General features: G+C 41.6%; 3 protein-coding genes, 1 long non-coding RNA gene and 1 other non-coding gene across 9 annotated transcripts; 1 reads left to right on the plus strand and 4 right to left on the minus strand.

Annotated features, from left to right (window-relative positions):
• Nucleotides 1-14,859: 14,859 nt before the first annotated feature.
• Nucleotides 14,860-48,727, minus strand: FECH (ferrochelatase). 3 transcript variants are annotated; one of them, XM_068563070.1, is made up of 11 exons: nt 48,558-48,727; nt 43,424-43,469; nt 37,874-37,993; nt 36,174-36,322; nt 30,312-30,446; nt 27,590-27,696; nt 23,695-23,793; nt 20,377-20,484; nt 19,792-19,956; nt 16,748-16,807; nt 14,860-16,273 (listed from the first exon to the last, which is right to left on the minus strand). In XM_068563070.1, the coding sequence occupies exons 1-11, from the start codon at nt 48,622-48,624 to the stop codon at nt 16,139-16,141; spliced, it is 1,191 nt and encodes a 396-aa protein (XP_068419171.1). In that variant the 5' UTR covers nt 48,625-48,727; the 3' UTR covers nt 14,860-16,138. The 3 variants fall into 3 exon arrangements, with proteins under 3 accessions (XP_068419171.1, XP_068419170.1, XP_068419172.1); XM_068563069.1 differs by lacking the exon at nt 43,424-43,469 and adding an exon at nt 43,537-43,663 and having other exon boundaries at nt 14,861-16,273; XM_068563071.1 differs by lacking the exon at nt 43,424-43,469 and having other exon boundaries at nt 14,861-16,273; nt 48,558-48,711.
• Nucleotides 48,728-58,473: 9,746 nt separating this feature from the next.
• Nucleotides 58,474-74,317, minus strand: NARS1 (asparaginyl-tRNA synthetase 1). Of its 2 annotated transcripts, none has more exons than XM_068562588.1 (15): nt 74,157-74,317; nt 73,019-73,101; nt 70,430-70,495; nt 70,237-70,329; nt 70,062-70,151; nt 69,023-69,101; nt 68,100-68,170; nt 66,603-66,689; nt 64,992-65,213; nt 64,686-64,885; nt 64,121-64,256; nt 63,404-63,517; nt 61,189-61,320; nt 60,748-60,879; nt 58,474-59,933 (listed from the first exon to the last, which is right to left on the minus strand). In XM_068562588.1, exons 1-15 carry the CDS (start codon nt 74,197-74,199, stop codon nt 59,802-59,804), a joined length of 1,680 nt encoding a protein of 559 aa, XP_068418689.1. In that variant the 5' UTR covers nt 74,200-74,317; the 3' UTR covers nt 58,474-59,801. The 2 variants fall into 2 exon arrangements, with proteins under 2 accessions (XP_068418689.1, XP_068418690.1); XM_068562589.1 differs by having other exon boundaries at nt 73,019-73,098; nt 74,157-74,309.
• A 1,493-nt stretch (nt 74,318-75,810) lies between these two features.
• Nucleotides 75,811-75,914, minus strand: LOC137777106 (U6 spliceosomal RNA). Its single transcript, XR_011076431.1, has one exon. It is a non-coding gene; the product is annotated as a U6 spliceosomal RNA (small nuclear RNA).
• A 3,228-nt stretch (nt 75,915-79,142) lies between these two features.
• Nucleotides 79,143-142,693, plus strand: LOC137776293 (uncharacterized). Of its 2 annotated transcripts, XR_011076196.1 has the most exons (4): nt 79,143-79,330; nt 118,955-119,056; nt 122,098-122,363; nt 142,316-142,693. It is a non-coding gene; the product is annotated as an uncharacterized lncRNA (long non-coding RNA). The 2 variants fall into 2 exon arrangements; XR_011076195.1 differs by lacking the exon at nt 118,955-119,056.
• On the minus strand, nt 122,117-230,329 carry ATP8B1 (ATPase phospholipid transporting 8B1). The gene is made up of 28 exons (XM_068562587.1): nt 230,261-230,329; nt 182,345-182,547; nt 163,975-164,072; nt 162,169-162,282; nt 160,490-160,588; nt 160,315-160,376; nt 157,330-157,402; nt 157,145-157,215; nt 155,427-155,509; nt 155,148-155,306; nt 154,894-154,982; nt 152,625-152,815; nt 149,808-150,016; nt 148,411-148,454; nt 147,618-147,774; nt 141,480-141,668; nt 139,622-139,734; nt 137,830-137,994; nt 136,983-137,094; nt 135,897-135,972; nt 133,672-133,804; nt 132,592-132,880; nt 128,443-128,666; nt 127,131-127,214; nt 126,121-126,366; nt 125,661-125,799; nt 123,477-123,607; nt 122,117-122,341 (listed from the first exon to the last, which is right to left on the minus strand). Exons 2-28 carry the CDS (start codon nt 182,523-182,525, stop codon nt 122,117-122,119), a joined length of 3,756 nt encoding a protein of 1,251 aa, XP_068418688.1. The 5' UTR covers nt 182,526-182,547; nt 230,261-230,329.
• Nucleotides 230,330-288,358: the final 58,029 nt, after the last annotated feature.

Raw genomic sequence — 288,358 nt, forward strand, 5'->3', positions numbered from 1 at the left:
CATTTCAACAGTGAAGTAGGAAGGGGATTATGAGCATATTTGGGCACAGAATGTTCTAGGAAGTGAGAACAGCAAGTGCAAAGGCCCTGAGACAGAAGTGTGTCTTGGCACAGACAGATCTGCAAGGAGTCCAGTATGGCTAGAGCAGAGAGAGAGAGGGAGATGGTGGGAGAGACGAAGTCAGAGAGGTTGCAAGGAGGAAGGGCGCAATCAGGCTATTGGGCAGACAGGACGGAAGCAGCCGTACTTAATACAAGGCCTCTCTCCTCCTTTCCCGGGATAGTGTCTAAGTACCAGGCTATGAAGGGCCAAGGCAATGAAGGTGGGGTGTCACAGGGAGAACGTCTGGGCTGCAGTCACATCAGGTGTGACCGACGGTCCCCAAGATCTCCATGGCATCCTCCTGGCTCCCCACTGCCGGGCCTCTGAGCCCACTGTCCTCTCCCCACCCCTGGGCCTCTCCTAAGCACACAGAAGACGGTTGGCCTCCCCATACCTTGTGGAGGGGTGCCTGAAGGTTGCTAAGCAAAGTTCAGAGGAGAAGCTGCTCTTTGGGCCCTGGTTCCCCCTCGTCCCCTGCTGTTCATGCTGCCGTGGGCCTGGCCTGTCATGTATACACCCTGGTTTTGAAATCCCCACCCCTTCCTTGAGCTCGGGAATTTAGACTAAAGCAATCAGATTGTGTGGAGAAATACCATGAACATCAAAATATGGATTAACCTTCCGTGGAAAGTAGTTGCTAAATAACATAAGTCTCTAGGTGAACATGATGGAAGAAGAGTTTTGTTTTTTTTTTAGCAGTTTCTTACCTATTTTTCCACTTGGGCAGGTGAACACACACACACACACACATCTACATGCTCTAGAGAAACAGGGATCAGGAATCTGGCACCAGCTATCAACAGATTGCACTCCTGTCCTAAATGAACTGCCCGCCTGGGCCTCCTTTTCATCTCAAAGGCCACTTGGCATCCCCCCATTCATCTGCACAGACTGTCAAATTCTCTCTCCCAGACTTCTCCTGTGACCTTCATTTTATTCTCTGCTCTTGCCTGAGTGTGGCGGCTGAACTGGATTGATTAAAGTTTTAGCCCTGTCTTGTTTTAATTCAAGAGCTAAACGGAGCATTTAAATGAACTCGTGGCAGCACCAACTGTCAGAAACCTGAAATCCGGTTAACATTTCTCCTCAGCAACCCTACCCCCCCATTATCACTGCTCTGGCTCCAGGTTGGTTTCTGGGTGATGTTCACAGCTGGTTCAAAATGACATCATGGGAGCAAGTGAGAGTAGATTAATGTTCATTTCCACCCATCCATCCATCACTGGAGGTCCTGGGTTCATTAACTGTGCTCTGGTCACGATTGCCCTCCACTTCCCATAATTCACCCAGGGCTCTAATGAAGCAGAATTGAGTTTGTCAGTTTCCCCAGTTTTGACGGGAAGGGAAAACAGTCTTCTGGTGCCAAGCACCTTTTATCCTGGAGAGAGAATGTTAGGAGAAGGGGACAGAAAGCCCGGCACAGCGACATAAATGTCAGAACATGCTCATTCATCATTTCTATTTACAAACACGAGAAGGGCTCCCACAAGATCACGGACACTGAACTCACATCTTTTCTTCTGCCCTGGGTCTTCAGTCTGATTGCTGTTTTCCAGGGAGTCACGTGGTCCCTCCATTCTGTTTTTCCACTGTAATTACCTATGGCTCCTCTTATGACAGAGGAAGGGAGCACACGAGAGGAAGCACAGGCACCCATCACCCAGGGCTGGATCAAGCGTATAACGTCACAGCCCTGCCCCCGCTAAATTCTCAAGGGTCTGCTCATCCATCCATGCGTCCATCTGAGTCAACCCATTCAATTCAAATATTTATCACTCACCTTCTCTGTGACAGGCACTGTGCCAGGTGCTGGGGTGTTTTAAAATGTACCAAGGATTTTGGTTTTAATTCGGGTTCAGTGAGGCCAACAGATCAGGAGATAACTGCCCCTAAAAGACAGTTTCTGACACCCGTCAGCAAGTCCTACAGATTCCATCTTGATGCAGTGGAATACTACACAGCAATAAAAAGAGAACCAGCTACAAATACATGCAATGACATGGATGAATCTTGGAGACAATGATGAGTGTCAGAAGACAGATGCAAAAGAGTTCCATTGATACGAGGTTCAAGAACATCTAAAACTTATAGAAATCAGAATAGGGGTTACCTCTGGATGGGTGGGTACTGACTTTCAAGGGGAACAAAGGAAATTTCTGGGATGCTAAAAGTGTTACATAAGGTGCTCCGCATGGTTGTTATACGGATGAATACAAACATGAAAAAGAAAAGATAGTTTGATCCTTATAATTCCCAAGAGGAAGGTGTGCAGTATGCCACACCACGCCATGCCGTAGCAGGGCCACACGGGGAAGCGCCAGGGTCAGTCAGGCGGCAGAAGAAGCAAGGAGAAAGCAAGGGCAAGTGTCTTTATGGTGGTTTTCTTTTTTTTTTTTTTTTTTTATAAACTTATTTATTTTATTTATTTATTTTTGGCTGCGTTGGGTCTTCGTTGCTGTGCGCAGGCTTTCTCTAGTTGCGGCGAGCAGGGGCTACTCTTTGTTGTGGAGCACGGGCTCTAGGCATGCGCAGGCTTCAGTAGGTGTGGCACGCGGACTCAGTAGTTGTGGTGCACGGGCTTAGTTGTTCCGCGGCATGTGGGATCTTCCCAACCAGGGCTCGAACCCGTGTCCCCTGCATTGACAGGCGGATTCTTAACCACCGCGCCACCAGGGAAGTCCTTTATGGTGGTTTTCATGGGGAGGAATGGGTGAGGCAGGGTAAGCAGCCGAGCAAGCTTGTGATTGGATAGTCTAAAGAACTTCCACAGGCTCTGAGCTATAGAGAGGTGGTCCCCACTTCTCTGGTACCCAGCCCTGGGGTGATTTAGGACCAGAGGATAATGTCCTAGACTGCTGGAGCCTGATGAAAGGAGGTGGGTGTGGTGCATGGACTTGGGATTGGCTGGTTTGCAAATCAAAGGCATGCTTTGCAGACAGTTGTTTGCTAGCTCTAGGAATTAGCTAACACTGGGAGGGGCAATTTCTTTCTGGTCTTCAAGGCCTCAAGATGTCAAAGCATCACACCATATAGAAAATAAAAAAGATGATTAATACATGGGGTTTCCCAAAATGACAGACTCTGCCTTTGAAGAGCTCACAGACCTCAAAACAATTTGATACCATAATGGCACAGGGAGTACCGGGTCATCTGTGGGGATGTCTGCCCCAGCTCACAACCTCCCACTCTTGGGAAACAGACTCCAAATTTAAAGGAGTAGCAAGTGCCTGGTTGGTAATTCATGACTTTACCGCTACCACTGCCACCTCGGCCATGGCTAATTGGACCAAAGTGGACCCTTGATCCCAAGCTCAGCCAATCAAATGTCCTCTCCCACTGATTTGGAATTGAGAGAGACCGCAGACCTGTGTGGGTGCAAACTGTCACAGGTAAACACAGGAGCCAGGAGCCAGTCTTACTTCACCATAGGCACCAGCGATCCCCAACCCTGACTACACATTAGAGCTATCTGGGGAGCTTGCCAGAAATACTTACACCAAGGTCGCAACTCAGACCACTTACATTAGAATCTCTGAGGGTGGGGTCCAGGTGTCAGAGCCCCGGCTTCTGGCCTGATTCACCCTGTATAGCCACCAAAAGTGAATTCTCTTATGCCCTGGACCTTCCAAGAGCACCCCTGTGTGGAAGTGACATGGGACGGTGCTGTCATTTGGGTGGATATTCTGCACATCCATTGGCTCACGGAGCATTGAAGTAGGGAACCTGGGGAGGATTTGCACTCATCGTTCTCCTGCTGAGCTTCTAATAAAATGAATGTCCACCCAAGGACGATGTGTGGTGCACCTGAGATGTCAATATATCAATTAACCAATAAATATTGTTAGAGAGGGGGATGAATGAGAGGAAAGACAAATGTCCTGCTCCGGAGGAACCTTTAATTAAGCTGCAGAAGGATTTAGTTGTTGATGTAGATAAATACACATAAAAATACATATGTCCCTGTGCAGTCTATTTAATTGACAGTAGGAAACCAAGCATAATACACGCTGAATGAATGGTACTCCACATGATCAGAAATGAAAGCTCACTCTGGTCTGGCTGGCCCGGGAAGACTTCCTGGAGGTGGGGGGATTTAACCAGGTCTTTTGAGGAAAGGTGGGCTTCAAACACTGGTGTGCAGGCAGCACACCGCAGGCCCACAGACCAAGGTAACCAGCTGTGTGGGCGCTTGAAGGCGCATCTTCCCCACGCCACTGCGAAAAAGAAGCTGTTGTCTGCCCTCTCTCCAACCTGCTCCAGCAGCTCTCCTCAATCTAAATCATCCTCCATTCATTACTCTCCTACAGCCTTGGGGTTTACCGCCTCCCCGAAAGGGTGACTTCTTTCTCTATCAGGCCAACCAGGGAAACTCGGGGGCTTAAACCGCCACTGGTCTAAATCCAAGAAAGCACAAGGACCCAGCTGGGGCCCTCTGACCTCCCATGGAGCAGATAGCAAGAGACGACACAGGTGATCAGAGATGACAGGAGACCCGGTCTCACCCCTGGGCAGACGCCACCTTTCAAAGACATTGGTGCATCAGATACTACAAACTCAGTCGATGCTCAGTGGAAACGGGCCCCACCTTCAAAAAAGCTGCTCCAAGAGGTAGAGACAGGCAAGAGTTTTGCTTCAGCAGCTCGGCTCTTCCTGGGAGCTAATCCCTAAATGCCCAGGGCCCGGAGCAAGTATAAAACCTAGTCATTCCAGAGAAAATGTCCTTCCTGCCTTCTGTCTCCACATTTGCAAATCCCTCCCCAGCTTGAGAAGAACCCACCGTCCTAGTGAGAGCCCTCTTCCCTCTGAGGCTCTTCTCGTGCCTTCCGGCTGCCCCCAGGCCCCCCATTCTCCCTCTCGCATCCCTTCGTGGACCCTCATTCCTTAGCTGCAGCGGACTCTCAAGTATTTAGTCTAAAATTCTCAAATATCTGCCTGGCTCTCTAAGGTCCTCAAACCCACAGCCCCCTGGTCAGAGTTTCAGGCCAGGAGCGTCCCTTTCTGTGCCCCTGAGGCGGGACCTCAGATTTCCACACATCTCTGCTCCTTTAAAAACGTCCCTTCCCACCACTCTGTTTGGGCGTGAGAACAACATCTGGGGACAGATATCTTGGGGTCACCTTCTTCATGGGGCTCAGTGTCCCCCTTTGTGCAATCCAGAGTGGACCCTGACCTCTCTCCAAGGACAGCCCTCACCCACTTCTGATCACGTTTACAGGCTTTTTCCCACCTCGGCATCTTATTTGCAGCTGTTGGTCTTGAGCCGGGCTGGGCTCTGGTCCTTCCTGCTGCCGTGGAACATTTCCCAGGCCGCTGCGGAGTGGAAACGCTCCTCACGTGCATTTTTGAAAGATCTTGGAAACCTCAGCATAAATCAGTAGCAGCCCATTTATGATTTTAGAATATTCTGGATAATTTATTTGATGTCAAGGAGCCTGAGCCCTCACTTTCCACCTGGGCCCCGCAGGGCTCCACTGCGTTTCCCTTGCATGTTTGTTTTGGTTTGCCCTGAAATGCTAGCCAGCCACAAGGAGACCTTTATCATTATTCCAAATAGATTTTTCCCCTTTGTAATGACAGACTCTGGGGAGGTTGGACACTGAGCCAGTGCTTCTTCCCCTTTAAAAAAAAAACAGCGACTAATATAGAAGTCTTCTTTCCTTGCAGGGCAGGCTGCAGCTCTCAGATTTCAGCCTTGGTTTGCTGTCCTTCCTGAGAGCTTGAACACTGAATGTCAGCACGGAGACCCTCTCCTGATAACTTCCTGCCGCCTTCCTGCTGGCCAGGGCAGGCAGCACACAGAAAAGTGAGCCTGGTGAAGATGAATTAAAAAATAACATCTTGCACCCGGCAGGCTCAGATTGGGCGCGCTGCATACTCTCAGGACTGTCCTTCCAGAAATGGCTGAGAAAGACGCAGCTGACATTTTTAGCAATTGGCGTAATGTCCCTCCCCCGAGGCTCCCTCACCTCCTTCCTGGCCATGGATTGAGATTCAGATGTGCAGTGCTCCCGGCTTTTTTGCTCTCTCAGTATTTCCTCCACCCGGAATCATGTGATCCAGCCCTAAACTCCTGTCCTCGGAGGACAATCAGAATGACACCTTTAGTGTTTGTGCCTGATTTTATGGCCTCATGATCTTGTGCCCTTTGGAGTTCAAAGGTCACATCAGGCAGCAGGCAGGGAGGTTTTTGATGTAACCTCTGAACCCCAGAAAACAAAAGGACAGAGGCCCACAGCGACAATCCATCTACAAATGGTCATATGAAGAACGCAACTCAATCAGCCCAGAGCACGCAAATCACCGAACATTGTTATGGAACATCTTGCTAAATCCAAACTTAGACCAGAAGAAGGGACACTAACCCCATGATCCCAACACATAAATCAAAGCTTGAGAAGAGCAAAGAAATGAGTTTACAACCTGGTCAAAATGGAAGGATTTGTACGATGTGATTTATAAATTGGTTTCCTCCCCTCCTCCCCCCACCATCCACATGCAAGGGCATGTGCGCACGCGCACGCACACGCACACACACACACACACACACACACACACACACACGCTGGTCAATATGCCACCACCATTCTAAAATCAAGCATTTTCCTTTCCGAAGTTTTGCCCAGCAGTGAAGCCTGCCACGGACAGATGTGTGAGGCCCATCAAAGGCCAAGGGCTTTCTCCTTGGCCACCAGAATGATCCTCAGAAACAGGCTGAGAGGCAGGGGATCAAACAGCCAATAAGAAAGACAAGGACGTGTCAGATAGGTGAAAGGTTAGCCCCACAAAGCAGGTCATGTTCTGCAGAAGAGATGTCACCTCCCGTACCACACAGATTGTCCCTCATCAGCCCTTAATACCTGGCACACATGCCCCTGGGCAAAGGTCAGGCTAACTTCTGAATTGATGAGAAATACAATTCAAATAGTTCGGGAGCTGAACAGGCGGTGCTCTCATTGTTTATTACTATAGAAGTTTTATTTCTTTAAAAAATATACACCAAAGTATATCTAGCTTAGCCAGAGAAGATGCTGGTGCTGGGAAACTGATGAATAGATCTTGAGAACTTTGCCCAGTAACCTGGTATGAGCAAAAGTTCTGTTCAGAGACTAGACCACGGGGAGAAAAAAATAGACGTGCCCTGCCATTTTAAATAAAGATTTGGTTTGCAGATAAAATGTGTCTTCTTCTACAGTGAAATGGAAACATTATATAGGATCATCCAGATCTTCATCACAGACCCTCCATTTGGAAGAATTTTCTCTCTGCTCTATCTCATACAGCCTCCTCCTTTCCTCTTAACTTCACATCAGATGGTCATTTCCCTGGGAGGGGTGACTAAATTTTTAATGATATCTGAACAGGAGCACAATTGCGTTGAATAAAAATGTGCGCTGAACAGTGGGACCTAAACGTCATTGAGGATGAAATAAGAACCCTAGAAAGAAAGAATCCTGGTCTGAGAGTTGGAAGACCAGCTCTGTGTGACCTTGGCCAGGTCACCTCACCTCTCTGAGCTTCAATTTCTTCATCTGTAAATTCAAATCGCACTTGTGCCTTCCTAGGGCCTCCTCAGCACAGGCTCTGCTCAGGTGCCAGGACAACCTCTAACCTGTCACGATTCCTCTGTTTCTGGACGATCTTACCTCGACACAGGAGAATGGACTAAAGAGCTGGCTCTCTAACCCTATTCTTTAACCCAGGAATCCCATAACCTGCTTCCTTCTCAGGAAGTGAAGTACAACCCGCCAAAACCGTTTTCCAAAGGATAACTGAGCAGCAAACATTATTTTTAAATGGGCTGCAAAATTCCCCATGCTATTTTGGAAGCCCGGTCTAAGAGTATATAGGAACTCTGCTAAAGCTGGTCAAAACTGAGAGTTGCCAGAGTCTCGGAATGCTCCTGGGTAGTTTCTGCCTGGTTGAGGGTTCAAGGCCACCGTGGCTGGAAAGGGCTGGGCATCACTTTGTCAGAGCACTGCCTCTTTATCTGTTTCATTGATACTCAGAGAGGGCAGGACCCCCAGAGGTCTCGTGGCTAATTGGGACCAGGCAAGATGGAAGCCCAGGTTCCTCCATTCCCAGCCCATAATAATGGCTACCATAGTGAGTGATCACTCTGGTCCACAGCATTTGCTTTTTACCTGTCATCTTGGTTTTTCTTTACGACAAGCTGCTAGTAGATATTACTCTTATCCTAGAGATGAGGAACCAGCATCCTGAGAGGTTTGATTACTCAGGTCTCATGTCTGGTACATGGGGAGCCAGGGCTGGGTTCCAGGTCCTGTTGGAATCCAGGCTTGTGCTTGTAACCACCCACCTCAGCCCTGAGACCCCATTTCTATGCTCTGACCATAAAGCAGCAGATCCTGAGGCATGTGTGGGAGTGGCTTCTGGGAAAGGCAAGACGGGGGCTCCAGGGGGTTGAAAGGGATCTCCCTAAAACACATGTCTGTGGCTTAACCCACAGGACCTAAGATGTGACCTATTTTGGAAAAAGAGTCCCTGCAGATGTAATGAAGGATCTTAAGGTGAGATCACCCTGGATTGTCCTGGTGGGCTCTAAATCCAACGACACATCTCCTTGTCCGAGATGACAGAGAAGATGCAGACACTGAGGAGAAGCCATGGGAAGGTGGAGGCAGAGATTGAAGTGATGCAGCCACAAGCCAAGGAACACCTGGCACCACCAGAAGCAGGAAAAAGCAAGGAAAGGTCCTCCTAGAGCCTTTGTGGGGAGCACAGCCATGCCAACACCTTGGACTTGCTTTCCAAACAGAGACAGAATAAATTTCTGGGATTTTTTAAGCCACTGAGTTTGAGGTACATTGTTACAGCAGCCCTCGCGAACTGAGATGAGATGGAATAAGGATTTCCTCTCGGAAGTTGTGTGCATTTTTAGGGCTTGTGGATCCAGTGGTGCCAACCCTATCTGTGTGCTGCATCCTAGTCCTTCTCATTAAGCCAGAGTAAGTTAGTTACTTAGGCTTCTAAGGCCAAAGCAGCAGGTCCTGTCAAACTGAAATTTCTATTCTTGCAGGAGGGATGAGAACGGAAAGGCCACCTGGTAAATTAACACCACCCCCAGCCCAGACACCAACGTGCCGTCCTCATGCCCTTTACCATTATACAGCTTTTAATAATGGTTTTTTGGACTATTATTCCATCTACTTTTTGCCTAATGGAGCCCAGTTTCTTTCTCGGGAAGACTTGGCAACTGACCCCAGACATGTTCTAGCCTGAGTCCAAAACCCAGATTTACAAATTAGCCGAGGTGAGAGTGTGTTAGAGAAACATTCTTTACTTTGTTGATGCTTCCCTTTAGATTCATTTGCCTCCCAAATACATGTTAAATGTAATTAGATTTAGGAAATTCCCTGGCGGTCCAGTGGTCAGGACTCTGCGATTCCATTGCAGGGGGCATAGATTCCATCCCTGGTCGGGGAACTAAGCCGCACAGCATGGCCAAAGAAAAAAAAAGGAAAGAAAAGAAAAATGTAATTAGGTTTACAAAATCCACTTCCATAGAAATCTTAGGGACACGCTTCTTACTTAAAGTATGGTCCACGGTACAGATTGCTTGTTTATTCACGATGAACCCACGGGTTATGAGATGAAGGGAGCTGGACTTCCTTCTAAGATGGATCTAAGATGACAGGCAAAACAGCAGGTAGGGCTGATGGACTGGATCATCCGTCCCTGTACCTATTCTTCTCATCTATAAATCGGAAGGACCATCTACCCCAAATGAGGGCAGCTTAGAAAAAGAACAGCACAGTGTACTTCTTACACGGTACTGTGGACACAGAGGTGCATTTGATTGTCATCCTTGACACTTCTTTCCAGCGTTTCCCAACCTTTTTCAGGTAGAACATAGGTCAGATCCTGCTTTGTATGTGCTGCCCCGAGGAGCCTGGAACAGCACTGTTCTGATGGCCAGAGATGAACATCCTGGGAGGTCAGGCCAGTGTAGGCCACCCCTGTCCGCCCCAAGGGCTGAGAGACCAGTAAGCAGGCAGACCACGAGAAACCTGCCTGAGCACAGGAGTCAGCAGGTTCTGCCTTACAGATATTTTTGAGTACCCATTTAATATTTAATAAACCCAATTTAAAAAAATAATAGAGTCCCAATCATCAGACGCAAATCTTAGAAAGCCAGAAATATTTGAAGATGCCTCCAAAAGCAGATAAAAGGAGAGTAGAGGTTTTTAAAAATAAGAGCTTATGCTAAGATTTTTGATAAAATGAAATCAGCATAATAACCCATTCTCTGGGACTCTGCCTGTACCTGTGAATCATGCTGAGAATTAATCCTTGGACGCTGGAAAATCCTTGTGGATGTGTAGTTTGGGGAATATATACAAGCCCAGCTTTCCTCCACTTTCAGAACAAAGACTCCTTTCCTCCAGCTCTCCCAACCTTCAGGTGCACGTGCACACACACACACACACACACACACACACACACACACACAAAATGAACCAAGAAAGAAGGAAAGAGATCAGTAATGAGAGAGCCCACTAATGGGTTGGTTTATGTATAGAACAACAGCCCATTGCTGTTCCAGAAAATAATCAATCAAGCACTTAATTTTAAACATAAAAGTAAGCTGCCAGGAGACTGTTAATAGATAACCAAATAAATTAACAGTTGTAGGTGGGATTTAAAACCAGATCAGATTTCCTTCTTCCCCAAGCTCCGAGCCCACGAGTATAAAGGGCCTCCCCAGCTGGGCACTTGATGTCACACTGTTTCCGAGTGGGAAATCCCCTTTTATCCAATATCCCCTCCCAGCAGGCTGGTCACTTCAGGGAATTGTCCTTTGTGCGTCTTCCATAAATTTTATAACACTGCTACTTTACAATATTGATGGGCAACTTGGCCTTGGCCCAGACCCGCAGTGGGTTAGCACAGACATGAAAACCTTCAGAAGCGTAGAAACAGGAAGGTACACATTCCCCGCTGACCTTTCGTAAAGGGACAATTGTGTTAAGTGCAGTGGTTACCTGAGTTGGAGGCCGGCCCAGCGTTGATGGGTGGCTCTGCCCTCTGAGAGCCGGCTCAGAGCCACACGGCGACAGGCTGGGAGGCGGGACACACACAGGCAACGCTCAGGTACCTGCAGCCCCGTAAAGGGTGAGTGAAATCCACACATAATCCCCCAAGTTGTTTAAACCTGAAACTCAACTTTCTCCCAACATTCAAACTCTTTGCAAAGTTACTGATGAAGAAGGATTGACAGCTTTAGAGTCTGTCTCTTCTCTCTCTACCTGTGACATTCTCAGGGCAAGGGACCCAAAGTAAATGCAACAAGGAACATAAAAGGCAGGACTGGAGAATTGATCCCTGATTCCTAGAGGCTCTGTGAGCGCTCTGAACTTTGAGGATAACATTCATTCTGCCATCACATCTTCGTGAAAAAACAACACAGTAAAATTCCACCTCCTAGAATAAAGTCACACTGAGAACAAGACAGCCATCGTCTGCTAACCAAGTGAGTAACACAAGTCAATAATAGCTACCATTTATTGGGCCTTTAACACACACACACACACACACACACACACCCCAAACACTGCACCTTATTAAATACATTATGCATATGATCTCATTTAATCCTCTTTTTAAAATCTGCATAAATATCCTTTGATCCAGAAAACCCACTTTTAAGGGGTATTTCCTATGGAAATGACTGAGAATATGTCCAAAGATTCTGTCTATAAGGACGTTTATCAAATATAAGCAAAGCTTCGCTTCTCAGGGCCCCTGTTAGTACAACAGGCCCGTGGGATTTTGTTGGACACAACTGGCATCTTACTAAAAAGATTAAAATTTCTAGTAACCATGGGGTAGCTTCCACTCTAAAGAGACAGCGATCTACAGAGCAAGCTACCTCTCTATATAATGAATCTGGGAACAATGCAAGTATGCGATCCACATAGACCACGTCCATCATCCCAGAAAAGTTCCGTTTGAGGCAGTAGTGTTTTGGTAAATGGTCACCAACCAGCTCTCTGAAAAAACAATCTATGCATACATGTGTGTATGTTTATTATAACTTTTACCAGTATAAAAGATATAGGATGCACAATTTACAAGTAATAATAAAATACATAATTCTCCTTACTGTAAATTCCATATAATCAATTAATTCTCAAAGAATGCTTTTGTTGACTTTTATCAAGCTCTTGCATCTGTAGCCAGCCTATAGAGTTCTGACATGAATGCTGATGTTTTTATTTACATTAATGAGTAATACAAATGTAAAACAACTTTGTATGTCAAAACTTCACTTGGATAAATCGGCTATTAGTTTTCACATAATGGGAGGATATTTCCTCAAATTTTTGTGCTATTCACGATGTAATGGCTAGAGACATGACAACTTTTAATATGTATGAACATTTTTTCCACCACTTTAAGTCTAGGTAATCAACAAAACAATCAAGGAAGCCCTAAGTTGTAGTATTTGCTGATTTCCAAATGTAAATAGCCCTACTGTAGCCAATTTCAAGCTACCGACACGATGTCACTGAACAAAGCTGGAGACGTACAGTACCTCATCATTATATAGTATTATCACCATATAGGTATCATAAACATAAATAACCTCTAGAATAAAGATGATAAAATATAGTAAAATAATAGGGAAATGATTTTTGAGTATTTGTTACTTTTAAAAATATAATTAAACTGTAAGATATAACACTTTTAACGATTGCTATGTGTAACAACCTGAAATTTTAACAATTGGCCAGCAAGCCCCTGCCTGTATGCCTGTGCAGTTAATCCCATCTCATGTATATAATTTTTTTTTTAAATAAGGAAAAGGTAAAAATACCTCATGAATTCTCAGGGTAAAATCTATTATTTCTTAATATGTCAGGAAAGTAAAGCTTCGACCCCTTGGGGAGAGTGGAAGGAAAAAAGCCGGCCTGCGCGATTTCATTTCAGGAGAACGCTGCTGAGAGGGCACCCGGAACATCAGAGTGACGGCTGTCAAACAACCAGAAATAGGACCCGGCGACTCCTGCCCAAGGGCTTCTAACAAAGGTTCAAACCAGGCTTTTTTCCAAAAATGTTTTTAATTCCAACATCCCTCCTAATGGCTTACTGTAGACACATTTAGCCAGGAGCTGTTAATGCTAAAAATGGAAGCTAATGTTTTCAGCTAAAAACGACTAAGCCAACACTATCAGAGTGTATTCTAAGAAACTGATTATCACGGGTGCATTTGTTTTCCACTTCCTCTTCCCTGTAGAAAGGCTTAATAAGATTCCCACAGCAAAAGCAGAAGCATTTCTTCCTCTCCTGGGAGCCTAGATTGTGAATGTGTTCTCTGGAGGTCACCCACTCCCCAGAGCCCTAATAAGACTCAGCTCATGCTGGGAGCCACGGTTCCACTAAAGGGCCCCCACTGCTGTTGCTTGTCATATTGGTGCCATTCAGAGAATATTGACCGCATCAGCTTCTTTCTCTTGAGTGCCCACCGGTACCCACCACTCACCTCGGTGCCTTATAGCTTGGCACACTTTATACTTTCCAAAATAAGTGTATTGTGAAAAGAAGCATGCCTTTTAAGGCAAAGATTAGATAATAGTCATACCACACAACTGTCCAGCTGGAAGAAATCTAGCAAAAAAACAAAAGATCAAGGTTTCAGGTGCCACTGTTTGAATTAACCAGGAATGTTAGAAAGCAAGCACACAAAACTTCAATATAATTATGACATGATTAAATATTTCAACTGGCAATGATTTAAGCAGAATTCAGGTTTCTTGAGCTATCCGATATTCAGGTTTAATTCATTTGATGTACATTCCCTGAAACGTTATGATGCTAGCTTCTATAAAAAGAAAGCCACCTGGACTGGGAGAAGTGACTGAAGGGGCTTTTTACAATGGAATCTCAATTATTAGGCAATTAGAACAAAACTCCTAGGGATGATATTTACAAAGTCTGGGGTACAATCTTGATGAAATGTTTTTAATTTTATAATTTTTAGAAATAAGGAAAGAAAAGATTAGCTTTTGTCTTTCTCTGAGGATTCCCATATTAAGACGGAGAAACTGAACGATCTCAATTTAGGACACTAGTTTTGGGGTCAACTCAGAATTTTCTTTTCCCAGCTTGTAACATCTCAATGAATTTCCCATTTCCACCCAATGTTGGGAAGCATGTTCCTGGGCCATCTTCAGGATCTGACAGAAGGGGTTTTATAGGCTGGGTTGAGAGCTTACAGATGCAGTACCAAGGGTGCAGTCAAGGGCTCTAGGCTTACACACCAGCGCACGCGTACACACACAGGTGTTAGTTCTTTCTTACGGCCGCCAGCTTTAAACTCTGCCCTCTGGCTAACACACAAGTTGCCCCTTACCCCATCCCGCCAAGGTCACTCAAAGCCTACCTTGAACGTAGTCCCCCCCAAAGTGGGTGGAAACAGAAGAGGAAAATTCTAAACAACTGTCTATGCCTTGTACCCTCTTCTGGAAACACAATCTACTAAAATGAAAGCCAATTTGGAAAAAAAAAAATGTAGATGCTACTCAAACTTCAGAGCTGTTATCAGTGTGGGAAAACTATTAACTAACGTGGATGGCATGTTTCTTTTCTTGTACTACAAAGTAAATTCCTCTTATTTAATAACTTTGATTAGTAATGAATTTGGATTACTTTTGGTTTAACAGAGAGAATGAATCAGACTGGTTAAAACCTTAATGATGTCATATTTATTAATATAGTAAATACTGAATATAGAAGATCTATGACTCCACTAATACTTTCACTGGCTTAAAAAAAAAAAAGAAATGCACTTTCGAAGAACAAAGTTGTAAGGCTTAAAGGAAAGAGAAAGTAATTATTACAAATTCACTATGGATCCATCAGAGATTTTTAAAATCCATATAAATCCAGGTATAGAAGATCTGACTCTGATCCTACATTATTTCTACATTTTAGGACAACATTTCACTCACAAATTCAAGGTTACAATGGCATCTAAAATATCCACAGGAAAAGACTAACATGAAATACAATAATATGAATAATACTTGTTGCATTAGAGTGGTTATTTTCCTTTTCTCTATTTTTTAAATTTCCTATAGCATGGTTATATAATTTTTATAAAAACAATTGTAAATTAAGAATCTGAGGTTACCAAACATAGTTGACTTTATAAAATAAATCTGCAAACAAATATGCGGAAAGGGGACATTCAACCAAGATGAAGAAGATGCTCGATGGAAAGGTCCACGAGGTCCTGAGAGGACCTCTGGACATGAAGCCCTTCATTAGCATTTCTGGCCCTCGCTCTCCTGTGGCACCAACGATTCCCACCAAGGTGGGGATGACAGATGCGGGATTGCTACACGTTTATCAGCCCTGTGTGCCTGGGGAATCTCAAAGCACTTTTGGAACCTACGCTTGATTCGGTTTCATGGTGAGGAAAGGGAGGTTCACACACAAGGACCAAAATGACCGATTAATAGTGACATCACTGGCAAGAGCAGCCACTGTAGGAACATCACCGGACCAGCATTCTGTAACCCACGGGCTGAGGGAACGATTAGGTACCCTTTCTTTTTTCAAATTATATTTCATTTACTCAACTATGTTTGCTTTAGAAAAAAAAGTATGAGATTGTAAACAGATCTCACTCACTCTGACAGCCCACAGAGGGCACTCTCCGTACCCTCGCAGGGGTTTTTTGGGGCAATAAAACCAAAATCGGTATTGAAAATACGTGTGCATCTCATAAGATAAATTTTTAAAACTTATTTTTAAAATAGCCTCGTGGACATTCCAAACTAGTAATTTAACCCAGAGAGGGGGAACTATAAATGCTTACTGTATTTGGTCTATAAAAATACCCCTCAATAAGGATTTCAGAGTCCATTCCTCAAGAAAGCACACAGTTTGTGGCCAAAGGCTGTGCCCACACCGATGCAACGTCCTCCCTGATTGCTAAACACATCGTCCTCCACCTCGGAGGTGTCTGGAGGCGGGGCACCTGCCAAATCCCAGCGGCGCTCTGGCGGGGTCACAGCTGCTGGCTGCTGAAGAAGGACTTGGTCTCCCTGCAGACGGGATTCACGCAGAGCGGGCAGCTCAGGGTCAGCTGCGTAGAGCAGCGCTCGTTGGACTGGATGTGCGAGTGCACCAGGTCGGCCAGGGCCTGGGGACAGACGACAGGAAGGCGAGGCCCGTCAGAAGCGGACAGGCTGCTGCTACCCGCACCTCCCCTCTCCCATCTCCCCTGAGAAGCACTCTGGCCTGAGGTTTCTTTTCATTCAAAACCTATGAAACCTTTGAACCCAATTCTATAATGCCTTCCTTTCTTAAGGATTCTCCGCTTAGAGAAAAGTTGAAAATACAGGTTTTAGAAAAGGAAATCCTCTCACCCCACCTGCTGAACCTTGTCTCCGAAAGGCAGATTTTAAATTAGACATAGTGATAGGTGGGTAGAAATAAGAAAACGGGGGCTCTCTAAAGGAGAAAAGAGCGAGAGTATAAGGAATTCAATTTTATTTTTGTAATTAATTGGAACTCAAAATGTTCTCATATGTGAGAAAACCAATATTCTGTAAGAGTTTCTCAGAGGACTGCTCTCCGACATGTTCCACTAAAATGGCTGTAACACTAGTGATACCTTCGAGAACAGCGGATTTCCGTTAAGAGACTCTGCTCTTCTGATGTTTTCAACCCCACACTGAAATCAAACGAGAAAAGGGAGGAAAACACATACACGTTTTATTTTCCTTTTTCTTTTTTTTTAAAGAAACTGCTACAAAAAATAAAATAAATAAATAAACACACATACACAAACACAACTCAAAGTCTTAGTACCAAAGTGTTCCCAGACTACCCAGAAATGAAAAACAGTCCCGGGACCAGACATAGATGCTGATTTTCACCCCTTTATCATAAAATTGCTCTTCAATTTCTATTCCTTCCCTCATCCCATTACCTTCCCATGGATGCTTTGTTTCCAAACCATTTTTGAGGTTTGTATCTGATAGAATACTCAAGTAATTTAAATCTGCTTACCATTCTTTTTTTAGTCTACCTTTCTAATGCATACTTTTACAGACTCTACCTAAGCAGAATGTTGCTTTAATGACTTAAATTTTTACACCTGTTTTGATTCCAAGTGCCAAAAGAGGTAAATTAATTTAATGTATATTGAAACTAGATTGGATCCAATATGCAGAGTTGGGTTTTTAAATATATTCTTACATAGAAAAATCTAAATTAAAAACCTAAGGATTGTTTTACAACCATCCCTGCTCCCCTCTCCAAAAATATGCAGTTGATTCCAGCTAATTATCCCCCAAATAACTGAGAAATGTCTAATTCTTATTTACTCAGGTAGCTAGGATCTTCTCTTTCCCTTTCTGAAATGCTGATGGCTTTTTTGTTGCTTTATCTTTTAAGTTAGAAGACTGGAAAGGGGAAAATGGTGAGATTCAGCAAACACATAGTTCTCAATTTAAAAAGAGATCGATCATGTTCCAAAACTTCATGTAGAAGTAACAGCAGGATAACCAGTTGGTCAGTGTTCTCAAACACTGTTTTTTTCTTTCTGGCCACACTGCACGGCGTGCGGGATCTCAGTTCCCCGACCAGGGATGGAACCCGCGCCCCCTGCAGTGGAAGTGAGGAGTCTTAACCACTAGACCACCAGGGAAGTCCCAAGTGTTCTCAAACACTGTTGATGGGAGAGTTAAAGGATGGATTTCTGTGGGACAATCCAATAAAATATGTATCAACATTTACATTCCATTGCTAGGAATTATTTCTAAGAAAATAATTGGAAAAATGATGTTTATTACAGAGCAGTTTATGAAAGCAAAAAATTAGAAACATCTCAAATGTATACTAATCAAGGATTTGTTAAAAAATAATTATACAGATCTAACTATATTTATATATTTGGGTCCATAATACATTTTTAAGAGAAAGAAAAAGTTACAAAAACAGTATGAATAAAATACCATTTTTATTAAATGTGTAGAAGAATACCACTTTAAGATACACGCACATTTAGAGGGAAAAGGGGACTTATTTTTATCAAAATATTAACATATCTCTCGGGGGTAAGAGTCTGAGTGAGTTCTACTCACTATGTCATACTTCTCTGAAATGAGTTCTTTATTATTTTTATTATCAAAAAGCAATAATTTCTATTTTGGGCAAAAATTTCAAACTACTTTTAAGAGAAAGTTAATAGTTTTAAATGTAGTGTATTCTCCCTTCAAAATAATGAAATTAATTGTAGTAGATGGTTTTCTTTATTCTCTATATAGGCTAATACATTAGTCACTAATAATCCATTTGATTACTAAGGAATGACCTCAGTTTGGTAATATGAATGAATGTGAATTATCATGCAATATAAACAACAATTTGTTTTCCAAATACACTGGTATGAACTGCCTTTGCACTTCAGTTTTCTAGCAAGGTCACCATTAGCCAAGGTCATTGCTGGGATATAAAAGGCATCATGATTTTTTTTGTTTTGGCTGTGCCGCATGGCATGTGGGATTTTAGTTCCCCAACCAGAGAACGCCTGTATCTGTAGTGGAATCGCAGAGTCTTAACCACTGGACTGCTGGGGAAGTCCCTAGAAGGCATCATTAAATGAAGTCCATAGACAACCCTACAACCTCATTTTAGCCAATTACAACTTTCCCATAAATTCCTTATCAGAACTACTGACAAGTAACTTAGGCACCCTCTACCTTCATCAATGTGTGATTGATGACCAGTACGTACGTACAAAAACCTGTGGGGTCGGGTGCTGCTGAAGCTCTCCCCCAGCCCACTCTCCACCCTTCCTTGCACCTGCCACCTGGTCCCAGAGAGGGTGAAGTATCCTTCGAGGCCAAGGCCCCATCCATCATATGTGGGATGACCAGGGCCAAGAGGTCTGGTGGAAGATGAGAGGGAAGGGCTCCTTGGGTCCCAAGGGTTCCACAATTCCCATAGAAACAATGCTAAGAAGTGGACTCAGGTTTCAGGCCGGCCCTCAGAAGCCCTGAGATGGGTCAACAATAGTTTTTCTCCATGTGAATGACAATCACATCCATCTTACATTACAAGACAACTCAGAATGGTATTTGTTACTTCAATAATCAGATTGATCACAACATAGTAGCAAAGAGCTAATTAAGTGAGTGCATACAAGAGGTCAAGGAAGTTACACACACTGTGCCAGTGTTCATTCCATGCCCTTCTCTTAAATGGCGGTGACTCCTATGTGCCTCGAAACCCAACCAGAAGCAGTGTAACAGCCCACGTAAAGGGCACTATTAGGTGAAGAAGAGGAATTATAGAACAATAAAATTCTTTTCCTCCAAACTGGTGAGAAGTACAATTACTTTTTTCTTAAGGAAATGTAGTTTTTATTACTTTCAAGGGGTATAGTAACTCAAACTAAACAAAATGATGTCGCCCACAGTGATCCCTGGGCTACCTAGCTTTACAAAGGCACAAAAGTGCTTTCCCACTGCAAACATGCAATTAAGTTGATGTGTTCAGATCAGTACTCAGATGAAGTATGATTCAGAACAACGAGGCCACAGTACATGCAAACATATATATGGAGCAATATTTTTGAATGGTACAATTAGATCACTGCAGAGAGAGTTTCCTTTTAAAACAAGTCACAATGGGATGAATAACCACACTTACCTCATTGGCTAGAACTTGAGAGTACTCGATGTCCAGTTCATACAGCGTTTCAATGTGATCGCTGGTAAATGCTATCGGAACCAAAAGGATATTCTTCCTCCCCCTCTCACAAAGCCCTCTAATGGCCTCGTCCGTCAGAGGACCCAGCCAGGGCATCGGGCCAACCTATGAGAAAGCAGGATGAATGCACACAGGGACCCACGTCTCACCACAGCCCACTGCCCCGGACATACACACACCTCCCTGTAAGAGTGAGGGCCACGTTTTACACCTGCTCTAATGGGTTCTGGTATTTCTGTATTAAGCCTGAATCCTTCTCAAAATTGGCAAAATATTAAAAATAACAATTTCTATGATTACAATGAAAACTAATCTATTGTTTCAATGGAACCAAGGAATTCCCGTAGTCACTTGATTTTCCCTCCATCTTATTTGCTTGAGGAGTTCTTTCTGCTCATGGGAGCAGTCGGGTTACAGAACCTTCTGCCTACGTGAAAGGGCCAAATCTAATCACTTTATAACTAAGTCCTACAATACACGCCCTCAAGAGTGCTGGCTGCCTGCAGACGTGTGGATGCCACCTACCTTGGACTGCCACACCAGTCTGTAGGGATTGGAGAAACCCAGCTTCTCCATGACTCTCTGGACAGTGGCGCCCACCTCCTGAGGATACGGGTCCCCTCTGTTGACCACCTGCAACAGAGACACGGGTGTCCAGTCACCAACACCGTGAAGGGTTCCGAGAGCCTCGGACTGTGCGGTGAGGTGGCGCGAGCCCTGGACCTGAGGCCGCCCCTTGTCTTCTGCGCTAATGACCATGCCATCTGAGCTCAACGCCCGGCTTCCCTGGATCGATTTCCTCAGCCAAAGGAGAACTCTGTACTCAATCATCTCTAAGGTCCCTAGGAACACGTCAAATTCTATGTCCATGTTATTCATGGGAGAATGACAACGTATGACAGTGGAGGATGGGTTTCTTCAATCCCCCATCTGAAAGAGGGAAAATGAGACAGAAAAGCTGGGAAGGAAGAGGCAACATGGGATGGGCCTTCACTCTTGGTAGCCAGCTGAGGGGCTGATTTTATTTCATTTCATTTTATTTTTATTTTTGGCTGCGCTGCCCAGCTTGTGAGATCTCAGTTCCCCAACCAGGGATTGAACCCGGGCCACGACAGTGAAAGCCTGGAATCCTAACCACTAGGCCACCAGGGAACTCCCTGATTTTAGAAATGAAATTGAAAGAGTGCTGTACGGACAGTGTACAGAACTACTGAGTCTGTGGGGACCAGGTGGATACAGAGGTAAACACTAGTGGAATAAGAGAAAGAAGCAGCATGCGGGGTCAGACTCCAGGCTCCTCAAGGACATGGCCTGTGCCTTCTAATTCCTTTTCCCCACTCTTCCCACAACAGCGGACTGTGGCAATGCTTTGTGCACAATGTCTGTAAATGCTACTCACAGTCAGAACAGCTTGCTAATACCTCTGAAAGTGTTCAGTAGAAATTTTACTCTTACTTCTTTAATATTTAGTTGTGTACTAACTCCCTAACCCCATTATCCTGCTTTATTTCTTCCCATAACACTTATTACCTCCTAATATTCCAGATTATTTTCTTATGTATTATATGTATTTCTTATGTATTATAATGGGGGAAGGGAACTCCCTTCCCCCATTCTCTGGAGGCAAAGATTTTTGTCTATTTTGTTCATTCCCATATCTTGTGATAGAGGATAGAAGACTGCCTGGAATATAGCAGGTGTTCAACAAACACTGTTGAAATAAAATGATGAACCTTTTTATGATATTACTAAAAGTTAGTTTGCCATTAGAAACATAAATGTAGAAGGAATGAGGGAAATATAAAGTCACCATTAGAACAGCACAGAAATAACCACTGACGGAGGCTAAAATTAGTGCGCAAAAGTCTGAGGAACAAGAAGATATTTGCACCGTCTCAAAGCAGCTTGCCTAAGATATTTTTAATTACAGAGAGAAAAATAGTGACTTTATAATGGACAAGTCCAGAAGACACCACCTTAGACAAATGACCAGGGATCACGTCACGAGTAGTAAGACATATTGCCAGCATGTTCCCCCGATATGCTACACTGAGGACAGACCACCCCAGGGGTTTTTTTCCTGATAATACACGACCTCAGTCTAATCATGAGAAAATACCAGACAAATCCAAATGGAGGAGCATGATACAAAATAACTAACATTCTACCAAAATCACTCTTCAAAAATATCAAGGTCATGAAAGGCAAGGAATGTATGAGGAACTGTCACAGACCGGAGGATCCTGAGGAGACGTGACAAGTAAATGCCATGTAAGATCCTGGATTGGATCCTGGAACAGAAAAGAGACAACTGAGGAAGAAGTGGTGAAGTCTGAGTAAGGCCTTCAGGTAACAGCACTGTACCACCGTTCGGTCCTTAGTTTTGATCACTGGACTCTGGTTATGTGAGATGTCAACATTAGGAGAAGCTAAGGGAACACTGTACTATTTTTGCAACTTTTCTGTAAGTCTAAAATGACTTCAACATAATACGTTGTTTAAAAAGTCATTACAGGGAAAAAGTCATTAGAAGCAAATGCAGGGGAAAAAGAAGAGCTTGTGAAAACGGTTTTCTTGCTCGACAATCCCTCTGCCTTCCCTACCCCATCCTTATCCCCTGACTTCATGGTATTTCTCAGTCCCACCCAAGACCCTGGGCAGCAAAACAAACAAACAAACAAACAAACAAAGCTGGAAGCAGCATGTTCAGTCCCTGAGGGGAAGAACGGGAAGTGAGGTGAGAGATGAGAGGAGAGAAGGCAGCACCTGGAATCATTCACGTATAAAAATGTGCTTCCTGCCTTCCTGGCTAGAGGGCTTCCCTTCTGGCACTTCAGACACGGCCTCATCACACACAGGACGGTTATAAAAAGGAGAAGGACGGAGCAAGAGGATGGACATGTGAAGAGAATTTGCATGGTACCAGAAAAGAGAATAGGCAGGCTTCCAGAAGAGAGAAATTTCTCTCCAGAGCTACCTACTGCTGAACCTGGCACCGCTTAGGTGACATGCAGGAGAGAAAAGCTGCAAAGGGCTTGACCCTCGTGGCCACCAGGTGGCAGCACAGACCAATTAGAAGAGTGGCCCCAGACACGACACTTGGATTAACTCCATTATCCCTGGAGTTAAAACCTTGATAACACCGAAGAAAATGTAATTCTCTACTTCTCCAGCTTTGAAAGCAATGTTTTTAGGGTACAATGCTGGTTCGAAGCTGATGAAACTGGCTGCTTATCCCAAGCACTTCTGTATATCATACATACACCAGCTCCATCATTCTTGTCTCCACAAATGCAACAGTGATGGCACAGATGCGGTAGTTTAATGAACACCCAAGTGTAATATGAGAAACTCAGGAGCAACCAGATCATAATTTGACACACTCTATATTCACCGGCCAAAATGTGCTCCCTAGCCTTGGCAAATTAAAAACTAATCACTTCCCGGAATTCAAACAGCCCAAGTCTTGAGGACAGAAGAATGGGGCTGAGAGTGCTCAGCTCTACAGTCCAACACCCTGAAACGTCAGGCTGAGTTCCTTCAACAGGGCAGGCAAAAGCCGTCTTCTTTTAACTGTCCCACTTATTAAAAATTCTTACGTAGGAATATATCTTCAAGTTACCATTTTAAAGGGACTTACTAAGACAATGTCTATTCACAATAGTATAGTCTGAATGAATTGTTATTAGGCTTCAAGAAATGAGTCTAAAATTAGCACCAAGTTCAGTTTGAGATTTTAGAGTTCCTCCTTGCACTGGGCTTAGGCCGAATGGAAGCTGAGTCCATGTCATACATTTCGAAATCCTCTACCACTGGGTCATCCAACAGAATGTTCTTACTTACAGACATCGGCAGTGAGTGAGCAGAAAAAAGAATGACCACCTCGCGTCTCTTCTCAAGTGGAAAATGGTCCAGTTCTTTCAGAATGTGGTCGGCAAAGCACTGTGGGAACACCAAGAAAGGGGATAAGGAGGGAGTGGGAAGAAAGACATGGAAGGAAAAGAAAATATGTTTTAAATGAGAGCGACACCAAAAAATCTCAGAGAAGCCCTCAAACATCAGAACTGTCTTTGTAAAAAAAACTGCAGACCGTACAGTCTCTCTTGCTTTGGTTCATCATCAAAATGGCTCATAACGGTTTCAGGGGCCTGGGGAATTTGATGGGAAACTTCTAAAGCTCGCTAATGGCTCACTGAAAACGAGCACTCTGGATGCTTCCCCTTGGGAGGTACAGGGCACACTTCCAGATGGAAAGGAAACACAGATGGGAAGGAGAAGTTGTTTTAAGACCTCTCATTTGCTCGCCTAGCAGGAAAACAGCTTACAGGGTCTTACTAAATCTCCCTTAGCTTGGCTTTCAGGCATATCACATTAAAATACATTAGACAGAAATAACAGAGGAATAAGAAAATATGATTCCATTTTTACGACCTTTTCCTCACTGAGTCAATCTTCATGACAACCTTCATAACAACAGATGAGAGGTTGTACAACTCTCGTTAAATCCACAGAGAGGGGAGCCGAGGCTGACTGGGGGGCCCGTCCAGCCCGCTCAGCCTCATCGCATCTGCGGAACCTGGGCTAGAACGCAGCCCCCCCTCCTCTCACATCTCTCTCCACCAGACCAGTTAATTCCCTTCCTTAGTTGGCACGTCCCCCAGTCACAACAATAGGTGCTGAAATACCAGATCTGAAGAAGCTTTCTTTTATCTCACTCTTTAATCACTCTGTCATTTAACTTATAAAGCAAATGCTACAAAGGACATTAATGGGTCAATTGACAAAATTGGAATATGAATGTAGATTAGATAGATTTAAGTATCAATGTTAAATTTGCTGAAGTTGAATATTGTATCATTGTTATGGGAAAGAATATCCCTGCTGTTTAGGTGTAAAGGGTGGTTTTATAAGTCTGTGTGTGTGTGTGTGTGTGTGTGTGTGTGTGTGTGTATGTATGTATATATATATATAAATATAAAAAACTTATTCTCAAAAGGTTCAGGAAAAAAATTATATATACATAGACACACATACATATGCATACACACACAGAGAGCATGCAAATGATAAAGCAAGTGGGATAAATGTTATTAATATGTGAATCTAAACAAAGAGATGAGAGTTCCTTATATACTATTCTTAGTCTTGTAACTTTTCCAATACTTAAAATTATTTCCAAATAAAAAGGTTTTTAAAACATTATTAAAAAAAATTATAAAGGACAATTTACCAGAACCATGTAAATTTGTACTTGTTGGCATTTTGATATATCAGTGGTTAATACTATAGGATGAGCAAATTATTCCCTAATAAATATCGGGATATTATTCATCTTTCCAGAACCCACAAAATTTGACAAATTAGTGCTCTAAGACACAAAACGGTGCCTAGAGAGTTAGCTCCCTTTTCAAAATTTATAATTTACCTATAGAGTCAATGTGATAGGATTAGATACAGACAAAAGCAATATTTTCTGGTGGTCTTTGCAGTGTTTGGAGACTAAGGATGCTCAGAAAAGACTGTGTTTGTACAAAAGCCTAGATAAGGAGGCCCAATGCAACGTTTAAGTAGGAGCCTGGAACATACATTTACACCAAATATTCCAACAGCTAGATACAGTAGTAAAATGACTATTTTGAGTAATTACTACCTATAATACGTACTGATAGAAATGTAGACTAAACACAAAATTTTTAGTTTCAGTTTTTACTTTTAGTTTTTGTTTAGTTGGGGTTCTTTTCTATTTACGCTAGATATCAAACCTCCTCATGTAATCGTCATAATACTAATAAAATCTAACCATAAATTTTTGTTTCCTCAAGATTTTAGTAGTATTTTTTCCTTTTATCATCTTGCACAACTGCAAGTAGAAACACGATTTGTTACAGCTTTCAACAGACTCAGCTTCATCAAAACTGAGGAGCCGTGGGCCGGCAGAAGTGCTCCTGAAATCATCTAAAATCCATCTGCGGTATTTTCTACGCGCAATCCCTCTGCAGAATGAAAGAAGCAGGCGGCTCTCAGAGCCTTCAATCACACCATGTAGGAGGGCAGATAAATGCCTCTAAAATTCCCTTTCATTTTATGAAGGGAGACTTCCTCAGTGAAGAGACCTTTCCATCTTTCTGCTTCCCCCCTTTTCAAAGGACTGAATTTTAATGCAAATCTAATTACGCCCTCAATTAGGGCAGGCAGATGCTGTCCAGATCCCTCGGCTCTCTGCGGCCACATGTCAGTGCTAACCTGAAACCCCCCTCGTTTCCCATCACTGGCTTCCAAGAGCAGAACAGGCAGGCCAGGCTCCAAGAGCAGAACAGGCAGGCCAGGCTGGGGCTCAGGCGGTCCGGACTGGACCCAGCAAAGAGCAAACTGGGAGGGAAGACACCACACTGAGACCAAAACTACACCCATCTCTGAGGGAAGGTGCCTCCTTTTCACTTCGCACTTTTTACTTAAAACTGGATTTCAACCTAAGCGTTAACCCTTGACAGCACCTACAGGCCTAAGGAAAACACCGTCTGCTCTGGGGCGAGCTGGGCTGCCTTCAACGATGTCTACCACCATCTAGTGGTTATCGATTTTAAGTTACTCCAGCCTTCAAAAAAGTGTTAAGCTGGTATTTTGCCAGAGACTGTCCAAGGAATGAAAAATAAACGGATGAACTCCACATCACTTAGTATTTCTTCTACCTAAACTAACTCGAAGGTAGAAACTTCCACCAACAGAACAAAATAATATTTGTTTGATCAAGTACGACAACCAGTAGTACTCCCATATTCAAAGGGCGAGAAAGTACATAATAACACCAATTCACAGCTTTAGAATTGTAGCTTTAACGGATTCTCCTAAAATCAAACATCTATTACTATACATATTATAAACATAAACTATGTAGGAGAAATTTGAAATTTCTTTTAATATATGAAACTTTCTCAATTGAAATGTTAAATTTATTCTGTCTCAGAACATGTAGATATATTACCTTTAAAATTTTTAAATCTTTTGACATTTTAAAGGATTTAGAAAATAGAGGATCTATTTGTCAGCTGTTCAGTCTATGAATGGAGATTAAATGAAACAACTTGCATAATCTTTTTTTTTTTTTCCCTTGCATAATCTTTAACGTTCTTTTGGTCACTGTGAAACACAGAACTCAAAACATAATTCTGCTATGGTCTGTAACTAATACTATTAATCTGAAGAAAGAAAAGAGTTTACCCTTCAATCTTTTTTAATTCTTTTTTTTTTTTTTAAAGATTGATTGATTGATTGATTGATTGATTGCTATGTTGGGTCTTCGTTTCTGTGCGAGGGCTTTCTCCAGTTGCGGCAAGAGGGGGCCACTCTTCATCGCGGTGCGCGGGCCTCTCACTATCGTGGCCTCTCTTGTTGCGGAGCACAGGCTCCAGACGCGCAAGCTCAGTAGCTGTGGCTCACGGGCCTAGTTGCTCCGCGGTATGTGGGATCCTCCCAGCCCAGGGCTCGAACCCGTGTCCCCTGCATTAGCAGGCAGATTCTCAACCACTGTGCCACCAGGGAAGCCCCTACCCTTCAATCTTTAAATTTATTTCCTCCTGTCATAATAAATCAAGACTCTAATACCTTTTTTTTAATCCCCAGCACACAACTTAAGTAAGAGAACAGTAAGACTCGGGACACTCACACACCAGGCAGGGACAAGAACCGGACCCACACCAGAAGCTGGGGTGACAGTCGCAGCTGGCAGTGGCTGGCTTACCTGAATGAGGAGGGGGTGTGTGGGCCACCTGTCAATGGTGCTCCACTTCATCGTGGGCTTCTTGCCCACTTCATTATAGTATCTGTAAATGGCATTTAAGCTGCTGCCTGAAATATACAGGGGCCACTTAGTACACGCATGTGGATTATGGTGAAAATAAAAAACAGACTAGTAAAGGCAGTAATTGTAAGTTCAAAGTAGGTAAGTCTTCTGCACAGAATCAGTCTAATTACAATCACTTCAATACTCTAAAATGCATATAGATTTAACTACCCTGCAAATGAAGATCACTAAAAAGCAATCAATTTCAACGGCCTTTCAAAGAGTATTGAGGCCACTTCTCTACAGAAGCATGATGGCGGCGGGGGATTTATGAAATACAAGCAGTCATTATTTGCAAGGACCAAGTCTTACAATTGAAAGCATGTTAAATTTTTTTCCCATTATGAAGGTAATCAACCCCATTTACAGAAACTGTAGGGGGTGGGAAAGAAAGCAAAAAAGAAACTGGTCGTGACCCCAGCATGCTAATACAGTCATTGTTTTATTCTAAGGTAGTTCTTTCCAATTGTTTTTCTTTACAGCTGTTTTGTTTTACAAAGTTATACTTTCAGGACATGTGCAGTTTTGTATCCTGAGTATTTAGGGCATTTTTTACTCAGTATTATGAGATGAATATTTTCCACATTACAATAAAAGCTTTATAACCATCCTTTTTAATGGCTTGTTTGATAAGAAGAGCAGCTTATTAAGGTTTCTAAGCGCATTCTCTGTTTTTACCTGCTTTATAAAATTATCATCATTCCCTAGAATAAGTTAAATGAATACCAATGTCCTTACAGGTAATCCAACAAAACTTGTATTTCTAAGCAAGAGATGGAAATCACGAAAATTCAAAGACTAAGGGAAAGCGGATGGTGCCAACCCAGTGCAATTCTTTTCCTGGCCTAGAGGAGCTGGCACTGGAGCCAAGCCTTAATCCTAGGAAACTAACCCTAACATGGGGCCTCCTCCTCAATCTTCACATGGGGCAAATGCTCCAAAACACTGCCACGCTTCCCAACACCACTGGTTTCTCCATGAGAACTATGAATCAGTTAGGTCTCCAAATTAAAATGCTAGCCAGGACAAAGCCGTATTTAAATCACATGTACTCTCAGGCTAAGACTCAATTTTCAAAAAAATAAATGGAGTTCCATTTTTCTGAGCAGAGTACAATGAGTCAGATAAATCCAAACTGAGTCCATTCCAGGTTCAAAAACCATCTCTCCAGAAATCACAAAGTAGTCACCACCATCTTCACATTGCAAACCACATTTCACAGGTGAATAGCATTTTCAGATGTACAGAAGGACTTCGGGAAGCCACAGCAGGTCTTCTGAATCACTCAGAAACATTCAATGAACTATCAAAAGTAGTAATTAAGGGAAAAGCATAACTGAAAAAATTGCATGATTAAAAAAAGTGATTGATACATAGAATATACTGGTGCTGCCACAATATGTGTCTAAATAAAACAACAGATAAATGACACTCTAGTGGCCTCAAAGAATGAACATGCATCCCAAAGGCTTTCACATCTCTGAAGTAGGGATGTATCTGTCCTTACACCAGAGGTACTACGGAAAAGCTGCACAGACACTACTGTTTTAAACACACTGCTAGAGCCAGCTGTGAAATGAAACCCTAGTCAATCCTTTGTCATATAAATAACCATCTTCTTAACTTGTTTAATTTTGAGAGCGGACATTTACATGTTGAGTTATATTTTTGAAAGCCCGGCCAAAGTATAGCTTAGAAATTTATAAAATCTGATTTATTCTCCAATAACGTTACCAGACATTTTAAAGTTATTGAGGTACATGTCCAAAAGAAATCACAATTCAAACTCTTGAGGGTGTCTGAGAACTCAGACATTTTCACAGGTGCTCTGAATAAATATTTAAGGCACACACCAGGCTTCTAAGATTTCTTCCAGTAGCCTTTTGTTTTCTCCTTATAGTTATAGAAATAACATGCACTAATGTCCAAAAGCAATTTGGGAGTAAAAATGTGCTGACCCCAAGCCTTGAGAAAGGATGTAAACAAATGTATTTGTGGGTGACAGTAGAAGATTTACCTATACCTAATGATACAGAGATTGGCAAAACAGATTATTCTCCAGCTCCAATTAAATATATAGGAAACAACACCTAATAACATTTCCCAAAATCTAGAACACTGAGAGAAATTTGCAAAGGAAACCCTAAACTGGGTTTTGGTTTAACCAGGAACCAACCCATAACCAAAGCATAACCAAAATACATACCAATATTTCCAGTGTTATATGAACATCTCTGCTGGCAAAATGGAAACAGCTACCAACTTTGCTACATTAATAAGAATATTAGGGTAGCCATAAAAATAAGGGTTATTACACAAACATAGAAAGTGGCTTAAGGTTCATTACTGATCCATTGTACAGCTGCATTAAAGCACTGAACACTGGAAGCCACTGCCTTTCACCCACAATTTGTAATTCTCAGCCAACTGGCTAATAACTCAAGGGACAGATGAACCATGAGATTTCAAACGGACTGACCTGAACTCTCAGGTTTAAAACAGACAGGCTGGGTTTGCCATTCAAATAGAAAATGATTTATCGTTTCCTTCCGCGCTCAGCTTCCCTGGTTATTTTTGCCAGGGCCAGATCTACCCTCCCACTGTCAGAGAGAAGCCTTACCTGTGGTAGAGCAGCTGTACTGTGGATACTGTGTGAAAGCAATCGCCCTTTCCAGCCCATCTCTCTCCATCTCTTCAACTGCTTCTTCTGTTAACGGGTGGACATACCGGAATCCAATATAGTATTTGTGAGGGGCTATTAGGAAGCATGCGTGGAAAGGAGAAAGTATTCATCTTGATATAGATTCCAAACAGAATGCAGTGCCCAGAACAAAGACAGTTAACCTAATTTCCTATGATGCTGGTAATGTGGGCAAGTTTGGAATAGTCCTTGGATCTTAACCAGTGTTCTGCTAGTATATGGATTTTTAATCACTATTTTCTGTGGTCAACCTCCCCCCTCACACACACACCTTTATTTAGCATATGGTTTTTAACACTCAAGCTTCTGGGCCTTATTCTCTGCTCTTGGCTGAGATAAGAGAGACTCAAGAGCAGAGAGCATTTACCCTTAAAGTATAACCTCCTCGTAGGTACCAGATACCATGGGAGACATTGTGCTTTTTTTTTCTCATCTAAACCCCATTTTTCAGATAAGGAAACAGACTCTCAAAGGTTAATGAACCTGCCCAAAGTCACACCTAGCAGATGGTCGAGATGAGATTGTAACGTGGGTCTCCCCACCCCAAAGCCTGTGCTCCTTCCATGCCTCGCCCCCAGCCTCTTCCAACACCCGAGTCCCCTCCTCCTGTTTCCTCAGACCCCAGGCCACCTAGTTTACATAAAAGCTCTGGGATACTCGATAAAAGTGCACTAATAACAAATGATTGAAATGATTCTCCTCACTTACATGAAAAACAAGTCAACGAACAAACCAACAACAGTGCTTAAGTTGGAGGCGCTAAGTGGGATTTAAAAATCATTATTCTGGCACCTAAACGGCCCAAGTCAGGGCACATCTGTGCGTTCCTTCTCCTATCACTTTACCAATTCCCTCTCCTATCTCCTCCTGTATTTTAAAAGCATCCTCAACCAATTTCTTAGGCATTTATAAAATCATAAAACTGAAAGTTTCCTAAAGTTACCCAGTTTTTGTTCCTTGTCTTTTCATAGGATTACACTCAACTTATACTCAGGGATGAAGTTGAAAATACACTACACAACATTAAGTAATAGTAAACCCGAGATGACCTTACTGTCCAGGCATAAGCCAGGGCTGCAACTAAGAACATGACACTAAATTGCCACAAGAAACATTTAGGTTGAAGTGCAGAAAAAGATAATACATCTATTGCGTGTGTGTCTCTCTATATATGAGTGTGTATATACATATGCGTGTATATTTTATACATATGTATATATGTGTGTGCTATATATAGGTACAGAAAACATTCCTCGGAAACTTGACCCAGGGGACTGAATCAACGGAGCATGTTGCCAAGAACAGAAGCAGAATATCGATAGGGGAAGAGAAGCGTGTCTGTGCAGGCGAAGGACAGTCTGATTCAATATTCTCTGGTTGGGAGCTACAAAAAGAGGAAGGAAGGGATACAAATGAAATCATTCTCAGCTGCCTGTCCCTTCTAGGCTACCAAATTTTTGGTCTCTTGCATAAAATATGGTGACCTGCAATTAAAACACCCCAGAGGGCATGGCCCTGTAAGCAAACTCCAAATGACCGATTGTTCAAAGATTACGTGGTTCGTGCTAAAACTGCCAACTATCACAATATCATCAAGTCCATTTTTCAGGAGCTCTTGGTGCTCTGAGCTGAGGCTGAAGTGGAATTTGCTTTCTAATCTATCTTGAGACAATCCAATGATCAGATTGACAAAGTAAGATCCCCTGAATGCTGTGGGTCAACCAGCTTCTTCTGTTTTCTTTTCAGCTGCCCGGTAGTTGAAAGTTGTAGCCTAAATGCCTGGGGTCTGGGAGTTCCTCAGATGTTACAGACTAAGAGAGGTGGAGAGGCCTCCCTCACAGATAAAGGCAGGGCGGTGACCATATCTGGAAGTGAGACAGAGTAAAATACTCTGGAAAGAACAGATAATGCTTTCTAAACGGTCCAATTCAAGACGGCCTGCAAAAACATATTTTAGAAAAAGTGACAACGCACTGTCTCCGACTGGACCTATCCTGAGGAACTAACAAGCATTCACGAAGGCTCCTGGCTACCCCCGAAGGAGTGCAGGGAGAGGAAGGAGTCTCCTGGATGTCATCTAGCACCACATCTGGTGGGCACCACATCTGGCCAGAGTGAGCCCCAAACACATGACTCACTGGCCCAGCCTCGGCCACCCTCAGAGCAGCTGCTCAGTGAACACTCTTGGGTGAGAACTACAAAGAAGTAAAAAAAGGAACAAACAGAAAAGCCATTTTGTAAACAGTAAAACTTCATTAATCTCCAGTCCATTCATTTAGCACGTGCAATAGTTCAAATGTCTGATTCGTACATGATTCTTTGAGAGAATGGTGTGAAGTTATTATAATGCTTTGTAATTTGTATCAGATCATGAACCCTATGCCAATGGTGAATAATAAAGGCTCACATATCTTGAATTTTTATCATGTACGCTGCACCGTGCTAATGCCTTTCAGGATTATCTTATTTCATTTTCACAGTGACCCTACGAGTTGGGTTCTGTTTTCATCCCCATTTTCAAGATGAGGTTTAGTGGGGTAAGTTATTTGCCTGACGTCATACAACCAGGGATGGGGAAGCCAGCTCCATCTGAAATGAACCCATTTTGCATCCAATAAAGAATGAAATTATTTTACTGAGTAGCACTTACTTAGAGCTTCACTAAAAGCAGCCATATATAACTAAACTATAATTTTTAAAATGTATTTTAGATTTAGACTTTTCATGAAGTGAAATGATTGCACTTCTCATCTATTTCCTTGTGTGTCCACTAAATGACTGCAATGCAGTATTACTACATGAAACCAATTCCAAGTCATATTCCCTCATGTAACGCACTGTAATTAGTCAATAGTCAATTCTATGCAGAGCCTGTGCAAGTCTCAAAATATCTATACTGGCCACCAAGCAACAACTACTTGTCCCAAAAATGAAACATTTTTATCTGGTTGTAATCATCACTTTTTTTTTTTTTTGACTAAAGAGAACTTTTCCAAATACATGTAAACAAATAGACACAGTTCAAAAGTAAACTTTATAATTTTGTAGGAAAAAAATATAAGAAGGGAGGAGGAATGAGAAAGAGATGAATAGAAAGGAAACCCGATGATGGCCATTCTGACTAGTGTGAGGTGATACCTCATTGTATTTTTGATTTGCATTTCTCTAATGATTAGTGATGTTGAGCATCCTTTCATGTGTTTGTTGGCAATCTGTATATCTTCTTTGGAGAAATATCTATTTAGGTCTTCTGTCCATTTTTGGATTGGGTTGTTTGCTTTTTTCATATTGAGATGCTTGTAAATTTTGGAGATTAATCCTTCATCAGTTTCTTCATTTGCAAATATTTGCTCCCATTCTGAGGGTTGCCTTTTCGTCTTGTTTATGTTTTCCTTTGCTGTGCAAAAGCTTTTAAGTTTCATTAGGTCCCATTTGTTTATTTTTGTTTTTATTTCCGTTTCTCTAGGAGGTGGGTCAAAAAGGATCTTGCTGTGATTTACGTCATGGAGTGTTCTGTATAGCTGATTCACTTTGTTATAAAGCAGAAACTAACACACCATTGTAAAGCAATTATACTCCAATAAAGATGTTAAAAAAAAAAAAGAAAGAAAGAAAGGAAACCTGAAAGCAGGAAGGAGAAGCAGCAGGAAGGGGTGAAGGAGGGAGGGAACCCAGTGCTAGCCCCACCCAGCGGCAGCTGGGGCTTCACTGCCGAGCTTCAGGTCCACTCAGCAAAGCATGAACGGCAGGACAAGAAACTTCTTTCTGGGTAACCTGGGCGAGCCCCGAGGGGGCCACAGAGCCACATCTGGTAATCCTCTTGCTTTTCAATGCAAAGTTCCCCCAAAGAACCTGCTAAATTTTGAGACTGTTTCCTGTTTCCTATATCCACACTCTGTGTGATCATCAGCTGCTATACTCGTTTTGTAGGGTATCCCTCCAATAAGTCTTCAAAGGATTTTTCTCTCTGCCCCTGGAGCAGACTGGCCTGCAGCAGCAAGGCCCCACTAGACTAGAAGCTTCTTGTAAGTAGAAACCATGTTTTTCAACTTTGAGTAGCAGCACTGACCAGCGCAGGGCACTCAATAGGCCACTAATGAATGAATGCGTGGGTGGTCTTGGGCCGCATTAAACACCCCCAAAGCAGGCTTGCGTAAATGATGAGGTGGTCATCTACCACGCAGGAGAAAGGCAGAATTGAACTTGCCTGCCTCAGAGGGTCCCAGCGTGGGCCACAGAGGCTGGTGATAGGCCCTAGGGTCATCAACACCAGGTATCTGATAGCGAGTGGGACACTGCTATACATCCAGGTCATTCCATGGGACCCTTTCCAGACCAACCAGGGAGGCAGAGGCCACTGCTGGCCTATCTGGTCTGAACAAGCCAGCAGTCTCACCACAGAGAAAGAGGGAAGTGGGAAGGATGCATCTGTACTCCTTTTTCAAGGCTGACAGCTCTACTAGGGCTTTTATGGTGATGGGTGCTAGTCTAAGACGTCAACAGGAAAAATGGCATCTTTCCACTGCCTTTGTCCACCGAAGACAGCATAGCAATTGCAGATGTGGTTCACGCTAAACATTTTATCGTGATAAGCGGTTCATGACTAGAGAGTTTGTCCTCCATCAGGTAGGTGCGAGGTGAGGTCAGCCAAGTTTCCCTCACCCGACATTTTAAAAGATACACTGTGTCACATGTGGCTGAGCGGTATAAGAAACGCCCTGAAGCCACAAGTGAAGGCAGGGAGCAAACCTAATATTCAAAAGCACAACTGAACAATTTTCCAAGTGAGATGCTCTGCCGAGGGCTGGAGCCCTTTGTCCCGTGTGTGACACAAACAGTGGATTCTGAGAGCGACTCGAGCTGATGCTCAGTGAAACGCTTTTGGTCCTGCCCAGCGGGGCTGCTCTCCTTGAGGGTCCCCACTGTGTCACACTGTCCTGATCCTGAACCCTAGACTGTCTGCAATGAACACATTTCATGTGTCCTAAGATGCACATTATTTGTTTTAACACCTTATATTGGTCTACAACAGACACCGTCTTAAAATTAACTGACAGAGGTCTTGTGTCTTCGTATTATATAAAAACAATGGTGCGTCCTGCAATCAATGGTGCCTTGAATGCAATTAAATACGGCACTTAGAGTTCCTTCGTGTAGTTAATGTTTCATTCTGCACATTATAATTTGCGTTAGAGGTTCTCAGAGAACAGTCACCAGATGTGTGCAATCCTCTTTTTAGTGCCATGCCCAACGAGGCACTTAAATGACTCACAATCATGGTATTGCCAAGAGCTGAAAGCGGTTGCTGAAAGTTGCTTAGAGCCTCATGGCTGCAGTAGCAGCTAGCTAATTCTGCCCTAAATGCTGATCTAATTAGTCATCCACACAGAAATAAACAGAAATAGCAGCAGCCTCAACCTACTTCCCAAAGATTTCTTTCCAGGACGATGATATATGCATCTTTTTTTTCATGGCAGGTAGCCTCTTCCTTATAATCCAGCTCAACTTAACACACACCTCCAACTTCCTTTTGAGACTAATGTTCCAAAACTTTAGCTTTTTTATTTGTAACATAAGGAAGTAATAGAAAAGGCGTACATCTGGGGACAAAGGAAAATGCCACAAGAACTGAGTTCAGTGGCCGGGCATCATGTAGGAACCCCTGCAAATCGAGAGCTGCTGGTACCCAGAATTGCATTTGGCTTCCAACAGTGTTGTGACTTTCACAACTAAACTTTGAAAGAACAAACCTAGTGAGATGTGAGTTGAGAAACACCATACCTGTGTGCGGGGACAACTCATCCAGCAGCTTCACCATGCCTTCCCCTTGCTTAGAAGTCCACATCTTGATGGGGGATCCACCTCCAATCCTGCGGTACTGCTCCTGAATTTTGGGGGTTCGGCGTTTGGCAATGAATGGTCCCAGCTTACTAAATCATTGAACATTGAAATCATTTTATTCCAGCTAAGCAAGCTCAGAAACATTTTCTACTCAATTAAAAAAAAAAAAGATAAGCAAAATTTTAAGAAGAGCCTATTAAGATCAAGCCTTTAAAAACAGAAGCTCGAGGTCATTGACACCAGCCTGCTCTTTCGGCCCAGATTAGAGAGAGAGAACCAGACAGTCTCTGAGGAGTACCCACCCTGCCCTACAAGCTGTTCTAGCAGCAGGCCCTGAAGATTCAGGAGCCCAAACACCTGTGCAGAGGCCCTGGCTGTGTGCTAGCTACTAACTTAACACCTCTTGATCCTGCGCCTAATAGGAACTAGGATGTACAAGACATTAGGCAGTGTACAGCCCTCTTATTTAAGAAAATGCATGTTAATCCTATGATATACTTGCCCACATGAGCAAAGATGTATGCACAAGAATGTTCACTGTAACACTGAAAACAATCTAAGTGTCCGTCAGTGAGGCACTGGTTAAATAAACTAAGGTATGACCATACAGTGCAATTCCATACAGTCATGAAACAGAATGAGCCAGATTTATATAATCTGTTATGGAATAATCTCCAAGATAAATTAAGTTTCAAAAAAAAAAAAAATAGCAAAGTGCCAAATGATGTACATAAGTACATTCACGTTTGTGTAAAAAAGGGGGGGATGTGTGTGTGTGTGTGTGTGTGCGCGTGTATATATACACCTGGATGTGCCTGGACTATTTCTGGATCTAACAGTGCTTACCTCAGGGGTGGGCAAGTGGGAGGCTGGAGTCCAAGGGGAAAGAAACACCTGCTTTTTACTATAAACACTTATTAACTATTTGCATTTTCTTATCATATGCATATATAAATTTTTTATTAAAAAACCCTATGCTGGGTGTTCTGTGATGACCTAGATGGGTGGGATGGGGGAGGGGGGTGGGAGGGAGGTCCAAGAGGGAGGGGATATGTGTATGCATATAGCTGACTCACTTCACTGTGCAGCAGAAACTAACACAACATTGTAAAGCAATTATACTCCAATTTTTTAAAAAAGATATTGTGAAACTCAGTCATATACATCAAAATATACAACAAATATCAATCATACCTCAAAAAAAAGAAAGAAAGAAAGAAGAAGAGAAAGAAGGAGGGAGGGAAGAATGAAAGGAAGGGAAGAAGGACAGCAAGAACTCAATTTCACAGCACAAATGAATAATACTCATTGCTTCCCTGAGTGTTAGATGGTTAAGTACAAAGTACAAATACATCTTTAAAGCTCCTTCAGCTGTGTCCAGACCGCTGCAATTTCCAGAGCTCTGGGGAGGAAACGGCCCAAGGGGAATCCTTGCTAACTTGCTTTCTCTCTCCCCTACAGTTCTTCTGACATCATAGCCTTCTCATAACTAATAGAAAATAATAATGCTGCTCTAGCACTACCAGATATGCACTAAAACCGTTTATTTATTTATTTTTTAACTACAGAACTGAGATACATGGAAGGGAAAATGCACTGCACAGGTTATGGATAAGTATAGGCATTTACATGTATCTTACTTTTGAACAGGAAGTGTTATGAGGTCTCGATCCAAGAAGAGCCTCAGAAGGAAGTCGTGAACTTCTCCGACGGTTTCAGGGCCTCCCATGTTCAGCATTAATATTCCAGTTTTCGGCTTCCTACATAAATCAAATGGCAACAGTTGATTTGTAACACTTCTAGGGTAGAATTTTGTTTCTGCTAGCAAACTCTCATCTAATCTGTTCAAGGCAAAGATGAAAAGCTACAGATCTCTCCACTGCCATCACAGTGAACGCATGAGGCCTCCAGCTCTGCACGGTCCAAGGTCCCAGCTCAGACTCTGACCTTCACCTCCTAGCTCCATCTCTCTCCCTGGACTTTCCCTGGGCTCCAAATATTCCCCTATTAAACTGCCAGCCCTGAACAAAGATCCCATTCTTTGGGGACTGACGGTCAAGGTGTAAACCTAAAATTGTCCTGAGGCTGAAACACTTGTTCACATGACTGCCTCGTGCCTACACAGGTTACCTGATCTCTCCAAGCTTAAGTTTCCTCATCTGTAAAATAGAGAGTCCACCAATTACCTCAAAAAGTTATTTTGACAATTAAGTGCATAATGTACTTATTCAGCATAAGCTGGCACAAACAGTAGGTTCTATTCTACACAGAGGAGCCGTGGGTTTCCCTATAATTTTAAACCTCCCCAGTAAACCACCAGCCCATCTCTCATGCCCTTATTTACTCCCTTCTCTTTAGTTAATTATTAAATTATTAATGGCTTAAATTATTTCTTGCTACTCTGCTTCCTTCTCCAGAGCCTGCCTTTACTCCTGTTCAGTGTCCCCTGCTGTGATAAACTACATTTCTCACTTTACACTCACCTCGCCATCCTTCATCTAAAACCCACTACTTAGGTAATTCCTGTAAAACACTGTTCTGAATTATTCAAATTAGTCCCAGGCTAAAGAATCAACCACTGGATGAGCAAAAGGAAACAAAAAGAAAGTCAAGCAGCTTCTGGGAAATTTTTTTTAAAAAGGACTATGCAAAAAATGTAAACTTATAAAATCCAGAGCAGCTCTGAGGCCTGCACTGCCGAAGTGAGCCAGGTCAGGATGAGTTCTCTATTCCTAAACCAGCCAGGGGGCAAGATGGGGCCACAGCAGGACCAAGTGTCTCCCCTGAGCTTCGGGGAGCCACCAGAAGACCATGACTCTGGTCGGAACCACAAGGTCAAAGCCTGAGATGGGACCGTGGAGAACTGCGGGCCTGTCTTTCCCCATGTGACAGGAGTGAAAGAGGCTGCCGGTGGGGAAAAGAAAGGACAAGGAGTGTTTCTTCCACTCATCCTTTTTTTTCTTTTTGTGCCCTGTAAACATTTAGATATAATTCACATACCATAACACCTGCCATTTTAAACTGTACAATTTGGTGGTTTTTAATATATGCACAAGGTTAGGCAAACACGACAGCTATCTAATTCCTAAACATTTTCCTCACTCCCCAAAACCCCACTTACCCATTACAGCCATTCCCTATTCTCCCTCTCCCTCACCCCTGGCAACCACTAATCTACTTTCTGGGCCTATGGATTTGCCTATTCACAGAAATAGAATCATAATATGTGGCCTTCTGTGTCTGGTTTCTTTCACTTAGCATAAAATTTGCAAGGTTCATCCATATTGTAGCATGAATCAGTACTTCCTTCCCTTTCGTGGCTGAATAATATTCCATCGTATGGGTATCCTCTCCATTCACTCTTGATAAAACAGCCGAGGAATAAGCAGCCTGATGTTGATTTAAAACACCATTATTACAAATGCCGAGGGGTCTACTTTCTAAATCTCCTACGTCAAGACCACCTTTAGCTAATGCAGTGACTACAGCAATCCTGCTGAGATGGGTCTCGTTTGGAAGACTGCTCTTAAAGTGTTCTAAAGCTAATGATATCATGATGACATTTTAATTGCAATTTTTAAAAAAATGTTAATAATGTCTGGCAATAATTTTAGGCAACAGAGTGTGTCAAATTTATACAAGTAGAAACCATTTTCTTGGTCAAACATAGTATAGGTGGATGCAGTAGAAATCTGAATTCTCAGCCTAAATTTTCAAAATAAGAACCAATTCCTGGGGAAAGGGAAGTGTTGTATTACAATGAACTCAGGGATTTTCTAATTTAGACCCCATTATATAGATTAACCAAGTTCACTTTTCACATCATTGTCTTAGGCCAGGGTTTCTTGACCTCAGCACTGCTGACATTGGGTGCTGGATAATCCTTTGTTGTGGGACTGTCTTGTGCTTTGTAGGAGGTTTAGCGGCAACCTTGGCCTCTACTTACTAGATGGCAATAGCACACACCCTACCCAAGCTGTGACAACCAAAAACGTCTCCAGACATTGCCAAATATGTCCCGGGGACAAAAATGATCCCCCATCCCACCCTCTGTTCAGAACCACTGTGTTAGAGGAAAGGGGTTTAATCTCTTTTTATTTACTAAACCAAGCAACCACTCTTAAGTTGTTGTTCCATAACTTTTCTACCCCCTCGGGCCAGAGGTCCTATCAATGAATTAACAAACTGGTGTTTTGTTTTCTTGATACCTGAAAATTCCAGATTCATTACATTGTGAAATTGTATTATTCCCTTAATCTTTCTACTTAGGCCACTGGTGTTCTGGGATTCTGTCTCTCACCCTCAAAAGCTGTGACTCACAATAAATTAAGTGCATTTTTCCATGGATTGCTGCCAGTTAACAGATTACTGGTTAAGAAACCCCACGCTAAGAGACTTACCTAAGCCACAGAGGGCATCAATGTGCAAACGGGATTTAGAACTGTTTTTCATCTATAACACCTGAGCTCAGAACAAGAGTGGCTTTAAATGGGATGTTACTCTGCCCTGCAAATCCATGTTTTGCAAACCATGTTGATCTTATACATGAAAGAAACACACGATTTGAAAATACCTAAATACGCTTGCACTTAATTCAAAACTGTGTTGTGCATGACGAATGGTGCATTAGGAAGCCCTAGTCCAACACCCCTCTATTCCCGAATGTGAACTGCAAAGCTTTAGCCAAGGGTCACTGTCTCTTCTCCCCTCCAGACACAGAACATCTGACACCAAAGTCTGAATGATCAAGTTCCCCTTGTTTGAATGTAAAAGCGTATACGGCAAACATATTGAAAGCTTCTCATTTGAAAAGGTTGCCACATTTTGCCATTTATATTCTTGCACTCTCAAAACATGAGGTTTTTCCTTTGAACTATTAATTGGACAAACCAAAACTTAAGCTCATCAATTACTAAAGGAACAGATTAATTCTATTCTACTATATATAGTCAGCATCAAGATAAAAAACAAATCCCAGCTCTTCATTAAATCTCCAAGATGTAATTGGCCAGAGGATCTATGCTGCCTCTAGAACAGGGTTTGGCAAACTCCAGTCCATGGGCCAAATTTGCCCACACACCCCCTGCCTGCTTTTGTAAATAAAGTTTTATTGGAACAGGGCTTCCCTGGTGGCGCAGTGGTTAAGAATCCGCCTGCCAATGCAGGGGACACGGGTTCCAGCCCTGGTCCGGGAAGATCCCACATGCCGCGGAGCAACTAAGCCCGTGTGCCACAACTACTGAGCCTGCGCTCTAGAGCCCACGAGCCACAACTACTGAAGCCCGTGCGCCTAGAGCCCGTGCTCTGCAACAAGAGAAGCCACTGCAATGAGAAGAACACGCATCGCAACGAAGAGTAGCCTCCGCTCGCCGTAACGAGAGAAAGCCCACGCGCAGCAACAAAGACCCAACACAGCCAAAAATAAATAAATAAAATAAATTAATTAAAAAAAAAGTTTTATTGGAACAGAGTTCCACTCATTTGTTTACGTATCACCTGTGGCTGCTCTCACATTATGATGGGGGAGGTGAATAGCAGCAAACAAGACCAAAGGGCCCACAAAGCCTGAAAACATGTACCATTCAGCCCTTTGCAGACAAATTTGTAGTGTAGTATTGTCTAGAGTAGTCTGAGCACTAAGTAGCACAGGGCCTTCATCATATCTGGCATCAGAATGACTCACAAAGACACTCACCACTTCATCATCTCTAATATTTAAAACCCAGAAATAACCTATGTGCCCTGTAACATGAGATTGCATAAATAAATTAAGATTTAATAAAATACTCTTAGGCTATTAAAATTATGTAGACTTTTTATAGTTATGTGGTAGACATTAAATAAAAAGAGGAAGTTATAAAAATAATATATGTAGTATTATCACATTTTGATAAATATATACTGAATAAATATTAATAGATACAGGTATAGAGACAAAATACTGGGTGGTGAGATTATCAGTGATTTTTTTTTTCCTGTCTGTATTTTCTAAAATGAACTGATTTCTTTTGTATAAATATGATATAAAGTTACTTACTAGAATTTGGGAGTCTTTTTAGATTTTTATTCAATTTTAATAATTTAATCTTAAGGCGATTTATGTTGCTGATTTTTGCCACTAGGATAACACAGTAATGAAATAATTTTTCTCCCAGGGTTCCACATCCAATCAGTTCTTCAGTTTACACCAAATACTTACCCCAAACCCTAAATACTTAAAGCACTTTGTACTATGGCTGAGGTGAGAAAAGAGGGGCCATGGGGGGCAAGGAGGAGTGGCGTCCTGCTGGGCATGCGCCCAGGATGGAGACAGTGTCTGTGCTTCCTGTCTCCCTTCCCACGTGTGGTTTTTCAGGAGGCCCGAGAGTCGAAAGGAGATGATTTGGGACCCCACCTTACTGCCCTATCCCCAACAAACCTCAGTTCACTAAGTGCTCCATCATCATACCCAGGATCACACAACGAAAAGTAACAAACACAAAATATGACTATTTTCAAAGCTATAAAGCTCTCGTAGAACATCTGGTCTACCAGAAAGATCAAGGCGTTAATAGTTCACAGCTACTTTCTTTCTTTCTCTCTCCCCAGTGTTAAAGTGCATTACTCCTATCTGTGTACTCATCTAAAAAGTGACCTTTACAGTCTTCTGTTGCCTCTTTACCAGAGGAAGACTTGAAAACAGCTGTGGCCTCTGATATTGAAGAGGACACCCAGTAGCAACGCCATGCCTGCTGACGTCCACCCGCAAACAGCAGAGGTGAGGTAGGGAACGTACTTTGTTTCTTTAATAAACTGTAAATCACATTATGTCATTTACAATAATATTCACTGCATTAACAGTTTACTACAGAAATTCTTGGTGGATTAGTTATTCCTTTTCCCGCACAGGAGATGTATTTCATAAGTATAATTATGTTAGGTTCATAAACATATTTCCAGCATACACATAATTTATGTTATGGGACATATTCCGAAACTAAATTCCCACACGATTTGCAGACTGTTTGTACTCAACTCTGTGTCCTTTAACAAAAGCCCTGTGGGATTTTTGTCAACCAGACCTCAATAAAGCTGGGAAAAAAAAATTTTAATAGAAAATGTCAAAATTCAAAAACACTTTTAAAGCCTTAATTGGGGGTGAAATCTATACGTTTAACAGCTATTGAAAGGAAGCCAAGAAAATAACATACCGCTCCTTACATACTGGGTTTTCGCAACACCTCTCCTCATAGGTAGCTGGTATCCACCGGTGTTTGCATCAAGAAAGAGAAATCCTTATTAGTACCTAAAATTAGACTCATACCTGTTCCCCGGCTGAACTTGAGGTCTGGGGCTTCTGGCACGTTGGGCTGTTTCTGTGGCAGCTGCTGCTGTGGCTGCACCCGACTGGCACCTCCGTGGCTGACAGGCCCTTGAGCCACCATATACCACTGCGACAAAATTAAAGTGGCAGCGTGAAATCTAGCTGGAAAGTAATTGCTTTTGAAGAGGTCCTCAGAGCATAATTCCTGGATCTAAAATTTAAAGAGATGCTACAGCAGAGGTGATTTCCCCAGCATTTCACTGCAGGTGGGGGAAGGCTCTTAAGGCCTCTCTGAGGGGGTGGGATGGCGTCCCCTAGGATGGCTTACAGGACTCGCATGGAGCCCTTTTAGAAGCTACACACACCTCCTCTCACTGCCTCGGCCGCCGCTTTTGATAGATCCCTCATGAGATCACTGCGTGTTATGATGGCAGCATGCTGCTCCTATGAAAGGTGAGGAGCCTGCAGAAAAGGTCAAGAGCCACTGATTTAAGGAGTGGAAGCTGGGCCAGTTTTCAACCACTTGCACAGATCTCACATCTGCCTCCTAGCCTTCTCCAATATGGTACCAGTACTAAGAACCCCAGGATTGCCCTCGGACTCTGACAAGGGCCGGGGGATGGAGGTGCTCTGCTTTCAAGGGCCGATTCTGGTCCGCCTCCTACTGCACCCTGCCCCGTGGGGTATGCCATCTGCATGGACCCCCAGAGTCCATGCCCCCCCATTCCTGACCAGGCTCCCAGGACCCAGGACCTCAGAATTCCCTGCCCCAAAATCTCCACTTCCAGGGTCTGGCGCAGGCCTCTTTCCTGCATCCATCCTCTTGATGGCAGATCGCACCGTCAGTATAAGCAATTCTTGACCTGAAGGGTAGCCAAACGGGTGGCTGTTCATAGGGTCAGGAATGGAGCTTGAACATACATACACGCTGGAGTACGCACAAGGCTCTTCACCGTGCTGGGCAGGCCAGGAGTGGGAAGAGAAGCAGGGAAGTCTGCCCGCCCGAGGCAACTTTCTCAAGGCCGCGGCATTTCTGTAGGAACTGTGAAGAGTTCAAGAGTTCACCCTCCCAGGCCGTTAGCAAGGTCTATTTGTCAGCATAGCAGAACAGAACATAATTCACAGTCTGTTAGCTTGCTGTATACGGTCTTGTCCTGGGCACCACAAAGTTAGCTGTGGGCCTGGAGAGCCTATCTGAATCGAGGAGTCCATGGGCCATACGCAGTTATAGCGTGAAGGGTATTCATCCTTAAACAACACAGAGTGAAACTGAACTGAAACCACACAGTAGGTACTCAAGATGGCAATGCAGGACAGTAGTTACTACCGTGCCCCACAGTATACACTCAACCTCCCTTCCCCAGTCTCAAACCAGCAGGCCTGAAACCAGCCTGAGGTCAGTCTCCTTCTACCCTCCTCCTACTTACGAGTCAAAGGTGTTCTGGTGAGGAACCCGGGCTGTGGACCAACGGACCCGACTCTGAATCCAGTTCTGCCACTTACTAGTAATGTAACTGGGGCTGGGTTATAATCTTTCTGAGCCTTAGTTTCCCCAGCTGTAAAATGGTGAAACCCTGCTATCTGCATCCTTGTAAAGATTGCAGCAGATAAGACCAGTGAAGCACTCTTCACAGGGCCTGCCTCATATAATTGGTACCAGTATTATTTTCCTTGGTAAGTGTCTAGAGCATAGGGACTACACCTGCTCTGAATCTTTTCTTCTTTTTTTTTATCACCTAGCAGGTCTATAAAATATAGGAGAATGATATTTCCAGGCCACTTAGATTTCCAACTATCCAGATTGTGCACATTCCCAACAGAGCCAATTACGTGAGCTTGAGCTGAATAATCCTTATTAACTCAAAGTGGAAGTGCAAAGATTGACATAAAGAACTTCAATTCCGCTCACATGAAGTCTCAAACCAGCTCACATCTCCTTATTTTAGACCAGTTCAATTCTGAACGGCACGATGAGATTTAACCAGGTTCTCAATCAAGCTGCGATGTCTGCAATTCCTTATATAAATGAGGTTACATCAGATTCCATGGGGTATCAGAATAGAACTTTGGCATTACATAATTTGACTGCTGGTAATATAATAAGATTTCCTCCTGCAAACTTTAAACGGGGGTGGGGTGCGGGTGCGGAATAAGGATGCGACTAGAGTCTCCAACCAGTACATTAGTATTGCTTAGTACAGTTTGGGAGCTTGTAGCTTTTCAAGCTGCCGAAAACTACTGCCATGCCCTCTACTTACAAAATTCTCTTCTCTGAGGTTAAATAAATTCTCAGAGAAGTTGATGCTGCTAATGATGGATCCTTTCTGCTCAGGACATAGGGTTAATACACCCACCTCTCAAGGACTTCTCTAAAACACTCCTCTCCCTTGATGATCTGTAAAATGATCATGTAGAGGCTTACAGATGATCTGAAGCCTCTAGAAAAACAGAGTATCTCCTACCAAATGATTAGTATTAATCTAGCTAAAGGAGTTTAAAGTAATTATTCAAAGAACCAAATGAGACTCCTGAATACACTCAGCTCACAGCTTAAGAGAAATTCAAAGGCACAGGCACTCTACATCGTGTGGTGTAGAGTGTGTATTCTGGAGCTAGAGAGATCTGAGCAGAAATTCCAGATAGGACCAAACAAGCTGTGTGACAGTAATTGGGCAACTCACTGAGCTACTCCAAGCCTCACTTTTCTCATCTGTAAAATAGTGATAAGGCCAAACTTGCAGGGCTGTTGTAAAGATTAGGAAAATTTTTTAAAATCTATGTCCAGCCCCAAGAACAGTGTCTGGAACAATGCATGAAGTAAGAACACTCAATAGTAAGGATCTGCTCACTTATGAACTAAGACCAGGTAATTCTAACCCTACTCTTGGCATGGACAACTGGTTTACCTTTGGAAGGCCTACAAACAATAAAAGCTATAAAACCAAGGGATATGCAGAAAAGAAGATGATGTAAGAAAACAAAACTTCATTAATGCCTGGACACACTCAATAGGTGAATCATTCAAAAGTATACCTGTGACTTAAGAAGTTCATGGGTATCAAGTGGTTCTCCAAAAGCAAATTATTTAATATTTTGGATGCTTGGGGGTGGTACGTGGGAGGGTAGAAAACAAGATACACAAGTACCTAATACAGCCCTTTTCTATCACACAGGAGATGAAGATTATTTCAAAAGGTCCTTATAAACATGAGTATCATTTTAAAAATTAACAGAAATAAGGTTCTATATTGTAACTATTAATAAACACTTGGGGAGGGGAGGCTTTAAGAAAAAAATTGTTATTTTTCTAGTATGGAGCTAGAATGTTCTAATTTATTAATTTAAACATTGATATTCTTTTTTATTATTCTAGATTTGTTTTTTTCCAATTACAAAAGACATATATGCCTAACGTAAAAAATCTGGAAAGAAAATGCCACAAAGGAACAATAATTCTTTATTCTATTAACTTTCTAAAATATATGTATATACTATATACATATATACTAGGGAGCTTCGTATTAATTCTGTACTATGCTAAAAACATAGAGTGTAAAACTTTGCTTTTCTACTTTGAGAATTCATTTTGAGAATTACTACTCAATTTTTTCTAACCCAGATGTTAATCCCTTCATATAAAATAAGATAATTAAAGTATTATAACTACATCTAAAATCAGAGTCTGTAATTCAATTGAACTTCAAATCTACTTCTGCTGTGGTTTCTGAATCCTTCCACTTGGTTACTTATAACCTGGACAACAAAGCATTTAAAGTTTCTCATATTGTTCTATGACCTCAACTCTAGAGCCTGTCAGACTTTCTTTGCCACAGGAAGGGTCAGTGAAAAAAAAGATTAATTTGATACTTCTTTCAGCCCCGTCGTTACTGGCACTGTGCTTCCTTTTCTTAAAAGATAATGTCTTTCGTCTCCCACTGCACTTAGTGACCTGATTGTCATTGGACACTGGGTCTTTATTATTTTCCCAACAAAGTCACCTGTAATAAGATATGGAGGTTCAGAGTGGACCCTCCACTCCTTCTCAGTAGGTGATAGATTGATGAATTAGGGAACTTCTTAGAAAAATAAGTCAGGTCTGTGTCCAGTCATCATTCAAATATACTAATTAAGCATCTTAGTAGGTGGCAGCCTTTTACATACTAATAACTGAACATTTTGAGGTTATCTATGTATCTACTGTGTGCCAGGGACTGTGCTACAGGCTTTACCTGTATCCTGCTAATCTTCACGGCAAGCCTATGAGGTATGACCTTCTTTTATGTTTAGCAAAGTTCAAGCTGGGGTGAATGCCTCACTCAGGGGCGTCACAGGAATGCTGCAGAGCTAGTGACCCAGCCAGGTGTGTCTGAACCAGAGTCCCATCAGTTCATCCTGTGGACACAACCTACATTCACGTCTGTATCAGAAACGTGGGGAGTTGTCCATGGGTCTTATTTCTTCTCCAAATATCTCTAGAAAATACTAGCCTGGGCTGCCCCGCGGTGGGTCCTGCTGACAAGGACAAGTGAGCACCGGGTGATGCCAGGGGCCAGGGCAGCAGTGGGCACAGTGTGACCTCCACCACCAGAGAGGGAACCCCAGGGTAGATGCCCATGGTGATAATGAGGATAATGATGCCAACGGTACTGTCTCTATGGCAGGCCCTTAACACACTCTGCCTCCCGAAATCACAACAATCCTGCGACTATCATTATTCTTGTTTTACAGATAAGAACTAAGGCTCTGAGAAATTCAGCCACTGCTCACGGCCACCCAGCTGACCGATGTGACTCCGGGACCCCTCCCCGCGGCCTCTCAGGGTCCTCGGGGGACCCACGTACCCCCCTCTCGCCGCTCCCAGGGGAGCGCCCCTTTCCGGATCCCTTATCCGCCCCTCGCCCCGTCGCGGGCAGCTTCCTGCGCAGCCCGCCGCCGCTCCTTGGAAGTTCCCAGGCCCGGGGACCCCGGCGCCAGCTGCCCGCTGTCCCCGCCTCGGCGGCGGCCGCAACAGCCCCACTTACGCCGATCGCGGAGCAGGACGCCCGCAGGTCGCAGGGCCGCAGCCATGTTTGTGCCGACTAAAACCATTCCCGGGGCAGCCTCGGCCCGGGACCTGGGTTCCTCCCGCGGCAGCACGCCCAGGCGCGGGCCCCACCAACGGCTAACAGCAGACCTCAGCACCCACCACCCACGCCTCCTTATCAGGCTAGGCCACTCCCTGCGCCCAGGCTGTGTGCCCGCTCATTGGTGCCGGGCCGGGGCGGGGCTTCAGGGGCGGGGCCAGGTGCAGACACGCCCCTCCCCGGGAGCCCGCTCTGCTGCAGCGAGGTGCCCAGGGTAAGAAAGGGTCACAGGCTGTGCTATTGGCACCTTCCACCCAAACCACCAAAAATCCGTGCGGGTCGCCCTGAACGAACGCCCTGGTTGCATGCGCCCACCTGACCAAGGCAGGAACTGCAGCCACGACTCCGCAAAGAACTTTTTTGACATTTCCACTACTATTACTTACCTATGACAATGCTTTTGCCTCAATTCTCCAGTTTTGTGGCCTAGTTACAGCACAACTGTACCGACCCTGTTTTATTTTGCTTTGTTTTCAGAATGAGAAAAGGAATTATTTTATATCAGACACTCATGACATACTTATTAAGTTCCTCTGTAGTATCTCTATGCAGCAGAGTTTGACAGCTGGGACCAGAAAGCAAACATTATGCTGCTAACGTGATAGCATTAGGAAAAGTGAAGGCCAGTCCGGCAAATGCATTTTTTGGAGGGCTGGTACGGTGAGGTTCGTCAGTGTCATGTCTGTGCACCTTCGCAGGGTGACCGCCTGGCCCCAATCCCGCGCACAGAACAGGTGCCCCCCTCATTTCTAGCCCTTGCTACATTCCCACAGCTCCGCCCGCCCATCTGGCCCTAACGCTCAGTGCATCTCGAAGTACAAGACCAACCTTTGGAATAGAAAGGTGTCAGGCACCATTCTTTCATTCACTGAACAAGTATTGAGCACCTACTCTGTGCACTGGGAAAACAGCAGTGAACAGAGCAGACAAGGGGCTTACATAGGGATTAGGGGAGAGACAGAAAATAATCACAATATGTAGTATTTAGGGTGATGATGAGCGTTAGAAAGAATGAAGCAATGTAAGGGAGATGAGGGAGGGGAGGCTAGTGCAATTTGAAATAGATGGGTCAGAGAAGTCCTCACTGACATTTGGGCAAAGACCTGAGGAAGTAAGGGGGCAAGCCACGTGCAACATTCCAGGAAAATGGAGTCTAGATTGAGTGCAAAACCAGTTTTCTGTAGCTAAAATGTATGCTCTTGATTGAATTCGTTTATTTATTATTAAAGTGAGTCCTCTTTCTGGTTATCAGCTTGGTGTAAAATGTCATCTTAAGTGGATTGCCTTTCATATTATCTACACGATCTTCAAATCAGGCAAGAGGTGTTCCCTGAGAAACAGACAGTAAAACTTGCTCCTCGTATCAGCTGCTTTCCTATACATTTTGCTAGCTCTCCATTCTCAGAATGAAAATTACATTAGTTTAATTTGCCCTTTGAAGAGGTGACCTTTATAGATAATATACTCCTCTACCTAAAGCCTAAACCCACTGCTTTTAAATCAACTACACAAAACGTCTCTACAGTTTGAAATGCTGTGCTGGAAAAAGTGTCGACAAGGCCAGAGAAGTAGAAAAAGCCAAGGGTTTTTAATGACTGAGGTATGTGGGCTCTTCTTGGCTCAGGAGGCTCAGGATAAGTCACCCTTCCATCACGGGTGCTGTACCGCTCCTGCTAAGTGGAGATAGCAGAGGTCTTCTGGTCCCTCCCAGGGAAATGCTGATGATTAGTGACAAGGCATAAAGGTGCCAAATCTCATGTAATCAACATTGGGGCAAGTTAAATTTGTATCTGGCCAGAAAAAAGAAAGGAACTAGCAAACCATGCTTTATTAAATATATTAACATAATAACATTTAAAAAAATGAATCAGCACCATTTCATTCATCTTCCTTTTACTGACTCTTAAAAAACTCATTCGAAATTATACTCATGTATAAAACCTCCCGACACACATATTAAGACTCATAGGTTACAAATGGAAACAGAACTTCATTATTTTTCCCCAAAGAGCTCTTTATGACATTTGTTACTTCTAATCTATGGCTTATTTCTTACAAAAAGCATCAAATACAACAGCTTTACAGTGAGTAAATTTTTATGTTCTTTTGAAGTGAAAACAGATAAAATATGCTTTATATGGGTCCTTTTCAAAACTGATAGGAAAACACAGGCCTTATATCAGAAGATGTGAATTCTAAATATGGGTTTTACTAAGAAATCCAGAAAGCCCTTGAAAGGCTAAAGAAATTTATAAAACTATATGAGATTTATATATATATATGTATATATATATTTTTTATGTATATATACACATATGTATGTGTATATAAATGCATTTTTTTCCGGCTTAAATATTTGTACCAAAATTATAACCACTTCCCTTAACAAACAGAAAGCACATTCTCTGGGCCAGCTCAGATAAGCAGCGCTCCCACCACCCGGGAGAGGGTTTGCCTGAGCTCGGGTGACTTAATTAGTGAAGAAAGCATTCTCTTGTCACAGACAGCACTCAGAGTTCAGCCTGTGATTCTAAATAAAATGAATTTGTTGGTTTCAGCTCAATGCTTCAGGAAAGGGGGTGGGGGAGAGATCCCCTAATTCATTATTTGCCATGATTGGCACCTCTGAGCTACACAAACTAAATTTAGATTACTCAATTCTGTCTCCTTAATCAGAAAACAGGGCGAGGATGGGGGCATTCAGTGCAAGAGAAACAGTGGCTGCGTGAAGCAGACAAGTGGTGAGCTCTGATGATTACTCAAGAGAAACCTGACCGATTGTCCCCACAATTGTTTTAAGCAAAGAGGCCACCAAATCCAGACCAATGCGATGTGCATTTTGACTGCCACTCTTAACCACGCAGAGCCTTAAGCCCACTAGTGATGATGGGTTTATTAGTTCATCTGCACATATTTTCTGAGAGTCTACTATGAGCAAAGCGTTATATCGGATACTGGGAAGAATAAAAAAGTAAATTGTACTCTCAAGTAGCTCATTTATTTATGAAACAAATATGTATGGAGGGCACACCTAGGTCAGGCACGTGGTGGGCACTGAGCATTACAGCAATGAATTGGACTATCTCTACTTTCATGCAACTTACATTCTAGAAGGCAAGGCAGACAATAAACAAAAGATACATACCATAAGGTTAGCTATGACTAGGAACCATGAAGAAAAATAATGAGGCAAAGGAATGGAGAGAGGCAGGAAATGTTAGTTTCAGGGGTGCAGTGGGGCAGGGCCTCTTCGCAAAGGTGCCAGTTGAACAGGGGCCTGCGGGGAGTGAGGGAGGTTCTCTGTGGAAGGGCTTTGCAAGCAGAGGGATCAGAAAGTGCTGGAACACATTTGAGGCTTGTATTAGTTCCCCGGCGCTGCTGGAACAAAATACCAGAAACCAGGCTGCTTAAAACAACAGAAATGTATTGTCTTCCCGTTCTGAGGCTGGAAGTCCAAGTCAGTGTCAACAGGGCCATGCTCCCTCAGCAGTGAGTCGGGGAGAATCCTTTCCTGCCTCTTCCTAGCTTCTGGCAGTGGCCAGCAACCCTTGGCTCTCCTTGCCTGTAGCATCACTCTGATCTCTGCCTCTGTGGTCATGTAGCCTTCGCCCTGTGTGTCTCTTTTCCCATAACCATCTTCCCTTCTAGAAGGACACCAGTCATATTGGATTAAGAGCTCACCCTATTGACCTCATATCTGAACTTGGTTACATCTGCAAAGACCCTATTAGTAAATAAGATCACGTTTCCAAGTACCAGAGGGGAGGATTTCAACATATTGGGTTTTTTTTTGAGGGAGAGGGACACAGTTCACCCCATAACAAGGCCTTGAGGGACAGTAAAGAGACCGCGTGTCTTGAGCAGAGTGTATGGGGTGGAGGGGAAGGAGTTTCGGCCTATTAGGTGATGAAAGACTTCATCTTATCAAGTGATCTCCCTCTAACAGAATGATCCATGCTTACGGTTCAAAAGGTTCACTTTGCCTGCGGTGTAGAGAGAAAACCGGAGCTCTTGCGCCAGTATTAAGACACCTACCACATGACTAAATGAGTTCATTTTCTCCTAAGGGTTCTAATTCTTTTTGAGATCATACGGGGCAAGAGTGTTTTTCTCCAGAGAGGTCTCTGCCCCCGGGGTGGTGAGGGCCCCTCCAGAGCATGTCTGGTCTGCCTCTGCCAGGGTTGCAGGGTCCCACCCGTCTCAGATGGGGTTTATGTACATTCCTCGGCTTGGAATTGCTGCTCCTCACAGACACATTCAAACCAGGAAAGTTGACTTTTTCCAGCAAGCTTTCATTCCCTGTCCAGAGCCCTGGGCAGATGGCAGTCTCCCATGTCTTTCTCTGGGCTACAGGGCCAGTTTTCTAGATTTCACAGAAGGGCCAGCCCCCAAAGTCCCTGTTTCATGCAGGGAGGGGGTCTAGCCCTTGGTCCACTTTCCTGTCTGGGTGTAAGGTGGGCATCGTAGAAGCTGCATACATGATGTGCTCACTTTGTGAAAATTCGTAGTGTTGCACACTTATGATGTGTGCCCTTTTTTGTACGAATAGTATACTTTAGTACAACTTTTAAAAAGACCCTCGAGTGCCTTTATCTGGGTTCAGTTCTCCCTCTAACTCCCATACCCAACCTAACAGCTCTGGCTTAGAGACCCTCTCTACTCCTTCCTCTCCAATTCTGACGCCTAGAGGTGTTCCTTTCACTCAGCTAAGAGGAGGGTCTGTGTGTAATTATTATATTTATCCAGTAGAGTTACCTGTTTATAGTGGGAGAGGAAGAGGTGAGCAGAAGTTTCCCTGATAAAAATGAGTGGTGATTTCAGGCTGAGAGGATGCAGGGATGCTTTTTCATCAGGGTGGTATAGAATTTACAAGAAAAGTAGGCTTGTTGTATACTGAATGTGAGGGGACACTCTGAAGGCAGAAAAGCACACGATTACCAAGAGCAAGGCGTTCACTTGGCCACCGCACAGCGTCTGGAAAGGATTCAGAGATAAGGGTGGTGAGAGAAGGCTGAGGACCGAGCCTGAATGTGCTGAGAAATTGGACCTTCGTTGGGAGGTGAACGGGAGTCATGCATGGTCATGACAGTCATGGAGAAGAGTAGCCTGTTGGGGGCTGTGCTCTGAGGAAAAGGATTGAGCAAGCAGGGTCCAGGCTATAAGAGAGGAGAGGCAGGGAGAACAAATAGAAGACAGTGGCCACGGTTCACAAAAGAGGTGTTGAGGGGCGTGGCCATGGAAAGTGAAGACAGAAATAGGCAAATAATGGCACATTAGAGATTAGAGGGAGGGCAGAATCCGGTAATTTAAGGTCTTCAGCAGTAGTGAGACCAAAAAAGAGAAACACATTCGTCAGCAGGACAGCTGGTTTGAGGCAAAGATGAATGCACTTTTTTATTGTTGTTGTTTTCATATTGCCTTTGTTTTTGCCTGAGTATGTTTTACATTGCAAGAAGGACAAACAGGTACAGCCATCCAACGGAAAGTTGTAGTGGTCATCTACATAGAAATAAGGATTGAAACCGACCATTCATTCAACCATTCATTTTTTAAAAATAAGTTTATTTGTTTATTTATTTATGGCTGCACTGGGTCTTCGTTGCTGCACGCGGGCTTTCTCTAGTTGTGGCAAGCGGGGGCTACTCTTCATTGTGGTGCGTGGGCTTCTCATTGCGGTGGCTTCTCTTGTTGCGGAGCACGGGCTCTAGGCACGCAGGCTTCAGTAGTTGTGGCTCGCAGGCTCTAGAGTTCAGGCTCAGTAGTTGTGGTGCACAGGCTTAGTTGCTCCGCATCATGTGGGATCTTCCCGGACCAGGGCTCGAACCCGTGTCCCCCGCATTGGCAGGTGGATTCTTAACCACTACACCACCAGGGAAGCCCTAATCATTAATTCTTTTTACAAAACAATTTACAGAGAATTCATCACTCTCCTTGCTAATTTGTCCTTCCTAATAGCTAACAATAATTGAACATTTATTCTCTTTCACCTATGCCTACTCCCTTTTGATTTGTCTTCAAATACAGAGGGAAGACCTCTGGGTAAAGATGGGGGCTTGAACACATGGATGTAATTTCACTCCCACCCCCAAACCCCACTAAAACGTCAAGAGAGGTTTTGTTGTTGTTGACGGTGATGGTGTGTTTTGTTTGTTTTCAAGCACAAACCTAAAATGATGGGGAAAAAAGAAAAATGAATGACAGCAACAAATTTTGGGAGCTGGAAGGCAGATGGATAAATGGTTAATGATTTAGCAAACTCAAAAAACCCTGAACCTTAAAATGGCCATCCTAAGACAAGAACCATCCAGATTTACACGACAGAATCCCTAGGAGGTTCCAGACTGGCAGCAGCAGGTACCCCTGGAAGTGGGGATGAAAGGGAGAGATGCTACATTGAGATAGATTTGGGGAACTAGACTTACCGAAGTTGTGGACACATAGCCGTCTTCACCCCTTTCCCTCCACAGGAGGTGGGAAGAGTCTGGAATCCAACCGGCCCAAGAGGAAAGATCTAAGGATGTTGACATCTGGAATCCAACTGGCCCAAGAGGAAAGATCTAAGGATGTTGACATCAGCGACTCCCATACTCAACATACTCAACAGTTCAGGCAGCTCACCCTACAGGAGGGCTCACATCTCCTCCCACACACTTCAAAAGCATTTTATCTGCTATTTGGAATTCTCAGCAGAAAACCAAGTATCACCTCACATCTGAGAAAACCCTCTAAGAGGAAAGACAGAGACCCAAGCAAACAGAAGAAAACATGGAGGAAACTGCCAAGATACAGGAAGAAGAAAGCTTGGAAAAAAGACCATAAAGATGGAACTTTCTGAGGTCAGAATAAAAAATTTTTAAAATTTTACTATGCTAACAGAGATGAAAAATTCAATAGACAGATTGGGGAAAAAGTTGAGGAAAGCTCTCAGAAAATAGCAAGCAAAAAAAAAAAAAGATAAAAGGAGGTCTACTATCTGAATAATAGCAGTTGTAGAAAGAAAGAAAAACAAACAAAAGAGGGGACACTTTAAAAAAAAACAGTTTAAGAAAGTTTTCACAACTGAAGGCCCTGACTTTCTGAATTTAAAGAGCCTACCAACTGCCCAGCAGAATGGATGAACAGTCCCAAGGAATATCATCATATTTCAGAACATGGGGACAAGCTTCTAGAATAGACAGGTCATATGTAAAAGACCAGGTATGAGAATGCTTGGGGATTCTCCATAGCAACATTGGAAGCTAGAATGGTAACACTGGAAGCCAGGGTTTCAAAATTCTGAGGGAAAAATGCTTTTTAACCCACGATTTTATGTAGAGACTATGGTTTAAGTGTGAAGATAGATTAAAAACATTTTTTAGATAGGCAAGTTCTCAGTGAATTGACGTTCCATGCACCCTTTCTCAGGAAATTACCGGAGGATGTGCTCCACCAAAAGGAGGAAGTAAACCAAGAAACAGGGAAACATGGGATACAGGAAACAGGCTGTCCATAGAGGAGAAAGGTGAAGGGGATACCTGGGATGACAGTGAAAGAAGATCCCAGGACGACAACTATGTTTCAGGATTGGAGTGTGGCTGATTCACACTACAGCAGACAGGCTCTCAGAGAAGCTTCTACGGGAAGATATAACTGATGAGCACCTGATGTGTCTGAGCATCTTTGGAGATTGAATTAATGATAAAGAAAAAAAATAAGATGACGGTTAATTATGGGCAAAATGAAAAGTTGGCCAGAAAAGGAAAAGCAGTCGTAGTATACAACATGGTCAACCAAAGTAATGATTTAACTAATCTGGAAAGAGGGGGAGAAGAGAAGCATGCACATGAATGGTGGGACAGGGAAAGGAAGAAGCGCAATCTTCTGCAGAAGAGCAGTAGAGTGTCTAAAACCGAAAAATCGATAAAAGTAATAGAAGCATGTTTTTCTTCATGACATGGAAGTAAATGCCTAAAGAATAAGTTAAAGTTTTGAGAACCACCATTTCTGTGAGCCAGGGTGCTACACTGTATTAAATTTTGACGCCAGAAACCAGCATCTTTGAACTGCAGAGAACACCAATGTTTTTTCAAAGATAATATTCTTCATCTTATCATCACGTTAGTAATAATCTATGAGGTAGAAGGAAAGTTTCCAGCATAAGAATCTGAATCATTTAATTGACCAGCAATTAGCAAATACTATGAATGACAGTATTTGTACATCATAATATCTTTTTTCCTTAGAAGGACTGAATGAAATAATAGGATTCTAAGTTTAAAGGAATTCAAGCTTTGGAGTTTCAAACTTCATTCTGTCACTTTTAACAGTGCATCTTCAGGCATGTATTTTAACTTTTCTCAACCATTACCTCAGGGGTAATAGGGCTATCATCCATATATAGGGATTATAGGGCTATAATTATAATTTATATATTGTATAAATTTATAATTTATATAATTATCACAAGAGGTTATTGTGGGGATTAAAGCATGTGACAGTACATGGCTGACACAAACCAGTACTCCATTATTGGCAGCTACCATCATTTTGAGAACTTCCCAGTATGACTTGAAAGCTAACGAGTGCACAGGTGTAGTGTTTTTGTAGCCACTGGCAATATTGGACAGTCTCAACCCTGCCCCAACGTTCCCATTTCAACATTGAGATTGGGAACAATTTCAAAAGAGATTAATGTGAGATGAATGAGAACCTACAGTCATGATGATGAGGCTTAAGGCTGGCTTTAGAAGAGGGACGTAGCTACTCAGTGACAGTCACACTAAGTCTGCCACAGCCTCAGCTGGGCGGGCTTTTAAAAAGCATCCTGGGCCCAGCCCTGAAATTCGGATTCTATTGGTCTGGGATGAGGCCCAGGCACCAGTATTTTTATAGTCCCAAGTGACGCCAATGCGTAGGAAGGTTGCTTATGACAGAATCACATTGCTCTATACACTAAACAAGAAATTTTTAGGAAATACTAGAGGCAGCCATGTGTGGGGAGCTGGGTGGGTGGAAATGGCTGTAGGACAGTGACAAAATCAGTATTTAAGTCATTTGAATTGCTACAGTATTCGCCTCCCATCTGTCTCCAAAGTATCAAAGGCGAAGGGGGCTGCTGGCGTGAGGATCACGTATCAGGAAGAGGTTTCAGGCAGGAAAGAGCCGTGAGATGAGTCCCACGAGAGCAGGAACTCAGAACCGGGTGTCTGTGAGGTGGACGCTTGGCAGGGATGTGGGATGGGCTTGTGACGCTTAGATTACAGGGACAACCAGAGTGAAGGGAATGCAAGTCCACGTGCATGAGGTGCGCTGCTCGGGTTCTTGGTTTGACGTCACCACAATCTCGACTCCGTTATCCCCACCTAATCCCACAGCTCTCCCTCAGTATTTAAAACTTTTAACCCATTTATACAATTAAAATCTAATCTAATTGAGCCTAACCTCGTCACCTAAATTCTGATCAAATGAACTGCCTAGTTGAATCCAGTTAGAACTCATTCCCATTCTTACAAGTATTTTTTATTTAAAGATAGAGGTCAAATATACTACAAATGCCCCATTTCCATCTGTCATTTTACTTAACTGCAAAATAAGATATAATCTAATGCGTCTAAAACACAAGAAGGATTATAAAAATGATGTAACTAGGACCCACATTAATTTTTAAAAACCATTCTTTTTCATTACCAAGTACTTTTACTAATACCTACCAAATTCAGGAATATCTAGTTTCACATATACAAATCATGAAAAATAAAGATTTAAAAAATGCAAAAGGCATGAACTAACTAATGTGAAACAGAGACAATCAGCTTAAAAAAATTAAGTCAGCAAAGAGTTTTTACGTGTATCCATTTATTGATTGCTGGGAATACAGCTTATTGAGGATACATGACATGCATTCTGGGGGAAAATTAACCAAATCTGAAATGAAGCCATTCAATAAGGCTGCAAGTTAATAAGTTAGCACAGATTAGACCTAAAGACACGGTGTGGGGTGACTCCAACAGCCATGCAGGGCTGTCATGAAGATTCCAGCTGCAAATACTTTTGGAACTTATTTACTTTTTAAAAATAAATTTATTTATTTACTTTTGGCTGTGTTGGGTCTTCGTTGTTGCGCGTGGGCTTTCTCTGGTTGTGGTGCGCGGGCTTCTCATTGTAGTGGCTTCTCTTGTTGCAGAGCACGGGCTCTAGGTGCGCCGGCTTCAGTAGTTGTGGCTCACGGGCTCCAGAGTGCAGGCTCAGTAGCTGCGGTGCATGGGCTTAGTTGCTCTGCAGCATGTGGGATCTTCCTGGACCAGGGGTCGAACCCGTGTCCCCTGCATTGGCAGGCGGATACTCAACCACTGTGCCACCAGGGAAGCCCTGGAACTTATTTATTCTTAATTACTTAGGAACTACCAGGGAAGAGTGAAGATCACCCTGCCTCTTTAGTTTGAACTAATGCTAGGAAGAATGCTGTTCACTGAAATGCCAAAAAACAAAAACAAAAAACTTGCTCTTACTTCAAATAGTTTAAGGCAATTCCACTTTTACAAATTCTTCCAAATCAACTCGTATGCTTTAGAATTATATAAGCAGCTATCAGATTTAGAAAAGATTAACAACTGAGGCAAAAGACTATTCATTTCATTCCTGTATCTACTGCTGATTTATACTCTAATACTAGCAGATTTTTACAGCATATTGTCAATTTTTCCCCACGGTGTTTGTTTTAACTCATTGATACAATAAAGTGATATAAATTAAACAATTCCAGTTACACTTAAAAGGACAGAAAGATTAAGTTACTGGAATGTCTCAGACTGTAAGTTAAAACTAATCATATATGTGGTATATATGACACAAAGATTATAACCTAAAATTGGATAAAATGTTGAAATATATTCATGACTGTAGAGTTACATGCCACAGATTTTCCCCCAAACTCTGTAATGGGTTTTTTTTCTTAAAATGACACCATCAATGTCACTTGATATTCAAATGATTTGAATTGCTCTTCGTGGTAGCAGGAATAAAAAACAAAAAGAGAAAACAGAAACAGATATACCCCAGTGGAATAAAAAAGGGAAGATTTTGGCTGTTTTTTTTTTTTTTCAAAGAGGCAGCCTGTTCCTTCCATGAACCGTGTTCTTTCCTTAAATCTCCAGGAGGAATCGGTTATGGCTTGCAGCGCTGGACAAATCGAGGGTACAAGCATACATCTCGGATGTGGTATCTATCCAGAATCCAGGTTAAGAATCGTTCCAAGCCCAGGCCATAGCCTCCATGTGGACATGTGCCATATTTTCTCTGTTTAAAAAGAGAGAGAGAGGGAGAGCGAGAGAGAGGGAGAGCGAGAGAGAGGAATAAATGCTCAGTTTAAAATTTTGTCCAGAGTTTCCCTGGCAGTCCAGTGGTTAGGACTCTGTGAGTTCACTGCCATGGCCCCAGGTTCAATCCCTGGTTGGGGAACTAAGATTCCGCAAGCTGCATGGCATGGCCAAAACAGAAAATTAAAATAAATTTTGTCTGAAATAGTTAAAATTTTCTACTGTAAAATGAGTCAGCTTATTGTGGTTAAGAATTCAACCCCTTATAGCTGATTCACTTTGCTGTACAGCAGAAACTAACACAACATTGTAAAGCAACTATACTCCAATAAAAATTAATTGAAAACAACAACAAACAAAACAACAAAAAGAATTCAACCCTTAATCTATACTCCTTCAGGGACCACATGTGAAAAAATAATTTGGTGTGAAAAATAAACCAAGGATTTGCCACTCTGGAAGGAAGAGATTTCAAACTTTTAAATTAAGTTAATGTCTCTGTTTATCAGAAGAAAATGAAAGACTAGATATTGGTAGGATCTAATGACATTTTAAAAAATTCAGTAGCTACAAGCAAGGCCAGGAGTTAATAGGTTTTCAAATTAAGTTAACATATTATTGGCCAAAGACAAAACTAGCAGTACTCACATGCCACATTATTATGACCATGAAACTGAATACAGCTCATTCAAATGTCAAAGTATCACCCTGAATGCTTCCCTTTTAAAAATTTCAATTTATACAGAACTATTACAGTGAAGAAAATTTAAAGTGATTAACGAAATTCTTTTTACCTGATCTGTGTACCAGTAATAGGGAGTGGGGTCAATTCCTTCTCTTTTATAACCTGCCAGTATCTCTTCATTATCCCAGATACGCATCGAGCCTCCCACAATCTCACCGACGTTGGGCATCAACACGTCGACCTTTCAAAATGAGTAAATGGAATGCTGTTACTACTAGGCTCTCAGTCACGGCTTTGCTCTAGAGTTTAAATGAAAATCACAATTAAGCTCCTATAACTAAAGCAGCACAATGATCATGCAAAATTCAGATATTATTCAAATTCTATAATTTAACAAGATAGGTTAAACCCAATCAGAGGACAAAAAGCACTTCTTTAAGTATTGTAGATTTATAATGAAATATTTGCTGTGAGCTGTATCTTATTCCAGTGGCAGTGCCCGCCCCTTTAAAAAGCAAAATCTCTAATACTATTTGAATCCCAAACTGACAGATTCGGTAAGGCGGGAATCCTCGGGACATCGCTGCATATAGAAGGACTTGATCTCCACAGGAAATCGACACAGCAAGATGGGCTCATTAATGGTGTCTGTCATCAGTCTCTCAGGAGCTTCTGGGATATCCTGAGGTTAAACAAGACTTCATTAACATTTACAACTCGAAAGGCAACGAGACAGAAGCAGCTCTTTGACCCAGTAGCAGTCCTTCATCTTATCCATGCAACAGAGTCCAGAATACACACCCACCCATGACCCATAATCACGTGGGTGTTAGGGACAATTTCTGCAAAACGAACTGTAAATAGATCTGCCTCCTTCTATAGTATATCTGTGCCATATTGCTTGAGGAACGAAAACACACACAAAAAACAAACAACCTCCCAGATACTGCTCGGTTATTTATTTTTTCCGGTGGCCAGTTTTATCTAGGTCTGAAGCAAACGCAGTCCACTCGGTCCCACAAGGCATAAGATCATCAGTGAACGCTCCACAACATCAGTGACCTACACACAGAGTATGTTATTAATAACACCAATCTTTAAACTCTCCTGTTCTCTCTGCTTCTTTCCTGTTACAATAAATCTGCATGCCTTCAGTGGCAGTAAGACACAGTCATAAGACAAATAGCCAGTGTCAAGTTTATAAGTGTAACCACACCTGGAGTAGTTAGCCAAGACAGGTTAGATGATGATGAATCAAGTTAATCTGCTTCCTTCTCAAACATCCTTCAGTAAACCACACATAAATTCAAGTTAAAACTGAAAACTCTTGTCCCAGTAAAAACAGACAGAGAGAACCGGACAAGACTCATTGATTTGTTTAATGTAAGAAACTGAGAGGGAGCTTAGCCATCACCTGGCACAGCTGTTTTCAAGCTCTCGTCCCTGGAGCCCTGCGTCGTCTAAAGTCCAGAGAGGAAACAGGAGGTGAGTGGGAGAGCTCTGGTCTCTCCGCCTGTAACTGCTTTACATACTAGAGTCCTGCATACAATTGAACTGGGGGAAAAGGGGTCGTACTGCACATTCCGAAAAGTTTGAAGACCTCTTCTCTACTCTAGTGCCCTCATGTGTATGGGATGATACTGACACAGAGGAAATGCTGACACACATGGGAGGACTTCCTGCACCTCGGCCCTGCTGAGCATTTAGCTCATTAAGTTCTCATAACTTTGCAAGGTGGACGTTACCTCCAAGGCAGAGATAGGGAACCAGAGAGCGGGGTCACTGGCCTTAAGTTAACCAGCAATAAGGACAGAGGTGGGAGCAAAGCCCACCTGGGGGGGCTTCTTACTCCAAAGCTTGTGTTCTTTCCACTCAATCACACTACTTTGCTGAGTGCTGGGCGATAACAGTTCTCAGGTTTTCAGCACAGAATGTGGTTATTATACATCATCAACTGAATTCATGATACAATAAAAGTAATTTACATAGACCTAGTACACTGTCTGTCCTCTGTAAATTCTTTCTAAAAACAAAACAAAACTCTAGTTAGCAGCTATTACTCACATTTCATCTATAAAACAGATTTCCAAATACTATGTAAAGAGTGGTTAAATGCACAGGGAAGAGGGCTTAGAATAATGTTAACAATCTATACCCCCAAAACATGCTGGGAGGGTGGTCCTGGGCAAGACAGACATGCTCAGCGTATCTGGGGGCACTGGGCCACCTTCCTCAACAAAGCCTCCTCTCTTGGTTTTGCATTTTAATCAGTGGCTATTTTCTTCTTTGAATCGCCTCCATATGAAGGAGTTATAATTCACTGTTTTGGGGGGAGGAATCCTTTTTGAAGGAGCCAGATGGTTTCTCCAGAAAACCAAAACAAATATATACACATACTAACACTCTGCATGTGATTCCAAAGTTTATAACTTTCTGAAGCATCCTGCCAGTCTAGAGAATTACAGCTAGAGCTTGTAAGTCAAGACCACAGATTGATCATGGAAGAGGAAAGAGATAAAGAATTGGATGTGAAGGCTACAAACTTGCTAATATTTACTGAACACTACGGAAAAGGCACTGCTCTAAGGTCTACTCTACATCTACTAAGCCCTGGATCCTCAGACAACCCCAAGAAGAAGGGCCCGTGGTTATCATTTATTTGACAACAGCAGATGCCTTCTGCATTACTTGTTAATTAACCGGAAGTAGCACTCCACTTAAGCACAAGGTTACCTTTGAAAAAACGACTAGAAAGGAATACATACCTCTCCAAATTCATAGAAAGTTCCATCTTCTTTCTTTATATTGTGTTCTTTTAGCCACACAACAGCATCTGTATAGTTCATCCGTTTGAAAGGCCGTTTGGGGGGCTTGAAGTTCTACAGTAGAAAGGAAAAATACAGTGTATATAAAAAAACCATTCACACTAACATTTCCATTTTAAGAAACACTATTTATCATTACTATAAAATACTATTTCAGACTTAAAAACAATGTGGGGAATTCCCTGGCGGTCTAGTGGTTAAGACTCCACACGTTCACTTGCTGAGGGCCTGGGTTCCATCCCTGGTCGGAGAACTAAGACATGCAAGCCACGTGGCATGGCCAAAAAAAAAAAAAAAAATTAGTCTGGAAATGAGTGAAGGGAGTCAAAAAGTATAAACTTCCAGTTATAAAATAGGTAAGTCCCATTAACAAGATGTAATGTACAGCATGGTAACTAGAGTTAATAACTCTGTATTGTTTTAGATATATAAAATTATTATGCTGTACACCTAAAACTAATATAATGATATATATCAATTATATCTATATATATATATTAGTCATTTATTTCAAAGCTCACAAAGCTATTAAATCTATAAAAACCTAAAAAAATCTGTTAAAAAAACCTAAAAAACATAAAAATCTAAAAAAAAAAGACTTCACTGCCTTCCGAAGCAGAATCCTAATTTTGTGCTTCCATACAATGGCAGACCTACCGGGTTGAGGTCATGCACTACGCTTGCTGCAGGTGATTTCAAGACTCTATCGACCACGTCACAAACCAAGTCCTCCAATCGGTTCAGGAGCTCCTCAAAGGTCAGGAAAGGGCACTCTGCTTCCACATGAGTGTATCTGAGGAACAAGACACTAGCTCAGAGCCTCTCTTCTTTTCACAAAGTTTCTCTTAAGCAAGGATTTTAATGCTGGGAAACTGTCCAGAAAGGGAAAACTCCCACCCTGCTAACCAACTCCCAACTCTCCAAATTAGTTTTAGCCCACCAGCCTTCCTTTCCCCCTTCATAGTCATTTCTTGTTTATTCCTCAACACATAAAGGATCAAGACAAAGTGAAAGACCAGACCTTAGTGAGTTATGGCCTAAGAGGCAAAACTTCTTAGACAGTTTCCATTAATTTATTCAACTGTCCTTCACATAGCCTATTAATACATCAGAGGTTTTTACACAGACATCATTTACCTACATCAAGATTGCTTCTCTAAACATATTTTCTTTAAAAAAAAAAATTTTTTTTTTAAATAAAAACAAAATGACAATTCTGTACTCAGCCAGGTGCCTTCGTGTTCTGGATTGCTCTGCCCTGTATGACTGTGCGATACAAAAGACATCTCCCAGAGCTGGAATGCAGGTCTCCAGGTACAGCTGAGAGGACTGAGTCAGATACGCCTCTTCCCCAAAATAGTCCAGCTTGAAGAGTGTGGCACCGCCTTCCACTTGTGTTTGCACTAACGTTGGAGGACTGATCTATTCAGGTGGAAAGGAGTAAATAAAGGCCTTCTGTGAGCTCCACTGTTCAAGTTCAAAAATGCCAAAAGGCATTGTTTGCAAAGGATGATGAACGCATACTTACTTCGTAGTACCCCCTATCGAAGAAGTGATCTCTAAAGCACTTGGTGACCACAGAACGTGCTTTTAGGATTTTGGACATGTTTTCTCCCCGGATCATCATGTGTCTGTTGTTGAGCTGGACGTCAACGTCAGACTCCTCGTTGATTAAGTTATCAGCGCCTCCAGCGGGGGCCAACCCGATCAGTTCCCAGAAGTCACAATTCAGCTCATGGCCCCCTGGAGCCTACATTTTTAAAAAGGGGGTAGGGAGGGAGAAGGAAACAGAAAATTTACAGTATGAAACATTCTAATTTATATAAAAATTTTTAGTAAGCTCATATTTCTAAGAACCTTATCATTATCAGCCTACCCTTCTAAAAACGAAGACCCAATAATTGAATTTTATATTTATTTAATATTTCTTTCAGACTAAATACACACACACAATTTTTAAAAAATAGAAAAGCACAAACCAGAAAATAAAATAAACTATAATCCCACGACTTGGAGTAACCACTAACTATTGTCAACATTTTGGTATATCTTTCTAGCCTTTGCCCAATAATTTAAAAGTAACATAACACCCACACTGAAAAACTCCTTAAATACAAAGGTTTTACTAAAAGGTGTTTCTCTTTGGAACATATATATATAGTAAAAATTCAAATTCTCCCTAATAATTCCATTGAAAGCATTACATTTTAGAAGCCACACAGTATGAAATATATAGCTATCTTGGTACCAAACACTGGACAGCAAGTAATATCACAAAAACCATTCCATTTTGCAATCACATTACTTTCAAGGAAAATTCAGTAAACTTGAACCAGATATTTACTCTTAACATAGGTTCTTTACATAGACTCTGGGAGACTCTCTTTTATCAGTATTTCTAGTCTATCAGGAGGACACTATGGGCTCCCTCTGGTGGTTGATATGTCACGTTTGTTTGTTTTCTTTCCCGACAAACAAATAATATAACCACAACTGTTACTTGACCAATAATTACCAACAAGTAACTCTAACTGGTATAGGTTACATGCCTGTTGGCTGGGGAACAAACAACTCTCTGACTATCAAAACTAGCTTTAAGTTTTTTACAAAGAGGCTTTCAAATGCTATTTCAAAAGTTTCAGATTTATTTTATTTTATTTATTAAATATTTATTTGGCTCCACCGGGTCTTCGTTGCAGCATGCGGGATCTAGTTCCCTCACCGGGGATCGAACCCGGGCCTCCTGCATTGGGAGCGAGGAGTCCTGACCACTGGACCACCAGGGAAATCCCAAAAGTTTCAGATTTAGATCACTGTTCTTTCCTGAAAAACTTTCGGTAGACTAAATTTTCATTTCCACTTAGCTGAAAAATTATTTACATACACACAGCAAATTGTTCTCACCCACGAAGTTTATTCAGGAATTCCTTAGGTTGAAAATCCCTGAGATCGTTACAAGAGCACACAAGCTGTACAGTATACGTATCTCACCGGAAAAGGAAAAGGCATTCTAAATTTAGCAGGTGCATCACATTTGTATATTTATATGCCAAATACCAAAAGTATCAATACAAATAAAGACACTGGAAAACAAACAAGTACACAACACTTCTCTCAGTGAGGAACTCAACGCACTCACCTGCTTGCCCTTTGGGGTAAGATTTAGCATTCCATACACTGCGACACTACTCTCAGTGGACAAGACTACTCCATTGTAACACTGACACTATAAGAAGATCAAGTTCAATTTCAGTTACTCACATTTACATTAAAATAGTCTACCACATAAAAAGCAAAGGGAATTATTTACAAACAAATTATCTCGTCCAAAACTAGTAAAATAAGACAGCCATCAAACATTTATCTATATACAGATACACATATGTAAATACATACTTTACATACATACACATGCATAAATAACACTAGCCCATATCCCTCAAAAATATCTGGAAAGTTCGTTTCTCTTCTTCTTTAAAATGTAGACTATTAAAATAATACACAGAGTTCACTTAGACTATGATAATCAATACTTGCTAAAATCATTAGGAGAAAAGTGATGGAAAACTTTATAAAGGAGGGATCAGGCCACCAACATCTGAACCCACTAATCATAAAGACAACCAGAATTATGTGCTCCGTGATGTGATGTCATTGGAAGAATACAGCTTTGTCCATGAAGTAGTTATATCAAGAAGAAGAAGAAGAAGAAGAAGAAGCAGAACCTGAATCTGACCAGACCTAACCTCCAGCTTATAAGAAATACAAAGGATAGAGGAACATGTTAAATGACACCTTATGATGCAATCAACCAAATCCAGAATGTGAGAAGTCCCACAGGACCAATGACCAGACTTTTTCCAATAAATGGCAAGGGGGAGTGGGGTGGAGAAAAGAGAATGAAAAGGGAGATCTGTTTTAGATTAAGAGCGATTTCAGAGACATATCAACTAAATGCAACATGTAGATCTTGTTTGGATCCTCATTCAAACCAAGCAACTGTAAAAAAGACATCATGAATCAATTGGGAGAATCTGACTGGATATTTAGGAGTTGTGCTTATTTTGGGGGTGGTGTGATAATGGTAGTGTGGTTATATTAAAAATATTTCTTCTTGGTGCTACATATGCAAGTATGTTTATATGAAATATGATGTCTGGGAGGTAAAAGGGGGGAGCAGTAAACCAGAACTGGCCAAATATTAATCATCACTCGTTATGGACTTAACGTGTATCTGCTGCAAATCCGTATGTTGAAACCCTTCTCTGCTCTCTGCTATGTGAGGATGAGCACACAACAGGAAGTGGGTAGTCTGCAACCCAGAAGAGGGCCCTCACCAGAACTTGACCATGCCGGCACCCTGATGTGGACTTCCAACCACTAGAACCATGAGGAATAAACTTGTGTTGTTCACAAGCCACCCAGTTTATGGTACTTAGTCACAGCAGCTCAACTAAGACGTTACTGAAGCTGAGTGTGGGCACGTGAGGTTTCTTCCTACTGTTCCATTTTTGAGATGTTGGAAATTTTCCACGATAACAGTTAAAATAAGCACAGACCCTAAGCTTCCCAAAACTAACAATAAAGTAACCTATTGAAAAAACTAACTTTTCATCGTAAATATGAAAATATTTACCAAATCATCTGACAAGACACACTGGAGATAACCCGTACCATCCCGCAACACCAGAAACATTAAATTCTTTCCTAAAAATGAGAAAGAGAAGTTTAGCCAGATTGCTCGAGAGGCACTTGAAAGCACTTTCTCATAATTTAATCTTATGTAAAGGAACCGCCACGGTCAAATGTTGAAAGTTCAAACCTCCCACATGGCCCCATTCCTCTGAAGGGTTCACCAGTAATATCACTACTCAGTATCTGGCAAGTATTTTGCCTTCTTCATTTTTCAAACCCTTCATACTTTTAAACCCTATGTGAGCCTCCTGACCCACACAAACATGGGAAAGCAAGACAGTAAGCATGTGAGTCGAGGGATTAAGTCTTATTCACCATTGAGTCCCCTGCAATACCTAGCAAAGCGCATTCAGCGGGGGGTGATATATACTGCCGCACAGAAGCACTCTTGGTTTTTTATGCCCCCCTTTCTTTTTACGAAGGAGTTGACAACCACTTACAATAAAAGACATGTAATAAAATAACAAAAGCAGAAAGAGAAAGCAAAACATCACGACCAAGTACAAATATACTAATTATAAAAATCAACATCACTGCCATCAGTAAGTTTCAGATCTGGCTCTGCTCTTCCGGTAACATACCCCCTGCTTTTCATGAAAGAATTCGATTCAATTAGACAAATGTTTCCTGGATACCTGCATCACTGCAACTGCTTACAGTTAAGTACCATTTAAAGAATTTTTAAACTTTCAATAGTCATATTAAATAAGAACCAATTTAGGATACAAATTAGTATTTCCTTTAAAAAGCTAGCATTCTCAAACAAAAATACCCCCAAGTAAATGTTTTTTTTTAATGTTCTTCATCATCTAAGAGCAGGGATATTGAAAATTAAAGAGAGAAAAGGACAGCTATGCCAGTTACCTTGCCTACGCAGCCTGTGGACCCAGCCAAATACCTTTACTCTTTGGCCTCTATATCCTTCTAATTCACGAATCTTCACCTGTCAAGTCGAAATAAAAAACATTTGACCCAGCGTGTCACTTATCACATACCAACTTTGTCGTGAATATTAGATAGATGGCAGAAAAGTGTTACAAATTCACAAATGGTGTAAAACTGCTGACAGTCACTCTACTACAGGTCAGAGCCAAAAAATTTCACCACACTGGAGGGGTCAAAAAAAAAAAAAAAAAAAAATCCAAGTCTTCTTTCTCTTAGTGCAAAACTGTCAGTGAAACAACCAGAACTTCAGATATTGTTATATAAAATCAATGAATTCACAATAGCAACAAGGCTAGTCCATGCAGAGCCCCCTCCCTGATCTCACCATCCCTCCCACCACTCTGGGTGGTGGACGCTACCGAGGCTGGCTTTTCCTCCGAGGGATGGAGGAGAGAGGGGAGGGGAGGAAGGGGTTGGTGGGTGTGGCCAAGAAAACAGCTTCATCACCGAGGAAGCAAGAAAAAAATGACAATCCAGCAGCAGTAAGAACCATTCGAATTCTAACCATGTCCATTCACAGACCACCATTCTGGTCTTGAAAGAATATAGACATAATCAAATTTCAAAAAAAAAAAAAAAATTACAAAACCTTTTATTTAAGAAATTATGAAAATCTTGGATTTCAACCTCTTCCTTTTACTGTGAGGAAATGACACCCAGGGAGGGTAAAATCACTTGTCTGAGACCACACAGCCCACCAGGCCTGGATTCCAGGGCTGCCTAGCTTTTAGTCGGGACAGAATTCGTTCAACATGCAATTACTAAATTTTATCAAAAAATGAGCCCCGCAAGGACCAGCCTCATAACTCTCAAACGTTATTGAGCTCTCTCCTTTTTGAAAGAAAAGAAGAGACAAACAGTGCAAAGGAACAAAGCACGTGGCACGCCCCTCAGACACAGAAATAATAGTTTGACCCTGTGAGTCCACAATATTTGAAACGATATACATCACACTTACACAATTTGGCTCTGGAAGACTTGGGTCGTTTTTAATGGTAATCTTCTTTGCTTCTTCCAGGTTCTTCTCTCTTCGTAAATTGTCTTCTGCCTAGTTTTAATAACCAGGCAATTTGTTAACATGGCTTCTGGTGTCCCAACTTGAAAAACATTCACAGAGCAAATCTACTGCTCACCTCTTTCTTTTCCCGGGATTCACTCTTCATCTGTTCCCTGTGCCACAGTTTTCTAATGTTCTTCATCTGTGATTTAGAAATAACATCCCACCTCTGGAGGGATAAACAGATATTTAATGTTTTCAAGACTGCTGTATTCTAATGAAAGTTTCTTCACAAAATCTAATTCTGTAAAGCTTTGGGTTCACCCTACCTCGTTTTCTTTTTGTGAATCTACGTAAATGGTAGGAAAGGGTTCTTTTCCAACTGTCATCAAAGCCTTGGGGAGGGAAGGAGAAAGAAAAAGGACGTTTCTTTAACATTGTACAATGTTTAAAATCAAAATAACACCTGAATTACGAGGTAACTTTGATCACCTAGAACATAATCGAGAGCCCAGAAGAAAGCATAAAGACCCCACCAGCCAAAGGTCAATGTCGACAGACGGAATGGCGGAACATTCAAAGAACATTTTGCTTAAGGTAGAACGTCCTTTCCCAAACAATTCTAGCAAGTTCGGTTACACCGTATATAGTTTCCCATACCAGTAGACTAGAAGCCACAGATTTTAAGTGGCCATGGGGACCGACAGGAGGTACGCTGACAACAACAGAAGAGACCGCTGACGGCAAAGGCCAACTGCAGGGCACATCCAGACGGTTAATCCTCTCGAAGAAACCAGGGGAGTCATTTCTGAAACTCTCTCAACAGCATCATGGTTAGGTACACAGAAGGCTAAGTTTCATTTAATTGGAAAAATTCCTGTGTGTAGAATGTATGTACCTCTTTTCACCAATACTGGGATATATCAGACATCAATATTATCATTTAATATTTTAAAGTTTGTATTCTTTTTTTAAAAAAATAGATAGTTGAAAGTATGTAAAAGGTGTTTTATTAACTGCTTCAAATATTCCTTCAAATTTTCTCCTAAGTTATCACCAACCAAGAAATGCAATGAATTACTGTCTCTAGTGTTAAGATCTGAAGCTTACGAAAACTGACCTTTTCTTAAGATCTAGTTTCCAAACCTGAAAAATACTTTTCATCTTGATTTAACACTAGTCTCAATTATTATTATTATTATTATTTTTTAAAGATTTATTGATTGATTGATTGATTGATTGACTACTATGTTGGGTCTTCGTTTCTGTGCTAGGGCTTTCTCTAGTTGCGGCAAGCGGGGGCCACTCTTCATCGCGGTGCGCGGGCCTCTCACTATCGTGGCCTCTCTTGTTGCGGAGCACAGGCTCCAGACGCGCAGGCTCAGTAGTTGTGGCTCACGGGCCTAACTGCTCTGCGGCATGTGGGATCCTCCCAGACCAGGGCTCGAACCCGTGTCCCCTGCATTAGCAGGCAGATTCTCAACCACTGCGCCACCAGGGAAGCCCCTCAACTCAATTATTGCTACGGAGGAGGAGGGAACCTGGATCTTTTGGAAACATCCAGGAGAGTTCAGTTCCTCCTTTTAACAATGAGACTTTGTAAGGATGTTTGTAAATCACTAAGAATTCATTTACGACCTGACAGTCTGTACTGATCCCTCCTTTGTTAATCACTGATACTGAAAGAGTCAAACTATGATTCTCCAAATCAGAACGGCACACTTCTGCTAACAGCGACATTTTGCAAACATTCATCTAAACACTACTGTCAGTTCTGGGGAGCCACAGGAATCACCCCAACAATCCAAAATGATAAAGATTTCCCTCTAAGAGTTAAAAAATTAAGACCCATGGTTGACACACCAAAACATAACCAGAGTATAAGCTAAAAGAGGAGAGAATGGTCCCAGGGCAGGAACACTTGATAATAACCTAAATGAATACTGTAACAAAGCTCACAAGAAGGGGGATTGGCCAGACACAGATACACAGAAAAAAGTGCCAGGGCGGTGCTCTTTCTGGTGCTGTCCTGGGAGAGGGCTTTAATCAACTTCCTTATGTAGCAGCTGTAGCCATTCCAGTCTACAGGCAAGCCCACGGCTACTTTCAGAGGGATGTCTTCTTGGCCCACACTGTAACCTGATGCCATCAGGTACCTACTCAATCCTGAGTCGAAGCTCTCGAAGAACCCATTTGAACTGTATTTGGCTTTCCATGTAAGTCTGCTTAAAGAGAATATGCTAAACTCATTGGAGGATTCTACACCCTGAGAAATAATAATATATTGTTAAATTAGCATCTTGGCTTTAGGCTCCAGACTCATGAGTTCCTGACTGTCTGCTCAGTTCTTGGTACTGATATAAATCAGGTCTTTGAGTCTCAAGGCTCAAGATCACATCTGGATTTGAGTGGTAAATTCACCGAGAGAACTCTTAGGAGTCAGTTTGGAAGAAATGTGAGTCAGTATGACTAAGGGAAGATGATTTTTATTTCTACAAGAATTAAAAAACTGGCCAACTGACTCACTGGAGAGAAAAATTCCGAGATGCGATGCCGTATGGTAAGGAAGAAAAGAAGATACCTATTAAAAATGTTCAAGGGGAATTCCCTGACGGTCCAGTGGTTAGGACTCAGCCCTTTCGCTGACAAGGGCCCAGGTTCAATCCCTGGTCGGAGAACTAAAGATCCCACAAGCCTTGAGGCACGGCCAAAAAAAAAAAAAAAAGTTCAAAAAAGTTTAGGCGTAGATCATCTAATACCCTTAAAGCTACATATCTGTATACACCCCTTACTTGCCCTTTTCGGAAAGTTCTCTTCACACCTAGTGCTTTAAATAAAACTCCTGACAAGTCACATAATAACTGACATGAGTCATTAATAAATGCAAAGTCGTTTTCCTAATGAGAAAGAGGCACTACCTTAAGGCCTGTTTTAAAAGGTTTCTCCTTGGTTCCATCACCAGTAGTGTCACTCCCCTCTCGGTCTGAGACATACAGCTCTGCTGTTTCACAAAAAGAGAATAAGTTACTCACTTGGCCGATAATTATCAGTCACCTCATACTGCAGCTACTTTATCCATTCTTTATCTTTGTAAACAGAACAAGCATCTGATTGGTAAAAATTATCACGGTCCAAAAGAAATTATACCATAATTATTTTCCCACTCCCCTATCCAAGGACATCCATCCCATAAAAAGGGATTAGTTAAATTTAGCTTTTCAAAAGGAACTTTGATCATTTTCAGTTGTGGTACTGCTTCTATCTACTCGAATCCCCAACAACAAAGCAATGGCTTTGCAGTTGGCCAGACCAAACTGGAAGCTTGGATGTTGTACCTTAAAAGCCCGAGTGACCCTGGAGAATTCACTTAACCTTTCTGGGCTTGTTTCTGAGCCTATAAAATGAGGAAAACAATACCCATCTTGAAGTACTGAGGATGAAATATATAACTCGGATATGCTGGTGCTAGAGCACAGAAATCAAATAAATACCAGTTTTCTCTGGTCTTTAAAGGAAACCAAAGCTCTGAGGTTAAACAAACTGAAGAAGGCCTCACAAGGAGTAAGCGAGCAGAGACATCAACCCAGGTCTCCTAAATCTCTTCCTTTTTCTACTGCACCAGATGGTCTCCCAGGAAATCTCAATATAAGTGAGAATATGTGAAAAAGAATTCGCAGTCTTAAGTCCTTTCCTGCCGGTCACTTGGAAGAGTCACATATTTGGGGGCTGCCCTGAGGTCTGGTCATGCCTCGCTCTGCCTACGTCTCAGCTGAATCCCGGGATTTCTCGCAGTGGGGCCGGGCCGGGAGCGGCCGCCGCCCCAGCCGGGGCACCCAGGGCTCAAGGGGAGCCGGGCCTGCTCCGCGAGCGCGGACCCAGGGTGGGTCCTGGCCCCTCCTCCCTCCCACCATTCACATAAACAGCGGCGGGGCGCCCAGTCTGCGCCAGGCACCAGGGTAAGTAAGAGCTGTATTCGGCCGGAACAAGGCTGCTGCCCCAAGCAGGAGCGCCGCGCCGCGCCACTTACACACCCCGGGGTCCCCGGGCCTCACTCACCTAGCACCATCCCCGCGGTCGCCCTGGTCACCTCCAAGGACATCACCTCCAACACGCCGCCGCCTTATCACCCGCAAAGTGCACCGGCGGCTTCCTTAACTCGGAGGTTGCATCAGCTAATGTCGTGCAGAAGTCGTCGCAGTAAGTCACCCAAGCGTCGCGGCTCCATTGGTTACAGGAGGTTACGGAGCGTGGGCGAACGACGCCGCAGCCGCCATCTTTGGTCCGGGCCTAAGCAACTTCCGGGTGTGGCTCCGCTCCGCTCCCCTCGCTCCCTCCCCGTGAGCTGGGGGCTCCCGGGGGCACAGGCGGGGACTCCTTGGCCCCCCGACATCCGGGTGGCGCTGCAGTCCCGATCCCTCCGGCCTCCGTCTCCCCAACTTTCCCGCTGAATATTCCAGTTCCGCGCCACCCCCCACCTCCCGTTGTGGGCATGGTAGGGCCCTTCCGGAAACCGGATCCTGGATTGCGTTCCACATCCCCAGATGGTGGAATGCTTGTGGAATTAATGTCGTCGTCAAATACATTGAGCTCCAGCCACAAGCTGGGGGTGGAGGTAGGGGTCAGGGACAGAGTTAAGGGTAGTCCTGTCTCCCATTCACTGCCTGCTTTGAAATATGAAGGTGTTTTAACTTTCTAACTTCAATGAACGAATGAATGTATTTCTGTATTTGTCACTCGGACTATAGGGTGTGTTTTTATTTTGAGTTACAAGAATCACTATTATGGAGGCCGTGATAACATTGTGAAAAGAACTAGGGCTTCAAACCTGGGTGGAATTCTGGTTCTGCCTTTTGCTGTGTGCCGTGGGATAAATGAGCTAACCCGTCTGAGCTTCAATTTCCCTATTTGTGAAGGTTGATTAAGTTCACTGCCCAGCAGTCATAGGTACTAAGTAAAGGGTAGGTAACATCATCATTCTCAGCTTAGTGGAATACCAGAGTTTGTCCCTGAATCAAAGGAAAACATACTCTTGTTATGAAAAAAACTCTACAAATAACTTTGTACATAGATTCAGAGTCTATCAAAAATATGAACCAGATACTTTTCTTTAAGAATGTTTTCCCCAGTTTCACGGACTTTCCCCTTTCCCTCTTTGCTGAATGGTTTCTCTTTGCTCATGTGTTAGTTATCTGTTGCTGCAAGGCAAATTCATTACCTCACATAGTTTCTGAGGGTCAGGCATTCGGGAGCAGCGGAGCCAGGGGTTCTGACACAGGGTCTCTCCGGAATCAAGCTGTGGGCAGGGGCTGCAGTCACCTGATGCCTTGACTAGGTGAGGATCTGCTGCCAGGCGCACTCACGGCTCTTGGCAGAAGGCTGTGGTTTCACGTAAGGTGGGCTCCGCAGAGGGCTGCCAATGACGGGGCAGCTGACTTCCCACAGAAGCAAGTGATACGAGAGAGAGAGAGATTGAGAGAGAGAGAGAGAGAGAGAGACTGTATTGGTTGCCTATGTTGTATAATAAATTACCCCCAAACTCCAAGCAACAGTCGTTTTCTCACATTGCCTGTGGACCAGGAATCTGGGCAAGGCCTAGGTGAGACCTCAGGCTCTGGGTCTCTCAAAAGACTGCAATCGAGGTGTCAGCTGGGGCTAATTTAAGATTTTTTTTTTTAGCAGTTTGTTTTGAAAGCTGTATGTAAGATTACTCAAAAATACGGAATGCTTCACACATTTGTGTGCCATCTTTGCATGGGGGCCATGCTAATCTCTGTATCCTTCCACTTTTAGTATATGTGCTGCCGAAGTGAGCACCGTCTAAGATTTGTAAATCTCACCTGGGTGATGCTTTCCCACACACTCCTGTGGGCGTTGGCAGGATTCAGTTCCTCACAGGCTGTTGGACTGAGGGCCTCAGTTCTTCGCTGGCTCTTGGCCAGAGGTCTCCCTCAGCTCCTTGCCACGTGGGCCTCTCTGGTGGGCCGCTTGCTTCATCAGAGCAAGAGAGCAGGAAGGAGAGCATGCAGGCAAGATGGAAGCCACGGTCCTTTATATCCCATCACTTTTGCCATATTCTGTTCATTAGATTCGAGTCACTTGGTCCAGCCTACACTCAAAGAAAGGGTTTTACACCAGGGCACGAATACCAGGCGGCAGGGATCATAGGGCCATCTTAGGAAGCTATCTGCCACAACAACTAAACTCCGAGCTGTAGTGCCTTTTCATAACCTAACCAATGAATGACATTTCATCATTTCCGCTATATGTTACTGGTCACACAGACCAACCCTAGTATAATATGGGAGAGGACTACACGGGGGGGTGAATTCCAGGGGATGGAGGTCACTGGGGGCCATACTAGAGGCTGACACCACAGCCCAACCAATGAATTTCTCCCCTTCATCCTGCTCTGAGCCCCCAGAGGCTGGCTTATGTGGACACATCAATGGGCTCTCTGGCTTCTGGTCAGATGCAGCCAATGGGGAGCACTGGCAAGGATGGAGTGAGGTAGGGGTACATATTCCCCTAGCTCCCTCATTGCAGGCTGGCTGCACCTTCAACTGAAGGCCACAGGACCTGTCAGGTGGCACTAACAGACTGTCATCTGAACTACCCTTCATGAATTTAGTTTCATCTGATCCATAAAATTGGATGTACACAGAAACATTCCATTGTAAAGAAGGAAGTGGGTCTACAGGACTGGGCCTGAAAATGACAGATTCCCATAACACCTGCTTTGACTGCTCCTCAATCCACACAGACTCAGGGGATTTCCCCATGTCCAGTCCGTGACACCTGCATAATATGCTGGCATGAGCCAGACGTGAGCAGCTATTGTATTACAGCCTCACTTGGGTTCAGCTCTGAGAAGACAGTGGCGAAGGGAAATCATCTCAGATGCTAGAACTCTGAGTTGATGACTGGTTTTCCACTTCTTACATGAATAGAGATGGCCTGAGGGACTGATGGACACTGGCTAAAGGGTTGACCAGTTGATCAGAGACTTGGAAAGAACAAGATTAGAGATTAGGTATGGCAGTCTGGTGGGAAAGTATGTGGATGAATTTTTCTGCATGGGCCCAGAATGTGAAGATATCTTGCCCTGTGTAAATACCCAGGAGAAGGCATTCAGTATAGAGGAGGTCTTTGTAAACTGTGGATGTTGGCCTTTCCCACCCACCCACCCCCGGCCCAAGTCCCCCAGTGCTTGTTCAAAGAAACCATATACAAAGTCGCTGTAGTAACAGGATGAAGGCTATGCATGGGTTCAACGGCATGGGCTGCCCTTCATCAAGGCTGATCTGGCTGCCTGCCTACCGCTGCGGAGGACCCAGCCTGACAACAGCAGAAGCCAACTCTGAGGACCTGATAGGACACTAATCTTTGGGGGGACCAGGCGGCCAGCTGGTGGCTGGTGGGTTACATTCAACTCCTGGAGGAGGCAGCAATATGCCTGTCAACTGTAGAGTCATTATCCACAGGCGGCTGTACCCTCCCTGCCTGCGGCGCTGGCATCTGCGGACTTAGAGAATGCTATGTCTATCTCCGCAGTACATAGCATCTTCTCTAACCAGGGAACACATTTTCAATGAAGGAAGTGTGACAGTGGGCTCATAACTGTGGAGTTCACTGTGTAATCATGTGCTTTGCGTCAAATTAGATTATTGCTTAAAATACACATGCTTCCCTTTCCTCTGTGAGAGAAATGTACTTTCCTGCTTCATTCATGTTGGGCTTGGCCATGTGGATTTTCTCTGACCATGGGAGGTGGGCAGATGTGACGCAAGCAAAGGTTTAAACTGTACTTGTACAGTTGAGTTTGTTTTCTTGCTCCTACCATCATCATGAGAAGAGTGGCCCAACTGGCCCACTGGTCTAAGGAAGGTGATAGAAATGTGACCTGGACCCAGTCTGCAGCTTGGAGCCAAGCCCATCGGAACCCAGCCCAGACCAGCTTGACTCCTAGATGCATGACTGAGAATAAATGATTGTTGTTTTGCCTCTGAGTTTTGGAGCATTTTGTTACACAGCTTTATTGTGGCAATAGTAGACTGATACATGCCCCATTATCCAGAAGCATCTGGCTTAAAAGAGAGCTGAATAGCCTACTGGGAGGCAGTTACGACACCCTGTGAGGTGTCATAGACAATGTTGGGTGCAATCTCCCCCATAGTGGAATGCATATTATTATTTTTTTGTATGTTTGTTGGTTTCAAACAATTCTCCAGGTATTTTCATTTCTGTGAAGGAGTTGAAATGTCTGTGACCCACACTGAGGCCAGTAGGCAGAAATCTTTACTGTTCTTTGCCCAAGGGAAGGACAACCTCTCCTAACACCAGTGAGGACCACAGGAAATGGAAGTGGGAGAAGGGAACACAGCTCCAGGGCTACTGCAGGCCAGCCTCTCTGCCCACTACCCTCAGCCTCTACCCCCAGTAATAAAAACAAAGTGGTCGGGTCGCACCTCCTCTTTCCCAGGGCGGTTCTCTCCTCATCTACCCACAGCCGGCATTGAACTTGCCTCCGCTCTGTGTCTGGTAGGTGGCCCGTACATGTCACCACCAGATTGTAGGTAAGAGGCCATCCTGGCATCCTTCCAGGGCACTTAGCACAGAGCCTTGCTCTCAGTAAGTGATTGGTATCATTCTGTTGGGGGGACAATCTCGTTTAGTCCATCCTCCCTCCGGAAGCAGAACTTCCCTTACAGCATCGCAGAAGGGGTCACTTCCAAGAACAAACTCAAGTTTGTCGGTGCTCATGAGTGCATGAATAAATGAATGCATTCAGTGAATGGCATTGCTCTTCTCTCCTCATCTGACTGTGGCCTGCTGGGGGCACCCTCATCTAGCGGTCCTCGATGTTTCGGCCCAGTCAGGGTTGTTCTAGTCTCTTGGCGGACGTCCCTTCGCTCCACCAGGAACCACGAGCGAGTCGCCGTCCTAACACTGTATTGGCCCCCGAGGGCCACCGTAGCTGGCCGCCGACTTGCGCTTAAGGCCCGCGCTGGCGGCGGCGCCATGTTGTCTCCGGGCACTTCCGCGTGTGCGCACCTGGTCCTGCTTTTCCGGCTGCGCGCGCATCTCTCAGGTGTGGTGGGCAGGCCGGACCTAGAGTGCTGCTTTCAGCGTTTCATCTCCGAGCAAACTCACAGGCGTCTTTAGAGCTTTCTCAGGCACTCAGTTATTTGCTCCTCAGAACAGTTTCGGAGAGAGAAGAGGCAGAAATCACTGTAAGCGCCTATCGGGCACCTTTCCCCATCCCGGGGCCGGGAACGGGGGTGGGGGGTTGGGTGCTGGGAGGAGAGGCCTAGTGTTTGCTTAATTAGCGAATTGGTCAAGCAATCAAAAAAAAAAAAAAAATCTCAGTAATATTTAAAACCGGTTTGAAATTGCAGACAAAAAGAGTGGGTTGTCATTACGGTGAAACTATTAATTTAAGGAACTGAAAACGTAACTTGTAGAGTTAAATGTAAACACTTAGGTTTGCTTGTTAATTTATTTCAGTGATTCTCAGGCTCCTTCACGTTCGTCAACTGCTAGCTTTATCTATAATTTATCCCTTAAAAAAAAAGTGAGTGAAATTATTTTCAAGTCCTGCTGTCCTTTAAGGAGGGTGAATAATGGGGCTCTGAAGCCAGATACCCTAGGACACAGGGCTCTTAACGTTCTGCCTCGGTGACCCTGGTCGGGTTCCTTAACCTCTCTGAGCCACAGGATTTTCGACTGTAAAATGCTAATAATCCTCTGGAAAGGTTGCCTTTGTGAGGTTGGTATGAGGTCAAGTTATACAGAGATGCCTAGTGTTTGCTTGGCATCTAGTGAGCCTTCTGAATTAGGGCACAAATGATATCGATAGTTAATCATGGTTCTTTTGTTCCACGATCCTGCATAATCACACTTTCAAGCCTTCAAGCTGCTGAGGGCTGCTGGTGGGCCCGCCCCATCCCCTGCCCCGCCCTCCTTCACCCCCAGTGAATTCAAAGTATCTCAGACCCTGCAGATCCTTTCCACTGCCCCACTTCTCAGGAAATGACCGGTCTCTTGCTTCAAGCCATTAAATAGGAGCTTTCTGAAGGTCTTTCCTCAAAACTCAAACTTTTCAGCCTCAACACCCGTCCTTACCTTCTAGTACCATGTAAGTACAGTTGACCCTTGAACAACACGAGTTTGAACTGATAGGTGGATTTTTTTCAATAAATAGATGCTGCAGTACCACACACCTGAGGTTAGTTGAACCTGCAGATGGTTGATTATAAGGTTGTATTTGGATTTTCTGCCGAGTGGGTGCCCCTGACACACCTCCCCCGCCCCAACCAAGGTGTTCAGGGCTCAGCTGTGGTATTATCCCTCCTGTGTTCTGGATCCTCCTTAGTTCTCCATTCTACTCTCTACACTTCAACCAGGGCCAACACTTGGAAACAAATCCCATCATTTCGTTCTCCAGCTGGCGACCTTCCCTGACTTCCGTTTCACACTCACCGGGCTGCGTGTGCTCTGGCTGGTTGTTACTTTCTGAAAGCACAATTCACAGTAGCCAGGGGTAGTTTCTTTGAAGTGTCCTGGGTACAGTGTGGGGTTTGGGGTAGCCTTAAAGGAAGGTGAAGGCAGAGTTAAATGGAAAAGGAGCTGGGGAAGCTTTCAAAGCAGAGTGAATTGTGTTCTCTGAAAGCAATGAGGGAGACCTCCTCCAGGTGATTCTGAAGAGCAATCATGGAATCAGTGTAGCAGGAGTTGAGGCTTCTAGAGGCCCAGCTAATGATACCTTGGTTTATGGGGTTTTTTCTTGCTGTTTGCTGTTGTAGCAGATCAAAGTGAAGGTATTTTCACCCAAAGCCACAAAATCCTAAGAAATATCCCGGTCTTGGATAAACCCAGTAAACTGAAAAGAGCTCTTCTGGTCCACATTTACTCAAGATGTTTACAATGCTGAAATTCTGATGCAAATTTTCCAAAAACTTGAACCGTAACTCTACTTTTAGAAATAGTCCTTAGTGTTACCTCTATTAAACCTTTCAATAAGCATGCACTTTTATGTCAGTCACACAAAATTTAAATGAGGAAGCTGAAGGTAGGTGAGCATTCCGAAGTGAACGGTAAGCAGAAGCCTCCTGTAGGATTTCCATAGACTGGCTTGCTCATTATGCAGCATGGCTCAGCGTCCATTTTGTAATGAACCTGCAAGATGACTCCCATTTGGCAAATTGACCTCTAATCTAAAGGTTGATTCTTATCACCTGGGAGAATTGATTCCTGATGAGAAATGCTAGACAATGGAACCATCCCTCGTTGGCTTCACAATCCAGATCCAGTATCTTTAATCCCTTGGTGGAAAGAAACAGAAACATTCCATGGCTTGTGACAGCACCTCGAGAATGATTGCTGTTGTTGAACAGCGTCAGGGGCCAAAGGAACATTGATCATCTCTCCAACTGGAGTTCATAGGCAGGTTATCTGGAGTGAGTAACATATCCTGAATTTGGCAGGAGCACCCTGGGTTTTTTACCACCATAGTTGGTTGGGGGGTTTGGATTTCTCTCCATGTTAGAATTTCCCTTCCTCTTACGTTTATTGTAAACAGCTGCGTTATAATTTGATTCAAGTTTTGAGGCCAGGGAGTTCCCTGGGGGTCCAATAGTTAGGACTTTGTGCTTCCACTGCAGGGGACACGGGTTCCATCCCTGGTCAGGGAACTAAGATCCTGCAAGCCGTGCAGCCAAAAAAAAAAAAAAAAAAAACGGGGAGTTTTGAGGTCAAATTTCCTTTCTGTTTTCTTTTTGCCGTACTGCTCGGCTTGTGGGATCTTAGTTCCCCAACCAGGGATTGAAACCCGGGCCCTTGGCAGTGAGAGTGTGCAGTCCTAACCACTGGACTGCCAGGGAATTCCCGAGGCCAAATTTCTGATAATTTAAAAACTATGAGAGTTATTTCTTCCTATGCATCTTACTGCTGAGCTCATCTTAGCTGATACTGGGTGGCACAGAAGCAAATCTATACTGGTCTTTGAATCTGGAACGTTCTCTCAAATTTTATTGGTGCTACCCCATATGTGACATGACCTTAAGATGTTAGTCAGATTCTTCTGAGGTCAAAGAAAACATATGTACATATACATGGCCTGACAGAGCACTGCTCTCAGTCTGTAACCGTGAACAGGAAGCCACCATGTCTTTGGATTCCCAGTCACCCAGGGGAGCAGAGTAAACAGCTGAGGGTTGCTGGCCTAGTGAGGAATTTGTGGGCTGGGGAAATCCTTTGAGAGGATTTGTAACGCAAGCAGGAAAAGTATCAACACAAACTACCCTTTTTTGGCTTAAATGTCATTTCTATTTATTGTTACTTAATTTTTGGAGTAGATAATATATATCCATATGGTTCAAAACTTTTAAAAAATGTTAAAAACGTGAAAAAGTAATTCATTTTTAAAAGTCTCACTCCCCACTTCTTTGCTTTTTTTTTTCTTTCTTTAAAACAGCTTCTTTTGAGGTACACATACAGTAAGTCCCCTACATACTAACGAGTTCCGTTCCGAGAGCGTGTCCATAAGTCCAGTTTGTTCGTAAGTCCAACAAAGTTAGCCTAGGTACACAACTAACACAATCGGCTATATATTAATAGTACTGTACTGTAATAGGTTTATAATACTTTTCGCAGAAATAATACATAAAAAAACAAACACAAAAAATAAAACATTTTGAGTCTTACAGTACAGTACCTTGAAAAGTACAGTAGTCCAGTACAACAGCTGGCATACAGGGGCTGACATCGAGTGAACAGGCAAGAAGAGTTACTGACTGGAGGAGGGAGAGGAGGTGGGAGACGGTAGAGCTGAAGGACCGTCAGCAATAGGAGACGGAGGGTAAGCTGCAATTTCACTCACACCTGACTCTGATGGACCGCACGTTCGCATCTTTGAAAGTTCACAGCTTGAAGGTTCGTATGTAGGGGACTTACTGTGTTTAAAGTGTGCGATTTTATATTTTTTAACATGTCATATACCTATTAAACCATCACCACAATCAAGATAGTAAACAGATTTGTCACCCCCAAAAGTTTTCTTGTGCCTCTTTTAATCCTTCCTCATGCATTTCCCTAAGGACTAATGATGTTGAGCATCTGTTCATGTGCTGTTTTGCCATATGTGTTATCTTTTTTCCCCCCGGTATTATTGAGATGTAATTGACATACAGTACTGTGTAAGTTTAAGGTGTACAGCGTGATGATTTGACTTACATACATAGTGAAATGAGGACCACATTAAGTTTAGTTAACATCCATCATCTCATATCAATATAAAATAAAGGAAAAATTTTTTTCCTTGTGATGAGAACCCTTAGGATTTATGCTCTTAACAACTTATGTATATATTTATCATACAACTTACATATATATTTATTATGCATATAGTCATCATGCATCCCTAGTACTTATTTATCTTATAACTGGAAGTCTGTGCCTTTTGACCACCTTCATCCAATTTCTCCCACCCTTCTCCACCTCTGATAACCACAAATCTGATCACTTTTTCCATGATTTTGGCTATTTTTTTAGATTCCACGTATAAGTAAGATCATCTAATATTTGTCTTTGTCTCCCTGATTTATTTCACTTAGCATAATGCCCTCAAGGGCCATCTATGTTGTCACAAATAGCAGGATTTCCTCGTCTCTTACACTAAATAATATTCCATTGTGTGTATATAGCACAGCTTCTTTATCCATTCATCCATTGATGGATACTGAGGTTGTTTCCATGTCTTGGCTATTGTAAATAATGCTGTTGTGAACATGGAGATGCAGATATCACTTCCACATGATTTTGTTTTCTTCAGGTATATTCCCAGAAGTGGGATGTCTGGATCATATGGTAGTTCTATTTTTAATGTTTTGAGGAACCTCGATATTGTTTTCCATAGTGGCTGAAACAATTTATAATCCCACCAAGTGTGCACAAGTGTTCCCTTTTCTTCCTATCCTAGCAACATTTGTTATCTCTTGTCTCTTTGATGCTAGCCATCCTGACAGGAGTGAGGTGATCTCATTGTGGTTTCGATTTGGATTTCTCTAATGATTAGTGGTGTTGAGCATCGCCATGTACCTGTTGGCCATTCGTGTATCTTCTTTGGACAAGTATGTATTCAAGTTCTTTGCCCATTTTTAAATTGGATTCTTACTTTTTGTGCATATGAGTTCCCTGTGTATTTTGGATATTAGCCCCTTTTCAGATAAATGGTTTGCAAATGCTTCTTCCCATTCCAAAGGTTATCTTTTAATTTTGTTGACGTTTTTCTTTTGCTGTGCAGCTTGCTGGTTTGATGTAGTTCCACTTGTTTATCTTTTATTTTGTTGCTTGTGCTTTAGGTGTCATATTTTAAAAAATCATTGCCAACTTATCTTTTATTTTGTTGCTTGTGCTTTAGGTGTCATATTTTAAAAAATCATTGCCAAGATCCATGTCGAGGAGCTTTTTTTCTATGTTTTCTGCTAGGAGGTTTATGGTTTCAGGCCTTACATTTAGGTCTTTGATCCATTTGGAATTGATTTTTGTGAGTGGTGTAAGATAGGGGTGTAATTTCATTCTTCTCCATATGGATATCCAATTTTTACCATTTATTGCAGAGGCTGTATTTTCTCCATTGAGTATTATTGGCTTCCTTGTCAAATATTATCTGACCATATATACTTGGGTTTATTTCTGGGCTCTTGATTCTGTTCCTTCAGTCTATTTATCTGTTTTTGTGCCAGTACCATACTGTTGATTCCTATAGTTTTATAAGTATAGCTTAAAATCAGGAAAGTGATACCAGCCACTTTGTCCTTTTTTCTCAGGATTGCTTTGGCTATTCAGAGTCTTTTGTGCTTCCATATAAATTTTAGCATTGGTTTTTCTACTTCTGTAAAAAATGCCATTGGAATCTTGATAGGGATTGCATCAAATCTCTAGATGGCTTTTGGTAGTGTTGACATTGCAGCAATATTCTTCAAATCCATGAACACAGGATACCTTTCCATTTATTTGTGTTGTCTTTGATTTCTTTCTTTCATCAGTGTCTTGTAGTTTTCAGAGTAGAGATCTTTCACCTCCTTGGTTAAATTCACTCCTAAATATTCTATTTTTTAAAAAAATTTATTTATTTATTTATATTTGGCTGTGTTGGGTCTTCGTTTCTGTGTAAGGGCTTTCTCCAGTTGTGGCGAGCGGGGACCACTCTTCATCGCGGTGCACGGGCCTCTCACTGTCGCGGCCTCTCCTGTTGCGGAGCACAGGCTCCAGACGCCCAGGCTCAGTAGTTGTGGCTCACGGGCCTAGCCGCTCCACAGCATGTGGGATCTTCCCGGACCGGGGCTCGAACCCGTGTCCCCTGCATTGGCAGGCGGATTCTCAACCACTGCGCCACCAGGGAAGCCCTATTCTATTGTTTTTGATGCTACTGTAAATGGAATAATTTTCTTTCTTTTTCAGATAATTTGTAATAATAGAGATGCTACTGATTTTTGAATGTTAATTTTGTATTCTACAACTTTACTGAATTCATTGATTAGATTTAACAGGTTATTTTTGATAGAGTCTTTAGGATTTTCTTTTTTTTTTGAACTTTTGAATTTTATTTTATTTATTTTTTTATACTGCAGGTTCTTATTAGTCATCCATTTTATACACATCACTGTATACATGTCAATCCCAGTCTCCCAGTTCATCACACCACCCCCACCACCCCCCACCGCTTTACCCCCTTGGTGGCCATACGTTTGTTCTCTACATCTGTGTCTCAATTTCTGCCCTGCAAACCGGTTCATCTGTACCATTTTTCTAGGTTCCACATATATGCGTTAATATACAATATTTGTTTTTCTCTTTCTGACTTACTTCACTCTGTGTGGCAGTCTCTAGATCCATCCACGTCTCAACAAGTGACTCAATTTTCGTTCCTTTTTATGGCTGAGTAATATTCCATTGTATATATGTACCACAACTTCTTTATCCATTCGTCTGTCGATGGGCATTTAGGTTACTTCCATGACGTGGCTATTGTAAATAGTGCTGCAGTGAACACTGGGGTGCATGTGTCTTTTTGAACTATGGTTTTCTCTGGGTATATGCCCAGTAGTGGGATTGCTGGCTCATATGGTAATTCTATTTTTAGTTTTTTAAGGAACTTCCATACTGTTCTCCATAGTGGCTGTATCAATTTACATTCCCACCAACAGTGCAAGAAGGTTCCCTTTTCTCCACACCCTCTCCAGCATTTGTTGTTTGCAGATTTTCTGAGGATGCCCATTCTAACTGGTGTGAGGTGATACCTCATTGTAGTTTTGATTTGAATTTCTCTAATAATTAGTGACGTTGAGCAGCTTTTCATGTGCTTCTTGGCCATCTGTGTGTCTTTGGAGAAAAGTCCATTTAGGTCTTCTGCCCATTTTTGGATTGGGTTGTTTGTTTTTTTAATATTGAGCTGCATGAGCTGTTTATATATTTTGGAGATTAATCCCTTGTCCATTGATTCGTTTGCAAATATTTTCTCCCATTCTGAGGGTTGTCTTTTCGTCTTGTTTGTAGTTTCCTTTGCTTTGCAAAAGCTTTTAAGTTTCATTAGGTCCCATTTGTTTGTTTTTATTTCCATTACTCAAGGAGGTGGATCAAAAAAGATCTTGCTGTGATTTATGTCAAAGAGTGTCATTCCTATGTTTTCCTCTAAGAGTTTTATAGTCTCCGGTCTTATATTTAGGCCTCTAATCCATTTTGAGTTTATTTTTGTATATGGTGTTAGGGAGTGTTCTAATTTCCTTCTTTTACATGTAGCTGTCCAGTTTTCCCAGCACCACTTATTGAAGAGACTGTCTTTTCTCCATTGTATATCTTTGCCTCCTTTGTCATAGATTAGTTGAGCATAGGTGCATGGGTTTATCTCTGGGCTTTCTATCCTGTTCCATTGATCTGTATTTCTGTTTTTGTTCCAGTACCATATTGTCTTGATTACTGTAGCTTTGTAGTATAGTCTGAAGTCAGGGAGTCTGATTCCTCCAGCTGTTTTTTTCCCTCAAGACTGCTTTGGCTATTCGGCGTCTTTTGTGTCTCCATACAAATTTTAAGATTTTTTGTTCTAGTTCTGTAAAAAATGCCATTGGTAATTTGATAGGGATTGCTTTGAATCTGTAGATTGCTTTGGGTAGTATAGTCCTTTCCATAATATTGATTCTTCCAATCCAGCAACATGGTATATCTCTCCATCTGTTGGTATCATCTTTAATTTCTTTCATCAGTGTCTTATAGTTTTCTGCATACGGGTCTTTTATCTCCCTAGGTAGGTTTATTCCTAGGTATTTTATTCTTTTTGTTGCAGTGGTAAATGGGAGTGTTTCCTTAATTTCTCTTTCTGATTTTCCATCATTAGTGTATAGGAATGCAAGAGATTTCTGTGCATTAATTTTGTATCCTGCAACTTTACCAAATTCATTGATTAACTCTAGTAGTTTTCTGGTGGCATCTTTAGGATTCTCTATGTATAGTATCATGTCATCTGCAAACAGTGACAGTTTCACTTCTTTTCCAATTTATATTCCTTTATTTCTTTTTCTTCTCTGATTGCCGTGACTAGGACTTCCAAAACTATGTTGAATAATAGTAGTGAAAGTGGACATCCTTGTCTTGTTCTTTATCTCAGAGGAAATGCATTCAGTTTTTCACCATTGAGAATGATGTTTGCTGTGGGTTTGTCATATATGGCCTTTATTATGTTGAGGTACGTTCCCTCTATGCCCACTTTCTGGAGAGTTTTTATCATAAATGGGTGTTGAATTTTGTCAAAAGCTTTTTCTGCATCTATTGAGATGATCATATTGGTTTTTTCTTCAGTTTGTTAATATGGTGTATCGCATTGATTGATTTGCATATGTTGAAGGATCCTTGCATCCCTGGGATAAATCCCACTTGATCATGGTGTATGATCCTTTCAATGGGTTGTTGGATTCTGTTTGCTAGTATTTTGTTGAGGATTTTTGCATCTATGTCCATCAGTGATATTGGTCTGTAATTTCCTTTTTTTTGTAGTATCTTTGTCTGGTTTTGGTATGGTGATGGTGGCCTCGTAGAACGAGTTTGGAAGTGTTCCTTCCTCTGCAATTTTTTGGAAAGGTTTGAGAAGGATGGGTGTTAGCTCTTCTCTAAATGTTTGATAGAATTCACCCGTGAAGCCATCTGGTCCTGCACTTTTCTTTGTCGGAAGATTTTAAATCACAGTTTCAATTTCGTTGCTTGTGATTGGTCTGTTCATATTTTCTGTTTCTTCCTGGTTCAGTCTTGGAAGGTTATACCTTTCTAAGAATTTGTCCATTTCTTCCACTTTGTCCATTTTATTGGCATAGAGTTGCTTGTAGTAGTCTCTTAGGATGCTTTGTATTTCTGTGGTGTCTGTTGTAACTTCTCCTTTTTCATGTCTAATTTTATTGATTTGAGTCCTCTCCCTCTTTTTCTTGATGAGTCTGGTTAATGGTTTATCAATTTTGTTTATCTTCTCAAAGAACCAGCATTTAGTTTTATTGATCTTTGCTATTGTTTTCTTTGTTTCTATTTCATTTATTTCTGCTCTGATCTTTATGATTTCTTTCCTTCTGCTAACTTCGGGTTTTGTTTGTTCTTCTTTCTCTAGTTCCTTTAGGTGTAAGTTTAGATTGTTTATTTGATATTTTTCTTGTTTCTTGAGGTAGGCTTGTATAGCTATAAACTTTTCTCTTAGAACTGCTTTTGCTGCATCCCATAGGTTTTGGATTGTCGTGTTTTCATTGTCATTTGTATCTAAGTATTTTTTGATTTCCTCTTTGATTTCTTGAGTGATCTCTTGGTTATTTAGTAACGTATTGCTTAGCTTCCATGTGTTTGTGTTTTTTACGTTTTTTTCCCTGTAATTCATTTCTAATCTCATAGCATTGTGGTCAGAAAAGATGCTTGATATGATTTCAATTTTCTTAAATTTACTGAGACTTGATTTGTGACCCAAGATGTGATCTATCCTGGAGAATGTTCCATGCACACTTGAGAAGAAAGTGTGATCTGCTGTTTTTGGATGGAATGTCCTATAAATATCAATTAAATCTATCTGGTCTATTGTGTCATGTAAAGCTTCTGTTTCCTTATTTATTTTCATTTTGGATGATCTGTCCATTGGTGTAAGTGAGGTGTTAAAGTCCCCCACTATTATTGTGTTAACTGCCCATTTCCTTTTTTATAGCTGTTAGCAGTTGCCTTATGTACTGAGGTGCTCCTATGTTGGGTGCATATATATTTATAATTGTTATATCTTCTTCTTGGATTGATCCCTTGATCATTATGTAGTGTCCTTCCTTGTCTCTTGTAACATTCTTTATTTTAAAGTCTGTTTTATCTGATATGAGTATTGCTACTCCAGCTTTCTTTTGATTTCCATTTGTACCAAATATCGTTTTCCATCCCCTCACTTTCAGTCTGTATGTGTCCCTAGGTCTGAAGTGGGTCTCTTGTAGACAGCATATATATGGGTCTTGTTTTTGTATCCATTCAGCAAGCCTGTGTCTTTTGGTTGGAGCATTTAATCCATTCACGTTTAAGGTAATTATTGATATGTATGTTCCTATGACCATTTTCTTAATTGTTTTGGTTTTTTTTTTTTTTTAAACGTTTCTTTAATTAATTTATATTTATTTTTGGCTGTGTTGGGTCTTTGTTTCTGTGCGAGGGCTTTCTCCAGTTGCGGCGAGCGGGGGCCACTCTTCATCGCAGTGCGCGGGCCTCTCTCTGTCGCAGCCTCTCTTGTTGCAGAGCACAGGCTCCAGACGTGCAGGCTCAGTAGTAGTGGCTCATGGGCTTAGTTGCTCCATGGCATGTGGGATCTTCCCAGACCAGGGCTCGAACCCGTGTCCCCTGCATTGGCAGGCAGATTCTTAGCCACTGTGCCACCAGGGAAGCCCTTGGGTTTGTTTTTGTAGGTCCTTTTCTTCTCTTGTGTTTCCCACTTAGAGAAGTTCCTTTAGCATGTGTTGTAGAGCTGGTTGGGTGGTGCTGAATTCTCTTAGCTTTTGCTTACCTGTAAAGCTTTTGATTTCTGCATCGAATATGAATGAGATCCTTGCCAGGTACACTAATCTTGGTTGTAGGTTCTTCCCTTTCATCACTTTAAGTATATCATGCCACTCCCTTCTGGCTTGTAGAGTTTCTGCTGAGAAATCAGCTGTTAACCTTATGGGAGTTCCCTTGTATGTTATTTGTTGTTTTTCCCTTGTTGCTTTCAGTAATTTTTCTTTGTCTTTAATTTTTGCCAATTTGATTACTGTGTGTCTTGGCATGTTTCTCCTTGGGTTTATCTTGTATGGGACTCTCTGCACTTCCTGGACTTGGGTGGCTATTTCCTTTCCCATGTTAGGGAAGTTTTCGACTGTAATCTCTTCAAATATTTTCTCTAGTCCTTTCTCTGTTCTTCTTTTGGGACCCCTATAATGCGAATGTTGTTGGGTTTAATGTTGTCCCAGAGGTCTCTTAGGCTGTCTTCATTTCTTTTCATTCTTTTTTCTTTAGTCTGTTCCGCAGCAGTGAATTCCACCATTCTGTCTTCCAGGTCACTTATCCGTTCTTCTGTCTCAGTTATTGATTCCTTCTAGTGTAGGAAGGAATTCCTACACTATTGATTCCTTTTAGTGTAGTTTTCATTTCAGTTATTGTATTGTTCATCTCTGTTTGTTCTTTAATTCTTTTTGGTCTTTGTTAAACATATCTTGCATCTTCTCGATCTTTGCCTCCATTCTTTTTCCGAGGTCCTGGATCATCTTCACTGTCATTATTCTGAATTCTTTTTCTGGAAGGTTGCCTATCTCCACTTCATTTAGTTGTTTCTCTGGGGTTTTATCTTGTTCCTTTGTCTGGAGCATAGCCCTCTGCCTGTTCATCTTGTCTGTCTTTCTGTGAATGTGGTTTTTGTTCCACAGGCTGCAGGATTATAGTTCTTCTTGTTTCTTCTGTCTGCCTTCTGGTGAATGAGGCTATCTAAGAGGCTTGTGCAGGTTTCCTGATGGGAGGGACTGGTGGTGGGTAGAGCTGGCTGTTGCTCTGGTGGGCAGAGCTCAGTAAAACTTTAATCCGCTTGTCTGCTGATGGGTGGGGCTGGGTTCTCTCCCTGTTGGTTGTTTGGCCTGAGGCGACCCAACAATGGAGCTTACCTGGGCTCTTTGGTGGGGCAAATGACAGACTCTGGGAGGGCTCACGCCAAGGAGTACTTCCCAGAACTTCTGGTGCCAGTCTCTTTGTCCTCACGGTGAGACACAGCCACCCCCCGCCTCTGCAGGAGACCCTCCAACACTAGCAGGTAGGTCTGGTTCAGTCTGCTATCGGGTCACTGCTCCTTCCCCTGAGTCCCGATGTGCACACTCCTTGTGTGTGCCCTACAAGAATGGAGTCCCTATTTCCCCCAGTCCCGTCGACGTCCTGCAGTCAAATCCCGCTAGGCTTCAAAGTCTGATTCTGTAGGAATTCCTCTTCCCTTTGCCGGACCCCTAGGTTGGCAAGCCTGACGTGGGGCTCAGAACTTTCACTGCAGTGGGTGGACTTCTGTGGTATAAGTGTTCTCCAGTTTGTGAGTCACCCACCTAGCAGTTATGGGGTTTGCTTTTATTGTGATTGCATCCCTCCTGCTGTCTCATTGTGGCTCCTCCTTTGTCTTTGGATGTGGGGTATCTTTTTTGGTGAGTTCCAGTGTCTTCCTGTTGATGATTGTTCAGCAGTTATGATTCCGGTGCTCTTGCAAGAGGGAGTGAGCGCATGTCCTTCTACTCCGCCATCTTGAACCAATCTCCAGGATTTTCTCTATATAAAAGCATTTCATCTGCAGATAGAAAATTTTACTTCGTCACTTCCAATTCTGATGTCTCTTATTTCTTTTTCTTGCTTACTGCTGTGGCTGGAACTTCTAGTAATATGTTGAATAGGATTGGTGAGAGGGGCATCCTTGTTCCTGATCTTAGAGGAAAATCTTTTAACCTTTCACTGTTGAGTATGATATTATCTGTGGGCCTGATATAAATGGCCTTTATTATGTTGAGGGGTGTTCCTCCTATACCTACTTTGTCAAGAGTTTTTATCATGAACAGATGTTGAATTTTGTCAAGTGCTTTTTCTGCATCTGTCAAGATGTTATATGTGTTTTTTCTTTCATTGTATTAATGTTGTATGGCATTGATTGATTTGCGTATGTTGAACTGTCCTTGATCACAGGGATAAATCCTCCTTGATCAGGGTGAATGATCTTTTTAATGTGCTGCTGATTTTGGTTTGGTATTATTTTATTGAAAAATTTTTCATCTGTGTATTGTCAGGGATATTGGCCTGTAGTTTTCTCTTCTTGTAGTCCTTTTCTGGCTTTGGTATCAGGGTATTGCTGGCCTCATAAAATGAGTTTGCAGTATTCCGTCCTCCTCCAGTTTTTGGAAAAGTCTGAGAAGGATTGGCATTAATTCTTCTTTAAATGTTTGGTAAAATTCGCCAGTGAAGCCATCTGTCTGGTCTTGAGCTTTTTTCATTGGGAGATTTTTGATTACTGATTCAGTCTCCTTGCTAGTAATTGGTATGTTCAGATTTGCTATTTCTTTTTGATCCGGGCTTGCTAGGTTGTATGCATCTAAGAATTTTTCCATTTCTCTTAGGTTGTCCAGTTTTTCTACATACAGTTGTTCATAGTAGCCTCTTATGATCCTTTGTATTTCTGGGGTATCAGTTGTAATATTTCCTTTTCATTTATAATTTTGTTTATTTGGGCTCTTTCTCTTTTTTTCTTCATTAGAATAGCTAAAAGTTTGTCGAGTTTATTTATTGTTTCAAAGAACCAGCTATTTGTTCTTTTAATCTTTAAACATTTTTTCCTGCTGTTTTATTTATTTCTGATCTAATCATTATTTCTTCTGCTAACTGTGGTCTCAGTTTGTTCTTCTTTTTTTAATTCCTTAAGGCATACAGTTGATTATTTGAAATCCTTATTGATGAGTAATAAAGGCATTTATTGCTATGAATTTTTCTCTTAGAACTGCTTATGCTGCATCCTGTAAGTTTTGGTGTGTTGTTTCCATTTTCATTTGTCTAAAGATACTTTTTAAATTTCCCCTTTAATTTCTTCTTTGATCCATTGGTTGTTGAGGAGAGTGTTGTTTAATTTCCATTGTATTTGTGAATTTTTCAGTTTTCCTCCTATTGTTGATTTCTTGTCTCATACCATTGTGGCCAGAGAAGTTGGTGTGATTCTAACTTTTGGAATTTGCCAAGGATTGCTTTGTGGCCTAACGTATGGTCTGTCCTAGAAAATGTTCCATGTGAGTTTGAAAAGAATGTTCTGCTGTTGTTGGATAAAATGTTGTTTATGTCTGTGAGGTTCATTTGATCGATAGTGTTGTTCAGATCTGCTTTTTTATATATATAAATTTATTTATTTTATTTCTTTATTTTTGGCTGCGTTGGGTCTTCGTTGCTGCGCATGCACTTTCTCTAGTTGTGGTGAGCAGGGGCCACTCTTCGTTGCAGTGCGTGGGCTTCTCATTGCAGTAGCTTCTCTTGTTGTGGAGCATGGGCTCTAGGCGCGTGGGCTTCAGTAGTTGTGGTGCGGGGGCTCAACAGCGTGGGCTAACTAGTTGTGGCACACGGGCTTAGTTGTTCTGCAGCTTGTCTTCTCCCGGACCAGGGCTTGAACCCGTGTCCCCTGCAATGGCAGGCGGATTCTTAACCACTGTACCACCAGGGAAGCCCTGGATCTGCTTTTTTTTAATTGATTCTCTGGATGATCTATCCATTGTTGAGAGTATTAAAATCTCCAACTATTATTGGATTGCTGTTTATTTCTCCTTTTTCTGTTAGTTTTTGCTTTATATACTGAGGTGCTCTGATGTTGGGTGCATAAATATTTACACTTGCTATATCTTCTCGATGGAGTGACACATTTATCATTATGTAATGACCTTCTTTGTTTCTTTTTACCATTTTTAGTTTAAAATTTATTTTGTCTGATATAACTATAGCGATCCCTGCCTTTTAAAAAAAAAATTTTGGGGGGGTGTTTTTGTTTTGTTTTTGTTTGTTACCATTCTCTTGAAATACCTTTTTCCATTCCATCACACTCAGTCTATGCATGTCTCTAAGGCTAAAGTATTTGTCTTGTAGGCAGCATATAATTGGGTCTTGGGTTTCTTGGTTTATTTGTTTTTTAAGCCATTCATCCATTCTGTGTCTTTGGACTGGAGAATTTAATCAATTTATATTTAAGGCAATTATTTATAGGTAAAGACGTACTATTACCATTTTGTTGATTATTTTCTGGCTGTTTTGTATATTCATCATTTCTAATTCTGCTGTCTTCTGTGTTTGTGTTTTGGTGACTTTTGGTATCAATATGCTTTGACTTCTTTATCATGATCTTTTGTTTAATACTACAGGATTTTTGCTTGTGGTTACTATGAGGCTTACATAAAATATCTTTTTTTTTTTTGCTGCGTTGGGTCTTCATTGCTGCGCGTGGGCTTTCTCTAGTTGCAGTGCGTAGGTTTATCATTGGTGGCTTATCTTGTTGCGGAGCACGGGGTCTGGGCACGCAGACTTGATAGTTGTGTCTCTTGGGCTCTAGAGCACAGGCTCAGTAGTTGTGGCACACGGGCCTAGTTGCTCCACAGCATGTGGGATCTCCCCAGGCCAGGACTCGAACCCATGTCCCCTGCATTGGCAGACAGATTCTTAATCACTGTGCCACCAGGGAAGTCCCATAAAATATCTTAAAGTTATAACACCCATTTTAAAGTTGATAACAACTTAGCTTCAATAGCATTCCTAAACTTTACAATTTTACTTCTCCCCCCTCACAATTTAGGTTATTGATGTTACATTTTACATATTTTTTATATTGTGTGACCAGCAGCAGATTATAGCTATGGTTATTTTTACTATGTTTGTTTTTTAACTTTTAAACTAGAGTTGTAAGTGAATTTTGCACCACCATTACCATATTACAGACTTTAACTTTGTGTATGTATGTGTGTGTATATATATATATATATATATATACCATTACCAGTGAGTTTTATGCTGCTGTATTATGTTTTTGTGATGTTAATTTGTGTCCTTTTACTTTAGCATTTCTTGTAAGACAGGTCTAGGGGTGGTGAACGCCTTCACCTTTTGTTTGGAGAAGTCTTTTATCTCTCCTTTATTTCTTTTTTTTAAATCTTTGTTTTAAATGGAAGGATAGTTAATTTACAACGTTGTGTTAGTTTCTGGTGTACAGCAAAGTGATTCAGTTTCTTATATGTATATATATTTTTGTATATGTAAAAGTATATATATAGTTTTTTTCAGGTACTTTTATAGTTTATTACAAGATACTGAATATAGTTCCCTGTGCTATACAGTAGAACCTAGTTTTATTTACTTTATATGTAGTATTATGTATCTGTTAATCCCAACCTTCTAATTTATCCCTCTCCCCCCTCCCTCCTCCCCTTTGGTAATCAAAAGTTTGTTTTCTATGTCTGTGCTTCTATTTCTGTTTTGTAAATAAGTTCATTTGTATTTATTTTAGATTCCACACATAAGTGATATCATATGATATTTGTCTTTCTTTGACTTACTTCACATAGTATGATAATCTCTAGGTACATCCATGTTGCTGCAAATGGCATTATTTCATTCTTTTTTATGGCTGAGTAGTATTCCTCTGTGTGTGTGTGTGTGTGTGTGTGTGTGTGTGTGTGTGTGTTGTACACACATACATACCATGTCTTCTTTATCCATTCATCTGTTGATGGACGTTTAGGTTGCTTCCATGTCTTGGTTATTGTAAATAGTGCTGCCATGCACATTGGGGTGCATGTGTCTTTTCAAATTAGTTTTCTCCAGGTATATGTCCAGGAGTGGGATTGCCAGATCATATGGTAGCTCAATTTTTAGTTTTTAAGGAACCTCATACTGTTTTCCATAGTGACAGCACCAATTTACATTCCCACCAACAATGTAGGAGGGTTCCCTTTTCTCCACACCCTCTCCAGCATTTATTATTTGTAGACTTTTTAATGATGGCCATTCACACTGGTGTAAGGTGATACCTCATTGTAGTTTTTTTTTTTTTTTTTTCAAATAAATTATTTATTTTTAGCTGTGTTGGGTCTTTGTTTCTGTGTGAGGGCTTTCTCTAGTTGTGGCGAGCGGGGGCCACTCTTCATCGCGGTGCGCGGGCCTGTCACTATCGTGGCCTCTCTTGTTGCGGAGCACAGGCTCCAGACGCGCAGGCTCAGTAATTGTGGCTCACGGACCCAGTTGCTCCGCGGCATGTGGGATCTTCCCAGACCAGGGCTCGAACCCGTGTCCCCTGCATTGGCAGGCAGATTCTCAACCACTGCACCACCAGGGAAGCCCCTCATTGTAGTTTTGATTTGCATTTCTCTGATAATTAGCAGTGTTGAACATCTTTTCATGTGCTTATTTGCCATCTGTAAATCTTCTTTGGAGAAATGTCTATTTAGGTCTTCTGCCCATTTTTTGATTGGGTTGTTTTTTTGTTTGTTTGTTTTGTTACTGAATTATTCTCCTTCATTTTTGAAGGACAGCTTTGCCAGGTATAGAATTTTTGGTTAACAGGTTTTTTTCTTTCAATATTTTGAATATATCATTCCATTCTCTCCTGGCCTGAAAAATTTCTGTTGAGAGATCCACCTATAGTCTTACAGAGCTTCCCTTTTATGTAACTTCTCTTTTTTCTCTTGCTGCTTTTAGAATTCTTTCTTCGTCTTTGACTTTTGATGGTTTAATTATAGTGTGCCTTGGTGTAGCCCTATTTGGGTTCAACATATTTGGTTCCTTTGGGCCTCATGGATCTGGATATCCATTTCTTTCCCCAGGTTTGGTAAGTTTTCAGCCATTATTGCATTAAATATACTTTCTTACCCTTTCTATTTCTCTTCTCCTTCTGGAATTCCCACAATGCAGTTATTGTTTTGATTGTGTCCCTTAAGTCCCACATACCTTCTTCACTTTTTAAAATTCTTTTTTCTTTTGGTCCTGTGAAGGAATTTCAAATGTCCTGTTTTCTAGAACATTGATTCTTTCTTCTGCATGGTTAAGTCTACTTTTGAAGCTCTCTATTGAATTCTTCAGTTCAGTCATTGTATTTTTCAGCTCTAGGATTTCTTGGTATCTTTGTTGAGGGTTTCTATTACTTTGTTGAACTTCTTGTTTTGCTCATGCAATATTTTCCGAATTTCATTTAGTTGCCTGTGTGTTCTTGTAGTTTACTAAGCTACTTTAAGAGGACTATTCTGAATTCTTTATCTGACAGCTGGTAAATCTCCGTTTCTTCAGGATCAGTTATCAAAGCTTTATTGGTTTCCTGTAGTGATGTCATCTTTACCTGATTTTTCATGGCCCATGATTCCGTATGTTGTTATCTCCTCACTTGAGTTAGCAGTTTCCTCTTCCAGACTTTATAGGTTCACTTTGGTTGAGACATTTCTTCACCAGTCAGTTCAGTTTGGGCTTCTGGATGTGTCTGCTGGTAATAAACAGGTGGGGTTTACCATCAGGGTTTATTTTTCTGTGGGGACACTGCCTGAGCTTTGGGGTTGGGAGATGGGGAAATGCCCCTGGCTGAGAACAGTTAGATAGGACTGCTGGCTTGGTTCCCTGCCCAAGCAAGGCTGTGAGATGGGTACTCTGGCCAGGCTTACTAGATGATTGAAACTAGGTACTATACTCAGCAGTAGATGGCACTATGAAGTAGCTTTCTTGCCCTGATGGGGCAGCAGGACTGGCTCCAGGGGGTGCACAGCCTTTTGTTTGGGAACCTGAATCAGGCAAGACTGTGCACTGAATTCCTGGCCAGGTGGGGCTACTGCTTTTGCTCTGTAGATGGGGAAAGCCAGAGGCTGTGCTCTTTGTTCAAGTACCACTGTAAGCAGGGCTATTGGGTGGGTTACACAGGTTCCTGAGTGCTGTGGTTAGATTCGCTGGTCGAGTGGACCGAAGGCTGTATTCAGCAGTGGGTGGGGCTATAACTTAGTTCCCCTGCCCAGGCTAGTTCCAAGCAGCCTCACAGTGGAACCACGTCAGACTTTCTGGTCTAGAGGGACTGGGAGCTACAATCAGCATGCTGGCTATGACACAGCTCCCCTGCCCCTGTGGGGAAAGCCAGGTTGCAGGGCTGCAAAGCTCTTTGTTTGAAGACTGAAGTCAGACAGATCTGTACCCCACTGAATTCCGTGGTCAAGGTGTGCTACTTTCTCGGCTCTGCAGATGAGCACAGCCGCCGGTTGGGGCTGTTACTTGTGTGCTACAGGTAGGTACTCATTCTGCCCAGATCTGAGCACTGGCTGTTGCAAGCCCCTCTCCCCTCTCCATCACAATCAGATTTCCAGTGGTCAAGCACTGCAGATCTACCCACAGTCCCTGTGGGGCAAGACCAGAGTGTAAGCTCCCAAGAAACAACCCAGAATGCTGGAGGAGCTGGGTGTCCAACCTGGGCTCTTTTTCCACGGCAGGAACTTTAGGCTCAGGGAGACCCCTCAGAGTGGTGCTGTGCTGCCTTGGGGAGGGGCAGTGTGGTCAGCATGTAACCACTCCTCTTACCCTTCTAATGAGGTCTGTCTTGGTCTGTGTTGCAGGGGGGTGCTTTAGCCTCTCTCCAGCCTTCTAGGATCCTCTCAGTGGAGTCTTGTCCATGAATGTTGTTAGTTGATCTCTTTATGAGGGGGAGTGAAGTCAGGAACAACCGATGTTGCCATCTTGGTAACATCACTCCTGAATATCTTCTTTGTTGAAGCATCTATTCAAATCTTTTGCTAATCTTGAGGTATGGATCCAAGCTCATTGTTTTGGTTTTTATTACATGTGAATATCCAAATGTTCCAGCACCATTTGTTGACAAGGCTATCCTTTCTCTATTTCATTTCCTTTGTACCTTTGTCAAAAATTGGTTGTTCATATATACGTGGATTCATTTCTGGACTTTTTACTCTGTTCACTGACCTATTTTCTGTCTTCAGGCCAATATCATGCTGTTTTGATTACTATATAGCTTTATAATAATTCTCCAGATCAAGTAATGGTAGCTTCTCCGACTTTATTTTTCTTTCTCATTTTGGCTATTTTAGGTTCTTTGCATTTCCATTTAAATTTTAGAATCAGTTTGTCGATTTTTACCAAAAAAATCCTATTAAATTTTGATTGGGATTGTGTTGAATCTATAGATCAATTTAATCTCCTTCCCCTCTTTTGTTTTATACATAAAAGGTAGCCACCACAAACACAGTTCTGTACCTGCCTCTTCTCACGTCATAATGAATCATGGAGATCTTATTCTCTGATAGTCTCCATTACAGTTTCACTGTGTTCTGTTGTGGGGATGTACTTTACTTCATTTAACCAGTCCCTTGTGATGGATTTCTAGTTCATTGCCAGTGTTTTGCTATTATGAATAGTACTGCAGTACAATAGTACATGTCATTTCCCTTGTGGGCAAATATAGCTGCAGGATAAATTTGAGAAATGTGATTGCTAGGTCAAAAGATATACACATTTAAAATTTTAACAGACGTCGCTAAGTTGCTAAGAGTTTCATCAATTTATATTCCTACCGGTAATATTATAAAATAGAGGGTTTGTTTGCCATAGTCTCAGTGTTGCATTGCCAACCTTTTTCTTTTTTGCCGAGTTGATAGGTGAACGTGGTCCACTGAAATCATTTTGGTTTGCCTTTATTACAGATAAGGTTAAACATCTTTGTGTGTAGGAGTCATTTGTATTTCTTTTTCTGTGATTTCTTTGTGTGCTTTGCCCATTTTTTTTCTGCTGGATCGTTGGAGTCTTTCAGATCCAAGGAAGTCTTTATTTATTAGGGAAATTGGCGCTTTGTCTCACGAGTTGCAAATGTATTTTTATCCACTTTACCATTTATTATTTTTTTTTAAGTTATTTATTTATTGGCGGTGTTGGGTCTTTGTTGCTGCGTGCGAGCTTTCTCTAGTTGTGGTGAGCGGGGGCTACTCTTCATTGTGGTGCGCGGGCTTCTTGTTGCAGTGGCTGCTCTTGTTGCAGAGCATGGGCTCTAGGCATGCGGGCTCAGTAGTTGTGGCTCTCAGGCTCTAGAGCGCAGGCTCAATAGTTGCGGCGCACAGGCTTAGTTGCTCCGCGGCACGTGAGATCTTCCTGGACCAGGGCTTGAACGCATGTCCCCTGCATTGGCAGGTGGATTCTTAACCACTGTGTCACCAGGGAAGTCCCTACCATTTAGCTTTGTTTTTTTTGTTGTTTTGTTTTTTGTAATAAGGAAGGCTTTTACATTTATGTATTTGAACTCATTAGCCTTTCCTTTGAAGCTTTGTGTTTTTAGCCACCGCCCCCCCCCGCCCTTTTTTTTCCCTGGCTGTGCTGTGCGGCATGTGGGATTTTAGTTCCCTCAGCAGGGATTGAACCGGGCCCTTGGCAGTGAAAGCACCGAGTCCTAACCACTGGACCGCCAGGTAATTCCCTAGTCTTAATTAGAAATGCTTTCTTTACTCCAAGTCTATATTTGAATTTTCTGATGTTTTTCTTCTAGTACTTTTATGAGTATTTTTACTTTCAAATCTTTTATTTATTAGAAGTTTATTCTACTACAGTGTAAGGTATTCAGTTTGTTTTCCTGTTGTTCCAACACCATTAATTAAAAAGCCTGTCTTTCCCCCACTGATTTTTTTTGGCTGCATTGGGTCTTCGTAGCTGCGCACAGGCTTTCTCTAATTGTGGCGAGCAGGGGCTACTCTTCATGGCAGTGTGCGGGCTTCGCATTGCGGTGGCCTCTCTTGTTGAGCATGGGCTCTAGGTGCGCGGGCTTCAGTAGTTGTGGCTCGTGGGCTCTAGAGCACAGGCTCAGTAGTTGTGGCACACGGGCTTAGTTGCTCTGCAGCATGTGGGATCTTCCTGGACCAGGGCTCAAACTGTGTCCCCTGCATTGGCAGGCGGATTCTTAACCATTGCGCTACCAGGGAAGCACCACCCCCCACTGATCTTTGATACCACCTTTATGTGTAGTAAGTTTCCACATATGTTTGGGGCTATTTCTGGACCTTCTGATCTGTTCCATAGAATGTGTAATCAAGCATCAGAATCACACTGTTTAAATTAGTTTGTTTTTTTAAAAATAATTTTTATTTATTTATTTATTTACTTATTTATTTTTGGCTGTGTTGGGTCTTCGTTGCTGCGCACGGACTTTCTCTAGCTGCGGCGAGCGGGGGCTACTCTTCGTTGCAGTGCGCGGGCTTCTCATTGCAGTGGCTTCTCTTGTTGCGGAGCATGGGCTCTAGGCGCGCAGGCTTCAGTAGTTGTGGCACGTGGGCTCAGTATTTGTGGCTCACGGGCTCTAGAGCGCAGGCTCAGTAGTTGTGGCGCACGGGCTTAGCTGCTCTGCGGCATGTGGGATCTTCCTGGACCAGGGCTCGAACCCATGTCCCCTGCACTGGCAGGCGGATTCTTAACCACTGCACCACCAGGGAAGTCCCTAAATTAGTTTTTAAATTATATTTAATGTCTGGTAGCGGTAGTCTCCCCTCATTGCTTTCTCTGTTAGTTTTCTGGCTCTTATTAATCTTTGCATACGAACTTTAGAATCAGTCTGTGTATTAAAGAAAACTGTTGGCATTTTTATAGGGATCATATGCCATTTATATATTAGTGAGACTCAACTCTTTACGGTATTATGTCTTATCCAAGAACATGACATTCCTTTCATTTGCTTAACTATTCTTTTGAATTCACTACTGTTTTAAAGCTTTGTTCATAGAGGTCTTAGTTGTAAAGTTTATTCCTCAGTATTTTATCTTTTTTGTTGCAATTGTAAACATAGTCGACCCTTGAACAACACAGGTTTGAACTACACAGGGCCACTTTATATGTGGATTTTTTTCCCCAATAAATACTACAGTACTACACAATCCATGGTTAGTTGAATCCATGGATGTAGAACTGCAGATATGGATGCCCAACTGTAAAGTTATATGCGGATTTTCAACTGTGCAGGGAGTCAGCCTCCCTAACCCCCACCTTGTTCGAGGGTCAACTGTACCATCTTTTCCCCATTATATCTTCTGTTTGTTTTTGGTATAAATGAAAGTTATCTTTATATTTGTTTTGTTCCCACTATCTTATTGAATTCTTACTATCATAGTTTTTTAGTTGACTCTACAGTGTTTTCCAAGAATACCACCATATTACCTTCAAAAGTAATAGATTTTTCCTTTCTCACAATTTTTATCTAATTTATTATTATTTTTTTGTCTAGTTGTATTCAAATTATTCTCCCCCTTTAAACGTCTTCCTTTTTTGGATTTGCTGTTATTTCTTGCATTGTATCCTTTAGAATTGTTTTCAGCCATAAGTAGCAGAAAACCTAACACAGCTTAAGCAAGTAAGGATTTATTTTTCTCATATGGAAGTAGTCTGGAGGTACTACTAGCAGTTCATCTATGTCAGTAACCTAATTTTCTCTCTGCCATCTGTCAACCCAAGTTGATACATTAAAATTAACCATCACAATGGGTATGGGCTTTTCTTTTGTGGTAATGAAAATGTTTTGGAACTTGATAGATGTGGTGGTTACACAACATTGTTTTTTAATTTAATGTAATTTTTTAATTTTTATTGGAGTGTAGTTGCTTTACAGTGTTGTGTTAGTTTCTGCTGTACAGCAAAGTGAATCAGCTATACATATACATATATCCCCTTACACAATATTATGAGTGTACTAAATGCCCGTGAATTGTACACTTTAAAATGGTTAACTTTATGAACATGAATTTCACATCAACTGAAAAAATACTAGAAAAACTGATTTTCTTTTTATACAAAACAATAACAAAGGTAAAACCACCTTAGCCTTCAAGGTTGTAGTGCTTACTTAGGATCAGTTTAAAGGTCTCCTCGCCATATAAATATGAAGAAGTAATGATGCCTCTGATAGATGCTGCCGATGGGCTAATTCACTGCCCATTCCCACTGTGATGGTTAATTTTATGTGTCAACTTGGGTAGGCTGTGGTGCCCAATTGTTTGGTCACACACAAATCTAGATGTTGCTATGAAGATGTTATTAACATTTAAATCAGTAGACTTTGAATAAAGCAGAATATTCTTTGTAATGTGGGTGGGTCTCATCTAATTAGTTGAAGGCCTTAAGATAAAAGTCTGAGGTCCCCCAAGGAAGAAGGAATTTGGCCTCCAGTCTGCAACATAAAAACTCTGCCTCAGTTTCAGGGCTTTGGACTCAAAACTACAACATCAACCCTTAATGGGATTTCAGCCTGCCAACCTCTTACTTTGCACATTTTAAACTTGCCAGCCCTCACAATGGTGTCAGCCAATTCCTTAAACACAAGTTAGTACTATTTCTCTGGAGAACCCTGACTAATACACCCATTTAGCATTTGCTCCCTATACCCTCCTGCTCCCAGCCCCATGCAGTCACCAATCAGCTGTCTCTATGGATTTACCTATTCTGGGTATTTCACATAAAAGGAATCATAAATATGTAACCTTTTGAATCTGGCTTCTTCTACTTAGCATGTTTTCAGGGTTCAACCACTATGTAGCATGTATTATCATTTCATCCCTTTCTGAATTTTTTTAAAATTTATTTTAATTGATATAATTGGCATGTAATATTCAAACATAATGAGTTGATATTTGTATATATTGTGAAATGATCACCACAGTAAGTCTAGTTAACATCCTTCACCATACATAGTTACAATTTTATTTTCTTGGGATGAGAACTTTTAAAACTTAGTCTCAGGACTTCCCCGGTGGTCCAGTGGTTAAGAGTCCATGCTCCCAATGCAGGGGGCATGGGTTCAATCCCTGGTCGGGGAACTAAGATCCTGCATGCCTCACGGACGAGATTAAGAGAGAGAAAGAGAGAAAAGAAAATTAAATTTAAAAAAAAGACTCTCTTAGCAACTTTCAATTGTACAGTACAGTGTTACTAACTATAGTCACCATGCTGTACATTACATTCTCATGACTTATTTATTTTATAACTGGAAGTTTGTGTTTTTTAACCCCCTTGACCTATTTTTCCCACCTCCCAATCCGCCACCAGTTTTTTGTATCCATGAGCAAAGGATTTTTTTGGTTTTGTTTGTTTTTTTGTTTTTGTTTGTTTTTTATTGTTTTGTTTTTTAGATTCCACATATAAAGTGAGACCATATAGTATTTGTCTTTCTTTGGCTTATTTCACTTAGTATGCCCTCAAGGTCCATCCATGTTGTTGGAAATGATGAAATTTTATTTATTTTTTTCATGGCTGAATAATATACAACAGTTATATATATATTCCACATTTTCTTCGTCCTTTCATCCATTGATAGATGCTTAGTTTGTTTCCATATCTTGGCTATTGTAAATAATGCTGCTATTAACATGGGGGTGCAGATATCATTTTGACACAGTATTTTCATTTACTTTGGATGAATACACAGAATTGCTGGATTGTGTGGTAGTTCTATTTTTATTTTTGAGGAACCTCTATAGTTTTCCATCGTGGCTGCACCAATTTATATTCCCACCAGCAGTGCACAAGTGATCATTTTCTCCACATCCTCGCCAATACTTGTTATTTGTTGTCTTTTTTTTTTTTTTTGTCTTTTTGATAATAGCCATTCTAACAGGTGTGAGGTGATATCTCATTGTGGCTTTGACTTACATTTTCCTGATAATTAGTGATGTGAGTACCTTTTCATGTGCCTGTTGGCCATCTATATGTCTTCTTTGGAAAAATGTTTATTTTTTAGTTGTACTGTTTGTTTTTTTGCTGTTAAGTTGTATGCATTCTTTATATATTTTGTATATTAACCCCATATCAGAAAAATGATTTGCAAATATTTTCTCCCATTCAGTGATGTCCTTTGCTGTGCACCCTTTTTTTTTTTTTTTTTTTTTTTGGCTGTGTGTGTGTGTGTGTGGCTTTTTTAGCATGTTGGCAGGAAGTTCAGATGTTGGGGATGTGTAGTAATCTATATTGGGCTGGCATTTAAGTTCTTCACCCACGAGAGATTTAAGTTTAGGCTGCACAGTATTTTGGCGTTTGACTTTTATTTTTTATTTATTTATTTTAAACATCTTTATTGAAGTATAATTGCTTCACAATGGTGTGTTAGTTTCTGCTTTATAACAAAGTGAATCAGCTACACATATACACACGTTCCCATAGCTCCTCCCTCCCGCATCTCCCTCCCTCCCACCCTCCCCATCCCACCCCCCCAGGCGGTCACAAAGCACCGAGCTGATCTCCCTGTGCTATGTGGCTGCTTCCCACTAGCTACCTATTTTACATTTGGTAGTGTATATATGTCCATGACACTCTCTCACCCTGTCACATCTCGCCCCTCCCCCTCCCCCTATCCTCAAGTCCATTCTTTAGTAGGTCTGTGTCTTTATTCCCATCTTGCCACTAGGTTCTTCATGACCTTTTTTTCCCCTTAGATTTCATATATATCTATTAGCATACTGTATTTGTTTTTCTCTTTCTGACTTACTTCACTCTGTATGACAGACTCTAACTCCATCCACCTCATTACAAATACCTCCATTTCATTTCTTTTTATGGCTGAGTAATATTCCATTGTATATATGTGCCACATCTTCTTTATCCATTCATCCGATGATGGACACTTAGGTTGCTTCCATGTCCTGGCTATTGTAAATAGAGCTGCAATGAACATTTTGGTACATGACTCTTTTTGAATTATGGTTTTCTCAGGGTATATGCCCAGTAGTGGGATTGCTGGGTCGTATGGTAGTTCTATTTGTAGTTTTTTAAGGAACCTCCATACTGTTCTCCATAGTGGCTGTATCAATTTACATTCCCACCAACAGTAAAAGAGTGTTCCCTTTTCTCCACACCCTCTCCAGCATTTATTGTTTGTAGATTTTTTGATGATGGCCATTCTGACGGGTGTGAGATGATACCTCATTGTAGTTTTGATTTGCATTTCTCTAATGATTAATGATGTTGAGCATTCTTTCATGTGTCTGTTGGCCATCTGTATATCTTCTTTGGGGAAATGTCTATTTAGGTCTTCTGCCCATTTTTGGATTGGGTTGTTCGTTTTTTTGCTATTGAGCTGCATGAGCTGCTTGTAAATCTTGGAGATTAATCCTTTGTCAGTTGCTTCATTTGCAAGTATTTTCTCCCATTCTGAGGGTTGTCTTTTGGTCTTGTTTATGGTTTCCTTTGCTGTGCAAAAGCTTTTAAGTTTCATTAGGTCCCATTTGTTTATTTGTGTTTCTGTTTCCATTTCTCTAGGAGCTGGGTCAAAAAGGATCTTGCTGTGATTTATGTCATAGAGTGTTCTGCCTATGTTTTCCTCTAAGAGTTTGATAGTGTCTGGCTTTACACTTAGGTCTTTAATCCATTTTGAGTTTATTTTTGTGTATGGTGTCAGGGAGTGTTCTAATTTCATACTTTTACATGTACCTGTCCAATTTTCCCAGCACCACTTATTGAAGAGGCTGTCTTTTCTCCACTGTATATGCTTGCCTCCTTTATCAAAGATAAGGTGACCATATGTGCGTGGGTTTATCTCTGGGCTTTCTATCCTGTTCCATTGATCTATATTTCTGTTTTTGTGCCAGTACCAAACTGTCTTGATTACTGTAGCTTTGTAATATAGTCTGAAGTCAGGGAGCCTGATTCCTCCAGCTCCATTTTTCGTTCTTAAGATTGCTTTGGCTATTCGGGGTCTTTTGTGTTTCCACACAAATTGCGAAATTTTTTGTTCTGGTTCTGTGAAAAATGCCAGTGGTAGTTTGATAGGGATTGCATTGAATCTGTAGATTGCTTTGGGTAGTAGAGTCATTTTCACAATGTTGATTCTTCCAATCCAAGAACATGGTATATCTCTCCATCTGTTTGTATCATCTTTAATTTCTTTCATCAGTGTCCTATAATTTTCTGCATACAGGTCTTTTGTCTCCTTAGGTAGGTTTATTCCTAGATATTTTATTCTTTTTGTTGCAATGGTAAACGGGAGTGTTTTCTTAATTTCACTTTCAGATTTTTCATCATTAGTATATAGGAGTGCAAGAGATTTCTGTGCATTAATTTTGTATCCTGCTACTTTACCAAATTCATTGATTAGCTCTAGTAGTTTTCTGGTGGCAGTTTTAGGATTCTCTATGTATAGTATCATGTCATCTGCAAACAGTGACAGCTTTACTTCTTCTTTTCCGATTTGGATTCCTTTTATCTCTTTTTCTTCTCTGATTGCTGTGGCTAACACTTCCAAAACTATGTTGAATAATAGTGGTGAGAGTGGGCAACCTTGTCTTGTTCCTGATCTTAGTGGAAGTGGTTTCAGTTTTTCACCATTGAGGACAATGTTGGCTGTGGGTTTGTCATATATGGCCTTTATTATGTTGAGGAAAGTTCCCTCTATGCCTCCTTTCTGCAGGGCTTTTATCATAAATGGGTGTTGAATTTTGTCGAAAGCTTTCTCTGCATCTATTGAGATGATCATATGGTTTTTCTCCTTCAATTTGTTAATATGATGTATCACGTTGATTGATTTGCGTATATTGAAGAATCCTTGCATTCCTGGAATAAACCCCACTTGATCGTGGTGTATAATCCTTTTAATGTGCTGTTGGATTCTGTTTGCTAGTATTTTGTTGAGGATTTTTGCATCTATGTTCATCAGTGATATTGGCCTGTAGTTTTCTTTCTTTGTGACATCTTTGTCTGGTTTTGGTATCAGGGTGATGGTGGCCTCGTAGAATGAGTTGGGGAGTGTTCCTCCCTCTGCAATATTTTGGAAGAGTTTGAGAAGGATAGGTGTTAGCTCTTCTCTAAATGTTTGATAGAATTCACCTGTGAAGCCATCTGGTCCTGGGCTTTTGTTTGTTGGAAGATTTTTAATCACAGTTTCAATTTCAGTGCTTGTGATTGGTCTGTTCATATTTTCTGTTTCTTCCTGGTTCAGTCTCGGCAGTTTGTGCATTTCTAAGAACTTGTCCATTTCTTCCAGGTTGTCCATTTTATTGGCATAGAGTTGCTTGTAGTAATCTCTCATGATCGTTTGTATTTCTGCAGTGTCAGTGGTTACTTCTCCTTTTTCATTTCTAATTCTATTGATTTGAGTCTTCTCCCTTTTTCTCTTGATGAGTCTGGCTAATGGTTTATCAATTTTGTTTATCTTCTTGAAGAACCAGCTTTTAGTTTCATTGATTTTTGCTATTGTTTCCTTCATTTCTTTTTCATTTATTTCTGATCTGATCTTTATGATTTCTTTCCTTCTGCTAGCTTTGGGGTTTTTTTGCTCTTCTTTCTCTAATTGCTTTAGGTGCAAGGTTAGGTTGTTTATTCGAGATGTTTCCTGTTTCTTGATGTAGGCTTGTATTGCTATAAACTTCCCTCTTAGCACTGCTTTTACTGCATCCCATAGGTTTTGGGTCGTCGTGTCTCCATTGTCATTTGTTTCTAGGTATTTTTTGATTTCCCCTTTGATTTCTTCAGTGATCACTTCGTTATTAAGTAGTGTATTGTGTAGCCTCCATGTGTTTGTATTTTTTACAGATCTTTTCCTGTAATTGATATCTAGTCTCATAGCGTTGTGGTCGGAAAAGATACTTGATACGATTTCAATTTTCTTAAATTTACCAAGGCTTGATTTGTGACCCAAGATATGATCTATCCTGGAGAATGTTCCATGAGCACTTGAGAAAAATGTATATTCTGTTGTTTTTGGATGGAATGTCCTATAAATATCAATTAAGTCCATCTTGTTTAATGTATCATTTAAAGCTTGTGTTTCCTTATTTATTTTCATTTTGGATGATCTGTCCATTGGTGAAAGTGGGGTGTTAAAGTCCCCTACTATGATTGTGTTGCTGTCGATTTCCCCTTTTATGGCTGTTAGTATTTGCCTTATGTATTGAGGTGCTCCTATGTTGGGTGCATAAATATTTACAATTGTTATACCTTCCTCTTGGATCGATCCCTTGATCATTATATAGTGTCCTTCTTTGTCTCTTGTAATAGTCTTTATTTTAAAGTCTATTTTGTCTGATATGAGAATTGCTACTCCAGCTTTCTTTTGATTTCCATTTGCATGGAATATCTTTTTCCATCCCCTCATTTTCAGTCTGTATGTGTCTCTAGGTCTGAAGTGGGTCTCTTGTAGACAGCATATATATGGGTCTTGTTTTTGTATCCATTCAGCCAGCCTGTGTCTTTTGGTGGGAGCATTTAATCCATTTACATTTAAGGTAATTATCGATATGTATGTTTCTATTCCCATTTTCTTAAATATTTTGGGTTTGTTATTGTAGGTGTTTTCCTTCTCTTGTGTTTCTTGCCTAGAGAAGTTCCTTTAGCATTTGTTGTAAAGCTGGTTTGGTGGTGCTGAACTCTCTCAGCTTTTGCTTGTCTGTAAAGGTTTTAATTTCTCCATCAAATCTGAATGAGATCCTTGCTGGGTAGAGTAACCTTGGTTGTAGGTTTTTCTCCTTCATGACTTTGAGTATATCCTGCCACTCCCTTCTGGCTTGCAGAGTTTCTGCTGAAAGATCAGCTGTTAACCTTATGGGGATTCCCTTGTGTGTTATTTGTTGTTTTTCCCTTGCTGCTTTTAATATGTTTTCTTTATATTTAATTTTTGATAGTTTGATTAATATGTGTCTTGGTGTGTTTCTCCTTGGATTTATCCTGTATAGGACTCTCTGTGCTTCCAGGACTTGATTAACTATTTCCTTTCCCATATTAGGGAAGTTTTCAACTATAATCTCTTCAAATATTTTCTCAGTCCCTTTCTTTTTCTCTTCTTCTTCTGGGACCCCTGTAATTCGAATGTTGGTGCGTTTAATGTCCCAGAGGTCTCTGAGACTGTCCTCAGTTCTTTTCATTCTTTTTTCTTTATTCTGTTCCGCAGCAGTGAATTCCACCATTCTGTCTTCCAGGTCACTTATCCGTTCTTCTGCCTCAGTTATTCTGCTGTTGATCCCGTCTAGAGTATTTTTAATTTCATTTATTGTGTTTTTCATCGTTGCTTGGTTCCTCTTTAGTTCTTCTACATCCTTGTTAAATGTTTCTTGCATTTTGTCTATTCTATTTCCAAGATTTTGGATCATCTTTACTATCATTATTCTGAATTCTGTTTCAGGTAGACTGCCTATTTCCTCTTCATTTGTTAGGTCTGGTGTGTTTTGACCCTGCTCCTTCACCTGCTGTGTGTTTTTTTGTCTTCTCATTTTGCTTATCTTACTGTGTTTGGGGTCTCCTTTTCACAGGCTGCAGGTTCGTAGTTCCCGTTGTTTTTGGTATCTGTCCCCCGTGGGTAAGGTTGGTTCAGTGGGTTGTGTAGGCTTCCTGGTGGAGGGGACTAGTGCCTGTGTTCTGGTGGATGAGGTTGGATCTTGTCTTTCTGGTGGGCACGTCCACGTCTGGTGGTGTGTTTTGGGGTGTCTGTGGCCTTATTATGATTTTAGGCAGCCTCTCTGCTAATGGATGGGGCTGTGTTCCTGTCCTGCTAGTTGTTTGGCATAGGGTGTCCAGCACTGTAGCTTGCTGGTCGTTGAGTGAAGCTGGGTCTTGATGTTGAGATGGAGATCTCTGAGAGATTTTTGCCGTTTGGTATTACGTGGAGCTGGGAGGTCTCTTGTGGACCAGTGTCCTGAAGTTGGCTCTCCCACCTCAGAGGCACAGGCCTGATGCCTGGCTGGAGCACCAAGAGCCTTTCATCCACACGGCTCAGAATAAAAGGGAGAAAAAAATAGAAAGAAAGAAAGAAAGAGGAAAAAATAAAATAAAATAAAGCTATTATAATAAAAAATAAGAAAAAAAATATTAAGAATAAATGTATTCAGAAAAAACATTTTTTTAATTTTTAAAAATAGATTTATTAATTTTTTATAGTAAAAAATAAGAAAAAAATTAAGAAAAAAATTTATTAAGAAAAAAAATTTTTTAATAAAAAATATGAAAAAACTTATTAAACTTTTTTTTTAATTTCTAAAAATAGAAAATAAGGAAAAAATTATTAAGAAAACATTTATTAGGAAAAAAAATTTTTTTAAGTAAAAAATAAAAAACAAAACAAAACAAAAAACAAAAAGAAAAAACACGGACAGACTTAACCCTAGGACTAATGGTGAAAGCAAAGCTATACAGACAAAATCTCACCCAGAAACTCACAAAAAAAGGAAAAGGGGAAAAATTAATATATCTTGCTCCCAAAGTCCACCTCTTGAATTTGGGATGATTCGTTGTCTATTCAGGTATTCAACAGATGCAGGCACATCAAGTTGTTTGTGGAGCTTTAATCCGCTGCTTCTGAGGCTGCTGGGAGAGATTTCCCTTTCTCTTCTTTGTTCGTACAGCTCCCGGGGTTCAGCTTTGGATTTGGACCCACCTCTGCATGTAGTAGCCTGAGGGCGTCTGTTCCCCGCCCAGACAGAACGGGGTTAAAGGAGCAGCTGCTTCGGGGGCTCTGGCTCACTCAGGACGGGGGGAGGGAGGGGCACGGATGCAGGACAAGCCCGTGGCGGCAGAGGCCGGCGTGACGTTGCAGCAGCCTGAGGCGCGTTCTCCCGGCGAAGTTGTCCCTGGATCACGGGACCCTGGCAATGGTGGGCTGCACAGGCTCCCGGGAGGGGCGGTGTGGAGAGTGACCTGCGCTCGCACACAGGCTTCTTGGTGGCGGCAGCAGCAGCCTTAGCGTCTCCCGCCCGTCTCTGGGGTCCGCGCTGATAACCGCGGCTCGCGCCCGCCTCTGGGGTCCGCGCTGATAGCCGCAGCTCGTGCCCGTCTCTGGAGTTCGTTTAGGCGGCGCTCTGAATCCCCTCTCCTTGCGCGCCGCGAAACAGAGAGGCAAGAAAAAGTCTCTTGCCTCTTCGGCAGCTGCAGACTTTTTCCCGGACTCCCTCTCGGCTAGCACCGAAGCCCGAGCCTCAGCTCCCAGACCCCGCCCGCCCCGGCGGCTGAGCAGAGAAGCCTCTCGGGCTGGTGAGCACTGCTCGGCGCCGAGCCTCTGTGCGGGAATCTCTCCGTTTTTCCCTCTGCGCTCCTGTTGCTGTGGGATCCGCGCTGATAGCCGCAGCTTGCGCCCGCCTCTGGGGTCCGCGCTGATAGCCGCGGCTCACGCCCGTCTCTGGAGCTCGTTTAGGCGGCGCTCTGAATCCCCTCGCGTGCCGCGAAACAAAGAGGCAAGAAAAAGTCTCTTGCCTCTTCGGCAGCTGCAGACTTTTTCCCGGACTCCCTCCCGGCTAGCACCGAAGCCCGAGCCTCAGCTCCCAGCCCCGCCCGCCCCGGCGGGTGAGCAGACAAGTCTCTCGGGCTGGTGAGTGCTGCTCGGCGCCGAGCCTCTGTGCGGGAATCTCTCCACTTTGCCCTCCGCACCCCTGTGGCTGTGCTCTCCTCCGTGGCTCCGAAGCTTCCCCCCTCTGCCACCCGCAGTCTCGCCCGCAAAGGGGCTTCCTAGTGTGTGGAAACCTTTCCTCCTTCACAGCTCCCTCCCACTGGTGCAGGTCCCGTCCCTATTCTTTTGTCTCTGTTATTTCTTTTTTCTTTCGCCCTACCCAAGTACGGGGGGAGTTTCTTGCCTTTTGGGAGGTCTGCCGTCTTCTGCCAGCGTTCAGTGGGTGTTCTGTAGGAGCAGTTCCATCTGTAGATGTATTTCTACTGTATCTGTGGGAAGGAAGGTGATCTCCGTGTCTTACTCTTCCGCCATCTTGCCCCTCTATGCCGCACCTTTTTAATTTGCCATAGTCCCACTTGTTTATTTCTGCTTTTATTGCCTTTGCTTTTCATGTCAAATGCAAAAAAAATTATCACCAAGACTGATATCAAGGAACTTACCACTTATGTGTTCTAGGAGTTTTATGGTTTCAGGTCTTATGTTCAAACATTTGGTCCATTTTGAGTTAATTTTTGTGTATGGTGTAAGAGAGTGGTCCAGTTTCATTCTTTTGCACGCAGCCCCATTTATTGAAGCGACTGTCCTTTCCGCATTGTATATTCGTGGCTCATTTGTTGTACATTAATTGATCATATATGCATGGGTTTATTTCTGGGGTCTCTATTCTGTTCCGTTGATTGATGTGTCTCTTTTATGCCAATACCATACTGTTTTGATTACTATAACTTGTAATATTGTTTGAAATAAGGGAGTGTGATGAGTCCAGATTTGTTCTTCTTTCTCAAGATGGCTTTGGCTACTCAGAGTCTTTTGTGGGTCTTTACAAATTTTAGGATTGTTTATTCTATTTCTTTGAAAAATGCTATTGGAATTCTTTTGTGGGTCTTTACAAATTTTAGGATTGTTTATTGTATTTCTGTGAAAAATGCTATTGGAATTTTGATAGGGATTGCATTGAATCTGTAGATTGCTTTTGGTAGTACTGACATTTTTAAAACATTAATTTTTGCAGTACGTGAGCTTGGAATATCTATGCATTTATTTGTGTCATCTTCAGTTTCTTTCATCAGTGTCTTACAGTTTTCATTGTACAGGTCTTTCACCTCCTTTTTTTTTTTTTTTTTTTTTGCTATTGTGTTATTAGTGTATAGAAATCCAATAGGTTTTTATATATAATTGACCCTTGAACATCATGGGGTTTGGGGCACTGACCCCCCTCCCCCCCACACACACACAGTCAAAAATCTGCATATAACTTTATAGCTGGCCCTCCGCATCCACAGATTCAACCACCAAGATTGTGTGGTACTGTAGTTTGTATTTATTGAAAAAAAGTAACGTGTAAGTGGATCCATGTAGTTCAAACCTCTGTTGTTCAAGTGTCAACTGTATTGATATTGTATGCTGCAACTGTACTGTTTTATTAGTTTTAACAGTTTTTTGGCAGAGTCTAGAGTTTTCTATATATAATATCATGTCATTGGCAAATATTGAGTTTCACTTCTTTCTTTCTGATTTGGATGCCTTTTCTTTTTCTTACCTGATTACTCTGGCTAGGACTTCCAAATCTATGTTTAATAAAAGTGGTAAGAGTAGCATCCTTAGCTTGTTCCTGATATTAGAAGAAAAAAGCTTTCAGCTTTTCACCATTGAGTATGTTAGTTGTGGGCTTATCATATATGGCCCTTATTATGTTGAGGTGTGTATACCTCAACATAATACCTCTAAACCCACTATACCCAGTTTTTATCATAAATGGATGTTGAATTTTGTCAGGTGCTTTTTCTGCATCTATTGAGATGATCATATGATTTTCATCCTTCATTTTGTTACTGTATTGTATCACAGTGATTGATTTGTGGATGTTGAACCATCCTTGCATCCCTAGAATAAATCCCACTTGATCATGGTGCATGATCCTTTACATGTATTGTTGAATTCTGTTTGCCTATATTTTATTGAGGTTTTTTCCATATATGTTCATCAGGGATATTGGCCTGTAATTTCCTTTTCTTGTGGCATCCTTTTCTGGTTTGGTATCAGGGTAATACTGGCCTCATAAAATGAGTTTGGAAGTGTTCCTTCCTCTTCTGTTTTTTGGAAGAGTTTGAGAAGGATTGATGTTAATTCTTTTAATGTTTGGTAGAATTCACCCATGAAGCCATCTGGCCCTAGACCTTTTTTCTTGGGAGGTTTTTAATTACTAATTCAATCTCCTTAGTAGTATTTGGTCTGTTCAGATTTTCTGTTTCTTCATGATTCATCCTGTTAGGTTATATGTTTCTAGGACATTTTCCATTTCTTCTGGGTTGTCCAATTTGTTGATGTATAATTGTTCATAGTAATCTCTTAGGATCCTTTGTATTTCTATGGTATCAGTTGTAATTTCTCCTCTTTCATTTCTGATTTTATTTATTTGAGCACTCTCTCTCTCTGGTGAGTTTCACTAACAGTTTGTCAATTTTGTTATCTTTTTGAAAAACCAGTTCTTAGTTTCATTGATCTTTCCTAAAATCTTTTTTTTTTGTCTTTATAGCAGTTATTTCCATTCTGTTCATTGTTATTTTTTTCCTTCTACTAACTTTGGGCTTTATTCTTCTTTTTCTAGTTCCTTGAGGTTGTGTAAAATCCTTGGGATTTTTCTTGTTTCTTGAAGTAGGCATTTATTGCTATGAATTTCCGTCTTCAAACTGCTTTTGGCACATCTTACGGGTTTTGGTGTGTTGTATTCCATTTTCATTTGCTTCAAGGTATTTTAAAATTTCTCTTTTGATTACTTCTTTGACTCATTGGTTGTTCAGTAGTATGTTATTTAATATTCATATATTTGTGATTTTTCCAGTTTTCTTCTTGTGATTGATTTCTAGTTTTATACCGTTGTGGTCAGAAAAGATGCTTGGTATGACTTCGGTCTTAAATTTATTAAGACTTGTTTTGTGTCCTTACAAATGATCTACCCTGGAGAATGTTTCATGTGCACTTGAGAAGAATGTGTATTCTGTTACTTTTGGATGGAATGTTCTGTATATATCTGTTATGTCCATTTGCTTTAACATGTTTAAAACCAGTGTTTCCTTATTGATTTTCTGTCTGGATGATCTATCCATTCATGAAACTGCGGTATTAAAGTCACCTACTGTTATTGTATTGCTTTTTATTTGTCTCATCAGGTCTGTTGATATTTGCTTTATACATTTAGGTGCTCTTATGTTGCGTTCATATATATTTACAGATGTTATATTCTCTTGTTAGATTGACCCCATTGTACCTATGTAATGATCTTCTTTATCTCTTATTACAGACTGTTTTAAATTCTATATTATCTGATATAAGTATAGCCACCCCAGCTTATTTTGGTTTTCATTTGCATGGAATATATTTTTCCTATCCTTTCACTTTCAGTCTGTGTGCCTTTACATCTGAAGTGAGTCTCTTGTAGGCAGCATAGATGGGTCCTTTTTTTTTTTTTTTTAATCCATTCAGCCACTCTATGTCTTTTGATTGGAGAATTTAGTTCTTTTACATTTAAAGTAATTATTGATAGGTATATACTTATTGCCATCTTGTTACTTGTTTCTTGGCTGTTTTATTGTTCTTCTGTTCCTTTCTTCTCTTGCTTCCTTTCTGATTTGATGCTTTCCTGTAGTGGTATGCTTAGATTCCTTTATCTCTATCTTTTGTGTATCTACTATGGTTTTTTTTCTGTGGCTTACATATAACAACTTATATTTATAGCAGTTTAAGTTGCTAACAACTTAAAAGTTCGAATGCATCCTACAGCTCTATATTTTTATTTTCTGCTTCCCCTTGTTTTATGTTTTTGACGTCACAATTTACATCTTTTTATTTTGTGTATCCCTTAGCAAATTATTATAGTTATATTTTTTACTACTTTTGTCCTTTAACTTTCATACTAGCTTTATAAGTGATTAATGTACCACCTTTATAACATTAGATTATTCTGAATTTTACTATATATTTACCTTTACCAGTGAGACTTTCATGTTTTCCTGTTACTGATTAGCACCGTTTCCTTTCAGCTTATAGAAGTCCTTTTAACATTTCTTGTAAGGCTGGTCTAGTGTTGATGAACTCCTTTAGTTTTTGCTTGTCTGGAAAACTCTTTATCTCTTCAGTTCTGAATGACAACTTTGCTAGATACAGTATTCTTGGTTCGAAGTTTTTTTCTTTAATCACTTCAAATATATCATGCCACTGCCTATTGCCTGCAGAACTTCTGCTCAAAAATCTGATGATAGTCTTAGGGGGGATTCTTTGTACATAAAAAGTTGTTTTCCTCTTGATACTTTTAAGATTCTCTCCTTGTCTTTAACTTTTGACATTTTAATTATAATATGTCTTGGTGTGGGTCTCTTTGGGTTCTTATTTGGAACTATCTGTTCCTCTTGCACCTAGGTGTCTGTTTCCTTCCCCAGGTTAGGGACGTTTTCAGCTGTTATTTTCTTCAAATGAGTCTTCTCCTTTCTCCTATTTCTGTGACCCCTTTAATGCAAATGTTGGTCCATTTGATGTTGTCCCATAAGTCCTTTAAACTATCTTCACTTTTTTTCATTTTTCTTTTTGTTTCTCTGATTAGGTGAAGTCCACTGCCCACTTGTCCTTTCTTCTGCTTCGTCTAGTTTATTGTTGAACCCCAGTAGTGTACTTTGCAGTTTGATCATTGTTTCTTCAGCTCTGTGACTTTTTTTTTAATTGGAGTATAGTTGATTTACAATGTTGTGTTAGTTTCTTCTGTACAGCAAAGTGAATCAGTTATACACATACATATATCCACTCTTTTTTAGATTTCCTTCCCATTTAGGTCACCACAGAGCACTGAGTAAAGTTCCCTGTGCTATACAGTAGGTTCTCATTAGTTATCTGTTTTCTTTATAGTAGTGTCTGTATGTCAATCCCAGTCTCCCAGTTCATCCCATCCCCCAACCACCAGCTCTGTGACTTCTATTTGATACTTTCTTATACCTTCTATCTCTTTGTCAGAAATTTCACTGTGTTCATCCATTCCCTTCCTGAGCTTGGTAAGCATCTTTATGATCTTTGTTTTGAACTCTTTATGAGATAAATTACTTATCTGTATTACATTAATTAAGTCTTTCTGAGGTTTTATCTTATTTCATTAGGAACATATTCCTCTATTTCTTCATTTTCCTTGACTCTCTGTGTTGGTGTCTCTGCGGAGGTAAAATAGCCACCTCTCCTTAATCTTGAGGGGGTGGCCTCATGTAGGAGATATAAACTTTGTCATCCAACCCTGCCCTAGCTCTTGGTTGTCTCTCAAACCTTTGTGATTGTCCAAGCTGCCCATTTTAATTTTAGAGGCTCTCAGTTGTTGAGCGTGTGCAAGACCTGTCAGTATCCCATAGAGGAGGATCTCAGTTAGCAGGCTTATTGGAAGTTAGACTCTCAGGTAGCAGTATATACAAATATATACAGTACTGAAGGACTGCAAGCATAAGCCCTGCTGGCTGCAAAAGCTGGATACCCTAGAAGTGTCCCCCTGGGTATCAGTCACAAAAATTAGGGCTCCAGACAACTGTACAAACTGCTGTCTGGGAGATACTGGTCGGCAGATGGAGAGCACAAAAATGGTGTCCTCCAGCTTTTGTTCAAGGAGAGCATCTCAGTAGGTCCCTACATCCAACCAGAAGCCTGCCCCTCAGGCCAAAGCTCCAGGACGAGCAAATATTCCTTTATCACAGAAAGACTGGGGTTTGTTTAAGTCTGCCGTCTCACTGTGCCCTGGGGGTGGTAGCAGGCCAAGAACTATCTCCCCATTTATTATAACGCCATGGGACCCAGGAGCACAAGCCCTGCTGGCCCCCAGAGGCAGGTGATTAAGGGGCATCCCCTAGGCGGCAGCCACAAAAACCGAGGCAGCAGATGTAAAATCTGGGACCAGACACATGTATGAGCTCCTCCCTGGGAGATAGTAGTGCTCTGATGGCTGTGGGGTGAAAGCGCAAAGAGAGTGCTCACCCTCTGAGGTTGCTGGAGAGCATTACAGTAGACACTTAGATGTGTGCTTCCTTGGAAGTCTGCTCCTCAGGCCACACTTATGCAGATAAGTTAGTGGGCCTCTCATAGTAAGACTCCTGGACTGTTGCCTCTTGCTGTGCCCTGGAGATGGCAGCCAGTTAAGAACTCTTTCGCTGTTGGTTACACTCCTGCTGGACCCATGAGCATAAGCCCCACTGGCCGCCAGAGCCAGGCAATCAGGGGTGTCCCCTGAGTTGTAGCCACAAAAACCAGGGTACCAGACATAAAAAAAGGATACCAGATGCATGTAAAAGCTCCCCTCTGGGAGATACTGGTGCTCTAGATTGCAGCATAGGGAAGGCATAAAGATGGTGCCGACTGGGGGAAAAAAAAGAACGTAGATTAAAATACTAAAAAGATGGTGCCCTGCCGGCAGGAGTGAGACAAAGATGGCGTCCACCAGCCTTTGTCCTTGGAGGGAACCCCAGCAGGCATGTGTGTTAAATCTGATCTCTGCTCCTCGGACCAACACTCTAAGGTAAGCAATAAAGCTTCTTACATAAAGTCTGGGTGCATTTCAGGCATTTCAGCTGGGTCCTTCTGTGCTGGGCCCTGGTGCAGGTGGGTCTGAGAGCATGAGCCTTTTTTTTTTTTTTTTAAATATAAATTTATTTATTTATTTTTTGGCTGCGTTGGGTCTTCGTTGCTGTGTGCGGGCTCTGTCTAGTTGTGGCGAGCAGAGGCTACTCTTTGTTGCGGTGTGCGGGCTTCTCATTGTGGTGGCTTCTCTTTGTTGTGGAGCACAGGCCTCTAGGCACTCAGGCTGCAGTAGTTGTGGCTTGCGGGCTCTAGAGCGCAGGCTCAGTAGTTGTGGCACACTGGCTTAGTTGCTCCGTGGCATGTGGGATCTTCCCGGACCAGGGCTCAAACCCGTGTCCCCTGCATTGGCAGGCAGATTCTTAGCCATTGCGCCACCAGGGACGTCCCATGCACCAGAAGTTTTATTACAGCTATAACTTAGCAGCAGATTCTGACAAGACTTTTAGAAGCTGTCTTAAAATTTTCCTAAGCTTCATTCACATCACATGAAGGCAGCAACTGTTAAAACATATTTAGATTCCATTAGGGTACATTTTGCTATCACACTGGAGTCTCTTAAGAACCATTTTATCCCCATCAGATGCCTTTACTGAACAGTTTCTGGTACTGAACATCAGTAAGAACCTTTAGGTGGTGCTCTTTGGTTAAAAACATTTATTCCTCCACCAATTTAAATACAGTAGTATATCCTAAGGAAAAAATGGACCTTAATATTTTTTAAGGGACCATCTCCCAGGTCTGCTCAGGTTTTCTCATACCATTTCTATTGCAGAGGCTAATAGTCTGTCCTGTCTCCTCCCACCCATTTCTAACGGGTTGCCCTGATGTAGATATGGAATTCCACTCTGGAAGCAGGCTGTCCGTTTTAAAATAGCAAAGAGCAGGGTCCTGATTTCCTACCTTACAGAACACTGCTAGACTGATACTCTCTCTTCACCTGCTACTAATTATGCCTCCCAGAAAAGTCCCCCATCTCTGTCCTCCTGCAAAGAACCTCCTCGTCTGTCACATTTCCCTAATGGGGTCACAGCTTTCCTTACTGTCCAGGAACTGACTACCTGTCCTGCAGCTAGCTCATCAGACTCGGCCCTCCTCCAGCCTCACGCATCCCTCCTTGTCCTTACCTGCTCTCCTGCCCTTCAATAGCCTAATTCCCCTTTGCTCATTTTTCTACTCACTTCCCAGCCCCTACTTTTGGTCAGGGCTTACCTTTGCTTTTATTCTGGCTCCAAAGAGTTGAGGTCACTTGGAAAAGTTGTTCCCTAATATCCTAAGATGCACCCTCCCGGGATACAGTTGGTCTTGCCCACTATAAATCCATACTCTCTGCCTCTGTAGTCGGATCCTTTTCTCAGCCACTTTGACCCTAACACTTAGTACCCTGCCAGTAACTTACTTCTTACCACCTATGTTCCTTTAAAAACCAGGCAGGCCTAGATTCTTCCATCATCTGCCCCAGTCTAAAATAAAGAACCCAACTTAAAAAATATTTTAAAAGATTGTACTTCCAAAGATTTTACTAAAGCATTTATTTTTTAAACAAAAATATACATTAATCTCAGATTTACAGAATATAGAAATAATTTATCCAAAGCAATTTGCATTTTAAAATTGTTAATATTGCACCCAACCATGTAAGTCTTTGACACATTTGCATTGTCGACCTTTCCCACAATTTGCAAAACGGGAGAGAAATCTGAAACTGACAGAATTACACAAAAAAACTTACAATTTTTAAATTTACAAGATAAAAGTTGTAAACTTCCGGAAATTTACTTCTGTAGACTAACGAGCTATATTCTTTTCATATCTAGACAATGAACTATATACATGCTGTGATTTCCTCATAAGGAACTCAAAGGAACAGATATTGTGAACATTCACAACCTAATGGTAAAGAACAGAATCATTGAAGACACTTCTCTGTCTTCACTGAAATATGGAAACTAGTGTGTGAAACATAGAGTGAGAAAAGCCCCTGGATAAATAACTTTTACCTCTTTGAGGATAGTTTCCATAATTGCCTAAAGTTATCTTCAGTTTTAAAATGATACACTGTTTGTTAGTCTTAGAAATATGGCTACCAACAGCCTTTTCTCTCAAGACACAAGACAAGTAGCAAAGAGTGAGGTCTCTGTTCAAGTCCCTTATAAAATACTTTACATATAGGCAGGCACAAAAGTTTGCTTTTCAAAAGAAAGCTCTGCAAAATATGCTGCAATTTATCACTGATACCCTCAGTTTTTAAAAGCTTTTTTTTAAAAAGCCCATAAATATTTAAATGTATCTTTTTTTTTTAATGACAGTAGAAAATAAACGCACTTGATACTACAGGAAGTGTCTGAAATAATATATATTAGTAAGAGTAAATGTATGTAATGTGCTCTTTTAACCTGGTAGTAAACCGAAACAGATCAAAACCTTGTACTTATGAAATGTGAAGTAATTTTCGTTGATTGAGCTGAATTAGTAAACCAATATGAGAACATGAAACCAAGCAGCCCCATTATCAACTCTGAAAAAGTCATCAGACCACTTAGCTTCTAGGGGATGAACATTCATGAATCTTTCGTCATTACCATTGTAAATAAAAGATCTTTGTTAGTAAGGTGGACTCCAGGAAAAAAGGAGCCTCTGGGAAATTTGTGCTGAAGATCCCAGACAGGAAAATCTAATTGTAATTTTATAGTACAATACCATTTGAACTGAAATAAGACATTTTCTAATTCTCTTGTCCTAGATTGAGATGGGGTTAAAAACGTTCACTTTGAATCAAAACATCAACAGTTGAATAATATGACTTTTCAAAAGGTCTCCTTGGCTTTGCTATTGCAGTAGTCCAACCCAAGTATTGTAGCTTTTTAAAAAGGTTATTGCCTTCAACATCCTCGTGACAAATTGTTTTTTTCCCAAAAAGTCGAGTCTCATAAAAAAAGGACAAAAAGAAGACATTTACTTTGTGTGATTGTTTTGCTACAGGTCACCTGAAGCAAATGCCTCAGCTCTCCATGGTTCTCCTGTATTCTGCCGTCCCATCGGCGATGACGGCATCCAGGGGATAGCGCTTCTTGCGGATGCTGCGCCCGGAGGAGATGAGGTCGGCGTAGCCACGCTGGTGGGAGAAAGCGTAGGCCGAGCGCCGCCTGGACACGCCCCGGCGGAACACATTCTGCCGCCGCTTCCACTGCTCTTCGCCTTTTAACTGCTTTCGGTGCTTCTGAATCTACGGAAGTGAGAGAGATGGGGTAAGGTTAAAGAGAACTGGCTGCACACCTGCCTCATTGGGGGGCGGGCGTAACCATCCTCGCTTTAAAGTGGAGGAAACGGAGGGAGGCAGGTTACTTGACGTTTCCAAGCCCTCAGAGCTAGAAAACGGGGTGCCAGGATTCCCACTCCTAAACTAGTGCTCTTTCCATTTCATAAATCAGACTGGCACAGGTTTAGAAATGACTGTTAGCCTCCTTCCGGGTTGTTACCGCACACCCTTGTCAGTGTAGGAGGGAGAGCTGGAGGATAGTGAAGGTTGCCTACCTAGCAGCTGTTCTCTCCTCCTTTCTGATGGAAATGGAGTTTACTCAGGTACCATCCTCCTCCTTACAGCCACGTTCCTCCATGTGGACGCCACCCCCAGGGGTAGGACTGACTGACTTCCCTTGCTCTCTACTAGTCCAGGAATGGGCCTGTGATCTAATTCTGGCTAATGAGACCTGAGGAAAGTGTGCTGGGCCCTTCCATAAAAAGTTCCCAGGCTCCTAAGGGAAAGCAACAGCATAATCAGTCTTTAATCTTCCCCTGGATATTGACATGTCAGGATGCAATGCCGGGAACTGCTGTAGCCATCTTTCAGCAGAGGGGGGAGATGGAAAAAACCCCAGTTCTTTTTTGATAACATCAAGTTGCCCATCAGCTGAGCCTGAAACCTAATTATTATGTGAGTGGAGGTGATACATCATCATTGAACCATTTTGAGCCATATCTTCCTGTTACTTGTAGCTCAAAGGATCCTGCTACAAGAGGATTTTTCATTTTCCTTTAAATGAAGAAAAACCCCAACCTGTATGCAGGGCAAAATATTAATAGTATAATTGCTAAATTGAGAGGATAGATATATGGGGATTCATTATACTATTTTCCTTTTGATATTTGGTAATTTTTGTAATAAAAAGCAAGCAAACAAAAATACCAATCCCAAAGGACTTATTTGCAAGGGGGAGTTAAAAAAAAAGAGGAGTAGTCCTAAAAAATGTTCAGACCAAACTTCCCAAGAGCTTAGAATTTTGCAGGAAAGCTGTTTTGGAGAAATGCTTTGATCTCTGTGAGAGGCACTCAGAGTCAGGAGAAGACTATTTTTTCTATACCTTATCACTTTCTGATGGCCAAATGGTCATTGACAAGAAACGTATGGCAACAACAGGCAGCAAGCACACAGCAACAGTCAAGATGATGGTCAACCAAATATATGGCTGTCTCAGAGCATTTGAAGCTGTGCCTGGAAAAAGCACAGAGAATGAATCACAATGGTTTTCATCCCAAGGGGGGCATAGCTAATATTCTACAGTCCACAAATGGATTCCCTGTGGTGGAAATGGATTCCCTGAGCTTTTACAGCCAGATTGCCCTCCCGAAAACATCCCACCACTGCTCAAGGAATGTACATTTTAAAACCAGACTAAGGGGCTTCCCTGGTGGCGCAGTGGTTGAGAATCTGCCTGCTAATGCAGGGGACACGGGTTCGAGCCCTGGTCTGGGAAGATCCCACATGCCACGGAGCAGCTGGGCCCGTGAACCACAACTACTGAGCCTGCGCGTCTGGAGCCTGTACTCGGCAACAAGGGAGGCCGCGATAGTGAGAAGCCCGCGCACTGCGATGAAGAGTGGCCCCCGCTTGCCACAACTAGAGAAAGCCCTCGCACAGAAACGAAGACCCAACACAGCCATAAATAAATAAATAAACAAATACTTAAAAAAAAAAACAAAAAACAAAAACAAAAAAAAACCAGACTAAGCAAAGCAGAATTAGGCACGTGAATTTTTTGGAACAAGGCAAATGTATATAAGTGAACAAATAAATAGTGAAAAAAGAAAGTACATTTGTTGACATTGCATTAATTAAAAATGGAAAAGTAGGCAATTTATACTTTTGGATTTTTTTCAGGAACTTAAAAAAGCACTTCCAATTTCTAGTTTTGGTTTGAAACGCCACATATTAACAATGGGCACTGCCATTTGTGGGATAAGCCTTATGCTGGGTGTTTTAGGTCATGCCATTTAATCATTTCTGAGAGATGAGTATTGCCCTCTATCACATGAAGAAACTGAGTTGTGGAGAGTAAAAAAATTTGCCCAAGGTAACAGAACTATAGCTATGGCAACTCCTGAATTAAAACCCATGTCCATCTGAGTAGAGCTAGGCTTTTATCACTGAATTTGGCTACTAGTTTTTATGTCAGAGGAAGTAACAATTCAATTCTGTAATACAACCAGGTGACCATATACTACTCAATTTTAAAACTAGAGCCAAATTTCTCACAATATTTTCTATACTTACACTGTGAGTTTATAAAAATAATAGCATAAATGTGTATGGGTTTAAAACACATTCCCTATGGGAATATTCTAAGTAACTGGGTACTAAAATTTTAAAACACAGAGTCAGTAAGCAAGAACACAGTCATAAAAAAAATGAGCTCAATCCCAATAAGAAAAGGGTTACCACAGCAATTGTCTTTTATAACCCAACAACTGATCATTAAAACAAACAAAAAAAACCTAATCTTTTACAGGGAAATGAGTTTATGGGGAATTTTTTTCCACTGTGAATCCAAACTACTCTATCCATAAGATGTTCATAAATTCCAATTCATGCTATTTATAATATTTTTGATATTTATCATTTCATCCTAGCATTTGTCAATTTGTCATATATTTTATATAGCTGTAAGCTGTTTTGTTTTCCGTAAGTTTACTTATTGCTCTGTATACGTATTTCCAATGATGCAGTCCACTTTTAAGTTCTAGAATTCCATCATCTGGGATTCATAGTTTGTTTAGCTAATTTGATATTCTTAGGTCTTAGGGTTATTTCCAATTTTTCAAAGACAATTAGAAATGTTGTAGTGATACAGTCTTTGTACAGATTACCTTTCCAAAATTTGGTGTGTTTCATCTTAGGGTATTTTCCCCATGTGGAAATACTGGATCAAAATGTACAAAAAAATTCATTACATATTTCTAGGTAGTGCTTTAGAAAGATTAAACTATAGTGCTACCAGCAATACATGTATTCCCAGTTTCCCAATAACCTACCAGTATTAGGTTTTACGGAAGAAAAAAAGCACAATTACAGCTTAGTTATTTTAATTTGCTTTCCTCCCATCACGTTACCACCCTTCCAACCCACCACTCCCAATTTCTAGTCAGGACATTAATTTTCACTAGCAGTAATTTACACTTTATGTTTTCACTTACCCTGAAGCTATGTCAGAATCTAAATTAATGACATTTTTCTATTTATTTAATTTTGGAATTTAGAAAATACCAACCTGTAAATTGAAATGCAGATGGAAAGAGAACATGTATTCCAGCACTATGAAAGTCAAACATGATGCCAAAATAAAGTGCAATGCTTCCAAAAATTGAAAAAGCATTCACAAAAGTCCAATAAGAAGTATCCAAGCCAATCTGTTGGGAAACCAGAGAAAAACAGAGCACTCATTTAGGGGAGTTAGCACAAAATAAAGGATCTAAGGATTCTGAAAATAGAATTCAATTTAAGCATGGTATGGCTTGAATACTGAACAATCAGAAGCTATCTTTGGCTCAGGCAAGAAACAGGAAATATGTTTGGTATAAGGGATGAAAATAGCCTCCATTCATATTTGCAAAGCAGCAGAGGCTCAGTTGGAGGAAGAATGGGAGCCAGGCGGATGTGCATGCTGGTCTACATACAGAAATGCATACAGTACCAACAGGTACTGAAGACAGTCGACTAAAGCCACATACCTGGAAATTGACTGTTATTATAAGAGCAGAGGCAATTGTGACAGCGAAAGATTGGTAGTCTGAGGGCGCCTCTCCATCCTGTCCCACAGTTTGCAGATAAGCTCCAAGAGGTATGAAGAAGAGGATCAATGATGTTAAAACCCCGTGCAACAAGCTTACGAAGAATCTCCTATAGTTGAATAGTAAGTCTCTTTGTCCCACCACGTATAACCCGGGGAAGCGGAGGCTCAGTTTGTCACTCACATCCTTAAGGGGAAAACACAATTAGAGTTGAGTGCTGTCCATCGGGATCAAAGAACTCAGAGATACGTCACAACCTCTATCTCAAAAAGAGTTGCAACTTGTTAAGTTTTAGGAAGGCAAAAACTAAACAAGACGATAAATCCTGAATAATTTCATTGTGCAGAGAGCAGCCTCGTTACTGTAGTGCACCATTATTTGATATTTAATCCTGAGACTAGGTAGGGTAGTGTTATTTTGCTACTTAAAGCAAATCAGTAATGTTTAAAAAAAAAAAGTGTAGGAAGCCTGTTTTTACTTTCTGAGAGAATATATTTTTTCTAATACTTTGGGAAAGCATTTTCACATACACATTGATGAGTTAATTCCAAATTCTTCTTTTCATTCTTGAAAGCAGTTTCTGTAAAAATTGCTACTAGATAGAATGCAGACTAATTTGGAAATTAAACCTGAAAGTTTGGGGAGGTATTAAAATAATTTTCTTTAAAGATATGTTAAGTTGTTATTGTAGAGACATACTGTTAGGTATCTAACAAGAAAATCTTAGTGTCCAAAATGAGGGTAATAAACTCTTTTGTCGATGAATTCAACCCAGGCACAGAAATCCTCTTTTCTTACTATAAAACAAGCATACTCTTGTTGCCTGACAGCAGAAATATAATAGGGTTTACTCAGAAAGAAGTGAAAACCAAAAGAATGCATTGAAATATTTGCTTTGAAACAGTCACTCAGTCTGTCCAGAAGCGACCCTGTCAGCGCCAGGCTCCTACCTGGTCAAGCAGCCCCATGAGGAGGACGGGCAGGCTGGAGTAGAGCACGTTGTACAGGGTGATGAACCAGTCTTCGTACGCGGTCTGTGAGGAGATGACAGAGTCTGTGTGTCACCGACGAAGAAATATTGCCCACCTAGTTAACACAAGTGCATCTGCCCTCAAAGCAGGGGTGTCCCCAGGGAAAGTAAACACACACACACACACACACACACACACACACACACACACACACACCCTCCCCAGCTACGCCAGTAGCAGGCACGAGTTTGTTTTGATGGAATGGACAGAATCAAAGGGCTTTCCCACAGGCAATAATCTTCCCCGGAAAATAAGTGGGGAAATAGACTCCAAAAAGTTTTTGGAAAAGGAGTCTGGTCTATTTGAAGAATGCTGGAAAACAAATCAGTGTTCATCATCTTTTATATCCCTTTTATTAATGAATTAGATTACATACAACTGGTTCAAAAGCATGTAAGTACCGTTCAGATCTACTTTTCTCTTGCCAGTCCAGCATTTCCATTTAAACATTTTATAAAACAGAATTTGAATATAAGAAAGATGCTTCTGAAAAGGATAAGCAAGGCTGTGCACACCCCAGTCCTCAGTGGGGGATAGAGGAAATGGGCTTACTCAGCACCAACAGTGATACACCATCCTGCACAGAAACAGGAAGAAGGCCCCAACCTTGCTCAAAACCCCAAGACATCCTGGCCTCCCATTTCTACACCTGGCCTCCTCTCATGCCAGTTGTCTGTTGCATAACATCAAAGAAGTTTGGACAACCACAGGCACTGACAGGTTTTTTGCTAATGGTGTGTTTCTGCCATATCAACAATTGAACATCGTAGATATGCCCCCACTCCTATTTCAGCAAAAGGTTAAAATTAAAAAACCAACAATGGAGATACGATGTTAGATCTATGATCACCCCTAATTTATATAATCCCTTCAGCCCCAATATAATTTTATACTTAAATTTGAACAATTTTTTCAAAGTTGAACAATTTGTTATCACTATTCTTAATGGCAAGGTGACTTAGAAAAAAAAAAAATCTATGGTGACGGCAAAGACACAAACAAAAGCCAACAGACCAGGAACAAATCCTACCTTTTTAAAGGCAAAATAAAACATGTTTAAAGCACCAGAAACATTTTAGAAGGTTCATAAACTTAATCTGTACCTCAGCTGTTAAGAGAGAGCACCAAAAACTGCAAATATGGAGGGGGAAGAAAAGTTTTTTCAGACGTAGTTTTATTCATGTAAGAGAAGAGCTCTACTCATATAATAATAATGATGATGGTATATTACCTGTGCAGAGTACCCGTTGAAGAAGGAGTACCAGAAATGAACCAAAGTAAATGCAAAGTTTTTATAAAAGAAGTATCGTAGGAACTTGCACATCCTTATGTAAGACCACCTGCCGTGCACCAACAGCAGTCTCTGCAAGTATCTGAACTGTGCAAAGGAATAGTCACTTGACATGACGGCTTGCATGCCTTCTTGTCCACTTATTCCAACACCAATGTGGGCAGCTGTGGGGGGGTGGGGAGAAGATAACTGTGAATCATAAGCTTATTTTAAGGCAAAACATTGAGATGATAAAAATGTTTCCATAGCAATACAAAAAAACCCTCAAATTTATGAAACAATAAATGTGAAAACGGTTGCTCACCATCCCCCACCCCCAGCTTCTGAACTCAGAAGTACAAGTTGCTAAACAGAGCACGTGGTTGGGCCTCCATAAATATCTGTGAAAGGATCTCAAGTGGGTAATGAATTCCATTTGGATTATCTGCCCAGCTCATAAGCCATCCTTCCCACCCAAAGGGTGAGCCCCAGGCATCCATGTGTACCATGTGTCCCTGCCTCCCTGGCCACAGCTGAGTCAGCCATGGGCAGATACATAATCTATGGTAGATACTACGAATTGGCTCTCCTTCATTCTAGAACTTTTGTTCTAATTGGAGAGGTGGGAAAGCAAATAAAAAACCCTACATTGCTCAGACTCCCTTGCAGCTAGGTTCTCTTTGTGAATTAAGTTCCACTTGTTTGGACCTGCTTGTGACTTGGAAGCAGAAGCAAACTGGAGCCCAGCATCCCTTCCCTTTTTGGCATTTCTGCAGCAGAATTCATATCCATTCTCCAGCTGCCCAGATGTTGATAAACAACTGCAAGGCCTTCTCAATTGGAAAGCTCTTCAGAGGAGCCTCAAAGCTAGAAGCTCCTTTGGTAAGTGACGCAGACTTGCAGACACAGCCTAGAAACTACTTCTTCAATTCATCCAGAATTTTCGTGAGCACCTGCTCCCCTATATTAATCACTTCCTGCTTAAAGTACCTAAAGGGATCTGTTTCCCTCAGTCTCTTGGTATTTTGGAATTAGGATTTGGGTGTGTTTGTGTTTGGAATTTTAACATGTAAATTTTTGAGTTGTGGGATGGATATACTTCTTTCTGAGGGGCAGAGAAATGAAGTAGTCTAGAGAAAGGATGAGAGAGAAGGGCAGACACTGGGTTCCTGGTGCAGCTTCAGGTCCTGGTTCTAGCATATTCCTGAGGCCTGGCTTCTTGAGCAGCATGAGACATATTTGTAACTTTTAAAATAGGTTTCTTTTTGTCTTAAACTAACTTGAACTGTTCTCCAGTACTTGCAATCAAAAGTGTTTAAACTTAGATACTGTTAAACTTTCAAAGGCTTATGCATGGCCCACTGAGACCTCAAGACACACAGTTGTTTTGAGGGGGGAGGTTTCCAGAAAGGATAAAAATGAAAGTCCCAATTTTATCCATCCTCCCACTAGTCATTAAATCATATGTTCCACTTAGAGAATTATGAGTTTTATCTAGGTCTTAAAAGTCATGGAAGTGAGATCATTTTTAGAACATGTGTTGCAGAATACAACCTATTATTACTCAGACCCTGAGAAGTGTCTGCCAGCTCAGCAGAATCTCCAACTAAAAGAAGCTCCACAACTCCTGCCCCACTTGCAGAATACAAGGTCTGGCATTAACATGGTGACTTGTCCAAAACCTAAGTTTTTAATAACACTTTGCAATTCTATCAAATAGAATTAACTGCATCTCAATCAATACTTATAACCTCTTTATACACATAAATAGTTCTTAATGACCAGTTGTGGTTGCCAAACTGTTCTTTCCTACCAAACCATGGCCTTCTTTCCTGAACAAATAACAGGGAAATGTTGAGATTCTGTCAGAGGCAGGAAGAGGAGCCACTGCCCCAGGCCCTGACATCCAGTCCAGCCTCTGCCGAGCAGACCAAGGACAGTATGTGAAGTGAACACTGCCACAGTTTACAGAGTGACTCAAGGCAACTGAACAGACGTACTTTATCAGGCCACACTGCTTTTTTTTGTATTTTCCTAAAATCTAAATAGAGGCATCTAGACTTCCCTGAAGTTGCCGATGTGGTGTCAAATGCCTGCCTGGTAGGCCACTTCATAATTCCCTAACAAACTGATCGTTTCCTCTTGCCTCTCTAATGCTGCTTGTTCATTCTCAGGGTTTAGACCAAGGAAAATAACACCCACCAGCCATCTTCAGGCACAAGGGAGAGAGAGGGCAGCATCCGAGGGTCCTTGGATCCTTGCTAGGGGCAAACCATGGTGGACTGCAATTCCCTCCACTTCTCCTAGACTACACCACTAACCATGAAACATGTTAGCAAATGGTCAGATTTTTTGGACACTTAAATTTCACTGTACTTCTTTATAAACAACAAACAATTTCTTTCAGTTCATTGTTCTTGATGTAGGTAAAAGAGATGACAGTTTTCACAAAGTTCAAAAAGGCACTTAATACTTGGTTCAAGCTACTGACTTCCAAGGAGACCTGAGTTTCTTTGATTTTCATCCCAAATGGATGTCTCCTACATTATATATAAAAGCATCTATCACATAACAGAGCTTAATAAAATTCTGAAAACAACTTAAGAAAAAACAGTCTCTAGGAGGTTATCTATGCCAACTTTGTGTGATCCCTTTTGCTATCAGTTGGTGAACTCAGAGGAACAAGAGTTTTCAAGTCTCAGTCACATAATTGGTAGATCTGAAAGGGAATCCCCCTTTCCCAACATCTAGAAGTCTTCATTATAACTGAAGAAAAATAATGTTTGAGTCACTTGCCCTTTTGGCACAGTCATTTATGTTAAAAGGTACATAATGGAAAATAAACTAGAGCTGGCTACAGAGGAAAGAAATAGATCTAACTCAGAGCAAGAAATGCCATTCGCATGGCAGGATGAACATGTGCAAAACACAGTGGAAAGGAATTAAACTGGCAGTGGCCACAGACATACACATGAAGAAGTGAGAAGACGTACATTATATAGCTGACTCCTTTTGAGGAAGATAAAGTTGGAATATTCTTAGTATATATCAAGGAGGAGAAGGAAGAGACTCTAAGGAAAGAAAGAGACAGAAGAGTTACGAAACAGGCTGAATTAAAAGTCTAGTTATACATATAATGCATTTAAGCTACCCGGCACCACAGGACGTGTGTATACATGCCATGGATAGTTCATCTTAAGAAAAATACTACAAAGCTAGAGGTGACATCAGATAATTTTCTTGTTCTCAAATGAGAAAACTGAGGCCTGAGCATGAGCCCAGGGTGACACAGCATGCTGGCGTTAGGATGAGGACAAGTATTCAGATCTCATTAGTTTGGGCATTTTCATTACAAGATACTCCTGTATAAGTAATACAGGGAGAAAAAGGACCAGGATTCAGACATATTGATGAGGGTTTGGTTCCGTATGCTTTTAATACCAGCAAAATTGTATTTCTGCAGTGACAGGACTCAATCCGTCAATTTGTGGGTACCTAGGGTCCTCCAACCAGCAAAATGACCTTGGGAGGTCAGGAGAATGTTGAGGCCACATCAGAGCTGTGCTTCAATGTTACACTGAGCTCACACTAGGTCACCTAACGGTGAAGTTCAACAGATTTACCAAAGGCAAGAAGAAAGCCCCAGAAAACAATGCTTAGGTGTGGGAGAATAATATTCCCAAAACAAATAACAAAGAGAGTTAAATAATTTATGCCAAGCTCGGCAGAAATTTTTGCAAAACATTAAATAGCAGGGTCCTTAATAAGCCCTGAAGAAATATGGGAGGAGAAGCAGCAGGAGAAAACACAAAACCAAATCCAAACATATGTAAAAGAAAGAAACAAATAAGGATAAGTTCACCCACACAGAGCTCATCTTCGACTTGGCACTCTTTGTATAGAACAGTCATGTCTGCGCTCTCCTACTGAGTGGACTGTAAGCTTCCTGAGGGCAGGGTCACAGGTGTAGTTACCATAGTTATGTGCCTTTATTAAAGGTCTGCTTCATGAAAGTCCAAGCAATGAAATCAGAAAAAAACTACCCCCAAAAATGTTCCTGCCATTTCCTCTCTACCAATTCAGGTGGCACTGGCCATGTGCGAGACTCACTTTTGATCATGTTGACATCATTGGCCCCGTCTCCAATGGCGAGCGTGATGGCTTTCTTGTACCTCTTCACCAGGTCCACCACCATGGCCTTCTGCTTGGGGGTGACCCGGCAGCAGATGACTGCACTGCACTCGCAGGCCAGGTCGACAAAGTTCTGCTGCTGCTGCTCTTTTTTAGCTTCCAGCCTCCTCTTACTTTGTGTCCGCATTCGTCTTTCTTCTTCTGTCCTGGGGAACTTCAGTTTCAAAATCTTACTTCTCTTGGTCTTTTTCTCGAGAAGAATTTCATTCTGTGAAAATCAGAAAGGGAAAGGATTCTAACCATTTGGGGTTTAATAACAAGAGTACCATTCCCAGGCTTCCCTGGTGGCGCAGTGGTTAAGAATCCGCCTGCCAACGCAGGGGACATGGGCTCGAGCCCTGGTCCGGGAAGATCCCACATGCCGTGGAGCAACTAAGCCTGTGCGCCACAACTACTGAGCCTGCGCTCTAGAGCCCGTGAGCCACAACTACTGAGCCTGCAGGCCACAACTACTGAAGACTGCACACCTAGAGCCTGTGCTCTGCGACAAGAGAAGCCACTGCAGTAAGAAGCCTGCACAGCGCAACGAAGAGTAGCCCCTGCTTGCCGCAGCTAGAGAAAGCCCACACGCAGCAACAAAGACCCAACGCAGCCCAAAATAAATAAATAAGTAAATTTATTTAAAAAAAAAAAGTACCATTCCCAAGACTTTAATCATCTGAAGGATAATTCTTGGGTTATATCATTGATATTCTGATTATAAAATATTTACTATAAAAATATAGAAAAATTTAAAATATACAAAGAAGAAAATTAAAATTTAAAATTTAAATTAATTATCAACTAGTTAGTTGATAAACTAGTAATAAGCACTGCCACCAGTTTGTATCATATTATTATAGGTATCATATAATATTAGCTCTCAGACTTGGGAAATTGCACTTTATTTATAGGCTAAGAGATTTTTAGGTTGGTAATTAATATGACAAACCATCTAAAATTGGTCCAGAATGACCTGCTTTAGTTTGAGCCAAAGGGAGAGACACTAATGATACATACCAACCAAGAACCAGTGATTATTAAGGCACGGTTTCCACCAGGTGGAAAAAAAGGTTCGTGTACTTGGGGTACAAATTTTGCATAGACTCCACTTCTGTTCCTCTGGTTTTCCATCCTTGTATGAAGAAGAGCACTGGGGGAAAAATTTAAGTGTTTAAAGTACAAGACCATGAACAGGCCCTTGACTGTGAGGTAATTTTGACATATAATCTTTTAAAAATTGTGGTAAAAAACACATAACATAAAATTTATCATCTTAACTATTTCTGAGTATACAGTTCAGTAGTATTAAGTATATTCATATCGCCAATCTCCAGAACTTCTTCATCTTTTAAAATGAAACTCTATACCTATTAAATAACAACTCCCCATTTCTCCCCTCCCCCCAGCTCCTGGTAATCACCACTCTGCTTTCTATGAATTTGATGACTCTAGGTAACTCATATAATGGAATCATATGTGTCTTTTTGTGATTGGCTTATTTCACTTAATACTGTCTTATGTCACTGTTCTCAAGGTTTATTCATGTTGTAGCATATGTCAGAATTTTATTCCTTTTTAAGGGTGAATAATATTCCATTGTATGGATATACCACATTCTGTTTATCCATTCATCTGTCAGTGGACACTTGGGTTGCTTCCACTTCTTGGCTATTATGAATAATGCTGCTATGGACATGGGTGGACAAATATCTATTCAAGTCCCTGCTTTTAATTCTTTTGGATATATATCCAGAAGTGGGATTGCTGGATCATATGGTAATTCTATTTTTAATTTTTTTGAGGTACCACCATACTGTTTTCCATAGTGGCTGCACCATTTTATATTCCCACCAACAGTGCACAGGGTTCAAATTTTTCCACATACTTGCCCAGACTTGTTATTTTCTGTGTTTTTTAAATAGTAGCCATCCGTGTGAGGTGAAATTGTGGTTTTAATTTGTATTTCTCTAATGCTAAGTGATGTTGAGCATTATTTCATATGTTTATTGACCATTTGTATGTCCTCTTTGGAGAAATGTCTATTCAAGTCCTTTGCTTAATTAAGTGGCATATAATCTTACTAAGTCTTGACTCCTCCACCATGGAGGCACCATGTTCATGGTACTTCATTATTTGCCAAAGGCAGCTAAAGGAAGATACAGCTGAAAATGTGTTCACAAGCAACAGAAGGAGGGCAATCTTGATCTGAATGATAATACACAGGGGTGAACCCTAGTGTATTACAAACAGTGACCACTGTTGGGCAGAAAAAAACTTATTTCCACATAAAGTTATGTCTGCTTTTGAGATATTCTCAGTGCTTTATATCAACAAATTATTGAGAAGACCACATATAACTCACTCATGTGATAGAAAAATGAGTCGTGGAATTTTAGAGTAAAAGGGACTGTAAATATCCAATCTCTTCATGTTACAAATAAGGAAATCAAGCCCGAGAGAGATAACGTGATTTGCCTGCAACGAGTTGATGGGAAAACTGCAATGAGGACTCAGGACTCTGAACTCTCAGCCAGCGTTTTCCTCATTACACACATAGGGGCTTTATTCTTCACCTTTAACAACAGGTTTCTCAACCTTGGCACTACTGACGTCTTGGGCCAATTAATTCCTCGTTGCATGTGGGTGTCTATTGTATCGTAGGATGTTTAGCAGCATCCCTGGCCTCTACCCACTGGAAGCTGGGAGCAGCCCCCTCCTTCCCCACTGTGACGGTCAGAAATGTCTCCAGACATTGCCAAATGTTCCCCGGAAGGCAAAGTCCCCACCTCCCCTACCCCAGTTGAAAACCACTGCACTAGAAGGTTAGGTATTTATTATTCACTTTCCACATTAATTCTCATTTTCAAGTTGAAAATAAGGAGTGATCAAGACAAATCACTAAAGACTGGAAGAGAAAAAAATATGTATATAATTCATACTAAATAGTGGTGTCTCAAGCCCACTTCCTTTTTCAGCAGACAAGCACTGAGGGCTTCCAAGGAATACAGAAAAACGGCCCCTGAAAGGGCAAACAAGGCCCCAGGTTTTCCTACAACATAAGGTCGAACCATGGTAAATTGGAGCTGCCTGTTGTTTCCTTGCTTCATTTAAACTTGAGGAAACTGTCCCAGCTGACACATTCTAGCTCCCATTTCTCTGTATCTGCTGTGTCTACTGGGTCTAGTCTTGCTTTTATAAAAATGAGATGTGACATATTCTCATACTGCAGGCCCTTTACTCACCTGATATCTTCCCCATAGCAGATAGTGGTATCTTCAGTAAGAAGTTCACAGGCAAATCCTATATTTTCAGCAGTTTCTACAACAGAAAAAAATTAAGTCAAATGTCATTCCTACTGATGAATTTAATAATGGACTTTAGTAATGATATTTTTTCAATTAATGAAACAACCAGACTCAAATCAAATATGTTGTTTTTCTGTAGCAATGTCTAGAAATCACATAAAGAAAAAAATCCCTTTCTCTGTAATAAAGTAAATGTAATAAGTCAAAGTCTGGTTGAGGTGTTTTCAATCATAAAATGTGCTATATATATCAAATACATAAACCGGTTATTTAATAAATCAATGTTGATTGAAATACTGAACACATTTAGTTCATGTGGTTTAAATCATTCTGTTATGTGGGAGAAGGATAACCATTTCCATAAGCCCTCACATGGGGCTCCTACTGGAGATTTTTTTCCCCTCTTCCACCACCATTATTTGTTTAAGGTCAGGACTTAATCCCTTAGCTTATCAAAGTGTGTAACCCATCAACAATGTCAATCAGAGTAAGAGAAATGATCTAGTTTCCCATGGGAGGCTTCTGAAGTAAAGAATCAATACAAACAACTTGTTGAGCTCTAAATTTAAAACTGAAAATCTTCCCTTGGGTATAAAATTTTCATTATAATTTTCAAGCAGTAAAAGGGGCAAGAAAACAAAAGTTGTTGTTCAATATTTTGTACTGTTCTACTCTATGCCCAACAGGTGGCAAAGTGCTGGGGAGGACAGAAGGGACCAGAGTATAGCAGCGCAGTATAGCAGCCCACGTCTGGTGGGAGAGATAAGACTAAACACAATCAGGAAGACACGACAAAGAGCTCAGTTTCAAGGAGTAAACTCTGCTACTGAGGGAGCTTCGGGAAGGATGCGGTCAGGATGGGCTGGAATAACAGAGAAGAATTTCTTAGGGAAAGAGTTTCTGTCCCAAAGAAACAGACAGTGTTTGTACAGGATGGAAAGTTTGAGGTCACCTTGAGCAAGGGAAACAGGAGCTATGAATATTTGTGAATTAACAGATATGCTTCCCTGCAAACTAAATTACCCTTTTTGTCTCCAGTAAGCACCCAGATCTTAATGTCAGCTTTTGCAAGTTTTGAAATGGTTTCTGGGACTCCATCTTGTAGCTTGTCTTCAATAGCTGTTGCTCCCAACAGCTGAAATGTACATTAAAAGAAAGGAATTAGCAAATAAGCCAAAAAATGTTCTGTAATTGCAGTTTGCCAAACTGTAAAAAGGACTAAATACACCCCAGTTGGTGCTCCATTGGGGCCACTGGCCAGCATTAATTGGGAAGGTTGTCGTGTGTCATACTCATCAAAAACCAAACAGCCAAAAACTTTTTTCTTAAAGTAATTCACCAAGACAAAAATACAAATCAAAGACAATAAAAATATACTTTCATTGTGTGTATACTACTTTACACGGACACAAGCCAATTTCTCTTGCTAAAAGTCAATACTAACTATTCACTGAACATTTCCTTTTAATATAAACTCTAAAGGCAGTAAGTATTAAACTTTAAGAAGTCTCTTTAACAAATGGTATATTTTCTCATTTCAAGATTTTGCAAAATATAAATCATCTCAGTAATTCTCACAATGTAATAAGTATATGCTGGCTTGTTACTGTATAAAAATCATAATGAATTTTAATAAGTGATATAAAAATAATAGAATCTCAGTGTTTTCTGTCATTTGGTTTCTCCTAATGGCAACTCCTATTTTGCTTGCTGAACAAAAGAAATTCAAGTGACCTAGTTCCACTGTACCAATTTCAAATACTGAAGTTGGACTTATCTTTCAAGCATGAGATCAAAACTAATAAGACTTAATAAAATTTCCAGTTCTGTTTGGAATATCAAGGAAAAAGTTACAAAGGTTAAAACTCACAATTAAGTCTTTTTCAATCTCCTCATATACTTTATCCAGAGCTTCATCCCGGTTGGTTGAGGCTATACTTGCAGCCATAAACTTTTTATTCCATTCTTCATATTCTTTTTCTTCAATTTCCTTATAGCAAAGGCACAGGGTTCTAAGAGTCTCACTTGCAAAGATCTGTTTAATTTAAAAGACAATCCATTCACTCAAAGAATAGTTAATTTTATGTAATTCAAGATCAAGTTTGAAATCTTACTTTGAAATAATACAATAAGAGAATTTTAAAAGACTGTGAAAGATGGATTCTGTACACATACATTCCATAGAGGAGATTAAACAAATACTTTGTTTTTCTAAGTATTCTCAATATCTTAGGTATATATTCGTAGTTTCCAAATTAGTTCAAGGGAAAAGCATACCTTTCTTCTAAATCAAGTCATAAGAATTAAAAAAACCCTTTTTCTCTTAATTAAGAAAATAACAGACCAAGGAAGCTGCCTTGGGGTATAATGATTTTGTAAACCAGACCTGACACCTTTATAATTTTTCTACAAACTGTTACAAGTCCAATCAACTATGAACTCTCAACCAAGCATTATTCCCTCAAACCAATTCTGAAATACATGAGCCACTGTTAAAGCTGAGATAAAACATTTTAATGAAAGAGTCTGGAAAATTTAATCATGGTGAACAGATTTAAGCCATTTTAAATAGCTTAAATATGAACCAGTAAAAATGTTCCATTACTTCACAATCACATCTTGTCTAGCCCAAAATGGCAGAACTGGTTCACCCAACTGAGGGTCTGTTGTCAAAGACTCTTTGCAAGGTTCTGCATGTATTTGATTAGACTGCCCTTGTTCATCTCCTCATGAGAAATTATCCAGTGTAACTGCTTCAGTAACATGTACAACCTTAAAATGTGACCCCACTTACTAAACATCATATTCATCAGGCTTCTTTCTGAAGGACCTTTGGCCCCCAAACTCAGACCCGTCAAGTGAAGGGAAGAAAAAAACCCTTTATTAAGCACCTACTAAAGTGCTAGGGGCTGTGCAAGATGCTTTTCATCCACGAGGCTTTGCAACAACGCTCCATGGTAGGAATTATCCCCTTCCTCTTCCACACGGGCAATTAATGATTCATCTGAGACATCAACCATTTCCCCCCAGAGGGCACAAAACAAGTAAAGAGGCAGAACTGGGACACCAGATCTGACAAATATGCTCCATACTTCATTGCCATCATTATATATAAGCAAAACAATATAAGGGTTGGTAGGCAATTCTAACAGAGAAATTTCCAGAAGCATTCTGAATAATTGCAGTATCACTGGAGCAAGTACATAGTCCCCTAAAGTAGCAAGTTTGAAGTAATGAAGACCAAACTGATTCTCTAACAAAGATATCAGAACTTGATTATCCAGTGCACTGCTTTGTCATGCCCTGTCACACATGAATGCTTTCTTTCCTTCACTGTACACTAGGACGTTGGAATTCTTGGGGACTACAGCATAGGGTGGTTATGTAGCTTGCTCGAGTTCACCAGAAGAAAGACCAGTCTTTCTCCTGGATCAGTCCTGTAGATACTGCTGACCTGGATGCTGGGAAGAGGTAGCAAGGTCATTTCCTAGGAAGTCAGCGTCAGGGACAGAACATATTCCTACTTTGGTGCTCTTTCCACTCAACTACACCAAGGCAATAGAAAGGTCAACAGTTAACACAGAGCTCTCATTCCAGCTTAAGGGATAGTACCAGAAAATAAGTTTGGAATCTGTGGCATAAAGAGTGGAAGTGAGACTTACATCCAGGGCATCCTGTGTCTCTTGTTTCATAGGATTCATTCGATGTAACCGTTCATAAATTACAGTGTCAGCACCTTTACAATAAAGCCTGATATTGCCTTCTGGGGTTCTTACTAGTAGCAAGGGAAGGAAAAGCAAATAGTAAAGTTAATGTTTGATGTCTTAAAAGAAAAGTACATTCATAAAGTTAATTTGAAGTGTTACAGTGCTAAACATTCATAATTAGTTTAAAATCAGCAATGTACCGAGAAAAATGCTGCTCTCAACAACATTGGTAAGCCACTATCTACATAGAATGTAATAGTGAAATAAAAATGAAAAGATTCCTTCAGTCAGCTCAGTTTTCCATAGCCTTGCTTATTCTTCCAGCAAATATTCACTGACTCCCTACTATGTGCTAGCTTCTTCCACAGAGCCTTTTTTGTCCATGCCAGCCAGTGGGAATCTTTCTTACCTATAAACCCACAACACTTACTGCCTTTAATACTGGGACCAAAACACGCTCCTTTTGACCATTTTCTTGGCTTTTTTGATCTCTGCAGTAATTTAATTGTATTATGTGTCTCAGCAGTAACTAGATTTTAAGTTCCCTAAGGTAGATACCAGGCAGGATAATCAGCCCAGATCAGTGCTGGGTACACAGAAAGCACTCAGTAAAATGAGCCTAATCAGAGTTCAGGAGGCAGTTAAACCTATATATCTTTTTGGTGAAAAAGTCAATCTCATGGTGGAAAAGCTTATAGATATCACTTAACCCAGTGATCCAAGCTGATGTGACCAGCAATCACATGCCTTCTGATGTGATATGCTGGGAAAGACACGGCACCGATCTATGTACACTTCCTGCCAACAGTGCGTCATCTGAATCTAATCATGAGGGAACATCAGACAAACCCAAACTGAGGGACTCTTGAAAAAATAACAGGCCTGGGCTTTTCAAAATGTCAGCATAGGAAAGATCAAAAACAGGTTGTGGAACTTTTCTAGAATAAAGGAGACCAGAGTAACGATCACCGAATGCAATGTGGAATATTAGGTGGGGTCCTGAATCAGAAAGGGAATTCCTGGTAAAATTCGAAAACGTTCTGTACAGATGATAATACTGTAATGTTAAATTTTCTGAGTCTGATCAGTGTACTGTATATAAAAATAAGTGAAGGTTCCCGATCTTAGGAAATACCTACTTAAGTATTTGGGGGAAAGGGGCATGAGATCTGCAATTGACTCTCAAATGGTTGAGAAAACAAGAACTTGTAAATGATAATGACAAAGAATTTGTGACCAGTGCTAACAATGGTGGATATGGAAGAAAATACAAGAGTTCTTTCAAGTGTTCTTGCAATTTTTCTGTAAGTTTGAAATTATTTCAAAATATGAACTTAAAACATTTTAATATTATGAAGTGATCATTGTCTCCACTTGGCTGCCTGGGCTGGAGGTATGATTTTGATTCATAAGCACAGCCTCGCTTTTCTCAGAACTCCTCTCCTGCTACACTCTCCCTTCCCTGATGTCCCTCAAGCCTCCAGCAGAAGTGCTCAGAGCGACTCACGATATAAAAGCTCATGTTGTGGGTCTACCACCCACGGTGCTGCCACCCAGATTCCACAGCTGGCAGCCCACATCTTTGAAGATACACCAACATCTGCAAGATTCAGATCTACTGCATTTGTCCCTTTGAGTGATGGACATGGTGTAGAATGAAGAAAGAAAACACTAGTTTGGACAAGCCTGCGGAAATCCTCCGGGAGCCAAGGGGTTCATTCACTGCCTATTTTATCCTGGTGTCGCTAAATAAAATGTGTGAAAGGCAGCATCTCAATGAGCCATTTACAGACATACCCTGAGGGAGACCTACCAATTATAGACATTCGCTTCCGGTCACTGTTGAAGTCTAAAATGGCGAGAACATTGTAGGTCCTCTCAGTGCCCAACTCACTGATGGTGATTGTGTTCTGGGTCCTGGTGAGGAAGGCAAAACCGAAGTTCCTGGCGGCGCTTACCAGAGCACCTTCGTCAGGAGAGGCCGCCTGGTAGTTGAGCTGACCTAGCAAGCGAGGCAGGAGAGAAAACCAGAAAAGCTGAGCTCACCACCAAGGGTTCACCAGTGCAGTTCACGTGCTGGGTGAGGATGTATGGTTACCCCTCGGTACCCGCAGGGGACTGATTCCAGGAGCACCCGCAGGCAAATTCTATGGATGCTCTAGTCCCTTATAAAATGGCAGACTACAGCAGATACAGCTGGTGTTCCGCATCTGTGGGCACAGAGGACCAACTGTATTGCAAAGCCCAAAACAGCCTCAAGAAAACAAGTCATTGATTTTTAAGGAGTATGCCAACATTAATTTTCAAGTTTTTAAAAGGTAAACTTTTATTTCTAATCATAAACAGTGATATAAACTAGAAGTAAAAAAAAAAAAAAAAAATCTGGCCAAGAATAGGGGGAAAAAAATCTCATAATCCCACCATCCAGAGGAAAAACAACACTATTGACATTCTGTTACCATTTCTTCCAGTCCTTTTGGAAATGCCTATTTCTGTAATAGTTTCCATCATGCTAAATATACATTTACATCCTGACTATTTTAACATTGTATTTTGAGCATGTTATCATAGCTTTAAAAAAGTCTTTCTATGTATTATTTTAAGGAATGTAACCTGTGAATGTAACATGTGACCATTTTCCTATTACAGGCACTTAGTTCCTTCCCCCAATTTTTTTACTCTAAAAAATAACATTGTGGACTTCCCTGGTGGTGCAGTGGTTGGGAATCTGCCTGCCAGTGCAGGAGACACGGGTTCGATCTCTGGTCTGGGAAGATCCCACATGCCACGGAGCAACTAAGCCCGCGTGCCACAACTACTGAGTCTGCGTGCCACAACTGCTGAAGCCCACGCACCTAGAGCCCGTGCTCCGCAACAAGAGAAGCCACCGCAATGAGAAGCCCGCGCACCACTGCGAGGAGTGGCCCCCGCTCACCACAACTAGAGAAAGCCCGCGTGCAGCAACCAAGACCCAACACAGCCATAAACAAACAAACAAACAAACAAAAAAATGGCCTCTCAAACCACTAAAAGAAAAGTTTAAAATAAATAAATAATGAAAAACATTGTAATAAGCATTTTGTATGTGTATAAAGGTTTTTCTGACTATTTTCTAAGGATAGCTTCCTAGTTGTGAAAATACTGGGGTAAAGAATATTGATAATTTTTAAACCTGTTGCCATATATTTTACTCACTGCTTTTCTAAAAGGGTGTACCAGGTTATCTTCCCTCTAGAAGAGTGTGCTTTCTTCACCTTAGCTATATTCTCATAATTTAAAAAAGTCTCAAAATGTATCAATCTGTTCAATATCTTGATATTTGAAAGTTATATAATGGGAAACTGCCTTTATTTCACAACTAAATTGCAACAATAGGAGTAAATCTCACCATGTTGAGTGGAGAAGCCAGACACTAAGTACATACCACATAATTCCATTTACACGAACCGCAAAACAGACAAAGCTAACCCACACTATTCCAAGTCAGGACAGTAGTCACCCCTGGAGGGGCAGTGACTGAAAGGGAACACAAAAGGGATGTCTAGGGGATGGATAATGTTCTGTTTGTAAAAATCTGGGTACTCACGACAAGGCAGTATTCAACCTGTGAAAACGAGCTATATGCTTGTCTCTGTACACATGTTGTACCTCAGTAAAAAATTTAAAAAAAAAAAAGCTCCGCCTATCCAAGAGTTTCTATTTTTCTACTCTTAGTTCTTCCATCTCAAAGTAGAATGAAAAGTATTTCTATAGTCAGATGAATTTCCACAGGAAAAGGCATTTCATTTTCCACCATGGTATGATCAGGATGTACCCATAGATGGATGGGCAGCTCTTTACCCTATCCGTCTATGGGGAGGGGGCGGATGCCCCAGGGTGCGCAGCTGTAGGTAGAACTAAACGCCCCGTCCCTACCCTACTCCCTTCACATACATGCTCAGGTGGTTCACTCTAAGTCAATATTAATCACTCCCAAATAGTAATTAAAGATGACAGTTAGGTTGGTCTCTCTCCATCTGTTCACCCAGAAAGTCATACACCAGAAGTTATGAATGTACTTGCTAAATCTAGCCATTCTACAAACACACACAGATGCCAGAGGGTAAAATATTTAACCAGAGCTAAACAAGCAGCAGTGAGAACACAGTCCCCTCCCTTCAGCAAGTTTCACTGGCAGGGATATATTGCATCATACTGAAGGCAAACTTATTTCCAACAGAAAAAAAAAGGAACAAAATGATAAAAGGTGGTAAAGTTCCCATGAGTAAGACAATCATATCTGGAGAGAACACTGATATTTTTATCACTAAAAGAAAATCCTTCCATTTTGTTCTAGTAATGGAATCACAGAATTGCAGACTAAGAGACAGGAGGAACTTTAGAGACCTGGTCCAAACTCCAACTTTATGTTTGCAGGAGGAAACCTGGACTAAAAATTAACCTCCTGAAACCTCTTCTGAAGAAAACTCTTTATTTACCACATGCTCAGACACAACCAAAGAGACTTTCTTTTCTTTTACAGACTAATTTGTGGATCACGGAACTGATGCAAATAAAAAAGATGCTGAAACAACAAACTCCATCTCTCATTATCCTGATTCCATAGCTTCATCTGGCTGATAATCTTCTAGTCACCAGTCTCGAAACAAGTTACGTCTCAGATTGACTATCCACCCCCCGCCCCCCCATTTGTTACTTTCTCATCCTTCCCAAAGACTCCACGCTAACCCAGGTCCTCAGTTTCCTCACCCATCTCGTGTGTCCCGGCTCCAAACTCCTAAAACTCAGCTCTCTAATCATAATCTCATGGTGCATCCCAACTTAAAGGGCTTCAGGTAAAGAAAATGCCTCCAAGCCTTTCGAACTCTTCTCTCCCATGGACTCTGCAGGAGGCAGGAGGCTGCGATGGCCCCAAGGTGTGTCTCCCCACCCCGTGTACACATACACTTTCTCCCAGTGACTCAAGCAAACTCTAACCGAGGTACTGCTGGGAAGGGATTTTATTGATATAATTCAGGTCCAGATCGGGGTTGACCTTAAGATGAGGAGATTATCTGGGTGTTCCCAACCTAACTGGGTCAGTCCTCAAAAGGGATGGGGCTCTTCCTGGGGAGAGAGATTTGAAACATGAAAGGGGTTTGATGGAAGGGAGATTCTCCACTGCTGGCTTTGAAGACAGGGAGAACCGTGTGGCAAGGAAGGAGGGAGGCCCTGGGAGCAGAAAGCAGCCCCAGCTGACAGCCAGCAAGGAAATGGAGACCTCAGTCCTACAACCACAGAGAACTGAATCCTGCTCTCAGCTTGCAAGAGGATGCTGATCTCCAGTTGACAACGTGGCCTGACCTTGATTCTAGGGAGATTCTTAGCAGAGAACTCAGTCACGCCATGTGCCCAGACTTCTGACCTAAAGAACTGTGAGCTAATGAATGGGTGATTTAAGCCACTGACTTGTGGTGATCCACTACAGAGCAACAGAAAAACCAATGCAGCTTCTCCACACTCAGCCTCCATGTGCCCTGCATGTACTCAACACTTGGGCCACACAAACCGTCTGCTGAGCATACATGACAAGATTCTCACCTCTCACTGTTGATGTTATGCATAATAAAAAATAAGCCAATCTCTACTATTCTTGTAAAAGAGGGAAAATGAGAGTGCAAGAGCAGAGGCACACCAGCATGGTGGAGTGGAAGGACAGAAAAGGACATTCGTTTGTATGCTGGGCTGATTAAAGTGGAGAATGCATATGACAAAAGGGCACCTTTTGCTCTCTCCAGAATGCACATGTGTATCTATATAATGTATCATTGTGTCCATAGGTGACAAAATACCTAGCTTTCATTAATACTGGACAAATTTGCTGTAAGAAAGCTAGCACAAGCTGCATTTAAGAATGCTGCAGACTTGGAAACAACCTAAATGTCCATCAACAGATGAATAGAAGATGTGGTATATACACACAATGGAATATTACTCAGCCATAAAAAAGAATGAAATAATGCCATTTGCAGCAACATGGATGGACCTAGAGATTGTCATACTGAGTGAAGTCAGAAAGACTGACAAATATCATGTGATATCACTTATCTGTGGAATCTAAAATATGACACAAATGAACTTATCTATGAAACAGAAACAGACTCACAAACAGAGAGAACAGACTTGTGGTTGCCAAGGGAGAGGGAGGGTGGGGGAGGAATGCAGTGGGAGTTTGGGATTAGCAGATGCAAACTATTGTATAGAATGGATAAACAACAAGGTCCTACTGTATAGCATAGGAAACTGTATTTAATATACTGTGATAAACCATAATGGAAAATAATATGAAAAAGAATGTACCTACATGTATAACTGAATCACTTTGCTGTATAGCAAAAATTAACACAACACTGTAAATCAACTATACTTCAATTTTTTTAAAAAAAGTTTAATCTAAAAAAAAAGAATTCTTCAGATGAATCTACAAGTCAGCTTGCTTGTACCCATGCAAATACACATGAATTATGCTCCTTCAAATGAAAAAGGCACCTTCAGGAGGCCTAGGCTTTTGGCTGCTATTATTTCAAACCCCAAACATATCTGAATGTAAAAAATAAGTTTTCTCTGAAATTATTTTGTAGTAAAGACTGTCCAAGTTTAAAGTCCACTTATCATCCAGATAAGGTTTGACTCTTCATAAATATTAAGTAATCAGATAGAAGATTTTTATTCTTCTGTTATAATGCAAGAGTCAATCATTTTTTTTACTGATAAGATTTCAATTCCAAAGTGATAAACACATCTGGAGCTAGAACTGTGAAGGAGATGTATATTTCCGGAGGCCAGGAGCCTGTTTCATGGGTTGCTGGCTCGTATACCACCTAGTGGAAGGGGCCCACAGATAGTCATCGTTTGGGTGGAGATTCGACAAACTTGTCATGCACACAAGTCTTTTTTTATTTTTCCTTTGGACAGTAATATTTATTATTATAGGAAATATGTATACACCTTGTTATATTTGTACTTTGAGTTAATTTAGTGATAATTTGCAATATGCTATGTGGATTCAGACTGCAGTCATTTGAAACTTTACGTGATATACCATCATAATTCATATGACCCTGTGATTCTAAAGTTTAAATCTCACCAGGTTGAGATGGGAATTTTCAGAAGTCATTTACTTTGAGGGTATTTGGGTTCTCTGAAATATGTGACAGGATCCCTGGGAGAAGGACTTTAAGACAGTTGCAATGCTATCCATTCACTTCTTTTCCCCAGAAGGGGGGAAAAAAAAAGGACTCAGGCGACCTGGTCTAACTGTTTTGTCAGCTGGCCCTCTGGGTAAACAGACCAATCATTTTCTAGGAAGAAGAAACCTTATATCAGAAATGCCTTTTGCAGGATATCTCTGGCAAAGAATTACCTATGGGAAATAGAACCCAGGATCTAGAAGGCAAGGCTCCCTGGAGTATGCCATGTAAGCCATGCACTTCTCTGGGGTATAAAATATCATAATTGAAACCTAATTGTAACACCTCTAGTTCATACAACTCTTTTTTTTTTTTTTTTTTTAATAAAGATGCTTTTTTTTTTTTTTTTTTTTAATTTATGGCTGTGTTGGGTCTTCGCTTCTGTGCGAGGGCTCTCTCCAGCTGTGGCAAGCGGGGGCCACTCTTCATCGCGGTGCACGGGCCTCTCACTATCGCGGCCTCTCCCGTTGCAGAGCACAGGCTCCAGACGCGCAGGCTCAGCAATTGCGGCTCACGGGCCCAGCCGCTCCACGGCATGTGGGATCCTCCCAGACCAGGGCTCGAACCCGTGTCCCCTGCATTGGCAGGCAGACTCTCAACCACTGCGCCACGAGGGAAGCCCCTCATACAACTCTTTATGTGCATTTGAGTCCCAAGCACGAGTTCCCCGTAAACTAAAAAAAACTGGTCCCCAGTGTCCGAGATGCGAGAGCCACACTCACCGTCGAGCCTGTCCACCATGACCGTGTGGCACACCGCCAGCAGGAAGAAGAACTGTCGCACTTCCGGCTCCTTCCCCGACTGGATTTGCTCGATGAGATAATGGTCATAAAATACAAGCTTCCCATCGGAATACATATTCCAGCTAAAATCCACTGGCTGAAAGAAGCAGAGGAGGAAAAGTCACTGTGATTTAAAACAAACAACTTGGGCTTCACAAATGATAGGAACTTTCTCAGAAGCCGTGTCTTCATGCAAGTATCACCTTAGGATTTTAACACGTTCTGAAGTGTCAAGAGGCTCACATCTGTCTTAACACAGCTTGTTGTGAGTTGAATTGTGTCCACCCAAAAAGATATGTTGCCCTAACCCCTGGTACCTGGGAATAGGACCTTCTTTGGAAATAAGGTCTTGGTAGATGTAATCAAAATTAGGGTATACGGGATTCGGGGGCCCTAATCCAATGACTGATATCTCTATAAAAGGAGGGAAATCTGGACACAGGCAGAAGGCCATGTGATGACACAGGCAGACTTCTGAGTGTTGAGTCTGCAAGCCAAGGAATGTCAAGGATTGCAGGCAACCACCAGAACCTAGGAAAAGGCAAGCAAGGATTCTGCCCTAGAGTCTCCAGAGGGAACGTGGCCCTACTGACACCTTAATTTCAAACTTTTAGCCTCCAGAGCTGTGAGGGAATACATTATTGTTGCTCTAAGCCACCCATTTTATGGTAGTTTGTTACAGCCCAGGAAACTCATACATAACCCAAGAGATCTTCTAAGTGAAAGGACTCACCTCTATTTTGCTATGACTGTTCTGAGAAGCATCCCGATGGTCTCCTGTGAACAAACAGGACAAAACAAATTGAGTCAATGGGTCTCGAAGCCTGTTTCTGGACAGCCCTCAAATTAAGAATGGTTTTTCAAGAGTTGTAAAAAAACAAACAAAGCATAACAAAGAAGATATTTGATACAGACCATATGTGGCCGGCAAAGGCTAAAATATTTCCTATCTGGCTCTTTACAGAAAAAGTTTGCTGGCTTCTGGTCTAGAGGTTCAAATACTGGCAAATTGTGTCCCTCTACACTGCAATCTCCTCTGGGGCCAGAATCACGTCCTATGAAGTGCTTTACCCCCGCCCTCCCCCAGCTCAGAAGGAACCACCAGCACGCAGAGGAGAACCCCTTCCTCAAGCCCTCAGCATCCCGAACCTTCCTCACTGATGTTCTGGGAAAGTACCATACACAGCACAAAGTTTCCTCCAAGTGGAAAGCATATGATGTTATGCTTACAGCTTTTAAAAGAATTATATCGTTTTTATTTAAAAGTTAGAGCACCCTATTTGAATACAGCATTATTAGCCTTGTTCTTTTTATAAATCTATAGCACATTTCAGAATATCAAATGGAAATCAAATTTTAAAATATAATTGCGGTGAGATACACATAACATACAATTTACCATCTCAACTATTTTTGAGTGAACAGTTCAGCAGCACTAAGTCCAATCACACAGCTGTGCAGCCATCAACACCATCCATCTCCATGGCTCTTTCATCTGGTAAAATTGAAACTCTGTACTCATTAAACACTAACTCCTCATTCCCTTCTCTCCTCAGCCCCTGGCAACCACCATTCTACTCTCTGTCTCTATGAATTTGACTCCTCTAAGTACCTCAAATAAGTGGAATCATACAATATGTGTCCTTTTGTGCCTGGCTTATTTCACTTAGCAGAATGACCTCAAGGTTCATCCATGTCATAGCAAGTGTCAGAATCTCCTTCATTTTTAAGGCTGAATAATATCCCATTGTGTGTATATACCACATTTTCTTTATCCATTCATCCACTGATGGACACTTAGGTTCCTTCTAAACCTTCACCATTGTGAATAATGCTGCTACGAACATGGGTGTGCACATATTGCTCGAGTCCCTGCTTTTGGTTCATTTGGGGTGCGCACCCAGGAGCAGAATTGCTGGGTCACATGGCAAGTTAAATTTTTGGGGAATGTGTACCTATTTCTGACTCCTGACCTCCCCACACGTGTGATCCCAACACCACCAGTGACGCTGCTGCAGATACATCATCAGAATGACCACCAGGGCTCTGAACTGGGAGGGGAGCCACTCTGGGAAGGCAGCCTCTGGCCACACATGCCCAGGGACTGAGTAACTAACAGCTTCCACTCACCGTAAATTTGCCCATTGATGCAGCATTTTTTAAAGGTCATGATGTTCTGTGTGAGCGTCCCTGTCTTGTCAGAGAAGATGTAATGGATCTGCCCGAGCTGCTCATTCAGCGTGGTGGTTCTTGCCTTCGCGGGCGTGTCTTTCTCAGGATAGTACATCTGCAGGTCCCAGTTGATGAAGTAACTCTGTCCAAGACGAATCACTTCCACGCTAGGAGGACAAAAGATTACTTTTGATCGAGCTCTCAGATATGAGTGGCAGGCAGTGGATCTTGTCCTAACTTTGCGCCAGGAGCGAGCTGCTTATCTATTGCTACAAAGAGACAAGCCCTGCAGTGACCCATGTGCCCAGTCTCTGGGTTCTCCTGACCAAACACATCTTTCTCCAGCTTCAGGGTCAAAGCGTCCTCTCAATGTGATTTCCTACTCACTCCTGAGCACATTTGGCCATGGCACCCCACATTCAGAACACGCCACCCACACGGGTGACATGGTAACACTGCAGGGGGCACCCCACAATGTGACAGCTTCTACTCTTTTCTCTCATTCCCCATCGCACTCAGAGACAACTGGAAAGGCATGTTCACCTTTGCCCTCAACTGGAGGACAAAGGGAGTGGGGTCCACTAGGTTATACACTCCTGTGTACTCTCAAGTAGGACAAAGGGCTTTTGGCAAATAACCCCTAAAGCACGGTTTTTTCCTAAATTGTTTTTTTTAACCATTTTTTAATTGAAGTATGTAGTGTTAATTTCAGGTATACAGCAAAGTGATTCAGTGATGTATATATATTTTTTGAGGAATATGTACCTATATTTACATATTCTTTTTCAGATTCTTTTCCATTATAGGTTATTACAAGATACTGAATATAGTTCCCGGTGCTAAACAGTAGGTCCTTGTCATTTATCCATTTTATATATAGTCCTAAATTCTTATAAGGTTACAGAATGTCCAAAATACGATATTCTAAAAGGATCATTTCCATTTAAAAACTATAACTGATTAAATCTATCTCAACTATTTAAGAAAGGTGCTTACACATCCAGCAACTGTTAAGTGGGCAAAGGCTGTGTCTATAATAAGCTAAACAGATGGAAAAATAACTCCCTCCTTCTCTCCTCCCTTATGTATTTCCTGAGTGCCTACTATGTACCAGACACCATCCTAGGTACAGGGGACACATCAGTAAACAAAAGAGACAAAAACCCTGCTCTCAAGGAGGTTACCTTCTAATGGAGATGGACAAATAAATAAACCGGTAAACACACAGTATATCAGGTGATGAAAATTCTCTGCAGAAAATCAAAGCAGGGTGAGGGACTGGAGACCGACAGGCAGAGGAAGTGATGTTTAAGAAAGAGAGGGTCAGGAAAAGCCAGGGGGATAAGGTGATTTTTGAGCAGAGACCTGAAGGAAATGAAAGAGCAACCATGTAGATATGGAGGGGAAAAGCATGTTACAGGTGGAGGTCAGAGCAGGCACAAAGGCCCTGTGGCAGGCACTGGTACGGCTGAGGAATTCAAGGAGGCTAGAGATGAGGGAGTCCAGGGAGTGGGTAGAGATGCTGGAGGTTATGGTTGGGTGTGGAGGGCAGAGCAGCAGATCACATGGGCCTTGTGGGTATAGTGTGGCTTCAGTGAGTCTATTCTGAATGAATAGACTGTAGGGTTAAAAACAAAGCAGAGATACTATCTGAAATGACCTGATCGATTTATAGTTTGAAAGGACCTTTACTTCCAAGAGAAACAAAGAAAATCATATTAGTCACATGACGTGACTTTTTAAACCTAAAACTACATATACGGTTTATTTCATAACATACATTTATAGATAGAGACAAAATAATCTGTATAATAGTTCCCCTAACAAAGGTAAAACTCATCTCAGTTTTTGTTTTTTTTGTTTTTTTTTTAAATAACTGCAAACACATGGCTCCCCAGGGCTTTACTTCATGTTAAAAGAACAATAGTAACTACCTGTAATAAAATTAAAAATAAAACAAATGCACATGTAATAAAATTAAAATAAAGTAAATGCTTCCAATTACAGGTGTGCATGTGGCCCTATATGCCTCTGGGCTATTACTTATTGGAACTAAGAGGAGACTCTGAATGCTGGATATATTTCAAGGCACAATTTCTCTCCCAATGGTCGAAAGTTCAATTGACCATGGATAGTGAACTTTGATATTAAAAAACGAAAAAGTAAAAAAAGTCAGAAATATCACAAAACAAGGTGATGACCATTTGTCAGAGATACGATCCTGACTCTTATCGCGGTTGAGGTTGAGATGAGAAACACAGAACATTTTGAGAGGTTGACGGTGGGCAGGGAGAGTGGTATTCCCATTAGAAGGCAGCATTCAGGAAACCCAGTGAGTTTTGCAAGCAATAGGTGTAGCAGGTGGTAATAAGGAAGACACAGAAAAGAGGTTAGGAAGGCTCCTGAAAAGGAAAACAACCAAGTTATTCCATGATGTTCTAAATCTTCACCCAGCTCTTTCTGATGCTTGGGCTTTAGAACCCACCAAGAAGGAATCTTGCCAAGCAAGTGACTAAGGAGTAGAGTTTGATCTCTGAACCTGGTAGCTGTATCTGTCAAGAGGTCAAGATAAAAGATGCTGTGTCTGGCACAAAGTAGACACACCAACGTTAATTTCCTTTCCCCGTATCACCCTCAATTCTGAAATGAAAGCTATTTTCTTACTTGTTCCTTATGACCTTTGAAACAAGAATTACTAGAGTTGAAGGTATTAAGTTGGGAAGATGTACTGTGTTCTTCCATTAAAGCGAAAGGCCAAAGAGAAGACAGCCTTACCTGACGTAGAGAGAGATGGGCACCAGGGTATTCAGAACAATGATGTAGCCCCAGAAATTTAGGAATCCACGATAGGAGGGTGTAGCGTCTTCTCCATCGTAGAGGTACCAAGAAAAATTGCCAATTTGAGCTTCCCAGTAAGCATGGCCGATGGCAAGACCCGCAGAAAGCAAGATAAGAACAACAAAGATCTAAAAGACATTCAACAGTTAAGTTTATTCTAAAGATGCATTGTCGACCCCATGCATTTTATAGACGCTAGTTTATCTTATCAATACTTTCCTTATGTATGATAATTTAGTAGTCTGTAAAAACAACACACTTAAAATAGAAACAGTGTCATAAGAATGCTTTGAAAGTCTACTTATTTCTATGGTTGATTGATTTATCCTACATACCACATATAAGGTGAGGTTTTGTTCCCAAAATTATCTTTCAGAAGAGAAGGTGGTATCTTATATTCAAATCTTTAAATATTCTCATATTATTGAACATCCTCTCAATTACTTTTCCTTTGAACAATAGCATGCTGTCTGGGAAAGACACCTTACCTTAGCATGAAACAATTTCAAAGAATGCTAAATTGGGATACGTATAGAAAATGTTTGAAGGAAATGATTTTTTAAAAAAGAAGGCAAGGAAATTTCACCCAGATTTGGGTAATTATTTCTGAAGGTTTAATGATCACTTAACGTTTAAGATCCTTTAAGAAGTCATACAGTAAGTATTCTGTTGTGGAAATTGAGCATATACTTAAGGGATGAATAAAAAAGTCAACAGCCCTAGTGCTAGTTGGGTATTTGTGGGTAAGAATAAAATTTCCAGGGGCAAATTTAATTTTCTGGACACAGATTCCAAAAGTGCTATATTTCAAAAGAACTTGGCACAGAGGAGAGATGCTGAGCACCTTGTGAAGAGATGATGGGCATCTTGTGAAGGCTCACGCCACAACCAAGACAATGACATGGAAGATGCATCAGAAAAGTTCAAATGAAGTTTTCATGAAATGTGAGAGCAGGAAAAACGAATTGTCTCTTAAATTATTATATTACTTTTATGTAATTTTGAATATGTATATGCAATTGAAGTACTGTAAGTATTATAAGTCTCTAAAAGTTTACGTATTCAAATTAAACTAGATCAGATTGATCAAGATGGCGGACTAGAAGGACCTAGAATTCACCTCCCCTGTGAACATACCAAACTAAACTAAATACCTGAAAAAATTCCTCATTGGCAAACTGGAGGACTGCCTGATATTTAGGGCCACCCTACATGCAGAACAGTTACCATAGCAGTCCTGAGACTGCTATCCTTAGAAGGCCTGTTTGCAAGGTTGACTGTTGGCTGGCTTCTGGGAACTTAGATTTTGGAAGGGTTTCCTGATTCCTTATTTCTTATTCTCTGATAAGAATGGCTCATTGTGCCTAACTATTTGTGTAAAACAATATGTTTTATGCTGAATACCCACATTCCTTTAGGGAGTCTGAAATTTTGGTACATGCCAGGCAGATAAGTGCCTACACAACCAGACCCCAATAAAACCCGGGCACTGAGTCTCTAATGAGCTTCTCTGGTATAACCAACACTTCACATGGGCTGACACAAATTGTCACTGGGGTGGATTAAGTGTGTCTGGTGTGTATGACCCCACTGGAAGAGGACTCTTGGAAGCTTGTGCCTGGTTTCCTCTGAACTTTGCCCCATGAGCCTTCTCCCTTTGCTGATCTTGCTTTGTAATAAGCAAGAATTATCATAATAAATTCTAACTATAAGGACAACTATACACTGAATTCTATAAGTCCTCCTAGTGAATCATCAAAACTGAGGGTGGTCTTGGGGACCCTTGAGAGACCTTATACCTAAACTTGCCTTATATTTGGACTCATACAGTACATGTTGGGGGGAAAAAAAAAAAAGGTTGGCTTTTAAGAGAACTATCCCTATGGGAAACTAAGAGCAGTAAAATCAACCCTACCTTGACTTCAGGAGCCCAGTCCCACTAACTTATCTACGGCTCCCTGGTTTCCCAACTGATCACTCATCAACTCAGGGTACCCAACAACTGAAATTTACATTCCCAGGGAGATCCTCCAATTAGAAATGTAGCATTTCTGAGAAAAGGTGAGGGAATCTCCTCTCCCGCCCACCCCCTCCCAACCTTGGTGCACCCTGTGAACTTTTCTACTTGGCCTACGGAGATAAGACTTCTCTGCTTCAACAAATCTAGACCAAAAGACAGCAATATACCAAAACAGAAAATAAGTACCGTATACACCATGTAGTTCATCAAGTAATCAATTTTAGTTCTTTTAAATCTGGTTTTCCCACTATTCTTCATTATTTTAGTGTCAGCACCTAAAAATGGAAAATTCAATATGATCAACAATTGGGAAAATCAATTCACTGGCATGTCAATAAAATGACTCTTTGGTTTCAACAGAGAAAGGACATAAAATCAATTTCCTCCTTTAAATCTTTAATGAGCCTACAGATCAATTTCCCAAGAGACTCAGAAAGTACCTGCAAAAATGACCAATCCATGGCAGAAATCAGTGTTCCTGATTACACAGCCGCGTAACAAAATTTTATCAGCATCCAAAGGAAAACTTGTATTTCTCCAAAATAGTGTTCCTGTAAACTTATCTAGTCGGTTATTCGGTTCCTCACATTCAATAAAACCTTTTAAAGGAGATATGATCTACATAAGTACTCACATATGAAAGATTTTCTGGTTTTAATTAATACGGACTGAATCAAGCAACGAAAATTTGAAACAAAGTAAGACATGTTTGCACAAACCATCAAATGCTGCCAATGAATTTTCTTTTTGGAGATACTGGTGTGTGATTTCAAGTGCCATTTTGAACTTTAAATTGGTTTCTCTAAAGGCAGAGAAAAAAAATTAAATGAACAAATTTCAGAGTTTGAAAAGGAAGTTAAAGAAAATTGTACAAAGTAACATTAGGCACACCTGGAAATGAAAGCTAAATAATTAGTTTTTTCTATTTTCAAACTCTCTGTTCACTTGGGAACTTCAGGTTTGGATGAAGTTATCCCCTGAACTAGACAAAAACCCCTGACCCGGGAAATGTTGGCCCCCTTTGCTGTTTGTTACAGTGAGGCAGTCTGGGTAGGACAGAGGTACCCAGAAGCTTCCTTTCCCTCTTCTTACTAACTTAATTCTTACCACCAACCTGAACTATCAAACTGCTGTTTAAAAACATATCTTCTAATATTTAATCACACTAAGATAATTCTACAAAACATATTCGTGTTTGAAAGGGTCAAGACTCTATCAACTTAACATTTTCTAGAGTGAATAACTGGATCCTATGTCTTTGAAAGATTAATTCTATTTAAAAAAGGACATGGTCACCTTACCCCCAATACTTGGCATGTCCCCACCGCAGTGGAAGGCTAGGCACATGCAAGAGGACATGCAGGGCCAGGCTGGGCACACATGCTCTGGAAAGCAAGCGTGTCTTACTACGATGAATAACTTCTTTCAAGTTCCACAAATACTGACTGGGGATTTCCACGCACTAAGAAGTGGACCAGTGGTTCTCAACTTCCCATTCTGTTTGCTCTGACAGAGCATGCTAGCATTTTATATCTTTGTAAAACTTCAGAATCTCTCATTCACGGTAATAAGAGCTGCTTTACAGTGAAGGTTGAACAATCAACGGACTGATTTATAGAGCAAAGAAAGCCCTCGTTTTTACTCAGATGATCTCAGCTCTCCATAAAGAAGCTTACGCACATCTAGGGTGTGGGGAAAGGGGTTTATGCCAGAATGGGAAACACAGGCACTGGCCTTGGGAGCGAGCACAGGGGAGCAGCAGCCCAACTCTGCCACCCACTGTGTGACCCTGGGCAGGCGACCTCACCTCCAGTGCCTCAGTTTCCTCACGGGTAACTTCGAGGTAATAATAATATTGCCTCATAGGGTTGTGGAAAAGATTAAATGAGCTACCACGCAAAACTAATGCAACCTCGTCGGCACTCCATACATATACCGAAAACCGGTCAAAATGGTCAAAAATGGAAGTTTATCTTTTCAAGTGGTAGCATAATAACCAAAACCAACAAAGGGGGAAAACGGTTCACTGGCAAAGAATTCAAAAATCTATTCTTTTTTTTCCAAAACAGATACTAATAGTCATTCATCTGTGTCTGAACACTGCTCAGCAGCTTACAAAGGGCTCAGGCATACACTGTGTCATCAAACCTGCTACTTTCCCTGAAAATGGGCTTTCAAATGTGGCGATGGAATGGGCAAAGAGAAGTTGGTCTACTAGGGAGTCAGACCATTGTTGTCTTACTGTGGGTCCTTCTAGGTACTAACAAGGCAAAGACAAAGAGAGGCTGGTCTCCTACAGAGGTTGCTGGACAGCCAGCAGGGGGTAGAGGTAAGGCCAGACCTCAGGGCTTCTCATCCAGCTGCACAGCTTTCAATGTAACAAAGGTTAGCCTTCCAAACGTTAGCTTTCCAACAGGGCCACCTAAGACCCACCTACCCGTCCAGTTCAGCCGTTTCCACGTAGCAGAGGCTGTTAGGTTCAGAGCTGGACAGCAGCAGGATGTCAGCCTGTTTGAAACAAAACACACCAATAACACAGAGAGACCCTGACCCCCGAGGCAAAACTGAGCACCAGGTCAGATATGAGGACAAGGAATGAGACAGCAGAGCTTGTCCACTTACTGGGATGAAATCATTTTTTTTCAGACGAATGACATCTCCGACTTGAATCTCTTTCCACTTGGCAATTTTGAACCTAAATATTAAAAAGAATGATAGTTTAGTGGCTTTTTAAAGTTACTGGCAAGGGATTTGGAATTATTCTGTCCAGAAGCCAAAGATTCTGGGAAAACATATACATCACAGGGAAAAGGTCTGCCAAAAGTTCAGCCATCTGATGATTAAGGGGTCACAGGATCGTCTTCTCCTCTGAAGGAGGTAACAATGGGGGTGCTGACTTTGATGTGTCCTTTCCATTCTATGTTGTATAACTGAGGGTCAATGGGGGCTCCTTACATGTGTGGGAAGGAGACACATGCCACCCCTCTGTTTCTGCTCATGTCCTGTGCTCCCAGCCCTTCTCCTTCCTTTCCTCTCAGTTATCCATCACCTGCTGGTGCCAGGACAGGGACGCAGTATGGCTCCCACATGGGCCACCTGGAATCGTCACGGAGCTTTAGTGCTGGCCTCCTCTCTACTGTTTAAAGTTATCTTTTTGATGAGTGTGTACCCCTTTCCTAATGAATCTCCTAAGGATACTGATAAAATAAAAAGATTGCTTCCTTCAGTATTAAATTCTACTGGAAACACCCACTTAAATGTTTAACAAGTCAACATTTTTTTAAAGTTTTAAAATATAGTATAGGAAGACCTCGGAGATACTGCAGGTTCAGTTCCAGACCACCACGACAAAGCAAATACTGCAATAAAGCGAGTCATATGAAATTTTTGGTTTCCAGTGCATATAAATGTTACGTTTACACTATACTGTAGTCTATTAAGTGTGCAATAGCATTATATCTAAAAACCAAATGTACGTACATTCTTTAAAAATACTCTATTGCTAAAAAACACTGTCATCTGAGCCTTCAGTGAGTTGCAATCTTTTGCAAAAGCAACATCAAAGATCACTGATCACAGATCACCATAACAAAAAAATAATAATGATTAAGTTTGAAATATTTCAAGAATTACCAAAATGTGACAGAGACACGAAATGAGCAAATGCTGTTGGAAATACGGCAACTTGCTTGACGCAGGGTTGCCACAAACCTTCAATTTGTTAAAAAAATGCAGTATTTGTGAAGCACAATAAGGCAAAATGCAATAAGGTAAGGTCTGCCTGTTGTCTGTTTTAAAGGTTTTCATTATATAAAAGATATCCCTAACAGATATTATGAACCTACCACAACAAATAACCTTAATTTTTTTGGAGGCAGAAATCCAATTACTATGTTGGTCCTCCCATTAATTTATGGATAAAAGAGACCTGGAGATTTAAAATACATTTAAAATATACGCTTATACCCCAGTTTCCCCAATTTTACAAGAATTTAATACACAATTTTTAATCTCAAGATTTTTCTTAACCTGGCTTATCTTTCACTAAGAGGAATGGTAGTTAGTTTACATTTTAATATTTCTGAAATGATCAATTAGCAATGTGCGTGTGGGTCTCAATTATAAATGAATAAGTTAAGCACCTTCTTGTCACGGCTCTTCAGGGGTATTAGAAGCAATTCCATTTGACTCTTCCACTGTGATGTCCAGTTTCCCCTTGGGAAACCCCTGTCACTTTGCCCCACGGATGCCCAAGTCCCCACACATGGGCTGTCGGGGCCACAGTCATGCCCGATATGCACTCCTAACCCCAATTCAAGGCTACTCAGAGCTACTCTTTATCAGTGTAGTCAGCCAGGCTGTGGGCTAAACAGGGCTCTGTGGGCTAGCTATGAATCTTACCACCATCCACGACAGTGATTCTAAGTGACTTGAAGGGTAACCTTTGGAACAGAATCTATTTATTTGGAAGGGGAAAAAAAAGCATCTGAACATATTTATAGATTGAAATAGTCTATATTCAAAGTAGACACCATTGAAGCGTGGCTATAACTCGGGTTATTTTCCTCAGTGTTGACACACGAAACGTCTTTGAATTGGGCCTTAGTCACTATTTTTAGCACTTGAATTTGTAGTTCTGCCTCGAAGCTCTTGCTCAAAAAACGACTCACCACTGGTCCCTGAGTTGGCACGTTGGTCACCATTGACTACGTTACTTTAGCAAACATTGACGAGCACATTCTGTGTGCTGGATGCTCAGGTGGACACAAAAACAAATACCACCAGGTGCAGTCTCCCCAAGAAACTTAGAATTCCGGACAGATGAGACTTCCACACAAATAATTCTAATGAAATTCAGATCATAATAAGAAAGATGAAAACAAAACGCTCTAAAAACACAGCGAGGGACTTCCCCGGTGGCGCAGTGGTTAAGAATCCGCCTGCCAATGCAGGGGACACGGGTTCGAGCCCTGGTCCGGGAAGATCCCTCACGCCACGGAGCAACTAAGCCCGTGTGCCACAACTACGGAGCCTGTGCTCTAGAGCCTGTGAGCCCCAACTATGGAGCCCACGTGCCACAACTACTGAAGCCCACGCGCCTAGAGCCCGTGCTCAGCGACGAGAAGCCACCGCAATGAGAAGCCCGCACACTGCAACGAAGAGTAGCCCCCGCTCACCTCAACTAGAGAAAGCCCGCGTGCAACAACGAAATAAATAAATATATAAATAAATAAATTTATTAAAAAAAAAAAACAACCCAGTGAAGGAAGAAATCACTGTAGCTGGGGAGTCAGGAAGGGTGTCAGGACATCCGGGCAAAGCCCTGGGCAGCATAAGTTTGGGAAGAGCAGAGATGGAGCAACACACGCCAGGATGACGGGCTGTGTAAACACAGGAGTGCCGAGGACAGAGAGCCCCACCAGGCAACCGCCTGGACCCCAATTTGGGTATAGCTTTGTCTTAGGAAGTGAAGAGAGGCCTTTACAAGGAAAAGGTTCATGCACTGATAGACTTCCAAGTTCAAATAGTTATCTCTGAGGATGTTTGTAGATGTATTTGTACATTACATCCTTGGAAGAAAGTCACACATTCAGAAAAGCATGGTACCTGCTATCCTTAATGACTTCACACGTCCTATTGTTGATTTCGTTGTCCATTTTATGGCGAGCCTTGAGAGGAGGGATGGGAAAGGTTATTTTAATAATCTCAAAATGTCAAGTATTAATGCCACTTGAAAATATGCTTGCAGCAGTGAGGAGGAAGCTGCACAAAAAATCCTTACCACATCGTCCACGAGGTCTTTGATGGCCGTGACGCCCAGCACCACAAGCAAGGGCACCAGGGTGGTGTACCACGCCAGGGTCGTGATTTGAGGGATTGCCTGAAAGAGATAAAAAAGAAGGCGTACGTGTGTGCCCAGGAAGGCACAGCTAACCTACAGGCAACTGCTAATTCTAAGCTTGTTGATTCTAAGGTTAATCTCCATTATCATCCAGGCCTGCATCCTGCCGAGCAGGCATGAAAAGGTGCTGAAGCATCCAGCTAACCTTTCTCGTGCCTCTCTCTCTCTCTCTCTCTCTCTCTCACTTCCGGTCTCCTGGGACACAGCCCAGAGGACAGTGGCTCCTGGTCTCATTATGGCTTTCACTGGACACCAAGGAAGCTTTGTAACATGATATCTAAGAGAGAAATGCTCCAAACCTTTTGTGAAAGTCATAATTAACAACGGGCAGGCACTGTAGGATCCCAGGGAGAAGTAGTCCTTTAACTTCTAGGGAATGCATACAGCAGGCTTTACACTGCTGGTTGTTCAGCAGTGGTCTCTGAGGGTCCCATGATGGAGGCAAAAATGGCAGTAGATAGTGGCTGGCTCTGGATTGGGTGGGGCATCTTTGGGACCATTAGGAGAAAGTGCTTCCTTCATGGTCCTTGCTATCAGTCTAGCCAAGAAAGAGGGTGGCCTTGCAGGAAGCCTCACATCCATCAAGATGGCCATCAAGTTGGAATAAAAGATTGGGAAGCAAGTAAAGATCTCTTGCAACCATCCTATTGATCATCAGGCCATATCATGTAGTGGTTAAAATGACAAGCTTTGGAGTCAAACTCCTGGATCCAAGTCCTACCCAGCCTCGCCACGTAGGGTGATAGGACTTGAAGCAAGTTGCTCTACCTCACCAGGCTTCAGTTCTTCTCTGCAAATTGAAGGTTATGATGGTACTTAACGAGCACAAGAATTAAGTGAAGTAACAGTGCAAGGAAAGGGCTGTCTAAGGCTATTACTAGTTCCCTAATTTGGATCACTGTACCTTCAGAAAAGATAATTAGGGGATGGTTAGAAGAGATAAATCTCATTTCCCACATTATTGTCAGTATGTGGAACTCCCCTTTTCCCTCTAGAAGGAAGTAAAGGGAAGGTAGCACTTTGCTCTCCAGATAAGTGAATTCCTTGCCACGATTAAGATTAAAAAAAAAAAAAAAAAAAAAAAAAACCTCAAGAAAAGATTAGGCCTTTCCAGTAGTGTAAAACCAGTTCACAAAATAATTTGAGAATTATGACCAAAATACTAATAAAAATCAACAATATTTTGGCATCCAAATAAAAAAATAAAGGCCAACCATGAAAAAATGGATTTAATTTTAAGGTACGATTATTTTACAAAGTGAAGATTTTAACTTTACTCACTTCAGGGAAACCAGTTTTACCACTGACATCAGTAGGAAATTGAATTTTTTTAAATACAGAATTAAAATAACATTTCCGTTTGCTCCCATTCTCTGTTCATTTAACATTGTTGAGCTGGTTCTGTCTATAAGGCACTTTCCCTTACGTGCAGAGCTCAGACATCCATGTAGAAAACTTTCAAGATTACTCACATTTTATATGCAACTTAAACAATAACAACCTGAATGTTATTAAGTCACCATAATTCAGAGCAGATTTAAGATATCAAAGGGTATTACCTGTAAGATAAGAAGGACCAGGAAATAGAAATTGGCTGCTCTCTTAAACTGCTCAAACAAATTCATTGGTAGAAAGGTAAATGCATTATACTTGTATGTTCTAATTGCATTATTCTGTTGGAAAAAATGAGAAAGTCATTCTAAACAATGCCACACACTTAACACAGTGTCACAATGTATAAACACCTGCAAAAATCACTAAGCCCTGTAGCCTACAGGGACCAAGGACGTAATCTGTCAGAAAGATACTGAGATTTCCTTTAAGCTTTTACTTCTAACTGGGCCTCAAAATGACCCCTTGGAGGCTTATGTCAGAGACAGTAACAAGATGCAGACATTTCACCTCAAAGGTCTCTGTGGCAAATCCGACTGTGACCAAATTGATCCTGCTGTTGGGTCCCTTGACCCCTTAGAGCCTCCTTGAAAATGCGGCAAAGATGGGAAGAAAAGGGGAGATGTCAACATGGGGGAAAAAGGAACATTCTTTTACTTAAGAGGGATGGAGGCTGTGTAAGAAAAAGAAACGGGTGTGGCTGAGTTGTGTGCGCCGAAAGATATGCTCAAGTCCTGACCCCGATACCTGTGACGGTCATCTTATTTGGAAATAGAGTGTTTGCAGATGTAATCAAGTTACAGTGAAGTCATGCTGGATTAAGGTGGCCCTAATCCAATGACTGCTGGCCTTAGTAGAGAAAAGTTGGGCAAAGACACAGAAACACACAGGGAGGCCGTGTGAAGACAGAGGCAGAGATTGGAGTGATGCGTCTACAAGCCAAGGAACACCACGGATTGTCAGCCAGAAGCCACAGGAGAAGTTTGGAACAGATTCTCCCTCAGATGCTCCAGAAGGAACCAACCTTGCTGACACCTTCATTTTAAACTTCTGACCCCTTGAATTGTAAGAGAATAAATTTCTGTTGACTTAAACCACCCAAGTGGTAGTACTTCGTTAGAGCAGTCCTAGGGATCTAACAGACAAACATTTCAGCCCAGACGTAATGGGGGTTCTTTATATTTCAATGATAATAAGCATTTTTGAGGTGAAAATATCTTCAAAGTCTCTAAATCCATCACAGGCAGAGGAGGGGGAAATAAGTTACTAAGATTCCTTTCGAATTCTTATTACTGTCAAAAACAAGGCTTCTGTGATATTACTGTAGATTATTTTATAAAATATTTTTAAAAGAGCTTTGTACATACAGAGGGGAAATTTCAATCTACACAATTTTGTTTTGTTTTAAGCCACCCCCAAACACCCTTAAGGTAGTTAATCTTAGTGTGATGAATAAAAATGACATTCCAGGAATCTAAAATATGACACAAATGAACCTGTCTAGGAAACAGAAACAGACTCACAGACCTAGAGAACAGACTTGTGGTTGCCAAGGGGAATGGAGTGAGAGTTTGGGGTTAGCAGATTCAAACTATTATATATAGGATGGATAAACAACAAGGTCCTACTGTATAGCACAGGGAACTATAGTCAATATCCTGTGATAAACCACAATGGAAAAGAATTTTTAAAAGAATGTGTGTATATATGTATGTGTGTACATATATATATATATATATATATATATATATAAACTGAATCACTTTGCTGTTCAGCAGAAATTAACACAACATTGTAAATCAACTATACTTCAATTTAAAAAATGACATTCTAGAGAACTAATGATGATTATCAGTAGCCCCAGGCCAGGGGTTACATGGAAGGCAGGTGTCACACAAAGCCAGTAAGCATGATGGCTATTGGGAAAAACTGGCTTTTACTAAAATTGATTTAGGAAGTTAAAATCAACTTACCGCATATTTGCTCTCCTTAATACAAAAGAACTTTGTGTTCATAAAATGAGGTTGTTCGTGGAAGTTTCGATCATTTGCTTTGACTTGCCATGTACAATCTTTAAAAAAGAAAGAGAAAAAAGTCCATCAAGTAGAAAATTCGCATGTTGCTATGGGTTGAGTTATGTCCTTACTAGATTCACACACTGAAGCCCTAACCCGATCCTGTACCTCAGAATATGACCTTATTTGGAAACAGTCACTGCAGATACAATTAAGTTAAAGTGGGGTCATTAGAGTGGACCCTAATCCAATATGACTGCTGTCCTTATGACAAAAGAAAATTGGGACAGAGATACCCATAGAGGGAAGACAGTGTGAAGTCACAGGGAGAAGACAGCCACTTACAAGCCAAGGAGAAAGAGGCCTGGAACAGATCTTTCCCTCACAGCCCTCAAAAGGAATCAACACCGCAACACTTTGATCTCAGACTTCTAGCCTCCAGAACTGTGAGACAAGAAATATCTGCCGTTCAAGCCGCCCAGTTTATGGTACTTTGTTAGGGCAGCCTGAGCAAACCAATGACCATGTTGTAACTGGACCCACTGTTCACAGAACATTCGATTCTAAAAGAGAAATCCTCATTTAAACATGGCCCGAACAAAAATCCCAGAGCTCTACAAAGTGACAGCTAAATTATTACTTCAAACTCATTTACTTGGTTTGTAAAATGTATAACCCATTACATACTTAGTGAATGAATAAATCAAAGAAAAAGGGTATCGCTGACGAATTCAACACTTTTGAGTCCTGATCATAGATCGGGGTTGTGCACGGCTTTATCCTGATGGCCAGCATCTGCTGCTGTCTTTCTAAGTTCATTCCATGCACTTAATGTCACATCTACCACTCAGTCACCAGTTCTAAATTCCAGGGAACTTTAGAAAGCCCTCGGCTTCTCTGTTGCTAGAGGGAACAACTCTCAGGCGATAGGTTCCCATAAAACCTCTGACAGGCTGGAAGGACCCTCCGAGGACATGCTTGCCGACCTTCTGAATGAACAGGAAAGGTAAAGTTCACAAACAGTGAGATATAGTTTATCTCTAGCCTGATTCCTTTCCATCTCAATGGTGGAGTCCAGCTCCTAATGGAAATTCCAGCCAAAGGGACCTTCCAACCTAGAGATGACTAGCCTGGCAGTCAGGCTGCAGTTGTAGGGAAGAAATTTCCACCCACCTGTTCTGTCTTTGCCCATCTGCTCTTGACTTCTACTGTCCCATGATGTATGGCTCTAAAGGGAACATTTGTTCAGTGCTTAGTAGGCGCCAGGCATCATGCCAAGTAGTTAATATCTCAGTTTTACAGCTGAGGAAACGGAGGCAGAGACAGGATTCAGGGGGAGAATCAGAATTCAAAGTCTGGCAGTCTGACCCCCAAGCCAACCTCTCCATCCACCTCGCTCTACTGACTGGACTTTCTTTTGTGATTTATGCTACAAACCACCATGAGAACTGCCTTGTTAGTGAGCAGACTTTGGGGGGGGGGGGAATGTCACTTATCAGTATAGGGTCAACCTTTCCACTGTTACCTAATATCAGGCTGTGCTTCTTCTCCTAACAGGAAGGCATAAGTTGTCACCGCTATGAGAGCTCAAGACAAGGATATTATAACTTAGGAAGAAAAGTTCAGGAAGCACCTTTTTGGCATAAGGTCCCCCACTGACTGTGTGTTGGAACATGCATGTGAGATGAACTTCCCTTGTGTGATACACACGAGAGTGGGTGAACCAGGTGTCGTTTTTTATTTTTTCCCACATTACTCTTTTTTTAACTTTTTTATTTTATTTTTTGTATTTTGGCTACACTGTGTGGCATGTGGGATGGTTGCCGGACCAGGGGTCGAACCCAGGCTGCCGCAGTGAAAGCGCCGAATCCTAACCACGGGGCCACCAGGGAACTCCCATGAACCAGGTCTTGATGAGCTCCTCCTTCTTCTACTGACAAAGAAGGGGGATCAACAACTCATGAGACATTCTTTTTGGAGATGGGATTATATTAGAGAACATTTACAAGTAAAGGATTATAAGATTATCAATCTTATGACTACAATTATAAAAATTTAAATATGCTTTAGAAAAAAACATATTTCATTTTTTAATGATTCATTTTCTAGACTTCTACTTCAAAGAAAGTACGTATAATACTGCAAAAGGAACAGTTGCGGACTACTGAAGAAAGCAAATAATTAACCTTATGACTTTTTAAAAACCACTATACCATTATTGAAAATTTCTCTTGCATCATTTGGACTGCCATTCATTGGGTAATCATAACTGTTATGTCATTACAAATGGAAATGTTCTAAGCATCTTTTTAGCTTACATGCAATATTATCAAAAGGGAAAATTTTAATGGAACTGCACGACAGCTCCTAAGGGCTGTTAGAATGTGTGCAATCAGAACATTTCTTTCGACTGAAAAAGGAGATCGAAATGAAAGTAGGTAAAAAAAAGATATTTTATAGGGTAATCTTGAATCCATTCTATTTTATGGTAACTTGCAAATTTTTAAAGGTTTAATTTGGCTCCCAGATGACTTGTAACACATCTCTGGTCACCAGTGTTCTAGAATACCTCTGAGAACTGCCGTTCAAAAATTCAGGAAGGTTGAGAAGAAAAACAGACAAGATTCCTCGAGAAGGGAGAAAAGACCAATGAGAAGGGATAAAATCAATCTCAGAAATGCTCAAGAGGAAAGAATAAGCTGCCCTGTTAATGAGTTGGATTCTTCGTCCCCCTTGTGCCTCTTTAAATTTGCTTCATAATTAACTCCTCCAGCCAGTGGTTCCTCTGTCTCAGCACAACCCCCTCATTCCCCAGCCCAGTTTGAACTGGATGCCTCAGATAGAGGGTAGTATCTGACCTCAAGTAGGGGCAGTGAAGGGTCTGCTAGAAATGACCTGGGTCTCTTAATTTTACAGTTTGAATAACACGTTGGGGAGCTTGGAGAAAGTAACTAGTGTCTTCGTCTACAATATACTGAGCTTAACCACAGGAGCATTTGTAGTTAATTTCAGAAATATGATTGCAGTCAAGTAATCAATAACCCTATTTCTAACAAGGTTCCTTGTTTGGCCTAATTCAGACAAATCAGCAGGCAAAGAAATTGATTCCTTTTCCTGATACTTTCTTGAGTTTCACACTAATTGCTTGAGGAATATTTCAATCAGAGACCATAAAGAAAGTGAAATGTCTTCTGTGGTCAAATACATTTGCAAAACACAGCATCCTACATCCCTCCCTTGGATATTCAATAGACCCACTGGTGTATTAAAGGCTCTGAGAAGTCCTGTAGTAAAGAAACATTTAATTTTATTTAATTCAATCTTTTCAAAATTAATGTGACCACAGGCACATTTTTAACAATCACAGAACACCTATTAACATGGTTTGAGAAATGCTGTGCTAAAGCACATGCCTTTAGGAAGGTAGCAAAATGACACTTGGAAATTTGTGGTTTTGATCAAACATTTACCAGGTACCCAATTAAAACAGAGAACCTTACTAGACACTTGGACCACAAGGCTAATTTATAGAAAAAGTAGGAATCTTGCCCCATTTTCTAGAATGGAAATATTGACCAAGAAAAGAGAAGAAGTAATACACTAACCAGCAAAAAATTCACCTTCACCATATGACCCTTTGGTTAAAAGCTAGAGAGAAATCAGCTAACAAAGGTTGTGCCTAATAAAATCATCAATGCATGTTGCATTTACCATCAGCCAGCTGTGGCTCAAAAATCATCAGGTAAATGTGTATTTAATGAGTGTAAATATGGCTACATGATATTGGGTTTTCCCAGGGTCACCAAGTCCTTTGATCATCACCATCCAGCAAAGAAAGTCAGCTTCGCCTGGCCTCTCATCCTCTCAGAGCTGATTCTGAACTCTTGATTTATAGACAACTCTGCAACCAAAAAGTTGCATTGGTTGGTACAAGCTGCAGCAAACTAGCAGAGTTAAACAATCAAAAGTTTAGTGTCAGAAAGGAAAAAAACAAACAATCCAAGAGAGAAATGGGTAAAGGACAAATAGACCGTTCATACACAGGGAAATTCAATGGCTCTTAAATACGTGAAAAGATACTCAAGTTCATCAAAAAAGAAGTACAATTCTTCAGTTACGTACCCATTTTTTATCCTATAATGGCAAAATAAACAGGCCCTCTTAGGTGGTCTCTGCGGAGAGCAATTTGGCCATATCTATCAAACTTTAACACAGACACACGCGCTGAGTGAGTGTATATATACTCTTGGATAAAGAAACAACATATCTCAGGGCTATTCAATGCATCCCTGTTTATCAGAAAGATTAGAAACAACCTAAATACCACCAAGAGCAGCTGGCTAAATATCCACACAGTGAAAGCCTACGTGCTCTGCAAAAAAGAATGAGGTACCTTTATGTGTACTGATAGGGAAGATCTTCAAATTACACTAAGTGATAAAAGCAGGGAGTATCTACCATGCTTTCAGCCATGTGACATACAGGATGAATGCACAATAGGAATGCATGCATGCACACACACTTGCACACATGTGATTATGTGTATGTGTATCTATGGGTATATAAGGGCTCATGTTTGTAAGTATTCTTTGCGCAAGGAGTGTGTGTATATCTCCGGAAGGACATACGAGAAATTGGTAACAGCGGCTTCTTTCTGGGAAAGGAAATTGCATGGCTGAGACACAGAAGAGGCAGGGAGGGAGACTTCATTTTCATTCTGCACCCTTTTATCATCAGCTCTATGTGCACGTATTACCTTTGGAAAAAAATATGTTTGCAGTTCAATTCCTTCCCTTTATAGGTTTACATATAAATCAAATACGTAAGTTGCTTGACTTTCTTATGGTCATTATGCCATTATGTTTAATATTTTATCTAAAGGCAGTGGGATGGTGGGTGGGAATAAATCAAGGGAAGAGCATACAGGAAAAGATGGAAACCTATGCAGTCACGGATAAAAACCACATCTACATTCAACAATGAGTAAATCTTAAATATATCTCAGAATAAAGCCATACACACACACACACACACACACACACACAAATACATACTGTATTCCATTCCAAATCATTCCAAGTGTCTGATTCCATTTATACACAAAGTTTGAAAACATGAAAAACTAAACTGCGGTGTTTAGGGATATATATGTAGGTGGTAAAACCATAAAGGAAATCAAGGGAGTTATTACTATAAAAATGAGGATGGAGGTTACCTCTGAGGAGGGAGCAGGAAGGGGTGGGTAGGATGGACTCAGGTGGGGCTTCAGGGGCCCCAGCAATGTTCCTGTGCTGGACCTGGGTGGTACTTACACATGTGCTCACTTAATAATGATCTGTTAAATTATGTATTTGTTTTCTATGCACTTTTCAGTATTTCAAAATATAGGAAAAGTAGATCAAAAAAGAGGCGAGAATAAAAGTAGTGACAGAAGGGAACTAGCCCAGGATGCTGACAACGGCCAGAACTCAGAACAGGTGAATGAGAGGAACAATGACCCAACAGTGAGCCAGGCCAAGTTCTCCTGGGGGCTCGGGTTGGACATGACCTGGAGGGAGTCAAGTTGGAGGGGGAAGCAGATGGTATTGAGAAAAGTGTGTCCTGTCCACACCCAGCCCTGCTGCCAGGAGGGGCTCTACGTCTCTCAGGTCACGAATGCATATCGGTCACTGAGCTATATATGCGCTGGGTCCTTCCATTCTAACCTGGGTCCAGAACCATCAACAGGCCACAAGGGGTAGAACAGAAGGTGAGATTTAACAAATCATGAGATCAACCCTGCCTGGGAAAGTGAACGAAGTTCCTCCCCCTGGTGTCTTGGATTCTGGTCTTCCTAGATTAGGCTCTACCTCTATGTACACTCATAGTCTCTAGAACATATAGACGGAGAAAACACAGGTCAGCTGTAATCATGACATGTCTTGTAGCAGTGGTTCACAGAGTGAGGGTTCCAGACCAGTGGCAGCAGCGTCGCCTGAGAACTCGTTAAAAATGCCAATTCTCAGGCACGCCCCCAGAACTGTCATATCAGAACTCCCAGGCATGGGCCCGACAAAGTGTTTTCACAAGCCTCCCCAGGTGATTCGCACGCACACTCAAGTTTGAGAACCACTAATTTAAAACAAGGTAGAACTAGGGGTTAGCAGATGCAAACTATTACATATAGAAGGGATAAACAACAGGGTCCTGCTGTATAGCACAGGGAACTATATTCAGTATGCTGAGATAAACCATAATGGAAAAGAATACAAAAAAGAATATATACACACACACACACACACACACACACACACACACACGTATGTATGTGTAACTGAGTCACTGCTGTACAGCAGAAATTAACACAACACTGTAAATCAACTATACTTCAATTTAAAAAAAAGCAAAAAATAAGGTAGAACTAGAACTCATTTCAATGGAAACCATCTCTCCATCAGACACAATCCCTACCTTGAGGAGCCCACTGTCTCTCCATGGTAGGCGGGAGAGATACCTAAACACATACAGGAGTGAAGACAATGTATAATGTGGAAGAAAATGTAAGGAAAGAGCTAAGCCCTTGGCAGGACAGGAATTCTAAGTAGCAGCAGTGAATCCAGCCAGGCTGTGGTGGCGTCAAGAGGTACCTTTTTGGAAGAGGTACCTCTTGAGTGGACTCTTAAAAGCTACCCCCAAAACATGCCTGTACAGGGAGAGGAGAGGGGTGAAGGGCATTCCAGGCATAAATACAACAGCAGTGGCCAAAGCACAAAGGCAGAAAACAGCCTGGCCTGGGTTCACACGTGAAGAGCTGGGTGTCAGGGGACCACAGGAAGGACAGGAGATGAGCTGAGAGCCAGTGGATTGAGGGGGCCTGGTACGGCAAGCAGAGGGCAGGGGAGATCCACCGGGGGCTTCAGGATCGGAGTGGCACGGTCAGACCGTGGTTTGCCCAGGTCACAGTAGGAGCAGTGCACAGGATACATTTGAAGGGAAGAAGTCTAAAGGCAGAAGACAACTGCAGTCATGGAAGGGAGAGTTGATGAGAGTCTGACCCAGGGCTAAGGGGACAGAAATGGGGAGAAGACAGATTCAAGAGCTATAGGACAGCTGACTAAATGTGGGCGAAAAAGAATGGGGAATAAAAATGAAATCAGGAGAAAGACAAACAGCATGTGATATCACTTAAATGTGGAATCTAAAAAAATGATACAAATGAACTTATTCACTAGACAGAAATAGACTCACAGACATAGAGACAAACCTGTGGTTATCAAAGGGGGAAGGTGGGGGAGGGATAAATTGGGAATTTGGGATTAACAGATACACACTACTATATATAAAATAGATAACCAACAAGGACCAACTGTATAGCACAGGGAACCATATTCAATAATTTGTATTATAACAACTTATAATGGAAAAGAATCTGAAAAATAATATGTATACATATATATCTGAATCACTTTGCTGTACATCTGAAACATTGTAAATCAACTATATACTTCAATAAAAATATATATAAATTTAAAAAATAAAAATGAGAAAAAAGTGACCCCAGAATCCTAGTTTGGGTGACTGGATGAACAGAGGTGCCACAGATGAGCTAGAGAACTTAAGAGGTATCCATCTAGTTGGGGAGACAATGCATTTTCAGATCTGGTGAACTGAAGACCCCCATAGGACACAAGGGTGGAAACATCCATCCAGGAGCTGTAGAAACCAAGCTGGAACTCCAGGCTGAGGTTCAGGTCAAAGATACAGATTTGAAGGTCCTCAACACTCAGACGTTAGTTGAAGTCATGAGAGTGAATGGATTACATAGGAAGGGAGTATGGAGGCAGAACAGTGAGCCAAGAGCAGAGAGTTATGTAAGTACTGGGTGGAGGGGGAGGAAGCCGTGAAAGAGACTTCAAGGCTCAGGGAGAAATCAGGAGAATGGGGGGTAACAGAAGTGAGAGGGCACAGGCAGGAGGGGCAAGTAGCGAGCTGCCCGGTAAGAAAGGGTATAGATGCCCAATGATTTGGTGATCACAAAACCACACTGGTGACCTGACTGAAATACATTTCTTCTGGATGAGAAACTAAAGGGGAGTTGGGCTCATTAGGAGGTGTTTTTTAGGAGGGGGAGACTGAAGGGGCCAGGAGAGAGGGCGTTAGGAAACAGGAAGAGAGGGGATGGCTGATGGTAAGGGAGCGTAGAGCAGACAGGATGGCTCCAAGGTAAGGGGCAGAGAAGGATGAGCGAGGGTTTGAAGAGCTTTGAGTTTCTTGACTTACAAAGCATCCTCCAGAGAGTGGTGACAGTTTGAAAAGCTTTTGAGAAAATGGGAAAGGCACTAAGTATGGGCAGGTAAGAGGCTAGAGTCAAGATTTTATCGAGTTCATCTGCTTGATTATGTGGTGTTTGTAGCATTCAGCTCTGTTGCTCCCCATTCCCACCACCAAGTAAAAGAAAAAAAGAAACTCAAAAATTGATAGATTGAAGGCAAAGCAAAAGGCCAAATGCTGCTGTTTGCTTGTGGAAAAAAAAAAAAAAAACCACACAACTTCACTCTTGTTCACACTTGCTACTCAAGGTGTGGACCAGGTGTATCACCTGACATCCGGTTAGAAATGCACAATTTCAGGCCATGCTCCAGACCTGGCACCAGAAGGGCATTTTAACAAGATCCCCAATGAATTCCTATGCACCTTGACATGGGATGAGTTGCTCTTGATTCTACTGGAATCCGGGCTTTTATCCGGATGCTCAGGGCTCCACCTCCAGGGATTTTTGCATTAGACTGGGGTGAACCCAGCAAAGGTCTCAGGTGACCCTAATCTGCAGGCGAGTTGCTATCCACTGTTCAAGAGCAGCATTTCCCAGCCTTTCTCCTGCCTCCATCACATCCATCTGAGGGTGACAAACCCTCCCTATGGTACACCTTGTCACTGAAGCAATACACTGCAGGGTATGAGCAAGGCAGGACTTTAGATTTTGAAATAAATGCTCCTCTCCTCATTGAGAATCTTTATTCTCATGGTGCTTTCCAAACTTGAATGTGCCTACTAATCACCTGGGGTCTTTGTTAATAGATTCTGATTGGCTGATCTGGAAAGAGCCCAAGGTTCTATATTTAATCAGAACCCTCATGAGGCCAACTGGTAGACCTTGCTTGAAGAGTAGGTGCACTAGCGGATGCAATGGACTATTCTGTAATGTGAGGTTGAACCTGGTGGAATTCTCCCCTTGCCTCACTCCAGACCTACTCTATCAGCGCCTCCAGGGGCTGCGTCCAGGCACCTATGGAGTTTTAAAAGCTCCCCATGTGATTCTAATGCATCAGCAGGATTAAAACCCCCTAGAGTTAGGGACTTCCCTGGTGGCACAGTGGTTAAGAATCCGCCTGCTGATGCAGGGGACGCGGGTTCAATCCCTGGTCCAGGAAGATCCCACATGCCGTGGAGCAACTAAGCCCGCGAGCCACAACTACTGAGCCCACACACCACAACTACTGAAGCCCGCGTGCCTAGAGCCTGTGCTCTGCAACAAGAGAAGCCACCGCAGTGAGAAGCCAGCACACTGCAATGAAGAGTAGCCCCCACTCGCCGCAACTAGAGAAAGTCCACACCCAGCAACGAAGACCCAATACACCCAAAAATAATAAATAAATAAATTTATATATATATTAAAAAAAACCCTAGTTAGTGTCCTCCTAAGGTGACTTCTATCATTAAACACCTACTTTAGAGACTCAGGTTCCAAAGTGGCACCAGGAAAGCAATAGCTGAGTTGGGTGTCCATGAGCAAGAGCTTCTCACTTGAGGTTCAGTCCTAAATGACATTGCTCAAAAGCAAGTTCTATAAAGTGAGACAATGCAGTCTCACCACCCCCTCCGTCATTACAAATCACTCAGCCGGGAACACCCCACACAGCCTTTAGTTTACAAGCCACCAGTTCCTGTGGTGTTCTTAAGGCTGCTGTAGTGGAAGGAAATTTATGGCTGATTAGAGAAAGAAAATAAGTAGCCAAAGTAGAATCTCCACATGGGGTGTGGGTCAAAAATTCAAAATGCATCAAATTAAGTGGAAAACATAGCTCCTCAGCATGTTTCCTGGATTTCCTAGGATTTCCATATTTTAATGGACTAGCTTAATCTGTTTTTTGATTCCAGATAAAAATTCATGGATGCTCTAAAGATCAACACCCTTAATTCTGTATTTTTATCTGAAGATATCACTTTCATCAGGGATCTAGCTGCCCTTGTTTTGTTGATGCCACATCTGGTCAGAATTTATGCTATAAGAGAGAACTTCTCTCTGTGTTCTGTTGCTCTTGTGGTGATATCTTTAAGCCTTAACGATTAAACATTCCACCTTAAACACTGTCGACCAATGATCATTTCGCCCCTGAACAGAATTTTGATCAATGAAATTCTGAGTTGGAAAAGATTTTTTAAACAAATGCAGTTTTATATTTTCAAGCACAGAGAGCCACCCAACCCCGTCAAGAAGACAGGTCTTCGGGGATGGCCTCTCATGGAGCGAGAGATGTGCGTGCCTAGCCTGCCAGCTGCTCGCAGGCATGTGCTCCAGAGGTGCCTAGAAGCGGTCCTGCAAGTGGTTTAGCATCGCCTGCACGATCTTGCTCACAGTATTATTTGGCTTTCAACAAAAAACAAAAACAAAGATAAATGACACTAAAGCCTCTGTCTGAATCACCTCCAGTTCCAAAGTTGTAGAATCAGAATTATTCAGTTCTCCTGGACGTTAGTCACATGTGTTTGCTAACTTCACAAGCACAGACGGTATGCAAACTGGGCAAGTGTGTACTCCAGGAACCCAGGGTCGGGGCGTGCCTGCGTGCTTATGGAGGGGGTGGGGGCAGATGCTCACTGGAGGGGCTCCTCTCCTAAAACTGAACTCACCTCTCCCTAAGAATACACAGTCTGGGAACTAAAGTTCAGTGCTATTACCGTGTGCTTAAGAATTTAAAATTCTAACAGGTCCCAGGGACAATGCTGCACCATTCTTGGTCATTTCTTACCACTTCATCCTATATTTCTAAGCTGCCAGCTACCCAGCAACACAAGTGGAATTCCTACAAATATCCAAAACTGGTCAAGTGCAAAACAACAACCCTCTCCTTGACCTACAAGGGGCTCCCCCCACCACTACTTATCCCCACAAACAGCTCTGTTATCCACTGAGGCAGAAGGCACCTTCTAAAGGCAGCTGCAACAGTATCTCCAATCCTGCAACGTGACCTTGTTACTCCTCCATCAAGAAGAGGTGTCTAATTTCCTTTCCCTTGAATCAAGGCTGGCCTCAGTGACTCTTCTGTAACCAAGCGCAGGTAGCACAAAGGATGCTGCATGAATTCTGTGACCAGCTTCTACTCTGATGTCTTGGGCCACTGGTTCTCCAGATGGTCCCTCTAGAATGCTCCCATGGCAGCCCAGCGTTATGCTGGGAGAAGCCCGGCCACGCGGAGGTGCTCCCACTGAAAGACCCAGTTGAGCTTTTGAGTTACTAGGCTCAGATGCCAGATATAGGAGTAAAGAAGCTTCCAGATGATTCCAGGCCCCAGTCACCTCAGCTGTTCATCTCCATAGCTGAGGGCCCAGATATCCTAGAGCAGAAACAAGTCGTCTCTACTGTGTCCTATCTGAATTCCTGACTCACAGAATCTGTGAACATCGTGAAATGGTCATTTTATGCCAAGAAGTTGAGATTGTGTTTTTATGTAGCAATAGATAACTGGAATATCCACTGGGCGTACGGGAGGGTGGGGTGGGCAGCTAAGCCAGAAATTATTCCTCAGGCATCCTTTTCCCTTGACCCTCCCATCTAATGGGATTTGTGAATGTCAAATCCCTACCATATGTCATGATCTGTCCCCTTCTCTGCATCCTGGCCATCTTGGTTTTGATCCTCACTTGGATTATTATCTACTCCCTTCTCCCCACTGCTGCCAGTGTAGGATTTCTAAACAAATGTATGTACCCAGTGTATATTTATTGCGTGTCTATTACGTGCTCTGATGGAACAGATATGGCCTCGATTCTCATGAAGCCAACCGTCTACTGGGAAAGCTTCATCCCTACTTCACACAGTCATCCAAGGACATAATCATTAATGCCCACAGGGGTATGAAGAAAAGTGCAAGGGGCTCTGAGACCAGACAACAGGGGTCTGCTCCAGGCTGGGGCTGGGGGTCAGAGAAGGCTTCTTTAAGGAAGTGATGCCTATATCAAGCCCTGAAGGGTGAGAAGGAGACGGCCACAGAGAAGGGGGCTGCTCTGGTCGTTGGGAAGAGTGGATGGAAAGTAGTGGAGGAGGGAAAGACTTGCCTGAACCAGGAACTGAGCGTAGAATAGGGTGAATGGAACGTGTGAATAAGCCTGCAAGCTGCAGGCAGCCAGCCAGCTCGGTCGGGAGAGGAAGATGGGGCCCAATCACTCGGGCCTGAGCCGCCAAGGAAAGGAGATGGAATCAGATCCCAGTGCAGTGCCGTCTTTTGCCACCATGGAGATTGGACTGAGAGGAGGAAACATAGCTACGGAGCAGCTGTGGTGGGAGGAGACCGCTGCTGCACTCTCAGCTGCGTTCTTTTCAGCCTAAACTGCTGGCATGGCTCCCTGAGGCCCTCAAGAAAGTGGCCAAACTCTTCAGCACGGCCACTGCCCCACCCCATCACTGAGCTCCAAGAATGACTCGAAGTTCCCTGAACTCTCAGCCCCTTGGAGCTTTCCTTCACGCTGCATCGGCCTGATAGGCCCTGAGACCACGGGGATCAATTTGCCTCTCACACTTATTCAGGACCCAGTGCAGGTGTCCTCACCTCCAGGAAGCCTTCCTTGACCAGGGAAGGCCTCTGAAGCGCTCACCTGGTTCCCTATTCATACCTCTGTTGAAGCCTCTGATGCTGTCGGTCACAAACACCGACCAAGCCTCTACGACAAATGCCCCGCAAGCCTGCTGCCCTGACACCGGCTCAGAATAAGACAGATTGGACCTTGGGTCCTTGGAGCACTTACAGGTTTAGCTGGAAGATGGGTAATGTACAATCAGCATAAAATAGAAACCAGTCGTTTCTAAGTTACACTGTGATGGGTGCTGAAATGGAGGGGAGTGAGATTACACTAATCCTCTCCCCAGAGCATCTTTATTCCCCCAGGCTGAATTCCAGCTCCTCCACGTGCCACAGGCATGCCACCCTCCCTCCTGCCACAGAGCCTCTGGATGTGGTCCCCTATTCGGGAGGCTCCTTCCTCTCCCCACCCCTAATTAACTCTTCTTCGTCTGTCACTTGACAGCATGGGCATGCCTTTCCACAAGGAAGCTTTCCCTGACCCCCATCCAGGGCAGACTCTTTTGTCACAGCTCTTGGAGCGGAACCACAGGTCAATCCATTAAAAGACCAAGTCACTGCATGAGCGAGACTTTTTTTGCAACCTTTAGCTTTGTCCCTGTCGCTTTGTGTGTGCGTGGGTGGACTTTTCCATAACTACAGCTCTCTGTCTTCTCTGTCTGAAGACTCTTATGCCTTGCCCCCTGGCAGGTGTGCTGAGCTATCGGAGACCCAGTCTAAGGTATTATCTGAGAACCCACTGGAGCCTAGGAGAGCCTGAGGGTGGGGTCAGCATAACTGTCCACAGATTTGCAAAAAAAAGGAGAAGTCTGGAGAGGCTTGTACTAACAGGAAAGGTTTATAAGATGGCAGAGGCAGGGATGGCACTAAATCACCAGAAGTTTCCTTAAATATGTGGGTAAACTCATCGCTGGGAAATTAGCTGTTCTTCAGCCCATCCATCTCTCCATCCATCCACCCATTCATTGTGCTTAGATGTGGGGATGGAAGGATCCGTTAAAATGAGTGACTCAGCAGCTTCAGCCTGGGGGGTGGTCCAGGAGAATCTGAATATCCCAAAAGGAAGTGGAAGGGTCAAGAAGAAGATCTGATGATGGAAAGATGAGAGAGGAGATGATGGGTGGGGGTGATAACAGCTAATATTTATTGAGTATTTACTGCATGCCTGAAACTGTTCTCATTCCTTTACATTTATTTTCTGACTTAATCCTCACAACCACCCAATGAAGTAGGTACTCATATCATGTCCATTTTACAGATGGGGACACTGAGGTAGAGAGAGAGGAAGTCCTTTCCTCAAGGTTACACAGCTAGAAAGTGGTGAAGCCAAGGCTGAAATCCACACAGCCCGTGCCCGGCATCCTCCCTCTTCACCACCGTGCACACTGCCTCTCAGGGTCATGTACAGAGATGCGGTACATGAAGCGGATTAAAGGGGATTAGCTTGCCAAAGGCAGGCCTGTAGACAGAGAACAAAGGATGACCCGGAATGGGAACATTTTAAGGGTGGAAGGAAGAGTAGCCAGAAGGAAGGAGAAACAGGAGGAGTGCTGAGACAAGAAGGTGTCATTACCTGCCAGGGTGGCCAGCGTTTCCCGAAGGAGAGACTTTCAAAAAGGTCAAGCGCTTCAGAGCAAACAGAGGTAGGAAGAGAATGGTTGACAAAAAGCTCACTGGACTTGGCACTGGGGTTCTTGGTGATCTTTAAGAAAATGTGTCCCACAGGGAGGTGGGGCAGCCCACGGAGGGGAAGGGCCGGGGGAACGGGTGGATGCGATGGTAGAGAAATGGGTTTTCAGAAGCTTGGTCATGAGAACAGGAGACAGGACAGCAGCCAGAGGCAGAAAGCAGGATTCAGGTAAGAGTTTGCTGTAGGACAGGGAAGCGGTGAGTGTATTTGTAAGCCAGCCAGCGCGGAAAGAGGGGAGAGTTAACTGACAAAGCAACGCTGCCAACAGGGCAGGACACAGCTTTCTCATTCCATCCGCAGGCTCACGAGAGCGAGCCAAGGCGCCCTAATGCAGAGCACTTGTTGATTCCCAAGGACTTCATCTCTAAGCTGGTTTCTGACTGACATAGAATTACCCAAGGGGTTGACCTGGGGACACCAGGATGGTGGAGGGGTAAGCTACACAAACAAACCAAAAAACCACCTAGAGTCAAGGAATTCTAGAGTCAAGGAATTTTAGGAACCTGTGGCTAAATAAAATTAAACTGGCTTCTTTAAAGTCTAAACGTTCTTGCATCATTTTATGCTAATGGACAACCTTAAACGCCAAGAAAAGGATAAAGAATTCTGAGTTTCTGGTCTCAGGGACCACAGAATCTTTGTGTCTGGGAATATCTGGCAGAACTAGGGTTTCTCAGAACACATTCTGGGATATACCGTTCTTGTGTGTTCAGGAAACGAGAATGTTCATTCCATCAGATGGAAACATTCCCACTCGTTTTTGTCAACAGTTGCTCAAAGGAAACCAAGGGTAAAGGTACTTTAATAAAATCTGTGGGCTTCTTTCTTCCTTCACGGCACATTCTAACAGCAGGCTTACACCCATTCTCGATTCTCACAGCACACAACAAACATCCTTCCACTGAAAAGCACTTGCAATGGCCTCTCAAAACACTCGCTGACTAAAGCTCAGTGGGGCTAAAGCATCTTTAAAAAAAAAAGAAAACCAATTTTCTGCACTAAGATCGGGTTAAAGGACTTCCCTGGTGGTGCAGTGGTTAAGAATCGGCTTGCCAATGTAGAGAACGCAGGTTCAAGCCCTGGTCTGGGAAGATCCCACATGCCACGGAGCAACTAAGCCCGTGCGCCGCAACTACCGAAGCCCGGGCGCCTAGAGCCCGTGCTCCACAACAAGAGAAGTCACCTCAATGAGAAGCCCGTGCACTGCAACGAAGACCCAATGCGGCCCAAAAAAAAAAAAAAAGATATGGTTAAAAAAATGAACATGGTTCACACATTTTTAGACATTGCTCTGCTGTAATAGGCCTGGGTCCCCAGTGTCACTCAACTGGATGGTACTTCGCAGAGTGACTCACGCTCCAGTGTTCTAAAGGAGTGAATACTTTGAAGAAAATTGTCCTTCATGTAAAATGTCAAGACAGACAGACTATAGTTAAAAAGGAAAGTCAGAGTGACACTGACCTTCACTGGGAAAATGCCCAAGTGAGAATATGGGAGAAAAATTAAAAGAGGGGGAAAGAGGGATGCAGAGAAAGAAGGGAGGAAGGGAGAGAGGAGGCAGGGGAGAGGAAGCAGAGTGGCCGTAGGGGACGCAGGGCGGACGAGGGAACGGAAGTAAAGAGGTCTAGCACTTAATTAATGCCCTCTCTGTGTTTGGAAAGGGCACACAGAGGCGTTAGAACAATAATATGTTTTTGGAATTCCCGGGCGATCCAGGGGTTAGGACTCGGCACTTTCACTGCTGGAGCCTGTGTTCAATCCCTGGTCGGGGAACTAAGATTCCGCAAGCCGCGCGGCAAGGCCAAAAAGAAATTAATAATAATGATAATAATGTTTTTTAAAGTCACAGGCAAAGTCACTTGACAAGGGTTTTTGAAAAACACCAAATTCCCCTAGAAATATAAGCCACCACTGGAAAAGACTCTGAAGAGCCAAGATCAAGGCCGAGCTCCCTCAGTGCCTGTGATCTGGGGGTAGAAATCTACAAGAAATATGACCTGTGAACTGAACGATCAGAAAGAGCCCGGGGCAGCAGAATGTGAAGGCAGAGTTGGAAAAAAACAGAGGTGAGAGTTTCCGCCCACTACGTGCCCCTCTGACATTTCCGAAGGCACCCAACCCCATCCCTTTGCCTTGTCCCGGACCACACATCTGATGACATGGCACCGAGCACCAACAGCAAAGTTCACCCCTAGAGAACTGCAGAGCCAATTCTCTGCCAGCTCATCAGATACCCACATACGGTAGAGATATGAAACTTAGAAGCACGGTGGGAGAAGGAATGAGGAAGAAACACATGATGTACTATTTGGGCGATCAACTAGAACTCCCCGTTCTAACTCGTCAGGCTACTTCAGCCTGAACAATATCCAGTCTGGACGTGTTATGACAGACGCCACATTCCTGTTCAGATTGGCAGTGATTCCACTGCACCGTAGCTCGATTATCGTGATTTTAGTGCCTGCTGCTTCAAGGCAGAAAGCACTTATACGCAATAGCTGAACATTACAGCCAGAAATCCGCAGTAAGATCTGATAATTCTAAATGTTTGATATGGAAAGCTGAGGATGGGAAAACAATAGACTTGAGACAATGGCCTTCCCAGGTTTTGGAGCCTGAGGTGGCAGGGGGCCCTTGTGGCACATGCACGTCCCCACACAGAAGGGCAGAAGACAGGCACCATCTGACCAGAGAGCAGGAGGAATCATTACGTAAGCGGGATTTCAGGCTTTGTCACTTTTTCTACAGGTGAAACCTGTTGGGGAAAAAAAAACACAAACAGCTTAACAGGCAGCAGAATCCTGGAGGGAGAGACGGGCAGGGAGTGACATAAGGAAAGCAGGCTTCTGGCAGGCCTGGAAGGGCAGATCGGCAATGACAGAGGCTCTGGGGAAACCAGATAAAACCAGAGGTTATTCTGATTGAGGCTGGGGAGAGGTGCATTGTGGAGAAATATTCAGAAATAGAACAATTTCCTGGAGATTTCTGTGAATGGGAAACTGAAGTTATTTAGCTGGAATGCAAGGGACCATGGAGGAGAACATTTTCCACCTGAAATCTGGAGCAGATCTGGGGTCTAAAGAGAAAAGGATCAACTTCCTCATGGAGCAAAGGAAAAAAAGAACACATGTGTTTGCCGGGGTGGGAGAACCAGCAGGAAATGAAATAGAAAAGCCACAAGGGAAAAAGCAAAATCATAAAAGTCAGCTACGTTCTGTTACCCTAAATGACAAACTGTCTATGGCCATTTTCAAGAAACATCAGTAACGCTGAGTAGTTTTGACAGAGATCGTATGACTCACGAAGCCTGAAATAGTTACTACCTGGCCCCTGACAGAAAACGTTTGCCAATCCGTGGTCTAGACTCTGCCTTGAAGCTGCCCTGATTCTAGGCAGGGAGCACAGTTTGCTGCATCTCAGGCTCCTTGGGGCGAGCGGAGACCCATAAATTTTTTTTTTTTTTTTAACTGGCGAGTCAAAACCCTTTTATATTCACAAATGACTGAACCAAAGGTATGGCGACTCCAAGGTTCTTGGGTGTGGTAACAAGCAAATTCTTCCACACTCAGCTTCCTTCTAAATTTATAGGCACGAAGCAAGACCTATTTTCTCTGCAGAACTTGTCAGCTATGGTCCACCGGCCCTACCACACCGAGGACAATGTGTACTTTTCCAAGCGCTTCAAGTTTCATCTGAAGCTAAGAGAAGGAAGATGCCTCCTGGACCATCTGTCCTTTGCACCTGTTGCCACTGCCCTTGTGAGGATGGACAAGTACCTCATTTCCAGGTCCCAGAGTGTTACCTTTTTTGAATGGCTCCCGGTTTTCCTCTGCTTCTCTGTTAACTCGATTCTGCTCTGGTTCCACCGCACGCTCCCGGTCTTCAAGTTCATCTTCTGTTTCATCATCACTGTAAGGGACCACTTCGTCATTAGGCTGAGAATCCTCCTCAAATGTCGTTTCTGAGTCTCTTTCTGTATTCATTCTGCTGGCAAATTGGAACTACCTGGTTTAAAAGAAAGGGAAACCAGAGTGAAACATGACTCCTACCCAGTTTTTGGTTGAATTCAGCCTGCATTCGGTCACAATGCTTTTAACAGAACCTGACTTACTAACATGGAAATATGCCTGAATAATGATCCCAAAGTTCAAATTATCATGCAAATAACAACAAAACCATTCATTATTGATTAAATGCTTGGGTGAGAATTTACAACAGTAATGTAGCTGCAAACTTTTTTTTAAGGGTATACAGGCTTTAAGGTTGTGTTTCAAATCGTGGGTCTCTACCCAGCAAAATTAATTTAATTGGTTCACAACCAACATTAAAATAAAGTGAAGCAGATTTTAAAATATCAGAGTACAGCACGCATAAAAAGAGTTAGTACTGTTTGGGGAACAGTTTTACAAAACAGACACATATATACATTTATTTGCATTGTGGGTCTTAATGGAAATGAATTTCTTCTGGAAATTGTGGATTGCTGGCAAAATTTGAAAACCACTGTCCTAAGATACCTGGTTTCTGCTAACGCTAATATTCTGAGCCTTTACTCTGTGATGCATTTAAATACAAGCTTAGGTCCTCAAACTTTACTAATGACTTCTTGAAAGCACATCCTAGCCTACTGCCTAACTGCCACCACCCACTCCCTATATTTAAAATTTGTGTTTGTGTATACACCACTGTATAAAGTGACGCTTTATAAGTCCCAAGTACAACCTCAGTTATATTTATATTAGGAAAATATTTACACTAATACCGCAGGCTTTGTGAGGACAGACGTACAGCCTGGCATTATTTACATAAGCTTCATACCAACATGTACTCAATATCATTAATAAAGGCAGCTCACGTTTATTTAGTGTTAACTGCGTGTGGGGCTCCGCATGAAATGCTTTATAAACATTGGCTCCTTGAAACGTCCTATATCACCCTAGTGAAGGTGGTATTGTTATTCGTACTCTATAGAGGAGAAAACCAAACCTTTGCAACGTCGGATAACTTGTACAATAATTACTGAAATTTTGAAGCAAGAGCAATTGCTTTCCAAGGAGACATCTTTTATATTGTACGTTTATGTTACAGTTTGTTAGATATTTTCATCAAGTGTTAGTTGCCTTGAGTGGAACTATTTAGCTGGCTGCATGCTTTATACCAAATCTAGCACCTTGAACATCTAAATTTTTATAACCATAGGTGTACATCTAGGAAATGTTCAAATACTTATGTGAGGAATTTGTCCAATATTATTTAAAACAAAACCCAGAAGCAACGTGGATAGCCAATGATTAGCAACTATTATATAAATACATTGTGGCATCCTCACACAATGGGACAGCGCAAAACGATTTAGGTCACGGTGGGACAAGTTTTAAATGACATTGCAAAAATCCAAACACATTTAGTTGAAAGGTGAGTTAACAATCCACATGTACAGAATAGTCCCAGTTATTCGCAGACATTTATTCATTTTCCAAGATTTCAACAACTGCCATGCATGAGTCTCAGCGAGACGATGCATGTAAAGTGCTCGATTTGGTATTTAGCCTAGAAAGTACTCAAACGTCAGTCACTGTTACTGTTAACAATTATTTCCATAATTAGAAAAACTGTGTTTTATAATAACAAATGGAACAGTGTGGGGAAATCTATCCCTGTTGCCTTTTCCATCTCCAAAAATCACTTCTAAAATGCATCTGCCCCTCACTGGGAAGTAAAATATTAGACTATTACAAAATATGGTCATACTTAAGCACAGGCATATTCACAGTTCAAACCTTTAATTGCCAAGTAAAACATTTTTCCTCTCTCCCAATTTTCTGCGGGTTAGTAAACGACTATTTCTTGGGATTTTACATGTGTTTAATTGGCCCTACTTGTGGTTTTATGCTTTAGCTAATATTTTAATATACTCCTTAAAAAATTCCCAAACTCTCAAAGGCAGAGTTTCACCAGAAATTTTTCAAAACAAACATAATAAAAGTGGTGACCATTTATTGAGCACCTACTGTCTGTCAAGCAGGAAAACCCTGTGAGGGAGATGTTATCTACCCATCTTTCAGATAAGGAGACTGAGGCTCAGCTGTGGCAGAGTTAGGATCTAACCTCTCCATTACAGGGGCACAGAACATACTGAAAAGTCTGAAAGCATCATAGAGAAAGTTTCTTTATTGTAGTACATATACACAACTAAATTTACCATTTTAACCATTTTTAAGTATCCAGGTCAGTGGCATTAAGTGCATTCTGTAGAAACATTTTGTAAGTGATCATTTCGTTATCATTATTGCCAAGTGTCTCCATGCTTATTTCCCATGTTAAAGTTGGACCCAGGGGGACTTCCCTGGTGGCAGTGGTTAAGAACCCACCTGCCAATGCAGGGGACATGGGTTCGAGCCCTGGTCCAGGAAGATTCCACATGCCGTGGAGCAACTAAGCCCAAGCATCACAACTACTGAGCCTGTGCTCTAGAGCCCGCGAGCCACGACTACTGAGCCCATGCACCTAGAGCCCGTGCTCAGCAACAAGAGAACCCACCAAAAGGAGAAGACCGCGCACCACAACGAAGAGTAGCCCCTACTCGCTGCAACTAGAGAAAGCCCGCACGCAGCAACAAAGACCCAATGCAGCCAAAAATAAATAAATAAATTAATTAATTAATTAATTAATTAATTAAAAATTGGATCCAGGGAATTCCGTGGCGGTCCAGCGGTTAGGACTCCATGCTCTCACTGCCGAGGGCCTGGGTTCGATCTCTGGTCAGGGAACTAAAATCCCACAAGCCACATGGCACAGCCAAAAAAAAAAAAAAAAGATGGAAGATGGAATCCAGTCCGAATCCAGTCCTTCGAGGTTGAAGGAGGAGACAAACAAAAAGGAATAGATTTGACAACCACAAGCATGGGATCCAAAGAAAGCAAACCACTGCACAACCAACCAACTCACCAGCCGAACACGTGCCACAGGCCAGAGCTGGGTGGCTGACTTGGAAGGCTGGGTGGGGACCTCTAAGCTGAGCAGGAAGTTCTTTGCTGTATGTATGTGAGTGTAATGCAGACACTCATGGAATAGTTTAGCTCTGCCATCTTAGGCTACCAAAGAAAAGTTAGCTAGAAATCATTTCTTGGAAGCCCTAGGTGACATAAAGCAGCTTTCCAGGTCTAAACCATGATCTCTGTAAAGCAGGCACTACATACATGGATTTGGAAACTTTGTAATGTCTCTTCCCATCACTCCAGCATGTCACAGACACCCGTGCGTTTATTCAACCTCCACTGAGCACCTGCTTGGCGCAGACTGCTACCGTAGGCACTGGGAACCAAACCATCATCCAGGTTATTGAGGGATACGGGTAAGTAAATTATGTGCGACAGCCCCAGGACACAGCAAGGCCTGTGTTTTCTCCCCAAACACATACCTCCAACCCATTTCCTCCTCTCCATCTCCACGGCCACCACCCTAATGCAGGCACCACCATCTCTCTCCTGAAACGCTGCAGGTGGAGCCTAACAGGACTTCCCACCATCCACTTCCACCCGGCCACCAGAGTCATGCCGCTCTCCTGCTTAGATCCTTCCTATGCGTTACGGACTGAACTGCCTCCCCCTAAAATTCAAAGATTGAAGCCCTAACCCTCAATGTGACTGTGTATGAAGATAGGGCCTTTAAAGAGGTGACTGAGGTTAAATAATGTTATATGGGTGGGGCCCCAATCCGACGGGTCTCACGTCCTTATAAGAAGAGGATAAACCACCCAAGAGCTCTCTCTTTCTGCACGTGCATAGAGGAAAGGCCATATGGGGATGGTGCAAGATGGCGGCCAAGGAGAGAGGCCTCTCCAGAAACCACACAGGAGGCACTTTTGACTCTGTCCTTTGGAGACTTACAGTCTAGACAGGAGTCAGCAAATTACAGCCTGAGGGCCAGATTCGGCCAACCATCTGTTTTTGTAAATAAAGTTTTATTAGAACACATCCTTGCTCTTTCCTTTATGTACTGTTTATGGCTGATTTTGCGCAATAGAAGAGTTGAATAGCTGTGATAGACACCGGATGGCTTCAGAGGCTAAAATATTTACCATCTGGCCCTTTACAGAAAGAAAGTCTGTTGACCCCTGAACTAAAACAAAAGATAATAAGAGACAGCAACAAAAGAAGTGGTCAATATCAAAAGCCCACGGTCACATAAAATCATCATTGACCCGGATAAATCATGCATGCTTTGGGAATGTGAAATAAACTACCAGGTGTAGTGGTGGGGAAATGTCCCTAAATCGTACAGTTGCCCTATTGATTGGGAATGGTACTATTTCAACTGCTGCATGGCTGTTTAACTAGAAAAGACACACAATTCCAAATGCCTGAGGTAACAACACACCATCATCTCCCGTTTCGTGTGAGGAAGCTGTGGTCATGCATCTGCCAATACCCAGTTCAATGCAGTATTTCATCATTAATCCACGTGCTTATAATCACGACATTGGATAAAAATGTGAATAAATATTAGAGCAAGGAAGCAAAAGATTTATCAGGATTTTTAAAAAGTCATCAATGTGATTTAGCATTCAAGGATTTTCCTGGTCACATGATCTTAGGAAAATGTCCTTAGCTCCTGCTCAGGCTGAAAAGCAGCATGATTAATTGGAAAGAACACAGGTCTGGATTCAAACCATGGCTCTACTGTTCACCACTTTATTACCATTTTGGAAGCTCATTTTTCTCATCTGTTAAAAAAAAGGGAGGAGGAAGAAGAGGTCTCATTTCCCATCCTGCCTTCTGCAGTATTCAGCCCTCTTGGTCATAAACCCCAGAAGACAGGAGGGGTAAATGGCAAGATTTCCATATTTGAACCCCTAACATCTATCACTTGCCATCTTTAAATAACTGGCTATGGAATGCTTGTGAAGTGAATGAATTCATGAAATTCTCTAATCCCTTTGTGGAGGAGGGGGTCTGAAGGAGAGAGAACAGGGAAACCCAGGCACAAAGAAATACCTTTCTGCCTTTGCAATAAAACTCTGAAGTCAGAAGTAATGAAAGCACAAACTTTTGTTGCTATCACAAGGTTTCTAGATTCAAATGAAGGGAAAGGAGGAATAAAAAAAGTTGAGTTCTGCCACTGCTAGGGTCTGATCTGTACACATAACACAACTCAGAGGCTAGGGAAGGCCAAGAGTCCCCGATCAATGATATCTTTGTGGTATAAATTGATTCATGTCCAGGATGACTCCAGCCTAAACAGGAAGTAAGATTCACAATATTCATTTTTGTTCATTCTTCATCATCTTTTTTATGGCTCTTTAAAATCCTCAACAAGAAAGGGTATTTCTGAAATGGATTTTTCCTCATTTCATTTGCCTATTTTTATTATTATTATAGATAATGCAAAATATTTAACATAACATATATCATACATATATCATGATATAATAAATTTGTGTATTATATTTTTATATGCTCTATACTATCTATGCATGTTTTAATTCTATGTTCCATACTAAATATAATAAATTAACAACTCTGGGGGACTTCCCTGGTGATCCAGTGGGTAAGAATCTGCCTTCCAATGCAGGGGATGCAGGTTCAATCCCTGGTCGGGGAACTAAGATCCCACATGTCGCAGGGCAACGAAGCCCGCGTGCCACAACTAGAGAGCCCCCGTGCTGCAACTACTGAGCCCACGCACTCTGGAGCCCACACACCACAACTAGAGAAGTCCGCATGCTGCAACTACAGAGAAGCCTGCATGCCGTGACAAAGACCCAGCACAGCCAAAAATAAATAAATAAATAAATAAATAAATAAATTACAACTCTGGCAGGCAGAATCTAAGATGCCTCCAATGATCCCACCACCTGGTGTTCATGCTCTTGTGTAATCCCCTCCCCATGAGAATGGACTGGACATAATGCCTTGCTTTTTTTTTTTTTTAAACATCTTTATTGGAGTATAATTGGTTTACAATGGTGTGTTACTTTCTGCTTTATAACAAAGTGAATCAGCTATACATATATAATGCCTTGCTTTTAACCAACAGAATGGGGTGTCTTGTGTGTGATTAGATTATAAGAGGCTGTGACTTCCTTGTTGCCAGCCAGCTCTCGTCCCCTCACCCCTTCCTGGCTTTGATGAAGCAGTTATCCTATGGAGAGCCTCCTATGTAAAGAAACTGAGTGGGCATCTGGCCAATAGCCAGCAAGGAACTGGGGTCCTCAGTCCAACAACCCTTAAGGAAATGAATTTTGTACATGTACAGCATGGTGACTATAGCTAACAATACTGTATTGTATAGTTGAAAGTTGCTAAGAGAGTAGATCTTAGAAGCTCTCATCACACAAAAAAAATTGTAACCATGTGAGATGATGGATATTAACTAAACTTACTGTAGTAATCATTTCACAATATATACATACATCAAATCATTCCGTTGTATACCTTAAACTAATGCAATGTTATAGGTCAATTATATCTCAAAAAACCGGAACAAATAAGCACATTTTTTGAATTTAAAAAAAAGGAAAGGAATTTTGGCAACAACCACAGGAACTGGGAAGTGGATCCTTTCTCAGTCCAGCCTTCAGATGAGACCCCAGCCTGTGCTGACACCTTAACTGCAGTCTTGTGAGAGACCCTGAAGCAGAGGACTCAGTTAGGCGGTGGTCAGATTCCTGATCCACAGAAACTGTAAGACAACATACGTGTTGTTCTAAGTTTTGGAGTAATTTGTTATGTAGCAATAAATAACTAATACACATATCATTAATCACAAATAATAAGAATTTTATGGTAAGACACCTAATATGGCTGGTATTATTTCCAAGTAATTCCGAAGAAGAGCCCCATCCAAGAGGCAGCAGAAATCTCTATGATCCTAGTCGGTCCAGACACATGCCACACACTGTTTGGAATCTGCTCAACACTCTTTTTTTTTTAATTAATTTTTTTATTGGAGTATAGCTGATTTACAATGTTGTGTTAGTTGCTCAATACTCTTGAGAGTAAAATCTGACAAGTTGGACGACCATTGTAATTAGACCAAAAAGATCTCATGAACCAACAGTAATAAAACCTACCTAAGATCTAGATTAAATTCAAACTTTATACTGTTCTAGAAACAACACAATTACTGTTCCTAGGACAAATGGGGTTATAATTTTTACTTCCTCCCAAACTGAAGCCTAGAAAACCTAGAAGCCTGGGATAACTAACACAAAACTGAGGGACCATTAATATCACCATTGTAGGGACAATTCAGCCAGGGCCTTTACTCATGATAGAAAAGGCTTCTCTGGGTCCACAGCTTTATCCTCTTTTCCTCTGAAAGTCCACCCAGAGCCCTTTGCCACAAAGGAAGACCGACCCCCAGTTCACATCACACACCTCTGATGGTTACCATTTAAAACGGTGTAGGGGAAACCTCAAAACTTTGACCTCTCGGAGAAGGGCAGTTTTTTTCATTCTCTTGACAAAACTTAAAGGACTTCTTGGTGATATTGTCATCCCAACTCTGTCATGGGCTCCCCAGCATATCCTAGTAATGATGACTTCTTCTTGTTACCACTAGGTTGCCCCTTACCGTTCACTCCTAAGTATTTTCACATACATCCTCTCTCACAATTGTCATGGAATTATTCTGAGACAGGTGGCCAGGTGCTATCATTGCCATTTTACCAATGAGAAAACTGAGGTGGTTAAGGAACCCTCCCAAGGTAATTGAGCTCCTAAGTGGTAACATCAGATTGGATGCAGGCCCCCTTACCGCATCCCCGGCTCTGTGCTAGGTGTGGTGCAGTACACACACCGTGGCTTCAGAGTGGAATTCAAGCTCCGTCCAGGAAGCTGAATCAGAGCCTGCTTCCCGACTGCAAGTGGCAAGTGCTTTCCTTGTCTACAGACCAACTTAGAGCCTCCTAAGTCACAAGAAAAACGTAAGCAAAGGAAATGGAGAACTTGACAAACAAACTAAAGCCAACTCTGGGGTCTACAGACAGGTCTCTCCTTCACTGATGAGTTGTAACATTTTAAAAGCTTCTCCCTTTATGTCACGTTAGAGTGTATGGAAATCAATAATCACTTCCTAGCTGTTTTGAGCTGGGCAATGTGTGTGGGAATCACAGAGGGGAGCAAGAACTCTGGATGGACGGGAGAGACATTTTCAGGAATGAGGAACAGGCGGAGTGAAAACAGCGGCAGGAAAGTAAATATAAGGCACCGGCCCGGCTGAAAGATGTAGGGGGTATGGGGCAGAGCTCATGAAAGGCTGGTTGGAGTCAGCTTCCCCTGCCTATGAGGACCCGACAAGGCTTTATTCCAGGCAGTGGACAGAAGCACTGAACGTATCTGCAAGGAGAGACATCCGATCTGCCCCGTGCTTCAGCAGGATGAATCTGATAGCGGAGGGAGTGTGGGTGGCCAGGAAGGTGCGAGCCAGGCAGGGAGACCATCCAGAGGTCACGCTGGACGCTGAGCATCTCCCAGGCACACCTGTCACCGGTAACACCAAGCAGGTCGGTCCTATTGCCTCTGCGGCCACATTCAGCAATAATGCTCGGCGTGTGAATGTAGCTGCAGCCAGAAGGAACACAGGCCCGAAATAGGGTGGTGCCAACTAGAAAAATGTGTTTCAAACTAAGATTGGGTGGGGCTGCCATTCTTTTGTCTGGAAAACTCAGAAAAATAAACAGAAGACTAGAATGGATTCCCGTAGGATAATAATGCCAGAATTCCCCACAGGTTGACTTTGGAGCACAGCTTCCATCCACAGTGTGTTTTGATAATAAATACTGAAAGTTACCAGGAGAAAAACATTGTTATTTTTACATTCAAGCATCATCCTTACTTGTTAGGGACAATGGTCCCATTTTACTTCATTACTATTGCCTCTGTGATTAGGTTTTTCATTTCTATTCATGCTTAAATAATATAAAATCATTGGGGCTTTATATTTGACAGTTGCCTGGAAGCCAAACCTCCAAGGTGAAATAAAAAGTTAGTCTGTCGAGTTGAATTAATTTTAATGTTTGAAGAGTCACCAGCCTATTGATGGATGGATGCAATTAACACAAAGATTACACTACAGAAGGATATAAGAAGCAGCAGAATCTTGCAGAACTGAATATAAATCTTAAAACTTTTCATTCTACAAAGAGACAATTTGTATTCCCCATTCAGATTCAATAGGAACTGCTTGTTTGAATAAAAGGGTAGAAAAAGGTCTGATGTAACAAGCAAATGGGAACAAACACACAGCAGGAAAAGATTACTCTTACTAGCAATCAAAGAAGGGCAAACTGATGAAAATGTAAGACACCATTTTATGCCTATTAAGTTAACAATATTCAATGACTACATCTAATGCTGAGCAGTTGTAAAGCTGAGTGAATTCTCTCTCTCTCTCTCTCTCACACACACACACACACACGCAGGCCTCCTGCTGCTGACACTGAAATTGGTACATTCCAATGGAAAACAATATAGCAACACTTTATGTCCCAATAACACTAAAGATGTTTATAACATGTGACCCAATAATCTCATTTACAGAAACATTTCCAACAGAAACAATTCAACAAGTAAAATAACTCTATTCACAGAAGAATTTTGGATTGTTGTTGTCAGCTCTATAAAGCAGGAATAGAAACCATCTGAAAGTCCATCAGGATAATGGTTTTATAAATTATTATCTTAGAGTATCCATTAAAAATGACAGCCCTAGAAACACAGGAAATGCTTTAAATACAACATTAAATTGGGGGAAAGACAGAAATCAGAACTGTGTCCTATTACTGCAGCTTTGTAAATAATACATACATGTGTATTTTGGAAAAGAATTTTTGCTCTGGAAGAAGAAACCCACTGTGTGTTGTTTTTCTTCTAAAGTAATCAACAATTGATAATACCTACCCACCCTTATATCTGAAGACTGTTCAGCAGTCACTTATGTGCTGGGCTCATTTCATGAAATCCTCACAACATGCCTAAAAAGCAAGTATTATCCTCATTTTGCAGGTTTTATAGAGGTTAGGTGACTCCTCCAGGGTCACAGAATGAGATTTCAACCAGGTGTGTTTGCCCCCAAATCTCTTAAGATTTGTCACAGAGCTGTTTAAAGGGAGAGAAAAGATGTGTCAGGGTATCAGGACCATGCCCACCCACGCTTTCTTACTATCAATCCTATCTCTTTGCAAATGATTACAAAACCAAAAGCAGGAGCGAAAGCAGGTTGCTTTCACCCTGAGGTGGTCTGAGCCCTGAAAAGGGATGGTTTGCATGTCAGGACAGGAGAGATGAAACCTACCTTTTTATCTTTCGTATCAACACACCTTCCCGGTGCATTAGTCAATATAAGATCCCAATTCTCTCCTAAGGATCATGAAATGCCATGAAATCTAGTCTGGGCCCATTTTTTTCCTTACAGCCCTCTGTGCCAATGGAGACCCCAAACTACCGACCTTCACTAAACTTCCGGGCTTCACGCAATAAAAACAACAGACCTCAAGAGCCCTGGACAGAGGTCCAGTGACAAAATGATTTAAAATGTTAGTTGTTCCTCATCCCATCATAATAGACATCCGAAAGGTCTGTGGCCTCAACTGAAAATACAAACTCCCTCGTGGTACCTTTTTATATGTAAAGATGTTTTATATTTTCCAAATACTCATATGTAAATATGTTTCAAGGTTTAAATAGACAGTATGTATGATTGATACATCAAGGATGATCAGGGCACCTACTTGGTATCTTTTCAAGACACTGTCATGGGGACTTCCCTGGTGGCACAGTGGTTAAGAATCCGCCTGCCAATGCAGGGGACACGGGTTCAATCCTTGGTCCAGGAAGATCCCACATGCTGCGGAGCAGCTAAGCCCGTGCGCCACAACTATTGAGGCTGCGCTCTAGAGCCCACGAGCCACAACTACTGAAGCCCGTGCGCCTAGAGACAGTGCTCTGCAACAAGAGAAGCCACCGCAATGAGATGCCCACGCACCGCAACAAAGAGTAGCCCCTGCTCACCACAACTAGAGAAAGCCCACGTGCAGCAACAAATACCCAAAGCAGCCCAAAAAAAAAAAAAAAAAAGACACTGTCATGGTTTCATGAATGTCTGTGCCTGGTCACAGAGTCTTACTTCTCGGTCCATTTGAACATTAATATCTTCACAAATTCTGGGTCCCAGAAATTGAAGGGATGAAGGCCACAGCTGATATTTCATTACTGTCTCCCCTGCTGTATTTAAAGTCAGCTTAGAGTCCACAACTTAGATTACAAACTCTTCCCAGACAGCTGAATTCACACCCAAAGTTTTGGACCGAGATCATACTGCAGACACGTGGTTAATATTTTATATGTCCCTTGGAAACACGTTTGGTTTGGACGATCTCCAGAGTTTCCTACAGATGGTCAGCAATTCTAACTATCTGTCTGGCTTTCAGATTTTTGGACAGGTCAACTAACAGAAGTGTCTAAGTTTCTACAGACCTGATAGGTTTAAGGATTTATGAGAATACTTATAGGGCTTCCAAAGCTTCCAGTGTTTTCCTGGGATGATGGTGGTGAGTGTTTAAAGGTGGCTGACTACACATTCTGTGTATCAGTCACTGAGCTGAGAGCTTGGCATGTACTATTTTATTTCATTTGCTGAGGGTCAAATTGTTATCCCCATTTTACAGATGAGGAAACTGACATTGAGAGGTTAAGTTCTCTGCCCAAGGGCATATAGGAGGTACATGGGATAAAATTCCTTATTGAAAGTCTACGCTCTTAGTCACAACACTCAGTGCCTTAATTGTACCTAACAGCATCACCATGGGGTAAGTTGGAGAAGAGATAATTAATCCAATTTATAGCTGAGGAGACGTATAACTAAGAGACACACAGTTAACTTTGTGTTGGAGCTAGTATGGGCGTGTGCCCAGCCAGGATGCCCTCGACATCCTCAGATCTCTCCACTCAAGGTCTGACCTCTGAGGAAACTGAGCAAGGGGGAGGGGCATCAAATGGAGGTCACTACTGGCAAGCGTGGGTTCACCCTTACAAGAGAATTCCTCACTGCCAAAATGTAGCCAACTGGTGTTAGAGAATTGCTTAGTGGTGTGGGAAAAGCACACACACATTAGAATTGGGTGCAGAATCGTTTAACGTGACTCATCCAAGTTCCCACAGCTAGTCAGGGTCAGGCTGCCACTGCAGGGACCTACAAGGAGTAGGGAGTTTGGTTAGCCCAGCTTGCAGGTAATACGGAAGTGCATTCCCTGTAGAAGATTCAAAAACAGTAGCAAAACCAACTAAAAAGTCATAGTTTTTCTTCCATTATTATCGCCATGAATGGATGTCAGTGATAAAACACTCCTCTCAAAAATCTTTTTGTTGTAGTTCCTGCTCAATTTTAATAATATATAGGTAAACTTTAAAAAAAAAAAAAACTACTTATCTACAATAAATGTGGGATTTTATGGAAGCTAATTCTGAGAACTCCTGGTTACACAGCCCACCTGTCACACCCAAGTTCAGGTGCATGTGTTGTTGCAACAGCAGCTTTGATGCTGGCTTCCAGCAGTAAGGGTCTTCCAGCCTCTGGTATTACATATGCCCGAGCTTCTGCAGCAGATTTGAAATAAGCAATTATAAAGACAAGGGACAGAAGAGTGACATGAAATTTAAAACAACCAATCACAAAACAGAATGCTTCCTTCAATTCCATCACCCTCTGTAGCCACTTGGAGTTTTTATTTGCATTCAAAATTTAAAACAGTGAAACATACAGTGAGTTCTGACTTATCTCCAAAAATTCAAAATGAATTCTAGTTTAATAAAAGAGAACATCACTGCCTGGGTTTCTTTTCCAGAAATGAAAATTATTCTTATTCATTTCATTTCTTGATTGCTAACTGAAAATTATTTTGTCCTATAGAGAAGGTGTTAAAAAATGATCTGCACTGCATGTCAAATACTTGGGGTACACCACGGCTGGCTGGTCTCCAACTCCTGGGCTTTAGCTCTGTTCCCCATATCATGCTGCCTGCTACGAATGTCACCCCAAATTCATATGTTGAAGTCCTAACCCTCCAGTACCTCAGAATGTGACCTTATTTCGAAATAAGGTCATTGCAGATGTAATTAGTTAAGGTGAGGTCATGAGGATGAGCCCCAATCCAGTATGAATGGTGTCATTATAAAATGTGGACATTTGGATACAGAGACAGACACACACACAGAGAGACTGCCAATGTGAAGATCGGAGTTATGCTGCCACAGGGAACTAGCAGAAGCTGGGAAAGAAACCTGAAACAAATCCTTCCCTAGTAACTTCAGAGGGAGCATGGCCTTGATCTTGGACTTCTATAGCCTCTAGAACTGGGAGACAACAGATTTCCATTGTTTAAGCCGCTCTGTTTATGGTACTTTGTTGCAGTAGCCAGAGCAAATTAATACATTGTTTCAATGTGTGGTTTTAAATTTTTAAGTTCCTTAATTCCTAGGAACAGAATATGTTACAGTCAGATACTGCTTATTGTGTGTCTACAAATTCAGAAGTCATCTCCCACCATGACTGTGAACCTAAAAGGGAAAGTGGTGGCCAGCTTTCATAACAAATTATACACTTAAGATGTAAATGACCATGTTCTGTTTTCTCTCTCCTAATTACCCAAAGATAAGACATGCTACTTTTTTGCCACTTAACTAGGTTACAAGTTATTTGAAGGGAACAACGGGAAGAAACAACTGGTATTTAATGCGAATAAGGGCAGGCTGCTGAAACAGGAATGACTGATGCAGGCCTCCTACAAACATCTACTCTGATTTGTATTTTAAGAGAAAACATAAAACCTATAGAGGTGTCCAACATTTATTAAAACAGCTGCAAAATGTTTTGAGGTTTTAAAAAGTGCCAATTAAAAAAGCTTTTTACTCCATCTCTTAAAAAACATGGCCCCAGGAAAAAAATGCCAATTCATTCTAAACTTTCTTCTCCTCTTGGTCAATATTTGCTTCCCTTTAAAATCTCCGTGTACCTTTCTGGGAGCATTAGCACATGGTGAGAGGGCTTGCGTTTGATTTAGCAATACCTACCCCTCTCCCACACCTACGCCACCCCGAACACAAAGGCATGTAATACCGAGAGAACATTTTTTTAAAACGCTGAAGTGAAATAAAATGTAAAACCACCAACCAAAATACATTTGAGTATTTTTTGCTCTTTCACATGCCACCTTCTCCAAAGACCCAGGCTTCAGCCCTCACCTCCTGCAAGGACCTGCTCTATTGACACAGAAAAATTACTTCCTCAACCCAATTGTTACCATCATACTATTCATAACTTTTATCATACTGTTACTAATGCTAATAAACTTTTGTAATAGTTAACGTGTGACCTCACCTGGTTTAGGTGCAGGCATGCTATGGAACTCTGAGTTGAGTTGGGAAGATGGGCTGGGGAGGAAGCAGGCCCTGGCTGAGATGTCCAGAGGACTCTCCCCATCACCTCCCACCCCACCTCTGCTCTCCAGAGCAAACCCTCAACTGTCCATCATCAGTCAATGCCAGGGATAAACTCCCAACAAGCAGCAAATCTCACTGTCCTGAACTTAATATTTCAACACAATAATCCTCCTGACTGCCCAGAGCTCTTTTAAAAAAAAGTAGTGTAAGAATAAAGAGAAGAGCATCAATAAGTCAATCAATAAATGAGGGGCTTAAATAATCGTTCAATCTTCATAGCCACGCCAGGAAAGAATATGTGCACACAGTACACAATCCAAGAAAAAACTACTTAAAAGCCTTATATACTACATGGATTTGAACGTTAGATATCTGGAACAAATTAAAATCTTATGTTTAAAGCACTCTGAAAAGACTATGCTCTGGATTTACAATTGGCCATTCCTCAATATTTGAGTTGTGACACACATACTCTGTCATCCTATAGTCAGTGAAAAGCCAAGCTACACTCAAGACCCAAAGTTGGCATTTTGGCCACAAAACGGGCCACCTCCAAACACTCCTCAGCCAGACCTGCCTAGCAGGTCAGCCCCTGGGCTCAGGGCTGCCTACACTCAACCCAGACTCAGAGGCCACACCCTCTCCTTTGCTTTTTCACCTCAGAAATCTGGCAATGGTGACTTTGCGTCTTAGCTTTCCAAAGTCTAAATGCCATGCACAGAGAACAAGGTTGCCCAACCCTGATGCTGCTAATTCTGTGTATGTTTGTACATATCACATGAGGATTTATCTTTATGAACGCTTGTCACGGTTTAGACACGCTATCAGTAAGAGAGGAATCATTCGAAAGAGATTTAAATTTTGCCATTAAGACCACATACAAAATACAACTAACATTCAACACATTCTGAAATCTGAATCGATGACCTAGGCTGTCCTAGGTCAGATGCGGAAATCTGGGAGATTATTCAGGTTGTCTTCAAAAGCTACAGACAGATGGTTTCTGTCGTGCTCCATTATGGAAATGATTAGTTTTACATCTGCGTTAGCATTAGAAAGGCTATGGCTCTCAGCTCTGGCCCCGCCCATCGTGGTTCCCCCCACCGCCCCACACACAGGGACACACTCACAAAGGCAGCAAGGCACTTTCATCCCTTTTCCAGATCCTCAAATCCTGATGCGTTGGCTTTTTCATTTGCGAACAACTTACTGTCTGCCTGACCCATTCTTTGTATTCTGCCTCGTACTATGGTTGCTTTTGTTTCTTAAATAGAAGTAAATTCCAAAGCTCAAGACCAAGCCCTATTCCTCTTATTTCCCAACTGAGGCAGGATCAAGGGATGGTTAAGGGCTTCTGTCTGAAGACAGAGACAGGGCTAAAATCCCAGCTCTACCTCTTACCACTCATGGGACCTTGGGGAAAATAGCCTCACTAAGTCTCCTCATTCGTAAAATGAAGGTAATGCCTATCTTACAGATCCTTGTGAAGTTCAATCTTGGTCTCAGGTAAAACCCCTAGCAGAGTGCAGAGCACCTGGGACCCAAGTATCCACTGAGTGAACCATTTCATCAGAAATTCAGCAAGACAGCACAGCTATGAGACAGTGAATAATATATCTCTCCTCAATAAAACTTAAATAGTTTCTTATAAATTATTATAAGCCTAGAATACTTGTGAGCTGAAGTTTTCAAGTGAAAAGCAGAGTAAGAAAATAAAGGTAATAGTAACCTTTGTATTTTACTTGAGAGTTTGCAAAAAGTTTTCACGTACCATGAATGCACTTGAGCTATACAATGTCATTGAAAAGTAAATTATTTTTGTTTTATTCTCTGTGATATCTCCATGGCTCAGAACAGTGGCTGAGACACAGCTGACCTTTGAATAAAGAACTACCAAATGAATGAACTTTACAGATAAAGAATCAAGCTCAGAGGTCACTGTTGCATCCACATTCTCAGAGCTCATAACCAGCAGGGGACCAGAACCAGATCTTATCATCTGAATACAAATCCTGCATCCTTTCCCCTCATCACCTTGTCTCTGGCCACTGGGGTAAGGTTTCAGAGAATTATGATCATTTAAGGCACTATACACTTTCTAGAGGATAACTCCAAAACCTCCTAAAAGTGTACCCAAATTAAACAAACAAAACTATTGCTCTTGTACAGCTAGGAAAGAGTTATAGTTAGTAATCTAACTACTTAAACTTAAACGCATATTTTTGCTGTCCTCAAGTCTGCATAGCAAACAATCATGGTATGAAAAAAGTGAAACAAACAAATTTCAAAACCGGGTTTGATGGAAAGATACACTGGCTGAGTTTGCTTTGAAATAATATGGGGGAGGGAAGAAATAGAGGTATAGATGAAAGACTGTTGCCATGGCCATGAACAAGGGGGGTTGATTATACGATTATTTCTATTTTTATACGTGTCTGAAATCTTCCTCAATTAAAAGTAAAGAAACAAAAAACGAGCCTTAAAATTAATGTATTACCATTAGGTCACCATCATATGCAGCATATGTGTCCTAATTCATAACACAGGCTCCGAAGGGACCACATGCTTTGTGCAGTCATTAGCGCATCTTGAGAACTCAGATATTAAATAGCTCACATGAAATAAGTCTTCTCATGGTCAAAAGGAGAGTATTGTTAAGTGAAACTGAATATTTCATATTTTCTAAAGTGAAAAGTGGTTTTCACTGAATATTTCATAAAGTGAAATGTCACAGAAAACCGCAGCATTTTCTAGGTTTGGGGCTGCCCTATTTGCATGATACCTGAGGAGGCATATGTGCTCTTTGGTTCACTAAGAACATTTAGCATTTATCTTGCTTTTGTGCATTACAACTTTCAAAAAGAAAAGTTTTATTGGAGTACAGTTGATTTACAATGTTGTGTTAGTTTCTGCTGTACAGCAAAGTGTATCAGTTATACATATACATATATCCACTCTTTTTTAGATTCTTTTCCCACATAGGTCATTACAGAGTTTTGAGAAGAGTTCCCTGTGCTCTACAGTAGGTCCTTATTCGGTATCTATTTTATATAGAGTAGTGTGTATTTGTCAATCCCAGTCTCCCAATTTTTCCCTTCCTCCCTACCCCCCCAACATTATAACTTTTTTTAAGAATCACTTTTAGCTCAAGTACTGTCCCATCCTTAGTTTTCTTCTCCTCTACATGTGAGTAAAATATCATTATCTGCATTTCAAGGATGCACAAACCGAGGCTGAGAAAGGTTACAGGGAGTGCTCAAGGTCCACAGCTGGTTGCCACAGGGCTGAAACCGGAACCAAGTCCAAATTCTCCAGTTGCCAAGGTTATGTCCCTGTGCCATGACCCAGCAGCATGCTTAACATGCCCACAGCTCTTCCTAGTGCAGCGGTGGTGAAGAGCATGGGCTCCAGAGCCACACTTCCCGCCAGCTGTGAGACCTCAGGAAAGCTCATTAAGTAACACTGCTGTTCCTCAGTTTTCTTATCTGTCAAATGGGTAAGATAATAGTGCCTGCCTCTTAGGGTTGCTGTGAGGATGAAATGAGTGAATATATAGAAAGTTCCTGGAATAGAGCCAGGCCCAAGGGGAGGGTGCTGTAAATACTAGCCGTCCTAATTCTTACCGTGAGAGGAGTAAACAGTAGAGGAAACGTGTGACCAAAGAAACGCTTCAGGAACAGCTAAGAAATTACTACAGCCCATGCGGGGCTCAAATTTACCTTCATTTGTTAAATTATTCATAGGGAGGGGAATACCTAGCTCGTAACCTGCTGTGCTCGGGCCGCAGGAAAATGTCACCCTAGTAGTGAGGGAGACATTAAATATTTTACTCTCCCAGCTGCTCACAACAAAGCAGACTGGGGTGTATCCATTACCAGCTTTTTCAACTCTCCTGAGTAAAGGAAAAACACGTCACAAAACCCAAACTCTGGAATTCAAAATATTATCTAGACCACACTTCTTTTGGTCCGCATCTTTGCATAATGAATAAAAGTGGGATTTTTCAGAAGAAGAAAGTGTTATTTTCAGACACAGAAACTGTCTTTACATCTGACACCTCTGCCACCATACACAGTGTGTCTCTTGCCAGCAAGAGACACGCTATACCAGCCAGCCCAAAATAGTCTCAGGTTGTTTATCAACAATGTGTAATCGTACATTGGAGAACCCCAAGCTGAATGTATTCTTATATTCACATATTACACTCCCGCTGGAATTGGTTTATTAAACTGTTCCTACGATGGCATCCTATTTCAATGGTAAAACTCATGCATTATAACCATGTCAGCTTTTGGGAAGGGAAAAATTAGAACATAGACCGACTCTTCTCATTTTTTTCCTACCAAGATAAAAAACCTTGATAAAATTTTCCATGGTTTTGGCAATTTCACATCAACTGCTTCATCAAGTTAATCCTTGATTATCTGAGTGTTTAATGATTGATTTCTTCACTGTCTATGGATCCCCAGCCGGGCTCCCTCCCTGGTCAGCTGCATGGCCTCCCCTGTTTACACAGGCAAGCTCCCAGAGGGAGTTTCTAACTTTTAACTGTTTGAAGAGTGGGCAGAAGTGGTCAATACCATTACCCTAATAATTTCCAAGCCTTAAATGCAGAGAATCCCTCTATATTCTCTTACGTTCTCTACAGAGTCATAGAACAGTTATCCAGTTATTTCCTTAGGATAGATTCTAAGGACAGAAAAGTTGTTAAAAAAAAAATCTTCTCTAAAGATGGAGTTCTGTTTCCACAGGTTGTATCAGGAACACGTTGGACTACCACTGCATGTATAGTAGTAACGTGTTGGCATTTAAGTTTTCATATGCCTTTTTTTTCCCCCCAAATTCTAACAGACATTTTCAAGGACCAACTGGAATAAATTCTACTGATTTTATTTCTTTTACTACAACAATTTGTCATACAATAGGTACTCAGTGTATAGGTTTTAATTGATCAAAGAAGTACACTTAAAAAATTAAGGAAGGGCTATTTCTCTGACATTACCCTTAAGTTAACTTTTCTCTTTCAAGTACTCAGGTGTCAAAAACCAAAAAATCACAAGTATTGGTATGGGGGAGGGATGGATTGGGAGTTTGGCATTAGCAAATGCAAACTATTTTATATATGGAATGGATAAACAACAAGATCCTACTGTATAGCACATGGAACTACATTCAATATCCTGTGATCAACCAGAATGGAAAAGAATATGAAAAAGAATATGTATGGATATAGACATATATATATAACTGAATCACACTGCTGTACAGTAGAAATTAACACGACATTGTAAATCAACTATACTTCAATAAATTTAAAAATAAACAAGTGTTGGTGAGGATAAGTTGGAACTCTTGTGCATTGCTGATGGAAATACAAAGCGAGGCAGCCACTGTGGAAAAAAGTATGGTTGGTGGTTCCTCAAAAAATTAAACATAGAGTTACCAGACAATCCAGCAATTCCATTTTTGGGTATATACCCAAGAGTTGAAGCAGGGATTCAAGCAGATATACGTACACCCACGTCATAGCAGCATTTTTCATAATAGCCAAAAGGTGGAAATAACCTAAGTGTCCATCAATGGATGAATGGATACATTCTGGCATATTATACAATGGAATATCATTCTACCTTAAAAGGAAATACTGATACTCACTACAACATGGATGAACCTCAAGGACATTATGCTAAGTGCAATAAGCCAGCCACAAAAGGACAAATACTTTATGATTCCACTTATAAGAAGTACCTAGAGTAGTCAAATTCATAGAGAAAGATAGTAGAATAGAAAGGAGAATGGTGGTTTCAGGGGCTGAGGGGAGGGGAAAATGGGGAGTTAGTGTTCAAAGGGTACAGAGTTTCAGTTTGGGAAGATGGAGAAGTTCTGGAGATGGATGGTGACGACAGTTGTACAACCATGTGAAGGTACTTACTGCCACTGAGCTGTATGGTTATTAAAATGGTAAATTTTATGTATACTTTACCCTGATTTTAAAAAAGGTGCTCAGTTGTTCTTTATCTCCTCTGGAAAAAGGAGAAGAGATTTAAATTGGTTTCAGCTAAAAATTTTCTGACAGGACAAGCTGCCTAAAGCATAACCAAAGTATCATCTTTGGAGGTGTTTCTTGAGAATCTACTCCTCTGAGCCATGCAGTATGCTAAAGGCTGGGGACACAGTGTCAAATGCGAAGTCACAGATTCCTACCTTCACGGAGCTTATGGTTTAGCTCAGTGGTTCCCAAACTTCAGCTGGCATCAGACTCCCGTGGAGGGCTTGCTAGGCCCAACCTTCGGAATTTTTGATTCAGGAGGTCTAGGCTGGGACCTGAGAATTTGCATTTCTAGCCAACTCCCAGGTGATGCAGATATGGCTGGTCCAGGGACCACACTTTGTGAAGCTCTAGTGTAAGGGGAGAGACTTATAGGTAAATAAGCAATTTCAAACAAGTGTGGTAGATGCTATGATGGGGATACACCCAGGATACACGGCAGCAGGGGCACGTACCTGTCCAAGGAGAGGTCAAGAAAGCTCTTGCCAGAGGAGACGCTACAGGAATTGACATCTAGTCTGAGACCCATAGGACATGTAGGAGTGAGCCAGGTGAAGGGAAGGGAAAGGGCATTCCAAGCAGAGGGCACAGTGTTTGCAAAGGTCTAGAGGTGAGAATGCACACAGCCTGATCTTGGAATGCAAGTCTGTCCACGTGATGCGAAGTCAGAGGATGATGGGGAAAGTGATGAGAGGGAAAGTGACAGAGCAAGAAATTGAGAAGTGACAGACAGTAAAAGCCATTAGGAGCCTAGAGTTTATCCTCAGGGCGACGTGGAGCCTTAGAAAGGGCTTTCAGCATTAAAGTTCTAAGGACTAAGGTTAGATCATCACATCCCAGGGAGGGCTTACTTCCAGCAGAGACACTGCCTGAGGGGTTGCAGACGGGGCAGTGGCACCTGTCCCTCTGATTCTTAGTTCATCCAACCCCATCGAAGCTCTAGCTCCTCAGAAAGCCAGCTGCTGCCTGAGTTACAGGCTGTTGCAGGTGGGAATAGTCCAAGTCCACTGCAATACATACTAGTAGCCACCAGCCATGTGAGGCTATTTACATGTAATTAACTCAAATTGAATTAAAAGCCAGTTCCTCAGTCAGTTGCACTAGCCACATTTCAAGTGCTCAATAGCCATGTGTGTCTAGTGACTAGATACAGGACACTTTCCTCATCACAGAAAGCTCTACTGGACACGCTGGTCTGGAAGATGTAGGCAGGATTGGATCTAAAACTTGCCAGGCATCTTGATTTTATTATAGGAAACCAGCCCACAACTGTTTTGAGACTTCATTTTTGAAAACACACACACAGTTCTAAATTGACTTTTTAAATTACAGAGTAAAAAATTAGACCACTGGCAGCCCTTGACAATAAGTATTCAAGCTACAAATACCCTAGATATCATTTACATAGGGAGATACAAGGAATACTTTTTCCAAGCCGCTAAGAAGAATCCTAGAATCACACTTATTCTCCAAAGCCATTTTGAAATCCTCAAAATAACTGGCCAAGGGAATTGAGGGAGGATAATACACCCTAGATTAAAATTCTAAAAGGCCGTTTTTACTGCTTAGGTGTCAAAAAAAAGTCAAGCTTTTACAGCTTCTTCTCTATTGTGTATTTTACCTACTTAATTCAATTCACAGGATTCTTAATACTACATTGCTAATCCTCACTCTAAGTTCTAAAAGTAAAAGGCAAAAGGTATTGCCTGCCAAGTTGGTAACAAACCCCAAGCCAAGGACAGAACTGGAAATTGATGCACGGAGGGAATGAGTTATGCTGTAAAATGAAACACACGCCCGGGAGAAAGGTTTAACCCTTGAGCTGACCATAACAGCCATCAGTTTTAGCCACTTAAAAAGCGCAAGAAGCCAGAGGTGGGTGATAATTTCTGCAAATAAAAATACAGAGATGGGACTTCCCTGGTGGTCCAGTGGGTAAGACTCCATGCTGCCAATGCAGGGGGCCTGGGTTTGATCCCTGGTTGGGGAACTAGATCGCACACGCACCACAACTAAGAGTCTGCACGCTGCAACTAAGAAGTCCGCATGCTGCAACTAAGATCCGGCACAGCCAAAATAAATAAATAAATACATAAATTAAAAAAAAAAAATACAGAGATGTTTTTATTTTCTCAGCTAGGAAACTGACCAGGATGTAACTGATCAGCCTGAGTAGAGAGGCAATGGCCAAGATCCCACTCTCCAAACTCCCCCTGAAGAATCTGGTGGGCAAGTTCCCAGTGAAGAACTGGGTCCTTCCAGGTTGCCTGAGTGTTCTGGTCCTGATGCCAAGGGACGGGGGCTTTGAGAAGTGTACCCAGGCAGCCCACATGTAGCCCCTTTGTTCCCCATTCTCCGGGACCAGACATGTCACAAAGAAACAGGAGCTGGTGTCTGCGTTGCTCGAAACCACTCAATAGCCCAGGAGAGCCCAGCCAACCCCTAACCCCACCCCCAGACCTCTTTTCCGCCAGCCTACATGCAACTCCGTACCCCTCAGTGCTCCGTCTCTGCCTGGATCTGCCCTGTGGGGAGATGGAGAAGATCTAATCAGTTCCTTCCTCCATACTCCGTGATTAGAATCCTTCCTCAGGTTAAAACCAGTTTCTCTAGAGCCCTTCCAGGAATGCCCATGAGACTTTCTACAATAAGCCACCATGAATGGAAAGCCATTTATTTACCAATTCTTGGCTTAGTAAAAATCAGGAACAACCAGCAAGAAACGGTGTAAGGCTCCTTGAGGGTGCTGGGGTAAAGCAAGAGGCAGTTAGTATGTGGATTATCTCAAGTGGCAAGAAAAAGCCAGAGAGGATCCCATAATAAGACAGTCAGGATGGCAGGTGGGGAAGAAAACTAACTCATAAGGAGCGCTGTGCTTATAGCATTCCAGATGCATAGCAAATGGCATATATTCTCCAAGAATTGTTTATTTGTAATTCTGATTGAATAATGTATTAATGATAACACTAGCCAGCATTTATTGAACCTTTGTGCCAGGTACCGTTCCAACCACTCACACGCATAAATGCATATAAAGCTCACAAAGACCCAATGAGGTTGGTCCTGTTATCCCCATTTTACAGATGAAGACACTGAGATCAAGACACTCAGCCAGGATCTCACAACCAATACACAGTAGAACCTAGACGCAAATCTAGTCAGTTTGGTTCCAGCATCCTGCTCATAAAACCGTCGTGCCGAGAACTTTTTCTTGTTCTCAGGCAGAAGTGCCTTAGCCCAGCAGTCCTCCCCAAGTACCCTACCCCCCCATGCTGCCTACATTCTAAGATTTTAGTTTATTGTCTGGAAATAAGGTGGGATCTTTCCAGAGTAGTCCTCAAAATGCACATTTGCCTCCAGAAGCCTGTGTTCTACATAAAATGATACCAGGGATCTTGGTCACCTTGTGCATTAATGTTTCTGTTCAGTTTGGAAGGCCAGAGGCCCTCTCTCCACTCCGCATCTTCCTTGGTCCATGACCTGCGTGCAACACAATACTGATTCCATTGTGTCCAGCCAGCCCACTGTGAGAACAAGGAGCCCTCAGAGTCAAACCATTGAGACAAGAGTTTCAGGGGTGGGAAGCGGCTGGAGGAGAAGGAGAGGCTGGGACGGGGACTTGAGATTAACCAGCCAGCGGGGCAAACCACATGTGAAGGACAGGTGCGTGGAGCCTGTCTCCTGCAGCAGACCTCAAGTGCATGGCAATATACCCACAGGTCACAACATCTGGACATGTTAAAGAGAAAGAGACAGAAAAGGGGGAGGGGACAGTCAGACGTGGGTTATTTAGCACCTCCTCTCTACTAAGAAATGGACTTTCATTTTTATCAGGAGGAGATGTGGACTTAGTGCTGATACAACTGATGGGAGAATTAAGACAGTAAAACTTTTTTCACAACTACCTCATCAAATCACAATAGAGCTATTTCTGTTGGCGAAAAACTCCCTCCTTTAGAGGATATGTTAGTCGTCCTTCACACGCTCAGATGGCTTCACTGAGCACGATACAGCCCACCCCCAGCAGTGGACTTTGTACCTCTCATATTTCGAGATAATTCCCTTCTGTGCCTTATTCTGACCCTTCAATCTGCCTTCTTCATAATTCCTAAGTGATCTGAGGTTACCGGGTTTTCCTTACTTAAGCTTCCAAGAATCAGGCTGAGGAGTCCTTTTTAGGCATTTGCACTTTAAAAGTCCAATGTTGAATTTCCTTTTTAACAAGTGAGAGCTGTCAAAGCCTCATGAGTCTCTCAGGCCACACACAGAGCGGCATGCCCTGGGGTACTGGCCTCAAGACTAAATTTTACTGTAATCCCTGACAATGGAAACCAATGAGCTGACCAGAATACATCCAGTTTCCGAAGATTTGAGTGGTATCAAACAAGATAAATTAGTTTTCCAGTAACGTCAAGAGGCACACTCTGTATTTCGCTTGGAACAACCAGAAAAACCACATTCAGAAGGAAGCACAGCCTGAGGCCCAGAAATTCATGATTACCTGGGAGGAAAGAGGCCTTTAGCTTTGAGACAAATAAGCCAGATCCTAAAGCTCCAAGTTCAGAAAGAACCTTCCTACCATCTCCAATGTCACACTTGTAATTTTGTTACCCACATCATTGCTTTACAAAAAGAGTAAAGACTAATCATAAGGAACAAGACTCATACAATGTAAAATTTCACCATTTCCTCTGTTAACCCCCAAATTAATACAAGAAATTATTAGTTATATATAAAGTATATAAAGATACAGAGAGATATATAAAGATGTAAAGTACACATAGCATATGAAGCATATCTAAGTATATAAAGTATAGAGAGATATAAAATATGGTCCTTGGCCTCATAGGCTTGCGGCCCATGCAGCAACAGTGACAAAAACACACCTCACCATAATATAATTTACTGTGACAGGTGCTAGAAGGGGGATCCATAGGAAGAGAAGTCAATTACACCTGAAGAGCTGGGACTTCAGGGAAGGACAGAGGGAGGAAGGAAGTTGATTGAATTGGGCCTTGAAGGTCAGGTGGGTCCGTGGTCAGGCTGGGAGATGCGAAGTAAGAGAAGCAAGACATTTCAGGAGAGGAAACCATGGGCGCGAAGGTTCCAAAGCATGGAAGGACACAGGGTTAGTTTAGTTACTGAAGTGAAGGCAGGTGTAGGAAGACGATGGTTGGAGGGGATGGCTGGAGAGGGGGACTCAGGTGAGACTGTGAAAGGCCTTGCAGGTCAGAGGCATTTGAATATTTGCTGGTTGGATGAAAGGTCACCTTGTTAATGAGGCCTCCCCAGTCATCTGTGTAAAACCATAAGCCCTCACCTCTTTCATCCTTACTCTTTACCCCCCTTGTGCCAATTTATTTTTTGCTTTGCATTTATCACTGATAAATGACATTCCACTTCTTAATGTCCTTAATGACCAAGGTCTCTCTACACGAGAATGTAAGCTCCATGAGGCCAGGGGACTGTGTCTCATTTTTCTCCCTGCAGTATCCAGAACTTCTAGCCAGCAGCTTGCACACAGTAGGTATTCAAATATTTGGTGAAAGACAGAATGAAAGAAAAGAGAGAAAGAGCGAGCGAGAGAGAGAGAGAAAGAGAGGAAGAGAGGAAGGAAGGAAGGAAGGGAGGAAGGAAGGAAGGAAGGAAGGAAGGAAGGAAGGAAGGAAGGAAGGAAAGGGAGAAAGGGAGAAAGAAAGAGAAAGAAAAGGAAGGAAGGAAAGGAAGACAGAAAGGAAGGAAGAAAACAGAGGCAGAGATGGATGGAGGGAGGGATTCTCACTCCATATCATCAAGGTCACAGATGAGGGGCCTAAAACAAACATTAACTGGTTCTTCTACCTATAGAAAGAGATTCTATCAGGGAGCAGTGAAATAGTTAAGCATTCATTTAAAATGAGTATCTACACTACCAAATGTGAAATAGATAGCTAGTGGGAAGCAGCCGCATAGCACAGGGAGATCAGCTCGGTGCTTCGTGACCACTTAGAGGGGTGGGAGAGGTAGGGTGGGAGGGAGACGCAAGAGGGAGGGGATATGGGGATATATGTATACATATAGCTGATTCACTTTGTTATACAGCAGAAACTAACACACCATTGTAAAGTAATTATACTCCAATAAAGATGTTAAAAAAAAAATTTTTTTTAAATGAGTATCTAGTAAACATGCCAGGACAAAAACTAGACAACACACTGGATCCCAATGAAAGGGATGTAAGCCACCTTCTTCTATGGTTCTTTGAACAATTATTGCAAAGGACTGGCCGATCTTGTGAGTCGGCATAACAAACCAGCCTACTTCATGATTTAATTCCATTTAAAGCCAATACTACACATTAAGGAAACAAAACGAACCATCTGTGTTCAGCTGAACTCTGCCCAATTGTTCTTTCGCCTCCATTGCAACTTGTTCGGCAGGCCGTCTAGAATTTTAAAGGTAATGACTGTAATGATAGTACCACCTCAATTCATAAGGCACCCTTCTTCTAAGGCATTTATTAGTCTTCAAATACCATGTTAATTAGGCTTCCGCCATTCTTGAAAGTTATGATTCAATCACCTTCACCTTGCAGAAGGTTAATGGAGACATGAAGAGGTTAAGATGTGTGGCAAAGGTCTCAGGGCCAGCTGGGAAGGAGCTAACTCTTGTCCTGACAGCCTGGGACACCATCCACATGATTAACAACAGCTACCACCGGGGTCTCCACCACGGGGGTGATAAAAAGAAACAGGCATAAAACGGCAGGAACAAGCCCGTCACTTTCTTCTTCATCTCTGTTCTCAGGACTCATTCCACATCTAACCCAGGGTCATCTTAGTTCGCTAAGGTGACCAGAAGCAAGTCACACACACACACACACACACAATCTAATATTTCACAACAAAAAGGGTTCTTAGGGAGAAGTTGGCTGGAAGATAAGGGGAGCAAAGTCTGGAACAACTGATTTTTTTTTTTCTGATCTTTATTTTCATATTTTATCTTTTATTTATATTTATTTTTATTTATTGATATTTATTTTCTGATATGGACAGTTATTTTCATCACCCCTTTCCCCAAAGATCAACGTGATGCTTCATTGTGGAAGCCCCTCAAGAGCAGCCCACCTGGATGTGTTAACTACTCTCCTGCCCACAGGCAAGAAGACAACCCAGACGGCTCCTCTGGGTCCTGCTATCATTCTGCCCTATCATTATGCAACATGTTATCTTCCTTTCAAAGGTTCTTCAACTGCTTCCTCAAGTTAATTTCTTATCTATTAAGAGCAGAATCCGTTGGCAGAAATTATTTAAGGTTTCAATCTGTTGCGTATCAAGATTTCAAGCGGAAGTTGAAAGTCAAATCCCACTGCCCCATTTGTGTTAGGGGAAGAAAAGAAATATGCATGTTCACATTTGTAAATGCAAAGACTGTCTCTAGAAGGTTAACCATAAACTCACAATAGCTGTTGCCTTGGGGGAGGGGGACTAGGGTAAAAGGGGGCAGGAAGATTTATTTTACACTGTACATCTCTCATACCTTTTGAAGGTTAATTAAACTGAAAAACAATATGTGGAACAAAAACTGAAGCTTGGAAACTATTTTCGCTGGAGCCCTTCATCAGGAAATAACAATGATGACTTGACATCTTGGCTTACCTACAGTGCTTGGCAACCGAAGAGCTTACTAGATAGATGGTGAGCTCCCTGAAGGCAGGGGACACTTTAATTGTACCTTAAATCTTTGTCCTTGTATTAGTTACTGATTGCTACATAACAACCCCCCCCCCCCCAAATTTAGCAGTTAAAACACAAGTATTAGCTCAGTTTCAGTGGCCCAGGAACTCGGGCATGGCTCAGGGCCTCTCAAAGGCTACAGTCAAGGTGTCACCCAGGGTGCAGTCCTCTAAGAGTTCACCTGGGAAGGCTCCCAGCTCACTCACAGGGCTGTTGGCGGGATTTGGTTCCTCATGGGCTACTGGCTGCCCTAAGTTCTTTGCCATGTGCATCTCTCCATAGGGCAGCTCACAATATGGCAGCAGGCTTTGCTCAGTGCAAGTCCAAGGATGCAACAGACAAGGGCTTAATCTCAAAAATATACAAACAGCTCATACAACTCAACAACAAAAAAACAAACAACCCAATCGAAAAATAGGCAGAAGACCTTAAGTGCAAGTCCAAGGAGTCTTTTTGCACCCTAGCCTTGGACATGACATCCCATCCCTTTTGCCACATTCTATGCATTAGAATCGCATCACCAGGTCCAGACCACACATGAGAGTGAATACCCAGAAACAAAAGCCACAAATTACACTTAATGAGAACCCTGAGACATTGTAGCAGGGTCCCAAATTTGGTCAAAAGTCATTTGAGACAGCTCTTATGGAACAACCATGAGAGGTCTCGCAGTAAAATGAAACCAGAGAGACACAACTTCACTCAGACCAGCTTCGGAAGATAAGAGGCATTATAAGCTCTCACGGATGGAGCTGGGGGGCTCCCAGAAGAGGCAAAGATAAAATTCACAATTAACGTTCAACATCAAAGTTGGTGTCAGCTATGGTCTGATGTTCATTTTTTTTTATGTTCACAACACCGTACGTGGTATTTATATCCTATTCTTTTTGGAATGATTAATTATCAATTCTTAACTTGTGCAATGAAAGAGAAATAAAATACTCAGGTATAATGTCAAACATTAGCTTTCTGTGAAGCCCATTGTAAAGCACTGTGGCATTTAAATGCTAGAGTTCAAAAGCTGAAGAAATCAACTGACCTTGAAGTTCACATATCTGATCCTCGTCTTCGATTATGATGAATCTCAAATTCACGAGCTTATCAGTATATGTAACATAGGTTAAAAAAAAAAAAAGCAAACAAGATTTTTTCTTTTCCTCACTTGAGTAAATCCTTGAAAGGGTTAACAAATATTCAACTTGTCAATTTCTTTAAAAAGTCCTTTTAAAATGAAAATGCATAAGTTCACCTTGACTCTAAACATAGCTGAAGGTTTTAACAGGATTCACTCTGTAAATGGCTCCCTCTGGCCTGGCTCCCAAGTCACTATGTGCAGCTGTAAGGAACATCCTGTTGTAGGTTTACATATATTAACAGATTCGGGAATATAACAATTAAAAGAGTCAGATCTTATCCTCCTGTTCAACTATGGTAGGCTGGCTTCCAATTCAGGGCAGGGTTGGGGGGAAGACCAAGAAAACTCGGAAGATGTGTGGGTGGGCGGAAGAGTCACAATTACACAGGCAATAAGGCTTTACAAGAGTTTGCCGGTGATACCCAAGGCCAGAGAAGTTATTTAGTTTAAACTCTCAGATACACTTGCCTCCTCCTCACATTTTGCAGCCCTGAAAATCTGTTCATTGGCTTTAGCCAAAGGGGTTGCCTGATGGCAACAATATTGCACACAAGATGTGAAAAACTTATTTTTCCTGTGAACGGTTTTATCCTAAGAGAAAGATGTGGTTTCACATTTCCTTTTCCAGCTCACCAGCCCCTCCTCCTCACCCTAACTGATTAGGAGATGATTTCTAAGTGGTCAAGAGTCCAGTTTCAGCAGCCATGTCCCTGATTCCATCATGATTTGGACAGAAGACAACTTCCTTGTCTCAGCAATGCAAGCATGATTTATGTGGCCTGGCCAACGCTGGCTGTGCAAACAGGCTGCTTTTGGGTCAGCCAGGTGGTTAAAATTCATTAAACAGACTTACAGACCATTCACATAACCACTGCTGGTCAGATGTGAGCCACCTCCTGAACACCAAAAGGCAGGCCTTCAGTTCAGACTGATCTATTTCCAAACCACTTGGGGAACGTCAGAAAAAGAAAAGGGCGAGGACCCAGGAGTGTCTACTTTCTCAACCTCCTGAGAAAGTAGATTGTATTGATGCACAAGAGTTAGGACCAGGTTCCTGGTCTAGGCTAAAATGTAAATATGAATTTCCGTTCTTGCCAACCGATGAGTTATTTTGATCATATTCTTTACTCTTTTATTCTCAAGGCTTTCATACCCATCTGAAGAGCTCTGTTGAGTTTTTATACAACACTATCAAGTAGTTAAGGTCTTAAAATAGAACCACTTATTTTAGAGCCATAAGGGTTATTAGAGAAAATGTCCAAACTCTTCATTTCTACAAGAGGAATTTGGAGCTCAGAAAGGTTAGGGGAGGTGACAGTACTGGACCTGTATTGAGTCTCCCCTCTGCCCCAGTGTCTCCATCTGTAAAGTGGTGATTAATGGATTACCTAAATCTTCAAACAGTTATTGAATGCCTACTAGGCTATGGACACTTCGGATGAATAAGATATGATGACAGTCTCCTCAAGAGGAGAGAAACCATCACAGAGATCATTACAGTTCAATATGGTAAGGGCAGGAGAGGGTTGCATGCCTCAGATGCAGTGGGAGCTTGAAGAAGTCATACCTGACCCAGCCTGGTACCTGACCGAGCCTGTAAAGTACCCGGGAGGGGCTCCAGGCCAGAAGAACACTGAAGCTGAACCTTAAACAATAAAGAATTGTGTTCCCTCAAGAAAAGGTAAAGGGGGAAAAAGGTGCCCTGCCCTCCCTTTAGAATTCTTGTGAAACTAATGTCCAGCATGTGAAGGTACTTGGTAATCAGCAAATCACTACACAGAACTTAGCTATGAGGTTAAGTGACTGAATCAAGGCCACTCACAAGCTGATGCTTTTCAGAATCCAGTCCAATGTCTTATTCCACTCATTTATTTCAATCACTTCCCCCAATGTTTATATCTAGACATTTCCATAAAATTGAGTGAGTTTTTGATACACTAAAAGACACCCCATAGACAGCAGACTCTTACAGCATCCAAGCAGCTCTCTGCCTTGACTTCGGGTTAGAATGACGTCAGGTGCACCCCGGTTGGGTGATCAGAATCTCCGGCATCAATATATTTGATGCTCCACAAGTGATTCTAATTTGTAGCCAAGTTTGACCACCTCATGTATTGCACAGCCAAGAATGGGCTGCACGCTTCCACGCACAGACAATTCCTCAGTCACCTCTGGTTTATGCATCTCAAGGAAGGCTCCAGAGAACATGAAATCCATTTGTTTCAGTCTGGACTGTAACGTGGTTCTTTAAGGAAAACAGATTTAGCCTCTGAATGATGACTGGCCTAGATTAATACTAGTTTGTCTTTTCTGAAGATACACAGGTTGATAGGGCAGGGGGGTGATGCCCAGAAGTACGACAGGTGGCAGAGAACAGACTGTCTGGGCTAAAAATGCCCTACAGAGAAGGCATAAAACAGATAATGGTCAGATTAGAGTGGGAAGAGTGCACCTGGAGGAATGAAGGCATGGAGACGATAATATCTAAGTGAATTCCTGTCTAAGAGAAGTACTACTGTATTTATTGTGGTTCTTTGAAAAGGATGACAGTCATAAAACAGGACGGATGCATCTGTCTCAAAACAACAACTTTTTAATGTTTCTATTTCTTTTAATCATATACGCAGGCCCATGTAAAATAAGAACTTTAAAGATATCAAATACAGGGACTTCCCTGGTGGCGCAGTGGTTAAGAATCCGCCTGCCAATGCAGGGGACACGAGTTCGAGCCCTGGTCCAGGAAGATCCCACATGCTGCGGAGCAACTAAGCCCGTGCGCCACAACTACTGAGCCTGTGCTCTAGAGCCTGTGCGCCACAACTACTGAGCCTGCGTGCTGCAACTACTGAAGCCCAAGAGCCTAGAGCCTGTGCTCTGCAACAAGAGAAACCACCGCAATGAGAAGCCTGTGTACTGCAACAAAGAGTAGCCCCCACTTGCCACAACTAGAGAAAGCCCGCGTGCAGCAACGAAGACCCAACAGATCCAAAAATAAATAAATAAATTTTAAAAAAAGATATCAAATACAGCTGGTAGATGCTGAAAATGAAGCCATAAAATACTTCTTGACACGATTCACAGGAAAATCTAAAAGAAAATTAAGTATTGGAGAAAACACGGAAGTCATCTTTTCTACCATTTGTCAAAGGCCCCTGGCAGTTGTTCTTTCATCAGCGTATCTGGTCCTCCCCATCCTCGGTGTCCTTGCTACTCAACGTGAGGTCAGGGACCAGCCGCATCTCCATGATCAAGAGCTCATGAGGATTACAGAATTTCACCACCAACCAAACCAGAATCCACATTTTAACAAGAACCCCCAGGAGATTCACATGTGCATCCATGTTTGAGAAGCCATTGTTCTACACTATAGAAGTAGCCACTTTCTGGAAGGTCCATCCCAGCCATGGGTGGGCACAATCAGGCACCAGATTTTCTTTAAGATCCGCTTAATTTCCAGTATTACCCCCACCCCAATCGGAACTTTTTATTATTTCCCCAAGTCATTCTTCTGAGGAACCCAAATCATTCCTCCAGATGGCCCTCCAATGTAACCCCTTCTTGGGAACCTTCCTGAACACCCCTAAACTGAGCTAGTAACTCCCTCCTCTGTGCCCCCATAGCCTCGAGTTTCACACACCCCTCCCTCACCCCTCCAGGCTGGTCTCCATTCATTCCCCACCCACTCACTCCCACTAACATTCCACTGATAGTCATCAAACCACAAGCTTCGGCCATTCTGTCAGCCACTGAGCTGTAGTGAGCAGGACAGAAGCTTCCAGGCTCATAGGGCAGCACACCAGTCATCCCATAGATAAATAAAGGGTTACGCTCTCGTGAGTACAAGAGAAAAAGAACAGAGGGCATACATTGGGAGAGACCTATTTCATTAGGGTGGTCAGAGAACGCTCTGAGGAAATGACACTTGAGCCGAAAAGCAAAAGATAAGGAGGATTCATTCAGGGGAAGAGTTTTTCAGGCGAGAAAGCAACAAATGTGTAGGTGCTGAGACAGGAAAGGGCTCGTCATGCTCCAGAAACTGAAGTAGGACAAGAACAGACCTAGCGGGGAGGAAGCAGGGGTCGGAGCAGGCCGGGCCTGGCGAGCCATGGAAAGGAGGTAAATGCTGTTGTAACTGCAATGCTGAGCTACAAAAGGCTTTTGCAGGCGGGTGTGGACGTGCTTCGGGATGAATGGCTGCTCTGGGCTAGAAGGTGGAAAATGGAGAGAGGCATCAGTCAGGAGATTCCTGGGATGGTCCAGGAGAGGGAGGGGGTGGCTGGAACTGAGGGGGTGGCAGGTGGAGAGAACCAGGTGGATTCAAGATCTTCTGGAGGTAGAAGCAACAGATCTTGGAGACGGAATGGAAATGAAGGTCAAGGTGGTGTCGTGTGGGAGAGAAAGGGGTCACAGCTCAAGTCCAGCTAGAGAGGAGTCATCTTCTAAACTGGTTGGGGTTCAGTGCTGGATGTGCTGTGTCTGGGGCAGGCGCTCTCAAGAGATACTCAAGTGGAGAGAACAGGCTGGCAGGGAGAAAAAGCTGACTGTAATGGAAAGTCAGCAGAAATCGGCACATTAATAGTTTTTAAAGCCATAGAAATAGAGGCGATTGGGCTTCCCTGGTGGCTCAGTGGTTAAGAATCCACTTGCCTTTGGGAGTGATGAAAATGCTCTCAAATTGATTGTTGTGATGGTCTTACAACTTTCGAATATATTAAAAACTATTGTATACACTCTAAAAAAAAAAAAAAAAAAATCCACCTGCCAATGCAGGGAACATGGGTTCAAGCCCTGGTCTGGGAAAATCCCTCATGCCGCAGAGTAACTAAGCCCATGCACCACAACTACTGAGCCCACATGCCACAACTACTGAAGCCCACGCGCCTAGAGCCCGTGCTCCGCAACGAGAAGCCACCGCAATGAGAAGCCCGCGCACAGCAACGAAGACCCAACGCAGCCAAAAATAAATACATAAAAATAAATTTATAAAAAAAAATAAATTAAAAAAAAAAAAGAAATAGAGGCGATTACCTCGTAGAGGGGGAAGCAAGCCTGGGACTGAGTCCTGCAGAACCCCAGCATTTTATGATCATGCCTGTCCATCATTTACAGCAGGATTTCTCAGCCTTGGCACTATTGACACTCTGGGTGGGAGACATTTTCACGGTGGGAGCTGTCCTGTGCATCATCTGTTTAGCAACATTCCCAGCCTCAACCCCTAGATGCTAGTGGCATCCCCTACGTTGTGACAACCAAAAATGCCCCCTGGGGGCCCAAATCACCTCTGGTTGAGTAGGTCAGGGATATTTTTGCAAAGTTTTTAATAAACCTGGTGCCTGTTTCTGTCTCAACATGTTCACAGCCAACCCAGGGTAAGTGTCCCACAAATCATGTCAACTTTCTCAAGTTCTGGCTTTGTGGACAAGCACATAAAATTGATTGAATAAAAGCAGACCTAGTATTAAGCTTCACTTTGCTCCATCTCACGGAAAACAATTGTTATACTAACCCCAAAATACTTTCCAGATCCTGAAAACTCATTATCTTTTGACGATAACGTAAACCCAAACCAGAACGGTGAGTGAATATAGGCATTAGCTGTTTTCCCTTGGATGCAAATATTTTCTAGTTCAGAGTTATAGAATGATCTAGAAGTTTCCAAGTATCATTAGTAAAAAGATCTCTAACCCAGACCAAGATGTCACAAGAGTCCATTTTTCCCGAATAGGAGCTAACTAAAAATAATCCCCGGTATTATGTGGCATTTGCAAAAGAACGGCAATAAGTTACAAAAGGCGGGACCAAAATCTTAAAATATCTATTTTTGTGTGTGACTATTTTGCTAAGTAATAAGGTCCAAGAACTTGGTTAGTCTCATCTGGCATCTTTCTAAAAGAATGAAAGCCATAAAATTCATGTGATCAGGCTATAGTGGGTTCTTTTTATGCCAGGGTCACTGCAAAAACCACCAACTTAATACACTTAAGATATAATTGTATTTAGAACAGCTCCTACAATTTAAGCACTGTGCTGGGGGCCGGGCTACAACATGAGTGAACCTTAAAAAGGGGCTCTTCTCACCGAGGTGACAGGCTCGTGCAAGAGACAAACAGACCAGCAATCACCATAGCGTTCAGGGATGACACACCCCTGGGCCGCATCCTTCCTGCTTCTCGCCTGCTTGAGGCGTCACCAAGGAATCCTAACACATTCTTCCCTGCCATGGCTGGACATTGCCTTGGAATCCTACTCATCCAATACCTCTACTAGGCCAGTGAGTCTCAACCTGCAGCGTCATCAGAACCATCTGGAAGTTTTGTTGAGCCACAGAATGCTGGGTCCCACTTCCTGAGTTGTTAATTCAGTAAGTCTGGGTGGGACCCTCAGCTGTGTTGCTGCTGCTGCTTCTGGGACCATACTTTGAAAACCAGTATCTAGGCAACTACTACGCATCAAGCCAAGTTGGCACGTGAAATAAAAGCTAGCCACCGTCTCTGAGATGGCGTGATCCAAGCTGGGAGAGGAACGCACAGAGAGGGACTGGAGCAAAGGAGGGGCCCCTCACTTTGACCTGGGAACGTGAAGAAGCAGGAAGTCTTCCAGGAGGAAGTAGCACCTGGTCAGCAGGTGGAGAGGGGAGGGGAAAGAGGGTCACAGGTGAAGAACACAGCATATGCAGAGACCCTGAGACAGAGGGAATGTGCTCTGTCCCAGTAGAATTCTGGGTAAAAAGGGAAATGACATTTGTTATCAGGTAAAGTTGGTAGACGCAATTGCATAACTGCAGGAATGAAAACGTTCCTTTTCTACGGAAAGCATTTTAATGATCAAATATTTCACTGTCATCCTTTTTCCTTTTGCGCTGAATGTTTTCCTCCTTAAACAATAGCCCCTGTTTTAAAAGAGTCTATCACAATACCAGGGTTATTAAGTACTAATAACCCTGCCATTTGAATATCACTAAGGACATGTGCAAACATGGCATGCTCAGAGTTAGTCTAAAGATGGTGCCTGCAACAGACCAGAAAACAAGCAAAGACATAAAGTAAAAACCTCAGGATCACCTTTTAAGTGGAGACCAATTGAGGCAGAGGTAGAGGAGGGAAGGAACTAGGTGTATTTTGTCATACACCCTATACACATATTAAAAAGCATGATTTGGTGTGGGGTTTTTTTTGGCTGCGTTTGGTCTTCGGTGCTGCACGCGGGCCTTCTCTAGTTGCGGTGAGCGGGGGTTACTCTTCGTTGCGGTGCCGGGCTTCTCATCACGGTGGCTTCTCTTTTTGCGGAGCACGGGCTCTAGGCGCCCGGGATTCAGTAGTTGCGGCACACGGGCTTAGTTGCTCCGCGGCATGTGGAGTCTTCCCATACCAGGGCTCGAACCCAGGTCCGCTGCACTGGCAGGAGGATTCTTAACCACTGCACCACCAAGGGAGCCCCATGACTTGGTTTTTAGACGAGGCCACACAAGCCATTTTAAATACCCTACTGTCCATGAGAAATTCCCTGACTTTAGTAGAGTTCCCATTAAATATACAACTGGCCCCTTCCCGCGTCTGATACAAACATTTTGATCTGTGTGTGTTGGTCCTGCCAACTAGGCAATACTGTATCAGGCTTCCACTGCCATCCTTGTCCATAAAGCAAGGCTAGAGCATTTGCACAGGTGCTTTCTCTGCTCAAATTTAAATGCTTTATTGGCATTAAAAAATAGTTGAAGGTATGATTTCACAAAAAAAGGCCAAAATTAAAAGGCTGACCCCAAGGATGGGAAGCACTGTTTTCATAAGGTTTCCAACGTCCCTGTGGAAATCGTCATACCCAACTACACGCTTCTGGTTCCCAAGGTTACGTGTCTCCAGCCAAGATTTCTGAATCTATCAGAGCTTGACCTCTGGCCACTCCTGGGTGTCCCAGCAACTGGAAGTTAACACGACCAAAGCTGAATTCTTAATCTTCCAGCCTGCTCCTCTGTCTCTGACATCATTATCTTCCATCCCTTATGTTAGAAACCTGAGAATCACCTGCTCCTTCCCTTCCGTGAGGTCCTCGAATCTGATCCATCACCAAGACCGAGACTCCACTTCTAAAATGCAGCTCCTGCCCTCTGCATCTCATCTCCACTCTGTCATCCTGGCCCAAGCCCCCATGATCTCTCTCTTTCGGCCACTGCAGCAACCTCCTAACTGGTCTCCTCCCTGCTTCTGGTCTTGGCCCCCTCCCCCCTACCCATTCTCCCCATCACAGCCTGAGTTTTCAGCTGAAATCAGAAATCAAATCATGGCACTCCACTGCTTACAAATACATCAATGCCTTCCTATCAGCTTGGTCTCTGCACACCTCACCCCATGTTTCTTGACCCCACTGTCACTTCTCCCCAGCTATCCTGGCCTTCTCACAGTTCCCAGAACACAGCACTAAGCTCTCACCACAGGGTCTTTGCACATGCTGCTCCTATGGGCTGGACCAGGAAAAGCCTTAACTGGTCTCAACTTAAGAATATTCTCCTCCAAGAGATCTTCCTGGGCTAAATCTTTTATTGCAGTAAAATACATACAACATAAAATTTACCATCTTAGCCATTTTTAAGAGTACGGTTCAGTGATATCAAGTACATTCACATTGTTGTGCAGCCATCACCACCATCCACCTCGGGAACTCTTTCATCCTTCCAAACTGAAACTCTGTACTCATTAAGCAATAATTCCCATTCCCCCTCCCTCCGCCCCTGGTAACCACTGTTCTACTTTTTGCCTCTATGAATTTGACTATTCTGTGTACCTCATATGAGTGGAATCGTACAGTAGTTGTCCTTTTGTGTCTGGCTTATTTCATGCAGCGTAACGTCTTCAAGGTTCATTCACGTTGTGGTGTGTGTCAGAATTTCCTTCTGTTTTAAGACTGAATAGTATTCCATTGTATGGATGGACCACTTTGTGTTTATCCATCCGTCCTTCCAAGGTCATTTGGGCTCCTCTGGGGCCATTTTAAAGTCAGCCCTCGTTATTCTCAGTCATGTCTTATCTCCCTTTAAGTGCTTATTACAGATTCTAATGCTAATATCAGTTTGTTTCATATCTCTTTTGTTCAATATCGACTCCTGCCACCTCTCCCCCAACAAGCCCGTCTAAGTGTCACAAGGGGGTGGCCCCTGTCTGTTTTATTCATCCTAGAATTAACCACCAGGACCTGGCACGGGACCTGGAGTGTAGTGGGCACTTAATGAGCAAATGTAGACTTTTTAAATGAAAGAAAATCATTAGGCCACTAGAAAGCCACTAGCCTTCAGATTCACTCACAAATTCCACGTACTTTGTATTCAGCTATGAAAGATAACAAATTAATGCGCGTGCACGCGCGCACACACACACACACACACACCTTCACAGAGACATATTTAGCTCTCTGGGCACAAACAATTCCCTTTCTAACATTAGTCGATCTATTTGTAACTAACATACATTTCCATTTCCTGTGTTCTTTTCAAGAATGCATCATGTGCAAAAGCAACTTGTGTACTCAGCAATTAAGTAAGAACTTAAATACTGATAAATGCCACAACGTGGACCATTACACTAAGCGAAGCACCAAGGAAACATTATGCCAAGTGAAATAAGTCAATCACAAAAGAACATATGTTGTATGCTTCCTTTTATATAAAATGTCCAGATAGGCAAATACAGAGAGTCAGAAAGTAGAGTAGAGGTTGCCAGGAGCTAAGGGGAGAAGGAATACGAGTGACAGCTAAAGGGTACGGGTCTTCTTTTTCGGGGTGATGAAAAGCTTCTAAAAGAGACTGTGGTGATGGCGGTACAACTCTGTCAATATACTAAAAACCATGGAATTGTACACTGTACAAGGATGATTTGTACGGTACCTGAATTATATCTCGATAAAACTGTTTGAAACAAGATAACCTATGTGTTTGGAGATGGGGGTGGCCTGCCTGAGTTTGCAGGCTGGAAAAAGCTTGCCTTCCCAATTAGACAATGCATGGCCAGGTTGGGAGGAGCGGGGCAGGGATCACGGCCGTGCCAGCAATTTGGCCGCAGGCCTGCAGGGGGCAGCCTGTTTTCTCTTACAGAGGAGGCCTCCTTGCCCCGCGTACCCCGTTGGTAATAGACCATCTTCCTTCCAATACAAGCAAAGGCCTCTGCTTCCTGGAAATCATCATTTTCTAACACCTCCCCTCTCCCTCCAGCAAAGTAGAACAACATGCTCTGATGATAAACAAAGTTCTCTGTTGAAGTTCTCTGAACCAACACCTTATATAAATATGTGTACCTCTGAAGAGCCTCTTTATAACCTATTATGAGTGATCTGAGCGCACTGAATTGACAGCGTTTTGAAATTCAGATTTCCATTTGCAACCCAAGCTCTGCCAAGAAAGTTATCTTTGGCTCCTCTTTCTCTTACACCCCATATCCAATCTGTCCGGAAATCCTGTTGGCACTACCTTTAAAAAAAATATCCACAACCTTCTCTCTCTCAGATGTCTCACCCTGGTCCCAGGCTCCAACATAGCTCACCTGGTTTAGCCTCCTAAATAGTATCCCAACCCAAGAGCCCTCCCTGGCCTGGTCTCCACACAGCAACCAGAAGGACTATTTAAAATACAAGTCAAATGACAGATCACAACCCTCCAATGGGCAACATCCTGCACCGACTCCCCCCACCCCTCTATCCATCTTGCACAAAGTCACAGCCAAAATCCTTCCGCTCCTAGGAAGCCCTGCACGATGGAGCTCCGCACCTCTCTGCTCTGTCTTCCCCATGCCCTGCCCTCCCCACTCACAGGTTGGAGGAATAGCCAACTACCTGCCTTCATCACACCAGCCAGGGGCCGAGTCATCTGTCCCCCCTGCCTGGGACACTGTCCCCACCCCCAGATCTTTGTGATTCACCCTCTCCCTGCTGAGTCTTCACCCAGATACCACCTTCTCCACTCTCCAACTGCATCTTGCTCCCTTGCCCACCCTCCCAATTCCTTTACCCTGTCCAGCTTTCTCTTTTTATCCCCTGCAGCACCCATCTTCAAACATACCATGTAATTTACCTATTTATTATCCACGGTCTCCCTTCCCTCTCTAGAACGTGAGCTCCTTGAGGGCAGGCTCTTTAGCTCCTTGATTGACTGATAGATGCCAAGTGCCAGGCACACAGGATGTGCTTTGTAAGTATCTGTTGGCCGGCTGGCTGTTTGTTTTGGACTTTAAAGGCTAAGGAGGAGGGTCACTCTGTGAAATGACTAAGGAGACAGGAAATTCCCTAGGAGTAGCCATGAGTTTACTTCTCTAGCCATTCAGGAAGCTAGAACTCAGGAAATGAGACCAGCAGTTACTAAGAGTACAGGGTCTGAGCAAACTTTCTTCAGCTTTAAAAAAGAGTGTTGGTCCGAGTGATCTCAAGGATCCAGAACACACTGGATGCTACTTATGTCACCACTCAGAGTCTGAGGTTCTCAAACTGACCTTTGAGAATTTTCACCATGTTTCTCATAGGTAAGGGGGAAAGGCTAAGACTGATTTAAAAAAAACATTCTAAACAATCTCAAACTGAGCTAGACAAAGTATCAAACCGCCAAGAGATTAATATCCTTTTTGTGGCTGGGACTGACACAGGATAGGAAGATGGAATGACACCCAAGAATGGTGATATTGGGGGTTAGTTTGAAGTCTGTGTGTGTGTGTGTGTGTGTGTGTGTTTACTTTTAAAAAAAAGTCTTGCTTTTTAAATATGCAAATCCTTATCTTGGCTAATTTTCAGGGCACCGTATGCGCAAAAACTCACATAAGAGTCTATTGTTCCCTAGAAAATACAGATTAAGATGTCTTTAGCCTAATAGACTGACATCTAATCACGATCGAAAGGGTTCTGGGTTTTATCCTGCTCCACGAAGAAGCACATTAATACACAGATGCAACATTTGATGATTCTGTCATCCTACAGTCTATTAGTGATCTCTTGCCTTTTTTGAAAGCCTACCTTGAAAACCATGGATTCTACCCTAAGGTAGAAAACAATCTGATTTTTAAGTATTGCATTTTTCAGACATTAAATAACAATTTTTCTCTCATTCTAACCCTGCCTCCTCCAAAAACAATTTTTTTATCTTTAATTCAAGTCAGTTCTGGGGGAAAGTTAAGGATTTTTGTCTCCACTAGAGAATATCCTCCCTGGAAGGCAGCTGTGGTCTGCATAGGTCTCCAGATGGTGGAGCCAGGTCTCCTGAGCTTTTACACCCACCCCAGCACACAGCACGGTATCACCCACACTGCAGGCCAGCACGTGATGATATGCTAAAGGACCACCAGCTTCGTCAGAGCAGCTGCAGGTGAAAATGAGAAATGAGGCCGCCCTCCACGTGTCTTCCACGTAACCAGCCTCCCGGCAGTTCCTCCTGTTCTTATCTCCAAGATGTTTTGGAGGAAAGTGTGATATTAAATACTACATGTCCCTGCCCATCTTAACCACGTTCTATGAACAATGAATCTCACAAAACTGAATCAGATCTCAACAGCTCCCGTGAAGAAACAGATACTCATATGCCCATGTCTGCAACAGCATTATTCACAATAGCCAAAGATGGACACAACCCAAACGCCCCTCAACCAATGAATGGATCAACAAAATGTGGTATATAGACACACGGTGGAATATTATTCAGCCTTGAAAAGGAAGTGGAAGTAAATTCTGACTCATGCTGTGACAAGGATGAACCTTGAGGACATTATGCTGAGTGAAATCAGCATCACAAAAAGACACATATTGTATGATTCCACGTACATGAGGTACCTCAGAATAGCCAAATTCATGGAGACAAATAGACGTTATCAGGGGCCACAGGGAGGGAGAAATGGGGAGTTACAGTTTAATGAATACAGAGTTTCCAAATGGGACAATGAAAAAGCTCTGGACGTGGATAGTGGCAGAGCTGCAAGATACTGTGAATACGCTTAATGCCACTAAATTCACCTTAAAAATGGCTAAAATGACAAATTTTATAAATATTTTACCATGATTAAAAGTCCCATGAAATAAACTTCTGCACTAGGATGAGCTCATGAGGGACCCCCTCACCTCCCAATGTTGTTCTGGTACCAAAAACAGAGCATAGATTTTCACTTAGTTCTCACCATCTCAGCGGCTGAAGAACCCTACACTCTTGGTTTCATTGTTTTAACAAAAATTCTGGAGGCTTATAGAGCATCTGCCAGTGCCTGGCTTAGAGGCCCACACATGTATTTCTAATATGGTGGTAGGACCACTCTTTTCCAGTGTGAAATATATAAACCCCGACCTGCCTCCCCACATGAGTGAATATTTCAACCACCAAAGTCAAATGGCTATCTGTTTTCTTATAGAGAGTGTTAAATGTTTCTCCTGGATGCACAGATCTCTGATCTCAGAGAATAGTCTCCGTAGTTCACTGTGTCCCAAGAAGACAGAGTAAAGATTTGTACACAAATCATATCACACTTTATAAAATAAGTAATGCATCCAACCCACGGGAACTCCCCCAAACAGCAAGAATGGGCGATCAGAGACTGTGAGCGGATAACGCTTGGTGCCTGAGTTGTTCCGATGAGGATATTCCAGCTCAGCTCAATTTGAGTAAAGGTTAGAAAACTGGTTTCAAATGCTGCCTTGCTCTAAATCAAGCAAACCTCAACTCTGGTGAACAAAAGCCACACAGCAAAGAGACAAAGCCATAAATGACAGCCCTGTAAATAAAGACCAGAGCTGCTAGCCAAAGGTCAGGCTACACGCGTACTTAGTGAAAAGTGCCAGGCTTCTCAGTCATGCTAGGGGGAGGTGTCATCACCACAGAAGGATGGCTCCAGAACAAGGGTGACCTCTGACACCCCCAACCCCAGGAGTCCTTTCCCCAAGACTGAGAGCCAGCTTCCTACCACTGATCTGCCATAGCCTCCAGGCCCAGCTCTCCTTTATTAAATGCAAGTTCACTGGACTTGAAGACTGATAATGAACACAGAGCTGCAGAACTGGGAGTAGCCAGGGCCACCCTCCATGGTCTAAGGCAACCATCTATCCAGGCAGAGAGGGACAAAGTCCAGAGCAGGAAGAGAGAGAACACCAGATCTACTTTCTTACCAAAGAGGAAAAGATAAAAAAAGCACGACTCAGGCCCTCTGTGAATCCCGCAGGCTTCCGTGAAGCAAGTAGGTAATCCCCAGCACAGCGTCTGGAGAAGATGTTCAAGCCATTGTTTTAAATGAATGAATGAATGGGTGGATGGATGAGATTGTAGCAAAGGTCTCTGTCATTAGCGATGCTTGCCAGGTGCCACAACTCAGAAACCACGCAGAAAGCACCGATCCTTTAAAAAGAGTCAAGGTTCAGAAACTCCCAAGCTTTGAACAGGGAAGAGTAATTTTTTTTTTTTTTTTAAACAAGAGAACAGAGGTGAGGAAGATGAAAGACAGACAGGAAGTGGGGGGAAAGGAGACCCAGCAGTGCTCAGTATGTCCCCAGGGCCTCCCTCCACTCTGCAGGAGGATAGAATGCCCCGGTGGGAGCAGTCACCCCTCGTGGCTGGGACTGAGTGAGCACATCCCTAGGTCACTGAGCGCCCTGGTTCTTCGTGCCACTCCCCAGACACCTGGGCCCCAGAACCCAAGCCCTGGATCTGGAAGTTCAGAACCTCGCCCCTGCTCTAGGGGACTCTTTCTTACCAATGCCTGGTGCAAACAGACACCTATGTTTGCTAAATGAATACTAACATACAGAGTGATTCCCGTTTCCCGCACAGTCTAGGAGAAAGGCAATGGCTGCATGAGCCATAAATATTTGCTGAGAGATATCAACAACACAACAGTAATAATACTGACTACTTTTAATTGAGCTCTGTGCTAAGCCCTTTTAGATAAATTCTCTCATTTGGAACTCATCACACAACGCTCTGAGGTAGTACTATTACTATTCCATCTTACAGATGAGGAAACTAAAGCTAGATCAATTAAGTACTAATAACTTGCCCTGGGTTATACAGCTAGGGAGCAGTGAGGCCTGGATTCCAAGCCAGGTCACAGGACTCCAAAGCTCCTGCTACTAACCCCTCACTGCTGCCTCTGGGTTCAGTCTCCATGGGACCAGTTACCAAACATAGTTCCCATTGTGCATGGTTTTGGTGGCAATTTATTTTAACACGCAACACATTTAGAAGAATTAGGAAAAGTATTCATATGTTCCTAAATAATCAGATGATAAAAAATCCTTTGTTTTCCAATAAAAGTGAGAAACAAGACTGTTTTATACACACACACACACACACACACACTATGATGTGCGTGTGTGTGTATACTTTCTAGACTCTTCCTCCATAATGCCAGCTCTTCGGTGACACAGGACCTCAAAAGATCTTAGACTGGTTATTATTTATAGCTGGGCACAGGGATGGGGATTTGGGAGTAAACTGCTTAACAGAATAAACCTATCTTCTTTTTGTGTTATTAAAACTCTTCTGGTAGCAAATTAATTTTTACTTATCTTAATAAGTAACAAAACAACACCTACAGGCATGAATACAATTAATCTAATTGAACGATGCCAACAAACAGACCTGAAAACTCACAAGATACCTAAAGACACCACCAAAAAAACACGTCCCAGGAGACTAATCTAGAAGCAGATATAGAAGCAAATTCTAAAATTAAGTGCCAAAGAAATTTTAAAGGCACCTGTCTTTAGAGATGTGGGACATGAACAGACCCCATAAAACTTGTTCTGGTATCTAAAAAGCAAGTTCCTCTGCATTCATAAGAGCACAGGCTTCTTTTACAATGATTGAAACTAAAGAGCAAAGGTAACTAGTAGATTAAAATCTCTCTCAGGTGAGTTATAAGGATCACCTGGATTCCATGAATGTTTAGGAAACACTAAAATTGAATTCAAACTTTAGTAAGGCAGTAAAATATTTAAAATACACAAAATATCTGGGCATCATACTAACTTTTTAAAATATCCATTTAATAAACAAAACAAGAAAGCAACATTCGAACACCTATTATGTATAAGGAAGGTTCACCTGTTCTCTCATTTAATCCTCAACAACCCAAGAAGGCTGAAAAATATTTTTTCCAGCAAATGAGTAAATTCAGAAAATTTAGGAATTCATCTAAGGTTATACAATTTTTAAAGTAACTAAATAAAATAAGAATAAATTGTAAACATTAAATACAATTTAAAGTAAAAGAACTGAAATCTGTGGGAATCTAAATCCATATGTTTTCCATGACTCCTTGCTTTAGAAAAAAGAGAAAGAAAGAAGGAAAAAGAAAAAAGGAGGAGGGAAAGGCCAACAGATAGGGTAAGAAACATTCCACAGCTACATGTGGTCAGTGCTGTTAGTGCCAAGACCGCAGAGAAATCCAGGTGAAACAGAGCCAATCCTCAACTTGCTTTACACCTGCAGACAACTTACACATGCATGTTTTCACCAAATTATTTTAAAGGCTCAATTACAAAAACAAGCAAGCAGAAAAACCCCTCCTAGTTCTATCACTAACAAGTAATAAGTGCATACTGATATGCATTTTCCTTAAAATAAAAAACAGAAAGAAAACCTGAAAGTGGCCAAGGCCGCTTTCACGCAGATGGCATTTCCGTTCACTAGTATTAAGCTGTCTGAGTCTTGTTTGGTCCCCAGTAACAGACCAAAGAAATCCTAAAAATTATGAATGTACAGTCACCATAAAATGGCAAAGGAACAAAGGTTAAGATTTCTCACCTAACATTAGAACAAGGAAGCCTCCACTACCTAATGAATACCATTAAGAGGATTCAAAGGAATAATTGCAGGCAGGCAGACTTCTCCCCCAGAAAGTAATCAGCATCAGCTAATAACCGTTCATCATCTTTTGCACAGTATATGCATTTATAATAGGTTTTAATAAGGGCTTCAACAACAGGCCCGGAATTAATGAACGGCATTTTAGGTCCAATACAAAAGTACTCCCCAGACATGAAAATTAGAACTTCTACTTCACATTTTGTGTTGTTTTCCCTTTTTATCTACCCTTGTGTTTACTACCATCACTGGAGATTTTATCACACATCATTTTTAGCTTTTGTTTTTAAAAGCAGTTAACCTTCCTCTGGAACCTACTGCGTGCTGGGTGGTCTTTCAGTACTCCGCCGGTGTTGTCTCATTTCATTCTCGAGCAATGAAGGCAGAGACGTGAAGGCAATGCAACCAGGAAGATGGGAGAGAAACTTTTCTTAAGCCAACAGGGCGGGCCGTTTCCGGGAGGGGAAACTGGCGGCGTCCGGAGCTACCCAAGGACTTCGAGCGCGCCAGGGGCTCCGCGGGCAGGACGAAGGGTTCGGGCGGGGTTGAGGGGGTCACTAAGCAGAAATGGAGCTCGGGTTCCTCTTCCCTGCACGTATCAAACCTCCTCCCCCGTTCTGCATCCCCTCAGCACCCTCGTCCTCCCCTACAGCTGTTACTTATCAGCGTTCCCAGCCTCCCCTCCCCACCCCCGTCGGGGACCAGGCGCTTCCACTCCCTCGGAGAAGCTGGGCGGACAATTACAAGCTCTTCCCTCACTTGGGGAGGAGTGGGGAAGTGGCGGGGTTAAACCACTCGCCATTCCCTGCAACACCCCTCCCCCAACAAGCTGCCACTCCGCACGCCCAGAGCGAGGTGACAGCGCCGGGCATCAAACTGGGGAGGGAAGGAGATGGCCTGTTGGCAGTGCCATGGGAGCTGGCGGATACGACCCTACAATCACCGGGGGAAAAAGTATCCCTCTTCCTCATCACCTGCCAACCTGCATTAAGGCCCTCGGAAGATGTCTGGAGGGTTCCTGGTCCCGCAGTGGGCGCGGTGGAGGCGACCTCACCCTCCATCCCTCCCTGAAGGTGCTGCCGGTACATTCGGCCCAAAGGTCTTTTTTCGGACGCGTTTGCATCGGCTCCCACAGGGGCCACCAGCAGAACCCTGTCAAGAGGGACTTCCAGAGGGGCGACAGATATTGCAGGGGAACCAGCGGCGCTCCTCAAGGACCCACAGGCCCTGCCAGGCTTGCTCCTCGGAGCTTAAGCCCGGACCTGAGCGTAACAAACGAAAGAACCCAAACACGTCCCGCAAGTTCCCTCTCCTCCCGCAGGTGAAAAGCCCATGGCCTTCTCCACAGTGCTGCCTGCCCCACCAGCTGCGTCTCCCCATCCCCGAGGCAGCGAAGGCTCCCGGCACCGCCACCCAAATCCCACCCTTGCGGGCTCAGGAGCCCGAGGGCGCGGACAGCTGCTGCCACTGCATCCCTGTTCCCCGGAGTCCGCCGCCCCCGGGCGGCCAGGGGACCTGAGGGGCCCGCGGGGTGAGGCAGATCAGGGGTCCCGGCGCCGCGCCCCTCCTTACCTGGCGCTCGCTGGGCCCCGGCTGGGGCATCCGCCGGGTGCGCGCCTATTCGCGCGCTCGCTTGCGCACCTGCCCGCAGCCGCCGCCTGCCAGCCCGGCCCCAGCGCTGGCCGCAGCGCTAGCGCTTCATGGCGCACGGGGCTGGCCCGGGGCCCCGGGAAGCGTGTCCAGTTGGCGGCGACTCCTCCGGCTTTCGCAGCTCTCCAATGGCTCCTCGCCTTCCCCCGCCCCGCGTACGCGCCCCCTTCCTCTGCGGCAGCCCTTTTCCCCCCGCTCCGCGAGACCGACCAAACTGGTTTCTCCGCTCCCGGGTGGTGCCTCTAGTCTCCTACTGGCAGCCGCAGCTGGGGCTGGGGGCGGGCCCGGCCGTCGGCCCTCCTTCTGTTCCTCTCCTGGGCGGAGAGGAGCTGGACGGCGAGGCCCGGCACTGGCAGACGCGGCCCAGGTCGAGCCCCGTGCCCTGGTGCGCCCCGGCGGCAGGGGGGCACCCAGGCCGTGCCCCGAGCGCGTCCCCCGCCTCGCCTGGCCCGCTCTCGGGTCCCCGGACGCTCCCGCCTCCCTGGGGACGCGATTGCCACCCCGCCCCGCCAGCCCCGCGTCACTTCGCCGCCACCCTCGGCCAGCCTGACCGCCGCTTGAGGTCGGTGACCGCGCCAGCCCGGAAAGCTGGCGAGGCCGCGGCTCGCCCGCGGCTCGCCCGGGACCTGAGCTCCCTCGGTAAGGGGAGCTGTACCCTCTCGATGCCAAGTCACGTTCGGGGACCGGTCACCGAATGCGCGTCGCGGTTCGCCGCGCGGAGGGTGGGGGAAGAGACAGCGCCAAAAGACTTCGAGAAACTTATCCTGTAATTGCAGCAAGCAGGCTTTCGGCTGAAACCAAACGCCCTCACCTTTACGGGTTTGGAGTCAAAAGGAGCCAGGGCGCGGCGTGCGAGTGGTGCGGTGTAATTGGAACTTTTGGATTCAAGTGCCTGGTTGCTAGCTGGTGTCTGGGCGCTTTGAAGCACCCTCCCTTGCACCAGAAACGCTGTTCCGCAGAATTTTACTGCTCACTTGCTATGGAAAAGTCTCTGCGATAAGAATGGAGGAAAGTCAAAGATGAATCAAAGAGTTTGCTGAAAATGTAGTAGGGGAGATAGGACTGAGACAAATAGCAAGTTATCTGCAGATCAGAGAGGTCAAGAGTTCAGACTCCAAACTGGGGGCTTAAGGAAGACTTCATTGAAGAGGCCATGCTTGAGGTGGAACTCAAAGATCCACACTTTCGGGGATCCGGGTTGCATGAGGAGGATATTCAAAGAGTGGTCCACCAATTTGATCTTCAGTATATGAAAGATTCAACCGATATTGTTAAACACTAGACTGCCTTGGGTTTCTTTTTCATTAGATACCCTTGGTCTTTGAATAGGTGGTGCTGGTCAGTCATTTAATCTCTCTGGGCCTCAGTTTCCTCATCCATAAAATGAGTCTGGACCAGATGATCTCAAATAGTTCCTTCCAGTGCTTATTTTCTGAGCCCAACAACAGAGCAAATGTCCAGAAGCCAGAAAACACAGGGCCTGTTTAGTGACAATGGGATAGACCAGATGGCTGGCAGTGCATCGGTAAACAAGAATAGTGAGGGAATTGGGGCCTGGAAACAGGTCCCAATTGAAGGCAGGCTACAGCGTTGGGGGCTTGCTTTTGGCAGCACCTGCAAACGATTCAAAGTTCATGACCACAGCAGGGACATGATCAGGTTGTGTTTTAGGGAAAGTAAAGGGGAGAGTTTGGAAAAAGGATAAGACTGAAGATTGGGATACCACTTGGTACAGTAGCATAAGGTGGGCCTGAAGGAGTTGCCGGTGGAAGTGAAAAGGAGGAGGAGCTTCCAGGGACACCACGGAGGAGAAATGGCCAGGGCACAGAGTGGCCAGAACCTGCAGCTGACCGGCAGATGGAAGCATGGAAGATGAGCCAAGTTCTCCAGACTGGGTGACGGTATTAGTAGGAACAAGAGAGTTGGAGGGGAGAGAGGCTGCTGAGAAGGGCAAATGCCAGTAAACCTAGGAATCAAGTGATGACTCCAGACTAAAGGAGGGATCCCTGCCTCCTTGCAGACATCCCAGCAAGGCTCAATCTGTCCAAGAAAACATTGCATAGAAGAGAAACTATACTAAAACACATCCAATCCACGCCCATGCCCAGATCTGATAAATACCATTCCCACGGCTGCATTTAACATCCCTGTGTAGACACTGAAGATTACAAGCTAGGTTGCTTCTCTTACAGACCATGAGGGGGAGGGGGAGGGGGTAGATGGGGATGGGGAGGTGTGGACAGTGAGACATGATGGGTGTTGTTTGAAAGATTTATTCATTTAACGAATGTTTGTTGAGTGCCTGCTATGTGCTAGGCACTGTTCTAGTGACTTGGATACATCAGTGAACCAATCAGGCAAATTGTATCTTAAAAGGCAACAAATGCTTTGAAAAAATAGGACAGAACTGGCTGGGAGGGCGCCACTGAGGAAGCCTTCTAGGGCGCTGTAAAAGTTCTGTATCTCGAACTGGGTGGTGGTTATACTAGTGTATACACACATAAAAGTTAATCAATCTGTGCACTTGAGATTTGCACACTAAAAAATTAAATAATAAAAAAGAGCAAAACCAGACACCATAAAACTTGAAGAAAACATAGAACACTCTTTGACATAAATTGTGGCAATATTTTTTTGATCTGTCTACCAAGACAAAGGAAACAAAAGGAAAAATAAACAAATGGGACCTAATTAAATGTAAAAGGTTTTGCACAGCAAAAGGAAACCATCGACAAAACGAAAAGGCAACCCACTGAATGGGAGAAAATGTTTGCAAATGATATGACCAAAAAGGGGTTAATATGCAAAATATATAAAGAGCTCATACAACTCAAGATGAAAAAAACAAACAACGTGATGAAAAAATGGGCAGAAGACCTGAATAAACATTTTTCCAAAGAAGACATACAGATGGCTAACAGACACAAGAAAAGATACTCAACATCACTAATCATCAGGGAAATGCAAATTAAAACCGCAATGAGATATCACCTCACACCTGTCAGATGGGCTGTCATCAAAAGACCACAGATAACAAATGTTGGCAAGGATGTGAAGAAAAGGGACACTTGTACACTGTTCGTGGAAATGTAAATGGGTGCAGGTCCTATGGAAAACAGTATGGAGTTTCCTCAAAAAACTAAAAATAGAACTGCCATACGACCCAGCAACTCCAGTCCTGGGTATTTACCTGAAAAAAAAAAAAAACTAATTTAAAAAGATACATGCACCCCAATGTTCATAGCAGCATTATTTATAATAGCCAAGGTATGGAAGCAACCTAAGTGTCCATCAACAGATGACTAAAGGAGAAATGGTATACATATAAATAAATAAATAAATATGCACACACACACACACACACACACACACACAATGGAATACTACTCAACCATAAAAAAGAGTGAAATCCTACCATTTGCAACAACTTGGATGGACCTAGAGGGTATTATGCTAAACTAAATAAGTCAGACAAAGACAAATATTGTATGTTATCACTTATATGTGGAATCCAAAAAATAAAACAAAGGAATTAATACAACAAACAGAAACCGACTCACAGATATAGAAAACAAACTAGTGGAGAAGGAAGGGGGGAAGGGCAAGATAAGAGAAGGTGATTAAGAGGTACAAACTAGTACATATAAAATAAGCTATAAGGATATATGGTACAGCACAAGGGATATAGCCAACATTTCATAATAACTTTAAATGAAGTTTAATCTATAAAAATTTTGAATCACTATGTACACCTGAAACTAATATAATATTGTAAATCAACTATACTTCAATTAAAAAAAAAAAAAAAAAGGACATCACCTAGGGGAAAAAAGAGCAGGGTTAAGAAACTAGAAGTGGGAAAATGAGGTGCAATTTTAAATAATATGGTCAGGGTAGGCTTCATGAAAACTTATATTTGAAGAAACCTTGCAGGAAGGTAAAGGAGTTTCATCCTAGGTGAGAGAAATTCTTTGAAAACTCATCTTACCTGGAACCCACCAGAAACGGGCATGGTCAAACCTTGTCCTGTTGCGTTTCCCACATGTAAGTCTTTTGCATCTTCCCGGTTTTTGGGAATGAGACTCTCAGTGCATGTCAGCTGATGTTGCTGATAAAGGAAGTCATTCACCTGGAAGCCCTGACCCTTGACATCTCTGAAAGAACTGTGCCATATTTCAGGGTGCCTCATCAGGGCAATGACTGAAAGTGTCTCATGCATGCAACAGGGATTGATTTTGAAATGTGCCTTTCTTGAGTCATTTGAGTGATGGCTTCGTTGTCCAGGCGGCAGCCCTGATCCCACGAGCCTCAGCCATACTTGCTCAGCGTTCCAAGATGGGATTGAATAAGCGGTCTGGTTTTGTTTAGAAGCCACTCCCAATCAATAACCAACACCTTTACCTTGCAAGCTGCTGGGGGAAATTATTAAACAGTCATTTCTAAAAGAGGGTGGCAATGCTTTTCAGCTTTTGTAGCTCATCGTTTCCTCTGTTTCTTTCTTTCATTTTTTTTTCCCTTGGCAACATTCCTGTGCATTTCCATGATGTAGATAGGAAGGCTGGGGAGGTTGCCAAGAGAACTAGCTCAATTTTACTAAAAATTCTTTTCCTAGAATTTTTTTCTCCAAGAGCTGAGGGATAAAAGTTACGTTTAAAGGGAGGAGATACTGCCTGTATTCAGTTCTTTGCTAAGCTCTGTGGTCATTTAAGCTAAAGCATTTAATGCCAATGGAAAGGTATTCATGCCACACTAGGTGCCGTTGTAACCCGTGCTTGGCAGTCAAGATGAACTCAGCTGGAAGGCGCATTCTTCACAGCCAGTCTAGACCAGCTCCAGAATTTTAAACATGATAAGAAGGTACATCTTACGTGAGCCTGTCTTTGTAATAAGTGACACTAGAGGCTTCAAATAGTCTGTTTTAAATGGTGTTTAAAACAACAGATACAGATGATATATTCTGTTGTTCCTGCACAAATTTTCCAAATTCCTTCTGACTTATATGCTTTCCACCTCCTTTACTACTAAGTGACATTTTTTTCTGACCAACATTTTAAATTAGATTTGCAAAAGAAATGTTAAGCATCAGGTAACAAAATGTGTCTCAGTTAATTTGTTATTACCTGTGCTTCACATGCAAGAGATGTTAGGGGAGGTATTGTTCCTGGGCCTATTATTAAAATTCACTTGTCTTTCTTCCATATTCATGAGTTTGTATTAGGATTAGGCTACAATTTTTTCTTTTCTACAAGGCAGAGATTTTAATAACCTGTTATCTACATGGAATGTAATGATAATATGATTTATTAATATTTAGTATAATATATTAATAATATGACACATTAAATTTAATTCATATAATTAATTTAGACATTTAATCAATGCTTTTTTGTGGCTTAAGCATTTTTTTTAATTTTTAAATTAATTTTTATTGGCGTATAGTTAATTAACAATGTTGTGTAATCAACAATTTTTGAAAATACCTTGGGGTCATTGTTAGAATACGTAGCCATGTTTTTATGTGATTGTAAGAAGTTTGTATGTATTACCTTATGCTCTCTTTTCATCATTTACCATTGTGACATGAAAACACGTTTACCTTTCCAACTTCATCCCCCATCTTTGGAGACCTAAGCTCCCCCCATTCCAAGCTGCTTGCAATTCACTGAATTCTGAATAGCACTTGTTCCCTCTGCTTGAAATGTCCGCATCTGCCTGATCTCCAATTCCAAAGTGATTTCCTCTGGGAAAGCCTTGCCCCAATCTCCCCCAGAGAGTAGTACCCAAAGCATTTGCACCTAACGTCTAGAGAAGCCTTTATTCCATTGTATTTTAATCGTTGATCTGTCTCATTCCCCACTGTACTGTGAGCCCTTTGAGACCCCAAAACTGGGTCTTATTCTACTTGGTCTCTCTTGGTCTAGAATATTGTTCTAGTACCCCAAGTGCCTATTTGTTCTTGTAGAATGAATGAATGGTCTGCAGAGTCATATTCTCAATAGTTGTATGGTATTTTCTCCTGCTGATGATTTATCTAATCGTTTGCTGTCATTGAATACTTATGCATTTATCAGATTAGTTTCCAGAAATATCTGATCAATCACAACCCACCAACTATTTTAATGGCTTCTAAATATCTTACTTCTCTCTGGTTCCTATTTTTTAGTGGGTGTGATTTGTCTTTCTTTACTTCAGTCTAGAAATGGTGTGCCTCCCATACAAGAAAAGTTTTTGTTCTATTAGAAATAGGACATGAGTAAGTCTTTGATGCTGTTATTGGAAAATAGAAAGAATGGTATTCAAGATTTCCATAAAGTTATAGCAGCCTATGCTTTGTATAAGTACTTCCTTTTTTATTTTCCTAAACTGCCAGCCAGCATGAGTGGTTATTATTCCTCCAAATTAAAGAAAAGCAAATTAAATGCAAAAACAAAAACAAACAAATAAACAAAAAACAGTCTGGTATTGCACTGCATTGGCAGTGTTCACAAGGATATGGGCTTTCATACACGATTGGTGGGTGTGCAAATTATACAACTTCTTTGGAAGGAACTTCAGAAACACATATCAAAAATTTAAACATACATGCCTTGTGCCCTAAGAATTCATGTCTAGGAATTTATCCTAGAGATGTATTTGAGCATTTACACAAAGGTAAATGTACATAGATATTCATTGCAGCATGTTTTTCACTGCAAAGACAGGAGGTGACCTCAGTGTCCATTAACAGAGGTTGCATCTGTACAATGAGATAATTATCAGCCATTTTTTTAAATTAGGGAGATCTGGTTGGGCTGTTGTTAGGAACATCTCCAAGATACATTGTTACATGAAAATGCGAAGTATAAAAAAGGGTATGTGTGTGTAAATAAAAAATATGTGTGCTCCTTGATTTCAAACTATATTATCAAAGCTATAGTAATTAAAACAGTGTAGCATTGGCATAAAAACAGACACATAGACCAACAGAACAGAATAGAGAGCCCAGAAATAAACCCACCCATATACCACAAAGGAGCCAAGAATATACAATGGGGAAGGGACAGTCTCTTCCATAAATGGTATTGGGAAAATTGGACAGCCACATGCAAGAGAATGAAACTGGATCACTATCTTACACCATACACAAAAATTAACTCAAAGTGGATTAAAGACTTGAACATAAGACCTGAAACCATAAAACTCCTAGAAGAAAACATAGGCAGTAAGCTCCTTAACATAGGCCTTGATGATAATTTTTTGATTCTGACAACAGAGGCAAAAGCAACAAAAGCAAAAATAAACAAGTGGGACTACATCAAACTAAAAAGCTTCTGCACAGCAAAGGAAACCATCAACAAAATGAAAAGCCAACTTACTGAATGGGAAAAAATAATTGCAAGTCATATATCTGATAAGGGGCTAATATCCAAAATACATAAAAAACTCATACAACTCAATAGCAAAACAAACAAACAATCTGATTTTTTAAATGGCAGAAGATCTGAATAGACATTTTTCTAAAGAAGACATACAGATGGCCAACAGGTACATAAAAAGATGTTCAACATCATTAATCATCAGGGAGATGCAAGTCAAAACCACAATGAGGAATTCCCTGGCGGTCCAGTGGTTAAGAACCCGCACTTCCACTGCAGGGGGCACAGGTTCGACCCCTGGTCAGGGAACTAAGATCCCACATCCCTAGTGGTGTGGCCAAAAGGAAAAAAAAATCAAAAAACAAACCACAATGAGATATCACTTCACACCTGTCAGAATGGCTATTATCAAAAAGACAAGAAATAACAAATTTTGGTGGGGGTGTGGAGAATAGGGAACCCTTGTGCACTGTTGGTAGGAATATACGTTGGTGCAACCACTATGGAAAACACTATGGAGGTTCCTCAAAAAGTTAAAAATAGAACTATCATATGATCCAGCAATTCTACGTCTGAGTATTTATCGAAAGAAAACAGAAACACTAATTTGAAAAGATACAGGCACCCCCATGTTTATTGCAGCATTGTTTACAATAGCCAAGATATGGAAACAACTCGTGCCCATTGATGGATGAGTTGATAAAGAATTGTGAGATATGTACTATATGTATATGTAATATATATATATATGTAATATATAATATATGTTATATATGTATATAATATACATATATGTAATATGTAATATATGTATATATGTATATAATATATAGTATACATATATATGTATACACACATATGTATATAATTCAACCAAAGAAAATGAAATCTTGCCATTTTCAAGACAACATGGATAGACCTTAAGGGCATTATGCTAAGTGAAATAAGTCAGACAGAGAAAGACAAATACCAAATGATTTCTCTCTCTCTCTCTTTTTTTTAAATTTTTTTGGCCATGCCGTGTGGCTTGCAGGATCTTAGTTTCCCGACCAGGGATCGAACCCAGGCCTCAGCAGTGAAAGCGCCAAGTCCTAACCACTGGACCGCCAGGGAATTCCCCAAATGATTTCTCTTATATGTGGAACCAAAAACAAAAAGAAAAAATAAGCTCATAGATACAGGGAACAGATTGGTGGTGGGGGGTGGGATTTATTCAATTTAAACTAAAATCTTTTTTTAAGTTTAAATAAATTGAATAAAAATTTTTTTAAAATTTTTAAAAAGGATGTTAATTTTGAAAATTATTTGTAATATAGGAAACAAACAAAAAAACAAATGTCCATCAATAGTGTACTGGTTAAATAAAATATAGTATAATCTATAAAAGGAATACTATGCAGTTAGACATTCCCTATGACACTAGAATCCCCTTGAGATATTCCCTGCTGCAGCCTTCTGTCCTTGTCCCAGTATGAATGGGTTACCGTCATGCAAGACTTTCCCTTCATTATCATCCTGAGAATTCATTTTACCTTTCTCCTCCACATTTTCTTTTTTGCTTTACTTGGGAATTCTGGTGGAGCACATCTGAAAAAGAGAACATGAGAGATAAATAGCTTGAGGCTTATCATGTTGGTTAGGATGGCTTTAACTGTGAATAATAGTATTCTGGAAAATAAATGGGTTTATTATCATCATCATCATCATCATTGTCATCATCTTCATCTCACTTCTAACTCTCTGGAGGTAAAGAGTTCGTAGTTTGGGGGCTTCCCTGGTGGCGCAGTGGTTGAGAATCTGCCTGCCAATGCAGGGGACACAGGTTCGAGCCCTGGTCTGGGAGGATCCCACATGCCGCGGAGCAAGTAGGCCCGTGAGCCACAATTACTGAGCCTGCGCGTCTGGAGCCTGTGCTCCGCAACAAGAGGCCACGATAGTGAGAGGCCCACGCACCGCGATGAAGAGTGGCCCCCGCTTGCCGCAACTAGAGAAAGCCCTCGCACAGAGACGAAGATCCAACACAGCCAAAAAAATAAATTAATTATTTAATTAATTAAAAAAAAAATTCAGGGCCTGGGGTCCTCTGTCCCCCGGGGGGGTGGGGGGGAATGGAAATGTTTGCAGAGTGCTCCCCATTTAAAAAAAAAAAAAAAAAAAAGAGTTCATAGTTTGGTTAATGGCTCAGCGATGTCATCAGGACCCAGGCACTTTTCATATTTTTGCTCTGCTTTCACCACGATGATGGTGAGGTCTCCCCTTTCAGGTTACAGGTAGCTGCAGCAGCTGACTAAATTTCATTTGCCAGAAACTGGTCATATGGCTGATCCTAGCTTGATGGAAGGCTGGAGAATGAGTATACGGCATTACCAGCATCTATTGTGGGAACTGGTCTCTGGTAATAGGAATGGAAGATTGGAGGTGTAGCCACTGGATAGATGACCTACAGGTCTGTGTATCTTCAAGTCTGGAAATGTGTTTATTCTACTCATAGTTTGGCTGGGTATAGAATTCTAGCTTGGAAAGCATCTTTTTCTTAGAATTTTGAAGTCATTGTTTCATTAGTTTCTAGATCCCAGTGTTGCTGTTCGGATATTTGATGTTATTCTGATTTCCAATCCTTTTCATGGGACCAGCTTTCTGCTTTTTAAAAGGTTTTTCTCTGGTTATAAACTTTTATTGGAGTGTGTCTTTGTGTAAGCATGCATTCTTTTTTCAAATTAAAAAGCAGGGACCTCCCTGGCGGTCCAGTGGTTAAGACTGTGCGCTTCCAATGCAGGACACGCAGGTTCGGTCCCTGGTCGGGGAACTAAGATCCCACATGCCACACAGCGCGGTCAAAAAAACAAAAAAACAAAAAAACCTGCTGTTGAATGAAGAATAAAGACAGACAAAAGAAGATGTGATCACTTTTTAAAAAAAAAAGTAATAACATTTTTAGAACACATACTTTTGAAAACAACAACAAAAAGATATGTATTTGATTTGTTTTCCTTTTTTTTTTTTTTCTTTGTCCATTTGTGATTGGCCTAAGGTAACCTTGATGAAAATGAACTATCTTTTCTAGGCTGTTCACTTTTTGCAATCCTTAATGTTCCCTGGAACCCCAGACTTAACCTCTTACCACTTCACTGCCTTGCCCCAATCTGTTCTCTTTGCCTTTAACTAACATACAAAACAAACCCAAAACCAGTGCTTACAACCAGAGAAGCTAACGTTATAAACTGATTCACAAAGAGGTGTCAAGAACTTAAAATACTTTCATGAGCTTCCCTTACTCCAAACATGTAGGCCTTCATGGTCTTCAATAATTTTTATCCCAAATGAATGAGTAAAAAGTGGGAATTCTACAATAGTAAATGATGATTAAGAAATCCACATTTTTTTATCCTTCAAATCACACTTCCTAAGTGGGGAGGGGCAATAGAGGGGTAGGGGAGTAAAAGGTACAAACTATTAGATATAAAATAAGCTACAAGGATACAACATGGGGAATATAGCCAATATTTTATAACAACTATAAATGGAATATAACCTTTAAAAATTGTGAATCACTATATTGTACACCTATAACATATTATTATACAGCAACTATACTTCAATTTAAAAAAATCATATTTCCTAATCAACTTCTAACTTCCTTTTCTTTCTTTCTTTCTTCTTTCTTTTCTCCCTTTCTCTCTCTCTCTCTTTCTTTTTTTACATTTAGATCCCTTATCCATTTGGATTTTATGTCTTGTGTATGGTGTAGAGTATTAATCTAATTTTATTTTTTCAAAATGGCTAACAAAACGTCCCAGATTCATTTATTTAAAAGCCCACATTTGTGGCCTTCCCTGGTGGCACAGTGGTTGGAAGTCCGCCTGCCAATGCAGGGGACACGGGTTCGAGCCCTGGTCTGGGAGGATCCCACATGCCGCGGAGCAACTAGGCCCGTGAGCCACAACTACTGAGCCTGCGCGTCTGGAGCCTGTGCTCCGCAACAAGAGAGACCACGATAGTGAGAGGCCCGCGCACCGCGATGAAGAGTGGCCCCCGCTTGCCACAACTAGAGAAAGCCCTCGCACACAAACTAAGACCCAACACAGCCATAAATAAATAAATAAATAAAAATTTAAAAAAAAAAGCCCACATTTGCTTCAGTGGTTTGAGATGATGTTTTTATCATGTACTCATCAGACAGTTGCATCTGTGTCTATTCCACTGGACTGTTTGCCTCTCTGTGTACCAGTACCACACTGTGTTAACTAGAAGGGCTTTCTAATTTTATTTAATGCCTATTGGAGCTGGTCCCTTCTCATAGCTTTTCTTTCTTTTTTTTTTCCCAACCTTATTAAGATGTAATTGACATATAACATTGTGTAAGTTTTGGGTATACAATGTGATGATTTGATACACATATATATTGTGAAATATTTATCACAATAAAGTTAGTTAACACATCCTTCCCCTCTTTTTCTTATAAATTAGAATTGGGTATCAAAGATTGAAATGTATTACATACCTTTATTCAAAGATACTACAAATGGGAGTAATACAAAACACATCTTCTTTTTCTTACTGTACAAAGAGTTGCCAGGATGTCTTTGCTGTACGTTTAACATGTATTTGTACCATGATACCTCCAATTCGTCCTGTAACGTAGCAGGACACTATGGAGCCCTCCTGGGACAGACCCCTCCCCCATTTCCTCTGCTTTAGCTTCTCTCTGAAGTACCTAGATAACACTATCTCATGTACATTTCCTGAGTTGTTCTACAGATGCTAAAACCTCCACCAAATGGAAAATGTTAAATACTTAATGACCATGAACACATAGCCCTCAGGGCTACTGGAGCCTAAGGGTTGATAATGTTAAACCCTGTGATTCTGCCCTGTTACCTCACCATCAACCAATCAGAAAACTGTGCACGAGCTGATCACACACCCTGCAACTCCTTTCACCTGGCCTTTAACAATGCTTTCCTGAAACCCATCAGGGAGCTGGGGTTTTTTGCAGTGCTAGCTGCCCTGGACTTCTTGCTTGGCATCTGCAATAAATGCTGCACTTTCCTTCACCACAACCTGGTGTCAATAGATTGGCTTTACTGCACCCAGGCAAGCAGACCCAAGTTTTGGTTCAGTAACGATCCTGTAGCTTTAGAATACCTGATCTATTGGGAGTTACCAGGACCTGCTTATTGGAAGGCACTTTGGCGGGGCTCTGTCTCCTGATTAGAACAAGACAAATGCTGGTAGCGCGGGGTGTAGTTTGTTTTTTGGGATTTGTTTGGTTGGTTTTTGGTTTTGTTTTGTTGGGGGGGTTTTGTGTGTGTGTGTGTTTGTGGGGTTTTGGGGGGGTGGTTTTGGGCGCAGTGTTTCCTTTCATGTTTCTCTCTGGAACAGGATATGAATAGTACTGTGGAATTTGAATCTGAGATGACAGAAAAATCACCTCTCTTATGGTTCTCAGTCTGACCCTCACCTGCTAGCAGAGAGTTCCACAAATTCCTCAGATACGTCAGGCAGTCCCCAGAGGCTAGCTCCGGAGAACTCACAGACAGATCTGGTTAAGTACTGGGAGCAAGTTCCTCCTTTCCTGCAGCCACTGGCTCTAAATATGCTGCATCCACCAAGAACCACCGTCTTCTATCAGGCACTGTCGACCTCAGTCCCCTGGAGCTTCAAAGCAAAGAAACCTGTCCCTGGGTCTGTGGGAGGAAGGAGACAAATGTCATTACAGAGGCAATGCCTCTCCCCACTTTTTCTTGTTACCCTCTCAGTAGGGTCCAGAGCACTGATGGGTGGACCCCAATATCTTACAGCATTTTTAGAACCCAAGAACAATCCACAGACAAGGGATGGAGCTAACCCAGAAAAATCCACACTCCACTCAGGACATCTCTCTCCTCTAGATTATCAAGGATTTGAAGGTGCATAAAGCTCGTTGCTCTAATCTCCCTCTTTCCTTAGTATGAGGATGGTTCCAAGATGTGCCTCACATTTTCATGCACTGAGAATTCTAGCAGATGTGCCTTCACCCAGCCACTAATGGAAATAAATGCCATTATTTAAAACACACACCAAAAAAAAAAATTGGCTTTTTAAGGTATATTTCATTTGAAAGTAATTTTTAAATCCACAGGTATTAAAATCTAAACAATCTAGACATCTTATTGTGGGGCACCTGATCAAGAATTACTCAAATTCCATCTTGTGAGTCAAAGGTTACTGTGCTTCCCTGAGTCCCAGCCTGTACGTCCTGTACAAGCATATGTCCTGTGACTCACTTAAAATAATTTAATTTCTCAAAAATGTTGACAATGAAATGCTGGCAGGTGACTATGTTTGCTACTGTGGCTGGTCCTACGCAATGCTGAATGACAGTCAGTGCAGAGCAGTGATTTTCAAACTTTTTTACAAACTTTTTTTTTTTTTTAATTTTAACTGTAACATCTTAAAGCAGGCGTATGGTGTAAAACAGAGGTTGGAGGAACTGACCTGCTTGAATCCATGGTGGGACCCCAGTGGCAGGTTCACCAAGAAGCTAGTGGTACTGAAACTTCAGGCACCCTCCAAGGCCTTTTGCCTGATTTTGTATTTTTAATTTTATAGTTGTGATTTTTTTAAGGAGCTCACCCTTCCACCAGTTGTATAAACTTCAGGCCCCATGAAATCTTGTTCCACCCCAGTAAAGCTCCGCAGAACCTCGCCCCTTCCCCTCTCCTCTTCAGCCCTTCTCCAGGGGACCTTAATCCCCTGTGGAACAACATAAACAACTGGTAAGGTGGTACCATTCCTGGACTAGGAATCAGGAGACAGGGTCTGAGGTCTGTGCCTGCTACTAGTCATCTGTGTGCTTCCTTCATGTCACGTGATCCTTCTCAGGCTTGGTTTCATCGTCTGTAAAATGGGTATGTGACTAGATGATCACCAAGGTCCCTTTCAAAACTCAAAGTCTTGGGCATTCCCTGGAGGTCCAGTGGTTAGGACTCCACGCTTCCACTGCAGGGGGCACGGGTTCGACCCCTGGTTGGGGAACTAAGATCCTGCATGCCAAGTGGTGCAGCAAAATAAAATAAAATAAAATGTGAAGGACAGCAAATGACAGAGGTCAGGATCAATAAAAATTAACTCAAAAAAACCCCAAAACACCTCAAAGTCTTTGATCTAAAGTCCACTGGGGCTACTTCCTATATTATCTCCCAGGAGCTCCCACTCCCAGGCTTGTTCTTCCTCCCTAGGTGCCAGAAAACCTCAGGCCCCCCTCTGACAGCCCACTGGCTTCAAGAGAGGACTTTGGTGACTGTGATGGGACCGCTCTGTCTTCTCCCCACAATTCAATGCATCCTCTCCCGCTTGGTGTCAGCTGAAAGAGAGAAATGACAGGTTGTAGCCACATGTGTTAACCCTTTCAAGGGTATATTCATTTTAAATAGAAGTTAATGTTTTATCTCAATGGCATAACTCTTCAGTGGTGAAATTTTAGGCAGTGGCTCCAGTCAAGTTTGAGAAGAGATCCTTCCTGAATTCTTGGAGCAGGTGTTCTCTCAGAGACCCTGAAATCCCCAGGGGCCACTGCCCAGTGTTCCGGAAGCAAGAGACCCACCGAGGTTGAAGGACACAAGAGTCCTGTCACCCTGGGCACAAGAGGAACTTTATCTCACTCAGACTGTCATTCACACTCAGCTGTTCAGGTTAAAGACTAGTGTGGTGGAGACTTTAGGTGCCCAGCCCGACATCCACTCTCTACTTCCTCCCTACAGAGGAGGTACTGACAATACTTGGGGCAGCAATGTGCCCAGTGAAAGGACCACATGTCCCAGTCTCCCTCCAGCTATAGGCGGCCATCGGACTAAGTTCTGGACTGTGAGGTATAGGCAGAATATTGGATGTGTCGACTGAAAAAAATGTACAACCTAAAAGTTGAGAATTCTGTTTTATTTGGCGGACAAAACTGAGGACTTAAGCCCAGGAGGCAGCCTCTAAGATAGCTCTGAGGGACTGCTCCGAAGAGGTAAGGGGGGCCAGGATATACAGGAGTTTTTGCAACAAAGGTAGTAGGAACGTCAAAAGATTACTATTAATTAAAGAAAACCAGATATCTCAAGTTAATGAATTTAGCACTTTTCTATGTATGGTAAGATGCAAGTGTCTGGGCTCATTGAAATCATTCCTTTGATATGCACCTTACCTATCTAGGACCAGTATCCTGCTTTTCTCTATCCTAATCCCCTCAGGGTGCACTATCCTGGGCAGCTGTAGTGGCTTGATGGCTACGACATCCTTTGTTTACTAATATGGCAGCAGCATTTTCCATTCACAGATGGAACTTCCAAGAAGGCTCTAAAAGTAAACATGTCCTCTTTCTTAGTCTTCTCATCGGCAAGGTGGCCGTGATGGCTGCTGAGCTGGTCACCTTCTTGGATCTGAGGGGACGCTGAAGATGGAAGCCATTTGTTGAGGAGGATGGACCAGAAAGATAAGAAAAGCCTGGGTCCCCGATGGCATCACGGTGCCACGCCACAAACCCAGACTGCCTCCCTCTGGACTTTGTGTATTTAAGCCACTGATACTCAGTTCTCTGTGGTTCATAGCTAAATACAGTTTCTCACTGTAGTGAGGGGAGATTAATGGTATGACTAACATTTCCACCTTTTTAAGAAAGGAGTCAGCAAGCAAAAATAGAATGTGATCTTAGAGAAATAGAAACAACCTTAAAACGCTCAACCAACCCCCCATTTTACACAGAGGCAAAGTGAGGCCCCGAGCGGAGGGTGTGGCAGAGCCAAGCAAAATAAACAATGGCCCCAGCACAGCCCGCTTTGCCTTTCTAAAGTAGAGGTAAGTGCAAGGTGTTTCAATTAAATGCAAGTATTTTTTAGCTATTAATAATGCTGAATGAGGGAATTCCCTGGTGGTCCAGTGGTTAGGACTCTGCACTTTCACTGCCCAGAGCCTGGGTTCAATCCCTGGTCAGGGAACTAAGATGCCTGCAAGCCTCGCGGTCAAAAGAAAAAAAATGCCAAATGACACTGTGTTGCAGATGATGGGGGTTTTGAACATTTGTAGCTTTAAAGAAACCAAAATAGGTTAGTATGTGTCCATTTTCCTAGAAAATGTTTTATTGGGGCCCACTCAAGGAGACATTCGTTTAAACGCTAAGTCCCAGAAATTCAGATGTATAGAAAAGGAAAAGAAAAAAAAAGGAAATACCTTGGTATCAGCACTGGTGGATTATTGTTTCTCCCCCAGAGGGTAGAAGATAAGAAGGTGGTAGGTCAAGTGTCACGGCTGCTACAACCTGAAGTTGTTTGGGAAGGGACATTCCCAAAGCGTGAGCAATGTGAAAGCCATCCTTGCTTTAGGGAAGCATGAAGTCATCTGCATGTGCTGATTCCTGTTCTCTTTGCTCTATGAAAGGTCCGGCTCCCCAGCAACGCCCTCAGACCAGTCTCTGTTTTGGCCACTGCAACTGCAAACTCTTCTCTTGTCTAAGACTTCATGAGCCATCTTTGGAAAGCTGGGATATCTACCTTGTGAACAGATTCAGGGCTGTGTTTGTTTCATTTATTCACTAAAGACTCACTGAACGCATCCTATGCACAAGCCCGCAGAGCTGGGGAACACAACTAGTGACCCAGCGTCCATGCTTGCCCTGAATGAGGTGACAGTTCAGTGGGTAAGGAAAGGAGGGTCACAGGTAAGGAAAGGAGGGTCAGTGCCGTCAAGGCAGAAGGCAGGTAGGAAGGCAGGAAGGGCCCCTGACTCATACTTAGAAGTCACAGAAGGCTTCTCGGTGAAGGTGACATTTAAATAGAGACCTGGAGGATGAGTAGGAGTTTTTGTCCTCTCGGAGCCACTTGCTGTCCAGTGACAGCTGCCGTCATGTGACAGTTCTTCACTCCAGATCCACAGAGTGAAGAAGGTGGCAACGAGGTGGTTAAAAAAATTAAATGCCCTCTCTCTTCCTTCCCTTGAAGTGGGCAGACAGTACCATCTCATTTGCTCTCGAAGGAGTCAGAAGCCAGGGTCAAGAGTGGGGGGCTAAGGATGCTTTCCTCCCCTGAGGATGCTGGGTCAGGAAATGCCAACCTGAGCACCTTGGAGGTCATGCCCATTGGAATCTTCTGGCCATGGGTGGCAGTGTTTATGACTGTGGGCTTCTCGCCCCTGTAAATATAAATATAAACATAAATATAAGTATGTTTTGGTAACAGATTTATTGAGATATAATTTGAAAATTATATATATATAATTTTATATAATTCACTCATTTAAAGTGTACAACTTAATGGTTTTTAGTACATTCATAGAGATGTTCAACCACCTCCACATTCGATTTTACAACATTTTCATCACTTCAAAAATAAGCCCCATACCCTTTAGCTGTCACCCCTAATTCCCCCATTTTCCCCAGTCCCCAGCAGCCACTAATTTACTTTGTCTCTATAGCTTCTGCCTATTCTTAACATTTCATATAAATGGAATCATACAATATGTGGTCTTAGTGACTGGCTTCTTCACTTAGAGTAATGTTTTCAAGGTACGTCTGTGTTGGAGCGTGTACTTTGTTCTTTTTTATGGCCAAATTATACACACATGTCATTTTGCGTGTGCTTCAGGTTGGCATCTGGGCCAACCGTCAGTCCTATACATTAAAAAGGCCACCGATTCATTGATTTGTTCTATGAACATGTAGAAAATGTGATGCCTAGGGTTTTATGTCCCCCCAAACTTTCCAGTTCATCTCCATGTTTCCATCTCCATCACCACCATCCCATTCTACCATCATCTGTCTCCTGGACCAGGGAGCTTTCAAAAAATGAAATATTAGCCTTCAGAAGTGACCCTCCCACACACACACCGAGGCTTCCCTTGGCCTCAGAATAAAGACAAATCTCCTGGGTGTGGCCAACAGCACTCCCCCTAGTCTGGTGACATCCCCACTGCTGTCTCAGGGTATCCCTTTGCCTCCAGATGTCCTACTGTTCTCTAAGTCCTCTCACTTGCCATGGTCCACCCTCCTCCCCCATCTAGAAGCTTCTGCCTGGAGCAGTCTTCCATCTCTTCCTCTGACTAATGCCTGTTCATGTTTCAGATCCCGAGCCAGTCATCCCTTCCAAGAGAAATCCTTCCTGAGATTCGTATCCACACCTCTCATGACCCTCATAGCATTCTGCACTTTTCCTTTGTCACAGAGCTTGACCCAAGATCGACTGGACATTTGCGACTGATTAAGATCTGTCTCCCGTCTAGACAGTAAATTCTTTGAGGGTTGTTGTCTGGTTTTGCTCACCCCTGGATCCTTCTACCTAACTGTGCCTGGATTATAAATACAGAGAAGATGCGGGTACCAATATTCATAGAGTACCCCCTGTAATCAGACACTTTTACAAACACTGTCTCATGTAGTCCTCATAATAATCCGATGTGGCGGGTATTGTTAGCTTCCTTTTACCAATGAGATCAGTGAAGCTGAGTCAGTATAAATAAATAACTTGCCCAAAGCTGGTAAGTGGCAGAGGAGGATTATATAGTAGGCCTCTTGAATCTAAGGCCACCAAGATCATTCCACTAATACCGAGCTGTTTCTGGAATCGAGAACACAAATCCCTTCCATTCAAGAGTTATTAGATAAGCCCCTGTCCACAAATGAGAATTAAACACAGAAAAAGAGCGGTAGGTCAAAAGTTTATGCTCCAAGGAAGACATAAACCAAGGGTTGCAGAGATCACAGTGAGATTATATCAGGATTGGGCCTTCGGGGAAAGCTTCCTGGTATTTGAGACTCATGAAAAGAACCTCCCCCCTCCCCCCCCCGTTTGTCAGTTTGGTTCTTATTGGTTTGCTGGAAGTAAGGTCTCACATTTCTAAATGGAGACAGAGTATTTCCTTTGGAATTTTTTTACATTGTTTTATTCTTGGGTGTCAACCTTTCATTTCAGTCCAGCAAAGAAGTCACTGTTCATTTCCTCTGGGTCTTTTTTTTTTTTCTTTTCTTTTCTTTTTTTAATCCTTCTTTAGAAAGGCAGTACCTCTACCAGGAAAAAATGGTTACCAGAGCTGTCCCTAGACATCAGCTGCTTTTGTGTAGTTGTCACTGGGGCGTTTCCACCTAAAGCTTCTCCATCATTTTGAGGCAGCCTCAGAGCCTGGGAGCCAAGGCTCACGGGTGACCTCATCCTTCTGGACCTGGTCCAGCAGCTACTCCTGACCCAGAAGATTTGTCATCACAGTGTGGGTGGCTGACTTCTTGCTACCATAGTTAGGTCATTAATAATTCCTTCTCAAGCCAGGAATTTCCCAATTAACATTAAATGGGAAAAGAATGGTCAGTCAGGGCCCCTGGCCCTATGAAAGTAGGTCATTTTCATATTACAAAGGACAGCCTATTTAGGGCAGTGACTTTTGCCCTACCTAACGGATTCCTTATGCACTGAAGCTCTCTGGCTGTGTTCTTCTGTAGTCAAGACTGATGATCCTATCCACTTCCTACAGAGATAAATTTACTGAAACATGATGTCTCTGTGAGCACAATAGAATAGTATTCAGCCCTAAAAAGGAAGGAAAATCTGATACGCTCCACAGCATGGATGAACCTTGAGGACATTATATCAAGTGAAATAAGCCAGTCACAAGAAGACAAATATTATATGATTCCACTTATAGAGGTTCCCAGAGTCAAATTCATAGAGACAGAAAGTAGCATGGTGGTTGCCAGAGGCCAAGGGGAGGAGGAGGAATGAGAAGATAGCATTTCATGGGTATAGAGTTTCAGGTGGGGAAGATGAAAAAGTTCTGGAGATGGATGGTAGTGATAGTTGCAAAACAATCTACTTGATGCCGCTGAACTGAACATTAAAAATGGTTAAGACGATAAATTTTAAATTCGATATATTTTATCACAATATAAAAATAATGTGACTGAAGATTTTTTTCTAAAGTCTTGCCTATTGTCCTTGTAATTGTTCATTAGTTGCACCTTCCTGTAGCGCGCCACTTACTATCTTGAGACTTGTTACTCAAAGTGTGGTCCCTGGGCCAGCAACAGCAGAATCTCCTGGGAGCTTGTTAGAACTAGAGAATCTCAGGCTCGCCCCAGACCTACTGAATTGGAATTTGCATTTAACAAGACCCCCAGGTGATGATATGCATGTTAAAGTTTGAGAAGCACTGCTCCAGACCAGTGTCACGCAAGCTTGAACGCACATTAGGATCACCTGTGGAATTTTTAAAATACTGATTTAATTGTTGGCTGTGGCCAGACACCAGGATTTGCAACTACTCACCAGGTAGTTCTAAATTTGCAGCCAAGTTTGGCTCTACCAATCTGAAAATAGACTGTAGTACCTCCCACACTAGCATACTTAACCACATTTTCAAAGTTCATTCCACAGGTTCTGGGGTTAGCACAATGGACATCTTTGGGGGACCATGATTCTATCCACCACAGTATAACTATGAATACAAACCAGTCTCTACATTATCATTTCCATACACAACAGTCAACACACATAAACAAAATTTCCCCTCACTTCTGACCTAGAGTTGAAACAATTAGGAATGGTTGAGTTTAGGGAACCAGAGACCTCCAACAATTTGAGGATTTTTCTTCCAAATGCCTCTTTATCTCGTGTCGATATTGATATGTAACATGTTCCTGAGGCAGGAAAAGATGGAAGGAGGTTTGCAAATCTAACTCAAGGTGATCTTTACCAGATTTGCCTACATTTTATCAAATTTCTGTAGTACATCAAGATGTTTTAATAATTTTTTAGAACGTTAAAAATGTAAAAATATACCAAACTTGATTTTTCATCTGTTTAGAACAAGAATTATTCACACTTCCAGTGTCATATTAGAAGAGAACTATTTACAGAGAGTATCCTGTGAAGGCCTCTTTTAATTTGTCAGTTAGTAACAACTCACAGAGATTATTTAAGAACAAAATTTAAATGCCCAAGCATGAAAAAAATAATAAATAATACAAAGCTTTCTTCCCTAATACAACTAATAATGTTAAACTCTGAAAGAGGCTTGATTAAGAATTAAGAATGATCATGTAATATGTTATAAAAAAATAAATGTATGCTTACATTTTCTACAAATTTTTTAATATTTTGGGTTACAGTTGACACACTAACCTTAAAATATCACACGGTATCACAAAGTCCTACTAGCATTTAGTTCACACCATAAGTGACTCAGCACCTGAATTCAGCCACACATGAACTCCTCTATAACCCCCATTCTGGGGAAAGACCCTCAAAACTTCTGTACTTAACTTATAGCAAACTGGTAACAAACGGTTCACAGACTAACTCCAGTGTGTTACCCTACTTTGAGTAGCACCATTTTAAAGAGAGCAGTCAGGGATTGCCTCTTGAAAGAGGTGACATTTGAGCACAGACTTGAAAGGGGTGGGGGAGAGCCAGCTTTGTACATATTTGGGGGAAGAACAATCCAGACTGAGGGAACAGTGAGTGCAAAGTCCCTGAGGCAGAAACATGCTCTGTGTCCTTTAGGAATAGCCAGGAGAGCCGTGCAGTTGTCATACAGTGAAGAACGGATGAGATGATGGGAGATGGAGTTGGAGGATGCGAGTGGGGGCCAGATGACAACGGCCTTTGTAACCAAGGTAAGAACTTTTGACTTTGCTTAGAGTGTGGAATTTGAGCTGGTGAGTGGCATGTTTTGACAAAACAATATAATTAATTTACTCCCAATGTAAATTTCTCAGGGCCTCCCAGTATCCTCCTGCACATGGTAAATCTTGCAAATTGTCAGGAAGTTCTGGGTTGATAGAAGAAAGGGAACACCACAAGCCCCCTCTTGGAAAATCCCCTAATTTCTCTCCTTTACTTATGATTTCTCCTCTCCCAGCCAGAGGGTCACTTCCTGTCACCACTGAGTCTGTCAGCATCTTCTTGGTGCACTCAGGTCTTCTAGCTCTCCTCCATAGCGCAGCCTTGAATTAGTCACCAACGTATCACGTAGTGAACAGATGTAACATTTTCTAAATTACTCAGGCCTTCATTTTGAACCCAAATCACTGTTCAGTGCTTTAAATCAACCCTCCCACCCCCTTGCCACTTAGTGTGGACATAGGACTAAATTCTGGCCAATGGGACTTGGGCAGAAGTGCTGTGTATAATTTTCAGGTCATGCCCTTGACTGATCGAGTTAGCAAGACAAGGAGCCGCCAGGCTGGATCATGAGAAGTTTAAAAAACCACAAGTTGAAGACTGCAAAGTAACTAGGTAAGCATTGAGGCCCTAAAACAATCTCTGTTATGGCTGGTATTGCCATACTAGCTTGGACTTGCATGTGTCAGAGAAATAAACCTGTTACCTAAGAGTATACTAAGACAGTATTATTTTGGGCCCTCTCTGTTATAGCAGATGACCTGGTATCCTAACTGATTTCACCATCAAAAGAAAAATAATAAGGCAAGGGGAGGGAACCGTGAATGAAGGAACAAAAGTCAAATTTTACTCACTTCACAGTTTGGTTCGAAAGCATTTTTTTTTTTTTTTTTTGGCCCATGATGCAGCTTGTGGGATCTTAGTTCCCCAACCAGGGATTGAACCCTGGCCCTCGGCAGTGAGAGCATGGAGTCCTAACCACTGGACCGCCAGGGAATTCCCTTGAAAGCAATTTTGAGTACGTGGAAGAATGCAATAAATAACTGTAATTCATCCAGAAAAATAAAAAATTTCCGCAAGTGATAAATGCTTTTGCCCTCATTTCCTCTCTTGTGAATTGATAGAGTAAAATTCAGATCCACGTATTGATATCCAGCTTCTGTCAGTGACCTCAACTGTCAGGGTAGACAGTGGCAATCTTATCCTTTGGTCTCTATCTAAGGATAGACTCGTGGCCAGTATATTTCACAGGCTCAAGGGCCACAGTTACTTCTCACCTTAGAATGAATGATCCAAGTCTGTGATATTTGGCCATCTTATGAAGCAGATAAGGCTTGTGGTTACAGTAGACTTTTCCATAAGGGATCCCTCAACATTCATGTCAGGGCTGAGTTGAAGGTGAATGCCATGCCCAAGACCTTATCAGGTTGGAGTTTGTGTTCCACATGGCAGGCAAGGGAACAACGGAGGCTGAGTAATCAGACCTGGTTTTTGACAAGGTGGTTTAATGACCTTTTATCTCAGAGAACCATCTAGACTCCCTTTCTCTGCTGTCTGCTGTCAGGGGTGGAGAAAATGACAGTTATCGGTTTCCTACACTCTCTACTCCAGCTCTCATAAGTGAAGGATTCTTGAAAGTGTCAGCCCTTTCTTAGCCGATGGGTAGAAAGAGCTGCAGGTTCAGGTCTGGCTTTTAAACACTTGGGGGACCTACAGATTTGACTATTTTCATGTACAGTATCCGATCTCTACCCTTCTTTTATCTCCTAAAGATTTTCTTCTGAAGTAGAGTCAGCTCACTCAGATTTGTAAGCTATTACCAAAATAATAACACTAATAATAATGATAATAGTAATATCAAAATAAGGTGTAGTTGTTTTTAATTCCCTGGACATTTTAGCCATGAATTAATTAAGACAATTTTAAAGGGTAAAGGGCACCATAACAAATCTCCATGTACTCACCAACCAGTGGAAGGAATAAAATATTACTTCTATATTACCACTATAGGAGCCCCCTCTGTATTCCTTTCTTTCTCTTTGAATTTAAGGCTTATACTTAATTTGGAATTTATCATTCCCAGGCATTTCTTTATATTATATTTTAATACGTATGCATGTATTTCTAAACAATGTATTATTTAATTTTGCATATTTTGAAACATTTTATAAATAGAATAATACTACCTGCATTCTACTGCAACTGCCCTTCCTATTCAACATTGAGTAACCCATTGACTTGGTATGTATAACTCTGGTTCATTAATTTTCACTGCTATATAATATATGAGTATTATATATTATACACTACATATATACTACAATTTGTTTATCCATTCTCCTGTGAATATGCATATAAAATGTCTTTCAAAAATAAAATAAATAAAATAAGTCTCTGTACACCATGTAAATTGTGGCACGTAGAACTGTGTTTTCTAGAGCTGCACAATCTCAGACAGTAGCCGTGAGCTGTGTGTAGCTACTGAACCCTTGAAACCTGCCAGGTCCAAACTGAGACATGCAATAGCTGGAATATACGCACCACATACTGAAGACTTAGTATAGGAGAAGGAAAAGAAAATATCTCCTTACTAATCTCTTGGATATATTGGGTTAAATAAAAGATATTATTATAATCAATTTCTCCTGTTTCTTTTTGCTGTTTAAACTGTGGCTACTAGAAAATTCAAAATTACATATGTGTCTCGCATGTGGCTCACATTGTGTTTCTACTGGTCAGCTCTCCTCTAGACTGTAAGCTTTTGGTAGCCTGGGACCCAGTCTGTCCTATTAATCTTTGTAAACCCAGTACTCAGAACAGCAATGGTACAAAGAGGTGCATGGGATATACCTACTGAAATGGATGAATCAATGACCACAGGAATAATTGAAGATGATTATTTTATAATTCCACTTAGTTCAACCCTTCGCCCTCAAGAAGGCTGCACGAAGTCGTCTCAGAATGAAATTCTTTTAGGAATCACACTTGAACCTGATTTTGTCTGTTGACTCCTAGGCTGACCACAGATGGACATAAGACCCTCCCCGCACCCAGGTGAGTGGAGGTTGACCCTTGTCCCTAGGGAAAGCCCACCAGCCGTAGCAGCCTAATGCAGCTGTGTTTGTGCTCAAGCCTGTTACTGTTGTTATATGGTGTCACTGAGCCCAATAGTGTGTGTGTGTGTGTGTGTGTGTGTGTGTGCTGAGGTGGGTGGGGAATGGGGAGATCTTCTTCCAACCAGTAAACCAACACAGGACCATCCTCTGGAGTCTGGCATCATCATTTTTGTTCTTGAGAACTTTTTAGTCTAAAATAATCAACTTCTTTTTGCCTAGCCTCAAGTCATACTCTTTATTTGAAGCAGCTATTGGCAAGAAGATCAGTTCTTTCTGCTGCCCTCTCGTAATTCCAGTGTATTACATATAGATGGGGTTCCTGAGCCACAGGTGGTGTGATTGAAGGCATAAGCACTTGAAAACATGGAGGGTAATGTAGACACTAAGATAACCATGAAAACAGCTTATGCCTAAACACAGTTGTATACTTTAGAGAAACCCAGTAGACAAAAAAACCAAAAGTTACCAAACAAATAAATCAAGGGATTTTGTTTTATTATATACAACTCAGTTTATGCATTATTTAAAATGTGCATATTCCTTGGGCATTTTAAACATGATTGCACTACTTTAAACGCTGCTTCAGATTTCTTCAGGGACATTTGGCTGCATGGGATAAGGGGGACCTCTCTCCCTGTTTGACAGGGTGAGTGATGTGGGTAGCTTCTTTTACCAGGGTAAGTGATAAAGAAAAATGTTGACTTGTGTTCTTTTATCTAAGTCCAAGGATCGTCTTTGTGGGTGTGAGATAGGAAAGGAAGCCGATGTACCTTCCCCTCCTCCCTGAATCCACAAGGAAGAAGAGGGGAACCACATTTTTGGAGGCTTGCCCAAAACCCAGGAAAAAATGTCTCCCTGAGAAAAATCACAGGTTCAAAGGCAGGGACATTTCTCATGGTGACCAACAGTGTTTTACTCCATTTCTTTTACTTCAATGAACTCAATCATGAAAATACTTAAGGCATAAAATGTTTCATGTTGATGACCATTTAAAAAATTCAGGGAGTTCCCTGCTGGTCCAGTGGTTAGGACTCAGTGCTTTCACTGCTATGGTCCCAGATTCAACCCCTGGTCGGGGGACTAAGATCCCACAAGCCACCAGCATGGCCAAAAAAAAACCCCAGCCACTCACTCTGTTCCACTCCAGCTGCCTCTGGTTCCTCATCCATGTAATGAGTGGGTCACACTAGCTGAGGGACAGGTGGTTGGTTATCTAATGTCACCACTCCTCCTCCTGAACTTGGGCAAACATCACTCTGCTCTGAGCCCAGACCTAACCTCTGAATCCTGCTCGACACTGTGGTCTAGGAAGCCACCAATAGTCACTGAGTTGACACAAAAATTCCATTTTTCGTGTAATAAGCTTAGGATCTTCTTTGTTGTAGACATGAAGAGAAACTTATGGCCACCCCGCAACAATCACCTCCACCTCTGACATCTCCTGATTTTATGAAACTAAAACAACCGCTGGAATCAGGGAGCAAGCACAGGGTTAGGAGCTAGTGGTCGATGGTGAGGGTCACGGGCGAGTCACTTCACCTCTCTCAAACCCCATCCTCTCCCTTCAGGTTCAAATGTTACATCCCTGTGCAGGTCCCCTGACCATCGTGCTTGACATTACAACAGTTGCCTCCCCTTCCCATGCTTCCTACCCCAGTTCCTATTTTATTTGTAATCCTTAGCTCTTATCACCATCTGCCATTCTATATTTTAAAAATCTGTCCACTGTCTGTGCCTCCTAACTCAAATGTAAACCCCATGAAGGCAGGAATTTTTGTCTGGTTGTTCCCTGCTGCATCCGCAGGGCCCAGAACAATGCCTGGCAAGTACTAAGAGCATACGTTGAATTCATCCACAATCTACGTGATAATAATTCCCACTTTATAGAGTTATAGTAACAATTCTAGAGAGATTCTCCCCACCCTCCACCATACATACACACACACACACACACACACACAGACATATAAATATTCCATTTCCAGGCATGGTACAAAGTATTTTATATACACTAAAGCAGAGCATATGAAAGGCCTGTGTAATGTTAATAATGGTTGAAGGTATAAGTATCTGTGATGATGGAGGTGATACTGTGCATGAGAGGAGAAGGTTCTAGAAGATATTGAGAAAGGTAGCATAATGTGATAGTCAACAGTGGGGGCTTTGGGGTCAAAGACACCTGGATTTGAATGTGACCTCCTCCATTGACTCGCTGGGTGACATTGGTGAAATCACATAGCGTCCCCCACCACCTCGGTTTCCTCGTCTGTAAAATAGGATGGGGATGGTACCCACAGAGGTAGTAGAGTGCAGTGGTTTCCAACATGGGCCCTGCAAGCTGGCCATGTTGGCATGTTTGATTAAATCATTGGCCAGTGGTGATTAATTTCTAAGCCCAGCTTTGCCATTTCCCAGCTGAATGAACTTGGGTAAGATATTCAACATTTCTGTGCTTCAGATTTCTCATGTGTGAAATGAGGATGATAATGATATACTTATCTCAGGGTGGTGATGCAGGATATATATATATATATATATATATATATATATATATATATATATATATATATATATATATATATATATACAACTTATAGATGCATAACAAATGTATACATGTGAAACTTAGAGAGTACGTGGCACATAGTCAATACGATATAAGTACTACAGTGGTAGCTATTTTTATTATCTCATAGAATTCTGAAGATTCAATGAGTTCCTACAGAGAGAATGCTTAGTAGGATGCCCAAAATGTAGAAATAATTCAATAAATGATAACTAAAAAGTGGAGGCTTCCCATTCTTTGGATCTGATTAAGTAAAAGATGATAGAAAGATTTATATTAAAAAACTTTTAAAAATAAAACAAGTAATAACATGCCTAAAGGCAGAGGAAACGGAGTAAGGATCCCTCACAGAGTTTGGATACTGACGCTCAAGTATCCCTTCCTCGCTTCCCCACCCCACAAGTATAACATTTCTTTGAGGTCTAAAATGTTATTTTTTAAGTGCTTGTGGATATGGCATTATACTCTATAATATTGCTGTGTTTATTTTAAATTACTTATACTTTAAATACTTACTACTCTAGAGAGAGATGCTTCATGTTTATCCTATGGCTATACAGCCTGGGGTATTAATATCAATTACCTGGCAAAGGTGCTTATATTTTGGGGGGGGGGGAATTTCATTTTTTGGCGTTGATAATAGGCGAGATGTTTGCCTCGTTCTCTATCATTCTTTTATTTTGCAAGGTCTACCACTATGAGTGCCCTTGCAAGAGGAGCAAGTTAAAAACTAAAAGCTTTATCAGTGAACACTGGGCAGATTCTCTCATGTTTAGAACTTCGAAATAATAACTATTCATCTCAAGCTACTTTTAACTCTTTAAGCAAACAGACATCCTCTGCCTCACGAGCCAGCAGTACTCTGCACACCTGCCCCTTTGTTCCACAGATGGCAGTGGCTCAGCACCAGGGATAAAGGGTGTATGGCTAGAGACGTGGCTGGCTGGAAAGTGGTGGGCTTTGCATATGGTGCTAAAGGGTTTGAACCTAAATGTACAGTGCAAAACTAAAAACTTCTAGGAAAAAAAAAACATAAGAGGAAATCTATGAAACCCAAGGCTGGGTGAAGAGTTTTTAGACTTGACATCAAAAAGCACAATCCCTCCAAAAGTTGATTGATTGGACCTTATCAAAATTAGGAACTTTTGATTTGTGAAAGAGGATGAAAAGACAAGGTATAGATATGGAGAAAATATTCGCAAAGCACATATCTAATAAAGGACTTGTATCTAGAATGTATTTTGTAAACTCTCAAAACTCAACAGAAAAAAAAAACAAACTTCCCAAATAATCCAATTAGAAGATAAACAGGCAATAAACAAGTGGGACCAAGCTTTTTCACAGCAAAGGAAACCGTTGGCAAAAAAAAGGAAAACCTACTGAATGGGAGAAAATATTTGCAAATGGTACGACAGATACGGGGTTAATATCCAAAATATATAAGCAGCTCATACAACTCAGTATTAAAAAAACAAACCCGACTAAAGAAATGGGCAGAAGACCTGAATTAGACATTTTTCTAAAGAAGATATACAGATGGCTAACAGGCACATGGAAAGATGATCAACATTACTAATCATCAGAGAAATGCAAATCAAAACCACAATGGGATATCACTTCATACCTGTCAGAATGGCTGCCACCAAAAAGTCTAGAAATAACAAATCATGGCGAGGATGTGGAGAAAAGGGAACACTTGTACATTGTTGGTGGGAATGTAAACTGGTGCAGCCACTATGGAAAACAGTACGGAGGTTCCTCAAAAAACTAAAAATAGAATTACTATATGATCCAGAAATTCTACTCCTAGGTATATAGCCGAAGAAAACAAAAACACTAATTCAAAAAGATACATGCACCCCAATGTTTATAGCAGCATTTTTTTAAGCATTATTGATAATGGCCAAGATAAGGATCAACCTAAGTGTACATCAACAGATGAATGGATAAAGAAGATGTGGTACATATATCCAATGGAATATTACTTAGCCATAAAAAAGAATGAAATTTTGCCATTTGTAACAACATAGATGGACCGTGAGGGTATTATGCTTAGTGAAATAAGTCAGAAAAGTACTGTATGTTATCACTTACACGTGGAATATAAAAAACAAACAAACAAATGAATATAACAAAACAGAAACAGACTCACAGGTATAAAGAACAAACTAGTGGGGAGAGTGAAGAGGAGAGGGGCAAGATAGGGGTAGGAGACTAAGAGGTACAATCTGGGACTTCCCTGGTTGTCCACTGGTTAAGAGTTTGTGCTTCTACTGCAGAGGGCACAGGCTTGTTCTCTGGTCGGGGAGCTAAGATTCCCACATGCTCCGTGGCCAAAAATAAATAAATTAAAAAAAAATCAAACCAAGCAATTGGCTAGTTTGAGGATTTAAAAAAAAGAGAAGTACAAACTACTATGTATAAAATAAGGTACACGGATATACTGTATAGAGCAGGGGATATAGCCAATGTTTTATAATAACTTTAAACAGAGTACAAGCTATAAAAATATTGAATCACTAGGTTACATACCTGAAACTAATATAATATTGTAAATCAACTACACTTCAATTTTAAAAAAGAGAAAAGAAAGAAAATTGACAGACATTTCATTGCAAAGCATATAAAAATGACAAAGGACACAAAGAAATGTTCAACATCATTAGCCATTATGGAAATGCAAATTAAAACCATAGTGAGAGGACTTCCTCGGTGGCACAGTGGTTAAGAATCCACCTGCCAATGCAGGGCACATGGGTTCGAGCCCTGGTCTGGGAAGATCCCACATGCCACAGAGCAACTAAATCCGTGCACCACAACTACTGAGCCTGCACTCTACAGCCCACGAGCCACAACTACTGAGCCCGCATGCGACAACTACTGAAGCCCATGCTCCACAACAAGAGAAGCCACCGCAGTGAGAAGCCCGCGCACCGCAATGAAGAGTAGCCCCTGCTCGCCGCAACTAGAGAAAGCCTGTGCGCAGAAATGAAAACCCAACGCAGCCAAAAATAATTAAATAAAATAAATAAAATTTTTAAAAAACATGCTTTATAAAAAAAAATAATGAGGGGATTAACCAAGATGGCGGAGTAGAAGGACGTGCTCTCACTCCCTCTTGCGAGAGCACCAGAATAACAACTGGCTGCGGGACAATCATCGACAGGAAGACACTGGACTTCACCAAGGAGGATACCCCATGTCCAAGGACAGAGGAGAAGCCACAGTGAAATGGTAGGAGGGGCGCAATCACAGTAAAATCAAATCCCATAACTGCTGGGTGGGTGCCTCACAGACTGGCGAACACTTATACCACAGAAGTCCATCCACTGGAGTGACGGTTCTGAGCCCCACATCAGGCTTCCCAACCTGGGGGTCCGGCAACGGGAGGAGGAATTCATAGAGAATCAGTCTTTGAAGCCTAGTGGGAATTGATTGCAGGACTTCGAGAGGACTGGGGGAAACAGAGACCCCACTCTTGGAGGGCGCACATGGAATACTGTGCGTATCGGGACCCGGGGGAAGGAGCAGTGATCCTGGGGGAGACTGAACCAGACCTACCTGCTAGTGTTGGAGGGTCTCCTGCAGAGGCGGGGGCTGGCTCTGTTTCACTGTGGGGACAAGGACACTGGCAGCGGAGGTTCTGGGAAGTACTCCTTGGCATGAGCCCTCCCAGAATCTGCCATTAGCCCCACCAAAGAGCCCAGGTAGCCTCCAGTGTTGGGTTGCCTCAGGCAAAACAACCAACAGGGAGGGAACCGAGCCCCACCCATCAACAGTCGAGTGGATTAAAGTTTTACGGAACTCTGACCACCACAGCAACAGTCAGCTCTACCCACCACCAGAGCCTCCCATCAAGCCTCTTAAATAGCTTCAACCAGCAGAGGGCAGACAGCAGAAGCAAGAAAAACTACAATCCTGCAGCCTGTGGAACAAAAACCACATTTACAGAAAGATAGACAAGATGAAAAGGCAGAGGGCTATATACCAGATGAAGGAACAAGAAAAAACCCCAGAAAAACAACTAAATGAAGTGGAGATAGGCAACCTTCCAGAAAAAGAATTCAGAATAATGATAGTGAAGATGATCCAGGACCTCGGAATAAGAATGGAGGCAAAGATTGAGAAGATGCAAGAAATGATTAACAAAGACCTAGAAGAATTAAAGAACAAACAGAGATGACCAATACAATAACTGAAATGAAAACTACACTAGAAGGAATCAATAGCAGAATAACTGAGGCAGAAGAATGGATAAGTGACTTGGAAGACAGAATGGTGGAATTCACTGCTGCGGAACAGACTAAAGAAAAAAGAATGAAAAGAAATGAAGACAGCCTAAGAGACCTCTGGGACAACATTAAACGCAACAACATTCGCATTATAGGGGTCCCAGAAGGAGAAGAGAGAGAGAAAGGACCAAAGAAAATATTTGAAGAGATTGTAGTCGCAAACTTCCCTAACATGGGAAAGGAAATAGCCACCAAAGTCCAGGAAGCGCAGAGAGTCCCATACAGGATAAACCCAAGGAGAAAGACGCCGAGACACATAGTAATCAAAGTGGCAAAAATTAAAGACAAAGAAAAATTATTGAAAGCAGCAAGGGAAAAATGACAAATAATATACAAGGGAACTCCCATAAGGTTAACAGCTGATTTCTCAGCAGAAACTCTACAAGCCAGAAGGGAGTGGCATGGTATACTTAAAGTGATGAAAGGGAAGAACCTACAACCAAGAATACTCTACCCAGCAAGGATCTCATTTAGATTTGATGGAGAAATCAAAAGCTTTACAGACAAGCAAAACCTAAGAGAATTCAGCACCACCAAACCAGCTCTACAACAAATGCTAAAGGAACTTCTCTAAGTGGGAAACACAAGAGAAGAAAAGGACCTACAAAAACAAACCCAAAACAATTAAGAAAATGGTCATAGGAACATACATATCGATAATTAACTTAAACGTGAATGGATTAAATGTGCCAACCAAAAGACACAGGCTCGCTGAATGGATACAAAAACAAGACCCATAGATATGCTGTCTACAAGAGACCCACTTCAGACCTAGGGACACATACAGACTGAAAGTGAGGGGATGGAAAAAGATATTCCATGCAAATGGAAAACAAAAGAAAGCTGGAGTAGCTATACTCATATCAGATAAAACAGACTTTAAAATAAAGAATGTTACAAGAGACAAGGAAGGACACTACATAATGATCAAGGGATCAATCCAAGAAGAAGATATAACAATTATAAATATATATGCACCCAACATAGGAGCACCTCAATACATAAGGCAACTGCTAACAGCTATAAAAGAGGAAATGGGCAGTTAACACAATAATAGTGGGGGACTTTAACACCTCACTTACACCAATGGACAGATCATCCAAAATGAAAATAAATAAGGAAACGGAAGCTTTACATGACACAATAGACCAGATAGATTTAATTGATATTTATAGGACATTCCATCCAAAAACAGCAGATTACACTTTCTTCTCAAGTGCGCATGGAACATTCTCCAGGATAGATCACATCTTGGGTCACAAATCAAGCCTCAGTAAATTTAAGAAAATTGAAATCATATCAAGCATCTTTTCTGACCACAGCGCTATGAGATTAGAAATGAATTACAGGGAAAAAAAAGTAAAAAACACAAACACATGGAGGCTAAACAATACGTTATTAAATAACCAAGAAATCACTGAAGAAATCAAAGAGGAAATCAAAAAATACCTAGAGACAAATGACAATGAAAACATGACGACCCAAAACCTATGGGATGCAGCAAAAGCAGTTCTAAGAGGGAAGTTTATAGCTATACAAGCCTACCTAAAGAAACAAGAAAAATCTCAAGTAAACAATCTAACCTTACACCTAAAGAAACTAGAGAAAGAAGAACAAACAAAACCCAAAGTTAGCAGAAGGAAAGAAATCATAAAGATCAGAGCAGAAATAAATGAAATAGAAACAAAGAAAACAATAGCAAAGATCAATAAAACTAAAAGCTGGTTCTTTGAGAAGATAAACAAAATTGATAAGCCATTAGCCAGACTCATCAAGAAAAAGAGGGAGAGGACTCAAATCAAAAAAATCAGAAATGAAAAAGGAGAAGTTACAACGGACACCGCAGAAATACAAAGCATTCTAAGAGACTACTACAAGCAACTCTATGCCAATAAAATGGACAAAGTGGAAGAAATGGACAAATTCTTAGAAAGGTATAACCTTCAAGACTGAACCAGGAAGAAACAGAAAATATGAACAGACCAATCACAAGTAATGAAATTGAAACTGTGATTAAAAATCTTCCAACAAACAAAAGTCCAGGACCAGATGGCTTCACAGGTGAATTCTATCAAACATTTAGAGAAGAGCTAACACCTATCCTTCTCAAACTCTTCCAAAAAATTGCAGAGGAAGGAACACTCCCTAACTCATTCTATGAGGCCACCATCACCCTGATACCAAAACCAGACAAAGATACTACAAAAAAAGAAAATTACAGACCAATATCACTGATGAATATAGATGCAAAAATCCTCAACAAAATACTAGCAAACAGAATCCAACAACACATTAAAAGGATCATACACCGCGATCAAGTGGGATTTATCCCAGGGATGCAAGGATTCTTCGATATATGCAAATCAATCAATGTGATACACCATATTAACAAATTGAAGAAGAAAAACCATATGATCATCTCAATAGATGCAGAAAAAGCTTTTGACAAAATTCAACACCCATTTATGATAAAAACTCTCCAGAAAGTGGGCATAGAGGGAACCTACCTCAACATAATAAAGGCCATATATGACAAACCCACAGCAAACATCGTTCTCAACGGTGAAAAACTGAAAGCATTTCCTCTAAGATCAGGAATGAGACAAGGATGTCCACTCTCACCACTATTATTCAACATAGTTCTGAAAGTCCTAGCCACGGCAATCAGAGAAGAAAAAGAAATAAAAGGAATACAAATTGGAAAAGAAGAAGTAAAACTGTCACTGTTTGCAGATGACATGATACTATACATAGAGAATCCTAAAACTGCCACCAGAAAACTGCTAGAGCTAATTAATGAATATGGTAAAGTTGCAGGATACAAAATTAATGCACAGAAATCTCTTGCATTCCTATACACTAATGATGAAAAATCAGAAAGAGAAATTAAGGAAACACTCCCATTTACCATTGCAACAAAAAGAATAAAATACCTAGAAATAAACCTACCTAGGGAGACAAAAGACCTGTATGCAGAAAACTATAAGACACTGATGAAAGAAATTAAAGATGATACCAACAGATGGAGAGATATACCATGTTCTTGGATTGGAAGAATCAACATTGTGAAAATGACTATACTACCCAAAGCAATCTACAGATTCAATGCAATCCCTATCAAATTACCAATGGCATTTTTTATGGAGCTAGAACAAATCATCTTAAAATTTGTATGGAGACACAAAAGACCCTGAATAGCCAAAGCAGTCTTGAGGGAAAAAAACGGAGCTGGAGGAATCAGACTCCCTGACTTCAGACTATACTACAAAGCTACAGTAATCAAGACAATATGGTACTGGCACAAAAACAGAAACATAGATCAATGGAACAGGATAGAAAGCCCAGAGATAAACCCACATACCTATGGTCAACTAATCTATGACAAAGGAGGCAAAGATATACAATGGAGAAAAGATAGACTCTTCAATAAGTCGTGCTGGGAAAATTGGACAGCTACATGTAAAAGAATGAAATTAGAATACTCCCTAGCACCATACACAAAAATAAACTCAAAATGGATTCGAGACCTAAATGTAAGACTGGACACTATAAAACTCTTAGAGGAAAACATAGGAAGAACACTCTTTGACATAAATCACAGCAAGATCTTTTTTGATCCACCTCCTAGAGTAATGGAAATAAAAACAAAAATAAACAAATGGACCTAATGAAACTTCAAAGCTTTTGCACAGCAAAGGAAACCATAAACAAGACGAAAAGACAACCCTCAGAATGGGAGAAAATATTTGCAAACGAATCAATGGACAAGGGATTAATCTCCAAAATATATAAACAGCTCATTCAGCTCAATATTAAAGAAACAAACACCCCAATCCAAAAATGGGCAGAAGACCTAAATAGACATTTCTCCAAAGAAGACATACAGATGGCCACGAAGCACATGAAAAGATGCTCAACATCACTAATTATTAGAGAAATGCAAATCAAAACTACAATGAGGTATCACCTCACACCAGTTAGAATGGGCATCATCAGAAAATCTACAAACAACAAATGCTGGAGAGGGTGTGGAGAAAAGGGAACCCTCTTGCACTGTTGGTGGGAATGTAAATTGATACAGCCACTATGGAGAACAATATGGAGGTTCCTTAAAAAACTAAAAATAGAATTACCATATTACCCAGCAATCCCACTACTGGGCATATACCCAGAGAAAACCGTAATTCAAAAAGACACATGCGGGGCTTCCCTGGTGGCACAGTGGTTGAGAATCTGCCTGCCAATGCAGGGGACACGGGTTCAAGCCCTGGTCTGGGAAGATCCCACATGCCGCGGAGTAACTAGGCCCGTGAACCACAACTACTGAGCCTGCGCGTCTGGAGCCTGTGCTCCACAACAAGAGAGGCCGCGATAGTGAGAGGCCCGTGCACCGCGATGAAGAGTGGCCCCTGCTTGCCGCAACTGGAGAAAGCCCTCGCACAGAAACGAAGACCCAACACAGCCATAAATAAATAAATAAACAAATACTTTAAAATAAAAAGGTTGCCATGAACTATATTTAAAAAAGAAAAAAAAATCAATTCTCACTATCATTTAAAAAAAAAAAAAAAAGACACATGCACCCGAATGTTCATTGCAGCACTATTTACAATAGCCAGGTCATGGAGGCAACCTAAATGCCCATCAACAGACGAATGGATAAAGAAGTTGTGGTACATATATACATGGAATATTACTCAGCCATCAAAAGGAATGAAATTGAGTCATTTGTTGAGACATGGATGGATCTAGAGACTGTCATACAGAGTGAAGTTAAGTCAGAAAGAGAAAAACAAATATCGTATATTAACGCATGTATGTGGAACCTAGAAAAATGGTACAGATGAGCCGGTTTGCAGGGCAGAAGTTGAGACACAGATGTAGAGAACAGACATATGGACACCAAGGGGGGAAAACTGCAGTGGGGTGGGGATGGTGGTGTGCTGAATTGGGCGATTGGGATTGACATGTATACACTGATGTGTATAAAATTGATGACTAATAAGAACCTGCAGTATAAAAAAAGAAACAAACAAAACAACTAATACTAAACTTTCATTGGGTTATTTGTATGGAAATATGTTAATACAAATGTTTCAGACATTACATGAAATTTCTAAAAATCTTATATGTTCTGGTATAATGTTATAAGTCATAATCCTAGTTATTACTTTAAAATGTATATCTCAGAAATAACTAATTTTCTTGTCAACTGCATTATTATGAACTTTCATCAAATCTTTAACAGTGGTCATTTTTAAGTCTTTTGTCATTTACAGACAGTTCTGGGTATACTCTGATGCTTTTGCAAATATGTTCCTATAAAAGGGTTTCATCTTCAAGAAATTCATGGAAAAGACTCTGACAAGTACAGGTTTCTGGTAACTGACTGTACTGCTGAACTGAATGAATAAGCATTTTCAGAACTCTAATGAAAAACTGATGAACTCATAAAAGTGGTAACAAAAGATCAAGATAAAAAAAAAATTACATGGGACTGAGTGAACTGATGAGGATGAGTATAATTTTTGTGACTTTCTGTTTGAATTAAAAAAAAAAAAAATCCCACAAGGACTCAGAGGCAAAGAATATACAAATCAATTTTCACTGCAAAGTAAAGGAGCTGTTACAGTGGAGGATTACTGGACTGAATGTCAATATTATGACATAGTATGAGTGTGTTTCATGTTTGGTAATTGCAATCATTGTTGCTTTTGTTGTGGTCATCCATGTACAATGCTTGGTGTCAGTCTATTTATCTCTTGTAAAAATAAAATACAGTATGTGTGTGTGAAAAAAAAATACATATCTATTTACCAATAAAAAAAAAATGAGATATCACAACACACCTATCAGAATGGCTAAAATAAAAAATAGTGATAACACAAAATGCTGGAAGGATATGGAATCATTGGATCTCTCACACATTGCTGGTGGTAATATAAAATGGTGTAGCCTCTCTATAAAATAGTTTTTCAGTTTCTTATAAAAACGAAACAAGCACTTACCATGTGACTCAGCAATTGCACTCTTTGGCATTTATTCCAAGAAATAAAAACGTATGTTCATGCAAAACCAGTACACCAATGTTGATAGCAGCTTTATTCACAATAACCTCAAACTGGAAACAACCCAGATGTCCTTCAATAGGTGACTGGTTAAACAACCTGCAGTACATCCGTGTCATGCAGCACTACCCAGCAATAACAAGGAATGAACTCCTGACACACACCACAACTTGGATGGATCTCAAGGGAAAAAAGCCAATCTCAAAGGTTACATACTGTACGATTTCACTTATATAACATTCTTAACATAACAAAATTATAGGTAGGGAGAACAGATTAGTGATTTCGGGGGGTGGGGACGGGAGCTGGAGGGGATATGAAAAGGCAACATGAGTCAGCCTCGTGGTGATGGAACAGTTCTGTATCTTAATTATGTTGGTGGTTAGTGAAGGTACACATGTAATAAAACTGCATGAGACCCATCCCCCCACCCACACAAACACATACACGCCATACACATGAGTGCTTGTAAAATTAGTGAAATCTGAATAAGCTCTCTGGATCCAATCAACATCAATTTCCTGGCTTTGATTTTGCCACTGGGAGAGGCTGGGCAAAGGGTACACCAGACTTTCCCTGTACTTTTTTTTTCTCCTGCAACTGCCTGTGAATCTATCATTATTTCAAAATAAAAAGTTAAAACTGCAGTTGGGCATAAAACAATTTTTAAAATTCAAAATTACCTCAGGATATACACATTTATAGAACTAACTTTTTACATACATACTAATTTGCTTTGGTAATTGTATCTACTTGTAAATCTATCCTGCCGTTCCACTTCCTGTGATTCGTTCTGCCAAACATAGCCTTAAACAGCATCTTTGGCATGATAATTGTGGACTGTTGTACGCTTTTCTAGATTTTTGCTAGATGGATCTAGGTATGATATGTGGGCAGTCAACTGGATCAACTGGTTTGAACACTGTGGTTACTTTTGTAAACACCTCATGGGAAATCTTGTTGAAGCACAAACAGATTCTGTGATTCCACATGGGTGGGCCCTGGGGGGGCGGTCAGAGGGTTATGAGTATTTTTCATGACTATCACTTCCTGAACTCAACCTTTATTGTACTCTCCGTATTTGCTAATACATCTGATACCCTTGAGGTGTGTCTTTAAAACAATGTGACTTTTTAAAAAGCACACAATACCATGCTGATCTCCTATTAGATGCCAGTTGTTTTGCATGTATTATTTACAACCTATACCAATCCATAGAAAATATATGTTTTCTTCTTTTCTTAAAATGTGGACCTGAGAAGCTATTTATCTTAATAAATGGTTCCTGAACATTGTTATTCTAGCAATGCCATTATTGCTCACAGCACTGTTGAAACTCTCCTTTGGGGGCTTTATTTTTATTTATTTTTTGACTCTGTGGCATTTTTTTTTTTTTTTTGACTGATCTCAGTTGTGGAGATTTTTCACCTTTTAAAGTTTAGAATTTGTCTATCTACCTATCTATCCATTCATATCTATCGCTCATCAAAAGTAATTCTGCACAAATTAAAGCAACAAGGTAGTATTTTTCACTTGCCAGGTTAGAGAAATTCATCCCTAGTACCATCAAGGATGCTGAGGGACAGGAAACCTCTGCCTTGCTGGGGACAATGTGATTTGCTACAACTGTTTGGAAATCAATTTGGCAATATATAGGTCCAAAGCTTTCAAAAATGTTCATGCCTTTTTTACTGGCACAAAAACAGAAATATAGATCAATGGAAGAGGATAGAAAGCCCAGAGATAAACCCACGCATCTATGGTCACCTAATCTATGACAAAGGAGACAAGAATATACAATGAAGAAAAGACAGTCTCTTCAATAAGTGGTGCTGGGAAAACTGGACAGCTACATGTAAAAGAATGAAATTAGAACACTCCCTAACACCATACATAAAAATAAACTCAAAATGGATTAAAGACCTAAATGTAAGGCAGGACATCATAAAACTCTTAGAGAAAAACGTAGGCAGAACACTCTTAGACATAAATTGCAGCAAGATCTTTTTTGACTCACCTCCTAGAGTAATGAAAATAAGAACAAAAATAAACAAATGGGACCTAATTAAACTTAAAAGCTTTTGCATAGCAAAGGAAACCATAAACAAGATGAAAAGACAACCCTCAGAATGGGAGAAAATATTTGCAAATGAAGCAACAGACAGAGGATTAATGTCCAACATATGCAAGCAGTGCATGCAGCTCAATATCAAAAAAATATATATAATCCAATCAAAAAATGAGTGGAAGATCTAAATAGACATTTCTCCAAAGAAGACATACAGATGGCCAAAAAGCACATGAAAAGATGCTCAACATCGCTAATTATTAGAGAAATGCAAATCAAAACTACAATGAGGCATCACCAAAAACCAGACAGAATGGCCATCATCAAAAAATCTACAAACAATAAATGCTGGAGAGGGTGTGGAGAAAAGGGAACCCTCCTACACTGTTGGTGGGAATGTAAATTGGTACAGCTACTATGGAGGTCCCTTAAAAAACTAAAAATAGAACTACCATATGACCCAGCAATCCCACTACTGGGCATATACCCAAAGAAAACCATCATTCAAAAAGATACGTGTACCCCAATGTTCATTGCAGCACTATTTACAATAGCCAGGACATGGAAGCAACCTAAATGTCCATCAACAGAAGAATGGATAAAGATGTGGTACATATATACAATGGACTATTACTCAGCCATAAAAAGGAACGAAATTGTGTCATTTGCAGAGATGTGGATGGATCTAGAGTCTGTCATACAGAATGAAGTCAGTCAGAAAGAGAAAAACAAATATCGTATATTAACACATATATGTGGAATCTAGAAAAGTGGGATAGATGATCTCATTTGCAAAGCAGAAAGAGACACAGATGTAGAGAACAAATGTATGGATACCAAGGGGGAAGGAGGAGTTGGAAAAAATTGGGAAATTGGGATTGGCATATATACACTACTATGTATAAAATAGATAACTAATGAAAACCTACTGTATAGCACAGGGAACTCTACTCAGTGCGCTGTGATGATCTAAATGGGAAGGAAATCCAAAAAAGAGGGGATATATGTACATGTGTGGCTGATTCACGTTGTTATACCATAGAAACTGACACAGCAGTATAAAGCAACTATACTCCAATAAAAAAAAAAAGGATACATGCACCCCAATATTCATTGCAGCACTATTTACAATAGCCAGGACATGGAAGCAACCTAAATGTCCATCAACAGAGAAATGGATAAAGAAGATGTGGTACATACATACAATGGAATATTAGCCATAAAAAGAACAAAATAATGCTATTTGCAGCAACATGGATGGACCTAGAGATTGTCATACCGAGTGAAGTAAGACAGACACAGAAAGACAAATACCATATGGTATTGCTTATATGTGGAATATAAGGGGGTACAAATGAACTTATTTACAAAACAGAAATAGAGTCACGGATGTAGAAAACAAACTTATGGTTACCAGGGCATAAGGGAAGGAGGTATAAATTGGCAGATTAGGATTGACATATACACGGTACTGTATATAAAATAGATAAAGAATAAGAACGTGCTGTATAGCACAGGGAACTCTACTCATTACTCTGTTATGGCCTATAAGGGAAAAGAATCTAAAAAAAAAAAAAGAGTGGATGTATGTATATGTATATCTGATTCGCTTCACTGTACACCTGAAACTAACACAAGATTGTAAATCAACTCTACTCCAATAAAAATTTTTTAAAAAATGTTCACGCCTTTTAATGAGGCATTTCACTTCTGGGCATGTATGATATATTTAAAAGTTTATCCAAAGTGATGTCCACTGCAGCAAATATCAGATGGAGGGAAATAACCCAGTCCATTGCCTACAGAATATATTCCAACCCCCAATTTACTGTAGATGCTACTTTTCTCCTCAGCTGGGGAGTCATGGTGGGGTCAGCAAAGGAAACAATTAAGTCACGCTGCCAACGGTAGGTAGAGGTAGATGTGGTTAGGAAAACTGCACCACAGCTACCCCACTGCAAGTGCGATAGAGTTCCAGTTAATTTCATTTGCATCTCAAAGTACAGGGTATTTTAGCTGACTTCTGTTTTGCATGTGTAAAGAGCCCACCACACATCCTGCGCGAAGAGTTCAATATATTCTGATTTCCAGCATGTTAATCATAAATGCAGACCTTCCAGGACTACTATTTTGATGTAAACAATTATTTAAATGTGCATATTCTCATATACTCATTTGCAAATCAATCTCATTCAAAGGCTTTTCTTCAAAGCCATTGTTGTTTGCCTTTCCTTCTCATCCTTCACCCCTCTGCCCCCACTGATTTCACCATTCTCCTCCCGCCTGTCCCCCAATTTAGCTCTCTATTTCAAGGGCTTGAAAGTATTTGTAAATACTTTCAGGACAGGGTGCAAATGAATCCTCCTAGGCACTTTAAAGGGATCCTGCAATATCTTTCAACACCTATATCACTCACCCCCTACGTGTTTATTGCCCCCTAAACAATGCCCATTCTAGTTCCTTTCTTATTTTGTTAGATATATGGAATCATTGCTCCCCATCCACAATCTTTTCTTAGAAATGCCTCCCCTCCCACAGGCTGACAGAGCTACCCCTACCTGCCATGTTACTACAAACTGGACCTGTTCCCGGTGAATTTAATGTTCTTGCCTCGTCGTGAAGGAATTCAGAAACGAAGTGATAGGTAAGAAGTGGGTTTATTTAGAGAGAAACACATTCCACAGACAGAGCGTGGGCCATCTCAGAAGGTGAGAGGCCTCGAAATATGGCATGGTTAGTATTTATGGGCTGGGTAATTTCATAGGCTAATGAGTGGGAGGATTATTCCAACTATTTGGGGGGGGGAGGGGAGGAAAGGAGGAGATTTCCAGGAATTGGACCACCGCCCACTTTTTGACCTTTTATGGTTGGCCTCAGAACTTTCACGGCGCTGGCGAGTGTGTCATTTAGCATCCTAACGTTTTACAATGAGCGTATAATGAGGCTCAAGGTCGACTGGAAGTTGAATCTTCCACCATCTTGTACCTAGTTGGTTCTAATCAGTTTTTGTCATGTCCTATGGCTATGTCATTCTTTTAAAGGTTGTGCCCTGCCCCCTTCCCTCCTGTTTCAGACCCAAGTGAATGTTACCTAAATTGGGACATTGAATCTCTTCCAGGAATTTGGAGTTGGGACAAGAAGATTCTCTCTTCAGAATTTGGACATAGAGACTGAGCAAATCATCTGTGAAGGACCAAACAAGAAGGGCATCAAGTTTTGGGGTTAAACTACCATTTTGGGACAGCAGCAAAGAAGAGATGCCAGGGAGGTAGTGGTGAGGAGGAGACAGTGAGAGAAGCAGAGACAGAGAGAAATTGCCTGGAGTTATTATACCCAGTCCTGAAGCTCAGTGTTCCTGGGGTCCCATTTCTTTATAATAAATCTCCCTTCACATGAACTGAAATGAGTGGGTTTTATTTAATTACACCAAATAATCCTTGAATCAGATTCTCAGAGTGGGTCTTCAAAACAAAAATTATAAAAATCAGTGAATATGAACCATATTAGGAGTTAATCCCATTCATTTTTCTTTTCTGCTCTTTTTCCACTTTAAAAAAAAAGTGAAATATACCATCAATACAGGAAAGTGCCTAAGATTTATATGTATGGTTTAAAACAACCTCTGGTTGAAACCATACATTTATGTTTAATGTACTCTTCTGGGCCGCCAGATAGTAAATATTTTTGACTTTGCAGTGAAATCGTGCCCCACAGAGTTAACAGAAGCTGTTAACTAATAGAAATTCTTGAACTTGTCTTACAGAACAACAGATAAGGGAACAGCTTGTTAAAACCCCTCTGCTTGTAAACTGCCTTCACTGATTAACTCGAGTTAGCTGTTTTCTTGTTTCTTTTTTCCTCTCTTTAACTGTATATCTTCCCAGCTTCACACAGCCCAGTTGTTTTACAGGAACTTTGAGTCAGGTCCTGCCCAGTGTGATCCACTGACCCTAAAACTAGGCCTGTATAGATGTCCCATGAATGGCCTGTTGACAGCAGAGGACTGGAAAACTCCACCTTCAGATCATGCTAAGTGCCTCCATTTTGTTTCTTTTTCTTTTTTTTTTTTTGGCTGCACTGCATGGCATTCGGGATCTTAGTTCCCCAACCAGGGATGGAACCCATGCCCCCTGCAGCAGAAGTGCAGAGTCTTAACCACTGGACTGACAGGGAAGTCCCTCTTTTTTTCTTTTTGTTTTTTAATTGAAGTATAGTAGATTTACAATATTGTGTTAGTTTTAGGTATATAGCATAGTAATTCAGTATTTTGGCAGATTATATTCCATTATAGGTTATTACAAGATAATAGTTATTATTCCCTGTGCTATACAGTATATCCTTGTCACTTATCTATTTTATTTATCTGTTAATCCCATACTCCTAACTTGTCCCTCCCCCCTTCCCTCTCCCCTTTGGAACCATAAGTTTGTTTTCTACACCTGTGAGTCTGTTTCTGTTTTGTATATACGTTCATTAGTATTATTTTTTAGATTCCACATATAAATGATATATAGTATATAGTACTTGTCTTTCTCTGTCTGACTTATTTAACTAAGCATAATATTCTCTAGTTCCATCCATGTTGCTGCAAATGACAGTATTTCATACTGCTTATGGCTGAGTAATATTCCATTGTGTTTGTGTGTGTGTGTATATACATATACATATGTATATGTATATGACATCTTCTTAATCCAGTTGTCTGTTGATGGGCACTTGGGTTGCTTAAGTGTCTTGGCTATTGTAAATACAGCTGCCATGAACGTTGAGGTGCATGTATCTTTTCAAATTAGTGTTTTCATTTTCTTTGGATATATACCCAGGAGTGGAATTCCTGAATCATATGGTAGTTCTTAGTTTTTAAGGAACCTCTATACTATTTTCCATAGTGGCTGTACCAATTTACGTTCCCATCAACAGTGTATTAGGGTTCCTTTTTCTCCACATCCTCTCCAACATTTGTTATTTGTGGATTTTTTGATGATAGCCATTCTGACAGGTGTGAAGAGATAGATACCTCATAGTGGTTTGGATTTGCATTTCTCTAATAATTAGTGACGTTGAGCATCTTTTCATGTGCCTTGTTAGTATTTCTTCTTTGGAAAAAAAGTCTACTCAAGTCTTCTGCCCATTTTTTGATTGGATTTTTTTTTTCGTATTGAGTTATACAAGGTGTTCATATATTTTGGATATTAACCCCTTGCTGGTTGCATCATTTGCAAATATTTTCTCTCAGGCTGTCGTTTCATTTTGTTGATGGTTTCCTTTGCTGTGCAAAAGCTTCTAAGTTTAATTAGGTCCCATTTGTTTATTTTTGCTTTTATTTCTTTTGCCATAGGAGACTAATCCAAAAAAACATTGCTACAATTTATGTCAAAGCGTGTTTTGCATATGTTCTCTTCTAGGAGTTTTATGGTTTCATGTCTTACATTTAGGTCTTTAAACCATTTTGAGTTTATTTTTGAATATAGTATGAGGGAATGTTCTAATTTCATTGCTTTACATGTAGCTGTCCAGTTTTCCCAGCATCACTTATTGAAGAGACTGTCTTTTCTCTGTTGAATATTCTTGCCTCCTTTATCATAGATTAATTGACCTTATGTTCATGGGTTTATTTCTAGGCTCTCTATTCTGTTCCACTAAGGTATGTGTCTGTTTTTTGTGCCAATACCACGCTATTTTGATTACTATAGCTTTGTAGTATAGTCTGAAGTCTGGGAGGATTATACCTCCAGCTTTGTTCTTTTTTCTCAGGATTGCTTTGGCAATTCGAGATCTTTTGTGGTTCCATATAAATTTTAGAATTATTTGTTCTAGTTCTGTGAAAAATTTCCTGAGTATTTTGATAAGGATTGCATTAAATCTGTAGACTGCTTTGGGTAGTATGGCCATTTTAATAATATTAATTCTTCCAATCCAAGAGCATGGAATATCTTTCTATTTCTTTGAAGAGTTGGAGATGTCTAATTCCCTTTGTCAGTGTTTTATAGTTTTCAGTGTATAGGTCTTTCACCTCCTTGGTTAAGTTTATTTGTAGCTATTTTATTTTTTTGATGTGATTTTAAACAGGATTTTTTTTTACTTTCTTTTTCTGATATTTCATTATTAGTGTATAGAAATAACAGGTTTATATATATTAATCTTGCATCCTGAAACTTTGTTGAATTCATTTATTTGTTCTAATAGTTTTTTGGTGGATTCTTTAGGGTTCTCTATATAGAGTACCATGTCATCTGCAAATAGTGACACTTTTACCTCTTCCCTTCCAGTTTATATACATTTTATTTCTTTTTTTTTGTCTGATTGCTGTGGCTAAGACTTCAAGTACTATGTTAAATAGAAGTGTCAAGAGTGGGCATCATTGTGTTGTTCCTGAATTTAGCAGGAAGTCAGTGCCTCCATTTTGAATATGCAAGAGCATGTAACCCAGATGCACCTGAGCAAAACACTGATTGCCTCATCTTTTTCCCTACCTCCAATCACCTTTCCCCATGCCTAAGGCCACCTTACTTATCCCATAAATATCCCAAACCCCTTTGGGGAAGCAGACTTGAGAGTTGTTCTCCTGTTTCCTCTCTTGGCTGCCTTGTGAATAAACCCTTTCTTGGCTGTAAACCTCGGTATCTCAGCATTTGGCTTGCTGCGTGTCAGGCAAATGTACCTGTTGTTTATTGGAGGCAATACTTGTGAAAGATCAAGACAGGGAGCAGGACTGGGCAGAGAAAGACACAGGTCTCAATGTAGATCTGACACCTGTAAAAGGAGAGTGGAGGCAAGAATATGAGAATATCGTGACAGCCCATTGGGGAGCTGTGGCTCAAAGATTTCCCCCAGAGGAGCCCCAGGCAGGGCAAATGAGGTGAGTCCTTCCGCCACTGCCATGATCATTCAGGGGCTGGAGGCTGCTCTGGAAGTGCATGGGCCTGAAGGAGATCCTGAAGGCACCTGCAGTTAGAAGCTGTGAGCTAACTTGGAAGGGAGATCTGAGAGGCACATCTCCATGACTGCCACAAGGATGTCTATTACGACCAATTCTATTCAACACTGTCTCGGAGGTCCTAGTTGGGGCATAAAGAATAGGAAAATATGAAAAAAAAAAAAAGAAATAATACTGACATTATTTGAAGATTATATGAATACATACATATAAAATGCCAAAGGAATATACAAATAAACATTTAGAATAAGTGAATTAAGTAAGTTTGTTGCATACAATGTCTACTGAAAAAGTTAATCCTGAAATAAATCTTTCAGGATTAGAGGGCCTGATGTAACATTCCAATAACATAAAAATCAAGTATATAGAAATACAATTAACAAATGATGTGCAAATTAACAAATGATGTTCTCTTTATACAGAGAATTGTAATACATTATTGAGAGAAATACACACATGCACACATCTAAATATAGAGAGAGATAAACCATGTTAATGGATTCATAAAATAAATATTGTAAAAATGTCTCTTTTCTCCAATGATCTATGGATTCAGTGCAATTCTGGTCAAAACTCCAACAAGTTTTTTTTCTTACTTTTATTTTTTGGAACTTCACAAACTAATTCTAAATTTTATATAGAAATGCAAGGGACCAAGAACAGCCAAGGTATTATTGAAGAATAAGGTGAGAAGACATAACTTTACTATCAAGATTTATTATGAAACTACAGAAATTAGGTAGTAGAATGATGGTGCAACAATAAATAACCAGATTAATGGAAGAGATTGGAGGCTCCAGAAATAGACCCATGCATAGACAGACATTGACTTATAACAAGGATGGTACTTTAGAGCAGTAGGGAATGATCCTTTCAGTAAACAGTGTTAGATAACTGGACACCAATATAAAGGAAACATAACTTGCCCTTGCCTCAAACCATATGCTAAAGTTAATAACAGGCTGATCATAGATTAAAAGTACAAAGTAAAACAATAACAGGGAGTAATATAGATTAACAGGGAAAGATTACTTAAGCAGGATACATAATTCATTACACATAAAGGAAAAGATTAATAAATTTCCTTAAGAGAGTGAAATGCAAACCACAAAATGGAAGAAAATGTTTGTAATACACATAACAAGAAGGACTTCTATTTGGAATATACACAGGATGTCTACAATAAGAAAAAGAGAGCAAAGGGGAAAAATGGGCAAGAGATTGGAACATGCACTTTACAAAAATCTCATTAGTCATAAGAGAACTGCCCATGAAAAGTACAATGTGAAACGATGATAAGTGTACCAGAAAGACTAAAATTAAAATGATTAAAAAGAACACAATATCAGTTCCAGAGTGCTCCCCTCATTTTTGCACATCTGAACTTAATAATGAAGAAGCATTAGATGCACATGAAATGGGAGACACCATACAAAACCACTGTGTTCTTCGAAAATGCCAATATTGTGAAAGACAAAAGCAGAGGAACTATTCCATTCTAAAGGAAACTAAATTCATTGAGTGACCCTGGATTGGACTCCATACTAGAAAAATTAAAATTGCTGTAGAGGACATTTCTGATACAATTGGTGAAATTTGAATAAGATCCACAAACATGAAAATGGTATTGTTTCAATGTTAAAGTTTTGATTTTGGTGATTGTACTATGATTACATAAATGAATGCCCTCGTTCTTAGGAAATAAATCTTTCGGGATTAAAGGGCCTGATGTCTGCAACTTCTTTTTAAATGTTCAGAAAAATATTATATATGTATAACATATAATATATATATATTATAAATTATATATAATAGATAGATATATAAAACAAATGAGGCAAATGTTTTCCGTAGACTAGATTGATCAAAGATACTAGACAAGGTTCTTAAAATGTAATCTATAAATTAATATTGATGTATACAAAACCATGCTGTGAAATCCTGTTCAGTTAAACTAGTTTCCTTAGATATATTGAGAGAAAGAAGGCACATCTCCATTGCTTCCTTAGCAATTTCCCATAGATCTCTCTTGTTGCTGCTTACTGACTGCCTTTTCAGATATTCTAGACGTCCAGAGAGCTCTCCCAGTAAGTCGTCCAACTCTGGGTGGTAGAAAGCACATTACTGAAGTTCAGTAAACTTTGGCTAACGGTAGTGACATTTACAAGTAATAATAGAAGTTTGGGTTGATGAGTTCATGATAAAGATTATATCTGGTAGCAGTGTCTTGCTTTGCAAACCTAGTTAACAGTTCTGAGGTATAATTTAAGGCTGTTCATTTATCAACAAAGGAAGGTTAGAAGATGTCATAGTCCTTATGAAGGTAATCATTGGTACCCTCTTTTTGCTCAGGAGCTTGTACATTTCAAAGCACTGATACATCCATGTTTCCATTTTCCCTGCACAGTCACAGATGCATATTCTCCGTCTCAGCTGAAGCAAAAAGAACTATAGTTCAGAGTTATAGTTTAAACTAATGGCACCTGTTGATGCCTAGCCCAGCACTGGTTACTAGGCTGGGCTATCCCTACTATTGTTAGGAAACTAAAACCGTATAAACATTCACTACAATATTTTTTTCTTATACCAAAAAGGAAAAAAATCTGAAAGAAGATCATTCCCACTAGATCTTATGTTCTTTAAGTGATCCACAGCTTAAAATATACATGAAGTCATATGTACTTGTATTTGCCTGAAGAAATTCTGGAAGAATATACCTGAAACTGATCAAACTAATTAGTGACCTGCAAGGGCTTGGAGATGAAAACTGCACAGATGTGGAACACAAAAAAAGTTGGTTCATTTTCCCAAATGGTTTTAATTATATTTTTAAATATTTTCTGAAAAAGTTTTTGCTGTAAAGCATTTCATTTTAAGTTCATGAACCATGTGTATTTACCATTGAGAAAAAGAAAAAATATCCACAGCTATCTGGTCAGCTCACCAAAGATGCAACCTTGACTTTCAACTGTATAACTGTAGTTTTCTGCCCCTGAATGCTTCTTTTGTTACATCCAGTCCATTAGGCAGGTGTTGCTGGTAACAGGTGGCAAAGAATAAGTTGAAGTTTATGAGGCTAATTGCATATAAAGTACACCTGCCCTCGCCACTGTTCGGCAATTTTCTATCCAAAGGTAAATGTAGTACATTGCAAATGAAGTTTGTGGCATTGTTCAAGAGAGGCGGAATCAAATGAAATCTTCTCACTGCCAGATGGAATTTTTTCAACTCTGATTTTTCAAAATCACATGAAAGGAAGCTCCAGAGTCTCTTTCTTTTTGAAAAAAATATTTGTTATATTGTTTTTCTGATAGCTAAAAAATGAAACATGTTGTTGTAGAAACTTTGGAATTCACAAAAAATTAAATATTTTAAAACTCTTTTTTAATTCACTAATACCTAAGTCAGAGTTTCAAAGAGCTGAAGTTAGCCTTTTATATCAGGAACACATATACAAGGCAGGGAATTTCAACTCATTGGATAGGGTAGGATAGGATAGTTTATTTTTTCACACAGGATGTGATATATCAGTCTGAGTGTTGTTGGGAACCACAGCCTCCTTTTAAAACTGGAAATCACCTGGTCCAATTTATAAGCATGTCATAACTGAAAATTCATTTGGAATTTTATTTGGAATGCAAAACAATTTCCCCATTGAACAATATAAGAATGGCAGCAAGATTCTGAGGCAGAACACAGGAGTCCACATAATCCACAGCAATTCAAAGGGCAACAGTGCTTTATTACACTGAAAGGAAAATGGATAGACCTTTTCTTTGCCTCAAAGAAAAAAAGTTTATACAGAAAGTATTTTGTCACACTGATATGATAAATAAACAGCAGGATAAACTTTTGTCAATTATTTACCTAATGTGATTTTATTTCTTATTTGCTCCATTACTGTTGGTTTCATAGGCTTTCCCCCTCACCTTTTTTTCATAATTTCTATCTTGCCTTCACCATTTTTAATGCCTTCCCCCATCTTTACTACCTTCATTATTGTCAACCCTGATGTTGAACTCAAATCAAATCAGCTTATATTCCATTCATGCAAATCATATATCTGATAAGGGGCTAATATCCAAAATATATAAAGAACTCATACAACTCAACAGCAAACAAACAATCTGATTAAAAAATGGGCAGAGAATGTGCCCTGATTTCAAACTATACTAGAAAGCTACAGTCATTAAAACAATCTGATACTGGCACAAAAACAGATACATAGATCAATGGAACAGAATAGAGAGCCCAGAAATGAACCCATACTTATATGGGCAATTAATCTATGACAAAAGAAGCAATAATATACAATGAGGAAAAGACAGCCTCTTCAATAAATGTTGGGAAACTGGACAGCTACATGCAAAAAAAAAAAAAAAAAAAAAATCAAGCTGGACTACTTTCTCAACCCTATATTCAAAAATAAACTCAAAATGGATTAAAGACTTAGATATAAGACCTGAAACCATAAAACTTCTAGAAGGAAGTTGTTTTTTTTTTTTTTTTGCACCTCATAATGAAATACTTTATTCTGCATCAAGGTATCTGGAAAATGAAGCTGCATTTGGGGCACATTACAGATGAAGAATGATCTATATGTGGTGAGTACAAAACTCAGTTACAACAGAATTATTTCCTAGTATTACCAGATACTCCTTTACCAATGCTTAATTGAAAGTAAAACATGATTTGCCACACTAGAAGCCTCGAAGTGAAATATGGCAGAATTTAAACAGGCAGATATAAATATAGCACCTATATGTATTTAAAGAAAAAAAAAAGTTGGAAAAATCAAATACTGAGGAAGAGCTCTGGCTTTAAGCACATTTCACCCAAACCAGAAAGCCAGTCCATTACTTTTTTTTTTTTAAAGGCAATTCATTTTATGGAAAAAAATGATGAATGCTAGATGAATTCAGTGACAAAAGGGCACTTTTTGGCTAAAACTACAAAGTAAACTGATTTTCTGAAAACCTTTAGGAAAACATTTCAAGTCATTTTCAAAATGTTTAGATGATACAGTGATCTAGAAGGAAACATGTCTCCTCAAGCAAGGAAGACAAAAGCAAAAATAAACAAATGGGACTATATCAAATTGAGAAGCTTTTTCACAGCAAAAGAAACTATCAACAAACTGAAAAGGCAACCTGCTGAATTGGAGAAGATATTTGCAAAAGATATATCTGACAAGGAGTTAATACCCCAAATAGACAAAGAACTCACACAACATCAAGAAAACAAACAACCTGATTAGGAAATGTGCAAAGGACCTAAATAGACATTTTTCCAAAGAAGACATACAGATGGCCAACACGCACATGAAAAGATGATCAATATCACTAATCATCAGGGAAGTGCAAATCAAAACCATAATGAGATACCACCTCACACCTATCAGAATGGCTATTATTGAAAAGATAATAAGTTTTGGCCAGGATACGGAGAATACGGAATACTTGTGCACTGTTGGTGGGAATGTAAATTGATGCAGTCACTAAGGAAAACAGTGTGGAGATTACTAAAAAAATTAAAAATAGAACTACTGTATGATCCAGCAATTCCACTTCCAGGTATTTAACCAAAGAAAACAAAAATACTAATTCAAAAAGATACATGCACCCCTATGTTCATTGCAGCAGTATTTATGATAGCCAAGATACGGAAGCAAGCTAAGTGCCCATCAATAGACGGGTGGATAAGAAAGATGTGAGGGCTTCCCTGGTGGCGCAGTGGTTGAGAATCTGCCTGCTAACACAGGGGACACGGGTTCGAGCCCTGGTCTGGGAAGATCCCACATGCCGCAGAGCAACTGGGCCCATGAGCCACAGCTGCTGAGCCTGCGTGTCTGGAGCCTGTGCCCCGCAACGGGAGGGGCCGCGATAGTGAAAGGCCCGTGCACCGCGATGAAGAGTGGCCCCCGCTTGCCACAACTAGAGAAAGCCCTTGCACGAAACGAAGACCCAACACAGCCAAAAATAAATAAAAATAAATAAATAAAGTAGCTATTAAAAAAAAAAAGATGTGAAAAAAATATATATATAGTGGAATATTACTCAGCCATGAAAAGAATGAAATCTTGCCATTTGCAACATCACAAATGGACCTAGAGGGCATCATGCTAAGTGAAATAACTCAGTCAGAAGAAGACAAATACTGTTTGATTTCACTTATATGTGGAATCTAAACAACAAAACAAATGAACAAACAGAACAAAACAGAAACAGTCATAGATACAGAGAACAAACAGGTGGTTGCTAGAGGGGTTGGGGGAGGAGGGAAATAAGTGAGGGAGATAAGAGGTAAAAACTTCCAGTTGCAAAATAAGTGAGTCACAGGTATGAAGTGTACAGTGTGGGGAATATGGTCAACAATTATGTAATATCTTTGTATGGTGACAGATGACAACTAGACTTACCATGGTGATCATTTTGAAATGTCTAGAAATATCAAATCACTGTATTGTGTACCAGGAACTAATATAGTATTGTAGGTCAATTATACTTCAAAACCAAACAAACTCATAGAAAAAGATCAGATCAGTGGTAACTAGATGCAGGTGTGGAGGAAGGGGGAATTGGTTGAGAACAGTCAAAAGGTACAAACTTCCAGTTATAAGTATGAGGGATGTAATGTACAACATGATAAGTATAATGAACACTGCTGTATGTTATTCACGAAAGTTGTAAGAGAGGACATTCTAAGAGTCCTCATCATAAGGAAAAGATATCTTTTTCTATTTCTTCAGTGTTGTATCTATGAGATGATGGCTGCTCACTAAACTTATTGTGGTCCTCATTTCATGATGTGTGCAAGCCGAATCATTATGTTGTACACCTTAAATTTATACAGTGCAGTATGTCAATTATATCTCAATAAAACTGGAAGAAAAAAAAGAATGGGCTGAGGATCTAAATAAACATTTTTCCAAAGAAGATATAAAGATGGCCAACAGACACATGAAAAGGTGCTCAACATCACTAATCATCAGGGAAATGCAAATCAAAACCATAATGAGATATCACCTGTTACAAGGGATTTCATCAAAAAAACAAGAAATAACAAATGTTGGCGAGGACGTGGAGAAAAGAGGATCCTTGTGCACTGTTGGTGGGAATGTAAATTGGTGTTGTCACTGTAGAAAACAGTATGGAGGTTCCTCAAAAAATTAAAACTAGAACTACCATATGATCCAGCAATTCCACGTCTGGGTATTTTCTCAAAGAAAACAAAAACACTAATATGAAAAGATATATGCACCCTCACGTTATGCAGCACTATTTACAACAGCCAAGATATGAAAGCAACCTAAGTGTCCATCAACAGATGGATGGATAAAGAAGATGTGTATATATTTACAAAGGAATATTATTCAGCCAGATAAAAGAATGAACTCTTGCCATTTGTGGCAACATGGGTGGACCTCGAGGGCATTATGCTAAGTGAAATAAAACAGAAAGAGAAATGCTGTATGATCTCACTTATATGTGGAATCTTAAAAAAAAAAAAAAAGACAACAGCAACAAAAAGCAAGATCACAGATGCAGAGAACAGATTGGTGGTTGCCAGAGACAGGGAATGATGGGGGATGGGCAAAATGGGTGAAGGGGGTCAAAAGGTACAAATTTCCACTTGTAAGGTAAATAAGTCCTGGGGATGTAAGGTACAACATGGTGACTATAGCTAGCAATACTGTGCTGCATATTTGAAAGTTGTTAAGAGAGTAGATCTTAAAAGTTCTTATCACAAGAAAAAAAGTTATAACTCTGTATGGTGACAAGTATTAACCAGACTTATTGTGGTCATCATTTCACAAAATATATAAATGTCAAATCATTATGTTTTACACCTGAAACTAATAATGTTTGTCAATTAGACCTAAAAAAAAAATCTTGTGTGTAGAAAACACAAAAGTTAAGTTTGCCTTTTTTTTGAGTGTCTCTGTACCTTCTGGGGCTGTAGAGTGGTCTGAGATCCCCCCTCTGGGGCTGTAGAGTGGTCTGAGATCTCCCCTCTCAAGGATGAATGTAACAGAAACGTGAGCACCAGCAACAAAAACAATAGCAGCAGTCATGACCATAAGAGAAACAACTAGGACCACTCACAGCTCACTTACCCTGTTCCAGGCACTGGGTTTAAAAGAAAACTTTTTCCTGCCTGCTTAAGTCATGAGAATCACTCGCCCGAAGCAAAAGGGAGGACCACCAACGGTCTCGGTAATGAGTTAATTTGCTAGAGCTGCCATAGAAGATACCACCAACTAGGGGCTTAAACAACAGAAATTTCTCTCTCACCATTCTGGAGGCTACAAGTCTGACATCAAGGTGTCTACAGGTTTGGTCTCTCCTGAGGCCTTTCTCTTGAGTTTGTAGGTGGCCACCTTCTCCCTGTGTCCTCATATGGCCTTTCCTCCATGTGTGCCCACCCTTGTCTCTCTTCCTCTTCTTATAAGGACTCCAGTTCTACTGGATTAGAACTTCAGCCAGGTGACCTCATTTAACCTTAATTACCTCCTTAAGGGCCCTACTTCCAAATACAGTCACATTTGGGGGTTAGGGCTTCCACATATGAATTTGGGTGGGGACACAATTCAGCCCATAACAGGCAGTATAGTCCTGCACTTTATCTCTACCTTTAAGGTCCCCTCTATAGCTGATTAAACATCTGACCTGTGCTGGGTCTCCCGGGAGTTTGGAATTGGGCAGAGATGCTGTCTATCTTTGCTGATTGCTTCCCTGGGAGGGATGTAAACCTGGATTGGGGCAGGCATGATTGGAAGTTTACACCTCAACAGCAACAGCAGCAGCCTTGGCATAACTTAACATGTGGCAAACATTGTCCTAAGTTTTTTGTTGTTGTTGTCATTGATTTTCCTTTTTGTTTTTTTGGCTGTGCTGGGCAGCATGCGGGATTAGTTTCCCGACCAGGGATGGAACCTGCGCCCCCTGCAGTGGAAGCGTGGAGTCTTAACCACTGGACTGCCAGGGAAGTCCCTCATAGTGTTTTATATGTGTAATTTTCTTTAATTTTCACAATAACCCTATGAAGTATTATTATTATCTCCAATTTATAGTTATAGAAGGGAAAGACAGAGAAGTTGAATAATTTACCCAAAGTCATCCAGTTTGAATGTTAGCTTTACATAAAGAAGCAGAGAAAAATATGACAGAGAGAGATTGACTGGTTGATTGACTGATTGATTGAGAAGATTCACAAAACGGAGAGAGAGAGAGAAAAAGATTCACAAACCAGGAAAAGCAAGAATTCAGGCAATCAGAGAAAGAAAACAATAGCTATATAGACATTGGTATTTGGGTGTTCAAAACCATGATAACTGGGTAATAATGGGACAAGGGTCCTCAGTTGTATTCATAAGCTAGTGAAACCTGGATGTACCTGATGACATGTGTAAAGCCCTCGTCAAAATGCCCAACACAAAATAAACAATAAATGGATGAGTCTGACACTGATACTATTGTTTTCTACTCTTCTTGAAAGCAAATATTTTGGTTAAAACTTGGGAATCAGAAAAGTTAGGCATATATCATTCATTTGACAAATGCTGAGTAGGATCTACGTGCTGGACCCTGGGCTAGATACTGGGAATAAGCCAAGAGGGCTCGTTCTCTGTGCTCCCGGGTCTCAGCATCTGACCTTGGGGGAGATGGAGAGGATGGGCAGTCACACCTTAGAGTGAGGAGTGCCCTGGTGGTATAAGGTGTGGTGGAAGCACCTAGGTCAGCACCTTCTAAACCCTGAGAATCATGGAAAAGTTCCGTGGGAGAAGTAACTTCTATTATGAGCTTTGAAAGACAAGCAGAAGTTCACTTATTTGTTCATTTCATTTTCATGTGTTTATCCAGGACCTTTTAAGCCCAAAGCGTTATGCTAAAGCTAGGAACACAACAACGACCGAGATAGACATAACTCTGCCCTCACAGGACTTGCAGTGTATTGGAGGAGACAAACATTAAATGAATAATTGTACCAAGAGTGGGCGGGAGAGGGAGAAAGCTCCAGGCAGCAGGACAGCAGACACAGAGGCCCAGGGCTGAGAGAGAGATTCTGCTGGAAGGCTCTTTTTTTTTTTTTAATTTAAGTATAGTTGACTTACAATTTTGTGTTAGTTTCTGGTGTACAGCAAAGTGATTCAGTTATACATACCTATATAACAAAGCAAAACAAAGCCATTGTGAATTATATATATATATATACAAATTTTCATTTTCTTTTCCATTATAGCTTATTACAAGATATTGAAAGTAGTTCCCTGTGCCATACAGTAGGTCCTTGTTGTTTACCTATTTTATATATAGTAGTGTGTATATGTTACTCCCAGACTCCTAATTTATCCCTCCCTGCCCGTTTCCCCTTTGGTAACCATAAGTTTGTTTTCTATGTCTGTGAGTCTATTTCTATTTTGTAAATAAGTCATTTGGATATCACTTACCACATATAAGTGATATCATGTGATATTTGTCTTTGTCTGACTTACTTCACTGAGTATGACAGTCTCTAGGTCCATCCATATTGTTGCAAATGGCATTATTTCATTCTTTTTTTCTGGCCGAGTAGTATTCCACTGTATATATGTACCACATCTTCTTTATCCATTCATCTGTTGATGGACATTTAGGTTGCTTCCATGTCTTGGCTATCATAAATAGGGTTGCTATGAACATTGAGGTGCATGAATCTTTTCAGATTAGAGTTTTCTCTCAGATATATGCCCAGGAGTGGGATTGCTGGATCATATGGTAGCTCTATTTTTAGCTTTTTAAGGAACCTCCGTACTGTTCTCCATAGTAGCTGCACCAATTTACATTCCCATCAACAGTGTAGGAGGGTTCTCTTTTTGGAAGCCTCTTTTGAGGGGTGTGGAGTGATGGGGCTGAAGCAACAGGGTCCAGATAACTAACTACCTGGTAAGTCAGTTTGTGAAGTTGGGGTTTTATCCTGCCAAACTGCAGATCCCCTGCACGGAGTGATCAGTG

The sequence above is a fragment of the Eschrichtius robustus genome, chromosome 14 (assembly GCF_028021215.1).
Source record: "Eschrichtius robustus isolate mEscRob2 chromosome 14, mEscRob2.pri, whole genome shotgun sequence".
Lineage (NCBI taxonomy): Eukaryota > Metazoa > Chordata > Mammalia > Artiodactyla > Eschrichtiidae > Eschrichtius > Eschrichtius robustus.

Excerpts from the sequence above, each read along its gene's own strand:
- ATP8B1 (XM_068562587.1), bottom strand. The coding sequence starts at position 182,525 with ATGAATACAGAAAGAGACTCAGAAACGACATTTGAGGAGGATTCTCAG. Across the intron at positions 147,775-148,410 it reads ACAGTCATAGCAAAATAGAG|CCAGTGGATTTTAGCTGGAA; the intron begins GTGAGTCCTTTC and ends TGCTTCTTTCAG. Across the intron at positions 132,881-133,671 it reads TAATCACTGGTTCTTGGTTG|AATGAAATTCTTCTCGAGAA; the intron begins GTATGTATCATT and ends TGATTTTCACAG.
- FECH (XM_068563069.1), bottom strand. The coding sequence starts at position 48,624 with ATGGTTTTAGTCGGCACAAACATGGCTGCGGCCCTGCGACCTGCGGGC. Across the intron at positions 43,664-48,557 it reads CGTCCTGCTCCGCGATCGGC|TGGTATATGGTGGCTCAAGG; the intron begins GTAAGTGGGGCT and ends ATTTTGTCGCAG. Across the intron at positions 30,447-36,173 it reads TGAGTTGTCCCCGCACACAG|CCCCTCACAAATACTATATT; the intron begins GTATGGTGTTTC and ends GCTTCCTAATAG.
- NARS1 (XM_068562588.1), bottom strand. The coding sequence starts at position 74,199 with ATGTCCTTGGAGGTGACCAGGGCGACCGCGGGGATGGTGCTAG. Across the intron at positions 64,886-64,991 it reads TCGATAGGGGGTACTACGAA|ATCAGTCCTCCAACGTTAGT; the intron begins GTAAGTATGCGT and ends CCACCTGAATAG. Across the intron at positions 60,880-61,188 it reads ATTCCCGCCTTACCGAATCT|GTCGACGTGTTGATGCCCAA; the intron begins GTCAGTTTGGGA and ends TCATTTTGAAAG.